Source organism: Helicoverpa zea, chromosome 9 (genome assembly GCF_022581195.2).
Source record: "Helicoverpa zea isolate HzStark_Cry1AcR chromosome 9, ilHelZeax1.1, whole genome shotgun sequence".
NCBI lineage: Eukaryota > Metazoa > Arthropoda > Insecta > Lepidoptera > Noctuidae > Helicoverpa > Helicoverpa zea.
Window position 1 is genome coordinate 12,326,237 of NC_061460.1, and position 209,282 is coordinate 12,535,518.

Here is a 209,282-nt window from a genome sequence, read left to right on the forward strand (position 1 = left end):
AAATAAAACTAATTTTATGATTTAAGTTTGTAATGGATATTTGGCACCTCATGTCTCTTAGAAACTGGTAAGAATTGCAGTCAAAAGTAAGCTTATTTTGATAATAACATTATTTTCTATTAATGTAAGTATTTTACGTAATGAAAAGGGAGACCTATCCAACAATTACGAACAGCAAAGTGAATTTAATTGTTTTCATAGCTAAAAATATTACAATACCGGCCCACTTCTACCGCGAACAATTTTAATCAGATTTTCAGCGAAGTTCAGGAAAACGAACAGGTACAAAAAGTATTTAATTATTTAGTAGGTATGAGCCCACGTTGAAAGTATTTTTAATAATAATGGATAAACAACAAAACTATTTTTGAGCGGCCATTGAGCGCACAATATGCCAGGAATTTACAGACACTGAAATATTTGCATGATTTTACACTGACAAAAACTACAATGCTTACTATTTAAGATAAAATTTTATTATTTTAATTTTCACACAACGTTCATACCAAATCAATCAAAACTTGTTCTATGGTTACTTGATAAATGATAAACATAATTAGGTATAAATAATCAAAAACCCATATTTAAACACACTTGTGTTTGACACATGCGAGAATCAAACTCTCGAATTTGGTAAAAAAGTCTACTTTACCACAATCCTCTAATTGTTGCCTTTCATTTTCTGTCTTTTTAACTGACTAGACATCGGCAACATGTAGACACAGACACCGAGTTCTATATCAAAAAGTATTATTTTTGTAGGTTGTGTATGTTTTTAGAAGTCAGTTGTAATATTTTTGTAAGTAAAAAGTTTTACTTCCCAAGAGCAAACCGTGAAGCTCACCTCACCAAAATTTATGTCAGAATATTTGGAAGTTCTTAATAAAGTATTGAGGCGGTACCCGGGTATTGAAATTGCTATGATAATTCATGCAATTAAAGTTTGCCTTGGCTCTTTATTAGGCGGAAGGCGACGGAAGCGAATCAACTAAGTTAGTATGAAACTAGAGTTTCAGTATAATATTGTACTTTTTGAATAATGTAAACAGGAAAAGTACCCGATGTCCTTTCTCAAGATCTAGACTAATAGTAGGTACTGCCGTCCGTCTTTTGGAGGGCATGATAAATTGTAGGTCCCGGCTGTCATTGAACATCTTTAGCAATCGTTATGGGTAGTCAGATGCGAGTAAATCTGATGCCAGTCTTATCAAGGGGTACTGGGTTGCCCGGGTAACTGGGTTGAGGAGGTCAGGTAGGTAGTCGCTCCTTCTAAAACACTGGTACTTAGCTGCATCCACTTAGACTGGAAGCCGGCCCCAACATAGTTGAGCATAGGCTATAGGCAGATGGTGAGTAGTATTGGCGTGCAAATGCGACAGACAGACAAAGTAACTTTCACTATAAGCAATGTTTTAGCTGAACTACAGTTCCAAAATACGTTACCATATTAGATACAAAGGAAATTGAATAAACACAACCCACCACAAGAAACTCTAAACCAATATTTATGGAATCGAGTCATTTACTTAAATATGTCTTTTCATTTCCCGCTCGAAATTCAATGGTGTACACTGACCATAGGGAACTTCCGATACATTACCCAGTTTTGGGTAAAAGGTCTCTCACTATTTGTGTAGCGAGAAGATTTTGTACTATTTTTGTACTCAGTTGCATTCTATTAGACTAGAAGGCAACTACAAAATAGTTGGGAAAAGGGTAGGCAGATGATGATGATGATGATTGATATTAGTCCAGTTCATCTTACATGTTTAGTCCTGTTCCCATTCAAGTCCATATTGAACTCTCTAATTATCGAATAAGCTGCAGGCTCAATCGAGTCCTACCCCTAGTCTTAAAGTTTTCTCAAATCCGCCTGACAGCCGCTGATATATAAATTGTAACAGCAAATGATACTGACAGCATTCAGACACCCAACAATAGATGCTCAAATAAACGGCCTTCAATAGGTACAAACCGCAATAAAACTATAACATTATTGAAACATTCACTATATAAGAACAAAATGTTCAATAACCACCCGATAAGACAGAAATAATATACCAAATCGTACATCATTTAAAATTACTTTTGAAACGGCATTTTTATGACTTATCCCGACAGGTCCCGATATACGATTCCATTGGCTTTTGGCACCGAATCGTTTCGATATTTCACTTAGAGCTTTCAACCTACAGGAGCCGCCATGACCACATAGTTCGACGCAAAAAAGCCTGACAATTTACTCGCCGGGTGCGATCTCGTCAGGTATTTACACAACGTAAATAGTGATCGCTCAATCACGCACATGATAATCACAACACAAGCATATACTTGACGCACATAGGTATCAATAAATAAAAATAGGTCCTTCTGCGGGGCCCCTTAGGTCCTTAGCCTACTTTAGGGCTGCAGGATCGTTCGAAAGAGTTACCCAGCCCTGGCACACAAAAGGCTCCAGAAGGAATAAACCAGGGCGTTAGTCAGTAAAAGTCTGACACTCCCTCCCAATGCATCCACTGTAGGATCATTTGATGATGCCCTCAAAAAAAGGTCATGTGCTTTTGACAAAGTGGAAGGCATGGCAATGGCGTCTCCTGCCATTTAAATGCTCTTAGGTATTTCGAGATATAGCTCAGTAAGTAATAACGCCTGGCCAACTTCAATTGGTTTTGGTACCGATACAAAAGTCGTTGCTCTAATCATTTTGTTAGGCGCTGTGGTACTGAGGGATCGATGCTCGTTATTTCTTTGATCTTGTCCTTTTTATGCTTCGGTTATTTTCTGTAATATTTTGCCTAAGCTTCTTTATGCTTATGGTTATAACTGATTAGGTCAATAATCTGTAGTATGTAGTTTTAGCTAAGACTGTTATTCATGCAGGCTCTCAAGTTAGTAGGAACGAGTAGGGTTTGGTCTAGGTGCACACTTACATATATTAAAATGATTTTAGGTGGTGATGAAACTTTACTTATAAATTCAGAAAGACACAGGCTACTTTTTATCCGAAAATGCGAATTTAAGGCACTGGTGAAAGAGGGATAGAATAGGAAATATTTGATTGTTTGAAACAAATAGACATCCGAACTAATAAACCAATTACAACAACTCTTTCACTGTTAGGAACCTCGACTATATACGCTGAACATTTTATCCGGGTACTCGAAAAAATTCCCCGGCACACGGGAGAAACCACGTGGAACAGTTGTACATATTAGGTAGAATTAATATCACATCGTAAAGTTTATTGAAATTCCGCAATAGACTCATCATCATCCTCATGATAATAACATAGCAAGTTGGATGCGCAAACGCCGGTCGTTGACTCTCGCCCTTTGAAGTACAATTCGCTAATAAGTCATCGCAGTTGGTTAATATTGTAGCAACTTGTTTGTGTTATGTCTAGTTTACTGTGAGTAAACTTTGGAAGTTATCATTCTTACTATTATTATAAACTAGCGGGTTTCCCGGGGTTTCACTCACGTCCCATGGGAACGGACCCGTACCGGGATAGAATATAGCCTGTGTTGCACTGGAAGAGTGTAGCTTTCCAACACTGTTTTTTTTTTTTCAAATCGGTTTAAGGTCTGTGCACACAGCGGGCGCGGCCTGGCGGGACGGGACAGGACGCGACACTGAGTAGTTGTATTGTACTAGATATTACGCGTCGCGTCGCGTCGAGCGGGACGGCTCTGTGTGACGTCGTCCGTAATATCTAGTACATTACAACTGCTCAGTGTCGCGTCGCCGTCCCGTCCCGCCGCCCCGCTGTGTGCAGAGACCTTAAGTAGTTTCGGATCCTTTTGGAAAGCACTGGTACTCGGCTACATCCGGTTAGACTGGAAGCCGACCCAAACACAGTTGGGAAAAAAAGGCTCGGAGGATGATGAGTTTCGGATCCTTTTGGGTTCAAACAATCGAAAAAAAAATGTTTCATCTTTAATACACATGTTGGCATATTAATAGTCAAAAAGTTACTCTGTCTGTCTGTCACGACAAAATTACTGAACTGATTTCAATGGAGTTTGGTACACGGACAGTCTAGCATGTAGGAAAAAACATAGGCTATTCGATTGCGGAATGTAGTTTATAATATTAGTTCGGATGTTTTTGCACCCAGAGAAGACCCACTTCAAAATGATAATTCTATTCAGTAAAGAAAAAGTAATTTCTTATTTCAATATTAATGTTATTATATTAAGTTTGTTCTTAAGAAACTTCGCAATATAAACATGCCACCTGGGTCCGCAGATATAATTGAATTAAATATTTCTGACAACATGATTAAAATGCATTATGTTTTGTTATTACATTTTAGAAAAAAATTCTGTTATAAATAGGTACTTAAATTATGTATACAACAGGCGAGTTTACTGGAACGGACTCTAACGTAGTTGGGAAAAGGCTAGGCAAATGACAACTTTTCATTCTCCCCACGAACGTATACATACTTGGTATTGTTATAAGTGTATCAAATCTACAGCCACAGTCTAAATGCATTGGAACTTACAACTTCTGAACTCATATCACTCATATGATTCAGGTCTGATATCGTTATAAAATTATAACTATAATAAACGATAATCAGAATAATGTCCTCCTGACCGATTTCCAACCACGGCAGCAATTTTTGCAGGAGATCAGCCATACTGTAGGGCACAAACGTACGCGAAGACCCAGGTGCACTCTCTATTACTTCACTATCATAAACCAATTGGACGGCAATCCAACAAGATTGGAGATGATATAGAATACAAAGGATGTCAAGGATGTCTCTTCCATACACATCATAATCTTAGTATTATTTTTTATAGTAACTTAATAAACTAAAACAAACGTGTAAGCATATAATTTATAAATATTATTTATCTTAAAAATAACAGATAATGGTGTCAAAGATCACTGGACTGACAATTTTACGCATTTTTATTTCGTACTGTTTCAGTTTAGATATAGTTACCAATAGTGCTTGTTATTAAGTTTGTTCAAAATGTGGTTAAAATTGGTTTTGGTATCCATTTTTGGATTTAGTGGATCTGTGAGTTTTATTTTTGTGTTTAGAATCTTAACACAAGGAAACATTAATAAGTGCACGATTAATAAAAAAACGGCCTAAGATTTAAACAGTTTTTTTTTTGTCAATTAAGTCTCTAGTTTAATGTCCCGTTGCTGTATCTAAACATTATTGGCCTTACTACAAAAACTTAAACATCTGTTTTACACTTGTCTAAAAAATTTGTGGCTGCAAAATGAACCATATGTCAACGTCATAATTTGTCAATTTTTTAGACAAGTCTTAAACTGACGTTAAAAAGTTTTTGTGGTAAGACGGATACCGTCTTAAAACAGGTGTTAATGTTTTTGTAGTAAGGCCAATAGTGTTTTATCTTTAGATCTTAGACTAATACCAAACTCTTGCATTATTTAGATACTCATACTACCTACCAGCTACCGCATGTTTTTAAAATTATTTTTAGAAATCTACGCATGCATGTGTGAACCCCGTATTCTAACCTAATAAAATGAATACTGAGTATAAAACCACGATACAAACCGACAATGAACAATCATGGAAATATGATGTAATAAACACTAGCGCTTTTAGTGATTAGACGTCATATTACAAAAATTGCCACCTTCAAAGCAAAATGATGTACAGTATTCTCATGATTAAAGCATAATCGTTATAACGCATTCAAAGTAAAAACATCTGCAGCTGGGGGCTTCTAAAGAAGTGCTTAATAATACCCAAGACACTATTTGACAGCAATATTACTTAAACAGCAATAGGTAAGTATGAGCAAAACATTCGCTCTTTATTCTCTAACTCTCATAGCCCGATGGGTTAGCAATCCGACACGACACGACCGGATCAAGACCAACATTCCTTGCAACCTTCAAGCCCAAGTGGCGTCTTCGATTCCAATTTACGTCGTAAACAAGTCCTGAAGACTGATTTAAGTCCAAAATTTCAAATATTCTCTTCTTCATTAGTTCTTAAATTTTGTCATAACTATGATTTCAAGGTGACAACGTCCTTCGATCTTCGCGGAGTTCTAGATGGGAACCGCATGGCCGGCGTTCCTCTGGGGCTGACCTTAGGCTCTGGCGAGTTGGACGTGCAAGGCATTTGTACGAAGCCTGGCATGGCCTGTCAGAACTGCAGCCAGTCTGTGACTTGTGTTCCTCTGCCGGGTGGATGGCTTAAGGTAAGGAATTACTTATCACGGAACCTTTATCTGGATAAGCTGACGGTGTGGGACGAAGAAGAGAAGAGATGAAGGATCGCCGCCTAAAAAGATCTGCATACAGAATATATTTTAAAGAAGAAACAGGTTATGCAGCACATATCAGCGTTATATCGTTTTTCGGGAATTAAGGCGGGAATAGCTTGCACTGTTATCAGACACAAATATCACATACCCTTGGAACTGATACACAGCAATTATGCTAATACTAGCTAATCTATACTAATATTATAAAGCTGAAGAGTTTGTTTGTTTGTTTGAACGCGCTAATCTCAGGAACTACTGGTCCGATTTGAAAAATTCTTTCACTGTTAGATAGCCCATTTATCGAGGACGGCTAAATTATCTGGGTTCGTGCAGAGGTTTCCACGGGATGCGGGTGAAACCGCTGGCAGAATGATAAATAAAACAGTAAATACGAGAACACATTTTTTGGTGAAAACGAACCCCACCCGCTTCTCTTTCATTAAAAAAATAAAGATGAATTTGATGTTATTAATTCTATAAATATAGACTAATCCAGTCTATCAACGAAATCCTCAGGGCTGAATTTAAATTTCGATTTTCAAATAAAATCTGGTGATTATGGTCAGATGGGTCAGACTCAATTTCAAAATTCATTAATCTGAAGACACAATCGTCAATCAGTACGTTTATAGAGCTTTCACATCACACCGGCGGTTTTTCCACGCGTAGCCAAACCGCAACCGCGATGTACGCCATACATTCACAGCAGAAAAATACTCATTTTCCGAGTAGAAAACCCCCCAGTGCGAAAGCGCTGTTGGAAAACTAAAATAAAAAACATGATTTGTAATTATTGAAGGAATAATTTAATAATAATTTACACTGGATGACCAAAGAACAAGTGTAACAAACGCCAAAGAGAATTAAATAGTTTAATTTTGACTTCTTCCGGCAAAAGTATGGGACTTTCGCGCGTATCGTGTGCTTCGTAAAACCATTCCGGAAGTGACGATTGCGATCTGATGAAATAGTGCCACTGCTTTCTTCCTATTTCCATTATTGGGATAGCGTGTGGGCCTTTGAAGTGCAACTGAAAAATATAAATAAGTAATATATTATTAATTCAATAAATAACAACTTTGCGTTGGTATCAAAAATATAAAAAAATAAGGAAGTAGGTTGTTTATTTTCTCCATGACGTCACATCATGTATTCTCTCTTTCTTACATCACTACCTGTCTCTTTCATTTCGCGCGTGACGTCACTGGCATGTCATTTGTTTTACAACGATCTCTCTTTCTTACATCACTACCTGTCTCTTTCATTTCGCGCGTGACGTCACTGGCATGTCATTTGTTTTACAACGATCTCTCTTTCTTACATCACTACCTGTCTCTTTCATTTCGCGCGTGACGTCACTGGCATGTCATTTGTTTTACAACGGTCTCTCTTTCTTACATCACTGCCTGTCTCTTTCATTTCGCGCGTGACGTCACTGGCATGTCATTTGTTTTACAACGATCTCTCTTTCTTACATCACTACCTGTCTCTTTCATTTAGCGCGTGACGTCACTGGCATGTCATTTGTTTTACAACGATCTCTCTTTCTTACATCACTACCTGTCTCTTTCATTTCGCGCGTGACGTCACTGGCATGTCATTTGTTTTACAACGATCTCTCTTTCTTACATCACTACCTGTCTCTTTCATTTCGTGCGTGACGTCACTGACATGTCATTTGTTTTACAACGATCTCTCTTTCTTACATCACGACCTGTCTCTTTCATATATATTTTCAAATGAACCGAGTGCTTAGTGCGAGTTTTCGTGAATTTTTTTACGGACTCACGTGAGAGCGCGTATACTAAGATTTGTATGCAGTGTTGCCAACTTAGTGGATTTTCCACTAATACTGGTGGTTTAAGTCCCCTATTTAGTGGCGAAATGTTGAAAGTACTGCGGGTCAAGAAGCGAAATGTAAGTTTTGTGGTACAACTTTAAGGAGTTACTATGGAGATTTGAAGTCTCACGGAATGTCAAAAAAGCATCTACAAAACAAAAAGGTGAACGACTACTATATAATTATATTAAGTACTCATTCATTGGTCAAATGCGTAACTAAACAATTTGTGAAACTACTACGCCGATTATAATTTGTGAAGGATTCGGATCGGGTCGGATGAATTGCTAAACAGATGTAATGCTTTGTCTGTTTTAATTTTCTATCGTTGCCGAGTTACATCTTTGGATGATTAAATTGTTTTAGGTTACAATAAAATATAAACAATATTTTTTTAGTGGTGAATTTGGTGATTTTAAGTGTGGGATAAATTTTTGTTAGTGGTTTTCTGGTGGTTTTAAAAGTTGACTCTGGTGGTAAGCTTCTACAACTGTTGGCAACACTGTTTGTATGGAACAAAAACAGGTTCCAATTTTTGACACTAGGTGGAGCTGTTTTTGTTCCATACAAATCTTAGTATACGCGCTCTCATGTGAGTCCGTAAAAAAATTCACGAAAACTCGCACTAAGCACTCAGATTTGAAAATTCTTTCACTGTTGGAAAGCTCCTATTTTCCGAGTAGGCGAGTAATATAGGCTATATTTTTATCTAGGTATGGGCAATAGTTCTCACGGGACGCAAATGTAACCGGGGCAAAATGGCTAGTACCATGATAAAATTGCAAGTGCTTGACCAATGCTTTCGTCTACTTTCAGGTGCCTTTAGAACAATGCCAGGAAGGCTTCACCTGCAATGCTCACTTAGGGAAATGCTCCAAGGAACCAGTACCTGAATGTTCCACTGCAGCCCAGAAGTTCGAGCATAGCTGTGAACAGGTCAGTCCCTTTATCACCATCATCAAATACGTGAAAAAAAATAACAGCGGAAGAAACTATTAGTCTGAGATCTTCTTGCTAGGTTATTGGTTGCATGTCAGAAAGCTGCTGCGCTTTCATTGATATCAAATGTAAAAAAAAATCCTGTTAACTGATCAGTCAGGAACACGCAAAAGAAAATAAAACTGAAAGTACAAACTTTTATGATGCACATATTTTTTTGTATGTTAACTAATCATACTCGTATATTTCGTAGGTGGGAATATTCCCAGATGCGTACGACTGCAGGAAGTTCCACCTCTGCTCTCCTCCTGAGGGCTTGCCTGACGGTAGACCTGCAGACCACAGGGCTGCTCTGTGCCCGAGACATTACGCATATAACCCTGCCACCGCTCAGTGCTCGGTAAGTTTCATCTACATTACTATGTACCTACGTGTTATCTATGTTTCTATCTACATGTAACGTGGGTGTACTTAATGTTTAGAGTTAGACCAAAACCTGGAAGAGGTGATAGGTTAGCTCAAACAGGTTTAAGAGAAGAATCTCCTATTATAAAAGCGTGACCACTTGAAATACCTACATCATCATTAAGTGAGCGTCGCTTTAATAGAAATAGTAAACGAAATACTTAAAAAGCTAGCACTAGAAATGCAAGTACTCTACAAAAATGGCTAGCCAAAACCGTAGGTGGAACCTAGTGACGCAATACTGCTCTGTCACTCTCAATATTTGTTGAGAAATTAGATTACGTAATAGACAAGTTATTTGACCAATTAATGAGTAAGCTACTTTCATCATAAAAATGTAACACTTCACGAGTAATCTTGATTGATTGCCTCGAGTGAGTGCTTATGTAGATCGTATTTCTTTTCTTAATTAATATTATAATGGCTTCTGATATTTTTATGTAGCTATATTTGTTTTGCTACATAGGAGACTTACCCGTACTGTACTCAGATCCTGCAAGTTGGCTAAATGTCAACTTTTTTAGCAACAATATCAAAAAACCACAGGTCCTAATCCATCTTCCACAGCTCAACAAATAATATAAGTACACTTCGAAATTTCAGATCCAACTAGAAAACAGTCAATGCATCGAAAACCCAGTACCACAATGCGAGACCGTCGGCCAACACGGCGTCCTAGCTCTAAGTTCCAACCATTACTACGTATGTCTTATCAGAAATGGCGTCTTACACCCTCAAGTCTTCATCTGTCCCCACGGCTGGCATTTCTGGGGAGAATTCTGTCAACCAGAGCCTGAAAATGCTCCAAAGGATGACAATAAAACTATTGAAGACGAAAAAGATGAAGATAATGAGGTTACTAAAGTTAAACCTATCAAAGTCAGTTCGGAAGAAAAAGGATCCGAAGAGCGAGATACTGAAAGGACTACAGAAGAATCTACGACAGCTAAAGCACCAACTAATTCTTGGATAGATAGTTTCTTTTCCACTGAGAAGACGACGACTTATGCTGCAGACACTTTCTTAGCTGATAAGATAGATCTAGCAAATTATGAGACTACTGATGATGTAGCTCAAAATAATGATGAAACTGGTTATGGACTGTCTATTGAGTATGACTGGTAAATTAAGTATGATCAAGATGTTGTAAATGAGTTAATTGTTAAGAAGAACTTTGATTTAGTCATTTTAGCTGTTTTGATGTTATGTTAACTGTAAAATGTATGATAAAAGCTGTGTTTGAAAAAACATTATGTAATTTGAACTGCACTCAATTTAGTGATAGTTAATTTGATTGAAAATAAATAAAATTTAGAACTGATGTCCATTAACAGTGTCTGGTTGTTTCACTAAATTATACCTATTTTTAACACGCTTATTTTACCCATTTTTCCTATGTGACCGTGCACAAGCGTTTTATGATTTGGTTTTTATCTAATCTCAAAGTGCTTTTGTTAGCTTCATGTGTCTTCTCAAAGGACATGTTTTCGGTTTTAGTTCTCATATGAAATTCTTATGTACATGCCCATGCATTCTAACATCTGGTTGAAAATCATACGTCTTCACCAAAATTTTCTCACAGCATTTTCCTAAAGACGCACCAACATTTTAAAATTAAAACCGACCTCAAAATAAAGACAATATGGTTATCAAGACGTGTACATCTGACAAGTACTGTTAAACGAAATTCTAATTCACCGTGGTTCACAATGGTACAATCGGACCGATACAGACCTTTGTGGCGGAGCAAAGACATTGCTATCAGTGCCATCGCTGCTGGGTACCGTCGTGGAATGGTGTGAGGGAGAAGATATAGCGAGATAATTGAGGACATTTATTTTTTATAGGTACTAACTACAGAATATCGTCATCATCTACCCACTGCGTTGAAGTTCCAATTTATTGGCTGCAAAGTTTTACTTTTATACGTTAAACACTAGAGTAACTCAGACAATAGTTTTTCTATTGTGTCTACAACTGATGGTGTTCACAGCCTTAAAAGTTAAGTTACAATAAGGATCTAAGGTCGGCTCTGTATACAGAAAGGGTGACCATTTTGTGGTCCTTAATTGACATACCAATATATCCTCAAAGTTATGTATGTATGAAAATCGTCATTCTTGTGTAAAATAATCGTCAAAAATCAAAAGTTGCCTAATTTATGTCATGTTTAACCTCCTTCAGCGTTAGACTTGGACCACACACAATTCTTGCTTTGATATTAGACATTGAAAATGAATCCTGTTTATAAATTCTTACTTTCCAAACCTGTCAGTCGTTTTCCCGAGTGCGTGAAATTTATTTTATTACTTATGGTATTCTTAAAATTATTGAGAAAATCTTGGGGAAAATGTTTTCACTGTCTAGCTTTTTAAGAATTAGAGAAACTAAATGATTATTATTTTCCATTATATATCTAAATATGGCACCATAAAGCATAGTTGATTGTACAGCTTTTTCAATTAGCATTTCGCAACGAGTTTCTTAAGCATTTTAGGTATAATATAAATATCTGGTGACATCTTTAATGCATATCTCCGGCGCTTATAACATACACCACACACACCCGCGAGATTAACGGTAAACAAAAAGATGCACCTTTGACATTAAACTTTGGAACTGCATACATTCCGCTTATCGCTACCGCTGACGCTTATGACTTAGCCCACAAGCTTAACGGCAAGCTTCGATTAACAAAAACTCGTAAACCTTTGACATTAGACGCAGGAATTTGCGCGTAATCAACTGATGTTACAACTGTTTACGATATAAATTAGTAAAATACATGTACATCAAAGTACATCAAATATAATTGCTTTTGTTTATTACCTGTGACACCGTTTGCTCAAAGGTAAGAATATTTATTTTTCTTTCTATTGATTCCCATTAAAAATTAAATCGTGTTTTTATAAAAGTTAATGAGAGCAAATTGTTAGTGCATTAATGCGATTTTGCCAACAACAACGAGACACAATTTTATTGTTTAGTATACACGAAATGTGTGGATCTTTTTAGTGGCATATTCAATTTTAATTACAAACTTATTACAGACATAATAGATAGACTTGTACCTTGATGTATTTAGTTTTCTCTCATGAAAACCGCTACCCACTTCTCACAAGCACCACACCTCTTCATTACAACTCAACACAATAATAACGTTACTAACACAACGCTAACGAGATTTACTTAAACTAGCACAAATTACAACGCACAAAAAGCGTCAAACCTCATTTGACGTCCAATTACTCGCTACCGTGTATAAAATCGCGGGTCGCTCGTAACTTGGACGGTATAGCATTTGTGCAGGGCTAACGGTGTACAAAAAACGAGCACCTCTGACATTAGACACTAGAATTGCATCACAGTTCACCGTGGGAAGCTTACCTATAGACGCGTACGCCGCTACAGGTCAACTTGTATGGAAACGGCTTGTGTTGCTAAATATTACTATAGATAGTAAGTACATCGCGAGCAGTAAGGGGTAAATTCCCCTCAAAAAGAGTTAATTCTAGTATGTCTATCTGGGCTGCGGGATAGTTCGCGCGAGTTACCGCGGCCCTGGTACATAAAGGGCTTAACAAGAAACATGGTGGGTTTAGTCAGTAAGAGTGTGATTCTCGCAGCCCGCTCATTCATTTGATGATTTCCCATAAAAAAGTATGTCATACTTGTAATTTTTATACGTTAGTGGGTGCCTAAGCCTATTTCTTAGAGTTGTGTTCCACAAAATCGTAGCGAGGCCAGCAGTATATAAGAGGTTCTACTATGTTATCTCGGAGGGTCAGAATTCAATTCATGTCGGGCTGTAGAAAGATTAACATTATGTAATAAAAAAACATTTACGGTTCCTTAAATACAGTGGTCATAATGATGGTAGTACTTATTGCCAAGCTGAAGAAATTGTACAGTGTAGGAAAATAATTGTGTACCTACTGGTCAAGCTAAAAAAAGATAATATTTCGTCTAATAATTGCATCAGATTAAATAACTGCTGTACAGTCGAGAGCAAAATCAAATACCTATGTAATAAAATAGTAACACAGGTCACTCTAAATATTATTTTATTTATTCAAATGTCATATAAAACGCGCCGAAAATAACACACAAATAACTTTAAACGAACTTTGATACGTTTAAATAGCAGCGTTTTACCTGAAATAAAACGCATATTAAATACTTACCTTATTTGAAGCTTACTAGTTTGAGATAGGCACCTACGTGTTTTCCGCTTTTATCTCCGTCCTTTTCTACCCCATATCTTGCATCTCTCTCGCACACCGACCAGTTTCACTCCCCACCAGGCAGGAGGCGACGAGTGTTCTCGGCGGCCACAGTTCGTCATTGAGTCGAAAACACCAGGCAGAAATTAAAATGTAAGCTTCAAATAAGGTAAGTATTTAATATGCGTTTTATTTCAGGTAAAACGCTGCTATTAAATTCTTGACCGTTATTTGAAGCTTACTAGTTTGAGACGTGTTTGTTATCGCCTGGTGGAAGTGGACGCCAATGTGAGCAAAAGCACAATGAAATTGTGTATGTAAATAGGTACTTAGGTACACGAGTAATCACATGTAAGTATGTGTATTGCGTCCTGGAATACTAATGTAATCAAAGTTAACTGGTACTGGTACTCAGCTACATCCTGTTAGACTGGAAGCCGACCCCAACATAGTTGGGAAATGGGCTCGAAGGATGAGTAATAAAAATTAAAAGAGAGATGCAAGAACAAAAGCAAAATTGATTTCATTTTCTAATAGTAATTAACAAAAACATTGCGATACTTCTTAATAACAATAGTAACAAAAATATAGACATTAATCAGCTGGATTAATTAAATAATCGAGATAACTTGCTACTTCTATTTAGTGGGTATCTTTCCCTTCTGTAAAAATGGGCAAATGTATTGCCTGATCGCCAATTACCCTTTGCTAATATATCGTCCAAAAGTATATTGTCAACACAGATTTTGACGCTACCGCCGAGTGGAAGCTTCCTGGGGTTGTAGTTATTCCTGCCTCTTTTAACAATGTCTTAATCCACCCGCATCATCGTTCGGGTGCCTGCCTTTGATTGGCCTCTAACGGATATAAATAAATTTAAGGAATTAGCCGATGTCCGTCTATCTTCTAACAAGGCTTTAGTCTTTCTGACCCAATACACTGGACTTAGATTTATATTTTCCTGATTATCCATCAAACAACAACCCGACTGCCTATGACTAGAACTGTCGGTCTTAGAGCCAAAGACTGGCCATAAGATTAAATTATCTTTGTTGTTTTTGAAATGTTCTGGGTCTATTGCAAGCAAGGAAAGATCATGGACTCGCCTTTCCGAAACAAGCTAGCAAAAGAAAGAGCAGCAGTGTGCCTGGAAGTTGCAAATGGATTATTCTCGTCTACGTTTACTGCACTTAAGTAGGTTACCAATTGGTCATTATTCCAGATGGACGGCTTCCCGGGGAACAGGTTTGCTCAGCGCTATTGATTCTAAATTGTGTCCGACTAGAACGTGTGAACCTAGCTCTCCAGTGGTTTCTGCATTGCATAGTGTAGCTATAACTGACTTGTGTAATAAAATAGTATTGTATGTTAGTTTATTTACTATGTGTAAGTCTGCTAAAAATTGGGTAAGTATAGGTCCAAATAGGGATTCAAGGATTCATAGGATCCAATTTCATACTTTTCGCCCCAATTTAACCATCGACTCCAAGCTGATTGATAAGTGTTGCGTGTGGATTGAAGAAGACTTCAGTCGGAGAGACTCCTTGTCCCTCCCCCCCCCCCCATTTCCCTGACCTTGGCAGGGGGTATCCCCGTTGCTGTGTCTATCGGTTTCTGCTCGAGGTTCATCAGTGTGTAGGGTACTGCTAATGATCGGGACTTCAAATCTGCTCGCCAAAATACCTGGTGCCACCGAAGGAACTACTATGAGATTAACTCCCGTTCCTGAATTGAGATGACTGAGGACCTACGGTATAAGGTAAGGTGGCGGTAATACCCATGCTAGCGGGTAAGTCAAAACTTGAGAAAAAGGCATCGTGGAACCCCGCTTTCGGGTCCTTCAGATCTAGGGGCACGTAGTACACAACTATGTGTCCCTGGGCTCGCTTCGAGGCAAGTAGGTCCACTGCTGATACAAGATGCCACTCCGGTGGAGGTTTGTGTCGGGAGAGATGGTCTGCCTGACTGTTGAATAGGGCTGGTATATGATTCACGACGTGATAGATTTGATACAGCTCAAGATAACTGAATACTCTGTACGTCAAGTTCGGTAGGCTCCTTGATCGGGTGCCACCTTGATTTCTTAGATATGACACCACAGTCCCATTTTTGCATTGAAAAATGGCTGTTGATCTCTTTAGCAACTTGCCGTGATTTTCCAGTTAATACTGCAAGCATCTCTTTCAGATCGCAGTGAAAGCCTTTTTCTCTCTCGTTCCATGAACCCATTACGGGAGTTCCGTTCAGTTGTGCCCCCATCCTACATCGGAGGCGTCCGTGGTTATAAGGTGACAGGGAAGTGGCGAATGAATATCCAAGGTTTGGTGGCAGCTGACCAGCCACCACTTTAGATCTGCTAAGGTATCTGCTGGTAGGTTCAACATTGCTATACTCCATTCATCGAGCCGTGAGCCCACAATGTAACCAAAGAATGACACTTTTTCAAAATGGTGGGTATAACCCGACCGATGACAAAAACGTCACATTTTTATGTAAAATGTTCTTAGTATCTGTGGTCTTCAATTAAGTAGGGTTCTATGTATGACAGTCAAGACTTCTAGGTTCATTTTACATGTAAACGATTTACTACATATTTCATTAAAATTAAGAAAATAATTTACGGCATTTATCATACATATTTGATTTCAATTAAGTTTGAAAAGATTGCATAAGTTCCACAGACATCGTTCTAAAATATCATTTCTAATGTTGTCAGTATATTATTTTCGTAGTTATTTTTATAAAATATGATCATTACTTCAATCGTGACTTATAAGAACCCTTTTTATGGTTTGTTCACCGTTTGGCTCACGGTTCCATGAATAGGGTAGGTATAGATTGCTGTTCAACACTGCATTGAGGAAAGTGAGGAGAGCCCGGTAATGCAGTCTGCCGTATGGAACAACGAAAACTTGCGAAGTTTAAAAGTCCTATCAAGCTATGCAGGTCTTCTAAGTTTGTCGTGCTGTTTGTCACGTAGTGCGTTTTGTCATTATCTTGTTGATAATGCTTGCGATTTATTCACTTGCCATCCAAAACGTGGTGCAAATGATCCCAAAGTAGGCAAATATATCTTGGTGAGCCACCAGAAAATCGAGATACACAATTATAAGTAACCCTTGAGTTTTCAAAGTTTGAGCCACCCAAATTGGTCACTGTGGCGAAGGTCTTGGGTGCCGTGCTTAAGCCAAATGGTAGGCACGTAATCTGAAGCAGTCTTCTTCTGTATACTAGTCGAAGAACATGTCTGTGACCTCCGGCTACCGGAAGGTAGAAGTAAGCCTGGGCGAGATCCACTTGCACAGCCATTCGTCTTTCTGAAGAAACTCTAGCACCCGAAAAACATTTATTAAACTGAAGGGTTCCGTAATTATGAACTTGTTGAGAACCTTGAGATTGAGTATTGGACGGTTCTTTCCGTCGCCTTTTGGGCACAAGAAACATATTGGAAAGAAAGCTGGCAGAATTTGCAGCTATCAATAGAACTTTTTGTTTTATCATTTGGGATATGACGACATCCATCTCTTTGGACTCTCTGGTCAAATCTGGCATTATCTATCAAAGGTGGCTCTTGGCCAATGGTATGCGATACCCAGTTATTATTTTTGACAAGAAAGGCGGAGCTCCCATTTCTTTCCATTGGTCTTGATATAATGTTAGGCAACCCGCCTGGAAAGTCATAACTTACGTGCCTTGTTGGACGCATCAAAGTCCGCCTGCGGTCCTGGACGCTTTCTGTTTCCTCTGTTGGACATGGTTCCTATTGTAATTTACTCGTGATATCCCAAGGGAGCTTTTAGAGTTTTGCGTCACACGCCATTCAGCGTGAGTGTGATTACCATTTCCCTTCGAGGGAAGGTTATAATGGCGACTCTTCGAAAGTCGATCCAAAAAGCCACCCTGCGAGGGTAGATTGCAATGATGGTACGACCCGCAACATGCATGATTGGTACCCTGCGAGGGTCCGTGATAATGAGCCGACCCCTGCGGGGGGTGGCTAGTATACTTACTGGTCCCTGCTTTGTAATGATGCTGCGACTCGCAAAATGCAAGATTGGTACCCTGCGCGGGTCCGTGATAATGAAACGACCCCTGTGGGGGGTGGCTAGTATACTTACTGGTCCCCACTTTGTAATGATGCTGCGTCTCGCAACATGCAAGATTGGTACCCTGCGCGGGTCCGTGAAAATGAGCCAACCCCTGTGGGGGGTGGCTAACATACTTACTGGCAGTCCTAGGCGGAGCGTACCAAGTCTTTCAAGGCCGAAAAGCATCACACGCCGAGATAATGAGCCGACCCCTACGGGGGGTGGCTAACAGACTTACTGGCAGTCCGAGGGGAGCGTACCAAGTCTTTCAAGGCCGAAAAGCATCACACGCCGAGATAATGAGCCGACCCCTACGGGGGGTGGCTAACAGACTTACTGGCAGTCCGAGGGGAGCGTACCAAGTCTTTCAAGGCCGAAAACCATCACACGCCGTGATAATGAGCCGACCCCCATGGGAGGTGGCTAACAGACTTACTGGTAGTCCGAGGGGAGCGTACCAAGTCTTTCAAGGCCGAAAAGCTTTCTTGACACCATCAGCCCTCTTCAAGTGCGGTAGTGATCAGTCCGAACTAAGGAGATGCTGGTTGGACCGCACCTCACACCATTCTTTTTTGTCAAACCGTTGAACGCCTTGCAGGATTGAACTAGGGCCACAGGTGCCTTAGGAACTTCGGGCTTGCTTTCTTTTCCATAGTCACGTGCACGGGCTGTGGTAGCTTTATTATTTACCGCATCTGTATTTGCTTTATAAGTCACTCATTCTGAAAACAAATTACTGAAAAAAAAGTACACGGAAGAAACTCGTGACAAAAAAGGGGTAGATGTACAAAATATTAACACTTGATTTCGCAAAATCGAATATCGAACGGTAAAACCGTTAACAAATTGTATAAAATATTATAAACTCACCTGTGTTCTGCGAGAGCACTGAGTTTATTTTTCAACGAAATACTACAGCGGTTGGTTAGACAACCTTCTCGGGCGGAAAACAAGACGCCAATGACGAACTGTGGCCGCCGAGAACACTCGTCGCCTCCTGCCTGGTGGGGAGTGAAACTGGTCGGTGTGCGAGAGAGATGCAAGATATGGGGTAGAAAAGGACGGAGATAAAAGCGGAAAACACGTAGGTGCCTATCTCAAACTAGTAAGCTTCAAATAACGGTCAAGAATTTAATACATAATTTTTCATGCATAACAAGTCCTGCGGAAATGCATCCAGTTAAACCAGTTTTTAATTTATAACAGTACCTATTATTTTCGCCAAAATTATCATTTTATGCTAAAGCGACCATTAAAAAGCAAACCGTGACAATATCATAAATTATTTCACAATTAACATACTGACATTTAAAAAAATGGATCAGTTGTAGTAAATTAGGTGTTTTAAATGTTTAGTAATTTGCTAGGAATCATCACGTTAATCAGTCGCTAGATTAGATCAATAAACATTTTATAGCCAAATTAGGATAATTTGGTTGAACCTGAACTATATTATAAAATACAAATGTCATTATGTGTTCGGTATGTAAAACGGCTAAATTATTTGAGATAAACGTTAAAGGGAAGAGAATTACCTAGCTCATTTTAGTCTACGGTTATAGGCTATATTTTCAAAATCTTTTTACGGTTATAGCCTATATTTGTAAAAAAACCAAGAGGCCATTTTTCGCGTCAAATTCGAATCGATACAATAAACATTACTTTCAATAAATCAAATATTTGTCTCCATACTACTAAACATCGGCGCGAGCGTTTTGTCAGCCAAAATGCCAAGTCGATTCGAGACTACAGACCGCTACACTATAGAGTGCGATCAACACGTTTTGATACATCACGACTGTGCTAAATTGTATTTTTGCAACACAATTATATTTTCATGCTACAAAGAATCATATTTTCAGAGTCAAAGAAGTGTGTCATACATCCATTAAGTACCTACTTTCAATCTTCGACTCTGCAAATTAGCACAGATAGTCAATACGCTCAGAAGTACACTAACAATAGGAAGTATGAAATAATAATTCTGTTGTATATTATTGAAAACGCTCAAAAACTAAAGTAAGCAGTCGCGTCAATATTGAAATTGAAAACAATATGTGATGCGATCTTTAATCTTTACTTTAAATTTTATGCCGCATCAATATTTTTTGTTTAAAATTTATAAATTGCACCTCACCTCATAATCATAATCGACACTGCCAAAATAAATTACAAATTTTGATATCATCTAGACGACAACGTGCAAAAATCCATCATAAAGTATCAAGTAGTTTCGCGCCAATCACATTTTAAGACACACATTTACCGCCAAAGCTGTTCAAGCGAGCACCTCGCTTCACCATTCATTACTGTGCCGTACAAACTGATGCACTGCTTGAGCGAAAACCCTCAAAACTTCTCTTAAAACTCATATAAATATATCACTTAATTTTTAGACACCGCCATTTTCGGACCCCCTGTCCAATTTAGTTTGGCATCACACCAACTGTTCTCATTTTAAATTTGAAACTGTCGCGTGTGTTTTTTTTTATTTTCTTTTTATTTATTTTATTTTGTAGCCAGTGTTTTTTATCGTGCCTCTTTTTTGAAGCTGTCATTCAAGGAAGCAGGTGAGTTGTACGTTTAGTTTTTGGTTTACAATTCTAATGGTTTCCGGTATTTGAATTTGGAATTTTGAATTGCATTATAACGTTAATAGCCTTGATAACTCTTTTTATTTGCATTGATAATTTAGTAATCAATTAAATATTTGCATGAATAAATTGAATGGTTTTTACCCGACTGCCAAAGAAGGAGGGTAATGTTTTTCGAGTGTATGTAAGTATGTATGTATGTCTGTTCCTTTGTGACCTCCTGTAGCCTAAACGGCTTGATGGATTTTGATGTATGAGGTATCGTTAGATTTGTCTTGATTACGGGAGTGTCATAGGATACATTTTATCCTAAAAGTCCCACGGGATATTTTTTCTAAATTTCCCTTTAAAAAAATATGTATGCGGTATCATTAGATTCATTTCAATCACGGGAGTAATAATTAATATAGGATACGTTTTTTCTCAAAATTCCCACGGGAACATGTTAATTCTGCGTCAACGCAAAGCAACTCATGCGTTAGCAAGCAAAAAGATAGGGCGTGGCCTGGCATGCGGCGCGCGGCGCGGTGCGGAGGGGGATATGCTCGAGTATACAGCCCGAATGCGGGCACACGCATAAGGGCACACGTCGTTGACGGTCTTCAGCAGTAATGACTCACCTAATTCTTTTTCTTCTTCACTACCAACAGTCCAGATTGGCGGTAAATTTATGTTGCGGAGTAACATCACTCGTAATCTAAAGCCAAATGTCGTCGAAATAATTTAAAATGGTACTTACATATACATAGTCTTCTACATCTACAACATTTTTGTTAAATAAAAACAGCTAAAAAGTTATAAATAAAAGAATTATTATTAAAAAAACAAAATACCCGACTGCACACTAAAAAAAGAGTAAAACAAGCCCCACAATAATATTTAATTTATAAATATTGATGGAAAGCATCGCAGGCGGGGACCACCTTGACCGCCACCAACGAAAATTCTGCTAAATGGTGCACAACCGAAATGACTATAAATAAGCCTCTGTTGGTCCCCGCCTGCGATGCTTTCCATCAATATTTATAAATTAAATATTATTGTGGGGCTTGTTTTACTCTTTTTTTAGTGTGCAGTCGGGTATTTTGTTTTTTTAATAATAATTGTCAGTGTTTATTTTGTAAAGCATCAATCAATAGTACAAAGCCTATCAAATGATTATCGGGCACAAAAACGTAAAGCCGTTTTCGTTGTAAGAGACTAAAAAACCTAAATATTAACAAGAGAAAAAACTCTTTTTGCGTATGTTTATGTTTTTTGCGAAGTGTTTTGTGTTCGGCGCGTTATTTTTTTGTTACTATGAAGTAACCGGTCCAGTCTGTCTGGGTTTGAACTGTTACAATAAAACATTGGTCTTATTTTTATTATTGAAACGTCATTGATTCATAGAGGAATTTCACATTGATATCTTAAACGTCATTTATTTTACTCATATTAGCATATCAATTTTAAATGATTATGCTTTTTGCAAATAATATACTATTGACTTGTTGGAACTAATGTTTTTGCATTATTTCATGTGTATCGATATTTAAGGCCAGATTTAAGATGTACGGCACCTGTTAGGACCAAACCTTTAGGTAATTATGGGACTGAGGTTTTAGAGGGAGATGAAATGACGTTAACATTAAACCTTTCTGTTTTCAACCTCATCGGCTAGCTAGTCTCTTCCCAACTACATTGGAGTCGGGCTCCAATAAGTCTTTTACATGAAGCAACTGCCTATCTGACCTACCTATTGACCCACAAACTCCTACTTCCGCCATCAATAAAACTCAATAAATAAATCAAAATCTCCAATTATCAAATATTAATAATAACGTACAGAACTATTATTCCCCTTAACTCGTCGAATCGAGAGTACTTCGGTTAAGTGCCTCAGCCGAGATACGAACCTGCGACCTATCGATCGCCTCTTAAAGTGCCAATTTGCTTCCTTATCATGGGCTGCTGGAATCTAGACAGCCTATTTCTGAAATTGACTTAAAATTATTGAAAATGTTTAGTGATATTGGTATTTATTATGTAGCTGCTGCCTATGATATTACCTGCGTACAAATTAAACAAATGAGAAACTCTACTCTTGAAATTCATAAATAGGAGAGGAAATATATTTTTTTGTAAAAGGCAGTATAACCTCCTGTAATCCTGTAATCTCCTACAAATGCTTATTTATTCCATATTAAAAAACACATTGAGTTTTAAATGCCGTCATATTATTATATATCTACAGAGTTATTATCACTTCTGACATCATCATCATCTCAGCCATAGGACGTCCACTGCTGAACATAGGCCTCCCTCGATCTCCACAGGTGCCGGTTGGAGGCATGTCCTATGCTTAATCTATACATATAATAAAATGATAGAAAAGTCAAAACTGTACATTGAATATTTTTTTAAAAGAATACTTGGGGGGTGATCTATTATCGATTCTGGACCCAAATATATAGTTTTTAGAATTTTTGTCTGTTTGTCTGTATGTCTGTTTGTCTGTTTGTCTGTTTGTCTGTATGTTTGGTCTCACTGAACTCGAAAAGTACTGCATAGATTTAAATCAAATTTTGCATAAATATTACCTGGGGGCCGGTTCAACATATAGGGTATATATTATCACGCTATCACCTACGGGGGATGAGCAATGAACGATTACTTCTGTTAACATTTCTGTAGCAGCGTGCTCAGTAATAACACATATTTGAATGTTGAACTTATATAAGTTTATCAGCCTATTATCAATCTTTACACAGAAAATAACGCTTTTATAAGTAACATGGGAGAAAAATTGAATTTTATGAAATTGTTAAGGCAAGGTTAAAGTGGTTCCATCTGTGGTATATAATATAAAATATATAAAATTTGACAAAGCAGCGAGGTGGAAAATAACATGTATTAATTACCATTTAAATTCATAGATGGAGTTGTACATTTTCCATAATTCGCCATATTGTAACTCTGGGTGTAATTTTTCCATACATATTTTAATAGTGTTTGTCAGTTTGCCGTGCCTCATCAAAATCTCGCTACAATTTTTATCTTGATGCATGAAAATTGATAATACTAAGCCAAATCTAAAACAATGCCATCTAAATGGCTTTTTGAATATTAAGGTCAAAAATTTCACGGAACCATTAACTATCTTTTAAAGTCATAGATGGAGTTGTGTATTTTTTCATAAATAAATTAAGCTGGGGTTTTGTTACTTTAGCTAATCTTCCAGGAATGTGGTGGCTTAAAAGCAACTTTAATTTTGAATGAGTACTTTTGAGTAGACCTTCAATAAATTTTATTGTGGTGAAAAACATGTAACGCGTAAGGATCGTAGAAGAAAGGAGGAAGATTGATCTCTCGCCAGGGCTGCTGAGTAGCAGTAGTAGCTTGAGAAACAAGCCCAGACACAAGGTGCAGATTAAAGAAATGGGACTTTCTCGATTTAATACCATACGCACGTTAAATACTTTAGCGCCTTCGGAAACGTACAAATAACGCGTCGCATGCCAGAGAAATATATTTTCATTCAACTTCTGATTTATCAGATCCGAGCTAAGTCTAAAAAAAACGCATTTAAAATAACTATGTTGGATATCATTCAGTTACATAGACATAATTGCCGTCAAACGTGTTTTGGCCAAATGTGCCCCGCCTGGGTAGAGCGCCGCCGTGTCCCCGTGGCGGCAATTGGCGCGGCAACCTCTTGCACCCGCCCCTGGTTCAAGCCATGGTCCGGCGCGAGTAACGGGATGCCGATGCCTCCTTCTGCGTAGCAGTCATTCGGCGGCGGAACGACTGAAAATTTGCATTTCTCATCGCAAGCGCTGCGGTGGACGTGGAAGACTCCTCGGGAGCCGGGAGTCGAGGACGACTCCCGGCCGCCGTTGACGTGGGTTTGTGGGTGGTGAGTTTGGGTGGTTCGTCCGTCGTTCCGTCTCCTAGGAGAGGAAGGAGAGTCAGCGAATGCCAATGTGGGCCCCACCAGGGCCAAAGCCTATAGAGCCCCAGTAGGGCTGCGACATTGTTTGAAAGAGTTACCGGTGATACTAAGAACTTTAGAAGGAACATGTTTTAGTCAGTGTGAGTCTGACACTCCTTCACGCTGCACCTACAGCCAGACCAGTCATCTTCAGTAAAGTGAATGTGGTCATCTTCATCACGTATTTACCAACTCATAGTGATCATCATGCACACCCGCTTCTCTAACTTTATTGAAAGATCAACAAGATTTTTTCAGTTAGGGAGTTATATTAACTACGCTACTATTTACATCAATATTAGCGTGTAGCACAAAAACCAAAGAGTCGGCCAGCTAACGGCAGCTTTTAAATTAAGCAAGTGTAAAAATATCTTCAGAATTATATTCATCGTTGAATAATTGAACACATTTTCAGAAACCACAATAACAGTAGGAACTGTCATCATCCACCCAGCTATTCTTAAATTATGTGGGTGTTGGCTTTAAGTCAAACCGAATCTGTTTGAGTACCAATATGTTACTTGGAGTGCCTATCTCCTCAATCTAGGGAACTGGACACCACGTTATCCAAAGTAAGACTGTTTGACAGACTTTTTGGCTTCTGATTAGTCGCAGCTGCTGTAGAAAATGTACAAATGACAGCTTTGTCAGAACTTTGTTTCCTATGAGAATTACTAACGCTCCCTTTTTTTAACGACGTCAAAAATCATCAAATGACCCCTTTCGCTGTGGGTTAGCAGCGGCGAGGGAGTGTCAGACTCTTACTGACTAAAACCGTCATGTTCCGTCGTTGGCCTTTTATGTACCAGGGCCGGGGTTACTCTTTCGAACAATCCCGCAGCCCCGGCAGGCCTTAGCCCTACTGGGCCCCGCTGAGGTTGCTGACATCTGAGGTTGCTTTGAGAGGCGCGTGGAACAACGCGCCCCCAACACGCGTCTGTTGTCTATCTAAACATGAGCGATGAGCTACCTGAACTCACCGTCTCGCGTCACCCGGCACCCGTGGCGTCTACATGGTCCAGCGCGGCGGCCGGGATGAGAGGTGCGTACTCTCTGACGTTCCGCCGCCTCCTCCTCGAGCATGACTGCTTCGCAGAAGGAGGCGACGGCATCCCATTCCCTCTCGCCCCGGACCATGGCCTGAACTAGGGCCGGACGCGAGAGGTCGCCGCCGCCTAAAGCCTCGATGAGGACCCGGCGGTGCCCTTCCCAGGGCACTCTTGGACTGTGTGGTCCACCGTATCCTCGTGGCTGTCCGCACAGTGGTGATACCCGGGCGCCTCCTCACGACCGATTCGATGCAGGTATCTCCCGAAACAGCCGTGTCCGGTGAGGACCTGCGTCATGCGGTACGTGAGGGCGCTGTGACTCCTCCCGAGCCACTCCTCAAAGAGCGGACTTACCGCCACTATGGTGGCGTGCCCTATTACTTTCGCCCCTTACGTAATAATTTTCCAATCGGTTGACTAGATCCAGAGATTTCCACAACGTCACAAACTTTACTTCTTTTGTTTAGATAAATAGTCACACATCGTCGAACTACCTTGATCGATCAACCCGTGCGGCTGCTAAGTAATAATCCTAATTATACTGTCATGTGAATGGATACACCTACGGGATAAGTAGTATTTTGTCACGCAGACGAAGACGCGGGCAACAGCTAGTTCTAAATATTTTCATGACAGCTACGAACTACAATTACCTGGACTAAAAAATATTATTATCTCCTTTTTAGTTTTACCTAACGCATATAATTTACTTGTACTGTAGAGTAGTAATTTCGGCTTCACAAATATGAATATTTCAAAAGGTTCCTAAGTAATAATTTTGAATAGTTTAAGTAAATTAGCAATATACTTAAATACTTTTATGGATCTATTTAAGATGTAGATATATTCTGGCAGTAACTTTGTCTTCGATTATTAATTTTCTTTAAGTATTGTTAATTATATACTATAGCTTAAGAAACAATAGATAGTCTTGGTTACTTAATTCTTTATTTGGCGTGGTACAAAGCACTATAAAAATTTTACTAAGCTAAGTTTCATCATACGTCCTCTTCAGCATTTTTCTTGGCAGATAATGACTTATTTTTAAAAGTATTTTGTTGAAGCGTTCACCAATCATCATCTGCCTACCCTTTTCCAGCAAATTTTGGGATTGATTCCCAGTCTGCCCAGTTGTACGGGGACCAATGTTTACATGGTATATATACATGGAGCGACATCCTATCTTACTCCAACTCAGTTAAACCGATGCGAGATGCTAAGGCTGTTTATCGGTCTTTCTGGCTTCTGATTACCCTTAAAGACTGTATAAGATATTTGAACACAGTAGGGCCAACTTAAAGAGCCTTCGGAGACCGACTGCACCAACCGCTTCCTTATGATCTATCGACCCGTTCTAGGGATGTCTAACTTAACCCGAAAATCTTTTCTCTAGAATTTTTCAAAATACCACTGGGAACCTACCAATTCGAATCAGTACGTGACAATTGAAAAGAATAGCTCTATTTTCCGAAAAATACTTTTTCTAGGTACTAAATTGGCGGTATTCCCTTGTGACTTCTTACATTCTAGATTTAAAACTAGGTCTCTTATTATTCTAGTTTAGTTCAATATTCCTACCTATCGTTCACTATAAATTCGACGCAAAAAAATTGAAAACCTTTTTCTTATTCGAAGTTTTCAAGAATAAATTATTATGTTAAAAAAAATAAAATAAACATACATTATGGAATAATTTGGTAACGATTTTGGCAATTGAGACGCAGTTCTGAATAAGCGTTTTAAATAGCTGGTGGATAACTCTTGTAATTTAAAAATTAAATCTAACAATCTTACGCTAAGATAATGTGTAGGTAACCGTAATTTTTTTAAGACAATACAGATCTTGATACAGAAATTCTTTAAGTTGGATATTCTTTATGCTTTTCAACTATGTATTAATCGCCGCGGATTTTTTCAAAAATATTTATTTAACTTTTTGTAGAAATTTAAAAATACCCAACAAAATAGTTACCAATATTTCATCAGTGCTACTAATGAATGTTTATTGAAACACATTAATGAGCAATCGTGCAATCAACAAGCCTAATTACGAGCAGTACGGTCTGCAAGTTAATTACTATCAACCACTAAATCTCTGCGGTATCAGTTGCGAGTTTTAATTTCGTTGCTATCGGTACCAATTTAGGGATAAGACGACAAATGGGTGTGGCTATGAAAACAGCGAGACTGATTATTTTGGAACTTTTTTTTTCGATAAATTCATCATCTGCTTAGCTTCTTCCCAACTATGTTGGACTCGGCATCTTCTTCCAGTCTAACCACGTGCAGTTTAGTATCAGTGTTTTACGAAGCGACTGCCTATTTGACCTCCTCAACCCAGTTACCCGGGCAATCCAATATCCCTAGGTAGGTCAGACTTACGGTTTCTGACTTTGGCATAATGTAGTCATAGAAAAGTCGATAAGTTTAACGTGACTTACATAAGCAACCCTTTGGAACCTACATATATAATTTTTAAAAATAAATTTATCACGGTGCAATATCATGTGCACGTAAATCATACTGTCTTTATGAATTTAAAACCTCCTTTGATTAATACGTCAACATTAATTTAAATAACAATATGTCCCTTGTAAATTAAAAAGAGAAAATTTTGTTTATCTCGTCCACGTTAAAGAAACAACTTACTCGATTCTGATGAAACTTTGTAAATAAAATCACAAGAATGTATTTATTTCGATACTACAGAACTGATAAGAAAATTATTAATAGTTACTCAAAATTGTGCGCAAAAAAATATTTTTTCCAGTTCATCAAGGAAACAACAATAATTATAATAAATCATTCGCTTTAAATACTTTAATACATACATTATATTATGAGCGAGTTCGTAAACTTGCCTTGTAATAAACTCGTAAAATTTCAATGTTTTTGTAAGAAAATGTAATTTTTTATCAAGGCTGTACCTACTGTTGCTACATATACCTACTTGTATGCGCATTGTCATTAACTGGATCAGGTTTTTAAAGATTAATTATATGCACCCAGATTTTTGTTAAAATGTAATTTAAATTGTTTCATTGTGGCGTTGCAGTTTAAGAGTTTGTGTAAAAAAATGTACCTACATAGTGGTCCTAGATGAGTCACAGGATATTGTTGTTCTTATAAATAGCTACTTATCCATATTTTACATGTCGCTAGTAAAGTAATTTTTTTAACATTAAACCCAAAAATATGCTCATAGTACATTGTAGAGCAGTTACCCGTGTAAGTCAATATATTTTTTATGTCTAAATCGCTAACTTAGTGGCCACGAGCCAGCTTGACGAAATTGTCGGCAACAAATAATTTGTTTTATTAGCAACTCAACGTGATACTCCGTTGCTTTATTGTTCTGCATTACGACTCTGTTTTGGATATAAACGCACCTGTCTCGATCTCTTTATTACTTCTATTTTGGACTACTTATGTCAGTTGTAATTATGATGGAAAAGATGGGATATCTGGGTAGCCTTGTTTTCTTTTAATTCTATTAAAAATACGTCGCTCTACTTAAATTTTACGCACATGGAATTAGGACATAAATTGACTAGGATTATTCCTCGGCTTTTTGACTGATTTTGAAAATTCCTTTATCATATCATTTTATAAAGGAATTTGTGCATGCTGCATCATTTGTGAGTATTTTAGTCTATATTTTATCTGAGTACCTACGGGAAGTGAAACCTTAATGTTATGTTGTTGTTTACAAATGTACCTAAACTAAAAATCGTTTATATTTCTAGGCGTATAGAAATGTTATAACAGTTTCCTAAAATAACTTATTCTAATGGCAAGATCAAAAAGTTAAGCATATAACCCCAACATTTTCTTCAACCCAAGAAAGCGACGAATAACTAAATACTTCAACTAACAACATATCAAGTTAATGACAACAAAACGTTTTCCACGCTCGAGAAACTCTGCCTAGGTTCAAAGACCTGACTTTCTCCTAGGTCTAGTGATGCTCTCGCGATGCCTAGATTTCTTCAAGGTGATGCTAGATGGGGTAGGCAGAGTTTGTAGTAGGTAACAGAAGTACCTCTGTATATGGTATGGGCTTTTTTTGTCATAAATGAGCGCTACTCTTATACTGACATGCTTAGACATTAAACAGTCAAAACGTTACCCCTTTGAATTTATTTAAATTTGGATCATTTGACACCCCGATATTTTAAATTGACTATAGTTTTATCAGCACTAGCCATTAGCCTTCCTCGATAAATGGTTTTTCAAACACCAATATAATATAGAGCGAATAACTTTACCGTTTTTGTGTTAATCGAATGGGACTTTCAAACTTTGAAGATACAAAATAATCAACTCCAAAACTACGCACAGATATTTTCGTAACCAATTGAGAAGCTGTGGAGATAGCACACTTATAAACGTATAAATAATCAAAAATCATAATTTTCTTCTTGTTAGACAAGATATTATGAGTAACCGTTGCAGTTTAATGAATCATATATAGTCGACCTTCGGTGACAAAGAAATTGTCTAAACAAAGCCGCCGCGATAGTATTACTCATTAGTTTATTATTAATCAGTTATTTATCGACGTTTTACCTTGTGAAGGTGAATTCCTGTTGCAACCAAATTATTATAATTCTTAGAGAATTTCGTTGCAGTTCTAACGTAATTTGATGAATGATGAAGTAAGTGATACTTTACTTAGGAAATAGAATCTGTTTGTCAAATTATTTGACACTAGCTTCTGTCTGCGACTTCGTCCACATAGTTTATGTAATTGGCTTACTTTTAGCGCGAAATACTTCCAATATCCGGATAAAAAAATAACTTTGTCCATCACTAGGGTACAACCTATCTCCATAGTAAATTTCATCTCGATCAGTTTGCCGTTTTAGCGTGAAAGTGTATTAACAGTGACCCCAAAACCTGTGGGATTGCATTAAATTGTATCATACAGCATATATAATTAGAGAAGACTATCATTCGATGATTCCCCGTCGCTTTAACGTCCTCTTATACCTATGTAGAGTAAACATAGAGTTTCTTGCCCGTTCTTCTCCATAGGAAGCTACTTTTGGAATGGGCAACTAGGATCAAACTTAGTTATATTTTGAGACGTTCATAAGTGCTTGTAAAGGCCTAAATGAAATAAATGATTTGACTTTTGACTTCTTGACTTTTTTACCTATTCCTTCATCTTCTACCAACCACAATAAAATAAGGAACTGCAATGACTATGTCAATTTATATTTAGGTGCGACACTTTTATGCACCGCGACCTCGAGCCGAGGTGATACTGCGGTTTGTAACGCTGACTATCTACAGCCTTTTATAAATTGTTTCTCTTATAATTTCAGTTAGGTACCGTTTTAAAGTTCAAAGGGAATTCTAGGAAAATCGAATTATAATAGCTAACAAATACTGCTGTTATTATGTGACTATACATGCGGAATTATGCTTTCACGTTAAAGGCTCTTGACGGATTTAAATTCTTCATGGATTCTTATGCACCAGAGAAACACAGAGGAACTTTTTTACAAGTAGAAGCTAATGTTTTTATTTTCTAGGACCACTCATTATATTTCTAAATAACCGTCCTTTAGTGCAATAACATAAATTAGAGAGTCAGACTTTCTTTATGCAGGAATATTAAACCATAAAAAACGAGTAACATCGCTAGAAAGAGCTAGTATGTGGTAGGTAAATAAACTTAATCCATTAATGTTATTGATACTAGTTCAGAAACGGGACAGGCATATCTAGAGACAGCTTACGAATAAAATAGGAGACACATATTAGGTTAATAGTACAAGTAACAAGCGACTAGCGGGAGTCATTTTTTATTAAAAGTTACTTCATATATTCCAATGCTTTCGACCAGAACGATTGTTTTCGAAGTATAGACCAGATCAGCCAGCTAAGTATAGTGTAAGCTGCATTTGCGTAGACAGGGTCATACCCCAATGGGACCGCAATCCGACACGACCGGAGAGAGATCACAAGCAGGACCGACATTTACGTGCCCTCATTGGTGCTACGGTGGCACCCGTGCGTTCTCTGCGCTCCGTCATCTCCTTTTCGAGCATGACTGCTTCGCAGAAGGAGGTTACAGCTTCCCATTCCCTTTCGCCCCGGACCATAGCCTGAACCAGGGCCGGACGCGAGAGGTGCCCGCCGCCAATTCCCTCGACGAGTACACGGCGGTGCCCTTCCCACGCAGGACACACCTGGACTGTAAAGTCCACTGCCACCATCAACTTTCAGAGCCCGAAGTCTACTTTGTGATTCGATTGCGCGATTCTATGTATAACTATACTTGGCTTTTAATTGAGTAACGTGATAAATTAAAAAAATATATGTAGTAATATTTTTAAAATACTCTTTTTCTTGTCACTTATGGACATGCCATTCTATTATTAGTATTTAATATTTAGAAAATAACAATATTCCTGTTTTCTACTACCGATTTTTTTATGTAAATGCATACAACACGTGCGATTTTAAAAATGAACCAGTTCCTATATTTTAAAATACAATAATGATCTAATTTTCTAACACCTGGACTCGCAGTGTAAGTCAAATTAATTCCGTTATATAAGACTTTATCTTACAGATGCATTCATTTTCCTAAGAATACATTTTAAAACCCGTTATGTAAATTAATCTAAAATCCTCTAGTTTAATTCAACAAAACTAGTTTATCTATTGGAGATAACCTACTTGAAATGTTACATATTTTAGAATAATATATCAATATGTATTTTATATTTAGGCTGTTATTGGAAACAAGGTATTTACGGTACATGGCGAGATTTTCTATAAAATACCGTTATATTAAAAAAAGCATACTGATTTATGACTATTTTGAAAAAATATATAGGTACTTATCTATCCAGCTAAGCGGCACCATAAATATTAACTAGCCTTAATACATGGTGTCTAGCAATCTATTTATCAAAATAAGAAAAAAAACTCCAAATAGCTAATAATTTTAGTGCCAACAATTTTTTTTTACAAATCGGCGACTTATTTTTCTGAACCAAAAATACACGAAATTCCGAAAAAACATATGTACATTGAAATCAAAACTAAGTACGTAGTCATGTTAAACAAAAAACAATTCAGCATAAATCGCTTTTTTCTTTAAATTGGACCCACTGCCTAATAACATCAGTATTGAAGCAGCAATTTATCTAAAGCGAAAATCTGTAAGCGCTAGTGATCGCTACTTAGCTTGCGTACCACAAGGGCGGCTCGTGAGGGCTGTGACGAGTACGAGACGGTTACGGTACGATTACGGGACGATTACGGTACGATTACGGAGCGACTATGATAGTATTACTTATCTTAATGCTTTTTTTTCTTACGATCAGAAAGTTGAAGTGTTTGTGTGTATGGGGTATTGATTTTATGGTTTTTCAATTGTTTTGCTCTATTAAGCGAGTGCTTATATGTGAGGAATTTTCATTTTTACTTCGTTGGTTTTTGAGGTATACTAGTCACTTTTTTATATAGCTTATCTGCAAATATTACAAAAATAGACTTTTATTCTTCAACTTTGTCTTCCAAAATTGAAGTTATCGGAGTTTATACATATACTAAATATATGTAAGAACAACTATTTAGTACTTTAAGTACTAAACACGAATATTGTCGGATGTTTAGTAAACATTCAGACAGTGTCTGAATGTCACGTTGAGATGCAGCATTAAGTAGCATTTCCCGGTAACAGACTGCAGTTAAACTGTAAGGATCCTTTAGTTAAACGTGAGAGGCTTTAACTAGAAGTTGTTTCTCACAGGAAAATCAAAGTTTAGTAGTAATACATTTAACATATTATAAAGTAATCCAAGAATACCTAACAGGCGGCCGACAAGTGGCCCGATGGTAGGATTTTTTTTAAGGAAAATGTTGATTCCAATCACAGTTTTCAGTCTGTCCGAAACAGCTAAATACCTGATCTTTGGAATATGTGTACTTTCATTCATCTTCATAAAAAATTATGGGCCCAAACAAACTATCCGCCGACTAAAAGTTAGCAGCATGCGTTACGTTTCTTCTTTTTGCTCTCGTCTTGTTTCTTTGGCTTGTTATCAATCTATCACAGTCGCTATCGTCGTCCAACTGTTATCCCAATTATCTTTGGAGTCGAAGGATCTCTTCTTCTTCTATGCTGATCTATGTATCTTACATCATCTCACAAGTAACATTCTCTTGTTACGCGACTACGACCAAAAAAAGTCTTTATATATCTCCCTACTATATCTACCGAACCAATCAATAACTGAACTAGTTAATGAAAGTGATTGAGTCCCGTTAGATAATGTAATGATACAAGTCTGGGGTTTAACCAACAGGTTTTAACTAAGTTGTTACACGCGTAAACATGGATTACACGACCGGATCTGTTGGTAAACGGAACTTTTGTTATCATGTAATAGCAAGATTGTTTACTATAAAAGAATGCATTTTGCCAGTTCTTTTAAAAAACCATCTAAGTAAAAAATTGCATGTGAGACCAATGAAAATTTCGACATGGATATTCTTGGTCCTGTAATCTAGTACTAGGGATGCAACTCAATTTCAAGAGAGAAACTTATTTTTTTTATTTAAAAGAGGTTGTTTGCAAATTCTTGTAGCTAAAGTCAAGTGTGATCAAGTAAGGGATTTTATCCAATATTAACCCCTAATCTTTGGCCCTTTCAGAAAATTAAACCAGAATCCCATACTCAGAAATGTTGCTTGTTCTAGTAGAAGTCTAGATGATTGGCTACCATAAAAAAAAACTGTAGGTAACTGGAAGTATAGGGGCTAGGTGTTAATAGATAAGTTTAAAAAAAAAATTGTATCCCATTGTTTATTGTTTTTCTTATAAAAAATCAAGGGGTTTTCCCTTAAGTAATTGCAGCAGTATTAACGGATGTCCCGGTTATGTGACACGAACCCGGATGTGGTCAGCTACCGTTAGCTATATCATTCATAGACACCGTATGCCCAACATATATATACAGACAAACAAATTATTTCACTAGTTATAGTCCAGATTTGCACTAGTGCTTGTCAAATTGTGGGTCATTTGTGAGTAAATATTTCATTTTCTTTGCATTTTTCTTTCAGAGTGAACGCTGAAGTTTTCCTACTGTTTGTGTTAAAGTGTGTGATTTGATCGTGAAAATTTTCCTAATAAGTGAACAGTTATTTTGATAAATTATTATATGTCTGCGGGGTAGGTACTATTGTAGAAAATATTGACTGAATTTTCCATTAAATACTATTTTATATCTAGCAGAGGTGTTAAATATACTCACGCCACAATACGTGCTAGTATTAATAAAAAGAACGAAAATGTCACTGAATTTAACTTTAGCTTTCTCATCAATCATTTACATATTTGCAAAGTAAACTCGAAAACTTGAAAACTCTTCTAACTTTCATGAAACTCACACGAGTGTGCATTGTACCAAAAAACCTGCCACTCGTTAAAACTTTTTGAAAATCACGACTTCAGCTATGCTTGAGAAATCGCGTTAACATTTCGGAATATATTTAAATAAATTTTGTGAATTTTAAAGCATAGAAAATATATAATTAAATACTTTTTTTACATCTGTTGTTTGATAAAAAACTTTAAAATGTACTTTTTGGTGGTTACAAGCTAAATATTTTTTGGTCATTACATATTTCTATTAATTTGCATTCTAATGAAAAAAACTCAAAAATTCTATTGAAATTGTGTTTTCATTTAAGTACTTGTATTAACCAATAATTTTATTCGTTTTCCAAATTACTTTGCAAACTTAATACACGAAATAAATTATCAAATCGGTTTCGGATTAGCTCCTGAGATAAGGGCGGCCAAGCAAACAAACTATTCAACGTCATAATATTAGTATCGATGAATCCATTGCACTTTTCCAATAAATTCACTAACCGCCATCAATAATAGTAGCTAGACATAGACAATAATTATAGAGGACCACTAACGGACCGGACTAGAGCTGACCTAAAGCTCTGAATACTTTAAACCGGTAGTCTCTGGTATTCGATACGGGGATTACTTAGCGCACCTCTATTATAAGTTACTTTCATCGTTGTTGGGTTACTTGTTTCCGGGAAATTATTGGTTTACTGGAAAACTGTATTAATAAAATGAGTTATTTGAATGAAAATATCTTTTTTTTTCGAAGTAATAGTTGTGTGACACAATGAAATAAAAGAAGAATGAAAGATACTTCAATAATTGTACTTTCTTTTAAATAAAAATAAAAAAATGGGGTTAATAAATAAATAATCGGACGGAAAAATATTCCCTGCGGTCGAATTTAGAATCTCCTTCTCTTTGGTAAATCGGTTAAAAACTGCACTTTGTTGCAAGAGGCATTCACTCCTCAAAACCAACAAATAAACTATTGCATACCTCTAGTATTATTTTTTATATTATCAACATATAATATATTATGAACTAACGTTTCCATCCTAAGGTCATAAATCTTCATCATCTTTTATCGAAGAATTTTCGACTACTAATTCAAACCCGGATTCGTTGCACCCTACTGCAATAATTCAGCATCATCGTCACCAATGTATTCTAAATCCCTTCTAAACTCTGAATCATCAATTTAATACATTTAACTGGAGCATTCCAAGCTCAAGTATTCCACATCAATAATCCTTGGTACAATAAACGCGGACATCCTTTATCAAGTCCGCCATTTTGTATTTAGATATTCATACATTAGGTCCGGTAACGAAGATATTTGAACTAGTCTGGTAATTCCATGTACCTATCTTTAATCTGAATAGCTATGTCAATGATCTAATTGTATTTATTTACAAAAAAATAATAGTATTTGTGTTGTGCTAATAAGTGTCGGAAACTTTTCTAACTTTGTATATCTTGGACATCAATGACCGTGTTTCGGAAGGCACGACGGACTGTAGGTCCCGGCTGTCATTGAACATCCTTGGCAGTCGTTACGGATACTCAGAAGCCAGTAATTCTGGCAACCAGTCCTGCGTAGGGTATTGGGTTGCCCGGGTAACTGTGTTGAGGAGGTCAAATAGGCAGTTCGCATCCTGTTAGAAGGAAAAGACTCGGGAGATGATGATGTTGTGTTGATGTCGAAACTCAGTAACGACTGCTCCAAAGATAAAACTTTGATGGTTTCTTGAAGACCTACTTTTCTTACAACACTCTTCTTACTTACTCAGCAATCAGCTAATACTTTTTACCCAACTGCGTCAGTACTGCTTGTCTATGGTTAGCATTGTGGTGTTCCAGTAATATTGTCGATGATTCATTCATTATAATTGGAAATTAAATCAATTGTTTTTAAGTGTGTCAGTAAAGTGCCGAATAAAAACTAACAGTAGACATTAGATCGCGTTAATGATTAGTTTAGTTATAAAAAATATAAGTGCCAGTTCAAATATGTAACCTCCGGAAAGGTATTTTTGATAACTGTGGTCTGCGGATAAAGATATCGTCTCTCTTGATCTTTCCTCTTTACACATTAGCAAAGACTAGACGCTCTCCGCGTTTCTACCCGCATACTGTGGGGACCACTTCACACATTTGGATTAAAAGTTTGTCTTTTCAGGACTATCTGCGTACCAAATTATCGGTTCAGGTCTGTATGTTTGTTGCGTGAATGCGCAACAAACATACAGACACATTTACTTTCGCATTTATGATATTAGTAAGGACCTTAACCAATTACAAGGAACCTATTAGCAACCATTATAAAACCTTCCCAAGATCAGCTGACACAACAAAAAGCACTTAATAGCACTATTGAAACCCATTAAAAACGTTCTAAATAAACAATCGCCCAGATTACTAAACATTTACTGAAAAAACGGCACTTTCTTAGCGAATTATCAAGAAAAAACTAAGTGCTAAAATGATAAGAAAAATGAATTTTTCATAATCTCCTACGAAGAGGATTAGTCTGCGGATCCTCGGGGTCTTACACTAATACCTGTTTATTTTAAACACTGTTTGTCATCCGAATCTTCTCGATTTTTAGTTAAAAACTTTCAGAAAATATAATCTTCTTATTTTAAATTCTTAAATGCGTAGTCATTATCCTCCGAGCTTTTTCCCACCACCACCAAACTACGTGGTGTAACCACGCAAACCACCAAACCACAAACCACGCAAATCCTGCCTTTTTAGTAATCAATGCTACTTACGCCTACATCAGCAAAAAAGGAAAAATAAAAGAGTGGCTATTACACTTTCTTCTTAACCAAAATTTGGACTCGGCACGGCATGTCATCTTCTTCCATTCTCCTCTGTCTGCCGTCATCTCACAAGTAACATTCTTTCCAGACATATAGTCTTAAGGTCAATTTTTTTTATTTCTCAAAGACCTATTACAGATTCTTACGAAACGTCAATAGCTAGGTGCACAGTTCTAAGCAGTGGATCGTCTTTTTCTTTTCGCGTTCGTAGTTTCTTTAGGCGTTCACTCACGGTAACATGTAATAATACTCAGGACAGACATAAATTAGCATAGCTGTCCATTATAATCTAGGATAGATAAGCAAAGTGGTTCAACATGGACATCCATCACAGAAGCTACAGAGGTCATTGAACCGATCAGTCATTGGCTAACTTCAAGATCGAAATAACCAAATACACTTACATAAAATAACTTAGAATTTAAATTCTTGCTACTAACTTACAGACAACTTGTTTTGCAATGTTAATAAGATACTTCTAAGTGTTTGGCGAGATGTAAAATTAAAAACGATAGGTCAAAAGTTAAGGTTCGTTTATGTTTTAATTGGTGCTCAAAGAGATTTTTTTTTATTTGAATGGTTAAAGAAGGAACTTCAGATTAAGAATATGGCAATTCTTTTAGAAGCTGTTGGTAAATAATAAACAGTTTACTTGACTCTTATATTGTTAACTTAGTGACCGCACCGACTCACGTATTCACTCATATAGTTAAAAATGGATTAGATGTTGAGTATGAAGGCATTAAGTGTTTGAGTTTGTTATTTTTGACTGTCTTAAAAATCAACGTATTTATTGGAGCGCCCCAGCGCCATAGCTATTTAACGAGAACTTAACCATACGATGTCATTTTGAAGTGAAATTACATACCGATCCCTGTACTTAATATCTCAATCACTTGCAGTATTTAAATAGTTAACTAATAGGTTGCAAATCAACGTGTAAACAGGCCATTACATTCTAGTTTGCAATTGTAATTAACTAAGTGTCAAGTGGAATTAAAATTATACAGAGCTGCTAAACATTATTGGGCAGTAATGTTGCGAAATTGTACAGTTTCTATTGCCATGTACTTATTAATAATATTTCTGAAATAATAATAATGGAAACCTAGCCGATTGTATAATAGTGCACAAGCATTCGCGCAGACACAGGTGCACTCACTATTCCTTCACTCCCATAGTCCGATGGGACGACAAGTCAACGCGACCGGAGAGAAATCAGGCGCATATAATATGTAGTACACCTAATACGTCTGAAAACTTCTGTCAGCGAATCGGCATCATCAAAATCGGTTAAAATCGGTCGAACTTTGTGACTCGTATTTTTTTTGTACTTACAGTACCTCTATGCAGGTCTTTGATATGTTACGGAATAAATGAATTTGAATTTGAGTACTTAATAAGTTTGGTTTTGTAATATGAAAATATCTAAAAACGTAAGTATGCAACCATGAATTTAGCTGTTTCTTACTCAGACTGCTCGCATTTCCCGAAATACAAAAGTCCGCCATCAAAAAATCTTGATTCGAAATGTAGATACGCCCGTTTAACACGTGGCTTCAGATCATACCTACGTGACCAACCGCAAAATAAGAGCAAAAATCGAGAATGCACCATATAAGTACAATATACTTATGTACATTATTTAAAAAGTAGGTATGCGGTAAAATTCCGTCTTACATGGTCACCAAGTAACAGCAAAAATAAAATGAATGCCCAAAAAAATTAACTCGCACCCTTACCGCTTAAATAATAAGGTGCAAATAATTGTTTTTGGTGTGAAAATGTTAATTTTGCAATTGTATAATCGCTCTATATTAAATTCGAGAACGGGTCCTTTTCAAGGTGATATGCGGTTGCTAAGTGCGTTATGATAAAAAAACGTATATTGTTGTTTTTTTAACGTTTAAAGTTAAAAGTTGTAGCGGTGCGAGATTTGCTAGTTTTCCCACACGCCTTTGCCGAGACGTTCGCGCGAGGCATCGAGGCATAACATAGATTGTATTGTTATTGTTTACTGAAATCGAGCTGCATACAAAATATTACAGTCATAATGACTCGTTTTATTTATGATACCGAATTAAAAAAACTTGTTACAACATATCGTGATCATATTATGAAAATTCGCAAATGTTTTTATTTTTTTTTCTAAAGTACACAAGTCACATAACACAATTACTCAACTAACCAATATTTTAACAGTATCACTAGCTTGCAAATAGCATTTAAGTCCACATAAAGAGTGACAGATTTATCAAATCACGCTTATTATGTCAAGTCGCTTGCCAAAACATCGTTGTAAAGTAACACTATTTCCCCCTTGTTAAAATGCTCATCCAAATTATAAAAAGTTTTGTATAAAACGGCATTTTTCTATGTCGGTACTGGCAAAAAGAAAATGGGTAATCCATTTTGACGGAACGCCGAAAAAAACAAGTACCCAGCAGATCGATGGACGAGTCACAAGCGACAGCGGGTAAAAAATATGAAAAACAATAATAATTTAAATGTTTTTTAAATTATAATTAGGTAAACGGACTGCAAGAAAAACAGTAGTTTTTACAACAATTAAGCAAACAAACACTTGATATTGAATAACAATTCCAGAAAACGGTTAAGATTGTTAAAAAAACATCCCATTAAAATCAACCTAAATTATTTTTGAGATCAAAAAAGAAAAACAAAACGTATAAAAAAGTTTGCTATAATTTAGATGACGGTAATTCTGACGTTAGTAAACTTTGTTGACGTCATACAAATCTAAATCTAATTATTTGCGTCACAGTATTCAAATTACTAATGGTTCAACCTGCACCGTTACTTTACTCGACACGAAACCATTTCCGATCTAAACAATAATAATACAAAAAACAAACCAATGACTATAATTGGCTTCGATTAAAAAATTACGTGCTTTTGTTACGTGCTAATCAACAAAGGATATATACTATAGCGTCAGGATTTTTTCGCGTTGGTATATATTCTCTGAAAATACTGTTAAATAATAATATTTAAAACCAAAACTTCATCTGATTGCGGATTATGCAATCTTAATGCATTTCCGTATTTAAAACTTGTTACATTTCAGTTTATCAAAAACGCAACAAAATTTTGCATAAGCGAAGAATTTTTTGAACAACCAATAGAATTTCGTTGTCTTTTCTAAACATGTCTTAAACATTAACGACCGTGTTTCGGAGGGCACGATAAACTGTAGATCAGAAGTAAGTCTAACAACCAGTCTTACCTAGGGGTACTGGTTGCCCGGATAACTGGGTTAAAGAGGTCAGATAGGCGCTCTTTGTAAAACACTAAAAATCAGCTGCAGCCCATTAGACCGGAAGTCAAACCCAACACAGTTGGGAAAAGGCTAGGCAGATGATGAGAATTTCGTTGCCCAAACACAATCTCTGATTCAAATCTGACAGACTTGACAAAAACCAACATACTGACACTGCGAAAGTCATCATCCTCCGAGCCTTTTCCCAAACTATGTTGGGGTCGCCTTCCAGTCTAACCGGATTCAGCTGAGTACCAGTGCTTTACAAGAAGCGACTGCCTATCTGACCTCCTCAACCCAGTTACCCGGGCAACCCGATACCCCTTGGTTAGACTGGTGTCAGACTTACTGGCTTCTGACTACCCGTAACGACTGCCAAGGATGTTCAATGACAGCCGGGACCTACAGTTTAACGTGCCATCCGAAACACAGTCATTGGTGTCTAAGATATACTTAGAAAGTACATACAAACTTAGAAAAGTTGCATTGGTACTTGCCTGACCTGGAAGTTGCCTGAAAGTGATCGACATAATAATTTAAAATGCATCCACAATCAGGTCAAGTCAAGATGTGTAAATGATAATGATGACGCCTGTCGCACCTCTTATTTTGATTAAGACCTGCTATAAGCCAGTTTATTAAGATATAAGCGATGCAATGCAAATGCAAAGTGACAGGGCAAAGAAAAATTACTACAATGTTATGAAACAAAATTATAAGAGAAAAGTTTTATGCGGTTTTCATCAATAGATATGCTAATTCATTTTAAAGGTTCAGGCATATACATGGCCCATGAGCCGGGACAGGCAACTAGTATTTTTCTTAATTAGAACAATTAGTGCTGTAAGTAATCCCAGTTACGAAATGTGGTTTAACATTTTCGCATAAAGTTCCTGTATCCCAGTACGCACTTATCCATGAGGAATGAAAGCAAGAAGACATCATAAATCTCCTATTTTATACAGAAATAAATAATCTTTTTTTATAGTCTAATGGACCGCTATCAGCTAACCCTTTGTACGTCTCCCTAAGTGGAACCGCGGTGACGTCAAATGTATGCGCCACCGATACTTCATGTCTACTTGCTTCACGATAGTTTCCTTCAGCGTTTATAGTAGTAATAAATCGCGTACCTACATGTCTGAGGAACGACGCGTATTGAATTTTCGACATCCTGATACCTTGTTGATTTATGAATCTTGCGTCTGAAATAGCTCTTGGCAGTCTGTTTTGTGCGTAATGGTAAACACAAGACGATATGTTTTAGTCAGCGTAATAAAAATTGATGATCATAGTTGTTTTTGGGTAGCAATATGTTCTTTATTCAACCTTGTTATTCAACTGTATTCAAAACTATAAACGGTGGAGGGGAATCTTTTAAATGCACTTCAGCAAGAAATAAATTGGGTTTTCCACCAAAGTTGCTGTCTCCATTTTAGTCATTTATAAAACCAAACTCTACACTACCTCTAAAACTCCAAGAAGAAAAATATTTCTATCTAAAAATTGTATGAAGAATCTCACTCTATGAAGTAGTGTCTGGATACCAAACGACAAAAAAAAAGTGTATTTAAAAAATAATTTAAAAAAAGTATATTAATTTACTCCTAATTAATTCTCCGCTACCGCTTATGGCTCGCGGTGCGTATTTAATTGTTCGTTTCGTGTTACAGTTAGTAACTGTACCGCCACAGTTTTGGTTCGCCCGTTTTTTTTTTAATTACCCAAGCCACCGTCCACGCGAAGACATAGCAGCCACGTTTCTTGTTATTCTTTTTTTGAAAAAAAAATTGTAAGGGCGCATTCCTATTTTGATGTGTCGAACTGGAAATCAGTGCAAAAATAAAAACCAATTTTAGGAACAATGTTTATCCGCGTGAAGAGAGAACTCCTTCCCGTACCTAGATAATATGAGTACCTATCATAATTATAACAGTCCTGATATGTTCGCTTACATTGTGAACGCGTAAGAAACAAAACACTTCCGATTTTATATTATCCATATGGCAATAGACTTCATATGACAACATAGTAATTTCTCGTTACTACAGATCGTTATGGGAATAGAAATAACATCATACGAAGGGTACGAGAAGAGCAACGCCTGCCAGCTGACCTCAGCATAGTTGAGAAAAGGCTAGGCAGATGATGAAAGATGATACAATTTTTTTGTCACGAGACAGTCAAAACACGCCCTTACTAGGTAAATTATTGTCGTTGACTGTACATTGTTTAAGACGGTATGTAAATGGGGTGTGATAATTTTAAACTTATGTTGTGTGGTCCATCTTGATGGCCATTTTTGACATAATTTGAGGGAAGAGCGCAGTTACCGACATTTTTGGCATATCTTTTTGGGATGAAGCGCATGTGACATGGTAAAGACGTTTAAAATTATGAGTTATTCAAAAGCTTATTAAAGAGAAGAAAATGAATGTATGACAGTAGGTTTTTAACGTTTAAATTAAAGGAATGGCAGATAGCTACGTAATTATTCGTTTAGGTATTTTTTTTTTGAGAATTATAATTATCCCTAATAAATATTATAAATGCTAAGTTGTATGTAGATTTCATAATCTTTCACGCAAAGACGGGTGGATTTTGATGAAATTTAGCAGTGATATAGCTTACATATATATCAAAATAACATGGGTAAATACTTAGACAATTCTTTTCTTCACATGCGGGAAGATCTCTCGGGACGCGGATGAAACCGCGGGCGGCAGCTTTTGCAGCAACAAATAATTATTTCAGAATACACTAAAATCATGCAGTTTGCACAAACTATTTTAGATGCCTTCCAAATCCCCGATGGAAGCAGACGTCGTTTTCAATTATTCAATTCCATTAACACCATTAAAACCCCCAAATATATAATTGGAAAACTATTCAATTATTAACGAGTGATCCGATGATTCTGTCTAGACTAATAGGTCAAAAATCTGTTTCTGTTGACTTTTTTAGCAGTTTTCTATTTTGCTTATTATTCTATTATGATATTCATAGATTAAGGGTTTTTTTTTATTAGGTACTGTATTTTAGAAGCTCATGATCGATCTTAAAGTTAAGCAACGCGTGGCACGGTGGTCCGTGGATGGGTGACTACCATGTCATCATCTGTATTTACTCAATAGTGTTTCTTCTGTCATTCTAACGACTTTAGCAGTCGCTAACTAAGAAACGACAAAGTCTGACAATCAATCTTACCAAGGGCTTACCCGGTAAACGGGATAGAGATTGGATAGGCATTCTCTCCATTTAAAACACTGGTTACTCAGCTGCATATATTTAGATTAACATATATGGAAAAAGGAAGTTGATGATGTTTCTATAATTACTATAATTATTTTTTACCGATAGATCTCCTGTACTCAATTTTGTTCTATCTATTTCCAGATCCAGATATACAGGATGTCACAAAACTGCAAATCGTCGTACGCGACCGCGACCACACGGGATGCGAATAACAACACGCTGTATCATGGAGGGACTGGCCAGGGGTACGGGGGGAGGAGTTATGCTCCCCCCAGTGTTGCCAGCAATGGAAACTATCAGGTGAGATTCGCATTTATACTTGTATGTGTATTTTCATAATGGCCGTAGGGTTAGTTAAGTATTATGCATATTATATGGTTTTAAAAGCATAATTAGTATGTCCGGAGGAATAAAATTGACACTTAAGCCCCGTATACTGCTGACTAAGATGTTGGACAACAGTTGACTCAATGGTTCGCTGACAATTTAATCTGAAGATATATTATGTTGAATCCAAACTGTTTTGTCGTTCTGAAACTGGCCGAATATCTGATCTTTATAATGTACGCAGTACGATGCATGCCTAAAAATTTGAAACCGAACAACAAGCCATCTAAACTCCTCACAAATTATCTTATGCAATCAATGATCATCATCGTCCCGACTTTATCCCAGGAGGATGATGATGGTTCAATCGAAAATACCAGTAGAATTATTGCCTTAAAAAACAAACAGAACACAGATAACCAATACAATTATGTACACTGTAACCATACATAAAGAAACATTACATACATGCTTCATATATTATGTATGTAATGTGTAAATACATTGCGAAGCCTGTCCGCCTATGAAAGGATACTCGCTTCACTGGCTATTTGTAGCAAATATGTGTATATAGAAATATCGTTTTCATTTCTTGTAATAAAAGCATACTTATTTATTTTCTTCTTTTGACCATTTCATTGAATAATACTGAAAAGAGAAACAATTGTCAATTGCAACATGTTCAAAATAGTCCATATTTCGAGGCTGCTATTCATGGGTACAAGACTATTCCATTATATTATTGGGACAATAAAAAAGTACCTATAACGAATTCATACGATGAGTAACAAACTTTCCTTTCCAATCACTTTAATCTTAAATAAAAGCAAAAATCTTAATCACCTATTAAAATAACGAAAGTCGGTCAAAACTGTGTGACATAAAGACTTTTTATTGATGCAAAGTAATGATGCAGATTGTCGAGCTTTACATAAGTAAGTGTAGCATGGTATGTGGGTATATGGTCTTGGTCATGTAGCCGAAATTGTAATTATTAAATGTGGAGCAACCGATCTTGATCGTCCACTTATAACGGTTAAGGCGACGCTTCTGGAGCGAAATTTTGAGAAACAATTTTTTTTTTTTTGTGGATTTAAAGTAATGAGAGTCTTGATAGGAAAATTAGAAGCATTGGTTAGGTGTATCTTCAATTCAAAGATGCAATTGTTAAATGTCTTAAATAGCTACCTTTTTTTTTCTTTAAACCAAAACCAAGAGGCTATAGGTGTCCGGAATCGGTACAATAAACTCCAAGATTTAGGTATAGGTATTCTTTATGCATCTTCTATTTTTCTCCAGCGTGACGATGTTCTCGAGTTTTTCTCAAATTCTGAGTACGACAGACCAAACATTTCAAAAGCTCTTTCACGATTTCTAAAACAACCATTTACTAAACAATATAGCAAATCCCCGCTCACCAAAACAACAGAACATCAACAAATAACTATTAATATTCCGAATCCCAAAGCAGTAATAGCCTGAACACAAAACGATATAATTCGAGGCATCCTTTGTCCAGCGGTAATCGATACACCTTAACAGGCCTTTCTCTGAAACACAAATGATAATGGTACGGCTAATTGCGAGCGTTTCAACACGGTCCAATTTCCAGCAGTTGGCCAATGTGTTTTTGGCGAAAATTGGAGCCGAGTTGGTGTATGCGTGATAAATGCATATGGAACGGAGGTTTTCAATTATTGCTTACGATTTGATCTGCATGGATTAAGGAATAGTCCGAACAAAAGTAGTAATAGATCGAACAAAAATATTCTCAAGTGTTAATCTAGTCGCAATGATTGAAAAAAAACATGTTTTCTTAATGAAACTCCTCCAAACTTGGGGCGTTGGATACCGCGTACAAATAATTATTTGTTGATAGTCTGAGATCGGCTAACATTCGAGCTTGGGCAGTAATAGCTAAAGTTTTCAGAAGTCATACTAGGTAACAAGGTTGCTGAAGTAACTGAGGTGATCAAATAGACGGTCATCCATGTAGAACACTGGTACTCGGCTACATTAGGGTAAGACTTAAAGCCAGACCCTTCAAAGTGTGGGAATCGGCTGGGCAGAAGATAAGCTGTATTTGTTTAGATGCAAACTATAGGTCAGTTAGAAAATCTAGTCAAATAACTTTTTACCATGCTTAATCTGTTGTGGGATGATGCTGATTTGAACTTAATTATCACAATAGCAGGACCAATTGTAATTATTTGGTTTTTCAAGCTGTATTTTAGTAAACGATTATTTCGTTTCTTTTAGTTGTACAGAATCGAAGTAAGTTAATAATTATCAAAATTCTACGAACCGCCATAACGTTCCTGAGACGTCAAATTACGAACTGAATTTAGTTACTTTTTGCGAATTAAAGATTAATTTACTCTTCAATTACTGTTCATTAATACTAGCTTCTGCATTCAGTTTTGTGGGAATTTTGAATAGAACTGGAACGAAAGCATAAAAATCACAATTATTGTTGATGTTATACACTTTATTTCGTTGCAAGCGCAAAACACGCAAATGTTTAAGTCCTTACAAAGTTGTACAACAGTAATATTAATACAAACCATAGATTCTCGCCAGGTTCTACTTTCCCAGACAGGTGGAACTTGGAACTCTTCCAATACTTTTAACGATTAATTTCGCAGTCTTTGACATATCCATTTCATCTGTTACGTATTTATGTGTGATATTTACATATGTACGAGTAAAATATCATGATAATAATGATCTGTGCTAATATTACAAAGCAGAAAAAAATCTCTGTTTAATGTAATGTTAGATAGCCCGTTTAACTTTGTGTATATTTTCAGCATTGATATAGGTACCTACTTCGGATAACCGTGCTACACAAGTCACATTACAAGTCTTTACACTGAAATTATTTCATCGAAAAATACAACCAGATATTCAATCAATCAAAACGCAATAGATATTAAGTAATAATTTGTATTTTTGCAGCAAATGACGGCGAAAGTGCTGTTCAGCGGCGTCACGACGATCAATGACCTCAAGAGGCAGGACAAGACGGAGCGGGAAGTGCGGCGGACACACTAGCGACATCTATACTCAGGTAGGCGAAACTTTAGTCTGGGGTTCTCAAAATAGATGGCGTTACTTGTGCGTAGGTATAGTCCAGGTGTTGGTAGTTTACATGTCAAGCATTAGATGGCGCTGTAAGTGCAGTAATTAAGTTTCCAAGCAAAACGTTCCAAGACTTCAGTCAATGGTTGTGATCATATACCAAAATATTCTAATTTTGTTACATTTAAACTAAGTCTTATCTGTGTATATTGAAAATATATATTTTTTTTTATTATTGATTCCAGGAGCTGAATATGTGATAAGAAAATATTGGAAGCTAAGGAGTGATCTCGGAAGACAGAGTTTATGTCCATAATAAATATTTTTATATACATTTTGTATTAGAATTAAGAAAAGATCCGGTTTTCTGTGTGACACTGATTTTATTTTGGAGCATAATCATTATTAAGTACAGCGCCATCTATTGCGCAAAAGAGAAATAAAATTAGTGTTAGAAAACTATCGACTTAATTTTAATTTTAGATAGTTTTTAAAAGAGATTATGTTAAATTTAAAGAGTATTTACAGAAGCCATTAAATTGATGTTTCCTAAAAACCCGCCTCCTTGTAAAATTTTATCGAAATTAATAAATGTTTAATATTTTTTTTATAACTGTTAATTCTTCTTTATTAGTCACTATTTAAGATGGTGTAGGTACTACATAAGGAATTATTTTAGTGAAAAAATTGCGCATTAATATCGAATTTTCAAAATCGAGATCATGTCAGTAGTCAATGGAGGCTATTATGAAAATATCAGACAATTTGAAGAGAAATACAAAATAAATTTAAATTAAGTTTATCATAGTCAACAACAACAAGATTTTGTTGATAACGTCACAACACTTATCTGTGATCTGTTGTTTTTTTAGAGATTTTATTAATGTATTAATTAATATACTTAGATTATATTTTTGTACTAACTGTTTTGGAACGTATTAAAATTTTCGTAAGCACGGACTTTGGAAAATGTTTCTTTAGAGTCCTTTTCTCAAAAATGATTATTATAAGTTCGGCCATTCAGAGAATGCGTTCCTGACACGTCGCGATTGAACTGACGACGTAATAACATTCATTGATTATTGATATAATAATGTTGTTTTAATGCTCCTCAATTGTTAAAACGGTAAACAACCAGCAAAAATATTTTTATCGTAACTGCAACGCCATTGCAAAGTTACGTCGTCAGTTCAATCGCGACGTGTCAGGAACGCATTCTCTGAATGGCCGAACTTATATAAGCATTAATAATAGGGTACCTTTCGGTGGTTTTGTATGGTTTTACACACTTGGCTACGGGTCCCTAAAAAGGCATACTGTTGTTTGCAATGTACAAAAAGAAGATTGAATAGGTAAAAAAATACAGGATGAAGTGTAACTAAATCATATTAAGTACGATTAAAATTGAAGAAAAAAATCAATTCGTAACTAATAGGCATAAAAACAAGTTGGGGAATTTCGCACATACGTGTTTGCCTTACTAAATTAATCGAACTTATTTATCTATGCAAACTTTCAAAAACTAATATTCATAATCAGCAAAGTTATTAGCGATAAGTTATATCCAAAAATGTCACTCAATTCATGGAAACATTGTACAGGTAATTCCAAGTCATTCATAGTAGTATTCATTAATCATATTCTGTCGCTCTCGCATTCGCGTGCTCTCGCTCAAACTTGCCCCCTTGATTCAATTATGAATTTACCAAATAAGACAAATTTTCCTGGACAATTTTGGGATTTCGTTTTTTTTTAGTTTTGATTACACAAATATGATCAGTAACGGGTACAGATAGAGCCCCATTTTTTGTGTACCTACTAATTAAAAAATAGTGGTGTACTTAGAAAGTACATACAAACTTAGAAAACTTGCATTGGTACTTACCCACGCCCTCATACTCGAGAGGTGTATTCAAGAAAGTGCTATCAGGATTTAAATGCTTGTGCACTGATGGCTCCGAAACTGCTGAACCCATTTAAAAAACTGTTTCACTGTTTTGAAACTACCTCTACACTGTCCCCGAGTAACATAGGCTATATTTTAACAAGGAACGCGCAGTAGTTCCCAAAGGACGCGAGTGAAACCGCGGGAAAACAGTAAGTTTATAAAACAACATCATGTATCAAAGAATTAGCAGATGTCATCGAATGTTGAGAAAAAACGCCACAATAAAATTGATTGATCGAATTAATTTAGTTTTTTGCGCCATCTGAAATATACACGGCTTCTCACTGCTACCTGATGATTCATGGCTTCAGGTGAAATCACAATTAGATTAGACGTTCAATGAACACTTTTACGAGACATTTATTGATGTCTTAGATGCTCTGAAATGAAACTAGAGTAATTCTTTGACATATCCCTTAGGAGGTATTTAAGCAAATATAAGCAGCTGCATCGGGCTTCAAAGAACTCCTAACATTTCTGTTGCTGTCAACCGCAAAAGCATTGGGATTCAAATGGCTCGATTTAGTAAAGGGGTGAGTTTCAACAGGTCCAATAAAATCTTCATTTCCGTGGATTTTTTATTCTTCAACTTTAGAACAAGAAAAAATAGTGTTTACTCAAGTTTTTGATAAGATATGTATTCTTACTTAATATCTAGTAGGTAGCTTAAAAAACTAACGAGATATACAAGATTAAAATTTTCATGCCACGGCGGCAATGAAAGAAATTTTCACGTCCTTTTTTTTCAGACAATCTTTTTCTCCTCTTCCAATAGTTTTGGTTTAGGCATCTTGGCTTTCTAGAAAGAATCAATCCATTATTATGTTTATAATTAGACTGTAGTATGTGTGAGTGAGTGAGTAAGTGAGTACGTGTGCGTACACACGCATGTGGAGGTGCGTACGTGTGTGTGTTTGTGTGAGTCCGTGTGCATGTGTGAGATGGTGTGTGTGTGCGTGTTTGAATGTCTATCTATCGTGTGATGGAGTGTCAAATGACAGAGAAAGTGGAGTGGTGTATGTGTAAGTGAGGCATTTTGTGAGGTGAACGTGAAAATATCTTTTTTATCTTTCTTCTTAATCATGCCGTGGCAATGAAAACATAAGTCACGGTAATGAAACATGTGGCCACGGCAATGAAACGAAATTGTTTTACAAGGCATGGCAATTAAAATTTTTTCATTGCAGTGTATTTTTTTTCTTTGCCATAGCAAAGTTTGACCACGGAAACCACGGCAATGAGAGCGCGGCGATGAATATCAAGGCCAAAACATCAAAAAATCAAAAATCTGTTAATAATTCACAGTAATTAACACGTCACAAATAAAAATAAGATAAATGGCATTGTACCGAATGATCAATTAAGAGGAAAAACTTATTCAAACAGAAGTTAGACCTATCCACTAATACACTATAACTAATTTATTATTTTTAGCGCACAGCGGGAGGGACGCAAACCGTTAGAAAAAGCAATATTCTCAAATATGTTTAGGACATGGCGATGAATGGTAGTCCTGGGACAAACTATTTTTTATTTACCATTTGTTATATTGTTTAAATATTTGAACAAATGTAGTCCGTAACAATACTTTAACTATTCACGAGTCATATAAAATTAGGTTTTAATATAAATAACTAATAAATTTTTATCAATAAGGTCTAGTACACATCAAGGTGACGTGTGGACAAACACGGCAATGAAAGATTTTGAGGTTTAATTTTTTTTTTTGGAGAACCAATTAATCCTATTAACAAAATATTTAGTGCTACACATAGATTGCTATTTCACCTACTTAGAAAAAAATATTAGAATATTATAACAATGATTTTTAGTACCGATTTCATCGATGCCACGCAATTTTGGGTCCCGGAAAATTCACCCAAAGCATTACTAGCAAATTCCTATAAGGAAAGTTAATATTTTCTTTGCTTTTCATAAAATTCAAAGTTTTCCTGAAGTTACTTAAACCTAATCCAAAATCCTCACAAAAAGCTCCAAAATCCGGTCACGCACATCAATGACACGTCATACCTTCCAGGGATCCACCAGCTACTTCATGCATCATCAGCCATACCGGCAACCACCATAGCATCACGTCATCCATTCACTAAACAGGTTAGGGTCACCTCTACTTACCCACGTCACGTACTGTCATAGTGGTTGCGCAAACGCACCTTGACGCCTAATAGCATACGTTGTGCACATATCAAAAATGTACTAGTTACTTTATTCTCTGTTGATTAGGAAATGTTTTTATTGACTCATTAGTGGTGGTTAAGTAAAATGGGGAGAATAAAATGTGTAAAGACAGACATAGCTGATCAGGACATAATACTGTTATTATTGCACTTACTTAGGTACAGGCGGGCCGCAGTACATAGGTAAACAAGAAAAAAAAACGCCGAGACCATTTGAAGCGTTGGTAAATTGAAGTTCAGGTAGGAATGGTGATTATGAATGATTATAAAAAAGCATGGAGTAAACTTCCAGCGGTTGGGCAGAAAGATTTGGGGCAGAAACTGAACTTTAGTAAAACTTTGCTAAAGTCAAGGACGACAAAGCAGAAGTAGGTGACTTATGCTTTGTTTGCTTTACGGTATCACCCTTCGAAGGTGAGCAAAATAAAAAAGCTTAAGCCTTTTTGGGTTTAACCTTAAATCAAAATGCAATGTACGTTTTATTTGGTCGAGGGTCCAGGTATGACCGCGGGGCATATCTAGTAAGTAATAAAAAGGCTACTGACCGCCTCGGACTCATATGACAAATGGCTGTCCAACCAAATTACCATTACCGTTCCACACGCAAACTAATCTTGGACCGAATTTCTCAGACAACAGTGACAATGGTATTGTTTTTTAGAAGCAAAGGTCTTTAACCGTTGGGATAAATCGCTTATGTCCGGTAGTGATATGTACACAGTAGAGCAATTTGCCTAAGGCCTTCCTGGCGCAATTGCACCGAGCCGAGCGGGAGAACATACGATTATTTTTTAATAGAATAGGTTCGTTTTTAATTAAAATGTAAATACGGTTAAAAATAGATTAAATAAATGTCATTAACAACATTCTACTCTGTCAAACAATGTGTGCATTCCATTCAATAAATTGCCTTTCTATGTGCAAACTTTATCAAAATCTATTCTGCTGAATGCCTTATTTAAACTTAAGTTAATAGGTAGGTACCAAATTGTCACTGTCTAAGACACACTATTCAACGTTTCTTTTTCCACCTCTTCTTACAAGAAATTGGCCAAAATTACGTCACCTTCTCACCAAGACATCGATAAAAAAACGGTATCGATTTCCCACAAATAAATCAAGTAGGTATCGATATAACAATGTGGTAACGGACACGAGACGCGTCAATTAAAGTAACGTTTTAAACCACAGACAATGTCCGGAGCAAAAAATGTGCTAATCGGGTTTGGTTCTGTCGAGTACAGTTTTTTGGTTTAGCGATGTCACGCTTAATATTTAGGTTATCTAATTAAAGAATCTTGAAGATTGATGCTTGATGTCTGTCATTTAATGCTGCATCTAGCGTCGAAGCAGCTAGTTCAAAAATACTTCGTGAGCATCAATCTTGCTATGTCCATGAAGTCTCGAACTCGCAGCCTCTACTAATACCTTATGTATCTCTAGCTTTAACTAAGTACTAAGTTTGAGAAGCTGCTGGCCTATGCTACAAACCACACTAGCTGATATGGTGACATGTTGTCATGTCTCGGGAAAGCTCACGAACACGATCATGATAGGAATGTAACTTCAGATAACAGCTTGTCAATATTTCGTAACTGCACGACAATTCTTTCAAACCACAGAATCTTACGCGACCGAAAACCGCAAAATCCAAAATGACAGGTCCAGAAATTATCGACTTTTTTGCAACGATTTGTACCTATCTTAACAATTGCATTTCGACTTAAGCATAACCATAATATCGGTAACAGGGTATTTTTAACGGAATGTTTTTCCAAAAAAATAAACGCAACGGTGTGAGTGGACCAAAAAAGCTCATTTCGCCACAAAACAAGCAAGCGGACGTGAGACGAGATCATCGTTCGATGCGAGGTCTTATAACTGTACTTTAATCACTACAGCGTCCCGACATTATGTAACTGCTAGTCCAATGGCGCTTGGCTGAACCACAACACGCCTGGATCACAACGCGAATTTTAAAAAACGAAGGAGGTTTTAATCTGCCCGCGTCGAGCTGTCAAATTTTGGCGGGAGTGCTTGTCTGTGTTTATTGTTTATGGTTTTTAATTTCGGAGTGCTCTCGAATTATGGAAGTTTTGAGGTTTGTGTTTTTATGTATTGTTTGTTATAATAAGAATTGTTCACAAGTCCGGCTACAATATGGGACAGAGTTCCAAGAGTCTCCAAGGGCTCTCTATCTGTTATATATCAGATCTGCTCTATCTTAATGTTGTTGCTAAGACAGTTAATTAATGAGGACTGGGTCTGTAAAAAGGATAATATAGGATTCAAAGAGAGAGATCTTTATCAGAATTAAAACGCTAAAACGTAGTTTTAAACTTAAAGGCTTAGGCTAAATGAAATGGAATCGTCCAATTACAAACTCCGTTTTGAAATAACGGCTACTTTTCTCCCATAAAATATATTTTTGCATTGCATTACTGTTGGTAACAATAAGAGATCTACTAAACATATCATCTACATACACAGTAACGATAACTTTCTCCATAGATAAAATTATTGCAGAAAAATATTATTATTTAATACACTACACTTCTAACAAATTACAGTTCCGTTCAGTTCATTAATAACTTAATAACCACAAGTAAATAAAATCTCCTATCCATTCATTAACACCTTATATTTTCATATTAAACCGTAGCAAAAACTGAGCATGCATGGTCCATGTATATAATATTTGCAATTTGTCATGCATTCGAACCTTGTCATACAATCAAAATCCAACTCTATATATTCAGCTTAAAGTTGCAATTTAATTGGCTGTGCTTATATACTTCGCTGTCACACTAATTTCAACTCTATAGCTCAAAATATAAGAGTTGGTTTAGGGTAAAGGTGTGGTTTTTTGCGTGAGTTTTTGCTATCTTCATTTGAAACCAGTAATAGATCGATAGCTCATAGTTGTCACGACTGCGCCTGCGATAGTGACATTATATCACTGTGATGTTATGACGTCCGGGGCTGCGAGTGTTCGAAAGAGTTACCGCGGCCCTGGTACATAGAAGGCTTAAGAAGGAACATGGTGGGTTTTAGTTAGAATGTGTCTGACACTCTCCTTACGCTGCAGCCATAGTGGGAGGTGTCATATTCTGATGACGTCCCTTCAAAAAAATTTCATGACGTGTCTGTCGATATTTGCTTAAGGGATGCACATATTTGATGATGACAGGGAAGGAGACTACATTCTAATTAATCGATCTATTTACTTTTTGGCCCATAACAATACAAGCTGTTGATTTGCATCCGTGCCATATTCAAGGAGGTAATTATGCTAATGATTCTCGACCCAAATCAATAAAAAAATTGGTACGTAATTTTTTTTCTTTAATTTTTTTTCGGAATTCCATAAATGTCATCTAGCCGTATTTAAACTTGGCGCGTATGTTACTGGCCTTAAAACCGTGCTGCACCCTCACACAAACGCAAACACAAAGCATACGCAACGATCACTCATAAATTTCATTCATAAAATTGGATTACTTCTGAAATACCACGACATTACAATGACAAAAAAAGCAGTGCATATTAGTTATTTCCCATCTACTGTAATTCCAATCGATTATTTACGTATTGTATGTCCTCCTCCTGAACTATGGCACAAATGCAAATCAACACCTTGTATTGTGGCTAAGTCGTACTAAAACTGATTAGAAATGTTTTTTTGGGAAAAAAGTCAGTAGCGGCCGAGTAGATATTGCAGTTCCATATAACTTCGATATTTTGCAAGGGAGTTTTCCTCAAAAATACAAACATCCGATTTGAAAACCTCCATCTTTTTGAGAAGAAGTTTAAAAAGGCCGGTAACGACTGCTCTGATGTTGCGGATGTCCATAAGCAACGGTAATCGCTTACCATCACATAAAAAACTTGCATCCATTATTTCAAACTAGCAAACATTAACAAAAACATATGTATTTGTAGAAAGCCTAATTTACAACAGAAGCAGTTTCTCTGTTAAAACAAGTTATTTTACATAAGAACATGCACAATAAAGTTTCCTGTTTCCCGTGGCACGGAACTTACACTTAACTTATGTAACACTAATATAAGTTATGCTAACTGTAATGTAGATCGATGACAAACACACGAATATGTTATAGGAACTCTAGTCATGGAGCAATGGTGCGTAAAACAAAGACAGTTATACAACATCATCTGTCTAGCCTTTTCCTTAGTAAGTTGGGGTCGACTTTCAGTCTTACAGGTTACAGTGTTTTACATAGAGTGACTCTCTTTCTGATCTCCCACAACTAATGATAACTTTTGATAGATACTGCGGAAATTAATTTTTGCCTACCCCTAACTAGTGTCAAAGATGGTCTGAGGACACCCGGGACCCGATGATTAACGAACAACTAAGGTAACCATAGGTCGTCACCCATCCTTCACAGACTCAGTAAAGCTTAACTATCAAATCCATAACTGTGGATCAATAGAACTCTGCAGCATTAACTTAATTCTGAGCTCTCTAACATCATATTGAAATAACTCAGCATGGCAACTGAATTGAAATCAACAAAAAGGCATCAAATTCGTTTTTAGATCTGAATTAAGAACAAATAATTGGATTTTACAATTTGGAGCAATTATAAGCAAAAAAATATTAAACGGATTTAAATTCAATACCTGACTAATAATATTTTCAGTAGGTACGAATGTCAGTTTGTTCGTTGCACTTTCGAGACAAAGCGATGACACTCATATACTATTATAGATGTTTAGTATGGACCTCTTGCGGTCTCTGGTAAAATAGGATATATTTGGAAGTTCCCTGAAAATAAACATGAGAAGAGACTAGTAACATGTGAACAAATTAAACGGCAATAGGCTGATATAATCATGTAAACAATGGTTTATTATGACATTAAATTATGAAACGCCGCAATACACCGTAATCGTCAAATCTAAATAAAACTGCTCCACTTACCTAAACAAATATTATCACAACGCAAAATCATTCAATTGACTTTTTATTAAATGCCAAAACATTAAAATTTAGCAACCCAATTTGCTCGATACTTAACGCTCATTAATTTTCCCAACATTGGCCTTAGTTGAGCAATCGAGAAAGCTTCGCAAAATATCGCGCTTCTGTATAAATCTTACGACATTTCTGATATTGAAAATTGTGTAATATTTAATGCATCGTATTGCTTATAATTAGTTTTATACTCTAATTTGATCTTCGATACACGTATTAAAGTTTAAAGTAACTTTTTTTTTAAAGTTTCCTCAAGATCAGTGTAGCTACAGAAAGTTATTTGTAGGTCAAATAAAAATGAACCTCTTTCGAGAATTGAACATACATACATACAAAAAAATAACAGTAACAAAGCAAACCATTGCACAACTACCTACTCATCTGATCACGTACTTCACTTGATTATAGCGTGAATATTTCCAAAAAACCCATCCCAAGACGAAAATAATGATTACCATGATAATAATGACCAACAATAAAATCCGTTCCACCTACTTAACCACGGAGGTATTGAAGGCGTCAGTAAAAGTAGTAAAAGCCTACATAAGTTACTAATCAGTCTAGCTACAAATACACACTCAGACACAGAAAGAGCGTGACAAAATAATCCATAGACATTTTACGTACGAATGGTTCACAATAACAAGACAGACGTATCGACTAGAGAAAGCATACTTTCCATTTCAGATATACTTGGAAAGTGTGTGGACAATCGCGCATAACCTATGACTACACGCAACTGAATGTAATGTTGACTTGTGTAATACTTGCTATTTGTGACAGGATGGGTGACCATAATCCTGCTTGGGTAAGTGCGATATGCACACGTGTGTGAATTCGTAATGTGATGACGTCACTTTAAAGAGTGGTTATGAGTATGCCAGGTATGAATGGTGCTACCAACCGTTTCAATGCAATACGTAACCCCGAAACAATAGAGGTTTTCTTTCGTAGAATTTCAACTCACGGCTACTATAGGATTAAAATATAGGTAGATATAAAAAGTAATCATACATCAGGATGTTAACATGAACACTGTAATTTATCTAGTTTGTTTTCTATGTTGCAGATATAAATACATCTTTATCGTGGTGTCACTGCTTCTTGAGTCCGTCAGTAACGAGGAATCCAAAACAAATTCAACAGGGACCACGCCGAATTGTCCATTCTCAAAAATCATAGAAGATGTATTCAAAATCCACAACAAGACATCAGATAAAGATTTATATAAAAGGGATGAAGAACGAGTCAAATTGTTTCTGAGTACAATAGCTAATATCACAAACGAAAACATAAGTAGAAAAGAAGAAGATCTCATAAATATTATAATAGCATCAATAAATAGAATAAAAAATAACATCAGTGATACATCTGATAAGTTAAATGAAGCAATCATAGTTACATCTCCAAAAGGCAGCGCTGGAGATAAAATCAAGAACCAAATTAAAAGCGGTATTGAGGATAAGATTGATATTTATGGCAATTATACTGCAAGCAAGAAACACACAACTAAGAGCATAGAAAATTATGAAGATCCTACAACAGAAAGACCTAAATACGTGGAAATTCTTACAAAGGATCCTCATACTAAAAACACAACATCAGCGAACATAATAGAAGTTTTAAAACACCTGATGCCTTTGTTCAACAGTACATTGACAAAAGAGGTACATAACATAACTATTATAGAAACAGATCATAGTAAGAACCATTCGTTTTCCGCGACTAAGAATGTTTCAACTATCATAGTAACGTATTGTGATAATGATAACTTGACAAAGGTTAACAAGACTTCTGTTGCGACTGACAAAGGTGATAAAAAGCCTGATGAAGAAATTGATGATTATTATGATGAAGAAAAGGATCTGGAAATTGATGGTAGTGAAGGTGATCTAACTAATATCACGATTGGAGAAAAGAAAGAAATTATGGAAGCCGCTGATTATGGAATGCAAAAAATGCACGAATTGTACACAGTTTTGGAACCAAAGCTATATTCTATGGGTGAGTAATTTGCACAATATTATAGCAAACAATACAATGAGAGAATATAATCCCATTATTAGGTTCGACGACATTTCTTGTGACTTCAGTAAAAGTTTTGAACAAAACGGTACACATTTAATAAGCTGATATTACAAAACGGTACTGCATTCTTCTTTAAATCAATTACACCTTCCTTTTCAAACAGTCATCATATTTTATTGGTCACTTGGTTAAGCTTGGCTTTGTCATCAATTACTTCATAAACTCTTTATAACTATCGTGACCTTTAACGAAACGTGGCCACACCATAACCAGGTCATTTATTTTTTATCTATGCAACAACTTCTACACTAATACTAAATGCTAATTGCTAATATTATTGACGTCAGTGGGATTGTGTTCTCATGAGCGTAAGACAAGGGTATAATATATTATAATATATATAGTATATTTGTCTGATAAGAACAATTACCGACCGATTTCATTGGCTACAATCTTAGCCAAGGTGTTGGACAGTGTGCTCGACTCAGAACTTGATAAACATCTCAATATCCATGACGCTCAGTTTGGTTTTCGCGCGGGACTTTCCACTGAAAGCGCAATTCTGAGTCTGAAGCACACTGTTCAATACTATACGGAAAGAAGTACACCTGTGTATGCATGCTTTCTTGACCTCTCCAAGGCATTCGACCTTGTGTCGTATGACATGTTGTGGGAGAAACTCAAGAAAACTGGCGTGCCTACACAGGTGCAAAGAATTTTTCACTTCTGGTACCAAAACCAGAATAATTTTGTAAGATGGGCAAACACCTTCTCAGACACGTACAGGTTGGAGTGTGGGGTGAGGCAAGGTGGTTTAAGTTCTCCTAAGCTCTTCAACCTGTACGTTAATGAGCTTATAGTTGGGCTCAGCAGCAATCGAGTGGGATGCTGGATTGACAACATTTGTATGAACAACTTTAGTTACGCGGATGACATGGTGCTGCTGACCCCAACTGTAAGTGCAATGAGGCAGTTGCTCGCAATATGTGAAGCATATAGCATTCAACATGGTTTGATGTACAATGCTAAGAAGAGCGAGTACATGGTCTTCAAGGCCCCCGGTAAATGTACACTAAATGTGCCCGCAATAAAGCTAAATGGCATTGAACTAAAGCGGGTTGACAAGTTCAAATATCTCGGACATTACGTTACTGAGGACCTTGAGGACAAAGTTGACATGGAAAGGGAACATAGGGCATTGGCAGTTCGAAGTAACATGCTGGCCCGCAGGTTTGTGCGTTGTAGTGAACAAGTTAAAGTCACACTTTTTAAAGCCTACTGCCAGACTTTCTACACGTGCAGCCTGTGGTTCAGATATACACAGAGAACGCTCAATGCCCTACGTGTCCAATATAATAACGGATTTAGGATGTTGTTGGGGTTGCCCCGTTTCTGCAGTGCCTCCGGTATGTTTGCGGAAGCCAGGGTAGACGGCTTCCATGCTATAATACGCAAGCGGCTCGCATCATTGCTGAACAGAGTCAGGAGCAGCACCAACAGCATCCTACAGGTTATTGCGGAAAAGCAAGACTCAAACGTCCTGAAAGCATTTATACGTGCTCAAATTTTGTAAACTGGTTTCTTTATGTTTTTATGTATGGACATTGGTCTGAAATAAAGATTATATTATTATTATCTTGTATGTCTCTACCAGACCTCGGGACTATAGAGTCCCGGATTTTTGGGAGGCGAACGTGGGGCCGAAGCCAACACGCTGAAGCCCTTTTGAGACAACTTTAATGAAATGGTGACACAAAACCGACGATTATCCCTGTATACACTATAGAAATGTACCCAAGGACAATCCCCGGTTCTGTGCTAAACTATTGCTAACTATGGATGAAAACTACTTGGGCTATTGTGATGGGATGCTAGTGGACTAGGAATGGGGAAACTACGGGAACTATGGCACCTGCCGATAACAATGTAATAAATACACGTAAAAATGGCAGGTGGAGACTCGCCAACTCACTTACTGGGCCCCCGGGAATCAGTCGCTAAATCGCAACAAGGGGGCAACAGGTACATGAGCGGCTGAAGGGTGAGGATACCTCGGCGGACTTTAAACGCAGATCACGCGCTCCCTGTGGGTCCAGCATCACCGGCCCACTCGCCACTTACCACGAGGCACCTACCCTCCGAGTGGGCTGTTAACCCTGCTCTAGCGACTCCACTCTGACCGGCCGATGAAGGCAAGCCAAGAGGCGGGAGACCTATCCCCCATCATGCTTCACTCCGGCAGGCCGGAGATGGGGGACAGTATACTCTCCCTGGAGCACTCGGATATATAGCCCCGCGGGGTCGCTACTCCCCGTCATCCGCCTCAGATGCCCTGCGGGGCATATTATTATTATTATTATAACACTTTGATATTCCCATTAATAACCTTGTAGGAATGGAAATTAGATTAGCAGTCACCCCCAACCCTGTGCAACAGGGAAATTATAGATCAATTGTATCACCATCATAGTCATTCTGTGTTATTTTGTGTCTAAGCAAAGTGGAGCTTTAATATAAAATATGTATCTTTATCTTTTATCTTTTTTTACTAATGAACCCATTAACTGTTAGAAATCTACACTATCCCAGGATAGCATAGGCTATATTTTATCCGGGCACGGAAAGAACTTTTATCGGGACACTGGTGAAATCGCCCAAAAACAGCTAGTATCTAATATCCTTACATCATCAGGTCTCTGGTTGGACGACTCCAGTCCAGCTCGCTACGTAGCAGCCTTCAACGCGCCATCAGAAGATGCAGCCAAGTTCTCCCGATACGGATATGCTTCGCTGCAAGCTGCTACCAAGCTGAAGCAGCTAATCAGGTCAGTGGTTACCCACAATTTAAGGGATATCATATTTTGCCTATGGAAAGTTGTTTGTAATTTTTCTTCTTAGGAAAAACAAATAGGAAGTTGTGGATAGTCGACGTTTTGTAAGCTGGCTTTATTTGTTGACGTTCGAAAAGTACTGATTTATCAGCATTTGAACAGAACGAGTTTAATTTACAGTTCATTTTTAAAGCCATTTACAATTAAAGATGATTTACTGCTTACAAAAGCATACCACACCCATCTTTGCCGAATTTGGCGATAGTGTTGGTAAACCATCGAAACCTTTGATCGTTAATAGACCAATTACTTCCAGCTTAGAATATTATGTAAGTATCAATCAATCGTGTAGCAATTATAGAAACATTGCGCTTTATTTAGATGGGCTAACATGAAGACTAAAATGGGTAAACAATTGAACATATTTGACACCTAGTCAGAAGCCAGTAAGTCAGGTATTGGGAACCCGAGCAGGGTAACTGGGTTGTGGCGGTTAGATAGGCCGTCGCTCCTTGTAAAACACTGGTGCTCAGCTGCATTCGGTTACACTGGAAGACGACCACAACATAGGTGAGGAAAGCCTAGGCAGTTGATTATGATGATGACGTAATGGGTAAACAATGCAGCTTTCATGCAAACGTCTTGCAATCTGCACTGGTGATATAAAGCAAGAAGGCAAATTACTTACGTGTAGATTTTTATCAAAAGTTCATTGACACTTACGAGGGCATAAACCTTTGCGGATTTTTTGAGTTCTGCTTAAATTAAGGTTTTTAATTAAGAATTTAAATTACGTACTGATTGAGTGTGAAATCGAAATATGTTGGGAGATGCTTTAATTGAATTCGAAGATCTTATTGTGGGCGTAGATTAGTTGGTTTGTCAAGCTTATACGTGCTTCTTTTATAACATTAAATATGTAGGTTTACATTACAGCTTTTTGAAGTAAGTATGATGATGTAAGAAGTAATCTGTTCTTAGCAAGTACATATTAGCTATGTACGAAGCCTGTACTTCATGGAGTTGTGTGAGTTCCATAAAAGCCTGCAAAGGTCTATTTGAAATAAAAACATTTGATTTTGTTGGTGGGTGAAAGACAACGTGGCGAAAAATCGAATCCTCTTAAAGGCAGGTGTTTTAACCACTAGGCTACCAAGTCTCGTCGACCGTACCTACGCAAGCCGTCTATGTCCGAAGGATACCTGTCGCAATAAAAAAAATACTCCGGCGCAGCAAATCCACGCAATTTCTCGATCATTTTCAAATGATACGGTTTACAAGTTTTGCATCAAACCGGTCTTCTGTTGAATTTCATTGGAAAGATTTCAAAAGTAATTTAGTTTTTGAAATTATCTTGTTCGCAAGCTACGAAATCGTGGTAAAACAATCTCTCTTATTGGTAATCTTAAGTGTCGATTGCGTTTTGTTAGTGCTGTTATCTCTATCAAATATTAGCTCCTTAATGCTCTTATTTTAGAATAACGTATCGGAAGATCTAGATAGCTGCGTAGTCAATTTTTATATCTATTTTTCACGGCTTACACATTTTAATGAATTATTCACAACCAACGATAGGCAAAGCTTATGTCTACTGAGAATCAAAAATCGACAAAGACCAAAACAGACACAGTACCAGTGTTGTATAATAATAATTGAACTACTATCATTTTATTTACACGGAGGTCTTCACCAAGGACCACACATAAAATCAACTCAATATAAAATCACTATAAAAGGAAAAGGATATAAAACTTAATAAATCTTCCACAAACTACAAATTGCTTATAATGATAGAGGCGGTATAGTGGAGTAATAATCTAGAGTATACCCTACATATCAAGTAAAAAGTCTATGGCGTAAAAACTTTATACCACTATCAACCACATATTTTTATTTCAAGTTGGTTAAAAAATGTCTTCATGTTGGAACTAAGAGTACCAACCACAATGCAGTCTAAACGTGCCCGACGATTAGCAAAATATTTAAATAAATAATTTTTTGATTCCAATAAAAAAAATCAGTTGGTCTGATACCAGCTAAATATCTTAAAATGATCTTTGTAATGTGCGTACTACCATTAATCTTTACACTGATTTATCATTTATGAGCAATCAGTGTTTGCTTAGCGTATCTGTATAATGAATAATGCATAGCTCATCAATCGATTAAAAATCAAGAAAGCCTTGAATTAATGACTTCCTCTTTCAAATTCTATCTTAAAAGTGATCAGAATACAGTTTTTTGACAAAAACAATTTAATTTTGCACATTTATAATTATACTAGCTTCCGCCAGCGGATTCACCTGCATCCTGCGAGAAAACTGCAAACCCAAATAAAAAGCCTCTGTAAGCCTTCCTCGATACGTAGGATATCTAACACTGAAATATTTATTCTAATGGATCCAGTAGTTCCTGTAATTAGAGCATTCAAACAAACTCTTCAGCTTTATAATTTTAGTATAGATTTTGCAAAAAAAAAACTGGCCGACTTATAATTTCAAATACAAAAATTAATAAATCAAATATAAACACGCGTATATTTTTCATACCAAATCAAGGTGACTTACAAATGAGAAGACCAGATGATTAACAGCATCAACAAGACCTAACCTTGCTATTTAGGATGCTTCCTTTCTACATGTTGTAATTGATCAAAATTCACACGATATTATAAATGAATAAATATCATTTAGACTAATTCTAGATGAAGATTGCCAAAGCATCAAGGCGTTACGATTACATCAATGATTGTAAATATGCGTATATTTTGTGAAGCGTTTAATTAATGTGTTACAACTGTATGTTTTATAACAGTTCATAAATTATAACGTCATTTACCGAGAGGCTTAACGTGAACTTTTAATTGCAATTAAGAATGACGTTAACTGGTTTCACATACGTGTGCAAATATCACTCTATGAGATCTTGTGATGTTTTCACACGCCTTTACCATAAATCTGATCTGTGTAAGTATAACATTTTTAATTAAAGTTTTATGAATAAAAAAGTAACTGTTTAGTGTTGATTCAAGCAGCTGAATGTCTCCAGAGTCCTACTTATTCTAACACTCATCTCAATTGCATCAACTTTTTTACTCGGTCACACTTTTGAATTGAAATGCTAACGAATGCCCTGCGCCTGATCTCTCTCTGGTTGCCAGCCCATAGAGCTATGAAAGTGAATAGGGAGTGCACCTGTGTCTGCACAAATGCTCGAGAAGAACGAATCCCTGTCTAAATAAATAATGTCCTGAACAGCTGGCGAAAAAATCGGTGGACGTCATAACATTACAGTAAGATTAATGGCTATTAAAAATTGCTTCATTATAAATATCAGCAATCGAACTGCAATTTATATTGCCCTCATAACATTTCTTTAGAAACACTATCCACTTCAATAAATCAATTTATTTATACTTAGCACTCTATGAAAAGTGTTACTATTTCGAAAAGTGCTATATTTACCTCCCCAGTTAGTCTGATAGCCAACATCCGAGTTTCGCAACATTTTATCCGATTATTTTTTAAGCAATTTTACAACCGGACGAAGTTGTGTAAAATGTCATTTAGCTAAATAACTTATGCATTTTTATGATACAGCATATTTTTATAGAATGCAACATCGTACTGGGTATATCAAGAGATTGGTATCTCTCTTCTGTTGGTATCTTGTAGATCAATCTAAAGTCATGTTTTGTGTTCCTGAGTCGATTCAAACAGACTAAAAAGATGAGAAGTGAATATAAAATTATTTATAGAAGAAATATAAATACGGAAAAGAACGTTAGCCTTTCTCAGGTGAATAGTGACTATTACTGTAAACATCCCAATATAGGTTTACATATAGATAGATCTCATGTTTAAAAGCTAGGTTGCCATTCATATTTTTTTACAAAAAAAGCACCGAGATTCGTTTAAATCCTGTTTTTCTAGAAGCATCCAATTTCTAAAGATGCGAAAATTAAATTAATTCACCTATTTATGGCAACCAACCAGGCAGGTTCTCTGATGGCGTGCATCCGCTTAGTCATGACTCTTGCAATTCTGTTGCATCCATGTCCGGCAATAAACATACATATTAATGCAGCTTCTTAGTAGATATTTATATCTTCTTTAAACTGGTCCTCTCAGTATTGAATAGGTCATGGTCGTTCCTTGTGTTTACGATGTAGTTTAGTGGCGTCTTCCGTTCAATAATAGGGCTAGTCTTTTTATATTTTTTATCTATAATATAGTAGCAATAGTCTCGCAAAGAGATTCTTTGTTTTTTTGTAGTATAAATAGTCCGAAACTTTTGAACCGATTATAAAAATACCTTTACTGTTGCGCTATCCCTGGGTTATGTAGGCTATATTTTAATTGGGTACGGAAAATAGTGACCACGGCACGTGGATGAAACGGCTAGTATTTTATGAGTAATAGATTTATTCACGCGTCTTTTGAAGGAATAGGGAGTGCACCTGTCTGCGCAAATGCTCGTGCACTATAAATGAGAACAGCCGCCGTGGCCGAAATTGGCCGTGGACGCCATTATTTACTTCCTCCGTGGGTCGATCCTCAATGATTAATGATGTAGCAACATTATCCATTTGACAGATTCTTCTGTTATTGTCATAAACATCAAAACTGAATAAATTGTCAATCAATAAACGAAATACCCGCTCGGCTTCAGATCTAACTGACCGTATGACCTACTTGCTCTCTTTATGTAAACAATAGCAATGGATTGCCAATGAATTGCATCTATTGCACGAAATCATTACAATTGATGGGGATTTTGTCGTTATGTTCATCACGCTGTTTAAATTGATTGATGGCATTGCAAATTGTGGTAAATTAGTAATTTTGTTGTTCTTTTCGGTTGAAGAATTGTTCTAAGAGATTGCGGAATTAAAAAAACTTCCACAGCCCTGCAATACAGTAGAGTTAAAAAACCTCATTAAAATGGAGTTTTTGGTACCCACTGATTGTCTAGTACTACCGACCTTGCATGTGTTTTTTTTCTAGGGTCTCACATCCAAATAAAGGTGTAAGCGACCCTAAAAAAAACGAAACCAACCCATAAGTTACAATGAAACTTACAAGCTACTGTTTAGACGACCAGACAGCAAAACAAACACACTTATTTGTAGATATGTGGCGCAAGACAACAGACAAACACTCAGACAGACACAAGTAGGTGTGCACTTGTACAGTCAACTTCAGGTCAGTGGTAATAGTTTTATAGGAAAATCGTACTTATCACTATTGAGTTAAGGTGCATGACAGTTACCACTAATGTGCAGTTTACTGTACTTTCTCAAGCTTTCCGTACAAAGTACTTGAAATAAAACAGAAGTTCGCGTGGGTTGTACCTTGAACTAATAACTTAAGACTATTATGTTGTGAGCTTCTGGAGTATCTTTTGTACCTGAGGAAAATAAATTGGTGTACTACTTAGAAGCTTGAAGTAGGTGGTAATTATGAAATTACACGTTGAAAATATTTGTGATGTTAGTTATAATGATATATACAATGATGTTGGGAAGCTTTTCATACTAACGGATTTTTACTGTTATCAAAGACTTTCAGTGCTCAAAAAATCTTCTGGTATGAAACCAGAGGATTTTTTATTGACGTAAAAGACAATTTGTGATTTCGTTTTAAAATAGAAACTGCGCTTTCAAACCCAGATTGTCTTTACGTCTATGTCCACTGAAGTACAAATACTATCTATTCAAAATTAGAGTTATACAAAGTTACCACCACAAACATCTGCCAAACATTAAAGCCATGCCACTTCTACTAAAGTGGACTGACTATCAATTGAAAACCATCACAAAGTCATCTCATTCAACCTCCAAGGAACCTCATGTTTACAAACAACATTTATCATGATTCACACTTATATAAGTAAAAACATTAACTACACGACGCATGCGCGACAATGAACTAGCTATAACACACACTACTTAAATTTTGCATTTGTTTGCATTTTGGCACCCAACTCGCGTTTCTACAATGTCAGTTTGCGCAACTGACAATGAAAATAGGCATTTTGTCATGACTAGGATTTGTGATGAAGGATTAACTGAAATTCGATAGGAGGACCTCACGACCTCACGGACAGAAGAGCAAGGCTCACTGTAAACTGTTTGACGGCCGATAGTTTCATCGGGTTCATTAATCAGTATGGAGATAAATATAATATAGGTATGCATATAACATAATATAATTGTGATTGGATTCACGATTGTCTTCAAAATAAATTGTCTAGTCTGAAGGGTGTGAGGGTGTTGAAATTAACAAGTGAACTTCCCTGCACTTTCGCCAATAACGATGCTATGCCATACATTATATGTATTATCAGGTATTACCTATCATTTTTCGCTTCAACTGCTACCATCTACATCATTCCACCATTTTATATACCCTTTGTGAAACACAAGCAGGCCATACCATGGGGTATTGTCGTAACCGACACCCATAGACACGGGGGCACTTGCCATGCCTTGCATCGCCCGTGTCAATGTCACTTGACGTAACTGACAATGAATTTGGCGAAACTGATGTGACTGCGAATTATAGGGAGTTAGAAGAGTGTATGGTAGGAGTATTGTTTGTAAATATACTTAGGCCGTTTTTAGTTTGTAGGGAAAGAAGTAAGATTAAAGGAATTATGTCTTGTAAGAGTTAGGTGAGCGCCCATTGATTTTTGGTACTCATCATGGTAGGTACTGGTGATTTTATATTTAGGTACTGTCAGTATTAAGCATTATTAACTTGTCATATCGTCATGCAGAATTCACTTTATTTACATTTCTTTGGTAGTGCAAGACATGTAACTTTTGGACTATCTCTATAGGTTACCATCGTGAATCTTGTACCCAATTAAAGAGCTGGATTTTAAAAACTTCAAGAACAATATCTACATTAAAATTAATTAAACAATGGAAATGAAAGGTTTTAAACAACCGTTAGTCACAACTCCAGACAACCACAACATTCTTTTCCCCCTCTCTCACATCTTACTTAATTCAAAAAACTTCCATAAAATCACATAAATCACGGATCCCATCGCATCTATATATAGAGAACGCGTTATGACAGACTCTTGCGCATGGAAAGCCGCGCTCTCTAGAAAGCAGACACATTGCCAGTCGCGACCGGTTCGCAAAAACCGGTGTTTTGTATGGGAAACTTGGGGCATTCGCGGTTAGGTTTACGTGTTAGATACTAAGTAAATGTGGGCTTTTGTTTTTTAATAAGTAATATATGTTTTGATTGTTGATATTTCGATGTGTTGATTTCGACAACCTCCACTCCACTTTTAAGTACTTAAAGATTAAAATTCTTGTCGATAGATTTGTTAAAAATTGCAATAACTAAGCATTTTTTACTCTTTATTAGTGCCCATTAACAGCTTAAATCAATTTTCAAAGTACGTAAAATATATATAATCACAAGCTATATGGATACCTACTATTTTATCACACATCTACTACCTACATGAAACATAGTCATCATTATTATCAACAGGAACACAATATAAATTCGTTAGTAAAATTATTAATTTGGCCGTACAAATTAACTCGTTAGGTCAATTTATCTGATAAAATACTTGAAGCGTAACAAGCTTCCTAAACTAATTAATTTTATTATGATCAGGCATTACGTGTTTTAGTATCACAATGTTGTTTATAGCGAAAATAATATCATTGGATACTACTTTGTTTAATTAATAATTATTTCTTTTTGCCAATAGACCCCATTTTAGACAGATTTTAAAATGACATATCCATCTTTTCAAATGCACAAAATTATTAAGCCCTAAGAAACCTACTTCACTACTTATTTAAAAAGACATGTGTAGAAGAAAACACTGTAGGTCCCGGCTGTCATTGAACATCCTTGGCAGTCGTTACGGGTAGTCAGAAGCCAGTAAGTCTGACACCAGTCTAACCAAGGGGTATCGGGTTGCCCGGGTAACTTGGTTGAGGAGGTCAGATAGGCAGTCGCTTCTTGTAAAGCACTGGTACTCAGCTGAATCCGGTTAAACTGGAAGCCGACCCCAACATGATTGGGAAAAAGGCTCGGAGGATGATGATGTCTAGAAGAAAACAATATCCTCCAATTTATTTTTAAATAATCTAAAATATAAATTACAGACCGACAAATACTTCCGACTGATCACCTCATGCGCTTAGCACATTACATAAAAGTTTATTTACCTGCAAGTTTATATAATCTCTTATTTATATATTTTAACTTTAGTGCACTTTCTGCATAATATACAGGGTTACTGGTAAGTAGACCGCATCCTTTCAGGAGGTGATAGTATAGGTCAATACGGACAAATTTGACCCTGGGATACACTGGGCAAAAGTTAACCCGTTTCAAGATAATCGAATTTCAAGATCAGTCGTCTAGGTACACGTATAAATTTTCATTATTAGTCAAAAGTCTTGTTTTTGTGGATTTTTGTGTGTTTTTGGATAGAAGATGAATCATTTCATAATAACAAACCATAAAACTGTACAAATCACAGAGGAAATTATAGCGAACAGCAATTACTTTTTTAGTAGATATTTTCTCAAAAATATTACTCTTCATTTTTTTGTGCAGAATACTTAAAAAACATCTACATTTATCTAGCTATCCAAAAAGCCACAAAACACACAAAAATCCGCAAAAACGAGACTTTTAACTAGTAATAAAAATGTATACGTGTACCTAGACGACTTGTAAAGAAAAGATCTTAAAATTCGATTATCTTGAAACGGGTTAACTTTTGCCCAGTGTATCCCAGGGTCAAATTTGTCCGTATTGACCTATACTATCACCTCCTGAAAGGATGCGGTCTACTTACCAGTAACCCTGTATAATCTAAATAACAATGAGTAACTAGTTTGTATGTAGACGGTAACTCCGAAATCGCTGGACCGAATCTGTTATTCTTTTAGTCTTGTAAATCTGTTTTGTAAAGTATTCTGTTTTCCTCAATAAGTCTTCGTATTACTACAATAGTAATACTTTAGCAAATTACGATGCTTTAGCGAAATACGTGAAAGGGGGGCGTTTTGGGGGTGCTGTCATTTTGTATTTTTTGACGTGAAAAAGTGCTAGAATCTAGCCTATTTTCAATAAACGATTTTGACTTTGACTTGACTTTGACTACGATTTGTGACATACAATTCGCTGATAATAGAATACTAATAGGCCGTTAGACATGACCATGATGGCTATAGATCGGTAGTATCTTATATTCAATAAAAATTTTTCCTTACTACTCTTATCGGTTTCTGAAAATTGCAGAAGTGTGCCTTTTGATAGAGGAATCCCGGCATTTGAGATAATCTAAAGAAAACCATGGAAAAAGCAATTTGAGAAATAAAAGTGTAGGTTCTCTCAAAATGCAAGCGCCTCCTTTTAGTATTTAAGTCAGGCTCAAGTCTCCAGACTGTTTAGTATTTGAATCAGGCCTTAAAATCACTGCAGAATTTCGAAAACAGCATTTCCTACATCGGAAACGGTTGAATATTTCAAAATGTCTAAAATACCAGCTTCCTTTTTGACTTTTGATAAATGACTAACCATGAAGTAGCCCATTAGCAAACCACTGAATCTGAAGGTGTTTAAAACATACATTTTTCAATCTCACCAATCCAATGGTGTACTAATATAATTAAGAGGACACATTTGTTTGTTTGTAGCCTAAAGGCTCCGAAACTACTGAATGGATTGGAAAAATTGATTCACTGTTAGATAGCTACACTCTTTTTGAGTAACGGGCTATATGTTATCCCGGTAAGGGCAGTAGTTCCCACCAGTTAAATATAAACAGTTAAAGATCGTCGGGTAGCCAGTAACTAAACCAGTTGAACAAACCTATCTGAGTTCTAAGTACCTACGTGAGTTGTAAACAACAATATAACAGTTGTTTCTGCCATAACTAATGTTAACATAACTGTGATAATAACTTAATTACAAGTTCTTTGAACTCGGCTCTCAAGTCACATTGACACAGTTAACATTTACGACAATATGAGGTCATTTTCTTATACATTTTTTTAAATTTTAACATGATTAAATTTTGGACATCTCCAATATCCACAGTGAATATTATGTACTTTTATTAAGCTCATTCATTGTTGTTTTGTCACTTATTTTATAACATTATCATCTTCCGAACCTTTTCCCAAGTATGTTGGGGTCGGCTTAAAAAAGCATATCGTTTGATCTAAATTTATATATGACTAGCCGTTTTCCCGCGGTTTCACCCGCGTCCCGTGGTAACTACTGTCCGTACCGGGATAAAACATAGCCTATGTTACTCGTGGATAATGTAGCTTTCGAACGGTGAAAGAGTTTTTAAAATCGGTTCAGTAGTTTTTGAGCCTATTCATTACAACCAAACAAACAAACAAAGTTTTCCTCTTTATAATATTAGTATAGAAGTATAGAAAACACTGCAGGAATATTTTTTTCTATTGATTATTTATTTGGATTTCCAACAGAGGATACACAGATCACTTACATTAAACACAAATACATGGGAAATTATTCTTTACATTGTCCGTTGAATGTTAGCGTATAATGCGGCAACATAACCGCGAGTGCAGCATAAGGCTTGTCGCGTCGGAACAGACTGTCTGCAGCACAGGAAGCCACGCCCCGCTGCACCGACTGTGCAGCTTTACATACACCATATTATGTGTTAGATTTGATATAATTTATGATTTGTAATGTAATACTTTGACAGATGAGTTGATCATGTCGATAAAGAGATAAAATTGACATTGGGCATCAAGCATCAGGTATTTCACCCTTGAAACAAAACAAATATGGTTAAGATCAGACTTGTTACTCAGGACGTTGATTTAAGCTAAGCGTCCACTTGTCGGTATCGTACGCAACGGACGTATCGCACGCAACGGATCGTAGAATTATTTATATAGAAACTCAAACAAGTGCGTCCACCTGTCCGCATCGTACGCATCGCACATCTTGTTCGAGTTAGCTTTAAAAGCCTCTCCCTATAAAGTATGAACAAGGTGGGTGTAATATACAACATGTAACGTAATTAACGCACACCCTCAAACACCCCAATTAGAATATTATGTTATAATCATAATACACACACTGAATTTTTAATTTAACGTGTATATGCATTGTTATTTACTAAATTAGTTATACCAATTCTTGGAGAACATTTTGGTCATACTACTACGCACGCAAATATCGCGCCGCGCGCCGCTCGACTCGACACAACATAACGAAACTACGGAAAAAGCCGACAATACACGAAGTCTTATTACTTTGAGTTACGGTCTATTTGAATTTGTTTTGACTGTACAGGGTTAATGTGACAATAATTTCCGTAGTTTTAATTATTTTTGGGATAAAAAATTACCTATATTAAAAATGATATAAATCGATGCAGTAAACGATTCTGAACAAACTAATTTCAGGATGTGCGTTAATTAAGTTACATGTTGTAGAAATACAAAGGTACCTAAATCGGTTTCTCTCTGGATATGAAAAATATACTTTTTTACATAAGACAAAATATAAAAGCACATATTTCTAGAAAAGCATAATCTTTCTTTTCATGGCTGATAGATTAACTTGGCCCGAATCCTATGGACCCACAATCATTCTACCATTTTATTACATTCCACGGCTTTTAATGCTCAGAAAACAAAACCGTTTCATCTTTTGTATATCATGCCACATAGACTTATATCTCCATTTAATTGTTGTCATTACAATTTTTGCATCTACTTTGATGTCACATGATCATCATGACAGAATCACTATATTCTCTATGCAGATTGCCATTAAAACTTAACCACATCTAATGTAGTGCCCACTTAATATGTACACCCAATCAGATAGCCCTATCTACACATGTTAACAAACGAGCTAACAATATGTTATGAGCAGCGATCACCTTTCGCTTTCAAGAGCAAGGTCCCACTTTCACGAGCACTTTCGATTTTATGCGTTCCTGGTACGGCCAGTGAACTTGTGTGTGTTGGTGAATTGGTGATGGTGATTGAGACTGATTGGTGATAAATTGAGCTGTTTTTTGTTAATCAATCAATTTGTTTTGGCTTGTTTTGTGACTACCTGTTAATAATACGAGTCGTTAAACTGATGTGAATCCTCCGAGCCTTTTTCCCAAACTATGTTGGGGTCGGCTTCCAGTCTAACCGGATTCAGCTGAGTACCAGTGCTTTACAAGAAGCGACTGCCTATCTGACCTCCTCAACCCAGTTACCCGGGCAACCCGATACCCCTTGGTTAGACTGGTGTCAGACTTACTGGCTTCTGACTACCCGTAACGACTGCCAAGGATATTCAATGACAGCCGGGACCTACAGTTTAACGTGCCATCCGAAACACAGTCATTGGTGTCTAAGATATACTTAGAAAGTACAAACAAACTTAGAAAAGTTGCATTGGTACTTGCCTGACCTGGAATCGAACCCGCGCCCTCATACTCGAGAGGTCGGTTCTTTGCCCACTAGGCCACCACGACTTGTAGTTAAACTGTCGTTAAACTGATGAGTAGCTAATATTTGTAGGCCATTGCATTGATACTTTGGTAATTTGTGTATTTGTCACAAGATAAACATATTCATCTCTATGATTGTAAAATAGAAGCTTCAGGCTATACAGATTAAGTATGAGATTATCCCACCTATTTACCAAAATTTTGTCACAAGAATATTCATGGCTTTTTAACTCTCAAACAAATTGTTTTTGCCATCAGTTTGAGAGTTAAAGAGAATCTCTTCTCAGGTATCAATGCGCATAAAAAATGGGGCATTCTTAAAAATAAGTCGAACATAATATAACTTATTAATATTTAATTACTTAATCACAAACTTACTATCAACAATTGCCGACGTAAAATTATATCGTATAAAATGTCACTCAGCTTTCTTTCACATTGTTTTGATAGACAATGGAGAGAGTACCAACATTAAGTATATCTGCGTAAATGATATCTTTAACCACCGCCAGATCTTAACAATAACATTGTTAGTTGTTTAGAAATTAAAGTTTATCATCCGTAGCGTGTACCATTGCAAAGAGTTATTAAAGAAACTACTGAGTTAAAATGCATTTTCCATTTTAATATTATTTTTGTAAGGCTGGCTAATATTGCAGCATTGCCATTCAACGTGGCAATGCTACTAACTAAATAGGTAAACTAACAATTGACTAATATGGGCGATTTTACCTAAAATGGGAGACCCCCTTCATAAGTTCAAGTTTCTGAAAACATATTGTTATAGTAAATCAATATTTTTGCAAATGAACTAATGGTGATAATATTTGTAGCAAGTAACATAAAATCCTTGTCCTAGAGCAAGTCGAATGTCATGAACTTAACAGGACAAGTCCTTTATGTTACGTTCTCTGATGGCATTTGTTTAGAATCGGTATTTGTGTTGACAAGGGTTATTCGCATTGATCTTTTACTGCTAGGCAGGAACAATATCTGTGCTAATTAACATTACTGAAGAAAGAAAGAAACACAACAAACAGTAACAAAGTTAACATTAGAGAAGAAGCATCAAACATCAGCAAGTTGCTAATTCTTCAGAAAGGATTCTGCTAGTAATATAAGGGAAAAAAGGTATCTGGTTTTCATTCTGCAATACATAAGAGGATCATCGAATCTAGTCATTATGAAGAAAGCTAAAACTATAGTTGCAGTTTAGACAAATGCCAGCCAAGTACCATTAAATATTTAAGAGCAACAATACAATTTCTTATTCTATTCTCCCCAATCATTATGACATTCTGAAACTGTCATTACCATCGCGTCTAATATACATAATTTGCCTCCAACACATACATTTCTCTGAAACGTAAGCTACTCAGTTTTACATTATTCCCACAGATTATTTTCAAACAAAGATGCTTTCTAAGTAAGATCTCCGTGACACGCAGCATCATACAATCATGTGAGTTTACTGACGTGACTTGGGTTTCCACCATGGAGAACAAAATTGCTATCGGAGATATCATAACGCAATATCTCATAAGAATGTAGCTCTTAAAAATGCGGATATTCAGGGGAAGAGGAACGTTACCAGCTTCGCCTACGCCTTAAATGGCTTAACGCTTATTATTTTCAGAATAAATTCATCAAACAATCAAGACCAATCTCTATCAGATTGGTTTTGTTTTCACAAGTAACCCGAACGCCTCGCTAGTTCCAGTAACTGATCACGCCTACTATATGTTACTTGACCTACAAGATGGCACCTAACTTACCTTCAGTGTGGCATATCTGCTTCTTTCCTTCCTCTGTGGTCTCCACAGATACTGAATGCGTATACTTTTTGTATGGTTACTACATCCGATTTCTATATCGATAAAAACATCGCAACAATAGGAAAAGTGTCATCGATAGATTCAATCGATATTTTCTAATTCTCACAGTTTAATTTTATTGGCGTAAGTTATTTATCTTATGGGATATTGATTTCTAATTACTGGCTTGGTGATTTATACTTTGGCTTTTGCTGTTGAGTAAAGACTTTTCGTGAAAGAAACAACAATGGGACATAAAATTTAATGGTTATATGTTCTTTAGCCGTTTCATAATTTGTCCCAACTGTCATTGAACATCTTTGTTAGTCGAAGCCAGTAAGTCTGATAACCAGTTTTACCAAGGAGTATTGAGTTGGCGGGTAACTGGGTTGAGGATGACGGATAGGCAGTCATTATGACATCCGATTAGACTGGAAGCCGACCCCAACATAGTTGGGAAAAGGCTCGGGAGATTTATTTATTTATTTATTTATTTATTTGAGGTTAACCAACAACTGTTTACACCTTAACATTAACAGCACAAGATGTATGTTATCCTACACTTGTGTAACAATTAATTATAGGTTAACACCGCTTGTACAAATATTGTGGTAAATATAATATGTACAATATAAAAAACTGATTACATGATAATTACAATGGATTAAAAAAAATACAATAATAATAATTAGAATCACAAGTTACAAAAGATTACAAAAGATACATTAATAAATTAACTGGAATATTAAATTAATTAGAAATTACATATGTACTTATAATTTAAAATCACTTATCATTAAATATGAATTTATACAGACTATATTTTAATGCTAACTTAATGTCTAATTAATCTGACGATACCATTATTTCCGACATTCCCATATAAGGCGTGGAAAAATCGCGCACAAACGCGGAAAAACTGCACGAATTTCCACCGATTATTAGAGATTAAAAAACCAGTTCCCATGTGTAGCAGTTGAGTAATACATAACGAGTGACATACATACAGACGGATCGTTAGTGTTAGATACTAAACAGGTGAGAATATCTGATCTTGTGTTTACGAAATTGTAGAAAAACGTCAATGATAAGGGGCGGGAAGTTGCGAATAAAATTGTTGAGGAAAATCTTGGTTGTGGAAATTGTTGGTGTTAAAACCTCTTCCAGATTGAATGTTTTGGTTATCCATATGTCAGCTTTTGTATATTAATTTTAGTTTTGATTGTATGGTAAGTTTACATAACATAAATAATTACGGAAATATATTTTTTCGTTAAGCTGCGTTTCAAATAGCGACAGTACTGTGTGTCTTACGTATTATAGACGTATTGTTGTAGCTACTGAAATAATTCTGAATAACATTATTTTATTCAGATTAAATATTACCGCTATATGATACACACTTAAGTAATAAATAAATAAACATAAATCTAATACTTACATTCATAAAAATGTAAATTGAATCACATTTCATAATCAGTTTTCTATTATATCAATCGCTATAAGTCTCTCGTGTAATGGATCATAACTTGGACGGTAGGGGACTACGGTCGGCGCGGGCGCACGTATGGGTTTGCGTTACGCAATGTGCGGCGGTAACGGAAACTAGACGTTAACGCTAAGTCATTTGTGGTTGTGGCGTAGCGGGTTTTTTGGATAATTTGTGTTATGCAAAAAAGTTAACTTGACATATTGGGTTGATTTGGTAGAAAAAAATATAATGTATACTAATATTATAAAGCTGAAGAGTTTGTTTGTTTGTTTATTTGAACGCGCTAATCTCAAGAACTACTGGACCGATTTGAAAATTTCTTTCAGTGTTAGATAGCCCATTTATCGAGGAAGGCTATAGGCTACTTTTTATCCGGGATCGTGCCGTGGTTCCTACGGGATGCGGGTGAAACCGCTGACAGAAGCTAGTAAATAAATAATAATATAGAAAATCTTTTGTTATCAGACACAAAGGCCCATAACATATTCGCAACAGAAGTAATATAACCTATGTTAGCTTCTTACTAATTATAAGATGAACATGTTCCAGAGAGTTGGGCAAAATATTTAATTTACCAAAAATAAACATCTATTAAAATAAAATTATATATAGCGTGCATTTAATCTGTAAATTAATATCACTGAAGTAATTCCTCAAAATATTCTTATAATTTTTAATATTAAAACTGTTTATTAAAATATTTACATTCATTTTGAAAAGTTAAAATAAACTTATAATTAATATCAAATCATCATTTTTAAAAACTTAAAAAATAATTAAAAACATTACATAACACTTAATTAATCCTCTTAGAACCCCCTCACTTAATCTCTTAAAATCATTTTTTTAAAGTATTCTCAAAAAAATAAAAAATTAAAACAAATAAAATCACGGATGCTGCGCTCAGTATACCACGGCAACGGTAACACTTTTCTCAAGTGAGCGAAAGTGCTCATTACATATTTGCTAATTACAAACAGTGACGAAGTTATGTATTGATGTTTTGAGTTACGAGAATGACTTTACGTCAGTTACGTAATATGTACGACAGTTTTTGGAGAAAATGTTTCTATCATACAATGGAATCCACGTTATTCAGAATAAACGAAGTAGTGGTTTCCCTTGGTTGGGTTTTATCGATCTTCAAGTACCTATGTCAGAAAGTCTGACAGCTAAAATTACCAAAAGTATATGGATTGTAGAGACGAGACAGGCATTTGTTCCCACATAGTTCAGTAAGATTTTCAGATCCATTCGAACACACTGAAATTCAACTGCGGTTCATTGCTTAAAATTCAAGCCAGGTAAATAAATATGACACTTTTATCATACCATAATAATGTGATATAAACTATTCTAATTTCACGAAAATCATTAACGTTAAAATTACAGTGTAGTGTTCATGCTTCTCTGATGACATTTATTGAGAAGAAAGCGTCATTCGTGTAGATATTATATAATGACCAGTTACGTGATTTTTGCCAATTTTAAATGTATTATAAGAGCATCCAATTTAGTACGACATGCGATGATATCCACACTGAATGGTTTATAGGTATTTTCAATCTAGTTCTAAGTAATATAAAAATATTATGCTGATCCGTTTATAATTTATGACCATACTCCTGTATGCCATTTAATTATATAAGGAAGTCTGCGTTTCTATTCTTTAATTAAATAAATTAATTATAAATTATGACGTAAGATCTAAATCTCAAATGTATAATTCATATCCTGATGATGATTTATTCATATTTAGTTCATTCTTAACTCATACCTCTAAATAAGACTACATACACAGATACATCTGCACATGCAAAAAATCGCTCTCAATAAAAATATGCTGCATAATATCCGTTAAATCTCTCTTATCTATAGGTACCTAACTACGCATGTAATTTGTGCTACATATTAACTATCATGACCACATCCCTCTTCCTCTGACTTGCAGACATAAGCGCATAAGAGCAAAACGAATCAGACTATTAAGTATTAACCACGGTTTAACAAAACCAAGTGCCATTAAACTGTCGTTACGATGCAAATGCACGATCATCCTCGCAAATTTGCTGACGAAAGTGCAACCGTGCATACATACACAGAACTACATACAAATTAGATAGAAAGTAATATTCACTGAAACCTGACTCTCACTTGATTGCCGTAGTGCAGGGCCGGATTTGGTAAGCGCGGAGCCCGTAGCATGTTTAAGCACAGAGCCGGATTTGGTAAGCGCGGAGCCCGTAGCATGTTTAAGCACAGAGCCTTAGGGTGGGTTACACTATTTAACTGTAACGATAACTCGATAACCAAACCAAAACCAGCCTTATACTGGCCACCCATTGGTCAATTCGGTAGTCCTTTAAATGGTCCCGTTAACGTTATAGTAAAATGGTTCAACTTAGTGTAAAATCAGTCAAATTCTTACTAAATTATGCAGACAAAAAGGTAAAAAACACATCTAGGGACCCCTTAGGCCGTAGGTGCAGGCACACCTAAGATACGGGGCCCGTAGAAACTACTTCGTGGTTACTCCGGCCCTGCCTAAAATACAGGTAAATTATGTTTAAGCGCAGACTTTCGCTGCAGCTCTTAAACTATCATCAGACAGCTATAAAATATACGTCTATATTCTGCAGGTGTATTGTAAATATATTTTATTACTATGTTCATATAATCGAAACGTAATAAAATATCGGAAATAAATTATAAAATTTAATTTAATTTTGTAGCTTTTACAAAGACCATTTCATAAACTTCTGTTAATCAAGTATTAGAAAATAAAACGTTTCAGCATGTCTGTTTAATATCTTGACCTATTTCCTTAATTGAAATGCATTTAATTTAAAGCTTTCTAGTAAGTGAGCTTTTCCGATTTCATATACTGGTCCCTCAGTGAAGGAACTTTCAGATATTAAGCTGAAGAGAACAGATATTACACTTTGGTCTACGCCAAAACACCGAGAAGCGATTTCCGGTTTTATTTTCTGATTGTCACCTAGGTTCACAGTATAGTGTAATAGATGAATTAATATTTTACTTAATACCTAAGTTTTATTGCAGTTATTAAAATAAAATTAAATTAAATTGTACATACTTATGTCATGTTAATTCTGATCAAATGAAAAAAAATATATTTGTTTACACTGTACAATTAATTTCGTAATAAGATTTATTTAAATTTTCTTTCGACTTCAAATAAGAAAACTTACCAATAGAAACCAAACCAATTTATTGAATCCTATTACATATTCTTAAAATACATAATTCTCAAGCCAGCACTCATAAGGGCATACAACTATGTATCCGATCTCTCGCCAACTTTCCAACGAGTTTCCGAGTTAGCCGCCGGTGACAAACGGACGTATTATAATATAAACATATCCGCTCGGTTTTCACCCTGATTGGAATTAATGAGGAGTGTGGTTTTGTGAAATTTATGGTTCTGAGAATAAGGTTTAATTTGGCCTGTTCATTTTGGTGGTTTTTGTCAAGGTGTTCATGTGATCTTTGATTAATATTGTCTCACTGCTTGCTTTGAGATCTTTATTGGAAACTGTGTAGCTGGTGCTACGTTAAGTTCTAGTTAAGTTACTATTTAAGATACTCATATCGTCTACTTAAGAATACAATATTCTTTATAAAAGTTTTAATCATTTTGGAAACAGTGAAAATGTGTATAGTGCTCTAAATGAATATCTATGAAATCTGATAAAATGAAATAGTAGGTCCAATAAGATGTCTTAAAATATTGGAATTTCAAGAATTCAATAATTCTGTTCTGAATTTTCAGCAAAAAACTAACAAACATTGAAATGCTTAAACTTCACCTCAACATTCACCTGCTACTTACATCATTCACTATTACACTACCATTCAACAATAGCTTATCCTATCAAAATTAGACTTGTTTGTTACTCAATAACGCCGTAACGGCTGAACGGATTTAGGTGAAATCTTTCACGGTGGTAATGAATCTCACACACTACGTTACTATTGGGTACCACTTCCCCTCATGTGGATTTCGACCATCAAAACACGCACGTACACACAACAATTGGATTGACATAACTGGCCTTACTACAAAAACTTTAAACACTGTTTTACACTTGTCTAAAAAAAATGTGGCTCCAAAATGAACCATATGTCAACGTCATAATTTGTCATTTTTTTAGACAAGTCTTAAACTGACGTTAAAAAGTTTTTGTGGTAAGACGGAACATGTCTTACACTTGTACTTACGTTACTCACTAAAAGGATTCATTATTTTTGGTAACAATTTTCACCATACAAACTCATAAGATATATTAGCAACTTAATTGGTGCGTTATGCAAAGTCTATATGGTAGGTATCGTCATCATCATCTGCCTCACCTATATTTTCTAACTTTGTATTTTATGGAGTCGGATCTCAGTCTAACCTGATGTAGCTGAGTACCAGTGGTTTATATGAAAAATTGCCTATTGGGCCAGGAAGTACCTACAGTTAGAACCTGCCTTAGTGTCAGATTGATTCTAATCCAAGGGACAGTCATAATGGGCACACACATACAAAAAGCACAGGCTATACAAATCCAGTTTTCATTATTATTCGCAATGCACTCCAAATTACTATGTCATGTCTATCTTAATTAAGTTAACGTTATGTTCCGGTAAAAACGTAAGTTTCCTCAAGAGAATGCACGAAAAATTCTATGCTACATTGCGCACGAAACGACTGTTTTTATCAAACCCTAAACTGGCATAAGTCTTACTAGGAATATTTATCACTACATATCATACACTGTTTTAGACCAAACATCTGTTTTTACCCACGGAGGAATAGCTTCCAAAGATGTGGGGAGCAGTCGTTAGTGCTTGCATCACGATACTCGTGCAGTTCTTGGAATATTGCGAGTAGACACGCAGCCTAAAGATGGCCGAATGTGATGCAAGCCTTATATAAAAACGGATTAAGATTTTTGACCGCCCCCAAATGTATTCCGTGTTTATTTAAGAATGGAAGACGGAACTGCTTAAATACCACTTAACATGTAGTGCTGATGTCGCTGTATGCTGGACTTTAAGTTAACGTTTACGAAAAAATACTGATGTGGTACGAAAAAAGTTATTCAATAGATTAGATCCTTTAACCCTTAACTATCCAGAATGCTTTTGTGACGTAACTGACCAGTAGTGTCCAACAGACACTTTATAAATGTAGGTAAGGTACGACAAAGCAAAATAAAGTTATTTTGAATTAAAAAGACAGTATAATGTATTTCAGTAATGTTTTTTTACACTTATTCATTTATAGATATTATACATTTTTTTTTCTTCAGAATGTTCAGAGCAGACATTGCGATTGCATTTATCACAACACTGTTTAGAAGCCCGAAGAATTTCGAAGGGCAAATATAACAACGCTTCTTGCTTTTCGCAGCAGGTTCAGATGGTTGAGTAGCTACCCGATTTGACCCTGCCACATCTTGCATGGCACCCGACACCATAAGATTATGTATAAATAAATGTAAATAAAAAACAATCTACCTTCACACTTGAATCAAACAAAATGTTACTGTGTCTGTTGGACACTTGTGGGTTGATGAAGTACTATTTTCGTTTATTAACAAAAAATAATAAACTATTCATGTTACAAATATTTTCATTGCACATTTAGATTCGTAAAACATTGGTGATAAATTAGATAAAAGGCCGATTCATAAAAATAAATACTTTCGTTTTTATGAAAACATAAACGCAAAAATGTGTCCGCGAGACACTTGTGGGCTGTTAAGGGTTAATTTTGCCTTTTGATTTTTTGCTGTGTAGACATATTTCATTATATACATTCAAAATTAAAAATCCGTCGTTTTTCTGCTGTCTTATATAAAAATACTATCTTCTTCTTCTGACCGTTAGCTCATCAATTTCCCATTTTATACCTACTAATAAAATACGCCTACACCGCAGTGTCGCCCAACCATGGTTGCATAACCATAAAATACAATACGAATTCTTTCCGAGATCACACAACTTTCGCGTTATGTTATATCTCGTATTGAAAATAAACTTTCTCTACCTTTGTGATAAAAATGGCGGAACCAAGTAATCTTATTAAGATGATGATAGTTACAAATTAGGAAAATTGGCAATTTATTGAGATCTGAATGAGGATTGTGGAGTCATTTACGCATAGCAAGAAACACTTTTAATACCCATTGCGGTGTTTTGGGAGTGCACTCCGGGCATCCGGATAAAAAGCAGAGTCCAGTCCATCCATCCTCCATCCTCCGAGCCTTTTCCCAATCATGTTGGGGTCGGCTTCCAGTCTAACCGGATAAAAAGCAGAGTATGGTTCTCTTTAATAAATGGGCTATCTAACAATGAAATAATTTGTCAAAGCACTTCTGTTTTGTTCGTCGAGAAAACAAACTCTTCAGCTTTATAATACATATTAGTAGAGGAAACCAATTTCCGCCAATTTCTGTTTACAACTTACTCAATAACTTAACATCAATGTGGAATATCCATTTCCCTATTGCACTAATGCATAGGTAGAGGTAATCTGCATATGCAATCAACTGTCCAAGAAAATGACCGTCACGATGATACGTATATTTTACGTATTTCTAAACTTCCTCGTCAAAAACCAATAATTTACTGTAATCATAAATTACTATACTCGACAAAAGAATGCAGTGAAAACTAAGTTTTTCTCTTTCCAACTTCGAATAAAAGAAAGAGATGAACTTATAATATTAATTGCGTTTAATTTATACGTTACGTATGAGTCGCGTGCGCACGTTGCATGACACTTCCTTGCTTTGGTAAAAAGAAAAGTTCCCGAAGAAAAGTTTGATATCATTGAACTATTGTGTATCGGGAATCCGGAACGAATATTGAAAGAAATTTAAATATAATTTCCTTTTTTTAAGTTTGTTTACTTCATTAGAGATCGAGTTTAGCGTAGCGTAGTAAAGTAGGCTACGATTTAGATCAATAAGTAATTCTTCTGCCTTTCGAAAAAAATATTGAATCCCGGATCCTTTTGTGGTATACCTTGTTATTTTAAGTTTCTTTTTTTCGTAATACTAATAAAATGTAAGCTCTAAATAGAAGACGAGCAATGTCAAGACATTGACTTCTATAGAGCACCAATGCTATGCTATGAAATTCTTTTTTCCAGTATTTTGGGAAGCCGATTTTTTATGCCGTAACAGTAAGGCAAGGCATGTTACGGTAAATCTGAAATATAATATTACAATGATTATGATTTAAAAACGGCTGTTCTGTAATCCATGTAGTATTCACGAAATAGATCGAGACCACCGCAGTTGCAAACTTCAGTTTTTTTTTTTTTATAGAACGCGGAACCGTGGTGTTATATTTTTTCTTTTCATTTTAACCTTTTGCTAACCTTGCTTACTATAATTGAGTTATTAAATTGAATAATCTAGTCTACTGTCTATGAATTAGCAAACGTTTCATCTATCGACACCGCCATACTTTTTATTTTACTTTTTTTATTAACAAGCATCTATTGCAATATGGCAGCCAAGATCATTAAATGAGTAAAACCTTTTTTAACAACTTTTTTACCGTTTGACAGGTGATTCGAATTTTGAAATTTCGGATCCACTTTTTTGGCACAAAATAAAGTTTCTAAGGTTTTTAGTGACAAAATGTTTTTACTAGTATCCGTTTTAAATAAATCGCAGGTATATTATGTTTCCAAATATACCTCTCAAAGTTATTTCCACACTTTCGGAGATGGTAAAACTTGTTCGATCTAGTGTCGACATACCTAATTACTTTGAAATTAACGATGATACATTTACTTGGATTACTTACTTAATTAAAGACAATCTCTTTGTGTGCTAAGATTTTCATTTGCACCTATATGTTAGTAATAAATAATGCTTACAACATACTAGAGCGAAATTGCCAATCGAATTAAACTTTCCGTTGCTTTTATGGACTTCATGTAAAATCTTTTACATAGTTAATACTAACTGTTCCGCGATTTCACCCACGATCCGAGATGACCACATCCCGCAATCGGGTAAGCTTGTAGTACTCCAATCATCTTGTACATTATATCTATCTACCAATGAAGCTACATAGAACAACTGACAAGTCTTTCAAAAGTTGAAGTTTGCTTTCCAGTCTTACCCAGTCTGGTTGGGAATCTAACAAAATTTTACATTAAATATATATAAAATAATGTAGTAACTTTACATTATTAAATTGACGTTGAGCCACAAACTAAGCACATCTTGTATCTTCTTGAATGATTGCCGATCTATCTTCAACAACCAAGTCTAACATTAACAAAACTCCTTGGTTATCAGATTCTAGTCTAACGACCACATAATTGACATTAACCCGCTGGTTTAGTAAGATCGCAGTCACAGGCCACTGCCACTGATTTACAACGGTAGCAAAAACATTAGCGCAATTACACAGACCAGACGTGATGTTCTATGTAGGTCAGATACAGATCTTATTGTATTACGATAGATGGTATGTAGATGAATAGTTATTGAGACTGGTTGAGGAAATTGTGGCTAATATTTAAGGGAATGTTGTCTGTAATAGAGTCTAATGTTATAAAGGCGAAGTAGATCCCACAGAATGCTGGTGGAGCCGAAGGTGTAAGATATAAGGATATAACTAGGATAAAGGAGGATAGAGGTACATACTTAGGAATATATTATAAGTACAGAAGCGGCCATGTGAAATTGGTCGGTAAAATTCTCTCTCTGCAATATTTTACAAATAATATAAGTATTGACCAAAGAAATAAAAGAAAAATAAACATAAAAGTATAACTCTTTAAAACCAAAGGATGTTGCATCGTAGCTCTATTACACAATTAATAATCATTACAAACCAAAGTCTATAGGAAGTTAATAACTTGGAAAGCAGCCTTTCCAACGGTTTTCAAGAAACACCTGAACTAAAGAAACCTAGTCATATTGTATTCTTTACATTAATAGATTTAATATTACCGACACGCAATTATTAAATATCGGAAGTTATAGGTGAAACTGCAATAAATCTCTTCATGCCTCATCCTCATTACTGTTAGGTAAACATTAATGGTCTTCAAAATGTCTTTAAAATTTTAAAGAAGAAGAAGATATAAACCATAGGAGGATTACTTTAATATTCCTAATTTATATCCCACATTATGGTGGGGCCCATTTCGCTCTATCCATGACCTCTTCTATACATGATCTGATACATCCTCATATCTTGCTTTTTAACACCAAATCATTTAATCAAAATCTGAAAAGGTGAATGAAGAGCCGAGAAACAAACCTGCTCGCACACCTGGCTCGCCCTGAGCATGAAAGGTCATAATGTCACGCGGATCCACCGATACGCAGGCATCGATGACCATTCACTTGCAGATAAATATAGTTTAGTGGGAATCAAGTATTTGGGTTTTGAGGATTTTAAGACTATAGTGATATCGCCTTGGCCCTTGGGTTCATTTAGATGAGAATAGAACTAGTATTCTTAGAGAAAAGGGACTTCGAACGGAGCACTAGAAATAAAAATTAAGGATATAATGAAACCCGTTTAAAAACGTGCCTAAGATACTTGTTAGGTACTGAAATATTTAGCCAAGAACACGATTGAAATTGCAGCAGAAAGTCTGTTAAAGTCTCCCAAATTATCTCAACTTTGCAATCAGCATTTCAGTACTTTCAAAGCGGCTTGGAAACGGTTGGCTCATTTATTTTATAGTTTTGTACTAGTCTTACACGACTTTGCACTAGTTGCTTTCCCGATAAATGTACTTTTGCAGCCTTGGGCATCCTCGAAAGATCAACTTTCACAATGAGCAAAGGCATTTGTCTGAATTTGTGAAGAATGTTGCAAATTGAAAGCAGTATTGAATATGGCGACACAAATTCAATTTGCGTTTCATTAAATTTAAATTAACAAGTCAAATCATTGATCACGCAGGAAGTGTCTATTACCATTTCATAACTAGATTGCATTGTCAAATCTTCTTGCAAAAAGCTGACATCCGAAACACGCAACAGAAAGACATCGAACCCCTTCAACGAATTGATCAGTTCCAAATCAAATCGTTTAATACTGTTTATCGTACCGTAGCACCCGCTAATGTCAACATGCACCTTTTAAAATTATAATTACGACATTTTGCGAGTAGTAGTGGTAGTATTTGAGCGCGCGCGTTCCTCCCCCCACGACAGTTACGCGCGGACGCCATGGCGGCCCCACGCGCACTGACGTTCTCCCGCGCCAAATTCAAATTCTAGTCATTCTCTTTTTGAATCGTAAGCATAGACGAGATTGATGTTTTGACGGTGTTTTTTTTTTTGACTGATGATGACCATGTTTACGACTGACCAGTGACGTGACAGTGACTAGTGTGACAATATGACGTGACTTTTGACTTGGATTGACTGACTGGACTTGACTACGGAGCGGAAATGCAGGTTGGTAATGCACTTTTTCATCTTAAATTATTTTTAGATTAGTCCTTCATAAATGAAAAGAATAATCTAGAAAAAGCTCTGCAATAACTCTCATGTATTTTTGTTACTTATAAATTATGAATTTGCTACTTTGCGCAACAAGTAGAATAGAGCTAAGACCTTCCTTCAGAGAGAAAACCTTGAGCCTAAAAAAATAATGTTAATTAAATTAGACGTTGATTATAATAAATAGATTAATGTATTCATATCTAACTATTATTTATTTTAAATTGCGAAACTTCTAGATACTTTTGAATGCACATATTATTTCCTTTTAATTTTATTCGACTTTACCATAAAAAATAACGCAAAAGACTTTTAAAACATTAAAAAAAGCAATATATCCACTCTAAATTCATTAACAAATTCTCACGGTGTAAGCAAAACAATGTGAAACAAGTAAACCTTTTTTAACTAACCGAATATTTTTAACAACCTTTCGCTTTCATAACAAGCTATATTTAAACAAATACATACCTACTCGTATAAAATCTATAATTGTTATGTGAGTGAGCGAAAGTGAATTTACTTTCACTCGAGGTCACATATCAACGTATATTATCACATGTATGCGATATTTTATGTTAAACAGACATTCTGTATTGTATTTCCATTTTGAAAGAAATTTTCGAAAAAAGTTCTAAAAATATCTATTATTCTCGCTAAAGTTTTATGTGCCACGCCTTCATTTTGGAAGATAATCTGCGAAATAAGGCAGAGAAAGTCGTAAATGGACAATGAAATGAAAATAAACCTTAATAGAATTTCTTTGGAAAACACGATATAGCAACAACAGACGGCCAGGCGGATAACGAAGTAATCCTAAGAGTTCCTCTATTTCTTTTCAAAGCCTTATTTTACAAGACAAAAAAAGGATTAACGGAGTTTCCATTGTTTTCACGTGAAAATGTAAATTAAATCAATCATCCAGGTTTTAGAATATTCAGCATAACATCATATAAGTATACTTGGTTCATCTTGAAAGTCGAAACTTTACACTCTCGCAACAAATGTCTACCACTAACGCATTTACAAATATTATCATTACTAATACATTAAGTACTATAAGCCTTTCATAGTAAAAGTAAGATAAACATTTAAACTTACCGGTTTCCTTTCAACAGCAATCAGTATCAAATAACCACTTAACGTTTGTCAATATTAAACATTTACGAGATTTACTCTATGGAAATCTTTTGAATAATGTCTAATATTCGCGTAAGTGTCAGGAAAATCTGCTAGTAACTTCTCCCATATTATTAGCGTGGTTAAATTCAGTGTCAATTACGTTTGATTAATTAACTTGAAGGTGCTACTAATTGGCATGTTCGTTAGTTTACTTTTTATGTTAAACAGTTCTGTCCAAGGTACCGTACGTACCTTATAATTTATTATTTAACAGCATTGCACTATTGTATACAGCCGGCCCACATCCCCAAAACTTTTAGTCGCTTGATAATTTTATCGGGTTCATTAATCAATATGTAGACAAATTAGTGATATAAAGATCAGATATCCAAACGGTCTTAGACAGCTAAAAAGTTCTATAGAAATCACGATTACCTTCAAAAAGTGCATCAACTAATCGACAGTTTAGTCTGTAGTATGCTCTTATACAACCACGTAATTAACACAAAACGTGTATTTTCAAGCATTAAAATGAATTGAACCATTAAAGGTGAATAGCACAAGTGCATTAAAACATGCAGCTCGTTCATGTGCATCGAATTAAACGTGAATGCGCACACGTTTCCTACTTCGTAAATGCTCATTAAAATATATTATGTGCATTCTCACTATTTATTTCCCTCATGTTATGTTGCGTGTGTTTGTCCAAGTCCTTAACTTTGCTTCCATTTATTTCTACCATCCTTTTAAAGTTTTTTTCGTACTTTACTATCGTTTAAACTTATTTAAAAATCCTTCACTTACCACATCCACACCACATACTGTGTTCGATTCTGTCCTTTAAAGAATAATTTAGTTTTTTTTCTAATATCAGCTTTAATCACCTTCTTCAAAACCTAGGTATCATCCTGAATTCAAAATTGAATCCTACTACTACTTTGTCTTATTTAAACATCACTTGCCTCGTCCACGCATTATATTTGAGTATGCTATTATCAGAAACAAATCATTAAACAGAAGAAAACTGATAATATCCGAGAACGTGAGATTGTTTATAATGACTTTCACCCGATGTGACGCCGCCATCGATTTTCGAAACACCATTTACATAATACATTGTCACTTTCCCTTGAATTTTTAGGTTTACTACCAAGTTTATATCAAACCTTGGGATTCTTATTATATAAATATGTTTTCATAGAAGAGGAAATATTTTTTTGGATATTGTTATAAAGGCTTTTTCACTGTAAGCTACTCTTCCCGAGTAAAGTAGGCTATACAAGGTGTTGATTTGCATTTGTGCCATAGCTCAGGAGGAGGACATACAATACGTAAATAATCGATTGGAATTACAGTAGATGGGAAATAACTAATATGTACTGCTTTTTTTGTCATTGTAATGTCGTGGTATTTCCGAAGTAATCCAATTTTATGAATGAAATTTATGAGTGATCGTTGCGTATGCTTTGTGTTTGAGTTTGTGTGAGGGTGCAGCACGGTTTTAACGCCAGTAACATACGCGCCAAGTTTAAATAAGGCTAGATGACATTTACGGAATTCCGAAAAAAAAATAAAGAAAAAAAAAATACGTACCAATTTTTTTATTGATTTGGGTCGAGAATCATTAGCATAATTACCTCCTTGAATATGGCACGGATGCAAATCAACAGCTTGTATTTACCCCGATATGGGCAGTTGTGCCCCCGACACGCAGGGTGAAATCGTAGGAAAAGAACAAGTAGTATATATGTGTGTGATGCTTGGAAAGAGGCCCAAATTACCCCCTTACCAAAAAAATCCAATCCCACATCCTTTTCCGAGTATCGCCCTATATCTATATTACCATTCCTATCCAAAGTCCTGGAGCGCCTTATTCACAACCAGTTAAGTTCATTCCTTTCCAAGAATAGACTTCTTAATCCTTTCCAATCCGGTTTTCGTCCTGGTCACAGTACAGTAACAGCCTTGGTCAATATTACGGATGACATCAGGCTGGGCATGGAAGATGGGAAGTTAACGGTACTGGCGCTGCTGGACTTCAGCAATGCCTTTAATACCGTTGATTTTGACATTTTGCTTGGTATTCTTCGCTCTCTTAACATATCTCCAACGGCCATTGATTGGTTTCATAGTTACCTGTACGGGCGCCGGCAACGTATTCGCATTGAAGATAAATACTCTTCGTGGTGTGAAACAACAGCTGGTGTGCCGCAGGGTGGCGTTTTATCCCCATTACTGTTCGCAATTTTTATAAATTCCATCTCAAATAAACTGCTTTCCAACTACCACCTGTATGCAGATGATCTTCAAATATACTCGCAAGCCCAGTTAGGGGGACTGTCCGAGGCAATCGAAATAATAAATAAAGATCTTTCCGAAATAGCTGAGTGGAGCAGGCGCTACGGGCTTCGAATCAACCCGTTAAAAACTCAGCTGATTATCATCGGCAGCTCTCGGATGGTTTCCAAAATTGAGTGGTTTAATCTCCCTCAAGTCGTGTATGATAGTGTCCAAATACCCTATAGCAATAAGGTCAAGAACTTGGGCGTATACCTTGATAGCCGAATGTCCTGGGAGCCGCAGATTCAGGAAACCAGTCGAAGATTATTTGCATCTGCAGGATCCTTAAGACGGCTACAAAATTTCCTACCCATTGCCACAAAAATTGCGCTTGCACAGTCTCTTCTTCTTCCTATTCTTGACTATGCTGATGCCAGCTATCTTGATCTCAGAGAGGACCAGCTAAATAAACTTGAGCGCCTTCAGAATGTTTGTATAAGATTCATATTTGGTTTACGCAAATATGATCATGTGTCAGAATTTCGTGTTAAGCTCAAGTGGCTTCCAATACGACTTCGCCGGAACGCTCATATACTCTCCTTGCTATATAGTATTCTTTTTCACCCTACGTCCCCCGCTTATCTCAACAGTCGTTTTGAGTTTGTTTGTGATACGCATTCAAGATCACTCAGGTCATCAGAAAATCTAAAACTGAAGATGCCAGTGCACTTTACGTCATTTTACGACAAATCGTTCGTTGTGCAGGCCACTCGTCTGTGGAATGCACTGCCAGTGGCAATAAGACGGGCGCAGTCGATTGCAGTGTTCAAAAAAATGGTGAAGGATCACTATCTGGCTCAATGACTACTGTCGCTGTATTGTTATTCTTTTATCTTAATTTTTTCTACTATTATTACATGTATTTTATATATTTTATCGTTTATTGACTATTTATTTTCTATATCTTTAGTATTTATCGTATATTTATCAATTATATGTACACCCTAAACTACCCATTTTTAAACTATTCTGCAGATAAACTCCATCCAAAGGTTGTCTGGAAGAAATTGCTGATTAGCGATAAGACCGCCATTTGTACTCTTCTTTGTGTATTGTGATGTCCTGTGTTGTAAATTTTCTTTTTTCTTGGTGTACAATAAAGCATAATCTATCTATCTATCTATCTATCTATGTCGTTTATAATTAGTTATTTACTTAATAGTTAAATATATGGCCTTTTAGTATTGACCTTTGCGAACGGGTCTTATTGCAAAACAAGTGCGTCTTGTAAGGTAATAGTTGAACTGCTCATCACGATTTTAAATTGAATCCGTTTTTGAATCCGGTTGAGTTTTGCAATGTTTGCTATTTATTTGCAACTGTTGGTAAGATCGAGGCGATTATCTCCGTACACTTATTATTTTAATGTTATTTGCACAAATAGGTATCATCTATTTATGTTGCAACTACGAAATTATCGTCTTAGATTTTTCATTGCTTATTACGATATCCCTCACCTACTTACTTAATTGCATATAACCTGTCTTTGACAAGTGTTTTTCAAAAATACCTAGTTATGTACAGATTCTTAACTTGGAATTTATCTATGATAGGAATACCTTGACTACAAACGATGAACCTAGAATAATCTGTACTAAGCTATGCATAGATATTAATAAGCCACAAACATTGATTAACTAGAAGCGTAACCCACAAATTAATCCAAGGCGGTTACATTTGCAATTGATACATCGCGTTATATAATGCTTGAGGTTCGCCGCACCGGATAATTAATTGGTTTAAGATCTCACCGCAACACGCGACTGCCATTAACATGTATTACAATACTAGTCATTACTAGTGATATTGTTTACGTTAGTTAATTAATGTGCCTATACTTGAGTTAGTTTGACGTGGCCTCCGTAATATTTATTCAAGTAGATGGTGGTATCTTATTTTTCAATTTTGTAGTATAACGGAACTTTCGTGTTTCGAAAATTTTACAAAAATAAAATTAAGACAGACAATTTTAATCTCAGAGCGGTCAGAACTACGAGGATAGCAATTAGTACCAGTGACTGGACAGAGGTGTCCGGCCATTCTGACGAACACTCAATAATTAAGCTTGTAGACTCAACTTCTGAAATTGTTCTAAACTCAATAACTGTCTGTCTAACTTTAAACAATAACATCTTACTTAACCCATATGTTCTGCTTGTTACAGCGGTGGCAATGGCGAGGGTCTGGAAGGTCGCGAGGAGGAGACTCAGTTCCCGACGGCGAGTATGATGAGGCAGTCATCCCTGATGCAGCACTGCCCTCTAAGAGGAGCTCCTAAGTGCCCTCCCGCTTCTAAAAGGTAATCTTTTCAATCACTATTTTGAATTTGACGTAGTTCATGACACATGCCAGTCTGGACTTTGCCACATTTACAACTATAATAGTTGAAGTTAAACAACGTTGATGACGAATATTTTACACTTCCAGATACCGCACTCATGATGGAACTTGCAACAACATCAACCGTCCCCGCTGGGGATCCACCATGACCCCCGTGCAGCGTTTCCTCGCACCTTCCTACTCCGACGGGCTGCAGGCTGCTAGGAGGTCCATCTTCGGCACCAAGCTGCCTTCAGCAAGAGAGATCAGTTCCACGATCCATGAGGACAGGAACGCTGAGACAGTAGGAGTGACGCATCTGCTGATGCAGTGGGGACAGTTCCTGGACCATGATGTGACTTCTTCGTCGCAGTCTCGAGGGTTTAATGGATCGGTGCCCAGGTGCTGCAAGGATGGTGGCCGGGATTTCGTTCCTAAGGAGTTTATGGTGAGGAAACTTTTAATTCGCTGATTGTTATCAGATTCACCCTTTTTTAATCATTGAAGCAGTTGCAAAACTTTCCATATACAAAGTGTGTCGTAACTTATCTATCACATTAAATTAAAGACGTAAATGTACTGGTTAATTTATGTCGATTGACACAAAGAGAAATAAAATAATGATTTTTTCGAACAAAATAAGTAAAAAAAATAAAAATATGCTAGAGTTAGAACACCATTTTTAACCGACTTCCCAAAAAGGAGGAGGTTCTCAATTTGTGGGATGTTTTTTTTAATAAGAAGGTATATTGCATAATTAAGTAATTCACTGACCTGTGTTGTAGGAGCGGCACCCAATATATACGCTGTCGAATTGAGCCTCCTACTTTTTGGGAAGTCGGTTAAGAACTTGTTAAAGTAAGGAAAATTGAGTAACAGTCCCAAGGCTACAAAATTCTTCCTTCTTCCAACAGCATCCCGAATGCTTCCCCATCCCGGTGCCAGCATCAGACCCGTTCTATGGTCCTCGTGGAGTGAGGTGCCTGGACTTCGTGCGATCCTCACCAGCTCCTCGAGACGACTGCGCGCTCGGCTGGCGAGAGCAGCTCAACCAGGTTTCTGCGTATATCGACGGGTCACCGCTGTACGGGAGCTCGGCTACCAAGTCCGATAAGTTGAGGCTGTTTAGGAATGGTAAGTTTTTAAATGTTTGGCTATTTATTACCTGTATACTAGAAGAAAGAAAGAAAGAAAGAAAAACAATTTATTTAACACACAAATGACGCAGAAAACAAACACACACAAATACAAACAAATAAAACAATGGACAAAACAAACAGTGAAACAAAAAAGAAAAGCGCTGCAGCTGCGTCACTTATGCGTGAAAAGGGGCAGCGCACACGCAGGCACGAGACAACAGCGCTGGTTTTCAGCGCTGACCCACATACTCTTGCAAGGTTACGTGACGAGCTACTTTGTCCTAGGGAACTACTGCTTCAACGGGATGTTATTCTAGCCAAAATCAAACTGTAACCAAGTAACCAAAAAACCAATGTTAGAACGGAATATTTGATTTGACTCTCGCTCCATCAAGGAATTAGGAAACAATTATCTAAAGAATAATCAAAAGCAACCTCAAAAGCACAATTTTACTCCTTCTTAAACTGGCTTCTATTCCCAGGTATGCTGCAATACGGCAGAATGCAACAACGCCGCCCTGTGCTGCCACCGGAGCGACGTGACGAGCTGTGCCGCAAGGGAGCCGTGTCCACCGACTGCTTCAAGTCAGGAGACGCCAGGGTCAACGAGCACCCGGGGCTGGTGGCCGCGCATATTGTGTGGCTGAGGCAGCATAACAGGTGAGGAGCGAGATCCTGCTTGTAGAATTCACAAATACATTTTGCGATCTTCAGTTGTCAAGAATAGGAAAATAATATTCAGTACCACAATAAGTAACCGGGAAGCTTATAAACTGATCCAGCGTGAAATCTACCCCAAGTTTGTAAAAGCTTGCTTTAACTTCAAAGACTTCTTCTATGTGCATCATCGGGCAAAAGGTCGAATATAACGTATTTTTTTCGTATTTCCAGAATGGCACAAGAGCTAACGCATTTGAACCCACACTGGAGCGATGAGAAAATCTACCAAGAAACACGCAAGATCGTAGGAGCTATGATTCAGCACATCACATACAGAGAGTTCTTACCTATTGTGCTAGGTGAGTTTCGAATTCTTGTCTTCAGTTTCTTTCAACAATTAACTGTCTCCCGCGTAAGACTTCCTTAATTCCTTACCATTGTTCTCTAATCAAAGAAACTTCAGCAATCGCAGATTTTTCGTACATTAAGATCTTTGTAACTCAAATGACATACCTACTTTTACACAAATCAACATTGTCCTCTTTATCCTTGCAGGTTCCGAAGTAATGCATCGCTTCGAGCTCGAGCTGCAGAAGAAGGGTTTCTACAAGGGCTACAACCCTAAGATCAACCCGAGCCCGGCCAGCTCATTCGGTTCAGCTGCCTTCAGGTTCGGCCACAGCCTCGTGCAGTCCTCCATGGTGCGCTTCGATAGGTTCCATCGGCCTATGAGCAATAGTGAGTATCTTTGAACACCATTAGACTTTCTTCTAATATAGAATCTTCTGTCTTCTAAGCCGCCTCCAAAAGACGCCGACAACCTGTACGTAGAAAGAGATTTCAGTCCAAAATTAAATATAACCTTAAATGTTTTGAATGAACAACAATTTCCGCCTTTAATAGCGCCGATACTTTTTTCAAATTAATATGATTTATTATATTATTTATTTTTCTCCAGATGTATCCCTCCACGATGAACTAAGTAACCCATCCAACATCTGGTCTATCGGCGCAGTAGACCGTCTGCTCCTCGGCATGTTGAACCAGCCTATCCAGAAACGCGACGAATTCATCACGGAAGAGCTCACCAACCACCTCTTCCAGACTCCTCAGTTCGACTTCGGCATGGACTTGGCAGCTATCAACATCCAAAGAGGGAGGGACCATGGAGTTCCTCCGTATACATCATGGAGGGAACCATGTGGGTTGTCAGCTATTGAAGACTTTGATGATCTTCTGAGGGTAATGCCAGCTAGAGCTGCGAGAAAGATGAAGACTTTGTACAGGTGTGTTATCAATTTTCACAATAAAAATTATATTATGTACCAGTTGTATGTACGCTGTACTTATCAATGTGTTGAAATTTCAGGCATGTGGATGATATAGACCTGTTCACGGCGGGCATGGCAGAGAGGCCGGTGATCGGTGGCTTAGTGGGACCAACCTTTGCTTGTATCATAGCGCAGCAGTTCACCAATCTTAGGAAAGGAGATCGGTTTTGGTAAGTTTCAATACATAATTTAGATAAAATAAAATCTCACTAAATTCAGATATACTTAACCTGCAATACAATTTATGCTTTTAGGTACGAAAACGGAGGTTTCGAATCATCATTTACACCAGCCCAGCTTCAACAAATCCGTAGGATCTCTTTCGCACAAGTCCTCTGTCGCACTTTAGACAGCATCGATACAGTCCAACCTTTCGTCTTCCTCTCTACCGACAATCCCGACAATGACAGAATATCTTGCCAGAATGGACTGCTTAATAACTTTGACTTATCACCTTGGATTGAAATAGACTCAGAATCTGACAACGATATTAGTAAAGCTGAAGCTACCAGCCCAAAACCGACTAAAAAACCATCAACGACATCAAGACCTACAACGACAAAGAAAACAGCGGGAAAGGGTGCGATTAAGCCAAACAAAAAGAAGCCTGACATTAGCACTAGTACTATCAAAAACATGACTATTGAAAGTTTGACTAAAGAGAACCCGACTGACAAACTAAACGTGACAGACCTACAGAAAGACAATGACAAAGACGAACTGAACTTGACTCTGACTAATGCCATGACTACTACGACTGTAAAACCTAACATAACGACTAAACCCACCGTGACTAGACGTGACGTACAGATAGATGACAAACTTGACTTCAAAAACAAGAGCCGACGGTTTGACGACGTTAAAGTAGACTCTAGACGCAGACCTTCAACCAAGTATGACGAATATGAATATGACGATGAGGAAGACACTCAACAAGTGCAATCTGTTGTCATAAACAACGTTGCACATAAAAGACCTCAATACAACCGACCTAACAGCAGACCTAATAACAGACCAGTAATTACAGTGACTGAGAACATTGACAAATACACTTACTTGATCAACTATGTGCCGAGACCAACTGAGTCTTGGCGACAATCGAATAGGAGACCTACTACTGGACGACCTACATCTGACAGGGACGTGGTTAAAGTAACATATCAGACTTATGACGACACATACAGACGACCAAACAAACCTTACTATTACAACAGACAAGACAATCAAGAGACCAATTACAGATACAATAGACCGACTCATACGACTAAAATCAGCTACCCTTCCTCTGCTAGGTCCAATGACGAGACTGTGACACAGAAAACCAAAGTGACTGACAATCCTGAGACTAAAAGCGAAAGCACGACTGACTTATATAAACTTGTGACATTTGGATACGTAGGGACATACAAAGGTTCAGCTAGCACTACTGAAAAGAAAATGACTGACATGACTGACAAAACTGTGACTGACAAAAACATGACTGACAAAAAGGACATTGAAGCTGACATGACTGACAAAGAAGTGGCTGACAGACATAAAGCAGAAACTGTAAGTAAAGACTTCTCGACTTTTGACGCGAATGACAACAAAAATATGAAACTATCGACATTTTACCTTTACGAGACCGCAACTAAGCCTTATTTACAGAGACCGACGAGACGTAACGACGAAGTACCGGTACAGACTAACAAATACTATTACATTAGGAATGTTCTTCACAAATACTCTAACACTGACAAGAATCCTTCTGGTCAGCCAAATAAAGAAGAGAAAAGAGAGGTCATAACAGATGGGTACAATAATCTTGGTGACCGTGAGGTCAATATAGAAGAGAGATCTGCAGTAGACAAGATGGCGTCCTTAGAAGACATAGAAGTAAAGTCTAATGTGCCGAGCCGACATAGAAACAGAGTGAAGCCTTCAAGTCCAGCTAAGACTCCATCTGTAGCCTTTCAAGTAATACCCAGTGAGAACAGGTGAGTAAGAACTTAGTTTAGAAAAATCGGAATTAAAATTAATATTTCACATAATTATGTTGCACATGTTATCTTCCACATATCAATTTCCTACATCATCTCAAGTGCAGTTCAACCTTCAAGCTAGATTTGCATAGATAACATTGTTTTCACATGTTTAATTATCAGCAATAGCTGCGGCAATAATATAATCACAAGAAGCAAGCTAATTATTTAACTAGTTACAAATTTGAAAATAGGAAATTGAAGAATCTTAACTTGCTCCTCATTTATATGACTTTCTTTTCCAGTCCATCACAATGGGCCGTTTACGACGAGAACTTGGATCTACCTGAACAGCACAGCATGCCGACCATCAAGACAGATCCTTACGCCCTGAAGGAGATACCCACACCCATAGCCTTCAACAGCTTCAGGAGACGAAGACCAGGACTTGGGAGGCATTGACGCATCTCCATGTTTTAGACGAAATCTTGCCTTAGTTCCAATTAATTAGATAAGTGTAAGAGCCAATATTGAATTTGTAATGTTGAAATATTTTGTGATAAAGTTATGAATGTAGGCAATGAAATTAGCTTTTTTGTGCCTATTTCGTTTTAAGAAAGTGGGCGTTATGGGCCTGAAATAAAATTAAAATTTATTATGAAATAATCTATTAATAGCTCGTTTTGGTATTTTCCGCTTGACTGACGTGACTACTAAATGACATGATTTGATAATGACTTTACCTTCCCTAAATTATAGACTGACCAATAACTTTAATCGATGGCTGACAAAAATACTAGACTGACATTGAATTGTAGCTAATGTGACTGAGTTAATGAAATGACCCGACTTGACCAAATACGACTGACTGACAAACTGACCAATGGACCAACCGACTTGACTGAGACGACCGATTCGACAGAGTTCGAAGAAGTAGTAGTCAAGACACCTACGTACCAAATGACTTTCGGCACCGACTGTAAAACACGCACACATGACTAGAATGTTGATTGAGCTTCGACAATGAACAATGACTCGATTTACTCAACATCTATGGCAAAACTTATGACGTACAGTACTACACAAGTTGCTTACGATAACTAACAGTATACAGTATCAAGAGTATATGAACTACCTGCTTATAGGTAAAATCTTGACAAATATGTCAAATGACTGACTCAATGTGACTGAACTTTAACTGACTTCATTGACAAAAATACGTCTAAACTGACCTGACTGACAAAACTACTAATTTGACTGACGAATAACGTGACGTGACTAAAGAGACAACAACGCAGTAGGACAAAATATATTTTTATTTACGACATCAACTCACATGGTTATTTACTTGACATTACATAGTAACATTTTTATACTAGATCTCGTCATGACAAAGTTTATATAAGTACTGACAAACTGACTGACAACTCGCACAATGACAAAGACTGTTCGGATTAAAACATTAATAAATAATTATATTTCATTAATATACCAATAGGTATGTTTTTATATTATTTTTAATTTACCTACTAGTTGTCTTAAGTATTTAAGTTTTCACAATATTTTTGCTTTGTTTTCTGGCCATTAAATGGCAGATTTCATTTAATTTGTTATCAATAAATAATTACTTCTTATTCTATACATTAAAATGAATCTAAACACAATATTACATTAACAGACAAATTAATTTAAGGTACACACAGTATAATAAGTAAATCAATCAAATTGTTAGCATTTACAAGTATGATTGTATTTTATTATCACTTTTCAACGTGACAATTCAGTTAATTCTTGATAATTTATTGATTACATCAAATATTGTGATTAAATTATTTTAAACTGATACCAATTTTTTTTCTTTCAATACACATAATTCTGCTGACACTCCTTATTAATCTTCTACTTAAGGTAATAGATATCTCTATTGTGTCGCATATTGAAACATATTTGCACTATAGCAAGTACAAAATCCTAGGTAGTTTACGCTTACTATCCTTGCATAATCAACTTCATTATATAATAATGTGATTCATAACTGATGCAATATTAGTCAGACATGTTCTGAATATCAAACAAGCTCTGTTTATCAAATATGAAAGACGTTATACTGTACAGTAGAACATACAATGATTACATTAGCGATACAAACTTTCCTGTTCCTGAGAATAACATATAGCAGTAATAAATTATGAGAATCAAAACAAATCACAGAAAACTTTTGTAAATATAGTCTAAAGATAAAAATAAGTACTGTCCAATTTGCTGACATTTACAAACAAAAATAACTTAATGTATAATTGCACTAAATGGTCACCTATTAAATAGGCCAATTATTAAGTAAATAAAATACTTTTTTTCTTAAACCATGTGTATCTCTTAATAAGGTTTTAGGTACATAAATATTTTTGGCAGTAACACTGAACATTTATTATACATTTAGCTAAATTGAATATTCTTTAATCCCTTTCTGGGTAAAACTGTACCAGCGTTTTGGCTAATTCCTGGGCCAGTTGTGGAGTGCTGGCACACAGGACCCTGCGTGAGAGCAAGTCAAGAGGTCCTCCTGCCGGGTCTATGACCACTCCACCAGCTTCTCTCACTATAATGTCTCCCGCAGCTATGTCCCATGCATGGATGCCAATTTCAAAGTTAGCATCAGCTCCACCCATGGCCACCATTGCCATGTTCAAGGCAGCAGAGCCCAGCGCCCGCAGGCCGTGACCTTTGCTCACAACGTGCTTGAAGTTCTCAAACACAATTTTACATCTCTCCTCATCTCTGCTGGTGCCAACTTCAAATGCAACGAGAGCATTACGAAGCTCAGTAACTTGTGACACGTGTATCTGTCTGCCGTTCAGAAACGCTCCCTGACCCTTCTTGGCGGTAAACAGTTGCTGCAGGTTCGGATTGTAGATAATACCGGCTACACACTCCTTGTTGATTGCCAGGCCCAAGGATATGCAGCAGTGCGGGAAACCATGCACAAAGTTCAGAGTTCCGTCTACTGGATCGATGATCCACGTCGGGGCGTCCGTCAGCTCGCATTTTACCCCGCTAGCCACAGACTCTTCACCAATAAACTTATGATCTGGGAAATGTTTCGAGAGGCCCCCAATAAGCGTCTCCTCCACCTTTTTATCTATTTCAGTAACAAGGTCGATGTCACAGGATTTCTTCTCGAAGACTTTGCAGCCACTTACGTGCTCACTTATAAGGTTTCCAGCGGATTTAACCAGTGATAAGGCAACATCGAAATATTCGTCTATTTTATCCATTTTGAATGAAAAGTGACTTTTAACTGGTGATGTATGGATAAAGTAAAGCGATAATCGCTTTACAGTTCCGTAAATGATAATGATTGCAATCTAAAAGGGATTCGCAGAAGTTATTTGCAAAGGTAAACTAAACTCAATCGTATGAATTCTAATAACTGTCAGTGTCAAGTCAATGTCATTGATGTCTTCCTCCTTCCCGTCAGATTGATTTCGTTCCACGCAAAATTCTTGTTTTCACGATACGACTTATAGCTACCAAAAAGACACGAAAATAAATAAAATTATTTTGGGTCAATTTATGCTATTATACACTGGATTTTGCTCGCCACTTCATTTGTAACCCGTAGTGTCCGCAGTAATCTGCACCCTGAGAACTTCCCGAGGGAACTATAGATTTTGTTCCCATTACAGTTTTGACTACTATTCTAACTATGAAACGAACGGTAACTACCCTCCGTATCCACTTCATTCCATGTTCCTCTGTTCAGCATAAAGAGCAATACACACTGAGCCCGCCGACAAAGCCCGGCGGCCTGTATGAAAAGAATCATGTCGGCAACATGCGCCCCGTGTTGCCCGCCGACATATTGGCGGCTTGGGTACGCCTGCGCTCAGTTGCCCGGTGACACTCGAAATTTGCCGACTTGTTTTAAGTAACTACTAAACCAACTAGACCGCCGACATATGTCGTCGGCGGCCCGGCGGGCTCAGTGTGTATTGCGCTTTACAACACAAAAATAACAACCAACGTTTTATATCATTTCCTTTGTCTTGTTTACTATAGTAAACAAGACAAAGGAATATATAGTATATACTTTTTTATAGTTACTACTCGCATCACAGCTTCAGTGGTCGAATTATCATTGTGTCAATTCACGTCTTTTGTTTTAAGGGTGCGTCCACATCTGGCGAATGCGCAGCACGCGAGCCGATCGCGAGCTGTCCGCGAGCTGCGCGCGTGCAGTCACTGCAATAGCTTGGTGCTTGTCTTCAGCGCAACTCACGCAAGGCTCGTATAGAGCGCGCGAGCGGCGCGCGATCTGCGCGCAATCAGTTCTCGCCCTTAGGTGATCTTCACACTGCCCCGCATCACGCTGCATCTTGCGTGTCGACGCACCTACGCGCGTTCCTGCGGGAGTGCAGATCTGCATCATCGTGCGGGTTTTTCGCGCACTCACGCGCGTAGGTGCGTTTTGTAGATTCACGCATGGCGGCTCTCATCGAGTTCCATTTTCAAATATACACGTCACGCCCATTCAAAATCACGCGCGTCAATGCGGGATTCGGTGTGCCATACCATGCGTTTCGCCCCGCACCTACGCGCGGGGGTGCGTGTTTCTCCGCATGTATGTGCGTGATCCGCATGAACGGGCGTGGATGCATTTTCAGTGTGTTGGACTATGCGTGTTTTCCATACAAACGGAGATATTTACCAGCAACGGAAAAAAACGCATCCACGCACTACGCTGCATCATGCGGGGCAGTGTGATAATCGCCTTACAGTTCCGTATATTGGCTCAGTACTATCGAAGATGGCAGACGTCGCGCGCCGCCTGCGCGCCGCTCGCGTGCGGCGCTTAGGTCGCGCGCGAGCTGCGCGCGGGCCAAGCAGAAGCGGCGCACGAACAAAAATGCACGCGCGCAGCTCGCGGACAGCTCGCGATCGGCTCGCGTGCTGCGCATTCGCGGCGCATTCGCCAGATGTGGACGCACCCTAATAATTAGGGTCTATAAATAAAACAAATGATGTAAAAATCATGAAAAATTGTTTAATTGGCATGCCAACTGATAACTTGTTACAACCTATGGCCAATTTTACAATTATCAATATTGTTAATTATTAAATATAATATTTATGTAAAATAAGTTTATGCTTCAATGTTTACTTACATTTAAATTTTATATTATTATTCGGAAAACTATAATAATGAATAAAAAAGTGGTCATGTAGACTCTGGTAAATAATGATAAAAAAATGCTCGCACGATACAAGTTACTAGGCCTCTGTTACAAGAGACTATTCCAATCCATTTTACGTATTAAGTCGATAATAAAGAAAACTTAAGGCCACAATTTATTACTACGAGTCTTACCTAAGTCTATAAGAGCAAGCCGTTCTAGCGCAAACCCTCGCCTGCAGACACAAATAATACCGTTTTGTAAACAATTTACATGACACCACCTGCCAGGTGTATTTACATTCAAGATGTTAGGTTACGGAGATGTGGACTTTATTGTTAAACACTTAATATAAGATGTGACGCCGGCTCGCCCACCGCCGAATGTTCCTTAGCAAAACGTGTGCAACTCCACACAGCTCAGAATTTTGGGCAAGAATGCTTGCACAAAACTCTTTGTATTGGCTGTTTGAAAGTTATTATATTTTGTGCTCAATATAATTTTAAAAGACTGAGCCGACCGTGATTGGTTTGAGTCAACTAGGCTCAATGAGCGGAGGTCGCCGTCACACCCCATCACATCAAAAGCTCACAAGTTTACTTATCAACTATCATTAAAATTTGTATGGCAACTAAGCGCTCAGTGATTGACACTGATTATATTTACATTGTATAGATGTTGGTGCCGCGACGCGGGCTCGCTCAGTGCACCGGATGGGGCTAGAGACAACGTGTAAAATGATTCCAAAAGTAGGCGTCGGCGAGTGCTGAGCGCTCTCACGCCGCGGCGGAACGTGGCGGCAAACGGTACAAATGATTGTGGAGGGGAGTCAATAATCGCAACAACAGTCTTGGTTACTCAGTCGCGTTTTAAATGCAATCATCAAACAGTATAAGTAATATTTTGCCACAATTTAATAATACTTTTAAAAAATTTCATTACAAATATCACCCAATGAGTAATTTAACAATCTACCCGTCCGACTTTGTCTGGGCAAAGTGAAAATCTCGATTGTAAGGAATGTATAGTTTAATACTGGGATGGGGTTAATCACCAATTGCTATTGTTTTGCAGAGATTCGACTGTTTAAATGCAATTTATTTAGTGTAAATTGAGCACCCGCGTTATTCAGTATTGTTCTAGGCGTACGAACGTGTACGCCAATAGTAAGCCGTGACCGTACATAATGCGCCATAGGTTCTGTTGAAAAATTTTCATGCGTTTACAAAATATATCGTTGTATAAATTAGCGTACATATTCATACACCTAAAACAGAAAAAAATGTACTCAAAATATTTCATAATGACAATAAAATTTCACGTACATATATAATATTATACAATGAAAGAAAACGTATATTAGATACAAAAGCCTATGCGTTCTCAGCTGTTCGCTATATCCATACATTAACTCGATTTACATTGACTGATGGGCCACTCGCGTACAATCGTAAGTTTGTCAAGCGAATGTACAACGTCTTACATCACATTCATGTTAGTTCAATGTGACGGCTAAAGTGAACTCGGGGTTATATCATAATCCCTCACCCAAGATTTTATGTACAAAAATACGATTGTAGTATTAACATGGCTACATGTAAGAGCGTATTGTGAACATGTATTCTTTAGTAATTAAGTACGTCGTAAAGTTAAAGAAAGAAGTAATAATAACAATAAATTTCAAAAAAATAACTACTTAGCCTAAGGTCAAAAAGTCACTAAACTGAAACTTAATCACGTTTGACAATATTTATTATAAAAAACAAATATAAGTAATATGTGTTGCATACTACTAATATTGCCGTTTACCCTCTCGCTACATGCTTTTTGAGAAGGCTCCACAATAGTCTGAAACTGACAAGGTTTTCTAACTAACGTCACCAGACTGTTGCGGTGTAAAACGCATGCATTTGGACAGAAGAACACAGAACTTCACATAAGCTATTACATGTAGCAGTCACGTGGTCGTAACGTCACCGTCGCCGTGTACGTTTCGACCCTAGTTCAGCAACACGATATAGAAACGCGCATGTTTCGCTTGTGAGAGATTTTGAAGCGTGGAGGCGTCGTGTTGCTGAGCTAGAGGCCGGGCCGGCGCGGCGGTGGCGTGGCGGTGGCGCGGCGGCTACTCGACGCTGTTGGTGGTGTCGTTGACGTCGTCGAAGGACTCGTCGCCGGAGCCGGCGCCCGGCGCCAGCGACGTGCGCTTCATGCGCGACGCCGACGACGCGCCCGACAGACCGATGCCGCCGCCGCCTCGTCTGCAATACAAACAATAACATACATTTTAATATGAATAAAATATAACAATATGAGCTAGGTCAACGTTGAATTAGTTCTTTTAGATAGGTCTATATTAATTGCTAGTAAAATCATTCATTCTGTGCACTGTATGCAATTAATAAGTAACGCAAGATTATTCGAAAGAACACACCAAAACAACTAGTACAACATACCAAAAATCTAAAAAACTCCAAAAAGGACGACACAATAAAAACAATTATTTCCAAAGCGACTAATCCCTGCTAAAATTTCGACCACAAAATGCGCAGTTTCAAATCGTCAACTTTGTTGTTGAAGTCTTTAAATCCCAGCTTAGGTTAAAAAACCAAATTTGAAAATAACGACACAATAATGAAATGAAGTTGTTCGTTCCATGATGTTGTTCCCATTCGTTCATTCGGTGATGGCAGAGTGAATATTTCAAGCAATGGCCGGTAAGAAGTTTGTAAGATAAAGCCCGCATTCCACATGTATTCCTCGAGGCTCGCTCGACCCTGTACCTGCCGCTAGTCGCTCGCTCCGTGCTCGTTACTCCAAGTCGCTAGCTGTTTCGTCGTCAGCAAACGACGGCCTAGCGGAAATAATACAACAACTTTCATCTACACACATCATGTATAAATTTCGGCATATTACCTTGTTAAGTTACAAATATTGGTAGATCCGTTCGGCTTGGGATCAGGGACGGGGGAAGGGGAATATTCGCTTCGAAAGCATGATTCGTAACTGTAGGTTATCACTCTGCTCCTTCATTGGGAAAAATAATTTCAGGATCAAGATCAACAATTTTGCGTAAGTTAACTCAGTATCAGTCCGTGAATCTATAGCTATTGGCAAAACGACGAGCTTCCAACACCTGCCAATTGCTAGCCAATTACAAGTCAAGGGTAGGGAAACGGAATTGAAGGAAGAACGGAAAAGTAGAATTTGACTAGGTATCTGAAAGATCACGCCGGCCAACAGACGCAACACGTCGTAGATCCCGGGGTAAGACATGGGTAGTTTCGTGAGGTGTACCTGAGCTTGTTGCGCAGGTTGTTGCACTCGCGCGTGAGGGTCTCGTGCGTCTCCAGCATGTCCTCCAGCTCGCGCTGCGCCTTGCGCTTGCCGACCTTCTCGCGCTGCACCTCCTCCTCCACCTCGTCCAGCTGACGCTTCAGCGCCTTCACGCGGACGTTCATCTGGAATACAAACACATGGTCATTACTCGTATATTACCAAAGGAACTTACATCAACTTTTATTGAATTGATGAAGAAAAAACATTTTAATTTTGTCTTTTGTTCGACGAAGATTTGATGAAATAAATAAATGAAATAAAAATACAAAAAAGGAACCATTTTTTTTGTTGTTTAGTTCTATACTAAAGGCGACGTAACTACTGAACCGATTTAAAAAATATCCTCGAGTGAAACATAAACAATATGTTAATATGAGCTCTGGGTACAAGTGGTCCCACAGTGGTCTTTGGAAGACGTACCTCCAAGACGCGGGTGAAACAGTAATGCCCGTTTTCACCCACCCCCTCTTAACCACAGTTTCCATGTGTTACCATGTTTTAGCTTGTTCTGTTTTGTTTTTATGCGTCACAAACGCGACTAAATGTTTGTTTGTTTAACATTTTTCCTAACAAAGTGTCACTTAGAATAAGGGCTCCCCCAATAACAAAGGTTTATAAGGGATACTTAAACTTTGGTGAAAACGAAATTCTAGTAAAGTGTTCCCTAAATGCTCTTGGGGATCCCTAAATTTAGGTATTTGTTGGTGAAAATGGGCACAAATGTTATAATTAAATGAGCATTAATCACCTTCTCGATCTGTTCCTTGTACTGGTCTGCATGTCTGCGTTCCTCGTCGAGCTGTAGCGCGAGCTCCTTCATCTTCTTGTCCAGCTTGCGCGACGCCTTCTGCTGCGCCAGCCGCTCACGGGACTCCGCCTCAAGCTGCTCCTCAAGGTTCGCCACCTTCAGCTCCAGGGAGGTGATTACGCCCTGGGGAAACAATATAAATATTAAGATATTATGCTAGAAGTTTTTATGACAATTGTTTCTGACTGTGTGGATCAGCGGGCTTCATGTCAAACCAGTGTTTTCCATGGAACAGCATAAACACTCTCTTCTCAACCCATTTATCTGGGTAACCTGATAACCAACAATTCAATTATTAACGAAGTTAAAAAGTGTTATTTACATGTAGATTTTCTCACAAGAAAAATAATTCTTATTTCACTGAGATGGCATCCAGACCACAAGGTTAAGTTAAAGCTGGAAAGAACACCGAAACAAAGGATTTCAAGCCTGCCTACACTATACAATGCACGGATAAAATCAATTGATTGGATCACACAGTGCACTAAATAGCTTTTATTTGAAAATCCTCGTAAACAATACCCATAAATCTCCCCTATATTAAAAAATCCTCCATACCTTAGTCTTAGTCCTGGCGGCAGTCTCGAGCTCGGCGAGCTTGGCCTTGAGCTCCTTGTTCTGTCTCTCCAGCACCAGCTTGCCGCTCTCCAGCTTCTGCGTGGCCGACTTCTCCGTGCCCAGCTCCATCGTCAGCTGGTCGATTTGGTTCTAAAAGGGAATTAATAAATAAGTAAAAAAGTAATAAATGGATGCTAAAGCATACATTTTGTATTCTGTTTAGAATTTGATGAGCACTACATTATATGATAAATCAAAGAACGCCCAAACACGCACGGGAAAATCCGTAGAGATTCCCTGAAAAGCGTGGCTCCCGTGTACTAGTGTACCATCGGCTAATGTCTTCTGTATCGTGTGTCTGTGTGCTAATAGCTCAAAAATTGACAAAAAAAATATGAATAGTTTGAGTGATTCATTAAAATTGAAAGGATATATAATTTATTTTCATGAGTAGCAAAGGTGTCATTGAGCAGTCCGCATATCTACTTCCTATATTATAGTCTTTTTCTAAACGTTGATCTACACCTTTTCTGAAAAAATATGTGTTAGTTATTGTAAAACTGATGTACCTGTGACTTCCTGAGCCTGTCGTTAAGTATCTCGTTGTTGGACTGCTCCTCGTCGAGATCCTCCTCCAGCGCCGATATCCGCGCCTCCAGACGTTTCTTCTCATCGATGAGAAGTGTACTCTGTTGAAACAAAGTTTTATACGTTAGTTATTATAAGTGATGAAGTTTTTGTACTAATAATATTTCGAAGATGCATAAAAGAAAATAAAAGTAAGAACATGTGAATCTACGCCATGATGATGTTCTATAAAACTGTGAAACATTTCTTCAGCATCTTTGATATTTACTCGTGTAGTCGACCATAGAATAGTTGATGCTTCAAAAGCATGAACAATTCTGGCCATTTCTAAACTATGTGATGGCCAGAAATGTGTTGGACATCGTAACCTTTGCGTCCTTCACTTATCATAATCATAATTGTTCAACCAACAGACAGTCCAGTGTCCCGTCAGTCACATAGGTCGTTACGCACCTTGGCCGCGGTGTTGTTGAGCTCGTCGAGCAGGTCGTCGCGCTCGGCCTCGGCCTGGCGGCGCGCGCGCTCGGCGGCCGCCAGCTCCTCGGCGTGCGCCAGCGCCTCGGCCTCCAGCGCCTTGCCGCGCCGCTCCGCCTCGCGCGCCGCCGCCGCCGCCTCCTCGCGCCCGGCGCGCGCCTCCTCCGCCTCGCGAGCCGCCTCTTTGAGCTGCTGCTGGAGTTTCTTCACTTGTTTTGCAGCGTCTTCTTTCACCTGGAACACAGATAAATAGGAAAGTATTAAACAAAGATCAAATTGTTTTCGTATAACCTATCAGACGAGCATAATACATGGTATGGATAATATTGGAAACACTTATGTTTCCAAACATATTTGACCACTCAGCGTCGTTGACACAGACAAGAGAATTGTGACGACTTTGTGTTACATTACCTTCGCAAAACAAATCACTATTTGGACCTACCTTGTTAGCAAGATGCAGCGCCTGCTCAGCATCCTTGAGGTCGGCGTCGAGCTTCTTCCGCATGGCGAGCACTGCCGCGCGCTGCTTGCGCTCCTCCTCCAGCTCGGCTTCCAAGTCCCGCAGCTGCTTCACGATGCCTCGACGCTTCTCCTCGCCTTGCTCCTCTTTGGCCTGGAAATGGCAAAGAGAATAATAGTTTAGGAAAGTTTCTAGTTAAAAAACTGGCAATAAAAAAGTAAAAAAATGAAATAAATCCCCTAATCTGAATATTCCCTCCTTTATACATAGTGTTACTAGCTTTAGCTCGTGGTTTCACCCGCGTCCCGATATGACTGTTTCCCGTAGCCGGATGGTGACAAAAACGCCTATTTTCTTTTACCGGGTCTAAGCTATCTCCCCTTTATTTTCAGCTTAAACGGTTCAGCCATTTTTGACTTATATATTTTTTATATATAGATTATATGTGGAACTTAGTAAACAATATTGAATGAACATTACCTGCAGATCCCTTTCAAACTGCGCCCTCATAGCCTGCATATTGACCTCCAGCCTGAGCTTAGCATCCTCAGTGAGCTGCAGATCATCTTCGATCTCCTCGTTCTGCGCCCTGAGCTCAGCGAGCTGCGACTCGAGCGCTCGCTTGGCCTTCTCCAGCTCGTGCACGTTCTTGTCGGCCGTGCCTTGTGTGTTGGCCAGCTCGTCTAGCTCAGATTGCAGGAGGCGTTTAGTGCGCTCTAGTTCTTCCACCTGGAAATGTAAAATGGTGGTGAAATTAGCATTCTATAACTATCTGATTGGATTTCTTACATTTAGAACTAAGACCCATTTGCACCAACAACATAAACTTGTTTTTCAAAAAATTGTTTACTATGAAAATTGAACGTAAAAATTAACAAGAAACAGTCATTTTGAAAAAACAGATGTTTATATAGTTAGTCAATTTGGGTCCTGAACAAGGTTGAAAACGAAAGTCGATTAGTTGTTCAAACAGTAAGTAAACAACGATCAACAAGTATGTCGACATTTTGTGATTCTTGTGAGTCAAAGTAAACAAATATAAATAAATAACAAGTTATAAGCTAGTATGTACCTTTTCGGCAGCAGTGTCGAGGTCTCTGGTGAGGGACAGCACGCGCGTCTCCTTGTCCCGCGCGTCCCGCTCGGCCGCGTCGCGCTCGGCCGCGTAGCGCTCGGCTACCGCGCGCTCCTCTGATACCACCTGAATCAACAAATATTCAGTATTATCAGTTATAAATAAATGATACAGAATGACAAAATAGGTCTGATAGGCAGTCGCTCCAAGTAAAACACTGGTACTCAGCTACATCCCGTGAAACTTACATGGGCAAATTTTATTACGAGTATTTACAAATATAAAGGCAATGTAAAATAAACAAGGACTTTCAAGTTTGTACATTACAGACACAGGCTTACTTTTTTCTATTGTCTTCAGTGGGTCCATTACAATCGGCAGATAATAAAAAGACATTATTTAGGAACGGTTACATACCTTATCGAAGCTCTTCTGTTTCTTCTCAAGCTCCATAACCTTGGCGCGTTGTGCCTCCAGTTCGATGTTCGTGTCTTCAAGCTCAGCCTGAATCTTCTTTTTACCTAGATGTTAGAAAAAAAGTATAATAAATAATAGTCCTAATTGAATGTGATTTGTATATGTTAACTTAAAAGATATGTATGATGCGAAAAATGATATTTTTTGAACTCGAGGTAAGCTTTTGACTGTGCAGTAAATTCTTTAGAAACTTGCCCAGCTACATGGGAAACTCAAACATGTTGTACATGAATGTGGATGGATATAGAGGACGAGCACAACCAAAGAAATGATGGATGTAATGTGTGAATGACCATATGGCTCCAAAGAGTGTTATTTGAGAGCCAAATAAAAAATTGGGATTACTTCAGGCTTTTTTTTAAAGGATGATAAATCAGAAACTTACTCTTATCCAACTTATCATTCGCCTGCTGCAGCTCATCGATCTGTCGGTGCAGCGCCTCGACGTCCTTGCTGAGCTTCTTGCGCTGTTCCTCGAGCGCGGCCGCGTTCTCAGCTTCTTCTTCCGCCTTCTTCTTCGCTTCTGCCAGTTGGACTGTTAGCCCGGTCACCTGGAGAAGTGGAGTTAGAACGTTGAGGTATGATGACAATGGTTTGTTTTGAAATTGATTCCTATTAATTCGATACATGGCTCTAACTAAAGAACTATTGGCTGTTTTTATCTTAATTACAGCAGTAATAGCTTTTATGGTGTTTTATTTTTATTTATTTATTTGAATGAAGAAATGCTATTTTTTTTTAAAGCCACACTTTCTAAATGACACTGGGGAGTTTGTGCCACCATTTCTTCTTTCCAATAAAAACAAATAGGAAGTGGTGAAGGGCAGGCGTTATAGGGGCTGTCTTTTGTAAAGTTTATCTTTAAAGAGTGCTGACTTTCAGCCTACTTTCAAAAAATGTTTATTATTTTTAAATTGTAAAAAAAAAACATAATATAAATGATTTTGTGTTATTTTATCTACACTGTCATGTTTAAGTTTTTGTAAATGAACTTGCATAATGTATACTTCTACAAAGTTACAATACTAACTTGTTTCTCGAGGTTCTTCTTGGCCTCCTCCTCCTCCTCAAGCTGGTCTCGCGCCTGCTCCAGCTGTTGCTCGATGTTGCGCAGCTTGGTCTGTAGCGAGAGCTTCTGTTTCGTCTCCTCTTCTAGGAGAGCCTGGATGGAAAAGAGAAGATACATTAGCACGTAATTGATCCAATGGTAATAAACTATACGGGTTTGATAAAACTGAATAGAAGACATAATAAATGTGCTCCATATGATAATAATGATTTTGAAATTTGAAAAAAAAAATGAAAGAAATAACAGTTCTATTATACATGTCTGATAGTGGGACCATATCTGAATTTTTTGCATGAAGATGATCAAAAAAATGATGATCTTTAACGTAAATTATTTATCTAATGGTCTTTTCCAATATTCCATTTATTTGTTGGCTTACTAGAGATAGGAATTTTACAGTACTATATTGAGAACGACCGTTAGTCGAAGTAGTAGAATCTCGTAATTATTATCCAAGCAATAAGTGTTCGTACAGTTATTGTAAATGTCGTTGTCTTTTTGAATATGTCCTCCTCTACGCACGTATTTCAGCGCAGTGACTCGCGCAATGTTCTGTGTCGACATAGAGTTTGGTTCACCCATACCTGTGCCTCAGCGAGCTGCGCGCCGGTGGTGGCGGCGTGCTTGGCGGCGGCCGACGCCTTCAGCTCCGCCGCCTCCAGCGCCGCCGCGCCCGCCTCCGCCTCGCTCTGCAGGCGCACGCACTTCTCTGCCACCTCCGACCTGCAACACACACATATTGTTAAAGAAATGTCAAGCTAGTACCCTGACCGTCACAGAACAGATAGTACACAATGAACCAGGATCGTTTTTAAATGACAGCATGCAATGCACAGAAGACCTAAGTGTAGGGATGTTGAGTCATAAGCATGTTGCTTTACAATACCAACTATTACTAACAGAATCCTAAAAAAATTCCTACTCAACATGTCGACACAGTAGAGTCCGTTCAGAGCTATATCACACTTATGTTATGAACAAAAGCGTTTAGAGGGGGTGCGGCGGTGCTTCTTATCCCTTTCACATAAAACTTTACATGGTAAACTTATAACAAAGGTTACTTTTACAGATTGTTTTGTCAGTTGAGGGTACTCTTTAGCTCAGTCGCGAGGTCCGCGTTCTCAGCTTCCAACGCTTGCTCGGCTTATGTAGGGCACAGTACCTGGCTCTCTCGACATCCTGCAGCTTGGCGACGAGGTCGGCGAGCTGTGTCTCGGCCTGCTTGCGGCGCCGCTCGCCCTCGGCGCGGGCGGCGCTGGCGCTCTTCAGCTCAGTCGCGAGGTCCGCGTTCTCAGCTTCCAACGCTTGCTTGGCTTATGTAGGGCACAGTACCTGGCTCTCTCGACATCCTGCAGCTTGGCAACGAGGTCGGCGAGCTGTGTCTCGGCCTGCTTGCGGCGCCGCTCGCCCTCGGCGCGGGCGGCGCTGGCGCTCTTCAGCTCAGTCGCGAGGTCCGCGTTCTCAGCTTCCAACGCTTGCTCGGCTTATGTAGGGCACAGTACCTGGCTCTCTCGACATCCTGCAGCTTGGCGACGAGGTCGGCGAGCTGTGTCTCGGCCTGCTTGCGGCGCCGCTCGCCCTCGGCGCGGGCGGCGCTGGCGCTCTTCAGCTCAGTCGCGAGGTCCGCGTTCTCAGCTTCCAACGCTTGCTTGGCTTTTTCAAGAGCTATAATCGAAAAAAAATGGTTAAGTATTTTTAAAAAAAGTTATAGGCGCAAATCTACAAAAATGGAAACCCTTTTAGTAACCAGTTCCAACACGGTGCTATTAAACTTGTCAGTAAGTTTACAGGTCAGAATAAAACAAAGCCCTTTTTATCCCAGTGCAGGAAAAAGATTCGAGGACGGGACGCGGATAAAAGCTAGATAAACTAAGACAATTTTTAAACACGACCTCAATTGAAAATGAACTCAGTGCAATACCTTAGTAAATAAACGACAATACCTAAACATGACCAAGTTGAGTCCACAAATAACTGTAATCATCACTTAAAACCTTCACTACCTACACGTCCAACTTCCTATAAAGCCTACAATCGGTGCAAGGTAAACTGCATCACGATATGTTATACCATTACATATTAAAGAGACATCGCCCCTCCGGTCAGGCTCGGGACTACTGCACATGTGCTGCCAGTAGTCCCTGGCCGAGGTGAACGAGCTGCCCTCGTCGCAAGGGAACCCCGCGCCCTCCACCTCGAAGCTATCGTCCTTCGACAAGCCAAACTTCACGTTCTTCTGTCTACGCTCCTTCACGCAAGCCATTACATAACACTCTATAAAATATATATGCTATAATACTACTAAAATATTTTGCTAAAATTTTTTTGATTCTTGTGTAGATATTCGAAAAGTTTTTTGACGTTTTTTTTAATGACTGAACTGAGTTTTGGATTTGGAAGTTCGTTGTTTTAGTTTTTTTTTTTTGAGTTGTCATTGTTGTCTTTGGTTGTTAAAAGGTTTTATTCTTCTGATGAAACCTCAAGATTATAAAACTCCTTGTTTAAAATGCATGAATGAAGATGCGGCTTTAGCAAAATATATTTTTCTTTTGCTTATTATTTTTATTTGGGTAATACTTTTAGTTTACTTAACTTAGTAAATAGTTCTTAGTAATTCATATTAATAATCGAAATTTTAGTAATCGAAATTCTTTGATTTACTTGCTAATTTAAGATATTTGGAGTTCACCAAACCGTGCACTAGATTGCCACCTGCTAGACAAAACATGTCAGAGGACACTCAAGCAGATTTTAATCAGAGCCTGACACTTCTTTCTGTTGCATTTACAACGTATCGCGCACCAGAAAAAAATCTATTACCTTCCACAATCAATAGGCTATCTAACACCTCAAATCCTCATATCCTCATATTTCCTCAGCATAGTTCCTCTAATCGGTCAAGTACTTCCTCAGATGAACCGCATTCAAACAAAACAAACGTCACTTTTACCATATAACTGTACTAGGTTACAGGTGTACTCACCAGCCTTAGCCTTCTTGATCTGTTCATGCTGTTCGTTGAGCTGCTGCAACTCCTGCGAGTGCTTGTGGCGCTGGTCAGCCAGCGTCGCCTCGTGTGACGCCGCCTCTTCTTCCAAGCTGCGCTTCAGTACTGCTACTTCTTGTTCGCGCTTTGTGCGGAGTTCTTGTTGAGCTGGGGGGAGAAATAAGAGTTTATAAGATGCAGAAGTGATATAAATATGCAGAAAAGGTTGTTAATGACGTGAAATTTTCATTGTACCGCTAATGTAAATGACGGTATTTCGGTTAGTTGTATACGTTTTTGGATGGACGTTAGATTGATTTTTTTACTGATTTCGTAATAAGTTTATGATTTATCAATTAGATTTATTTTGTGTGCTTTTGTTATTATACACAACCACCTCGCGTCATATTAAGTTACATACCAAATGCAAATTTTAGAAGCACAATTCAGGTTCATTCTTATATTATATGTCTAATACAGAATTCAGAATGAAACTTTGTTCGTAATATACCAGCAGTAGTATCGAGCGAGTCGAGCAGCTCGCTCTTGAGCGCCTCCAGCTCCTCGTTGAGGTCGCGGCGCAGCTTCTCGGCCTTGGTGCGGGCGCTGCGCTCGGCGTCCAGGTCCTCGTGCGCGTCGGCCAGCGCCGACTCCGCCTCGCGCGCCGCCTTCTGCGCCGCCGCGCGCAGCCCGCTCTCCTCGTCCGCGCGGCTGATGGCCACGGCCAGCTCTTCCTCGCGCTTGGCTGTAAGGGAAAATGTGCTGAGTTAAACAAACGTCGAGTAATCAGCTAATTTGTCGAACTTTCTTTCCAAAACATGTTAGTTACCGGGTTTCACCTTGTGTGAAAAATGGATAACATATTTGGCCTAAGCTAAATGCTAATATTTTTATGTAACAACATATACCGGCGACAACCCTTTCTACAAGACTATGGTAGTTGAGCAACAATACTTCCTAAAATAATTTTATTGTAACACTATGTACACTTTTATTTTGTTGCTGAGTTATCATATAATATATTTAAGAACATTTAGCAAAAATGTATCTATTCTTATGAGTATACTGACTGAGCACAATCTGCAACTCCTCAAGCTGTGCCTTCCTCTCAGCGAGCTGTTCCTTCACGTCTTGAAGCTCCGTCTCCAACTTCCGCTTGGCGCGGTCCGTCTCTTGACGCATTTGGTGATCCTGGACAACATACAAGAAAACATTGAAAAACACGAAAAAAGGATTATTTTTCATGAACCCTTAAATTGGGTAGCCAGCTGGCTCATCTCCATATATGAGTACAGCTGCCGTGATCGAAATCGGCCTTGGACGCCATTATTAGGTATATGTAATATTCTTTATCTTATAATATTTTACCTTAAGTAGTTTCTCCTCAAGCTCTGCAATGGCGGACTCTTGTTTAGTTTTGAGCTTGCTAAGATGTTTGGCTTTCTCCTCCTCCTCAGCTAACGCTTGTGACAAATCGTTGGCACGCTCCTCCAAGATCTACAACATCAATATAACAAATTATAAAAAAGTCAAACAACAATATAAACTAAACTTATATTATTTTGATACTGGTTTTGAACGATTTATACGCTTTTGGGCAAAGTTCGACGATAACATATGTACATCCGTTTTCCTTACAACAACTGTTTATAATTAAAATTGATAGTAAACTGTTATTTAATAAAATCTAACGTTTATGTTATTGTTTAGAACTTTCTGAACCTTATGGTCAATGTTGAGGGTTAAACAGGTCAAAACATTGAGATTGGCCTGCTGATATTTTACAATATCGTAGGCATTTAACATTTTTTGATGACTCATTACTTGTAATGCTGCCAGTCAAGGACTAAAAGTAGCTTCATAGAAGAACTATGTCTCTGGATTGGCAAAAAGTTCTAGAACCTACCTTCTTCTCCTTAACCAGCTTCTGGTTGGTGTCCTCGCTGAGAGCCAGGTCTTCCTCCAACTTCTTGAGCTTGGAGTCGCATTGTACGCGCTCTAGTTGCAGCTTCTGTCTCGCAGCTTCTTCCTCTTCTAGTTGTTCCTCTAGATCCTGTGGGAAATTATGCATTTTATTTATAGCATTGAGTTCGTCATCATGGGCCCGTTGTCGATAGTCTACGGAGGCCGGGAGTCGTGTCTCCAAACCCAAAGCCTGTGGCATCTCTTGCGGCAGCTCAGATTAAAAGTTCTCTTCCTCGAAAGTTCAACCATGTCCTTCGCAAGCATAACCACTTCGCAAAAGGAGACGACTATACCCCATTCCCTCTAGTAATAAACTATAGATTTAACCACGCTACATGTCGCCGGTCACTACTGACCTGTATGTTGAGCTGCAAGCGCTTCTTGTCCTGCTGCAAGGCATTGCAACGCTCCTCCTCCTCCTCAATACGCCCCTCCAGGTCGTGCAGCAGCTCTTCTAACTCCTGCTTGCGGGCTGCCGCACGGGCGCGGCTTTCCTCTGCTTCCGCACATAGCTCCAACTCAGCCTACAATACATCAATACTTAGTAAATACAAAAAAGAAACCCAAAGCAATTTTAAAAAAGCACTGGAGGTCTATTAAAATTTAAAATATGAAATTGAAAATAAAAAAAAAATAAAAATGTGTTCTATTGCTGATACTGAAGCAAAAAATATATTTGCACACTGGTTAAAAAGATCCATCAACCTCATTTCTTGTAATGCTGTAATGAAATATCCGATTTTTAATAGCCCACGTCCATAAACTCCAATAGATACAAAGTAAAACATGAACAAAAAAACTGCAGTATTTATCACTGACCTGCAACTGCTCAGCAAGCTGTGTCTTCTCAGCATTAGCCTGCTGGTACTTCTGTTCGTACTCCTGGCATCTCTTCAGCTGTGTGTCCAGCCTCTCGCGGACCTGGCGGAGCTCGTCCTCCTTCTGCGTCAACTTCTCCTCCTGCTTAGTCACCTCCAGCAGCGGCTTGACCTGGGGACCGAGGGACCGATATGTGACGAATGTGACCAAACTTTCCACATGCACTTACCATGTTAATTGTATGAGGGTGTTATAGCTTTACCTGTTACGGGGCATATAATATGGAGTAAAGAGCATTTTTCCCTGTTGAACTATTATTAATAGTACCCCCATTGTAATAGAATCTAAAATCAATTGACACAACTCTGATGTGAAGAGCTGCAAAATTGATCTTAGACTCTATTTTAATGAAGACAGAGTCGATAATAGTTTGACAGTGAACCAAGCTCATCGCTGCGCTCCGTTATACATATGTACGCCGGATTAGTGAAAACAAATAGGAATATAAATAGAAGATGTTTTACGTACTCAAAAGCACCTCACTCCCCTTGATGACAACATCGGCGAGTACTTCGTGTAACAGATATTCCTTACCGATACATTTGAAAAAAAGAGTGGTAAAGCCTATTCACTGAAAAAAATAATACACAGACTTTCTAGGTGAGAAGAAGAAATTAAGAGATACATATATCAGGCTGTGGTTATGTGTCAAACTTGAAGGTAAACCGGACATAATGCAACATTGTATCAAAATTATATTTTCATACAATGCTGAATTTTACATGACATGATCAATAGTCACATGATCGCAGCCCTGCTATTTCTAGAAGAAAGAAGGTAAAGAAATGAGATAAATAGCATCAAAGAAAATAATAAATACAGACTCTAGCGACACTTTATGGCGCCAAAATAAAGTGTGTGAGAGGAATAGATAGTACCCTCTATTTGTTCCTCTCACGTACTTAATGTTGGCAACATAAAGAATCAAAATGTGGGGATTCATATTTACAAATATGTATCAGAAGATTTGGATCACCCCTCTCTGCCATTAAAACATTTTTTTTATTACCACTTACAGATCGCCGTCGCCATATCTTCCACATTCTCTTCCTATTATAATATTGTAGAGGTTATGAGATTTTTGTGAACAATAGAATTACTATATTTAATAATAATAGACAACCTAGGCTACTGTGTATCAATCACTCAGAATAATGGGGAACTATGATGTTTATAAAACAATAGGAAGTTATGTCGTAACGGCTGCGAGGGGTGATATGTAAATATATTGTTATACAATATACATAATATTATAATTCATGTGAGAAAGGTTCGATGTAAATCATAATTACAGCTATCTGTCATTCGTAATTTCACATAAACCACAACCTATGTCACCCTGGAGAGGCAAACTTCCTATAAATGAAAGAATTTTTAAAATCAGACTAGTAGATTCAGAGATTACCTCGAAAAACTTGCAAGCAGACAAGCTAATTCTACCTCTTTATAATATAAATATTTTTTAAATGTATTTATACATAAAGAGGTAAAATTATTCGCTGTTTACAAAAGTAATCACTGGAAATACTGAGCAGATTTTGTAAAATAAAATCACTGATAGGAAGCCACACTGTTCCCGAGAGCCATAGGTTATCTTCTATGCTACACAGTAGTCGCAACTGTTTACTTACCTTGATATAAAGTCTCCACCATTGCCAATTCCTTAGCTTGAGGTAGGCGGCGCAGTTTCTCTGAATAATTCTGATAGCGTTCAGCTGTTGCAGTCTCTTCTGGTAATTCCTCCTAGCAAGGTAGCCTCGGCAGAACGCTTGGAAGTTGACTATCAAGTCAGTGATCTTGTAGTCCCGTTCCTCCTCAAGATGTGCCAGTACACCAGCCCGGAAGAAGATCTTGGACTGACCGACGCGGTACAAATTGTGATCTAACTCTAGAGCCTCGATCATCTGCTCACAAGCCTTCTTTCCATCCATGAATCCTTTCGGAATGATGTTCGGAGTCAGCAGCTCATAGCGCTGTCTGAACTCCTGGAAGGGAATACGGTTGGGGAAACCTTGTCTGCAGATCCTGATACCTTCGAGCACACCGTTGCAACGTAACTGGTCGAGAACTAGAGGCGCTTCGATCTTTCCAGCCTTCTTCTCGTGGTTGGGAATGATACACCTTACGAAGTTCGGGTTAGTGTTCCTGAGCGTCGCCATCAGTTTAGTGAGCTGTTCCTTGTATAGCTGTGAGACTGTCCTGAACATGCCCTTGCGGGTCCTGGCGCCGAACTGCGTGTCCGTCATCGCCTGCTGCGCCATGCCCACGATCTCCGCGTCCTTCCAGATGTGGCACACGAACGGGTCCTGCGACGACTGCAGCAGCGACACCACGTTCTCGTTCAGGGGATCCATATTCTTCATCAGCCATTTCTCGGCTGAATAGTCGACTTTGCCAGCGTAGTGAATGATTGCGAAGTCAGCAACTCCACGGAAGTCAGTCTTCATGAATTTGGGATGAACGGAGTGGGCTGAGACTAGCTTTTCAACGAATGTCTTATCTGTCGCTTTGGGGAACCAGCACTCCTCGTCCAACAATGCCATGATACCCATAGGTTTGTCGATCAAGTCGATTGTCGGTTGCAAATCGAGTCCGAAATCAATGAACTTCCATTCGATACCTTCGCGCTGGTACTCTTCCTGTTCGAGAATGAACATAGTGTGGTTGAAGAGTTGCTGGAGCTTCTCGTTCGTGTAATTGATGCAGAGCTGTTCAAATGAGTTGAGTTCGAAGATTTCGAAACCAGCCATATCGAGGATTCCGATGAAGGAAGCTCCTTGCCTCTTGGTCCTGTCTAGAGAGCGGTTGATTCTGTTGACGAGCCATCTGAACAAGCGCTCGTAGCAAGCCTTGCCGATGGCTTCCACCGAGAACTCTACTTGCTCCTTGGTCTGTGCTTTCGTGACGAAGTCACGACCAACTTTGATTCTAGGCTTCAGGAATGCCTTAGTCATTTCTGTGACTGAAAGACCTGGAAAGTACAGAAACATACATTAGAATGACGTTAAAATAACCAACTATTTTCATCAAATAGAGATAGTGACATACCAAGTAAATGTGCGATCTTTTGCGCGACAGTATTATCAGGCAGCGTGGCCTGGTCGGAGTTCCTCTCCTGCTTGAACTGCATAGATCCGAACAAGAGTACTGCGGACACTATCCTGAATATCGAGTTGAAATCTTCGTTGTTCATGCCCATGATGTTCATGGACTTGATGGTCGCTTGGAACTCTGCTGCATCATCAATGCCAGGGACCGGTAATGCCGCGTTAGACAGGAATGGGTAACTCTTGGGGTCTTCAAGGATGTACTCAGCTCTCTGCTGTGACGTGGCTCCGGCGAGGAGCTGGTAGAATATGTGGAATGTTCTCTCATCTTTCGCTTGTCTGATTGCTCTTGACTTTTCGAGTAAGTACGTTTCGATGTTCGCGCCTGCTATGAAACCTGACGCGTCGAAGTTTATTCTAATGAATTTACCCTGAAATCATAATAAGGGTGATATTAGATTCATCACTTTATTTCAAGTTAAACATACACAGTGGCAGATAAAAAATATACTTACAAATCTAGAAGAATTGTCGTTTTTAACAGTCTTGGCGTTACCGAAGGCTTCTAAAATAGGGTTAGCTTGTAACAACTGTTGTTCCAGTTCGCCCTAAAAGATAAAATAATCATATTAATCTCATGACTTCGTCATCAGGACATGCATGCAGATGGAATGATGATTGGCATGAAAAAGGTTTAGGTAATATTTATTCAAGCTGGTAATGGGGGAAAATAGGGAATCAGCTTTTTATAACACAAGGTAAAAAATAACTGTATAATTTCTTTAATGGAGTGTAGTAAGCATGAGCCACACCAATAAACGTAGGTTTTAGCGATCCATTACCTCGAATGTAGGTCCGTTTGTCTACGTAGGGGTTAGCAGCGTGAAACGAAACGTTACAGGTTATTGATATAGTGTTAGTTGGATGAAACACACAGGTTAGCGACAATATCACATTCTTTAAAAAATCCAAATAAACCTTTTCATTGCAAAACTTTTTTGTGGATATCACTTTGTTTATTCAAACACAAAATAAAGAAGTACAAAAAGTATACTACAATAATATAGGTAAAGATAAGGCTTATTCGGAATTGGCCAGACGACAATTGACAAAGCAGGTTAGTGACAGATCATAAACACACATTTGGCAAACACAAAACTGTAGCAAACTGATATGGATGAAAAAAAGTTTCTATTCTGTAGACACGTTAATTAGGAGTTCTAAATGTGATTCGTTAGGTAATGCTTTATTAAAAATATTAAAATTGTACTATTTTTTGACAATCCTATAATAATTTACTTTAATTTTTATTATCTTAACAGGGTTCTTACGTAATGGAATATTTTGCCATAGACCTACTAAAAGTGTTTTACGTTGCTGCTTCTAAAATACAATAATGAATAAATAAATACATTAAAGTAAAAGTAACCATGCAAGGAATAAAGCATAATATTTTCTAGGCAGATCTATTTTCTAGAGAGATATATTTTGATAGGATAGATAGGAGAGAGGTATAGCATCACCGTTTGCCACACTGAAACTGGAAGAATAATGATAATAAAACCCATTCCATGCTCATGACATATCAAACCCACCCTTCAACCTTCGGAAAAAGCGCCCAATTCCCGTAAATTGTGGTAAATTATTCTCACGATTTATTTTACAAAATTAACACCTGTGTAAAATTATAATAATATATAGGTATATATCGTAATTTTACACAATGCTTTATCTTTTTTCGATTAACCATATTTTATTTACGTAGTTTTAACTGACGGGAATAATATACCACACCCATATGGCATCCCCAAATACTGAGCAGGCGATTAGTTGATTTAATCCTTTTTTATTTGTATAATATTTTTCCTTGACTTACTATAATCAACTGTGGTGTCGGTCCCTGTTGTTCGTATCGATTGCCAGGATCACGGAGAAGAGGGAAAATAAAAAAAATATACATCAGTGTGTTGTAGAAGAAAGATATTCAGATATATGTACTGGTAGAAAATTATATACTCTTTCTAGCAATACATAAAAAGAGTACAACCGCAGTGCTGTACAAATGCCACCTCCATGACATGCAAGTGTCAAAGTGGTGATTATTGAAAAACAACAGTGAACCACGCAGATAGCGTATTATACACCAAATCTGAAGATTTAGCTGTGTATTAAGTATATAGAACGTGGAACATGATGCTAAGTTGCATACAATTTTTATTTAATTAGCAATATAATGAAAACATCTGAACTAGCATACACACTCAATACTGTGACCTAGATTTTTAACAAATACATTTTTGTAATTACAACATATACTACGATGGCTAAATACTGAAGAGAAAGTGCCTATAACATTATATTCTAGCCATTTGTACAGTAAACCGTAAAGAGGCTAGCTAGATAACGACAAACTGGTTCCATTCCTCACCCGAACGCGATAGTCGAACCAGTAGACATGTGAACGCTTAACAATACAACATTCGGTATAATTACTCATAGATATAATATTACTAAACAAGATTGCGCACGCTCAAAATATATATTTACGAAAATGAACTCTATTCTAACGCAATAAGGTACTAAATTGGTTGCATAATACACAGAGGCAAATCCGAGCCGAGAGGGATAGTTCGAACGGAGGCTGTTTGTCTCTTTCTAACACCTTGCCAGCATAAAAAAATGTTGTGATCAAAAGTTTTGTCTTCCCAAAAACAATTGAATCACTTATATTTTTATCTTATTTTAACAATTGTAAGTCAACAAATTAATAACAATCGCATTAATTTATTCGTATTTATTATTAAAACATAAACAACATAAATTTTTATTTTGCTTTTTTTTATTTTCTAGCGGTAACCCTGAACATTCTTGGCGCGTAATCAGCATTTAAAATTTTGTTTATATTTTTTTGTATTAAATCAATTTAAACTATTAAAATGGTGAAAAAGTGTTGCGTTTCTACTTGCAAAAGTGAATCCTATGGTGGTTGCAATATATCGTTCCACAGGTTAGCTAATAATAACATTTTCGTAAACCAAACAACTAGGGTGCCCATGAATTCTTGTAACGAGTCAAAATATGGGTGATGAATTTTAAAACTGTTGTACTATTGTTATAGCTTCCCAAAAAATGAAGAAAGGCGACATAAATGGCTCAGCAGTCTATATATGAAGTAGAAATACAAAAAAAAAAACAGTCTTCACTTCGAATCTTCCTGCTTTTATACTGCTAATTTCCGCTAATTATTAAAAGCCTTTATTGGTATCTTAAGGTCACAAACTGCGTAAGTTAAAACTTCAATACTAATCTGTGTTTAATAATCTTAGCAAATTCGGATTTGTCTCACATAGCTTAATCTCATAGTCACCCTATTAGAAAGGGACAGACAGCCTCCGTACTAACTGTTTCACTCGGCTCGTTTTTTGGGTTTATATGCGCAGTCCTGTTTACTAATATTATGTCTATGTAATTACTACACAATCAAATACAAATTGTTAGAGAACTAAAATTGGTGTATCTATAAACCACCTCAGATATAATTGATACTGACAATAACTTATTTTTTTGATGTATGCACCCCCTATGTACATCCTTGCCATCAAATCATCTACATTCTAAAATATTCCCCCACTCATATCAAAATAAATAATGAATCAAACATACCCTTACTTTCGTTCAAAACACGGTGTACAAGCCACTCAATTATTTAACTAACAATTGTCAAATGTCCACGCGAGTCCCCTAGCAAGGGACCGTCCATATATTACGCAAACTATACTTACTGCATTACTAAACATTGTTATTAAACTCGTTACGACTAGGAAAGTGACTTTAACTAAGGTGTTTAAGTCTAATTTACGAGCTGCAAGATTAACTGAGAAAGTGATTGGAATGTTACTTAACAGGAAGCTGAGACACAGACTAATCTAAAACGAACAATTGTTAATAGACGTAACGAATTGGTGATGACTGACGACATATATTTTGTAAACAATGACCTATTTAGTGTCCTACAACTGGGCGAAGGCCGCTTCTCACTAGAGATACTTAAAGAATGACTCGCAATTGTTTATAATATTCTTGACAGTCTAACATACTTCCTTAAGCTTCTAGTAAGTTCTAAACTATACTGTGAACTTCATCAACACGTAAAAAGATATCTATCAATTAACAGTTTTCTTCTAAGATATTCTACTATTTCAGGGCTCGGTGATCAGAAAGAAGTCTTACCGCGCCGGATCCCTTGGGTTTTGAGGCGGCGACGTACGCGAGGTACTGTATCACCTTCTTCGTGTTCTCTGTCTTACCAGCACCTGACTCTCCCGTGCACAGGATTGACTGGTCCTCTCGATCTGGAATTAACAGTAAAGATGGTATTAATACTTGAGTTGTAGCTGGCTGGGCTTGTATCAGGTATCAAATTGTTGAATGGTCTATTTACTTCCGTGAATTGGATGGAATTTAAAATATGTTCTGTTCTACCAAGTAGGGCTTCTTTACAGCGCTCTTTATATCAGATTCTTTTTCTTTTTGACGCGATCATCCATTCACCTTCATCGGAGCATTATTATTTTAGCAAATCCGCCTTAGGACCTACCAATATTTAATAGTCAATCAATTCAAAAGACCATATTTGACATTGCCAGTCTTCCGTCATAAATATCGTGGGTGTAGCCAGGATTTGATAATATTTACGATAAGGTACACATTTCGATTGCGACAGCTTATGTGACGATCGTATCAGACGGCAAAGTATGGGAACGGAGTAGATGGTACAAAGTATCTATAGCTAGCCATTATGCTACGAATATATAATTTATGTATTTTGATGAAATTCCTTTATCTCAAAACCTGACTGGGTTTGTTAAAGATATTATGGTCATACAACACTTGACTGAAAACGAGGATAGTATAAGATCACAAAAAGTTTTCATAAAAAAATGCGAAACATGAAAAGCAAACTTATTTGGTGAAACATGTGAATATTCCAGACAGCTTTAATCTGGCCGGTATAATAGTGGTTGCCGCGAGGGAAAAGGGGTGGTATTCAGAATTATAATGAATACTTTTTCAAGTACCCATACGGCAAACATGGGCTGTTGAAAATGTTTCTAGTGTAATGAAAAAAAAAACACTAGTATCGTTAGACACGTAGACGCAAAACAATAGTCTCATGTTGAGTTTGGATTTCAGTGTAAAATTTCGGAGTAAAATCTGCGTAACTAAAACAACTGACGAACTGATAAGAAACTGATTGCTTTAGGTACAAGCAAAAAGTAACGATATGTGGAACTAACATTTTTTACACAGTTATGTATGTAGCTACATTGATTGAACTTTTCCATAATAATTAAGTGACATACTTAAGGAGTTCTAAAAAATTGGGCCGTTTTGTAATTTGTAATATTTTTACACAAAACTATTTATGACCTAAACAAGAATAACACCCACAATTTATCCTGTAACTGCACAACATTATTGTTAGTTACATCCTGCGCTACCTATGCATACCAACAACACACAGCTAGAAATAAACTCCACAAATAATTTTCCTTCCTCTTCCATAACTTCCTGCAGATTTGCATTGTAGTCTGAAACCTATAGTTAAATTCTGTCGCCATGACAGTGGTTGTTACGAAAGCTACGTGTGGGCGTTCCCACTTACCTGAGCACTGGGTACTGGTACTGGGATTATGATCATTAGTGTGGTATCGTATCGAAGTGATGGGTTACCAGTTTCGAGTCCTAGTTTAGGAGTGGCGTACAATGGGTTTGTTGCCTTTGTATCTGGACTGGTTCGAATATCTAGGCGAAGTCTAGTACATTATTTTGGATATGTAGAAACCCTATGTAAGGATGTTTTGCTTATAAGTTATTGGAATTGGGACCTATTCCTGGGTGAATTATTCACGAGAATTTGCTAACTGTTTACAAGTAAAACATAGGACTTATGAAATAGCTAGTAGGTACAGCAATCTAAATATCCAAGGGAGACAAAGATAATTTACTACATTGTTCTAATTGTTTAGTAAATAGCCCTCGATATTGGGTAAATTATGTCGCAGCTGTGAAGGGACAAATGCATTACCCATATTAGGCTGAACCAAGTTTTGTCAAACACTAAGTAGTTCGACTAAAATACTTTAATCATTTAATTGAATAGGAAACCAGTTTGACTAAGCCGTTAATAACGTCGTTTTATCGTGACAGTATTTTTAGAAGAAAACGTAGCCTTCGTAAATGGAAAAACTTGTTTTATTCCTAATATTATTCTGAATAGCAACATTGTAATTCAGAAATACTTCATGTTTTATTATTAGTGTTTCAAGTCTTCCTCTACACAAACATTTGGTCTACATATGGAATGAAGTACAAATCACAATACAGTAAGCCCCGTTAATGTTTTCAAACCTCATGTCTCCCTCACTTCTGACATGTAAGTAAAAATAGAAAAATAACTTTATAAGACGTATTCTTGAACTCAAGAACTAAACTGTAATTCTAGGATTCTTCATTATAAAGTAACGTTCCAGTGTATCGATCGACACGGGCCCCTCACTAGCGCCGAGATAAGGGCCGTTCGTCTAATTGTTCTGTAATGGCGCCGATACCGAATGACTTATGGCGCAACTGTCGCATACCACTTTATTTCGTACAAGGCGAGAGGTTATTTATTGCGAGAACCTGTATTTTTTCCATTACCGATAGACTAGGTTAAAAGGTGCCTAAAATTTTAGTTTCTTTTAAAATAGCAATTCTATTTACAATTTAAATCGTTTTTGTACCTAAACTTAATAAAAAAGCAATAGCTTTCCTTAAACTTTAGCATGAGAACTTTTAACTGTCTGCAAAGACGGTCATTGCGTATCCCTGTATCCCAGAAAACTTGGTATCATTTTCGATCACTGCTTAGAAGCAGTGCGAAAGAAAAGAACGATAGGTACGCAATAACGCCTTCATAAACCAGAAATAAAACAATTGAATACTACGCAAGCACTTCTCAATAAAACAGCAGGATATCCTATCATCACATTAGCAAACAAAATGTCCAAAGCCTTACCTTGTAACATAGAACGGTAGGCTGTGTCTGTGATGGCGAACACGTGAGGAGGCACTTCGTGGCGCTTTATACCCTTATACCTCTCCATGATCTTCTCCGTGTAGATGGGCAGCTTCTTGTAAGGGTTCACCACCACGCAGAAGAGGCCTGAGTATGTCTGTTGAAGAAACAAAAGAAAATTGGTTAGACATTGTACAAAAAGTCGTTTTCAAATGCAATTCTTAACATCCATCTACTGTTTGTCATGATGAAAAACTGTCTTATACATAAGAAGGTTTGGAACCAGTAAGTCATAAACTTTTAATAAAGTAGAAGTAATATCAATAAAGTCAAACTATCATGGTCATTAGTTACCCAAAATTATAAGCTTTCATGATAATATCTGATAGTCACGCTAATAAAACGTTTAGGATTGTCAAAAAATACACCATTGCATTACCATAGATTTTGTTTGTTATTGATTACTTAAGATTAAACAGCAGGCCAGGTTTATAGAGAACTTGTTAATATAGAAGTAACAAAACATGGCTGACATAAGGACTAATTATATTATTTGAGATGAGACGAGATTTGATGCGGCTGTTAACGGACATCATAAAATTGGATAGTTTAACAAGAACCAGATAAAGATAAAAGTGAAACATTTGTATCAGTGCATAAGTGGAATTACAACTCTGGCTCCTCTCAGAAAATCTCGTTCCGAAAACAATCCAGTAACTGCTCCAAATAATTCTACAAGTTATACTGTAACAAGGGGCTTATGTCAACAGTAGAGAAAGAAAAGGCAATCTCACTACCCATCACGCATGATATGATGATTCACTACCTCTTTCCCACATAAACAAGGAATTTCAATACTAACAAGCTGTATCAGTGTCATAACATCGCTAAGGAAAAAACAAACGAGAACGAAAGTATCCGCATCCGTAGAAATGGCGACAAGAACAAGACGTGCGCGCGAGTGAATCACGCGCAACAATCGCGAACATCCGCGCATCTGCGCCCGCGCATAAACTATTGTGTTGTTTCTTATAAGAAAATTGGCTTTTGTTATGTGCTACTTTTTTGCTGGGGCCTTGTGTTACATGGAATGTTATGTGTTATGTATATGCGTGTCTTTTTAGTTCCCTCTTAAGCTTTTTGTTGGTTACAAATGTCATAGAGGAAGCTTCATGTTTTACGAGGAATTGTAAGGCAATTGATAGGCCTTTCTTATTTATTGTTCCTTCCTGTATTTACAAAATCCTCTTGAATTTGGTTCCTATAACTGCAACATGTTAATCTTCAACATCTAGCGATCACAACGAATCATATAAGCAGTTCGCACTAACCAGATTAACAACCCTTCGCTTAATTACATATGCAGCCAATTAAAACCGTCCTTTGCCCACATAATGACATTTTAATACACGAACAGTTGAAATGCTCCACATAGCTGCCTATACGGGCGCTCCACATCGAATTCAATCAAGACTTGCTCTGCCTACTAACTGTGCAAATGACTTTAACACTAAAACACTAAGCTATTTGGGTCAAGTAGATAGTGCCAGTCTATCTTAGAGCAAACAAGTAATTAGTAATAGAATTATAACTTAATGCTAATTGGCGGGAACGTAAAATTGACAGAATCGATAATTTATGTAAGATTTAATTCCTAAACATGTTAGGGCTACGAAATTTTCAAAGTTAACTTGGGACTAAATAAAAAGTGAAGATTATTTATTTACTTTTTAAGTCGGGTACAACACTCGTTAGTTACAAACTATGTATTCGAACAGAATAATGTTTATAAATAAATGTTTTGTTAGAATAAACAGACCAGTTGTTACTAGCCAGCTAGTATAATCAACCGCATGCCGAATACAAATTGATCTCGTTTATCGACCTAAACTACCCAAAATAAACTGGTCCTTACAAAGTAGGTACATATTTATATATTTTTAGTTAAGAAAAATAAATATAACTTTTTGGCACAGCCTTAATCGACAACATAGTACCGGCAACATCAAAGTCTGCATCAATACGTTATCCGAATGATAAACGCAATTATATAAATCAATTGGCGACGTGACCCGCGTCGGGGGTACTGCGCAGGAGTATAATGTTGTTTGTGTTAACACCTGACCTAGCCAACGATCTATAGATCGATAAGTAACGGCTGACTCTATAATCTGCGTCTTTTTGCGCAAGCAAGCCTTTGAGGTACGAGGTTTGTGTTTAGGTTTCAGAAAGGTGAGGTTTTTCTGCAAAGGGATGTTTTTGGACTCCCAAAGTGTTCTTGGATTTCCGATGGTGATCGACCAACACCTTCCTACATTCGGGGCTACTGGATGGTTAGAAAGAGTTATTACGATCTGAGATATCTAAGGAATTTGGATGGGTTTCATTCAGAATGTCTTACACATCTTTGCGCTCCGTTCCCTTTTAGGGTCATTTGTTAGTTCTCTTGGTAACAAAACTTGACTGATATAAAATATAGGTCCTACGTGTCATAGTCACGTCTGAAGTGATGTAAACTTACTTCTTCTATAAAATATGACACCACTTCGTGGTAAGCGACATAGTTGGTGTCCGAGTTCTATGAATTAATAGTATAAAACATCGCCATGTGCGATGACTACTAATAGGTTTTGATAAGGTGCAGTGCAAGCAGGGTGCACACCTGTAGTGACAATTACCATTTTTTTTATTTCGTATTTTATACCTGACAAAATATCTTCTAATATCTTCTTAATATGATAAAATTCCTTCAATCAAGAGAGTCATAGGTAAACAATACCTTGGAACCTTTATCATTATAAGACAAACAAGCCAGACTGTCGATATCCTATTATTCTGTGTAGTACTGTAGTATATTAGTCCCTACCACAATGTTAATTAAACGTTAAAACGATAATAAAATACATTGTTCACAGAATCGATAAGTCCAATTATAAAAATGTTTACTTGATTATGATTAATAACTCATGTCATTATTTTAATCAGAATACGATACACCAATCTAATTTTAATTACAGAAAGGTTTACTTATGTTAAATACTTTGATATAATTTTGATGTGCTTTTCTAATCTAGCGTCCTTTGGTCACCGGACACGGCTTGGACCTTGTCTACATAAAGTCCAGATAACACCACATTCTCCAACATAATCTGTCATAAACAACCAGTTTTTAGATAAACTATTTAAAACTTATTACAATAGATAACAGGCCACTCATGCCAACAGGAAACTTGACGATAACGGTGTAGTACCTGTTAACAATACTATAATAACGACATTTGTATGCTAAACATTGTCCTTTTGATAATAATTAAGTGGCTGTTCCAATGGGTTTTTTCCTTCGATAGTGTTTGTAATAGAAAGTTTAGGGGCGATGATTAACTGTGGGACAAATCTGTGAATGAACATAGACGAACTTTTTCACAAATGTCCCACAAAATCTAAGCACTACGTTCCATTGATTTTAAAAATACAAAGATTAAATAAGCTACTGTGCAGATTGACTTAAAAATGTGCACTTATTTATCCAATGGTCGATTCATGCACATTAAAATCAAACTATTGTGGCATAAAAATCAGCCGCATGCATTCGCCATCATTCAGCAATAGCAGTTGTCCTTGACTTTGTTCGCATGCAAACTGCATTCCACGGGAGATTTTAAACACTAGGAACATAATATATGGCCCTAGAGTCTAGCTTTTATGTTCAGAGTGAATCTCTTGCTGCCTTAGTATGCAGAGGATCGAGTTGCTATGTCATCAACAGGTAATGATCTAAACTTCAACAATATCTGGCTGAGTTACATGAAGTAGTGAAGTCCATTAATGAAACTTAATTTGAAAATATGCAATTAACCTACTCAGGTCAAAAATCAACATTAAAGTTTTTAGCTTTGGTGAACAGTGGGTGTTTGACAATCCGCCTCTGCCTATCCGTTCTGGGACCACAGCCACTGATTATGTTAATTGGAACGAAAGCAGTTGTTTATTGGAATATTTCTCAACCAAACTTGGCTATGAAAGAATTTCACGTCTGAAAGAATTCTGGGAATCCTGTGAAAGTGCAGACAATGTTTAACATAAAACTCGAGTTATTTACAATTTACATTAAGCAAATGTGCAATGACGTTTTTTGTCGCTAGGTTTTTGGAATTCCAGGATCCGCCAAAGGTATTTGCAGTGACCTCATATAAAAAGGCGTTTCATTCCGGAATTCCTATTGAGATTCCATACTCACGAATCACCAAAGGTAAAAGAGCCTCCTCGTGGTCCTCTTGAAAGACTTTGCTCTCCCATATTGGAATAGAAACCATATTTTTTAGGTCATTATCAAAATCGGCTGATGTCAAGTACACATTGTTGAAAGGACCCTCACCACACAGAACAATTTAGGCAGCTGTATACCCAATTGTGAGGTGTGTCGCCACCTCTCGTTACGAAACACCGCAAAAACTAATACGACACAGTTTCCACGAGACTGCAGCCTTATTTGGTCGCGTTCAACGATACCCATACATAGAGTACACTAATAAATACTTTGGTAATGCGCCGAACGCTTAAAATGTGCAACTGAATGACATTTTACAAGATCTAAGTGACAGAATGACAGGCGGGCAAGCGTGAATGCTGGTGTTTTTGGACTGATTTATAGCACATTTACTTATTTTGCGGCTTCTAAGGATCGGTGAGAAAAAAGAAAAGCTACTAATTAACTAATTGAACCGCTGCAAATGTGTCATTGAATTAATTACTATAACCAAACGTACACAGGTTCTTTTGAATCGAAGCCTAGCTTTTGGTACATGGCCATATGTAATCACTTCATAAGTAAAGGATATAAACGTTGATTCGGAAGCATTTGAAGAGAACCACAGGTGCTAAAGCTCGAAGACCTTTAGGCAACCGGCCAAGCGAAACCTAAAACAAACAACCGGACGTTTCCGTCCCGACTTGACCCCACATTTTGAATTTGTCGAAAACCGTCGTAACCTCCGATGTGTCATCATTAGGAACGCAATCACCGCTTGCGCACAATGGGAAGGTGAGTTACAACGTAACGTATGACTCACCACTTCGACATTCGGCATACGAAAATGGCCGCAAAGATATTTTATGGACCAGTTTACGAGCACGTTCGAGAAATTCTTTTGTATAATACTGAAACCCTTAGATGGAATAAGATTTGCATCGATAACCGTGATTGTTTCAACGCATGAATTTAGATAAGTTTCACATATTTTCATTTGCAAATGAAAACTTTTTCAATAGGTTATTGTTTTAAATTATTGAAATCATTGTTAACCAAACGAACCAGTCCATTGCACGTGTTGCGTGTATGACACTTAACGCCATAAATTCATTTCTTCACCACAACAATAACTCACAAAATATATTAGCTGATAATGATCATTGTTCCAAGAAATGATCATGACCTTGGAACACCAGAGCATCGCTGTTAATAAGCCCCATTGAGGCTGAGACAAAACTTTTAATGGAAGTCGACACTGAACAAATTGATGGTTCCTTACTAATTAATATTGAACAACACGGCTCGAATGCAAAACGAACTGAAATGGCTTTCAATTACTGAAGAGATCGTGAAACACAAGGTGATGATACATCCTTCTGTTATCCAGGTCAATGGACAGGATCTGTTTTGCAGATTTATTCCATTCTAATACCAAAAACTAATACCACTGGTATTTGTTTCAACTCATATTTTGTTTCTATTCCGAACGGATACCACTTTTTAAATAATTTAATTTGATGTACGAACGAATACCAACAACTTGAATTTGGTACAGTCAGCGCAGTCAAACCTAATCAATCAATTGTTGAAATATAAGAAATTATTTACACGTCATTTAGCTGATTATACTAATAGTTGATTTTCTGTGATATTTTATAATGGGAACTATATTTTTTGTCACCAAAATTTATATTTGTCATCAAGTTGTATCACCTAATAAATAGATCTATCGCCACGAAATATTTTCGTTCTCAGATAAACAAAGAGTGTTCCCAGGTATGAATTACCAAATTATTATTAATATAATGTGTAAAACATGAGATGGATAACCAATAAAATTGTAGTGCATTACATGAATATACTTCGTTCTTATAATAATAGTTTTATTTCTTAAATAATAGCTTGGTGCTCAAATTGGTAGATCTGTCACCAAATCAATCGATTAATCGATGCCTGACTGCGACTACTTTTTATTTGTTATTTTGTCACCAATATAGTAGTTACATTTTGTTTCGTTCAGTTATTAAAATCATATATTCGTTACCAATTTAATACATCAGTTTATAATTTTAATGAAAATATTATGTTCAAAGGGAAGAGGAAGGGAAGGGAGACAAATTGGCGCGCTTTCGGGCCTCAACGAATGGGTTGTAGGTTGTAGCCCTTCAAAATCCAAACCAGTGCTGATTATTCAGTGATTGTTATTTTTAACAGTAAATATTGATTATTTTGACTTGAATTAAGTGTTTTCTTTACTATTCAGCTAGAAATTTAATTTAAATATATTTATACTACCTGTGGACAATTAAAAGCCTTGGGGGAGGCACATGGCCAGTTAAGTAGTAGACTCTTTTGGTTGAAAGGATGATGACGACCACCCTACATTTTTAGACCTTCATGAAATTTTCTAGTGATATAATATATGATTTATTGGTGATCTCTTTAAATTAGTTTGCTTAAATACTATTAGGACAAGCCTATTATAATACATACAAAACCATTTATTTGGTACTTGACCCCATACTCCATGATTTTCGGTAATTTATTGTGGAATTGATTTTATATTGTTTGGTGACTACATTTTGGTGACAAATCTACTATTTTGGGGGCAAACCCTATTATTTAAGAAACACAAAATGAATTAAATTGGTGACAGCTTAAATCATACCCTTATCGGATTAGCCATACGCTTAAAGCTGGCCAACCCCCCACCAGAAGCAAAAAAATTACTTATCGGCCCGAAAAGAAAAGGGGGCGCCCTTCAAAATCCAAACCAGCGCTGATTATTCAGTGATTGTTATTTTTAACAATAAATATTGATTATTTCGACTTTAATAAATGATTTATTGGTGATCTCTTTAAATTAGTTTGCTTAAATACTATTAGGACAAACCTATTACAATACATTCAAAACCATTTATTTGGTACTTGACCCCATATCTCCATGATTTTCGGTAATTTATTGTGGAATTGATTTTATATTGTTTGGTGACTACATTTTGGTGTCAAATCTACTATTTTGAGGTCAAACCCTATTATTAAAGAAACACAAAATGAATTAAATTGGTGACAGCTTAAATCATACCCTTTTATAATTCTTAGATTATAAGTGAATTATTCATATATGACATTTTTGCAAAAAAAAATTGCTGATTCATTGCTATATAGGTGAAGAATGACTGATTTGATTAAACAAAAAGTTGATTTTCTGTGTTTTACAATTGTTTAGGTAAGGTTAGAATTCATTGCAAAAAAAATTGCTGATTCATTGCTATGTAAGTGATGAATGACTGATTTGATTATACAAAAAGTTGATTTTCTGTGATATTTTATAATTGTTAGATTTAAAGTGAATTTTTCATATTAGATATAATTGCAAAAAAAAAAATGCTGATTCATTGCTATGTAGGTGATGAATGACTGATTAGATTATACAAAAAGTTGATTTTCTGTGATATTTTACAATTGTTAGATAAAAAGTGATTTATTTTTGTTAAAAATTTACCTGCAAGTGCCTACCTTGTGCTTACCTTGTGCAAGTGATTTATTTTTGTTAAAAATTTACCTGACATAGTTGTTATGAGATAGGTAGACGTGAATAATTACGTACCTATCTAATAATAACTATGTCAGATAAATTTCAATATAAATTAAGAGTTAATTTTTTGAGATATTTTGTAATTTTTAGATTGTAAGTAAATTCTTCCTGTTTGATGGTTTTGCAAAAAAAAATATTATACAGGTATAGAGAGGAACTAAAATGATATTAAAGTTGATTATTTAAGTGATATTTTATCATTGAACAAGACGTTTGCTAACAAAATTTGTTTTTTTTGGAGTTATCTGTTTTTTTTTTTCAATTAAAGGTCTTATATTTACATACAAAGCATTTTTACTGACTGTACCTTATATCTTTGAACTTGTTTTGGTATTAGTTTAAACAATGGTATCCGTTCGGAATAGAAACAAAATATGAGTTGAAACAAATACCAGTGGTATTAGTTTTTGGTATTAGAATGGAATAAATCGTTTTGCATGCAGCAATACGTGGAATATTGAAAACAAATAATGATTGAAGTGTGTCTCAGGGTTAACGAATGTGACTTTTTGAATATGAAATTGAGCAGAAATAGATGACATTGATGCATCGAACGCCTGACCATTTCTAATAAAAGCGATCCATTCACCAATAATAAATGACTCAGTATTCAATCACAAAAATTAATATTAATACACGCATATTGATCCAATAACGTTATCTCAACGCTCACAATCCTGACTCATAACGTCGAACGATAGCCTGCGCCTGAGCATCTGTACAAACGGTAGGCAAGGCCGCGCGAGGCCGCCTTTTAATTACTGCACTGCTAACTACGGCCATATTATCTCTTATTAGAATGTAGACATGATCATAGCTTTTACATCGCTATCACGCATAAGATGCACAAGGTAGGATGGTAACCTGTACATTTGACAGACAACTGAACTCTTTGCTAAATGAGTTCTTCTACAAATATGATATTAAAGCTTTATCAACCACAGCAAGACCGGATGGTACTAAAAGCTTCAAGATCAATGAACCAAATGCAGCGGCCATTACAGCAGAATGTATAAGCCTTGTAATTACACTCATTGCAGTCAGTGTGTTAGAATGCAGAGTAATTATAAATATAAACGATTCAGTGGGATCCTTTATTGGTATCATGAATGGAGTATTGAGATGTTAAGTTATAATTAGTTGGTCTAATCAGCATTAAGACTTGGTCATTCCTCCAGCCGTTTAGGGATTTAAGTGTTTTTGTCCAGGCAAAGTTTGATATAGTATTTGAAGCCTCCAGGACTGTGTCTTGGATTTTAGTTCCAAAAAACCAACCCGCTGAGAAACATGAGATTTCTTAACTGCATGTATTCTACGCGCGGTATTCAAAGGTACATCAGTAATCGTTGTTTGCATTATTAATCTGACTATACATTGTACTCCTGTTATCGAAACGTTAACCCTATCAACAGACAACGTCAACTTCTGAATAAGATATAATTAAGAAGCGCATTAGTACAGCGATGACGGTAATCGTTATCTACCGCCCATATAACTTCAACATTGATGCTAAAATCACCTTTAATAACATTAAATTCTTTAAAATTCTACATTACTTTTGCGTGTACGTGTGTGACTAAATATGTAAACAGTGCATGAGTCATGGTTAGCAGACGTGTTATGGTGAAACGTTTGCATCACGTATACGTGACTTGAAGGCCCCTTATATGGTCATTCAAGTGTTTTCATATCAAAGTTGTCTGTAGTTATTATAAGAATAAGACTGGTACTGATGAAGTGATTATTACTTGAATATTCACTTAATATGGGAGAATTGGTGTGACTTCTCATCCAGTTATATCGAATTTTGTAGTAACTGTATCTTTCCTCTAATTCCATCTTCTTACGGCTTTCCCAAAGTGAAAGTCAATTGTGATTAACAAACACTGCGTGCTTTCCTTAAATTCATTTATCACTGCAGGATCATGAACATGATCAGATCCATCAATCGCAATCAAATGATCATAAAACAAGCGTTTAAAGTTAAGACATCAGCAGTCTTATCCGATCACGGGTCCATATAAGAGTGACGGCTAATCACTATAAACGTTATGTTAATCAATGGTTGCTCTCTGCTTTATGAGGTAGCGTTTAGTATAAATCACCCAAATTGTGCTGCCGATTTGAGAAGCGTGTAGGTGTAAGCTATTGTTTATTGTAAAGTTCTGCATTGAACGAGCCTAGATCGAGATTCGATATAGCTATTTGTTGGGAGATAACATTAAGATTGTCTAGCGGTACTTTGTAAAGGCTTTGCAATTAATTGATTGGATACACCCATACACCAGGGACGAGAGTTTGTATACTATATGAAATTGAATTTTTAGGGAGTTTAATTAAATTAGAGCAACCATAAAGAACTGTTGTTCATATTCTTTTAGCTAATTCTTCCTTTTCCAAATCTGCATTATCTACTATCTAGTACGAAGTCATCGTATCTATATTTATTTACCACCAACTTCCCAGAACCCAACAATCTTATCAATGACTAAGGTTTACGTAACAATAATAGACTTATCAAAGGCTTCATTATTCACTCTTATAAAAAAAATTTTTTCAACAATTACAATAATTAGCGTTGATAATTAGTATATTATCAGAGGAACGGCGGGGGTCGTTCAACTGCAGTCGCAGGATATAGGCTCGTATCGTGGCATCCGTTGCGATACAACTGCGTTTGTTCTTGCACTACTCTCTTGTTTTTGTTGACAATACGAACTTCGGTCAATTGTGAATGGTGTTTACAATGCGGTGTGAATGATAGTGTGACCAAACGCACTCAATGAAGGCCAACCACATTGTCAAACAGTCAGAGATATGGATAGATCAAATTCTATTAACGGTTTGCCTAAAGTTGTAGAAACTTGGTGATGTTCCAATCATAATATGTAATGTCTTTTTAAATGCTGAACACATTAAAAGTTTCGTAAGACGTGTACGGGCTCACCCAGTTGTTGGCGTCGTAAATAAACCGTACATCAATCATTTGGGCGGTCGTCCGGTCCTGATTCAAGGTCTGTTTGTTCGCCCTGGAAGACCTGATGTAATGCTCACTAATAAAATATCTATATATTTAAATTACGAGCGCTCATTATAGCTTAATGTTTAAAAAATTTTAACGCAGTAGCCGATGGCATAAAAATAATAGACAAAAGTTCTCTTTGCCTCCTGGGGTCACCAGTACTAGAAGAGTCATTTTCGGATTTTATTGAGAACAAAATTCAAAATTTCAATGATATTTCGGAAAGGTTATTCAAAATTAATATACATTCAGCCATCACCATCCTACGATACTGCTGCTTTGGCCCCAAATTAACCTACATCTTGCGTGCTTCTCATTTATGGAAGCACATCAACCTTTTGGATCAAATTGATAAAATAATTCGACACACACTTTCATCAATTTTAAATGTGGCCTTGGACGACAAAGCTTGGTCTCAAGCTACACTTCCCATCCGTATGGGAGGGCTTGGCGTCCGCAAAATTTCCAGTATTAGTTTACCGGCATTTATTTCCTCCGTCCATGGCACTGACAAATTGATCAGGAAAATCCTACCTATTACACTGATCAATTTTGAGGTGCCATGCCTGGCGGAGGCTATTAATGCCTGGAAAGTCACATGCCCGAATACCGATCTACCCGCCAACCCATCCTCCCAGAGACAGTGGGATGAGCCGCTCTGCAGAGTAATACGGAAAAATCTCATTGATACGTCAATTACTTCTGCGGAGCGAGCACGCCTACTGGCTGTGGGTGAATGGGAGTCAGGTCTTTGGCTTCACGCATTTCCGTCGGCAAACATAGGCACCATGTTTGACGACACCACTTTCAGACTCGCTGTCTGCCTGCGTCTGGGTGCTTCATGCTGCACTCCTCACCGCTGCCACTGCGGGGAAGCTGTCAACAGCCTCGGTCACCACGGCCTGTCGTGCAGCCGGAGTGCGGGCCGCATACCACGACATGCGAATATCAACGACGTGATCCGTCGGGCTCTTGTTGCCGTCGGCGTGCCAGCCGTACTTGAACCAAATGGTTTGGCACGCGACGATGGCAAGAGACCAGACGGCATGTCGCTATTTCCGTGGAAGATGGGTAGGACTTTAGTGTGGGACGCGACCTGCGTCGACACTCTTGCGCCATCCCATCTTCCTAGAACTGCGTGTTGTGTCGGCTCCGCCGCTTCACAAGCAGAAGACCTCAAACGGCGCAAATATAGTAGCCTTATCGGGAATTACATGTTTGAGCCGTTTGGGGTTGAAACTCTCGGGCCGTGGGGTCCGAGTGCTCACGCGCTTGCAAAGGAAATTTCTAAGCGCCTTGTTGACACTTCTCGTGACCCAAGGGCTGGCTTTTATTTCGCACAGAGGTTGAGCATTGCCATCCAACGTGGCAATGCTGCCAGCCTTCTGGGTACATTACCCGGTGACAGCGATGAGGAGCAATTTTTTGATGCTATGTATTAGTTTTAAGTTGTATATATAAGTTTATTTTTAATTTTTAAAATTAATGTAAATATTATGTAAAGAGGTGCGATAAAGTTTTAATGATCTCTTTAAAATATTAAATGACATGACTTTATAGTTATTTAAGCTTAATGTTTGTTTTAATTTTGAATCAGTAAAAAGGGCTTGTATAGTATCTTCCTTCGAAGCATTTTAAGGTTCACAATCATGTTTTAAGGTTACGCCTACAGTTTCGTGCCCAAACTGGCAGTTGGCGTCAGTTTGTCGCACACATGGCACATACAGACCTACACAATGGGCCATCAGCAACCATTCATCAATCGCCTAATTCCGACAGGTCCTTATATGCAACCTTCAATAATTGTAAGTCAGCAATATCTTGAATAGCAGCGGGCTGCAGGTCAAACTGCGTAGCAGTTTCTGATTAATAGTGGAAGATAACTCCTGATATCGTCTGCAGTATCATCATATCTTTGCCCTTTGGCATTGCGGGTGTACTTAGATAAGTTATTGGTATTTCTCCTTCACCTCACCGTCGCAGAACTAGAGAAAACCAATTCTGGCAATGCCTTCTGATTCACTTGGCTGACATTTGGTATATGGCCACAATCATAATAGGTTAGCTTATATTTTCCACTTTATATGTATTTCTGATAAGTTTAGTCCCGAAAGATGACAATTATTTCAATCTATCGAAAGTCACCTGAATGAGCCTATGAAATTGTGTACAACGTTGATTGTAAATGTTGTTCAAACATAGTAAGAACGTGTATAGTGGATCAAGAAAAAGTGGATTAAAAAAGTCGTGGTGGCCTAGTGGGTAAAGGACCAATCTCTCAAGTATGAGGGCGCGGGTTCGATCCCAGGTCAGGCAAGTACCAATGCAACTTTTCTAAGTCTGTATGTACTTTCTAAGTATATCTTAGACACCATTGGCTGTGTTTCGGATGGCACGTTAAACTGTAGGTCCCGGCTGTCATTGAACATCCTTGGCAGTCGTTACGGGTAGTCAGAAGCCAGTAAGTCTGACACCAGTCTAACCAAGGGGTATCGGGTTGCCCGGGTAACTGGGTTGAGGAGGTCAGATAGGCAGTCGCTTCTTGTAAAGCACTGGTACTCAGCTGAATCCGGTTAGACTGGAAGCCGACCCCAACATGATTGGGAAAAAGGCTCGGAGGATGTATAGTGGATCAAGACTGGATAATGGATGACGTGATCGCGATTGTGCTGACGTCAGCCCATATCCCACGGTAGCATTTGTAACTCGTTAGGCGAATGGTTCAATGGACAATGTGGATGACCTTCCAAAACTGATCGAAGGTCAACAATATCAAGGGGTCACTAGCAGAATTCTGCTAAGAAGAAAGTTTTGGATATCGAGTCGTGAGTCAAAGAGTACAAACTTACCGAGGTATCTGATTGAGACAACAATGGATAACAAGTATCTGTAGTGCCAAATGTAGTTTAAAATATTCAGAAGAATGGCAACCAGAACCCCTTTAGTATAATCTTTGTAATTAATAGAACATGTAGAAAGCTACACGTCGAATAACTAATGCTAAAGGGATTAGTAAACATTACCATTTATTACTAAATTATGGTCATGTATTTCAGCTAGATTCTGGAATGACAAATACACTGCGCACTTTACTAATTAAATACCGCATTTAATTAATAGATAGGTGCAGCATACAAGGTAGAAGCCCGGAAATTAATGGCCACTATGTAACTAGGGCGATGAAAAACGGAGCAGGATTACTTTATTCGAAGCTGGAATATGCAGAAAATATTTTTCATTATACAACGGTCAAGAAAACCAAATGTAAGAATACACAAAGCCTCACAGCCACAAACAATAAGATCCTAAGGTAAATGACATGCCCAGATAACACTAAAATTCTCAGTCGAAATCTTCTTAAAGGACATAAAAGGACAAAAGTTCAATATTACTTTACGGTCCTTTGAAGGGGCAACTTTCTACAGAGCCTATAATCTCCGAGACGGGTCGAGTTCGGGGGGCAATGCACCTGCATCAGTCGGGGGCGAGGGGGGTTGAACCACCTGCCGCTCCGCCGTAAACATTCGGAGACATTTTAATATTAAACTGGATACGTATCCTATGGCTTCTTTATTAATTGCTGAATGTCTGACATTGGGAGGTCGACGTATGTGCACGAATGATATAGGTTTCGTATTAAATGTAGACAGATTAATAGATTATGAGATTAATGGCTTACATTAGCGTAGTAAAAAGGTTAGACAGGACAGCTATTATGTTGAATTACTGGCATAAAGAGCAGCCTGTTTATTGATCGGGTTGTATTACTAGAACATGTGGTGTAATCAGGGTTACAAGACCAGAATTATTTCCATGAGCACAAATAATAAAATTGTCTCAACCATTTCGATTCTAAAGGCACTTGGGCGTGCGTGAGTGATGTTTCTTTAAATACTAACTAAATCATTTGTACCCGTCTACCGACAGTGACGTGTGCATCATATTTCTACTTCATAGTAGAAAAAAAGAACAAATATTTGTAATACAATTAGCCTGGAGTGGAGCCGCGTCGTCGCGCGCCAATTTTCCGGTCTAACGCCTAACCGGTCAGGGGACCCTTCTTTATACGCGAGCTATTTCTTATTCTGTGTATCGGTTTTACATTAAAACTGATTAAATCTTTACTTAAGCTTCGGCGCGTGGCGTGCTGAAATATCTTCTTCTTTTCACACGGAATATACAGATTAAATCTTGGGACTAGCTTTATTGTCAAGGCGCTATGCAATATGCATATGTATTATGTTCTCTTCAGGTTTTTTATCAAGATTTTATTCACAATCTTTCTTTATTTCGTGGATGTAACATGAACGTAACTATATCGTGACTCAAATCGTCGTTACAATTCAATCGAGTGTCATTATGGCGCTATTTTTTTTTCTGGTCTGATGCTTAAGCAAACTGAATGGTCTACAAAGTTAAGAAAACGTTACGGGCACTTGATTTTGAGATGTTTTATTTTGTTACTAAAATAAAGAAACATTTCTTCAGCATATCAGCATTCAAAAAGAAAATTTCGATCTCTCCAGCCGCTCTATCAGTCTTCATCATCTTCGTACTCGTACCCCTGATCTCTCTCCGGTCGTGTCGGATTGCCGTCCCATCGGGTTATGAGAGTGAAGGAATAGGGAGTGCACCTGTGTCTGCGCAAATGCTCGTGCACTATAATATGTCCTGCGCAGCTGGCTGATCTCCTTAAATGAGAACAGCTGCCGTGGCCGAAATCGGCCGTGGACGCGATTATTACTCGTACCCCATACAATCTCCATAAATCTCTTTTAACTTCATTACCAACAATTTAATTTCACTCGTATACCATCAGCAGCTAATTACCTATCTCGCACATCGGTCGCGCGACAATCACAGCCGTCTAATACAATTAGCTGGATGTGTTGTCGCAGGCGGCGTCGCGTTGTCGCGCGCCAATTTTCCGGTCTGCCGCCAAACCGGTCCTATAGGGCGAGCCCTTGTCGATCTCCTATCAGTGTTATTATTTTATTGTGGTTAACTAGATTAACTATAGAAGTAAGTGTGGTGTAAGAAAGTATAATATTGGATCACCTTTCTTGAGAAACCGAACTACATGACTGATTTTTGAAGAACCCACTTTTTGTAAGGTTGACTTATTGAGTTCTATAGGCAGGGTATCATAAAGTACAATCAGCTTTGTTGAATTTCTCCGAACGCGGGGAATCCCCGCGTGCTTTTAACTTTGTTAGTCGCATCGAATGTAAATGGACCCCGAGGTCGCTTGTTAGTGATATTCTATTCCATTTAGAGTACAGTAATAACAAATTCAGATCAGTATTATTTCTGATGATAAACTAGCTTATGTAATTCATCATCATTTTGGTTAGGTTTTTCTATTACAACTATATCATATACATATTTACCTATCAAACTAAGTAGGTACAAACTGATTAATTACCACTAACAACGTTGAGATAAGTTAACGTTGTTTACAAAAGCAATAAATCATCAATATTCCGATGGAATAGTTCTCATTAGAATCAATTACTGGAAATAGGACAGATTAACATACTGATGAGGTCCGTGGTTAATTTATTCTTTTCATTTGTTAGGTCTTGCCTTTGACTTCACCTTAGACTATAGTCTGTTTCAACATAGGTACGTACCTACTTGGTTACCTAGAGAAAAGTATCAAACGGGCTGAACATTTTAATACTAAGTTTTGCGACCTCTGTATCCCTTACTAGTATCAAGCATACAATAGGTATCTTGGATTTGTGCTCATTTATTAGACACAACCAGTATTGTAATATTATAAACAAAACCTTTAAAACAATTAGTATCATCAGGAACTTGACATATTATAACTCTTTCTGGGAATAAGCGATGAAGTTCTGCTGATCATGTTAATAGGACCAAATAAGGAAAATGGCTTATTTAACCAGGCTGATAGGATCCGTCACGATTCGCACTACTTGGCCGGTCAGACACGACACCGTCGTATGTATTAGTAAATCATGTCAAAGAACCTATTGTTATGGTAGGAGATATGTGGTACACAACATGACCATAACTTGTATTGTATGAAAGTAGTCCCAGGGGACTAATAAGAGCTGGACAACAAACTGGTTTTAAGTATCATTACTTAAAAAAGAAGAAGAATAGGAAAATCTGGAAGGCTTTTAAATACACTCCATGCTATCCGCTACGTAACCACATAAACTTAAAAGGGCAAACTGTCATCAAGTAATGAACGAGTTCTAAGAGCCTATCAAATCTGGCTTCAAAGCTGAAAACGTCATCATTGGCTATTTCCGATACATGTAGTATCGGACATGACAGCATTTTGACCACAACGACGTCACAAAATAAAACAAACAGTTATTTCTGTGAACAGGCGTAGGACTTAGCATCTAAAGTGCGTGAGATGCGTCATACGTCTTACGAGTTTGGCGACTACTTGAATCATTGGAAACCAGAGGCTGTTGAACAAAAAACACTCAATTAAGTTAGTCATTATACTGGTTAATGAATCAGGATCCTATATGGGTTACCACTTGAAAAGACCAGATATTCGGCAAGCAGGCTACAGTCATGCTTGGGTAGAACTAAAGTGATAAGCGATGTAGTACTAAGCGAGATAAACTATGCTTTGGTTCAGCCAAACCAAATATGTACGAGGGACTAACTCAAATGTCATTGATGTAAGAAAAGAGAATAGAGACTAGAGACAGCATAATATCGATGAAAAATTGTGGGGGTTTTTGCAATCCGCTGCGTAGAAGCCTGGCTTTTTTATGTGGGGATGGGAGACCAAACAACGTAATGGGAAAATCCGAATGCATTAGAGACCTTTCACTTAAAACATGCAAACACCAACTCTGACTAACAGACACACTAATGAATTCACCATAATCAAGGGTGGGATTTCCGGTTGAATTTTAAATGAGCCAAAGCATTTCAATAAACAGTTAACAATTACTATTAGAAGCAGTCACAACATGATAAATAAATGTGATCCAATTATTAAAAACAGACACGAATACATTACCATACAAAATGGCTATTAACATGTCAAACAGCAAAACCCTTCTTACTACATCAGCTGATGATATGAATCACTTATCAATTATCCATGTATCAATTGGGTCAAGCATCCATCTTGAATGAATCATCGCAGGTAAAGCCTTTCCCTCGGTGAGCTAACATACTTCTCTTAAAAATGCAGAAATATTTGTCGACACGAGAAGTAACATATTAACTCAATTTTGTTCGGAAGTCAGATAAGCCCAGCGAATCGAATTTGCCGAAGATTGAATTGATTCTCTGGTTACAGAGATATAGAAGACAATAAAAAGAAAATTGGAAAAAAACAAATTTCACTGATTTGCTTTTTAGTCACATAACAATGTAAGAAGGCAGCAATTATTCTCAGCTAATAATAGGAATTACAAAAGGAGCTAAAACATTTCTAGCTTAACCAGTGCACATTACAGACTCGAATCAGCATCGATCCCGAATCAATCGTGTAAATGCTCTCATTGTTTTCGCTGTAAGCATATTTTTAGAGAAGTGGTAACGTACAAACTAGTAGCAGGATCGGCCATCGGCACCCAAAGAATTAATTCAGCCTAACGGTTGCAGGGACGGACTGAAACTCACAATCATTCACTGGAAAGTCCAACGTTATTATTATTTTCGCTAAAATGGTCATGCTCATTTGAATTCGTAAACTGCTTCGGCGAATTTCGTAAACTTAAATATGCAGTGTGAGTCACAAGACGTTCTTCATTTCCTCTGTTACCAAGTTACCAGAAAGCAGGATCTTGAAAGAAATCTCATATTACTTTGTCTCAACAAAGGTTTGGAGTTGTAGAAATACAGATCTCGCCGATAAAGGGGTTCGATTGAGAAATAATTATCTTACAGTTATTTTAAACGTAACTAGACTCTAGATGTAACTGCATTGTTACTAAAAAAACTATGTAAGTTGAACCCTCAAAGCCTGATGACTGCGATGACTACGTGAATACAGGTAAATTATAATTGGAAGCTATAATTGCCAACAGTAAGTCATCGTTTCTCGAAAATATTATCACTAAACTAGGCAAACCATTACTCATTGACCTGAATACATTAATTCTATATAAAAACAATTACGCAAACCATCAATGAGGTTGTGTATGCGTAAGCGCATTTTTATGCCAAACACTACATTTTTATCGTTTTCGCATTTAATCGTGAAATTACTTTGTAACGAGTCCAACTGACGCGTGAAGGAGGGTTTTCAAATATGTTTAAAATTTTAATTACTTTAAGAGCAAGTAATTAAAGTTATTAGTGCTGCTATTCGGCAAGGATAATTCTAGGTCAACCTACGAATGAACCTGTAATAATGTAAAGTATGTAGAATGAGAATGCATCTTGGGATTAACCTTTCATCCTCCATCTTTCGTACGAAAAACACAGCGATTCAGTGAAAAACAACACAAATCCTAATTGCAATTAAGCAGTCCACTCAAATTGGTACCACGTGGCAAGTTGTAAAATCAGTTTTGTTTTGACGTTTGCTCGGCGCACCGAGCGTTGACCGGCCAGCATTGTTCGAACTTCGAACGGTAACGACCGCCGAAACGACAATAGGGCTGCCAGAGACAATCAACTCCATATCTTCACGAGACAAGTTTAATACTAAGAATTAAGTTTATGTCAGTATTTTTAACCTTACTGTAATGTAATTGGAATCAGAAGGTCGTCTTAAAATAAACGCGTATTTCCAAATGAATCTCGAAATAACTCCTCAGGAGCTAAAAAGAAGCTTTACAATCAAGGCGAAATCAACAACAACGTAATAAGTGACAAGTTTTTTAAAAGTCGATTACGATATGTCAATGCCAATTTTATACTTTTCATACTTCCAAATCTTGTGCAAAAACCCGTTGTCTTGCAGTTTCTCAACCCTAGAACCCTGCAATTATGAACTGCAACAGCGTTCATTGCCTCCATATTTGTTATTAACTTAACAATTCACATTAACACTTCTGCAGTACAATAAATCTTATATTTTTAATGTTACAAAAACTTTTAGGTTTATACTCGTATATGTTCCTTTGTTTCCGTACCATATAAGATCGAGGTGTTAATTGACAGAGGCTTTTTGACGGAGCAATAAAGCTGCAGGAGAAGGATCTAAACTGATCCTTAATTTAGAGTTCAACTGAACTTTACTACTTACCATCTATACTTGCCATCAATGATTGTTTGGAGATTGATCCACAAATCCATTTCGAACATTTTGTACAATTACCTCAAATAAAATCACTGGATCAAATCAATAAATTGAGTAGCGTTTTGTTGTTTCGAATCCATTTCGAATGGATTACATGCTGTGCTGGACATAAACAGCATCAGAAAAGACAATTTTCCTTCAAATCTGAATTTCATCTGTGAATTTCCTTCCTCATCCGATACCCGAACATTTTGCCAGCCCCCCAAATCCGTACATAAACGGAAACTGTTCAAACCCAACGTCCAATGATTCACTCGCCATGTGTTACCGTCTAGTTTTATTAGATTGTTGTGTAAAAAGTCGAGAGACCGTTAAAATGAGTCACGACTCGCTAGCGCTAAATATGTCGCCAACTGCGCTCAGCGCTAAAGGTAGCAAAGGTCATAGCAAGTTGCCATAAGTTATAAAACTGTAAATGCTTATTCGAATGATTGGTTAATCGCTTTCGATAAATATCTTTATGATGCTTCACATATGGAAATACTGGGCTACTTCTCATAAACAGCATCAGTCTCCAAATTCGGAATAAGTGCTCTTTCAATACACAAGATTTTAGACCAGCAGAAGAAAATAAATTTATTCTTTCGTCTCCTGGCTTGCGTCTTGCGTGCTAGACTCATTCCATGCTTCGAATTCTTTATTAGCTTCCTAAAGTTAGGCGCCAGAGAACTCAATTACCGCAAGTCCTGAATGCCACAATAGATCTAATGAAATAACCCTCGTCTATTAACACTGAAAGTTCTACAAGACGGTCCCTTAAAAGCTTAGCTGTAGACAGTTGGCACTCAGCCAGTCGCAACTTGTCGAATAAATAGATATGGCTCCGTCTCCTGAATGTCCAGACATAGTTGCACTGATACGTCGGCTTACTCAGCTTTTGCTTAGATACGAGAAACAGCAATTAGTGATTTATTGGCATCAATATTGAGTATTATCAACATAATGTTTATTCATTTCTCAAATTGTTATTTGAGTGAGTATTTGAACATTCGGGTGGCATAACAAGTAGTTCTACTATACATGGCGTTCAAGCTAGAGATCATGGAATAGCCCCAATTGCAATACTTTATCACCGTAGTAACCAGACACTTTGGGTCACTACTTAGATCTTAGAACCATTACCTCGTCGTACCGTGACGTCACATCTATGTATGCCAAGTGACTCCCAACGAAAAATCAGGAAAAATTAGCGTCACAGATTTCTAAATAGTGTAAGGACAGAGTTGTAACTCTGTTATGGCAGTTATTACTTCAAATATTTCATGAAAGATTAATTGTTACTACTATTTTGTGTACATTAACAGTTCTTGATAGTCTTAAACACACAATTTGTGTAAAATCAGTGAAGCTTCAATAGTCAAGGTTATTGCTTCAAACCAGATGCTATTCTGGTCAACAGTTAACACGATCTCATTTGGCTTAGCTCGTTATTAGTAATGCATCATAAAACATAATTGAAAAAAAAACTGTAATTAATAGAAGATTCATAATGAATTCTCTTGCATTTTCTCGGACGTTACTTAGATCAGAAACCGCTTTGCATTTGAGGATAATATTTTGCACATGAACACCTATTGGTGCGACTTTACCTGTTAGATAATTTGCGTTACTACTAAATAACATCAAAAACAAGTTAGATCATTAACCTACATACGAACATAATATTTTTCTAAGAATCGACGCAAATAAAGATCTCTCAGCAATTTGAACTTGGGCACGGGGAAGCGAGATTGGCTCCGAGCGTTCTCACGGAGTTCTAATGTCGTTACTTTCATGACAATAGTTCTGTCACGCGTATTTGCCTAACCCCGGACGAGGTAATTACTTGTGTATTTTACATGACAAGCGAAACATTACGTCTGTATGAGGTAATCGTGATAAGATATAAGATAACTTTCTCCGAACGTGGGCCAAGTTTAACGAGCTATAAGTTACATTTAAAGGATATTAAGTAAAGCAATTTGGGTATAGACAGTTATTGGTCCGTAATTTAGGGCAATAAAAGCAAGTACTTAAATAAATGGTGTTATTTCTGTACTTCTAAGTTGGAAAGCGTAATATTGATCAGAAATCTGTGTCCCAAAATCGATACAGAAGCTATTTGACCTAGAACTGTACTTGTCTACGTAGAGTACAAATAATCCCGATCATTACGATCGAAGCATTGGCCAATGATCATAACTCAGAAGCTACAAGACAATAGCTGGCTCCATGACCCCAATCCTTTGCGGCTGCGGCGCGGTTAAAAACTAATTATTACTATTGTAGCCACGACACGTACGGTAAAGATTTCATGTTATTATGACAAAATCGAACAGATTTCCTTATGTTTAATGCATGAGGTGGAATTGGAGCAATTTATTGAGAAATTGTATCGGATTGGGAGAAACCTCCAAGTATCTCAGATATTGAAGTTTCTGGGAACAAGTTTCCAGTACTGTATTTCTGACCGACATAAATCAAAACTATTGTTGTTTGTAAAGTTGGACTTTAGAGTTTATTATTCATGAACATCCTACTGAAAACTATGACGCACAAGAAGCACTAGAACCAAAATGGAGTACTAAGGAAATTCCGGACTACAAGCTAAGTATACTCAAAGGCACGATAAACCAAAATCTTATCAACAGATTGTGTTTACTACGCAGCTGATACTTTGAACAACATTGGCGCAGTTATGTCAGATTCTATATCTACTATCTAAGCTCATATTGTATTTAAATTAATCTATAAATTAGAAAGTTTGCCGTAATAATGCGGCATCTGATAAAAGCGGGCACAATGTCAAGTTTCTGAGTTTATCGGACTGGTCTAGTCAGATAAGGTTCTCCTTTATACGAGACTAGCTTCTTCCAGCGGTTTCACCCGCATCCCGTGGGAACTACTTCCCGTACTGGATAAAAAGTACGCTATAGCCTTCCTCGATAAATGGGCTATCTAACACTGAAATAAATTTTCAAATCGGACCAGTAATTCCTGAGATTAGCGCGTTCAAACAAACGAAAGAAACAAACTCTTCAACTTTATAATATTAGTATAGATTCCATGAGTTTATTGGAGGAGCACTTGAAAGACCGAAAGTCTTTGTTTTGATCGTACCTCGAACCTACATTTAGCGTTTTTCCAACTATGTTGGGGTCGACTTCCATTCTAGACGGATGCATCTGAGCACCAGTGTTTTACAAGGAACTGATTGACTGTTACAAGCAGACGTCTAGAAAACTTAGACGGCAGTTCATAACAGTTCTACCAGTACATTATATTTTTAGCACATACCAGACACGAAATCTTAAGCATGATTTAAATACAATTATGGGCAAAAAGTGTGCAATTATGCTGTTATTCTAATGTGGGGCGTACAGTCGTACACAATGACATTCGCACATTTCAGCACGGTCGTTGAACCAGGCGCCTGCGCCGGTGGGTGGGCTGCACAAAAATTTAATTGTACGAATTTGTTTCTTTGTATTTATGTTTATGAGATTAGATAGCGGTTAGTGTTTGGACATTTGACTGTTGGAAATATCAAGATCAATTTTTAAGGGAGATTTATTTTGCTGATGTTGCAGAAATAATATGGTGATTCGGTAAGATTTGGGGGGTAAGATTTGAGGGATGTCGTATTACCTATTCTTAAAACTAGAAATGCAAACTTGCACTGTAGTCTGGCGGAATTGGTTATTCTAATACCATACAACGAATTCAAAACGGCGTATATGTATTAAAGTAAATCCCATTAAAGATTATGTCACCAAAACTATTTAAATGTTCGAATGACCTGATTTTTTAATGACTATTTTAGAGCCAACTTGCATTTCTGGTTCAACCGTATCATTATGTTATTCATTATTATCTAATACTTGTCTAGCTATTACATCAAATTATTAATTCTTAAAGCTAGTATGAACCTCATGTTGCAAATTATTCTCTTCAAACATCAATTTATCTTCAAGGTGTACCAAAACAGCTCTCAATTAGTCAAAATGATTAAGTTTATCCGCTACGAGTCAATAATAACGTGACTAATTAACGTGTTCCGTACAATTAATACACACTATGTTGTTATTCAATTAGGTGCTGATAACAGCGGAATGTCTGTCAGTGACCTTTTAACTGCTTTAATTCAATTAATATTTCAATGTTGCCTGAATTCGCTTACTCTATTAACTTTACGCAATCCGAAGGCTTATTTAATTAAAATTACAATCAAAACTATCAATGAAGAACTGATATTCTAAGAAAACATGTTGTAGTTCAGGCATCATCGTCATCACTCAATTTAGTCAGTGACCGTTATAAACAAACCAATCCGAAGACGTTAATTACAAACGAAATCTTTATTAAGAAAAACCATACGATAACAAAACTTGAAACATAAATATCCAAATTATTATGCCAGTTTATTCAAACTAAACTTTTTATTATTCCACATTGTTTAAACAATGGAATGGAACGAAATATTTGAATTTGGCGAATCGTTAGTAGCGTACGACACATCCGGTAACAAGGCTGCCATATTGTCGTTGATACCATTCAAAATTCGAAGAGGTGCGCGTGCGCCGGCCTTCGACCGCTGAGGACGCGGAGGAGTAAGCGGGGAGCGGGACGCATAGGGCTGTCATCTCAGGTTATCATTGTTTTTTTTATTCATGAGCTACATGTAAACCAATATTGATATGCAAAGTCAAGAGTAGTTTGTAATTTGGTTTACGACAGAAAGTTGTTTTGGCCGTCAATAAGGAAAATCATATGATCGTAAGACATCTTTCCCACTTTGTTAAGTTACACAAATAATAAACAGTTTTATTTTCCAGATTGCACAAAAAATGTACAATAAAAAGACACAAATTCCAACTTCTATGTGCCAACCCTAAAAGCAAGACACGAACTGGTTAAAAAAAAGTTGAAACAACCACAGTCAAACGTTAAGTGATGTCCTTGACGCACCTTGCTACATTTCCAGTTAGATCACCACCAAAAAACAGTGTTTAATCCTTATCTCCATTGTTTTTGGGTTCAAAATACTATGATATTGAAGATTATGATTCGGTAAGCCTGGACATTAGAATTCAGAATGGGTGGGTACTTAAAGTATGGTAGTTATTGGGCCAGCACAGCTGTGTCCAAACAATTCATCATGGCGGTCGTGGTGAATTAAGTAATATAGTTGACCATATGGTCACTAACCAAGATGCAGTAGATCCTATTTTTCCGCTCTAAGTATATAACTATGAGGTCAGATGTTTACCGGCAATTGCGTGTTGTCTGCTAAACCAACGTAGAATCCGTAATAGATACCGTTGATACGATTATTTTAATCAAGCAGTACCTGGGCTTCTACTAAGTCATAAAATTAATAGACTTAGATACCATATAGACAAATTATTAGTTTATTGAAGTCTATCACTACGATAGACGTTAAAGACCAATAATAGAGCACGTATTAACATTTTAGAATTGCCTAGCTTACATTCGAGATCGCAATAGTTTCTGATGTGTTTACGCCATAAATCTATCAGTGATTCATCGTATAGTTTGTATTGAATTGCGAGATATTATGGTTTATGACCGATCAAACCAACAAGACAACTTCTTATAACGAATCAAAGCTGAACTGGAGTAAAACAATCGTCCGAAACCGACCGTGGCGTGACCAACAAAGGTTGAAAGGTTCAAAACCTATCGCCACAAAAAGCATAAACAAAGAAAGTGCAGGGCAGACGGTGAAAAGAGAACAAAATAAAATAAAACGCCACAGCACAGTGGACCCGACTCGTTCGGCGAGTGACGACAATGACCGGCCACCACGTAACGGAACGACCATTATGAGATACTCAATTAACTGAGAATGGAAGGATTTACTTAGTTTTTCTTCACGCTTTTTACCTGGCTTAGTAAGAGTTATGCTGAAATTTGAAATGGTCAAATTCATATGAAGCGATTATAATGGCAATAGTAATTCGCAAGCATTACTTATTCATAGACAACTAGATAACATTAAAGATTTGCCACAACATTAAGACAAGTGCCACTTGAGCCCAAGTGACATACTGCGTAGGAAAACTAATATATATTTAAGTTTCTATTACTAACAAGTTTTGTATTTAATAATAATATGCTAATCTTTAAGGGTAATCTATGGGCCAACTTAGTTGGAAAATAAAGGTATTTTAAATTTATTTGATTAAGAATTTGGACGACAATGCTACGGGCGATTATGCTAAGAATAAAATGTTATGGATAAGGATAAGTTTATACTGAGACATACTGAAAAGGGGTGACCAATTAAAACTATGCATATCTTTCTATGTAGAATGAAAATAACTCCATTGTCCTTTAGAACCCAGTGAATTTTATACAATGACCTTTGTTTTGCATACATCGACGACTATCCCTGCATAAATTATACGACACGAGCCAATGCTGTAGTTGAAAATAGAGAGTCTAGGTATCAATTGACCCAATCGAGAGGCACTATCCAAGACAGTCAATACTTACAAAATAAGAACGGTGGAGTCGACTAAAAAATCCCAATGCCACCGTCTGGTTCGAACCCGCGACCCATAAACAAAATGCCAGTGGCAACGGTATCTATACCGGTTTGTCGATCGCTCGCCTCGACATATTATATCGATCTTATAGGGAAACACGATGGCGAGAGTGGAGAAAATACTGTGTCTGTTACTAACGAGGTAGACTATGGAACTAATTAAACGAGAGTCCAATGTGAGTAGACAGTGCTAGATTAAGAATCAAAGCCGAATGCGTAGCCCAGACATAATCAATCAAGCGGGAGTACTCCATCAAATTGAGCGATGTGGTCTATCTCATTAGTATTTTGCATACGTAAAATTACTGGACTATTTTCGGTACTAATAAATCGCAATTGCCTCAACTTAAAACTAATCCAAACCTTTGTCTGTAATTACATCGGGAACTTACCTGAGAAAAAGAAAGAAAAATTATGAAACATCTGTTACGTAAACAAGTTATTTAATTTGACTTTAGCCCGGGGCTCCATTCACTTTAATGTTCAATGCTCAGCTACTGCATATTATTACACCACAACTGAACGGCTTCAGATTTGAACTCACGACCTTTCTGATAGATAGTTAACACCTACCAGGTAGTTTATTATCGCTTTAGATATTAATTTAAAGTTGCTACAGAACTGGCCAACAATTTGTATGTTGAAAGACCTGATATCAAATGCTTAAGCAGGGGCTTTCATCTCGTGATCCGATACAACCATCAATTTCCTTTGATACTGTAATGGAAGCTGATAAAGATCTCATTAAACTGTTTTAAGAGGTAACAATTAAACCATTCAGGTCTAGATTAATAGGAGATCTATAACCTAACGTGAATAGGTTGTTAAACAAAGTAAGTACTCTATGAAAAGAGAGAGTGTAAGTGCAAGTATCGATGCAATAAGGATGTATACCACGTACGGCACAATGCTGGGAACCAATGACGAGCCACCGGTAACATGATGTCACCTTCGCACAATAGATATTAACAATAGGAAGAATAGTGACACCTGTGAATATCGTGTGCTATAATGATGTTTGAAATATATGGTATGCAGGAATCCAAGGAAAACTCGACAAAAGAAACTCCAATGTCCTTGCATAAAATAAACTGTTACGACTAGATAAATAAAGAAATGCCACACATGTATCAACTGCAAGTTCTTAACTACGTATATAACTACAGTTTAACACATGTTCATAGGTCAATCAAAAGCTTCTGTAGGATCGATGACGTACGACATTTCGAAGTACTGTTGACTCACGCTGTTATAGATACATGGATCGATGTGCAAATTGACGACAACCACTTATTATTCCCGAGGTGACGTCCACTGCATAGAATTATTAACATTTCTGGTAATTGAACTGATTCGTTCAATATTATCAGTAAATTCGATGCAGTTGTATTTGTAAAAAATAAATAACATTAAAGGATCACGTATCTATTTTTCAAAATCAGAAGAAATTCAACTTTAAAACGTGAAAACGACATTAAGAAGATATTTAAAGAGTTTCAGAGCTTCGAGTATTGTTTCACCATAACTGATGGTTGTCTGTAAGAGATGAAAGGTTGTCTGTAAGAGATCGCTTTTAGCGATAAGACCGCCCATTGTGTCACCAACTTCAAAATTTTTGTTTATTCTTGTTGTTTTTTTTTTTTTAAATTGGTGTGCATAATAAAGAATATATCTATCTATCTATCTATCTATCTGATGACCGCGATTTGTTTCCCGAGCGGTTTTAATAACAACACCGGACAAGGCAACGTAAGACCTTCACAAGGACGTCTGCATCATCCTCCGAGTCTTTTTCCCAATCATGTTGGGGTCGGCTTCCAGTCTAACCGGATTCAGCTGAGTACCAGTGCTTTACAAGAAGCGACTGCCTATCTGACCTCCTCAACCCAGTTACCCGGGCAACCCGATACCCCTTGGTTAGACTGGTGTCAGACTTACTGGCTTCTGACTACCCGTAACGACTGCCAAGGATATTCAATGACAGCCGGGACCTACAGTTTAACGTGCCATCCGAAACACAGTCAATGGTGTCTAAGATATACTTAGAAAGTACATACAGACTTAGAAAAGTTGCATTGGTACTTACCTGACCTGGGATCGAACCCGCGCCCTCATACTTGAGAGATTGGTCCTTTACCCACTAGGTCACCACGACTGGACGTCTGCATATTGGGAATATAATTTGGAAACCAACTGATTAAAGAACATAAGTTAGCAACCACTTGAAACTTACATAAAGTGCATGTCAACACTAGTAAATTAACGATTTGTAAAAGGATCAAAACCGGAATGGCATACCGTCAGAATGTTAATTAGCCCTTAGTTCTCTGACACGAGGCATTCTGGTACCGTTACGGTGGTGTTACACCACAGCGTGGTTGCATCGCGCCCTGTCCTGTCTGACCAGATGGCATTAACGGCGACCCACTTCTTGAAGGTCCTATACTGGCCCGACTTATGCCATGTAAGGCATTACATGGTTATGCAAGTCACTGATTCTGCGCGAAACTCTCGTATTGTTCATATTTTACTGTATACAATTAAATGTTGGAAACTTTACCTTATTCGGAAAGTAAATTTTGTTTGATTAAAACATAAATCTGGCAGGTAAAACACAAATATGGTAAAAAGACATAAAGGGCGAGAACTGTCTAGATTGATATCTGTAATGCAATGATCATAATTCAGAAGGTTTACGTGCACTGTGTTATCCTTTACTGTGTGGCAAGACCAAAAATACGTCAAAACTGCAGCTAAAAGCTGCAAAGCATAATTAAGCATTAACAGTATCGTTGACGAGAAGAATTTATATGTAGTATCAATATCAAGCTGAGAAACAACAAAAAATAGCGATTTGCTTTCAATACGATCGTTGATTGCGCTCCAAAGCCGTTTACAGTTAATCAATGCACTATGTGTAATGTCCAGTCGTGGTCGACTCGGTACACAGCATAGCATATGGCGGCTAAAACATTGCCATATAAGGTGGCACATATGGACGACATGGTTTGTTCGACGAATTCAGCGGTACATGCGTTTGTGACAACCTTTACGGACATGATGAATGGACGTGTCAAACTTACGAATATTGAAGTCAATGGGTTTGACGTGGATTGTAATGTAACGCTTTCGAAACAGTTTTGGACACCATTCGCGAAATGATGTATTACAATGTTGTTAATCACATTTCATACAGGAGGGATCTGACAAGGGAAAGAAAACTCTCCAATTCAAGATATTAAACGATCCTTATATGAGACAGTAGCAAGCCCTTCCAAGATATGAGGCGATCTAAATCATAGGAACTAACGAGCTGGCCTTAATCTACAAGCCAAGGGCAATCCATGATTCTATGTATTAAGTGAACTTTGACCCAAGTAACACTCCATATCGAGAACGTTTAGTTATATTCAGACTGGAAGGGCAAAGCACGAAACACCATTGTCTCTGAAGTTGACTACTTTGGCACGTTTTTGAATGCCCGATACAATCATACAAATATTAATTTTTGAAAGAGAAATTTTCAGAATAAAAAAGGGATAATGATGATGAAGAGCTTTGAATTCAAAAATAAATTGACCAGTGATCAATAAGTAAAAACTTTTTGAAGTTAATTTTAATCATCACAATAAAATTGTGTAATAAGGCAAAAAATTATAACATAGAAGCCTCAATAATAATCACACATGATAGATCCACAGATCGGTCGCAAAACGCAATAAAGAGTTTAATTAACAGATGTACTGGACAAAGACAACGAGCTGATTATGCCAAAGTAGGTACTATTAAACACGTTGTTAGAGGAAATTCAACCTTATTTTTATGAGAATTAAGGATATGGCTTTAATGTGTTGGGTTACGGTTGGCAGGTCAAGAGACGAATAATAAGTATAAGCTTTGTTTGAAGTATCTCCCGCATTGATGTATCACCAAGTGTTGGTGGAACTGCGATAATTATATGAGAGTGTTTTCTTTCGGTAAGCATTAATTCTGCCGAGGTGTTTTTAGTATATATTCTAAAACAGTGAAATAATTATGAGCCTCCTAAAATGGTGAGCATTATTTTTGTAAGTGGCTCTTAATACTAATAAGTCCAATAAATATTTTATTAATATCCACTAAGTCCTTATTTACGCGTCAATTACACATAGCACAGTGCCCTGATTGAGACTAACATAGGCATAAACTATTAAATTGTTGAATTAATAACGTGTTTAGAATAAGGAATAATTTTATAGCTTTGGCTAATAGACCATAAACGCTATAAGTATGTAGTAGATGCACACAATTCAGAGAGACTTTCATACCTCAAAACACAAGTAATACATTTCGAAGTCAATAAGAATTATGCCGCTTCCCCTAAACTAAGGAAGTTCTCAAGGTAGCTAAGTCTGACATTTATCAAAATAATTAAAAGTTCACTTGAAATAGCAGATCAAATTGCAATGAATTTTAAAAACTATCTAACATTTCTAACAACCCAATATTCACTCTACTGCAGGTAAAATTGTTAAATTAAAAAACCTAATATTTAAAACACCAAAACTATTTAACCAATACATTGCATTTGCGAATAGTACAACAATAATTTTACAACGGCACTCCTGAAAACCGTTCTCCATGGCTTGGGGTGGAAGTCTATAACGTGGCTTTTACGACGCACTGTCTAGACGCCCAGGCCGACTATACTTACGACACATAGTAAAATACACCACGAAACACTAATATATTGAAGCAGTAAATACCAGGATATATTGGCAATTACTTAATAGGTGCATCCCTGGCAAGTGTTTTAGCACAATGTAAGCTACATAAAACACCTTTTTTATTTCGAATGGACAGCAACTATAGAATTAAAATGGTAAAAACAACGTGCATTACTACGAAGCTTCAAGATGATTTTGTTTCGTGCTTTTGTAAACACATGTACAACACATGTATAATACAAAGGAAAACAATATCTGTTCCAAATATACGGTTTAAACACAAACATAATGTAGGTAACTTCAGTGATTCAATGAACTAGAAACGTTGATGAACTAATTTCGCTTTAATTGTGTAAACAATGATTTTATTTTAGCTTCTGACACCATGACACACTTATTAAATGCAGAGATATCTGATGATAGCTATGCAAAATCATTGTTAAATATATTTTATACATATGGATATTTTCAATGTAACTGAGTCATATGTTAGAACATAAGAACAAAGGAAGTATTTTCTAAACACTAAGCGGTGTTCTGCAAGGAATTGCATAGGGCCCATATTATTTTAAAAACTGTTATGCATATCTGATTAAAATATCTTGAGCTGATACCATTTTTTCGACTTTCCTAGTAGATCATAATTGGCAGATCTTTGCACTAATACTGCTGTTTCTTATCATTTTTAGTTAAATATATGGAATTAGTTATATTTTGCTTTGGCGCCATGCTGTTCAAAACTACGTTAAGATATTTGAATCGATCACGACATTGTGCATTCCGCACATATCAGATAACATAGCAACGTGACTGGACCAAAAATAACTATGTTCTAACTATAGGCCACTAGATATGGTAGAAATTATTCCGCCAGTGTAACAAGGAGTTTCATTCATAGTCAATTATTCCATATTAATTTTGCACGCACGTGTGGCCTGGCGGTCGTGGATCACGACTACTGGAAGGTCGCAGATGGTTTAAGAATGGGTGAATAGATTTACATAAAAAATCTAATCCCGTTACATATACAAAGTTGTCAGTATTGTGTTTAGCTTAGTTGATACACACGCCTACAATTTAGTAGGTCCAAGTTTAGTTCTGGGGAATCACCACCCGCAACTGAACTGTAGGCGCCAATAAACTTCTAGAATTCACCTATCATTGACATTGTTTCTAATTCTACATAATTTTTCTAAACGATGACATAATCAACTGAAACATTATGTGGATATTCATATACACCTGGCAGCTTCCTCCAGAACTAATAGAAAACAAACGATAAGTCATACGAACGAATATAACATTAGATCGAAGACCTTTCCAACGTAAAAACATCGGTTGCATCATCCTCCTCTCTAAATAGAATGCATTGACTATGAGAAACAGATAAATTTCTACAGCACACGTCCTCTCCTGCAAGGATAGCCTCACAATACGCTATATTCAGTCACAGGTTAAAAAGCTAAAGAAAGGCCAATCAAGTAAACCTGGCTCGCAGAATCTGCCTAAATGGCTTTGTTATTCCGCGTCCAGTAACGGAATATTAATTAACGTCAGACCGATTGCGAACGATTTATGAATAAAACCAGTTTCTGTGGAATTCAAGATACGCTATACAAATATTGAACAATATGTTAAATCTAAAGAAGAATCAATTCGGATCTCATGAAATGAGAACTGATAAAAATGGGCTTGGAATAAAAAAATCGTATTGGCATTACTAAATAATGCAGATACCTGGTCCAATGCGGCACGCTACGGTATCTGCAGTGCAGGAGAGCACTATACATCACCATCCATAGCTAAGCTCTTTGCAGCGGCCGTGCAAAGCCGCAGGCAACATTTTTGCAACTGAACGAGCTGAATGCATTTGCGCAGATAAAGTTGTTAGTAAGCGCAAGATAAAGAGCAATATGGTTCGCTTGTTAAAAGTTGTTTACCTACTAGGTAAGCAAACGTTTTGTAATCGAGTTCCTCAGAATTTTTAAGTGAGGCATAACTCTATTGCAAAAATCAATTTGGATTTAGTTTTATAATTGTCTAACCAATAATTCTTGAAGACGTGAAGACTTATCTACTGTTAAGATCCATGTAATCTGATCCATCCACCGCGAGTGCAATAAAAAGTCCTTGCAATATCATTGGCAATGGCAAGCAGTAATCCATCAGGGTTATATTTCAACGCATTACCATGTAGCTCGCTTGCCAAAACAAATATACTTTCCTTCGTCAGACGTCAACCATAACGTTTTAGGCGACCGCAAAATGGTTCGGTGATTTTTATTGAGGTATTAAAATGACTTGTACGATGTATTACAAATGGGGAAGAAACATCAGCTTTGCGGGTAGAATACTTGATGGGTCAGTTTGAGGCCGAGGCTCCATCAAGGTTTACCACATAGAATTCTAAGTGTTAAATGACGTATTTATTGATTGGTTATAAAACGACACTTCGCATAATGATGAAGCTTTACTATTTGGTAAGGCTTTTATTGATTATAAACTACAAACTATCTTTTTCAATCACAACGGGACAGAAAGCAGTTTCCATTTCTAACCCCTTCCCTCACCTGTACTTCGACTGACAGCTTTTCACCCTTTCAATCTGAAAGAGAAAGCCCCTAATATTTTGTCGTGAAGCCCCTACAAATTACAAGCCATATGTCGGACATATCCTGCACAAACAATCCGACGTCTGAAAGTTTCATAACCCCGTCTGCACGTACCCTGCACCCTATGCAGCCCCCTCAGGGGTGTCTGCGAGGGGCGAGGCTCGTTCAGACTTTACTGCCGATTGGTTTCAAAGTAGGGGTAGGCAAATTAATGGATGACTAAGTGCTAACTGTTGCTAGTGCATTGTTTGAGGGCGTGACTGGCTAGATGAAAAGTCGGCAGGCGAAAAGTGAATATTGACTAAAAGAGATAATAGAATATATGTAGTATAGAGCCATGAAGTTTAGAAATATTTACTCAGGACGAAGAGGTTTTAATGAGTGTTATAATTTTATGAAATACCAAGTGTTATAATTACTACTAGAGAAACAAGTTTTGCTCGAACTGAATCATACTTCAAAAACTATAATACACAGAAATTTTCTAGTACCTTTAGTCATTATCACCACATATCCATTTATTTCTAGCATTCCATTTTTCATATTAACATAATATCCTGTCCTAGCAACTAACCACTATTTAAATTCTAGATAATTCCAGTGGCATTGCGTTGATCTTACTCATCCTTCCAAGTGCATTTATCTAAACCATACGCAAAACCACTTCAATACTTAGAGATATTCATTTTAACGGCTTATGTTTAACTGATCACCAGATATAGTAACAAATAGCAGACAAAAATAGTAAATGATCACCAAAATGAAACTCGCATTTTAATGTAAAACTATAACCAAAGTTTTAACACTTTGCTATCCTGTTTAAGTGAAATTACTCCAAAATAAATCATGCGTAAGCCAAAAATAGTAAATGATCACCAAAATTAAACCACCATTTTAAAGTAAGATTTATAACCAAAGTTTTTAAATTCTGCTATCCTATTTAAGCAAACTGAGTCCAAATAAATCATTGTTATCCCAAAAGTAGTAAATGATCACTAAAAGTAGTAAATGGTCATCAAAATTATAAAAGCGTTTTAATATGAAATGATAATCAAAGTTTTTACATCTTGCTGTCCTGTTTAAGTAAACTGACTCCAAAAAAATAAGTTCGGCCTGATACAATAAATTTTATAACATTATGGGGACCCTTTTCCTGCACTAGGGTGGAAAATTGTCTATTGCATCATGCCTCTAAACAGCGCAATAAGAGTGTGTTTTCGAGGGAGTGTATTGAGAAACACATTCTTCTTCTTCTTTCTCCTGCCCTGTTCCCAATTTTACTTGGGGTCGGCGCAATATGTCATTTTCTTCCATTTTCCCCTGTCACTCGTCATACTGACACTCACGCATGCATTGCAAGCCGGACACATAACTTAATATGGCATCATAATACTTTTTTTGGTAATAAGCCTACATTTTATGGCAATCACAGTGACTTATTTAGGCAAAAATAATACATTAATTTGGTCGTCAAGAGTTGGTGATCATTTACTAAATTTGGTGATCGAATACAATTTAAAGTGAAGTCGTGACTGAAATAGCTGGTACTATTACATTTTTAGACTTTATTTTTCTGGTGTTCAGTAGATATTTCTGGTTACAAAACTAAGGGTATCAAAGCATTTTATAGTGGTCATTATATTTGTTCCCCATTTTAACAACCACACAGTATAAGACACATCATAGTAACTCTACAGTTTGTAAGGTTCCTAATAGAAAATTCAAAGGAGTCAAAACCAAAGTGAACGATCCCGACCAGGGTATATTCCAAGCACGACATTCACCCTGAATATTTGAAAACTAGCAAAGAGATCCAGTTAGTATTGATTAGAGAATTGAATTGATACGAGATTCCTGCGTTATCTAGCCGATAGGAGGCAGATAAGACGGATGGCGTCGATTGTTCGGCTGAAACGACGAGGAACGACTATCGGCAATCTGCATGTTCTATTTTAGATCCCACATGCGGATTCTGGCGCTACTTGGGAGAGGTTATGTCCAGCTACGAACTGTGATAGCGTGAATAATGTGTATTCTATCGTTTTCTCTTTTAAACTTTTTGGAAGCTATATATCGTCTTATTTATCTTCGCACCCAGCTATTTGATTAGCAGGTAAATTGGCAAATGCACTTATCTACGTGATTATTACATAGGTACTTAAATTAGGCAATAAGTAACACTTATATGAAGATAGCCAAAGCAAGTTAATTACTATGTTATCAAACGACCTTGCTATATCTTTGTTATCAATGCATTAATTTATTAAAAACACTTAGGTACTAGATAAGTCCGAAATCTACAAACATCATTTCCATATTCTTTTTAATTTTATTTTAGAAAGAAGTAGGTATAAAAGTTATTATTTTACAATTTGGCGAATTGAGGAATAAAATAGTTTAATGTAACTGTCTAAAAGTAAGTAAGTAAAATGATATCCAAAAAGATGTATCGAATTGCAAATTTTTCTCATCCCATTCGGGCTCTTCATATAAAATGCCAGACGCCCGACTGCCAACGACCTGACGTTTATTGAAAAAGCTGTTCCAGAGTGAGGGAAAACACTTAATGAAATATCTATGATAATATCCCCGTGGTGATTAATCCTGGCGTATCCATAGAAGGCTTTTGCCATGAAATATGTATGACACACTCGTATGCCTTACGTTCTTTATGGGAGAGAGTTCAGTACACTAGATCTATATGGCAACTTAGATAATATGCCATCAAAGAAGAACCATTAGTTGTAACTACATACACACATTTTATCTTTGCAAGAAAATATTGTTATCCATGTTTGCTAAAAATAGGATAGAACAATTTAATAGCATTGAGGTAAAGTTACAAATGATCACAGCATCATGGCTGCATGGCGAGTGTTATTTAAGTTTTGCATAAAGTCATCGAATCACAAGTTATTGAGGAACCGAGGCCAGCAGCTATTGCATCTATGAAGCTATTTTCCTATAGTAAAGGGCATCTACGTTTCATCCTTTAGGCACAACGCAGAAATTGATTATTGTGGATAGGGAGACGATAATTATTGGTCTAGAAAGAACGAAAAATGGGGAGAGAATGGAGTAAGTTATTTCATGAAGTACATAAAATCTTCCTCGACGATATTATCGCTAGTAAGCAATATTGTTAGGCAGGCATTTGGACGTGCAAATCTGTGTGCGATGAATAACTTGATTACGCACAGACAAGTTATCGGTCGTAAACGTGCCGTGAGCCGATTTAAGCGTAATTTCCACTTGGATTGACTTGGCAATGTTCCTTTACAATAATGTTCATTGACTAATATTGGTGCCGACTGGTGAATTTTGTTTCGACACAAGAAAACGCTAACAACGTTGATGTCAAGCGGTAAGAAATATTTTTCAACTAACTTTACTCTTAAATTGTTTGGTCCGCAACACGTAAATATTTGTGCAAATCGAAATTAACAAACAAAAAATCACATGAGAGTGAAAAGGAGTAACAGTCAAGTTTGCCACAAGTACCAGGATGTTAGAACGTCGGTGGAGGTTCAATCGTAGCATACATATTCGCGTGGGCCGACCCCCCCTCATCCCCTTCGCCCCCGCCAGGTCAACGACATCCGCGGCCGTTTCGGCCGGCGGCGCGCCTCACCTTGACATTCATCTCGAGCACGACGCTTTAGCCAAACGTTTGAGTTAACTCGAACAACTTTCAAATGCCGCTTTAGAATTAACCCTTCTATGGTATCAAGCGCCCACTCGATTCGGCCGCGTTGCATTTCGGTTACTCGCGACGATCTACGCGATCTTATGTTGCCCTGGTACACGGTGCTCGTTCTAATGAAGAAATTGAAATTAAAATCTTGTTTCTCAAGCAAGATAAAGAAAGAGCGTTTTGTCCCAATCGGACGATGTTTCCTATCGCCATTGTGGGACGTGACTCATGAGTTAAATTGATAAGTAACGAACAAAGAGTCAGCTATGTAAAACAATCTGCATATAATAGAAATATTTTGTATCATGGAAAAACCTTCATGGAACGCATCGGCCTACTGATAATATAATGGCTTCATCACCATACCATACTTGAATTAACAAATCATCGACTATTCGCAGAGGTCAACACTCTTTAAACAAGAAAATATTTTCGCGTATAGCTCTACTCCTAGTGAGTACGTACACAAACTCGTTATCCACCGCATAATGAAGTACCTATTCATCTGAACTGTACATTATTTGACAAACAATTGTACGACAAAAGGATGACAGCTAGTCTTCACAGTGGCATGCATGTACCTTTATTAGAACTCGATTAATATATTACAAGATTTTTTTATACATTAATACATAACTTTGCATCAATACCATAAAATGCCTTATTTATCGTCAGTACATGCGTACTCGCTTTCCAAAGTTACTCTATAAACAAGGCATAAACCAATAAAAGCCTATAAGGCAAAGAAAATGAACAATAAAAACAAAAACGTTGCCCAATGGAGACCACCATTGTTAAAATGTGAGTCACAAAAGGAAATTATGGCTCCAATGGGACCACCATGGCTTACAGTACAATTTTGCAAGATGGAACTGTGACCCCACGCGATGGAATAAGTAAATCTCTTGGATCTGATAGGATAAATCTCATTTAAATCCAGAAGAAGAGCTGCAACAGTACCTTTGGATATTATAGTGTCGAGAACAATAACATAAAACAAACAATTCGAGCCGCTGGCCTTGCTTATGCAGGTATTTCGGAACTAATCATAATGTGCCGCTAATCATCCTACGCAAATCGTGACCATTAAAGGAATCTGGTTAGAACGGACAGCAGGCGGTCAACTAAGTAACAAAGTAAGCAGCTTGTTACCGGGCAGTTTTATACGGAATCTGGAAATTCCCATTGCCGATACGAAACTAAGAAGACTAGGCCAGGATCTGATAACTAATGAAAATTGACTTTTTGGAGATACAGAAGACTCCGAATATCTATTTAGAGCATTCGACATGTCTAGGAGAACATCGTTGAACAATGATAATGACTATTCGATAGACGCGAAGAATTGAGGCGGCGCTAAAACGAAAATTGAATCCTAGAAACCTGTCAGACAGACAATGAGAGTATCTCGTAATTTAGCCTTCAAGAGAGCATGATACATGCCAAGTCTGTCACAAGCAACCAGACAATTGTTGGCGGTCACCATCGACGAACACAGCCACCTTTGTTATGTAAATCTAAGGATTTTACGCCCCATTAATATCGCGAACACTGATTTAATTAATGGCACTCATGGTTGCATGAGGACCGGTACTTACGGCCCGGAATAATTACTTCATTGTTAGGTGAAAAATTCCAAAGTAGAAATCATTTTGGATGGATTATCAGTGATTGTTTTGGAAGCATTGATTAATTTTCCATTTGATATTAGACGTTTGAGACTTGACATGTGTATTTTAGGTTGTAGGAAAATGTAAATCTTGATATGGTTTTGTGTGCCTGATAGTAGAGACAGTTATGAATTACATTATTAAACTGAAAGAAAAGACAGACAATACTTGTTTTGTATAGCTTATAGTTAAAATGCATCACATAAATTGCTGCCATAAGAATATTTACCATTTATTTCTTCATAATTCAGCTTCTTCATGATTTTATTTACTACTTCCGAACATGGTAAGGAATATGCTTGGGGTACTAAAGTATTTATTTTCTGGTATTAAGAAACATGAAAGAAATATAAAAAGAGGTCATTACTGTACTTAGAGCAGTGAGGTAGAAATGCATGATGTAATAAGCTGTTATCAGATAGCTGCAGACTTGATACCCAAATATGGCAAACAATAAAGTACACAACACCAAGCTCTGACACAGAAATGTAACTAAAAGATATGCCAAATCTAGTAAAAAAGAGAATTGATAAAATAAATGAAAAAGCCAAATTGTGAGGTCAAGTAATTAAATTCAACCTCATATGAAAATCAATTGAATTGCATGTATATTTTACAATAAAAAAGTATGCCAAGGCAAGCATATTCATCCTGCACAACAACAATTATGACAAACTTAAAAATTACTTTTAATTGTCCGCTCAAATATCAAGTCTGGCAACATAAGGGTAATACGTGTAGACAGCCATATAAGAATGTGTAAATTGGTAACATGTACTTTGTAAGGCTTGTGTGCCCATATGTACTGGACATATTAGGACAACTATAATGTGTCATAAGCTTCATGCTTTCATGAATAGCGCTGGATAATTTTATAATGGACCATATGGTCGACCACACTATGCTGTGGAGAATGGTGACCATATGTCTGCTAGTGAGATCTCCATGGCTTGTCAATCAAGTTTAGAAGTTTTTATGTGTTGGTAATAGAATTTAATGTGGTAACAATTATGTGCGTTGGTAATAAGACAAAATTAACATTCTTAAATTGTAAGCTTCCATTTGAAACAAAAATAAACTGCTTTTTAAGATAACTTTACTACTTTGAACATTCCCTCAGATTCTCCTGAAGTTCTTTGTCGCTATTAATAATACTAAAGTGATTTTGTATAATACAGTTTTTACATCGTATTTTTTAATAGTGTTCAGTGGCAACACTTTTGAGGTGTTCTAAACAGACTAACCAAGTTATGTTGAATTTATCATATTTGTACAGTATAATCAACCTGCTACTAATGTCAAGCACTATCACAGTACGAACTCAGTGCATTGACAAATAAATACTTAACACCTTTGATAACATTTCCCTTCAAAATGTATGAATCATACCAATTACAGGCAGGCCCTATCTGTTAGTGACTAAGTATGTATACTAAAAATAAACATTAAAAAAATATCATAAAAAAACTGATAATAATTATCAGCATATTCCTGTAAGGTGACAAATATTGTAGTTATGATGTCATTGTATTAAAATGGAGTCCTGGGTGTTTTTATATGAATTTATCCTGCCTTTGTTAAGGTGCTGTGTGGTTTTTAACTTATTGGTTTTGTAAAATGACTAAATATAGTCAATTGAACTAACGGGTAAAGGAAAATACAGAATGAAACCTAGAATGGCAGAATTACAAACAAAATTTGTACACAGCAAGTGTCTAATTAAAAGTGTTGAATAAATTAAATCAATTTTACTTTATGAAAGATATTGACTTTTAAGTATTTATTCATAAAGTTAGAGGTACATCCTAGTTTGATACTTTTATAAAATGTTAAACATTTTATACAAACTGAAGAAGCGAAGCATAATAGAACACAAGATAAGTAATGGCCGTAAAATATTTTAAGCATTACAAACTCCTTGGTTGTTACCAAAAAGGTTTGTTCAAGTATGACTTCATATTTATGTAAGGATGATTCACTGTAACCTTCATACACACTTGAAATATTGTTATACTGTAAAAAAGCTCATTAGGGATAGATATTTGGTATGTAATTACATGTTTTATGATGTGAGGAGTTACAGAAAGTTAGAAAACCGCTGTTGTGGGGTTAGTTTGTTAATCATAGTTTGTTTTATCTAGTTGTTGTTGTTAGGTGTATGAAAGATTACTATAAAATGTATGCTTGTTCTTCAAACTTTAATTTGGGCAACAGTTTGGAACTGAATCATATTGACTAAAAATGTTTTTTTTTTTTTTGTAAATTCTTAAACTGAAAAGTTTAAGCTTAAAGATTTCAAGTGACAAGTCCTAAAAGTTTTAAAACCAATTCTGATAATTTAATTCCTAAAAATAAACTTTTTCAAAAAGGAAATACAAAGCTTTCCTTATTTGAGAATTATGATAAATGTCAGTTACCGTCATTGCCCTTTTATAAGAGAAGCAATAATTAAAAATACTAAGTACCTTTGTTATTATCAGTTGCATGCAGCTTAAATTGCATTCATATCAAAAGGGAACAGGAAAATTAAATTTGCCCAGAGTAATGAACTTTTGATGTGCATTTTGACCTTATTAAATTAGAATGATGATTAACTGTCTACAGATAAGATTACTTCAGTGGAACAGATAAGAAAAACTAGTTAATTTGGCAAACTTTTCTAAGAACATAAATGGTTTTGTACATGAAACTTTTAAAATTTAAAGTATGTCTAAAAGTTATAATGGGTTAAATACTTACATAGATCAGTCCAGAGTAGTATCTGTCCTTGATGTTGTGCAATACGGAGGCCTCATTCAAACAGGTCAGCTCAGCCATGTCCTCAACTTTGTCAAACTTAGGTGGATTCATCTTCTGTATATCATCTATGGGAACCAGGATCCGCTTCCCTGACTCCGCTATCTCTACCTCCACCTCATCTCCCCGTTCCCCTTTGATCCCAGCCGCCACGAAGCCCTGGGTTTCGTGGGGCACCCACACCAGCCTCTTCTGCGTCCATTCCGCCTGTGTGGCTGGGTCATTGAAGCTGTTCCTATCCACCGACAAGTACCGCAGCTCCGGGTCGTTCCTATCCATGTCCACCATCGCGCCGCCTGATCACGCCGCGCGGCCCGTACGACAGCTCAACAGCGACACTAGATACCACATTAAACGGTCACTAAGACCGGCACACCACAACACACGTTCCTACTTATTGCTACAAACACGGCGTTGCTCTCTTGCCTCGCGATTGCCGTGACCGCGCACGGCGATGATACGTACAAAATGACGATAGCGGCCGATTGACAGCACAAGGCGGCGGCGACGGTTACGGGTAGGAGGGATGGACCGGTCGACGCCCGATTCACGTTGATTTTAGCCGAAATAAGAACACGATTTTGGTCGTTTCACTTAACTAAAAAGTTGAAATTTATATTATCCAATTGATGGACATGCAATCAACATGTTCACACGGTAAATAATTAAGTAAAATACACTTTTGTAATTGAAAAACAACTAAAATAAGATAACGACTTGTCGCCGACACTTCTTTCTTGTCGTCAAAGTTTGATTTCGATTACACCAAACGAATGATGACCGTTAAATCTACTCTCTAGTGATTGGTCGTACGCGTCAGTAATTCATAAAATATATTTTGTAACCAATGAGAGTATACATCTTGACAGCTGTCAACAAAATTTGTAACAAAGAACAAAATACGGTTGCGTTCACAGATAATATTATTAAACGTAGGGAATTCGGATACACTCACAATAATTTGTTTCAATTTATTAAAATATGATGAATGCTTATGAAACATAAATTACTAAAATGCATCTTCTGCTTGAATCAACCGAATACACTGAATTCTGCTATTTGAAGATGAGCAATTAATTGACAAATGACAGCACATCAAGCACCAACAAATTGGAATGGACCGTACGCTGTTATGGTTTATGTCACCTAAATCATTTTCAAAGTTTTATCAATATAATTAATATTCAGCTATTAATCACAACAAAATCATAATTTTGCATCTTAATATCTCTATGTAACAGCAGCGGTTGTAGCAGCGCAGTATTTATATTAAATATCCGAACGTGTACCGCAATACATTTCTATGACTGAAGATTGGATCTTATCGTGAAGGCGGTAAGGTTTAAATTTAATGTCGTACTTATCCAATTATGGAGCAAAAATATCTGATCATCCATAAAACCTGATTGAAATAGGTACGAAAAATGGTAAAAACAATCTTCTTACAGATAAATAATTATGCAATTCAAAAATTATCTCAGTTCAAGGCGAGCTCATTGATAACTATGTTGAGATAAACTGAATAGGAATGTTTTTTATTTATCTAAAATGTTTGCGATTGAATGTAGTGAGCGAAGTTCACGTTGTTATTCGACATGGACATTCGTCTGCCGGCATTCAAGCAGACTAGGCGGCAGCTTGTTAGGTTACTTTACATAATAATTTATAAACATTCTGTTCTGTAACTATGGCGTATATAGTAGATTTGAGATCCGATACTGTGACAAAACCTACTGAGGCCATGAAACATGCGATGGTTAATTCAGCCTTGGGCGACGATGTTTACGGTGAAGACCCTACAGTGAATGCTTTGGAAAGCAAGTTAGCAGCAATGCTGGGGAAACAGGCGGCCTTGTTCGTGCCTTCTGGCACCATGGCTAATCTCATAGCAAGTAAGTGTGTTTCTGGATATCCTTTCATTACCGATAAATTAGGCTGAATGTAAATTTTCCTTAGCCACAATTAGGCATGTCACTTCACCTCTATTTCATGGTCTATTTTGTTTTCCTAAATTTAGTTTCCAACTTCCGTAAAGCTATATTTATCACAGACTTTTGCTCTTTTATTAGTTATCGCTCAGTAGATTTTAGGATACTTAAATTATAAGTTTTTAAACTACAACACCTTTATTTAAAGTGCAATTGACTACGGCACTAAATTCAAAAGATTTCAATATTTTTCCTTCAATCTGCGATAAATAGAACAACTTTTAAATTGTTAAGCATGATAAGAACTTTCTCAGATAAATGTTTCTTCCTGTCACGATCTATTTGTACGATTTGTACCAATAATGTGTAATATCTTTGCTGCCATAAATTGCTTCAGTCCAAATAAAAAAAGAAAATACTTAGCCTAGCCCAGCACCTTTAATTTCTTTCATGAACTTTCATTACCTACCTATAGCGCGTCTGACGAAGGCATTCGGTTACCTTACGACGGTTAACGATGATACCGGCTGATATCTAGTGTCCATTTCGACCGCGCGGCCACCTCATAATTTTTGATGAAACTTTGCCAGGAATAAGTAGTAATTTGTTACTTTTCACTCCTCTTTTCCTGAATTTGTTACAAAAAAAACCAAGACGCCATGACAAAGAACAGTTGGCCGCTAGAACCGCCACTTGCCGTAGTCATCGCCCGTGATTACTCAGAAACTATACAATGCAGATAGACGAATGATACATCAAAAGAAAGGTCTTTATTTGTTAAATTTGTTACAAAAATAAAAAATGTCAAAACGTAGATAAACAAAAAGTTATGCAATGTTAAGTTTTCAGGTTATGAGTAGGTAAGTATATCACCGTAGGTACCAAATTAATAGAGGCTAATGTGTATAGAAAATTAGTCTTTAATTTGTTACAGCGAAAAAAGACAAAAAAATACTAGAAAGTAGGTTCAATAATATGTTAGAGTCGTTTTTTGTTGGCCGCGCGGACGGCAATATGCCTAAAATACAATTTCGTTTTTCTCGTTATTAAAAGTAGGTTTAAGCTTAATTAGAGTACTAATCGATGGGTAACGTAACCTAGTTTGAATAAATATAGCGAATTTAACTGCAGCATTCATATTTTAGGAGATATTTACAAAAACACAGTGGTATGAAACTGTATGAGAGTAGGGTGTCCATGCATTTTCACATATTCGAAATTTTCGTTATTCACGTCACATTTTTTTAGGGAGAGTGCATACTAGTAGAGTACCATGATTACATTAGTACAAAGGCATGTTGTTAATTTTGTATTCTGAACAAATATGCGGTTCGTTTTGCGGTCATATTGATATCCATTGTTCTTAATTCTTTAAAGTACCCATTTACTGATAAAAAAATAGTTTCATTGACTTTCCGCAGGTGTTTTATGATGGGAACGATTCCAGAAAAATGATCTCTTTTGTTTTCAATCTATTGTTAAAAATATTTGTCGCAAGCGGTTTAAAAAACGATATTTTTTTGTTGCAAATAAATTCCTGTGCTGAATTTTGAAGTGTATAGGTACTCGTACGTATTTAATTCCCGTGATTTTCATACTACTAAGTTACTGAGACAATTATCATTATAAATCCAGAAGTGTCTAAAAGTGCTTAGTTATCAGTTGTGCCCACTGTATGTTGGAACTCACCACCAAAAAGTGTATTGCAGAGGGATCCAAATCGACTGCGATAAGTTTATTTTTTTTTCAATTTTATGATGACTTGTATAAAGTAATAAACTGTGTCCTTATAATTATTACGTATATATAAAATGACATGAAATTCATGAAGTCTCTGCCACATTTTAATGTGATTTCATTTCACTTCAAAAGTGGTCATCTCTTAAAAATATTCTTAGCTTAATAACTTACATTAGCTTTTAATTTAGCTGCAAAATATAATTGCACACTTCTTTCATAGAAGTGCTGACCGTTAGTGACCAAATTTTTTTAAAAATAAGTCGCTGCATCTTTGTCTGTCAAATAACGACGACTTTTCTTCGTTATAAAATTATTAATTAAGAAAAGTTTTTGCCCTTAATATGTACCTACTTACATAGCAATAATTTGTAGTACCTCAGTATGTATATTTTGTTTGTGATGCAGGCAACGGATGTTTAACCTTTGTATTATATTATCAGTTGCTTTTATTGCAGCAAAAATGGGTAAAGCTGGACGAAAATCTATTGTTGAGAAATCAAAACAGAGAGAAGTTTTTATGAAATATGCCGACAAACTACTGGATGTTAAACTGAATGACCCTTTATTTTATAAAATTGCAAGTTATTTGGATAATCTTATGACACCAGCAGCTCTTTACATGTCACTGAAAAGAAATTTCAGGGAGTTTCTAAACACTGAATGCAAGCAGCGAACTGTGTGTCCGTCCTCGTCATCCTCATCATCATCCTCAAGCAATAGCCCGAGAACTGCATCCAAAATATCACATTCTCATGTCGAGTCCAATCAGCATCATAGTGAAAACGATACAAAAAACTTCAAGTTCGAATTAGATATCTATGACTGGAAAAAAATGCAACCATTAAATGTCTTGTATAAAAGAAATGACTTGAGAACATGCACTCCATTTAAAAAATATAAAATACTGCCTAAGTACAAATGGGTGGATATTTTAAGAGAAAAGATTTGGCTCATTACTAGATTACCTTGTACATGGAATTTCAAAAGTTACAAAGTGGAGTCTGAGCATCATATTTTCTATCTATTTGTGACTTTGATTTTTATAAAGTATGCACTCTCGCTAAAAAAATAAGACGTGAATAACGAAAATTTCGAATATGTGAAAATGCATGGACATCTTACTCTCATACCTTTTCATACCACTGTGTTTTTGTAAATATCTCCTAAAATATGAATGTTGCAGTTAAATTCGCTATATTTATTCAAACTAGGTTACGTTACCCATCGATTAGTACTCTAATTAAGCTTAAACCTACTTTTAATAACTAGAAAAACTAAATTTTATTTTAGGAATTTTGCCGTCCGCGCGCCAAAAAAAAAACGACTCTAACATATTATTGAACCTACTTTCTAGTATTTTTTTGTCTTTTTTCGCTGTAACAAATTAAAGACTAATTTTCTATACACATTAGCCTCTATTAATTTGGTACCTACGGTGATATACTTACCTACTCATAACCTGAAAACTTAACATTGCATAACTTTTTGTTTATCTACGTTTTGACCTTTTTTATTTTTGTAACAAATTTAACAAATAAAGACCTTTCTTTTGATGTATCATTCGTCTATCTGCATTGTATAGTTTCTGAGTAATCACGGGCGATGACTACGGCAAGTGGCGGTTCTAGCGGCCAACTGTTCTTTGTCATAGCGTCTTGGTTTTTTTTGTAACAAATTCAGGAAAAGAGGAGTGAAAAGTAACAAATTACTACTAATTCCTGGCAAAGTTTCATCAAAAATTATGAGGTGGCCGCGCGGTCGAAATGGACACGATATCTAATGGGCAATTGTCGATGCATACTGGCGTTCATAAAAGTGGAATATTCTGAAGCATTCGCTAGAGGCATTTGCTTTCCAGTGTTCTGAACCCCCTATTTTTTCACCCCTTTTTCATAAAATGGTGCATAGTTTACTTAACTTGCCTTGTAATTCCACTACAAAGAATCAATTGAATGAAAATTGACGAGTTTCATAATAACGTTGTTTTATTTTACATTTCCGAAATCAAAAAGTGTCAACCACATACCTACTGCCCACAGTTCTCAGGACTGACCTTCAAACTTCAAACGAGTATCTTGGAGTACCTACGTAAACATGATACGTAGTTACCACTCTATGTATCTAACATAACCGATTTTTTTACCATTACGTACCTACTTACCAAAATAATGTAATAATCCAGCTATAGCAATTCGCAATATTTGTTTGTAATATATCGAAATCGATACTTGATAACGCGACGTCAATCAACTCTTATCTAATAGCCGAAGGCATTTCCAGTTTAATGGGCCAGTCGCTAAAACACAAGGGAATAGGGATACTCGAATGATTTCGTTAATCAGGCTACTTTACGCAGGAACATATATTACTCATAAGTACATTAACGATATATACAGATTAGTAAATATTTACCACGCATAGAATTAAAGGATAAAAGCATCTGTAGCAGCAGTGCAGGAGATAGCACATCTATACTCTATACTTATAATAAATCTGTAGAGAGGTCAATTCTGTACATTGAATATATTTCCAAAATAACTATTAGGGGGTGATTAGTGATCGATACTGATGCCAAAAATGCAATCAGTAAAATTTTTGTCTGTCTGTCTGTCTGTCTGTATGTTCGTTATGGAAACAAAAACTACTGGACGGATTTTAAAGAAACTTGGCACAAATATTCTTCATACTCCTGGGCAGGTTATAGGATACTTTCCATCACGCTACGATCAATAGGAGCAGAGCAGTGAAGGTAAATGTTGGGAAAACGGGAGAAGTTACTCCATTTTTTAAGCTTCCGTCGCGTGTGCAGCCTTAATGGTTACAGCTACACAGAAACCATGTACGACGGAAATATTCTTCATAAAATTATGTAAAAAATATCCCATGGCAGCATATATCTATCTTTTATGGTTGACTCACAATAACACGTAAAACTCTCGGTAGCTTAGCAGTTCGGAGCTTTCTGATTATATTTGTCTACTATTTCGTTTATAACACTCACTCACACTAATTAAACATAGTTAACAGTATTATCTATTTATTTAAAAAAGAATGACTTAAATCGGTAAAGAAACACCAAAGTTATACATGAAAAACGGTAATAAGCCACCGCGCGTGAATACTGAATCACGCACGCTATAAGGATCATTTTTGTGCAACGGTCGCCGCGCTCGACGCGACTCGCGGCGCGGTGGCTGCGCGAGCTTCATACAATATTTGGCTGTTGGTGCGATTGATGCGAACAGACGTTCAGAGCGTTCAACCTTATTGCGCGACTTTTAGGTTTTAAATAATTTATTTTTAACTTTCTTTTGTTGTTATTTTATAAAATAGGTTGGTATCTATTAGTTATTTTTGTGTTTAAATATTCGTTCAAATTACAAATTATTAATAGTTTACATTTTATTACTTAAAGAAGCAGTAAGTATGCATAGATTTAGATAATTGGAGGGGCTGGTGTTTATTATTTCTTCCTCTCTTTGCACAAAGTCCGACTCTAACGCGGACGAAGTCGCTGGCAGAAGCTAGTACGTAAATATAACGCGTTCGGCGCGAGCGGTCGTCATTCTCATGTTGTGGGTGGTGTAGCGAAGCGTACCTCACACATCCATATCAATAGACAGATAGCTCCATGACGAAATTTTTAGTTAAATTCAGATTAATTATGCATCGTAGATATCTGACGAGAACCATGAATATAATTTTCTACGGGAACGTGGTCCGTCCTTTTATAATCGTCCTTGATGCAGACGGCTCAGCAAGGCTAATTAAATTATTAATTAGCATGACTGCGACAATGAATTGTGACTATCCTCGACAAACAACGAGGTGTAAAAGTACCTACATTGATTTAGGCACCGTGCCCATATCTAGGTAAAGGAAAATTACTTATTAGCAAAGAGATAAGGCATATGAGAGAGGTCTAGGTATTAAAAAAATCTGACGTGGCCCTAAAGACTAAAGCCACGTAAGTTTTCTACGATGGCGTGTTGTGGCTAACAAATTGCATGGGTCTTGGTCTTGCATCATGCTTTCGTATCACTATTCTAATAAATCCTTTAAACAAATGGCTGTTGTTGTCAACTTGTTAATATTTGATCGTCTATTTTGCAGCTATAACGGTCAAGTGCGTAGACGCTCAATTTGCAAGACGGTTGCGTGATGATATTCATCCGGTAGTCCACACACGTATTTATCATCTGTCACGTCGACATAGCCAGGATGCTACGACTGGTTTATTGGGCGATGTTGTTTTATTTTCAAACGATTTGAATGCCTGGCCTGATGCCCGCTAAGTACTAATGCGTACCTAGGTAGGATTCCTTCTTATTGATGATTCTTATGCGTTCACAGTAGTAAATTTACCACTGTAAACGCATAACCTCACGGCACGCAGGTCGCGGCAGAACCTGCGAGAAACTGTCTGTCAGGAACCTAGCGGACTCCCTCTGACCTAGGATCTGGCTGATCTTTTATGAATAGGAAGTTTAATTAGGTAGATAGGTAATTAATTGATATCACTGCATAATTAATCTTTGTTTCAGTAATGGTACACTGCAACAAGCGTGGCTCCGAAGCATTCGTAGGAAACCTCTCACATATCTACAAATATGAACAAGGTAAGATAATTAAACTATGTTATATTAGTTTTGTGGGAATCTTTAGTAAATCATTTGCAGAATACCATGTTCTCCTTCCTTCCACATTATTTATCTTAAAGATCATCTGTCGCCTGACTGGATGTTGGCCCATCGACGGTAATGACTAAATATGGCGCAATCATTTATGATAAACATTATATAAATATACTTATGATAGATAAGTATGTAGGTATTTACTTAGGCACCTTACCCGGATGGATGATGTAAATGCACCTGCAGGCTGTAATTTAACATAATTTGGTCGATGCAGTGACTGACCTCTGCAATTTTAGCGCAAGAAAAGCAAGCAATAGGTTTTTGCGTTACTTTTTGTTTATATGTTTTTTGCGCTTTGAGGTCGTTTCCCCCGGACTGATATTGATGCGGCTGACTAGTTACGTATTTCACACTTCTATGTAACTATAACTATACAGCTTATCGTTTATACAGTGCATCTCAGTAAAATGAGCGAATACTAGGTCGTGTCTACATATGTGTGAATGGGAAATCGCAGCAACTCGCATCTCCTTAAATACGAGACAACATGATCAAAACCTAGATTTCACTAATGCAAGTAACTGAACTGTATGTTTCGTAGTATTCCTGTCTTTCCCATTTATACGAATAACAGTTTGCTGATGCAGGTGGAGCAGCACACGTGGCCGGGGTCCTCCTCTCCACCATCGCCAACAAGCCTGACGGGACCTTCGACCTGGCGGAGTTGGAGAGCCGGTTCCGAGGCACTGATGTCCACGAACCAATCACCTCATTAGTTGCTGTGGAGAATACACATAACGTTTGCGGTGGTAAGGTCAGTAGGCGTGAGAACATGTGGTTAGGATAGGTTTAGTTTTCTGTGAAAGATGCCATCAGAAGGAACTTCCTATACTCTTCAGATCAAGCCTACCTATAGATAAGAGTATTGGGAAGGTGGAGAACTACTGACTTTTAAGTCTCGCCTTGTTAACATGCAAGATTATCTCTTGTCTCGCGTTATATTTAGCTTGACTTATTTTTCCTGTAGCCTTTGTCTTGTAGTTACTTTGCTATTAACTAAGGGGGTAACAGATACGTTCGGTTTAGGCGCCGAGAGCCCACGACCCCCTCACCTCACTCGTGGCGGTGGAGAACACCCACAACGTATGTGGGGGCAAGGTAAGTTAACAGTCATAACTAATATGCAATTTGTTACAGCACATCTACATCTAGCCAGCACTTCATCGTATGACACTAATCACTGAACCTTTAGATAACCTACTTTCAGCAGTAACTCCTTTAGGTGTTAAACCGTCAAAAAATCACGACCTCTCTCACTACACCATTAAGTTTTTGATAATGTTTGTTGAAACGTGACTAATCATGCCTAGGAAGCCATCCAAAATACTTTTCCGACCTACTTACTTACTTTACTAGACATAGATCAACCTAATTTACTGCAGATAGTAGGTAGGTGCCTGTCATCAACCGTTAGTTACCAGTTCCATCTCATTCCAGGTGCTCCCCCTCAAATTCCTCGACGATCTATCAGTGATCTGCAAACGCCACAACCTACCTCTCCACATGGACGGTGCGAGGCTGTTCAACGCCTGTGAATACCTGAAGGTGGAACCCAGTAGGGTCGTGAGAGATTGCGACAGCGTGTCTGTATGCTTTAGTAAGGGACTCTCGGCCCCTGTGGGGTCCGCTATCGTCGGGTCTTACCATTTTATTGATCAGTAAGCGCTATTTAGTACTTCAAGTTTTAAAATAAGCAGTATACTAAGATGAGGTTTTAGGATAGCTTACTAGCGGTGACTAGTTTACGTGACAAATCAAACTGGAAATCTTATCTTACGTGATCGCTATCAATTTCACCATAGGTACTAAAATACCAGATAAGTAACTTCCTTACTCCTTGAGAACTTCCACATATAAAACATTTGGCTCAACCGCGGATAAGACAATAAAATTGCTATGCCATGCAATTCCAGGGAATTATTTAGAAACGAGAGTTTTGATACCCGCGGCATATAGGGAAGCTGTCACTACTTAATACTTTTTAAGGACCCATGTCACCACCAGTTATTTTCGGTACATAGTTTTCTATTAATGGCATTGATTCACGTGGGAAGAAGAACTATTGTAACGACATTCTTTGGTGTTTGCAGGGCGCGTCGTATGCGCAAGCTGCTGGGCGGCGGCATGCGGCAGGCGGGGGTGCTGGCAGCAGCAGCTATCGTGGCGCTGGATGAAGTGGTACCCAAACTCAAGCTAGACCATAAGCGGGCGAATATTATGGCTAAAGGTTCGTAAGAAGTACCTACCTAAACCCATCTAGCCATTTAGACTCATATGCTTTGTCAAAGGACTTGATAATTTAGTTACATCTGAGAAACAACCAAGCCCTGATGGTTCTCTATAATAAGCTGTTGGTTGTGGTTACTACCAGATAAATTTCGAGTTCCAGAACGATAAGCCACTGCCAAAGCCAAGCCATTGATATACATAATTAGATGATGAAAGTACCTTTCGCCTACACATAAACCTGCCTAACTACATACCTACTTACTTTTATTATCACATTTCCCTAACTTTTTCATCACTCACATTTCAGTAATCGAAGGGCTATTCCTGAAGACGTTCACAATAGACGTGGAGGGCCAGCACAGCAATATCATCCTCGTGAGGATACCGGAGCACAGCTCCATGACCGCTGAGAAGGTGGTTGCTAGGCTTGCTCAGGTCTGCCTGGCTGAGACACAGGTATGAAGAATTGGAGCGCTTTCTCAAGCATTTTTAGTGCATAAGAGCTCAGTTTCGTAAAGTTCGTTGGGGCGTCATCGCTCGCACCACTAGCTTTCATAAGCCGACCTTTGCTGCGCGGAAAATCTGCTACCTTGAAAGTGCTTTGACAGTTTTACGATTCCCATATGCTCAAATAAAAATTTTAACTGCCCTTCAAGTTCTTAGGTATCTTTTAATAAGTTTTCACATGTGTGTTCTTTCATCTTTCCAGGGTGACTGCAAAACGCCAAACGACGAGGGTGTAATTCTGAAAGCGATATACTTCAACAGCAAGACAATTCGGTTTACAATCCACCATGATATCACCGACGAGGACCTATGGCTGGCCATCATGAAGATCACATATGTGTTCAAGGAGTTAGATGCAGCCGCTACTAAGGCGCACTAAGCTCAGAGATTTTTTTGTTACCTCACTGTTCTATTATATAAAATCTGTTATAGTTGCGGAATCGTAGGTGCTAAGTTTTTGCTTAATCTTAGGTATTAGGTAGGTAATCAAAGTTCGTACTGTTTTGGATACAAAATCAAACAAATTAATGAATTTAAGATACGTATATGATACGTAAATAGACATTTTACAATTTTTTATATGAATGCTCTCTACTGCCAATAACTAGAGATGTTACTTTAACGTAACGACATCAAATATGGGGGAGATAACAGATTTTCTTCGATGACACGTATTTATCTATAAAATATCTCTCAGTTACTTACTAGATATGCAATATCTATTACATTTGCAATTGTTACCTATGTTAAAAGACGTTTTAAATAAACTTATAATGGTTAAATACGTTTTTTTTTTTGTTTCTTTATATCTTGAATATTTCTTTAAAAAAACCATTGAAACATATTATCGGGAAAATTCTAAAAACGTAGGAAGAATGGACTGGACTGGCGTATTTTGGACGAAAAAAAAACATAATTTTATGTTTATATGTTTATTGAAGAAATTAAACACTCGAGCGATATCAGATCATTTTTAAGCATAATACCTAAAACATTTTTTGAGAACAAATAAAAAATAATTGAGATGTGAGCGCTAACATCAATTAACACATAATTAATTGTTGTGACTTTCAACAAAGTTTTAGAAGGAACTACTGAGTTGATATATGTGTACTCACATAGAACTAATATTGCTTGTCCTAACATATAAGGAAGGTACTTGCAAACGTCAAAAAGACATGTATACTTTAGCTTAGTATTTAGAAATATGTAGTTCGATCTGACGTTCCCACGTGCCACACAAACTTGCTCACCACTTAGTGGCCTTACTAACGCCCGGTTCCTATAAAATTGTAGTTTTTTGACACCAGCTTTAAATAATAAACGCCAGAAATTATTATTTATAGGTACCGGGCATAATATGTACAACTAAAGTATATTCTAAACAAGCAAAGCTAACATAATTGCTTAACTTAGCCTAAAGTAAGTACAAAGCTTGACATGTTTCTTTTAACTCTCAAATATAACAAAAATGTGATAAACTTCATACAAGAATCCTGAAGTATGGATAAAACAAATGGCACAGTCAGAACCACACATTTTTATATAATTTAATTCCATTACGTACGTAGGTACATAAAACAACATGTTTTTATTTTAATGAGAAAGTACCGAATTCGTTTACGACTTTAGTTGCATGCCGACGATGCCGACAGACTTTAACTTTGGTTTTAGAGAGTAAGAAAAAAAAAATAACGAGACTTAACACTTAAAAGGAGTCGTTTGGACTCAACGCTTTTAACGGTACATCTGATTTTGAATTCTTAACCTAGAGATTCACATAACGAAACTAAGTACAATGTTTAGGAAAGTATGGACGTATTTCAATACGTCAATATATTTTTTTCCTAGAGATTATTTTCCAATTACTAAGCTAGATAACGGTATAATGAGATGCGATCAGCGCTATTCTAGGACTTGTAAAAATAATATCAATATACCTATGTATTTGCACATTCAATGCTATTAACTATCTAACTTAAGCATATTAAAACTAAGAGTAATGAATATTCGCATGGTAAAGATCAGAGTTATAATACATAAAGACTATTTAAAATAAAGAAAGTTCTTCAGAAAAGATTCTTCATTCGAGTACGTAAGATGATAATTTTATGAAAAAGAATTTCATTCTAATCGCGGTTACGGTTTTTAATTTTAAATATCGATTGGTAAATGTTTAAAATTCTTTTTATAGAGAAGCAAGGGCGAGAATAGGGTGGGTAGCTAGAAATTCAATACGTTGCAGGATCGTGGTCAGTCTTCCAATGCTCAGCACTGTTTAATGGATAAGTGTATGACAATCATTTGAGATAATTGTGTTCTGCTAAAGATCAACAGATGTATCAAAATGTACTGTTAGTTATATGCCGAAAATATTATTGAAGATTTTACTAAGGTCGGTTTGGTATCATGCTAGAATATCGCCTTAATTGTACTTATTTATAATACCTACTTGATAACAACAAATAACATTTCATTCTGTACTTTATTACGTCCTAAATAATATGTACCCTCGTCAGATTATAAATAATATCATTCAGTACCATAAAGGTTGTTAACACTACTTGGACTTGGATGGAGAATCATAAGAGGTGCTGAACGCTCCATTGAAATATCATATTTCGAAGTTTTTTAAATATCACATGCTGCCTTCGTGCTTCAACGTAAAATACTTGTAAAAATATCAATATTGTTTCACCTACGTAGTTGCATTAAAGACTATTCATCTCGCACCACACCCTGATCAGTTCTGCATGGTCTTCGTAACCATGAGACGCTATGACGTCCTTGTAACCGTCCGGACTAAATTTCTTCTTGTAGAAATAGAAATCTGGACAATGCTTCGGTACAATACCGACCTTTTTAGCCACTATACCTAAATATATATCATCGAACCGGAAATGTTTGACAAAAAGGCTAGCTATATACATTACCTTTAAAGTTTTATTAGACAGGACGTAAGCGCCAGCTGTGACGTAAGCAGGCCACCTATCCCACTGGTATTCTACAAGAGACACCCTCCACTTGCTCGATCTGAACCTCTGTGGAGCTGAATTGAAGACATAACCAGTGTACAGGTAGTCGCTGTCCGTCTCCGCAGTGTCCGTGATGGACTTGTAGTACGTCGTAAAGCCCGCTGGTTCGGGCTTGCGTGTCGCCTCACGGTCGTGTATGTACACCAGCAGGTTGTGCACAGAGATGTACATGTCGTCGTCGGTGAACAAGTAGTAGTCAGCAGTGGGACAGTGCTCGTACACCCAGCGGAACGACATCATAGTCTTTATCGTGTTGTTGTAGTAGTTGTCGATAAAGTCCATCTGTATTATATCTTTGAAGTCGGCCATTTCTTTGTCTATTTGTTTCTGCAGCGCGGACTTCTGTTTGCCGTCTATTCCTAAGAAGAATAAGGTCTTTACAGTGCGTCCTGGCACATTCTCTTGGCCGTATGTTTGCCTTATGGCGTCTCTGTGACCGAAATGATCCATCGCTGATTTTACCACGATAAACAGGTCTAACTTGTGTGTAGTAGAACATTTTCCCGAGTTTGTTAGAAACCTGTACGGGTAATAATTGATAGGGGTCACTGTAACCTTTTTGCCTGATAGCACATCGTCCACGATGCTTTTGATATTTATATTAAGAGGGTAATCGAAATTATCGTCGAAGCTTTTAGAATGTATATAGTCACTAACACCAAAAAAATAGTATATGCACACCATCACACACGCACACAATAAATATTTAAAGTTTCTTCGTCTCATTTTTTGGAGATTTCATAGAGATTCATCGGTACTGGTATCACCTGAAAACTAAAGAATTTTTGTATCGATCAGTTAACTTACTGCGATTTTTTATTTTTTCCTATGCATCATTTTTGTAACCTGACATTCTGAATGTAAAACCCAAGCTTACTTATCATTTTAAACGCGTTCCTTATCAGTAACCGTGTCTTGTACCAACTGATGTTTACTATCTTAGTCTAATTAACTAAGCGAGTAACGTGTAACTGATAACAGAGATGAAACGTTGCTGTATGCATCACCTACTGTGTAGATAGCATACCATCCCGACTTTAATTACCACTCTTTTATCGAAATGTCCTGTTGAAACCCATAAATAAGTTTTTTTTTTATTACTGGTTACTGTCCCAAGAAACCTGAATATTATAATTATACCTTTCAGTTTTCACGGTTATTTCAGGCGCGGATTGTGAGGAGTTTGTCATACTTCTTAGACACTTCAAAGCATTAATAAAGCCAGTTATGTTAATGTACAAATTGGGAATTTTTTAACAGCAAAAGAAACATTTCTAGTAAAATGGAATTTATTGGAAATGTAAATGCATAATAAATAAATCTAATAATACTATGAATATTTCAAGTAAATAATAAATTATTTTCTAGGTGCTTTTGTTGTGACTCAACGATGGCTGCGCCGTGTGGAACGCGGTACAGTCACCTAAAACAATAACAATTCTATCATTTAAAATTCAATGCACTGACAAACAATGAAAAATATGAATTTTCGAAACAAGTATGAAAACTAAGAAGTATGAGAGACAATCACATTCAAAAGCACATAGAAAATTCTATAAAAATCTATTTACTACGTCCATCTAAGTGGTCATGTAGAGTTTAGAAAAAAGTTATTAGTTAAAGGCCCAATAGGATTTACACTCAGGCAAACTGGCTACATTATTCTTCCTTCAGTAGGTACCCATCAACAATATAGACCTAACACATTGCTATGTAAAGAAACACATAACTTACCACTTCACAGCGATGTGTCAACAGTGGAGCTGATTGACGCGGGAGGCAGGTAATGGCTTCTGATCTGTGTGTGGAGGCGAGCCACCTCTCCGTCCAGGGTCTCCATTTCACGGACAAGTTGTGTAAACTGCACTATGCCTGGAAATTTTAGATGTTCATCGGTTATTGCACAGCACAAAGTACAGGTGTGAGGAATGGTGTAAATCAAAATCAAAAATCATTTATTCAAACTTGGCTGCAAGACAGCACTTTTTGAATGTCAGGCATTTACAATAGACAGCCCCCAAAACGCCCACCCTTCACCACTTCCTATGTGTTCTTGCTGGGAAGAAGAAGTGGCGCAACAAACTCCCCAGCAACACATGTCTGTCTGTAGGTTAGAAGAACCTTAAACATTGTTTGATAAGTACATTTGTATATAATTTGTAAAATTCAAGTGTTATTCTAGCAACAGCAGGAACTACACTACATAATACATTATGTTTTTATGGAAAATTATGAGGAAGGCAAAACTCCAGTTGATATTATCTAATACGATAATAATTTTTATAGTGTCAAAGAATTTCTAGAAATACCTGAATAAAAATTTACAGTATTTTTTTTTGTAAACATGACAAAATGGATTATTGTAACACCTTTTATACCATGTTTTTGTGCAAATAAATATTCTTATTCTTATCATGATGTATGTGGGTTATCAGGATAAAAACGTATTTAATAAAGCTCATTCCAAAGGATAATGTACACACCTTCACGTGAATTACTGAACCCATGACGCTTAATAGTTTCCATTTCAATCTGAACGACCATCGGGAAGACAATCTGCATCATCTTTAGCATCTCATTGCCGGCTGCTTCCTTAGCTTCATCCAGCTTGGAGGCATAGTCGGGGGACTCCAAAGCATCTATCACTTCAGACAAGATGAGCCTCATTTGGTCCACCGAGATGTTCTGTGGCGATGCCATACTGCTCTTATCAGCATTTACGTATCTGAAAAATTTTGAGAATAACATTTTATATTTAAGTCACATAAGATTGTAAACACTGGTTACCCAAGATTCATTACAGTAGATGGTTATCCAGGTAGCGTTAATCAATAAAGGAAAGCTAGCCTTTACCAATATACTTTTCACAAAACCACAAAATAGATATCCTATTTTATAAATTATTTGAAAGTGACCTAGGAGTCTAAAAACATTTACAAAGTGCCTTTCAAGTGACTTTGTTGCACCAATTTTCTAATTGAGGTCATTGGATTTATCCTCTCTGTTTATTAATACATCCTGATTGAGAACAATGACTTTATTATCACTATTACAATAAAGCAGTAGTAAACAGTGATGTTAACTTTTATTGGCTACTTGCTTTATAATATTATTAAACATTTCAGTAAATAATAAATTATTTCATTTATTTAAACAGCTCAAAGTATTGTTTAAGATTTCTTTACTTCTTTTTTAGACTAAAATAAATAATTATTTTCAATTTTATCAGGGTAAGTAAAGGCCAGGTTTTTGGAGGTGTTTGCCTCCAACTTAGCTAACAGCATTTCCAGCTAAGACACATGAAAAAAATGCTGGTAGCTTTTATCTATCATTTTATTTAACTGAAATATATGATTGAGAAAAAGATCATTGCAATTGTCGATGTAAGTTGTATTCCGATTTTAGGGCTATAATAAGTACAAAACAAACTTAAGCCACTAACCAAATGTAACATTCAATAGTTTCATACATATTCAACCTTATATAAAAAGAACGACACTTGAAACAAAACCCGTTTCATAAACGTTAGGAACAAGGAGCTATTGACTCATAAAATTGAAGGAGGGTGACTTTTTTATGAATAAAAGGGTACTTTAAATAGAACAAGCGTTTCTCACCTTATCCAAGTCGTGCCTCTATTACATGGATAGTTTATCTGCCGTTTTAAATGACGACTCCAAAGCAATTTCCTAGTAAACTTTGTAAACAAATTAAATACTATGCCACGCAGAAATCAAGTTAAAACCTTTCGCCATCCCTTTTTTTGCCAAACCAAACAGCAAAAACCAACCAACCAACTACCAAGGCAAGGGTAATGAAATGAATGGATTGGATGAATGAATGGCGTAAACATAACCAAGATGACACTGACAGACTGATGTAATTTGACAGTGACAGCAAGTTGTGGTCATTTTGACTGACAATTTCATTTGCATTTGTTTGGTATGGTTTATGATTTATTTTCTTTTTAATTTTTAAACAAATACTTCGGGAAAATATCTGCCATTATTATTTACTTGATAGAAAAATCATAGAAAACTACTTACCTATTGAGGTAAGAGTTAATATAAAGTGCGTAAGTTTTTTGGTTACTCATACTTTTTTTTTACTTTGTTATTAAGCCTATTCCGATGTTTTGTAACTATATATTATCCTTGTGGCACGTTTGGATCAGATTTATTTTGTTTATCCTAGATTGTTATGCGAATATAACGATTAGGGAACGAGTTTAGTAGAAAGGTACATAATTCCCGATGTTTCGGTGGCCATAAGGATGTGGGTTTTGTTATAAGTTTTCCTGTTAGTGTACCTGTATCCGGGTTTCCAAAAAAAATCTAAATAGAAATCGAATAAGTACTACAATCTATTCCTGATGACTATCATCTAATCAGTTCGATTGAACAGATTAATAAATGTAACTGCTTATATTATCGGTGATAATTGTAGTTAAAATTGTATTAAATGAAAATAATATAGGATTTCGGTCTAAAAAGCGTCAATGTTGTTATGTACACAACCAGTATGTTTTAGGAGAAAGATCTAAATTCTTACAAAAAAGTTGTATCAATAACTTTAATAATTTAGGTCACAAAGTCTTGTGATCAGTTTATTTATAATAAGTGTAATGTGTTAGACAACCTGTAAGTAAAAAAAAGTTCTTGCCTTTATCAAACCAAGTTAAAAATAAATAGTTTAGCCTCCCGCATGTGCTAATTCATTCAGTTACTTTGTTTTAAATATGACTACATTCCATTGGAAATATCATTCACAAATATGTTTAGATGTATGCTTATTACTTCTTCAGATAAAAACAACATTGGATTTAAATAAGAGCACACATATATAGATTTTAGGAAATAGTCCTCCAGGCTACAAGCGAAACTATGAAGAACAAGTTTCATTGTCCACTTGTCCTAATCAGACAACAAAGTATTATCAAAGTAACTTTTTGTGACTGTATGACCTAATCAAAACAACAATTATTATAGATAAAGCTATTGATATGATGATAAAGTAGTTCCGGTCAAATAAAATCACATTTGTTTTGTTGATTTCAGTATATTGACACCATGGAGGATGAAATAGAAGAAATTGAGGCTAGACCACAGAGTGCGAGGCGCAACTTGACGCTGAGGAACAATGCGGCTAGGCAGGTTGCTGTCAACTTCATGCCTTCCAGGCAACTGCCATACAGTAAGTCACATAATACTATTACGTTCAAGACAATATCCAATTTATTTGCCATGCCTTTTCCTAATTGTATTGGGGTAGGCTCAAAATATAACTAGGTGCAGCCTTCTTAAAGTAATCTTTATTGTGATGATTGAGTAGGTTACAGGTATTACACAGTACAACAATCAGCCCGCTTGGTTGTACAATAATTTCTTCCTAGGGGTACAGGGTGGCCCTGGTAAGTTGATTGAGGAAATCAGACAGGCAGTCACTCGATGTAAAACACTGGTGCTCAGCTGCATCCGGTTAGAGTGGATGCTGACCTAACATAATTTGGAAAAGGCTAGGCCAACAACGATTCTCTTTATTATTTTCACTACATGTACCATATTTTTCCCCTGCACGCATATAGCGACATCTGTTGATGGTATTATGCAAATAGTTCATGATACTTAATTCACACGAAAGATGGCGTTATCGTTCAATGCGTGTAAACAAACAACAAAGCAATAATAGTTCTGCAGCAATATTTCATTGCATTTTATTAGCTATAATTTTCAGATTTATCAGTCAACTCTCCTTAATTGTCTAATGAACAAAACATGCATGTACAATGTACATTTATTTGAATATCGAACATTTTACTCCTTTTTACTAACGGCTATCTTCACGCTATATATATATTTGATGGTGTCGTCAGAAAGAGTTTTAATATCTGTTAAGCTGCAGTATGAACGTCTAATGGGCTGGGCGTTCACTCAATTATCGTTTAATAAGGGTTCATTAGTTGGCTACGTGTTACAAACGAACATAATTGCTAAGAACCGCTAATTATGATAAACATTCATTTCAACTACAGTGTAACAGTTTAAAGCAATTAAGCGTATTTTGTAACGAATAATTAGTAGATTAGGTATGTTTCGTATTATTTTAAAAGAAGTATCTAATTAGATGATTTTGTTTGTAGATTACCAAAATTATTGGTCATATTTTTTTTCATTTCACAAGACACTAAAACTAATGTATGTAACATGATTAAGAATGAGAGGGAGGGTGCATTTCATAATTTTGCAGTTAAAATCCCTATTGTGTTATTAACGATTAACAAACAATGGATTCATCTAATCTAAAACCTATTATGAAACATAAATGACGTCATTATACACTCTACTATTTATCTCCCAATGTTACACAGCAGTCAGTAAGCACCTTTATGCTCAGGACTCAATAATGAGTTCTGTTTCATACGGCATTAAACGCCAAACGGTGATAAGTATAACTTGTACTACATTACACATTCAAGCACACTGGTTTGCATTGAAAAATAATATTATTTTAGTTAGGATTTTATAATACACATCTGTTTGTCGTGTTCAGATAATGTGTTAGTGAACTATAATGTCGGTGTTTAGTGAGGATATCGAAGTTTTCGAGATCACTACTGGGAGAAAAGGTTGTGTTATTGTTTTTATTTATTTGTTGTATGAATAATGTGTGAAGATAAGGTCAAACAGTTAAAGAAATCTGTGGTTTTTGCGGTGTTTTTGGGCGTGCGTTGAAAAGGAACTAGTCTGCTGAGTCCCTAGCAGCAAGAAAGTGACGATAATTTTGCACATGTCCGTTAATAGCGATACTAAACTTAAATAAAAATAGCAGTGATTTATGTGAACCGGTTTATTGATGGTTCCAAGGAAAATTATATCGTCCCAATGGCTATATTCATATGTAGTCAAAAAAATAGGGTAAAGTAGAGAAGTCAGTTGACGGGAGCGAAGCCGCGGGCAAAAGCTAGTGGTATATAAAATAGTTAAACAGATAAGATACCTATAACTATAGTAATAAATTATTTTTAGTTTACTTTTGCTCATCAGTCATTTATCTGTTGACTGATTTATCCCATTTATCGATCAGTTTTGCAGGTTCTCAAAGTCAAAGCCTAATGTTTTTATTTCATTTCAAATGAGCCTTTTCAGGCTCTTATCACACACGTCACACTGGTTACACGGTTCAATGGAGAAGAACCGGCAAGAAACTCCAATGACACTCTTTTTAAGAAAATAATGTGTTCACGAGGATTCAGTTACATAACGATAGCACTTATAAAAACTATTCTAATAATAGAAAATTCCACCACCAGATACATTGCGACTCCGTCGAAATACTTCGGAGCACAATGCACTACTGGAAGAAGTGGATGCTGCGGAGGCCGACGCGCCCGACTCGGCTGATAAGCAGGCTGATATCATCGTGCGGGAGATGGAACAGCACCAGCGGCTGATGGAGGACGATCCGGTGGCTGAGGAGTTGAGGAGGTGGGGAGGAGTTGAGGGATTTTAAATTATGTTATAGGAAAAAATGTGGGCTGGCCAAAATTGGGATGGTTGGCGCTTTGGGGAGGCCTGCGTTCAGCAGTGGATGGCAATATACTGTTACTATTACAGCCTTTTTTATCGTCCCACTGCTGGGCACAGGCCTCCTCTCACACGGGGAAGGATTGAGCATTAATCACCACGCTTGCTCAATGCGGGTTGTCGATGGCAATATGATGAGTAGCAAAGGAGAAATTCATATCACTACGACTGGGGTCGTGTACAATGTGTAATATGCAAAACAAATGTTTCTATCGACGAGACAAAGCCTTATCTGTCTTATGTGTCTCAAACCAATGGTTATATTGGTGACCTTTCCTTCGAATATCAGTCCTTCCTAATAATAATATTGTATCCTGAAAACTTTAGGATCAATTTCACCAAACAAGTGCTTCATATTTTCCAGAGAGGCGTTACGAGACCTTCCCCAAGGTCTGACGATGAAGAGAAACGTGCGCGCCAAACTGTCAGCGTCTGTCAGCCTCCGATCGAAACGAAGACCTATTTCGATGTGGAAACGGATGAAATATCGAATCGGGTTTGCGTGGAAGAGGGTAAGTTTAGCATTTTAACTAGCCTTTACCAGCAGTTTCGCCCGAGTCCCTTGGAATTACGTCGCGAATTCGGATTAAAAAGTACCCTAAAAAAATATTTTGCGTCAAGGAAGGAAGCAAAATATTTTTTTTCAAATTTCTTATTTTTGCTCGTAGTTTCTGAGGTTAGCGCGTTCAGGTAAACAAACTATTCAGCTTTAGTATCTGTATATTATGTTCTATTGTATTGTGTTTTCACTGTTGTACCTATCCAAAAACTTGATTTTAAATGTTTCTAGAACTATTTCTTATATAAACAGAACAAAACGCCCAAGAAAATCTCAGAGGTCTCTGACTCTATCCAATGAAATCACCCAGTAAAATCATTTCCTCCACAGCTCAAAGACCGGTGTCGCGACGTAGTCTTCTCCTTCGAGTTCTGGTACGAGCCCATCCGTCAGATAGAAGGCCACTTCGGTTCCGCAGTCGGCTCCTACTTCTACTTCCTCCGATGGCTGTTCGCTCTTGACCTGTTGCTGGCTACCCTGGTAGTGGCCTTCGTGGTCATACCTCAAGCGTTGCATGATGAGACGAGGCCAGATAGAGTGCAGTTGACGTTCTTGGATTTTTTTACGGGGAAAGTGAGTGTTTTTTGTTATTTGTAATAAGATGTAAGGATTAGATAAGTGTAAGATAATAAAAATGAAATAAAAATAGGTATTTTAACTGATTAGTATCTAGAATATTAAATGAAAGTTTCTCTGATCATCGTCTTACCTTTGCCAAATTTATATGTCTATAAATTCATAACATGTAATACTTAAGCAGTTCCTGATTAACCGTACATACAGAAAGAGTAGCAATTGCTGCGGGCCTTTTGCCTACAGTTTCCTTACACAGCCGAAGTGACTTTTTTTTGCTGTTTTGTTGTCCAATCACGATAAACTAAATTTAAGACACTCCCGCCCTATTCTTGCTACGGGTCCCGAAATTTCTGCTCGACACTATACATAATGATATGATTTTAGGAAAATATTATCTTTGTTTATATTTTTCTCCAGGGTGGTCTGACTGACTCGCTGCTGTTCTACGGACACTACCACGACGGCCCCATATCGACTCAGTCTTCGATGACATACAACATGGCGTTCGCTTACTTCTTCACCATGGTCTGCTTGTATCTCATGTTCTTTGCAGTACTATGTTATAGGTGAGTAACTCGAACAGGACACTATTTGTTATTTACCTAAATTTTTCTTAAATATGGGGTCAGCTACTTGTCTAAACAAATACAGCAGAATGTCAGCTTTCAGTTACTATAAGCCTCGCCGAAGCGAAGCATTCCAAAAATGCAATAGACTCATTTGAGTGTTCCCCTCCACGGAAATCTTTAGTAAAAGGCGAAAGATTTATGCGTTTTGAAGGGAAACCAGAGTTAGCGAAACTGCTGCTGACAGCACACCCAACTCAACCGCCGAGAATCTTAACACCGCGATGCAGAAACGTGACGTAAATGTACAGCGCCATCTAGCGGATCGCTTTGGAGATTTGAGGAAACGACGCACCCTCATTGTAGGGTGATACTTAACAAAAGCTGACGCTAACAATACTTTCAACGAGGGTTCTTTTGAACAGGTCTTTAGTATAACATTGTACATTAAATGCTCCTCAAATAAATATTTACTGCCTCCAATTCATCACCTTGCCCGATTTCTGTTGTACGGAAAAATCTATTCCATATTTAATGGCCGTGCATGTGTAGCTTTTGACGCATCGCACCGAGTGACTCAATAGTCTAGTCAACTCTAGTCAACAACAGTTTCTGAACAAATGTTTTGAAGTCTCATAAAATTATGGTTGAAGCATTGAGTATAAATATTATATTTCACTGGGTTGAAGTATCATTTCATTTGGAATGGCATCTATACATTGAAGAATCGCATTCAAAATTGCAACAGTTACAATCGATAACAATCAGTATAGGAAAATATACATAACAAGACATTGTTAAGCTCAACCTTTTGTCTACATAATGATATTAATTACTGCTTTCAGCATTGTTACTAATGCTCGAAGAAGAAGTGACTTTTCACATTCAGTAGATGGACATGTATGCCACTCATATGAGAGTTCTGGGGCCCGATTCTCCTAATTTTACTTAAGCAACATTCGATTGACGTTCGACTCGATTCGACTGAGATCCGATCCCGACTCGATTACGATTGAAGCGTATGTGGCATTCCGCTAGCTTTTCTTTGAAATAAAAGTTTTTATCCTTTTCTGTCATTCAATAATGAATCATTTTGTCTGCAAATGATTTACGATTGCAAAATGATTGTACAGCAAACTACCGTATAGACCAAAATTACCAAAATAGCAGACCAATCGCACACCAATCAAATGTCAATCGAATACGATTGGTCTTTTATTAGTAGCAGAATGCCCGATATGGTTAAAACTGCTATTGCGATCATATTGCGATTCGATTTTGACATTATTAACTTAGGAGAATCGGGCCCCTGGAAGAACACTAGGCTTTGTTAAGCATTGAACGACAACATTTTTCAGTTACAATAAGCCCCGCCGAAGCGAGGCATTCCAAAAATGCAATAGACTCATTTGAGTGTTCCCCTCCACGGAAATCTTTAGTAAAAGGCGAAAGATTTATGCGTTTTGAAGGGAAACCAGAGTTAGCGAAACTGCTGCTGACAGCACACCCAACTCAACCGCCGAGAATCTTAACACCGCGATGTAAAAATGTGACGTAAATGTACAGCGCCATCTAGCGGCGTAAAACATGTAGCACAATGACAATAAGCTTCCAAAAGCCCCCTACAAAATAAAAACAGTGACTACTTAAACTACTTTATTTTCAATAATCACTTTTATTGAAGAAAGTCTTCCATGTTTTCAGGACAGCATATTCTTACCGCCTCAACTTCATAGAGACTTCGGGAGGCCTGAGCCACGTGTTTGCCAACAAGGTGTTCTGTGGGTGGGACTTCGGCGTCGTCACACCTGAGGCTGCCAAACTTAATGCCAACAGCCTTTACAACGAGTTCAAGGTATGTATGTATACCCGGTATGTATGTCACTAGATATCGACAGCGTCCATGTCCCGAGACATGGGAGGTAGTATCGGGATAAGAACTATCTGCTTCTCCACGCTAACAACTATCTTCTAACTTTAATCTAAATCCGTTCAGAAATTTTTGTCTGGAATTAAGACATACAGACTCACTTACCCCTTGGAAGTAAGAATAAATGGTCGTGTTGGTTAAACTGATTATAATTGAGAAATGGCTAATATGGCTGAAAATTGGCAGGGAGATAGCTTGGACTCGGTGAAAAATAAACATTTTATCTCTATTAGGGTAATACTGTGGGCGAAACTGTGGGAAACATCAAGTTTTTAATCTATGATTTTATTTCATTTCAGGAACTCCTAAGTGAACAGAACCGCAAGCAAACAGCCACTTCATGGCTGACCAAGTTAGGCCAATACGCCACCAACGTGATCATCAGCGTGTTCGTGCTGGCCCTCATAGGGCTGATCGAGTGGGGGCTGTGGCTGCTGCTGGGCTGGCGCAGCGGGGTGCAGCACTGGGAGCTGTGCGTGTCCGTCATCGTGACTGTCTGCGTCACCGTGTGCCCGCTCATGCTGCATGTGCTGGTCAAGTGAGTAGCACATCCAGTGGGGCTGTGGCTGAAGGCTAATCATCATCATCTCCCGAGCCTTTTCCCAACTATGTTGGGGTCGGATTCCAGTCTAACCGGATGCAGCCGAATACCAGTTTTTTACTAGGACCGACTGCCTATTTGACCAGTTACCCGGGTAACCCATTGCTAAGACTAGTGTCAGAATTACAATGATGTTAAATGACAGTCACGTAAGGAAGTAAATAAAAGGTTTATTACATGCTCATTTTTGTTAAGTTGGTACTTCAATGTTACATGCAGTAACTTTTATGAAACAAACATTAGTGCACAGTTACTATAAAAACTCATCGTACATTCCAGATTGGAGTTCTACACCCCTCGTACAGCGCTGTACGTGACGCTAGCCCGCACGTGGCTACTAGACGTGGGCACTCTCATGCTGCTGCTCGTCTACTGGTCGCAGGCGCATGCTGGACAGGTCAGGAGTTTCAACGTAAACTTGATATTGTGTATTGTATGCACAAAATAAATATTTTTTTGTAATCTAGAAGATGGCTGTGATATTTTGTCATACTTATCCTTAGTTTTTTTGCTTGTGTTACATGCAAGTTTTCTGGATATTATACTTCGGCCGTTCAGAGAATGCGTTCCTGACACCTATCAGTTAGTCACGACTAGTGATGGGCACAACATAACACTGAGTTCGTTACCGTTCCTTCAAAATGAACCGCCGCATTATTTTAAGATTATTTTCGTTTTAAATTGGCGGAATCATTTGTTTTATATTTTAGTTATTTAAGTGGAAACCAAAAAAAGGTAATATTCATATAATAAAATTGTTTTATTTATTCTTTGTTACAAGTACATTGAATTGAATGTGCGAACAGAATATTAATCAGACTCCGATTTGCTTGAGGAGGTGGTGTCTTCATCATCATCTTCGCCTACATGTATAATTATATTATTATCAATAACAGAATCAATCCTGATATCTCGGTCTAACAAAAGCCGGGTAATCAAATAAAAACAGATCGAAAACACTTGAAAAACGTGGTCTATGCGCACGAAACGACAACGGACGACTGTTTTAGCGTCACAAAATGGCGGCCCATAACGCCATTTGGGGTTACCATTTTTAATCTAAGTATAAAAATGCGGTTTGGTCATAGTTTTATTTTTATATTTCATAAAAGTTATAATTAAGTCTTATAGTCCATTATTTTCCAATTCTTAAAAAGAAAATCAAAACGTATTATTTTATATTATAACTGTATAAGAACAGATTACGATACTTGCCTGTTATTTTTAGCACAGCACTACAAAATATAAACCGCTGACATAACCTTGTAATAGCGCAGTATAGATTTAGAAAAATATTGTTTACCAAGTTATTTGACACTCAGTTTGGCACAAAATTATAACATTCATTGATTATTGATATAATAATGTTGTTTTAATGCTCCTCAATTGTTAAAACGGTAAACAACCAGCAAAAATATTTTTATCGTAACTGCAACGCCATTGCAAAGTTACGTCGTCAGTTCAATCGCGACGTGTCAGGAACGCATTCTCTGAATGGCCGAACTATAGTGTTACATATTTAAAAAATAAAAGCAGCACTGAAATTACTCGATAAAATGTCCATACATACACACCAATAAGTTATGTTTAATTACATTTATGAAAAGAATACACACATATTCCACCACCAGACCCCAGATTAAACAACCAGTTGAATCCTTCATCCTCTCAATAGAGTCCATTGAGCAGACAATTAATATTCTTTGTTTTTGGATCTTTGAAATATACATACATATCCTTTGTTTGATCTGTACATACATATCCTGATTTGCTTGCACATATTTTATTTCGCTTTCCCCGTGTTAAATTCCAGTGCTGGGAAACATCGTTCGGTCAGGAGGCGTACCGGCTGGTGTTGCTAGACTCCGTCGTATCTTTGTTTGTGTTGCCATTTATTGAGTTCACTAGAGGCTTAATTTATAAGTGAGTTTCATTTATTATTATTTTGTACATACTTTGAATCTTTAATGATTGAATCTTTATTTGGTAAAGTTTCAGTTACCAATATTTTTATGTTTCTGAATAACTTCATTTTTCAAGCGAATTTTAAGTTCTAATGTCCTGGCTTTGTGCAGAATAATTTCAACAATATGTTGTAACTTTTTATCCCCTTGGTTTCCTTCGAAACTAATGTGCCATATTTCACAACAATTTTTTCAAAAATTACCCCACTAAAATTCCTTCTACTGTGCTTTTCAGCTGGAGTAAATCAGAAAGTGCTCCAGAGTTCAACATCGCATACAACTCGCTGACGCTGATCTACAACCAGGCGGTGCTGTGGTTCGGCATGGTGTTCAGCCCGCTGCTGGCGGTGGCCGTCACCCTCAAGCTGCTGTTGCTCTTCTACATCAAGCGCGAGTGTGCTCTCAGGGCCTGCCAGCCTGCTAGGAAGGTCAAAATTGCAAAATACCTGACTAAAACTTCAAAGATCTTATTTTTTTATCTATTATTTATATACCTACTATCTTTTGCCAGCGGATTCAGCCCATTTCCAAGAAAATTATTTATTAACCGCACCTAGAAAAAAATTACCCTGTATCTTATACAAAAAAAGGTGTACTACATTCAAGTTTGAGCAAAATCTACGCAATAGTTTTTGCGTAAACAAAATACACAAAAACAAACTATTGCGTCTGTAATATAAGACGTAGTGTCAATCAATAGTTAAGAAACCAATATATTGAATAGTAACTGGCACTTGTTGTATTTACAGGTATGGCGAGCCGCTCAAACACAGACGGTGCTGTATATGTTCGTCACACTATCATTATTCACCACCCTCTTCGGCATCGGATCACTATTCTTTAGGTAAGCCAAGCATATACATACTACAAATGTACTGAGAAACCCTATTGTGTATATGCAAAAAGAAAAAACATATAACACTCCTTTGTTTACGCTTTATAAACTTAATTCTCCCGTACGAAATAAAAGCTTCTTGTGGCGCATGTTTAGTTCCATTTTACGCCACTAGATGGCGCTGTACATTTACGTCACATTTCTGCATCGCGGTGTTAAGATTCTCGGCGGTTGAGTTGGGTGTGCTGTCAGCAGCAGTTTCGCTAACTCTGGTTTCCCTTCAAAACGCATAAATCTTTCGCCTTTTACTAAAGATTTCCGTGGAGGGGAACACTCAAATGAGTCTATTGCATTTTTGGAATGCCTCGCTTCGGCGGGGCTTATAATTACTGAAAATTAATGCTGTAGTTAACGCAAACGCACACTTTCTGAAGATAATGCCTCGCACATTGTGAACACAGATTACCTTGCCTTATGTTCAAACTGGACAGAAGAAATCATTTCTAAGCGTTAATCATGATTTATAATCACTAACATAATGCTCAAAGTAATTAGAATTATATAAACAAAATGTAATCTGGCCTGAGCGTAAAATTGTCTTGTATAATTTGTTTTAAACTAATTGGTACTGATCGATTGTAACTATTGCATTTTTTTCAAGATGTTCTACAATATTTTAGATGTTATATCGAACCGTAGTCTTGATTCACGATCTTCAAAGACTATAAATATTTGGCCATGAAAGAACACCCATTTATGAAATAGACTTTTCTATGTAAGGAGCTAGCAATATTATTTGCTTTATGCTTTTACCATTGCTAAACTAGTTGTACTGACACCCTCGTAGTTGGTATAACTATTGTTATATAGCGTTAGCCTTTGTTGAATTTTAACTGTCACCTTTGACATAAATTGTTATGTTATGCTGGAAGCAATTAACATTATGTAGGCAAGAGGTTTAGCATAAAATTGTCTTGTATAATTTTTTAAACTAATTGCTTTCGATTGTAACTATTGCAGTTTTACAATCTTTTATATGCTTTTCCAAATCGAATGACAATGCCAAAATTTTCATCAAATTTTTGGCCAAACACTATTGTTGACTAAACTTGTTACTTGGCACGATCAGTTCGTATGAATGGGCGACTATTATTATGGAACAGTAGTGGTTTTGTTTCATGTAGCAATCTACATGAAACAAAACCTGGACAAGGTGAAGAAGAGGAACCAGTAAATATTATTTCTTTGAGCATTTAATTTACAATGTTATACTAAAGACCTGTTCAAAAGAACCCTCGTTTAAAGTCTATTGTACCCAACAATGAGGGTGCATCAATCTCTCCCTAAAGATCCAAAACGGCCCACTAGATGGCGCTGTACATTTACGTCACATTTCTACATCGCGGTGTTAAGATTCTCGGCGGTTGAGTTGGGTGTGCTGCCCGCTACAGTTTCGCTAACTCTGGTTTCCCTTCAAAACGTATAAATCTTTCGCCTTTTACTAAAGATTTCCGTGGAGGGGAACGAACACTCAAATGAGTCTATTGCATTTTTGGAATGCTCCGCTTCGGCGGGGCTTATAAAACCTTGATCAGATTTGGGAGTTTTGATATACTGACTATACTGAGAAAATCCAGTTGTTAAAAATTTGGATGGGAATGATATTTGAATTAAAATTTATTTCGTGTCTGCGCTCCATGGCTGTTTAAAATATTTATGAATAGCAGTGACTGGTAGAATTCATCCATCCACTGCCATTCATCACTCAGACACATCAGCCATTGTCTCAGACCCATGGTTGGCCTTCTTTGTTGGGCTAAGCCTTCGTTCAGCCTTGTATGTCAATTGACTGATGTGATTAAATTATACTTGTCATTATTCCAGCAACAAATTCTCCCTCACAAAACTATAAAGGAGATGGCCAAAAAAAAACCCAGAGTCGACAGGAACTTCATATGTATGATTGGATTCAGTATAATTTGTGGATTTTAAAAAGTATTTCAAAACATCTAAAAACCATGGGGTTCTCTTTTTATAACGTTTTTTCGATCAAGATTTTAGTTCACAAAAAAGTTTACTTTTACTGTTTGATGTTCGTTAGAAGTTGAATGCAGACTCGTGATTGGACCGTTTTACATTGCTATAGTTCGGCCATTCAGAGAATGCGTTCCTGACACGTCGCGATTGAACTGACGACGTAACTTTGCAATGGCGTTGCAGTTACGATAAAAATATTTTTGCTGGTTGTTTACCGTTTTAACAATTGAGGAGCATTAAAACAACATTATTATATCAATAATCAATGAATGTTATAATTTTGTGCCAAACTGAGTGTCAAATAACTTGGTAAACAATATTTTTCTAAATCTATACTGCGCTATTACAAGGTTATGTCAGCGGTTTATATTTTGTAGTGCTGTGCTAAAAATAACAGGCAAGTATCGTAATCTGTTCTTATACAGTTATAATATAAAATAATACGTTTTGATTTTCTTTTTAAGAATTGGAAAATAATGGACTATAAGACTTAATTATAACTTTTATGAAAAATAAAAATAAAACTATGACCAAACCGCATTTTTATACTTAGATTAAAAATGGTAACCCCAAATGGCGTTATGGGCCGCCATTTTGTGACGCTAAAACAGTCGTCCGTTGTCGTTTCGTGCGCATAGACCACGTTTTTCAAGTGTTTTCGATCTGTTTTTATTTGATTACCCGGCTTTTGTTAGACCGAGATATCAGGATTGATTCTGTTATTGATAATAATATAATTATACATGTAGGCGAAGATGATGATGAAGACACCACCTCCTCAAGAAAATCGGAGTCTGATTAATATTCTGTTCGCACATTCAATTCAATGGACTTGTAACAAAGAATAAATAAAACAATTTTATTATATGAATATTACCTTTTTTTGGTTTCCACTTAAATAACTAAAATATAAAACAAATGATTCCGCCAATTTAAAACGAAAATAATCTTAAAATAATGCGGCGGTTCATTTTGAAGGAACGGTAACGAACTCAGTGTTATGTTGTGCCCATCACTAGTCGTGACTAACTGATAGGTGTCAGGAACGCATTCTCTGAATGGCCGAAGTATAAGTCATTTGTTATATTTGACAATGTCACATGGCGCGATTTTCAAAGACAATTTCTCCAAAAACATTTCATAGCCAGTTGTGAAGGTTGCATGTAACTGCGAAACCTCTCCAAGTAGGTAAGGTCGGTGCTTAATTGTATCTGGAGTGGTTAAATACAAGACCTTTTAATCACCAGGCCAACTCTGAAACTATGGGGTTGTTACTAGTGGCTTGTATAATGTTAGTTTACTTTGCTTTTTTATGTCCCTTGATGTTAATAATCTTTAAAATCAACATATATTCAACATAACCTATTTTTGCGATAATATGAAATAGCTCCTATACCCCATGGATTTCAGTCTGGATTTTTTGGCACCATCAAAGGTCTATCATAAAGAACCTATTGGTAACCATTTCATTGCTGTCGATTCTGGGTTTTTTTTCTATGAAAATTTGGCCATCTCCTTTGTTTCTATTGTTCGCAGAACATCTAGCCACGCATGCGGTCCATTCCGTGGCTACTCGTACGTGTACGGCGTGGTGAGCGAGGGCGTGCTGCGCCTGCAGCAGCGGCCGGGGCTGCGGGCCGTGCTTGGCTTCATCGTCAGGCCGGGGGTCATAGGCTTTGTTATGCTGTTTTTGTGGTACGTTGTGTTTCTAACTTTTATGTTTCCTGTAACTCTCTCTCTCTCTGTCCTTTGTGTTTTCGAAGTAGGACGAACAAACTTAGCCTACCTAAAACGAAGCCAATTTTGTGAAATGTTCCCTTATGTATTATTTAAAAGTGAATAAAGATATACTTCAATGATTGATGAAATTGCTAAAAACTGATTCATTATTCAAACTTAGATGAAAGTAAAAAAAAATGAAAAGAAACACTGCTTGCTGGACCGTTATCGCCGGCTCGTGGCGAGCCCGCGCCGCCACACGCGTATGCACGATAGGTGGAGGGTGGAGCCCTCTCGATTCGGGTCACAAAAAAAATCACTTCTCCTTGCAGCGTCATCACTTGCAATTGTGCTTCCAAAACGTGCTCTATCTGTCTACCAATAAAAAAGTATAAAACTGTTATTTCTTATGATCATTGCGACGTGATTCAAGCACATTTTTTTTTTACAGCCTTTTTTTTATCGTCCCACTGCTGGGCACAGGCCTCCTCTCACACGGAGAAGGATAATCAATGAATAATATTATTATTCCAGTGTATCGGTATACTACATGCGCGCTCTGGCTCTGGCGCAGCGATCCATGGTGCAGCTGCTGCGGCACATGCTGGTGCTGCAGGCCAAGGACAAGGACTTCCTGCTCACTGCCATCTCTAATGTCTCTAATGGAGGTACGAATTCATATGCATTTTGTTGGAGGACATCGTCAAATGCGTGACCTCTCCCGCTGTGGGAGTAGCGTGAGGGAATGTCACACTCTTACTGACTAAAACCCATCATGTTCCTTCTTAAGCTCTTCATGTATGGTCGCGGTAAATACTCACCGCCCTCACCACTTTTACACGTACTCATTCACTTATCTGTCTAGTTTTTTTCCTAATTATATTGGTGTTGGATTTCAACTGTACCAGACATAGCTCAATATAACTTGTCTAAGCTAAAATAACGTTCCGGTTCACGAAGCACTTAAAATACGATCATTTCAGCTTGTTCGAGCTATACCAGTGTTTTATTTGGTGCGGCTACGTAAACACACTCATGTTGAATACCTTTGTTATAAAACTGTATCTTAAATCTTTTAATTATGTTTAGCACGATTTGATTGCATTGTTGAAAAAAAAATACTGGTATGATTCTTAAAAGATACTATATTTCACACGGTTATGATCGATGGTTAAAATAAATCGTGTACGATTTTAACATTTTAAATGAGTTTTGAAAAAAACTTTTTTACAAAAAAAATTAACCGACTTCCCAAAACACTAAAAAGGCAAAAAATAACTAATTTTAGGTGCATCGGCCTAGAAGTCGGTGTCTAATCAAGGATGTGCCTAAAAGTTAATTTTGCCACCGACTTCTAGGCCGATGCACCTAAAATTAGTTATTTTTTGCCTTTTTAGTGTTTTGGGAAGTCGGTTAATTTTTTTTGTAAAAAAGTTTTTTATTTACAGCTTTTCAGTGATACAAATAACTGTCACTATCCGTATAAGTAGAAAGTTCTCATCAATACAAATATTTTAAGCCCAAATACGAGGTATTTTACATATTCAGTTGTCGAGTTCCCTCGACCTTCTCTGGTCTTCATCATCAGGTCAGCTCCAAACCTTCACTGTTGCAAAGATCTCATCAATACAAATATTATAAGCCCAAACACGAGGTAGTTTACATATTCAGTTGTCGAGTTCCCTCGACCCTCTCTGGTCTCCATCATCAGGTCAGCTTCAAACCTTCACTGTTGAATAGTGCTTTCAGGCATACATCTGAGTGTCAACTTTTTACCCTATGTTTGCCTACAACTTTGGAAGGTTGCTCTCGATTTCTCAGGGTTTCCATCATCAGATCCTGACCTGATGACTATGGGACCATCTGGCAGCTATTCCGCGTCGAACAAAAAAAGAATCACGTAAATCGGACAATAAACCTCGGCGTAATCGATGTACATACATAGAAAAAAAAAAAAAAAAAAACATACCGGCCGAATTGAGAACCTCCTCCTTTTTGGGAAGTCGGTTAAAAACAGTATGCATCATTTTATTGGTTTTAATATTATCTCATATCTTTGTAAATATTTTAGGTATGTACCCATCATACTTTCAAAATATCTATCTCTTTATATCTCTTTATTTTAGCTATGTAGAAGTAGATTCATTTTTAACTATGTTTCATTTAGCAGTAGATAGAAAATCATTCGTAAATACATAGTCTTCGCTTTTAATTAAACCATTTTTCACATCTATTTACAATCAATAACTGTTAAAATGCAGACAATAAATTTTCCTTGTTCCGAAATTCCAGAATGGCTGTACAGTCCAAAGCCAGACGAGGGTCCCGACAGCCACACATTTAAGTACCTCCGCGAGGTCCGCAAGCCCTCCAACTCCGGCTTCCACTTCGACGCCTCGCGCCTCAGCCACTCCCTCATTGAAGGCAGACCAAGGTCCTTCGCCAAGGAGAACAGGTCCTCACATTATAATGATAAGAAGCCTGAAGATGGAGACACAGATAGTTCCTTCAGTTGGCAAGGGTCTAATAATTATTTGAACAGTGTAGGGGATAAGCAGTGGCCTTGAATTTTGATATATTTTTTATTATAATGCGAACCTTCCTACTAATGATAAAATACAAAATTAACTATTAGTTAAAGGAATGATATAGATGGGTAATGAAAGCTGTTTTTTCCACTGATATTTTACTTGGGGTTTATGATATATCAAGGTATATGAACAGATTTTGTATATAGTAATGGAATGGAATTATACATGGGCCTGCTATGTTTCGTCCACAAGGTTTTGTCACATAAGGTTGTAATATAAAAAATAAAATTGACTTGTATTATACTTAACATTATATCTTAATACTATGGGATGATAAAATGAAATTATAAAATGGTGCTACCTTGCATTTAAATTTTGTGATAATGATATGATAGAGGACTTTCTAAAGTATTATAATTCTAAAAACTTATAGGTATAACTTTAGGAGACTTGCCAAAACACCCCAGTTTAAGAATCTTAGAGTAGTATTTTGTAATACAAATCAGTATTTGTTTTAAGGTATACTAAATGCGTTACAATAATTTAATGAACATACTGAATATTGCCAACCAAGTGAATTTCAGCATACTTAAGAGTTAATATATTTTTCTTTTCGTTCGTAATATTGCTATTAGAAGCTTGCATTTTCAACTTTCCTTTACTGAAGAATTTATATTTTAGTTCCTATCTATGTGTTATGTCAGAGATTATAATTTGTTTAGTAAACTATATGAACATTGCTCTTCCTAATGTCTTCCGGTGTTCTTTGAGGCTTAGTTAGAAAATAAGAACTTTAAGTCTTTAATGTGAAGTATTCTAAATATAAGAACGAACATCGCCAAAATTGATTAAAATTATTATAGGTGATCTTGGACGAAGTTATTCTAATTTGTAACGCGATATTTATGCGTTTTTTGCGAAATTATAAGCAATTCTAAATTTTTAATTTGTAAAATGCTTGTATCAAATATGTTTATTTTGCAACGGTAAGAAAACCAAATATTTACGGAAATGTAATGACAGTATTAAAAATAAAATACTTGAAATCTGCTAACATTTTTTACATATTCATGAAATTATAAAATGAAATAATTCATACATTCAATCGAATGCAATCCTTGTCAATTTCTAGTTTAAGAGAATTTATTATGCATTTATACTTATAATATACGATTTTTATGATACTTAGGAGAATTTGCAATTAAAAATATTTATAATGAGTTATATTGTTTTATTTATCCTTTACATACATGTTTGTCGTCCGCAACTTAGAAATAAAGAGAAAAAAAAAATTGGTTGTCTGTAAAGTCGGTTTACTGACGATAGTTGAACGTGACAACGTTATAAGAAAATACTGATGGAATGGTTGCATTTTTCAAAAGAAAATTTTCATTTTATTTGTTTGATAGATATTTTGTATGGATGTAGAGAAGGAGGTTAATGGAAATCATAATTGAACTGATCAAGTTACATTTATTTGTACGCATAAATACAATTATGTCAATTTTTTTTTTTAATATATTTATTTATTTTTTCCTAAGTTCCCTAAGTAATTTCATACTGGCTCAGTGATTTAAAGAAAAAAAATATATTGATTGATTTAATTGAGAAATGGAAATTGGGATGGAATTAGATAATCAAAAGTGTTTTTAATTTAAAATATAGGTTAAATTTTCTGGTTTGACAAGAAAAAACTACTTCGTACCTTGGTACTTTTCTTATTAACATTTTTTACCTCGAATTTAATTTATTCTTTAATTAAATGAAAAACATTTTTTATAAAAAAGAAAAATATATTTTATAAAAATTGGTGTCAATTAAATTGGCCCGAAGTGTTTCGTCGTCCTGACGTACGTCAACCGCAGCTAAGAACCAATCCCGAGTGACGGCTATGACGCGATGCGCTGCGGGCCAATCACCGCTTTACCGCCGCCCCCCCGCTCCCTTCATACCACTAAAGGGACCCAATAAATCACTTCTGCGCAGGTGAAAGTCAGGGCTCGACTTCCGTGCCGGTAACTGTACTTAACTAGCAAACGACAAGTCAGTACATGAACGCGCGATTGATTATTTAAAATGTGTAGGTAATTATAAAAAGTAATCTCGTAATCGTGATTGCAACTACAATTTGTAGTTAGTAATCAAATTTTTTAACTACTTTTTACGATTATTTAATGTAATTTGCAGTTTTGATTACTAACTACAATATGTAGTTGTAGTTAGTAATCAGTAGTTAGATTTCATTTTGCCCAACACTGGCTATGCTCCATAATTATTTCGATCGAATAGTAAAGCAATTGATTTTTTACTCATCGTGAAATAGTTCTATTACCTTTTTTTTGGTATTTATTTATTTTCAAGCATATAATTTACATTTTTAAATATTAAATATAAAAATAAAAAACATTTAAAAATATAAAAAATAGGTTGCCACCGATATCGGGCACAGGGTCCAAGGTACCGGTGGTTAGGGTCCCAGAGACAGAAACCTCCTCACAATACGTGCCGTATCAAGGAGTACTGCCTTCTGAATGAGTATTACCTTATTATTATAGTTTTGTTATAGCATAACCTACAATCGCTGCACTAGCGGACTGATGCTATTTATTTTAATTATGAAAGCACGAATATTCGACAATATATCACTGAACATATATTTAATATCGAAAGAATCATTACCTTTATCGTCGCAATTATCGTTGCTATAAACAATTTACACCACATTCACTTTTCACTGCACTTCATACTTGACGAAAATATGTAAATATATTATTGAATAGCAGCTGTTTACGCGGACGCATCGCTCACTCAAGTGGGAGAGAGACAGATGTCGAACGCTGCCGATCGCGTAGGCCGATTGTGCGATGGAACGCCTCAGAGCGAGGTAACGCCTCAGAGCGAGGTAACGCCGCATGAGTCATGTTTTTTCGTGCGTGCAGCCGGCTCCATCGATTTATAAGACGTTGTCACGTCAAAAATGGATTACCCTTCTGCTCGCAGATATTTTTAGGTATTTAGGTATAGGATAACTACCATTCTGGAATATACAATCTGAAACAATCAGTTTTCGCAAGAATCGCGATAATGTAATATTGACTCTTTCTTTTAAAACGCTTTTAAAAAGTTATAAAAAAAATAATCTGGCCGAATATGTCTACAGACGTCAATGGTTTAAAAACATAATTTTGTTTCTATGGCAACGCGTCCATAGAAACGTTTATTTATGAACATAGGAAGTTGACAATATTAGATTAAATAATTTATTTTCATTTAAATACTATTTATTTAATAATTTATTAGTAAGTAATTTTAGTGTTACATGTGATTCTGGTGCCAAGGT

At 37.0% G+C, this 209,282-nt stretch overlaps 8 protein-coding genes, 1 long non-coding RNA gene, 4 other non-coding genes and 1 pseudogene across 22 annotated transcripts; 8 read left to right on the plus strand and 6 right to left on the minus strand.

Annotated features, from left to right (window-relative positions):
* Positions 1 to 4,948: 4,948 nt before the first annotated feature.
* LOC124633248 lies at positions 4,949 to 10,852 on the plus strand. Its single transcript, XM_047168420.1, has 5 exons — positions 4,949 to 5,035; positions 6,024 to 6,206; positions 8,929 to 9,048; positions 9,305 to 9,451; positions 10,120 to 10,852. Exons 1-5 carry the CDS (start codon positions 4,988 to 4,990, stop codon positions 10,639 to 10,641), a joined length of 1,020 nt encoding a protein of 339 aa, XP_047024376.1. The 5' UTR covers positions 4,949 to 4,987; the 3' UTR covers positions 10,642 to 10,852.
* A 9,298-nt stretch (positions 10,853 to 20,150) lies between these two features.
* LOC124633301 lies at positions 20,151 to 48,567 on the plus strand. 3 transcript variants are annotated; one of them, XR_006984724.1, is made up of 4 exons: positions 20,151 to 20,397; positions 44,336 to 44,494; positions 47,480 to 47,591; positions 47,848 to 48,567. It is a non-coding gene; the product is annotated as an uncharacterized LOC124633301 (long non-coding RNA). The 3 variants fall into 3 exon arrangements; XR_006984725.1 differs by lacking the exon at positions 20,151 to 20,397 and adding an exon at positions 34,450 to 34,491; XR_006984726.1 differs by lacking the exon at positions 20,151 to 20,397 and adding an exon at positions 34,503 to 34,639.
* Positions 48,568 to 53,717: 5,150 nt separating this feature from the next.
* Positions 53,718 to 62,045, plus strand: LOC124633122. Its single transcript, XM_047168220.1, has 4 exons — positions 53,718 to 53,849; positions 57,820 to 58,754; positions 61,471 to 61,603; positions 61,991 to 62,045. Exons 1-4 carry the CDS (start codon positions 53,836 to 53,838, stop codon positions 62,043 to 62,045), a joined length of 1,137 nt encoding a protein of 378 aa, XP_047024176.1. The 5' UTR covers positions 53,718 to 53,835.
* An 18,224-nt stretch (positions 62,046 to 80,269) lies between these two features.
* On the minus strand, positions 80,270 to 80,385 carry LOC124633590 (annotated as a pseudogene).
* A 7,239-nt stretch (positions 80,386 to 87,624) lies between these two features.
* Positions 87,625 to 100,633, plus strand: LOC124633480 (chorion peroxidase-like). Its single transcript, XM_047168710.1, has 11 exons — positions 87,625 to 87,873; positions 93,545 to 93,679; positions 93,808 to 94,147; positions 94,614 to 94,833; positions 95,321 to 95,498; positions 95,730 to 95,857; positions 96,054 to 96,236; positions 96,457 to 96,784; positions 96,868 to 96,999; positions 97,084 to 98,805; positions 99,096 to 100,633. Exons 2-11 carry the CDS (start codon positions 93,606 to 93,608, stop codon positions 99,250 to 99,252), a joined length of 3,462 nt encoding a protein of 1,153 aa, XP_047024666.1. The 5' UTR covers positions 87,625 to 87,873; positions 93,545 to 93,605; the 3' UTR covers positions 99,253 to 100,633.
* LOC124633485 (inositol monophosphatase 1) lies at positions 100,089 to 102,230 on the minus strand. Its single transcript, XM_047168721.1, has one exon. The coding sequence runs from the start codon at positions 102,063 to 102,065 to the stop codon at positions 101,247 to 101,249; it is 819 nt and encodes a 272-aa protein (XP_047024677.1). The 5' UTR covers positions 102,066 to 102,230; the 3' UTR covers positions 100,089 to 101,246.
* A 1,584-nt stretch (positions 102,231 to 103,814) lies between these two features.
* Positions 103,815 to 171,658, minus strand: LOC124633479 (myosin heavy chain, non-muscle). 2 transcript variants are annotated; one of them, XM_047168709.1, is made up of 29 exons: positions 170,849 to 171,658; positions 128,753 to 128,909; positions 125,923 to 126,044; positions 123,569 to 123,592; positions 122,208 to 122,300; positions 121,694 to 122,123; positions 120,277 to 121,616; positions 118,586 to 118,756; positions 118,123 to 118,290; positions 117,708 to 117,854; positions 117,170 to 117,298; positions 116,872 to 116,992; positions 116,313 to 116,546; positions 115,799 to 115,969; positions 114,318 to 114,480; positions 113,400 to 113,538; positions 112,777 to 112,908; positions 112,132 to 112,297; positions 111,687 to 111,790; positions 111,267 to 111,395; positions 110,675 to 110,923; positions 110,177 to 110,347; positions 109,711 to 109,965; positions 109,239 to 109,358; positions 108,670 to 108,819; positions 108,052 to 108,234; positions 107,262 to 107,425; positions 106,748 to 106,818; positions 103,815 to 106,225 (listed from the first exon to the last, which is right to left on the minus strand). In XM_047168709.1, the coding sequence occupies exons 1-28, from the start codon at positions 171,191 to 171,193 to the stop codon at positions 106,776 to 106,778; spliced, it is 5,820 nt and encodes a 1,939-aa protein (XP_047024665.1). In that variant the 5' UTR covers positions 171,194 to 171,658; the 3' UTR covers positions 103,815 to 106,225; positions 106,748 to 106,775. The 2 variants fall into 2 exon arrangements, with proteins under 2 accessions (XP_047024665.1, XP_047024664.1); XM_047168708.1 differs by lacking the exon at positions 106,748 to 106,818.
* A 695-nt stretch (positions 171,659 to 172,353) lies between these two features.
* On the plus strand, positions 172,354 to 182,788 carry LOC124633482 (probable low-specificity L-threonine aldolase 2). 2 transcript variants are annotated; one of them, XM_047168717.1, is made up of 8 exons: positions 172,354 to 172,797; positions 179,118 to 179,192; positions 179,858 to 180,024; positions 180,297 to 180,368; positions 180,708 to 180,928; positions 181,361 to 181,497; positions 181,807 to 181,955; positions 182,209 to 182,788. In XM_047168717.1, the coding sequence occupies exons 1-8, from the start codon at positions 172,593 to 172,595 to the stop codon at positions 182,383 to 182,385; spliced, it is 1,203 nt and encodes a 400-aa protein (XP_047024673.1). In that variant the 5' UTR covers positions 172,354 to 172,592; the 3' UTR covers positions 182,386 to 182,788. The 2 variants fall into 2 exon arrangements, with proteins under 2 accessions (XP_047024673.1, XP_047024672.1); XM_047168716.1 differs by lacking the exon at positions 180,297 to 180,368 and having other exon boundaries at positions 172,360 to 172,797.
* Positions 182,789 to 182,922: 134 nt separating this feature from the next.
* Positions 182,923 to 188,867, minus strand: LOC124633483 (protein C10-like). 3 transcript variants are annotated; one of them, XM_047168720.1, is made up of 4 exons: positions 188,659 to 188,867; positions 187,525 to 187,766; positions 186,776 to 186,913; positions 185,776 to 185,815 (listed from the first exon to the last, which is right to left on the minus strand). In XM_047168720.1, exons 2-3 carry the CDS (start codon positions 187,739 to 187,741, stop codon positions 186,780 to 186,782), a joined length of 351 nt encoding a protein of 116 aa, XP_047024676.1. In that variant the 5' UTR covers positions 187,742 to 187,766; positions 188,659 to 188,867; the 3' UTR covers positions 185,776 to 185,815; positions 186,776 to 186,779. The 3 variants fall into 3 exon arrangements, with proteins under 3 accessions (XP_047024674.1, XP_047024676.1, XP_047024675.1); XM_047168719.1 differs by lacking the exon at positions 185,776 to 185,815 and adding an exon at positions 186,313 to 186,464; XM_047168718.1 differs by lacking the exons at positions 187,525 to 187,766; positions 188,659 to 188,867 and having other exon boundaries at positions 182,923 to 185,815; positions 186,776 to 186,912.
* Positions 188,868 to 188,956: 89 nt separating this feature from the next.
* Positions 188,957 to 207,162, plus strand: LOC124633481 (transmembrane channel-like protein 3). 4 transcript variants are annotated; one of them, XM_047168714.1, is made up of 15 exons: positions 188,957 to 189,112; positions 190,099 to 190,234; positions 192,351 to 192,525; positions 192,989 to 193,136; positions 193,514 to 193,756; positions 194,177 to 194,325; positions 196,030 to 196,180; positions 196,555 to 196,793; positions 197,136 to 197,253; positions 198,670 to 198,779; positions 199,056 to 199,248; positions 199,570 to 199,664; positions 203,229 to 203,387; positions 203,946 to 204,079; positions 205,704 to 207,162. In XM_047168714.1, exons 2-15 carry the CDS (start codon positions 190,111 to 190,113, stop codon positions 205,976 to 205,978), a joined length of 2,313 nt encoding a protein of 770 aa, XP_047024670.1. In that variant the 5' UTR covers positions 188,957 to 189,112; positions 190,099 to 190,110; the 3' UTR covers positions 205,979 to 207,162. The 4 variants fall into 4 exon arrangements, with proteins under 4 accessions (XP_047024670.1, XP_047024668.1, XP_047024669.1 ...); XM_047168712.1 differs by having other exon boundaries at positions 188,957 to 189,095; XM_047168713.1 differs by having other exon boundaries at positions 188,960 to 189,116.
* Positions 194,437 to 194,553, minus strand: LOC124633585. The gene has a single exon (XR_006984756.1). It is a non-coding gene; the product is annotated as a U5 spliceosomal RNA (small nuclear RNA).
* LOC124633591 lies at positions 195,692 to 195,808 on the minus strand. Its single transcript, XR_006984761.1, has one exon. It is a non-coding gene; the product is annotated as a U5 spliceosomal RNA (small nuclear RNA).
* On the plus strand, positions 199,920 to 200,036 carry LOC124633592. The gene has a single exon (XR_006984762.1). It is a non-coding gene; the product is annotated as a U5 spliceosomal RNA (small nuclear RNA).
* LOC124633588 lies at positions 201,113 to 201,233 on the plus strand. Its single transcript, XR_006984759.1, has one exon. It is a non-coding gene; the product is annotated as a U5 spliceosomal RNA (small nuclear RNA).
* Positions 207,163 to 209,282: the final 2,120 nt, after the last annotated feature.

What these genes read in the sequence shown, in the direction of transcription:
- LOC124633480 (XM_047168710.1), top strand. Translation starts at nt 93,606, where the DNA reads ATGATGAGGCAGTCATCCCTGATGCAGCACTGCCCTCTAAGAGGAGCT. An exon ending in TGGCTGAGGCAGCATAACAG is followed by an intron (nt 95,499 to 95,729) that starts GTGAGGAGCGAG and finishes TCGTATTTCCAG; the next exon opens with AATGGCACAAGAGCTAACGC. An exon ending in AAGATGAAGACTTTGTACAG is followed by an intron (nt 96,785 to 96,867) that starts GTGTGTTATCAA and finishes TTGAAATTTCAG; the next exon opens with GCATGTGGATGATATAGACC.
- LOC124633481 (XM_047168714.1), top strand. Translation starts at nt 190,111, where the DNA reads ATGGAGGATGAAATAGAAGAAATTGAGGCTAGACCACAGAGTGCGAGG. An exon ending in GCCTTTACAACGAGTTCAAG is followed by an intron (nt 196,181 to 196,554) that starts GTATGTATGTAT and finishes ATTTCATTTCAG; the next exon opens with GAACTCCTAAGTGAACAGAA. An exon ending in CTCTAATGTCTCTAATGGAG is followed by an intron (nt 204,080 to 205,703) that starts GTACGAATTCAT and finishes CCGAAATTCCAG; the next exon opens with AATGGCTGTACAGTCCAAAG.
- LOC124633485 (XM_047168721.1), bottom strand. Translation starts at nt 102,065, where the DNA reads ATGGATAAAATAGACGAATATTTCGATGTTGCCTTATCACTGGTTAAA.
- LOC124633479 (XM_047168708.1), bottom strand. Translation starts at nt 171,193, where the DNA reads ATGGTGGACATGGATAGGAACGACCCGGAGCTGCGGTACTTGTCGGTG. An exon ending in GAATGATAAGTTGGATAAGA is followed by an intron (nt 111,791 to 112,131) that starts GTAAGTTTCTGA and finishes TCTAACATCTAG; the next exon opens with GTAAAAAGAAGATTCAGGCT. An exon ending in CCGCCAGGACTAAGACTAAG is followed by an intron (nt 108,235 to 108,669) that starts GTATGGAGGATT and finishes TTGTTTCCCCAG; the next exon opens with GGCGTAATCACCTCCCTGGA.
- LOC124633483 (XM_047168718.1), bottom strand. Translation starts at nt 185,767, where the DNA reads ATGAGACGAAGAAACTTTAAATATTTATTGTGTGCGTGTGTGATGGTG.
- LOC124633482 (XM_047168717.1), top strand. Translation starts at nt 172,593, where the DNA reads ATGGCGTATATAGTAGATTTGAGATCCGATACTGTGACAAAACCTACT. An exon ending in CATGGCTAATCTCATAGCAA is followed by an intron (nt 172,798 to 179,117) that starts GTAAGTGTGTTT and finishes TCTTTGTTTCAG; the next exon opens with TAATGGTACACTGCAACAAG. An exon ending in GGCGAATATTATGGCTAAAG is followed by an intron (nt 181,498 to 181,806) that starts GTTCGTAAGAAG and finishes CTCACATTTCAG; the next exon opens with TAATCGAAGGGCTATTCCTG.
- LOC124633122 (XM_047168220.1), top strand. An exon ending in ACCAAAGCTATATTCTATGG is followed by an intron (nt 58,755 to 61,470) that starts GTGAGTAATTTG and finishes TTACATCATCAG; the next exon opens with GTCTCTGGTTGGACGACTCC. An exon ending in AAGCTGAAGCAGCTAATCAG is followed by an intron (nt 61,604 to 61,990) that starts GTCAGTGGTTAC and finishes CGCTTTATTTAG; the next exon opens with ATGGGCTAACATGAAGACTA.
- LOC124633248 (XM_047168420.1), top strand. Translation starts at nt 4,988, where the DNA reads ATGTGGTTAAAATTGGTTTTGGTATCCATTTTTGGATTTAGTGGATCT. An exon ending in TGCCGGGTGGATGGCTTAAG is followed by an intron (nt 6,207 to 8,928) that starts GTAAGGAATTAC and finishes GTCTACTTTCAG; the next exon opens with GTGCCTTTAGAACAATGCCA. An exon ending in TCGAGCATAGCTGTGAACAG is followed by an intron (nt 9,049 to 9,304) that starts GTCAGTCCCTTT and finishes TATATTTCGTAG; the next exon opens with GTGGGAATATTCCCAGATGC.